Genomic DNA, 288,358 nt, shown 5'->3' on the forward strand with positions numbered 1-288,358 from the left:
TAATTACCTGTTGTTGGGGTCGGGTCAGCGCTGCTTCAGGCCTCCGGTGTGCATTCCCTGCGTCGTTGCTATGCTTTGCATGGCGCGGCGCAATGACGAGAGACGTCACTCGTCATTGCATCTCGCAACGCATAGCAATGATGCAGGGGACGCACAACAGAGGCCTGAAGCAGCTCGGACCCGACCCCGGCAACAGGTAATTATACAACTAGGGATGGGGGAGGCAACGGGGCAGCGGCACCGGCAATGTGTGCCGCTGCCCCTTATGCCCCCTGGCTATCGGTGCCGTTGCCCCATTACCGGCGCCGCTTCTCTCCCCCTGGCTATCGGCGCTGGCAATGGGACAGCGGCACCGATAGCCAGGGGGAGAGAAGCGGCGGTAGCAGGGCTCCAGACCCCAGGAAAGGCAGGGGGAGAGAAGCAGGCAGCGACGGCCTCTCTCCCCCTGCCTTTCCTGGGGGCTTTGTGGGTTGAGAAGCAGTGTATCGGGGTACACACATGCACACAAACGCAGCCTCATTTTATGAAGGATATTTGGGTAAAAACTTTTTTTACCCAAATATCCTTGGTAAAATGAGGGTGCGTGTTATAGGCCGGTGCGTTGTACACCCCGATAAATACGGTAATGTTCCCTTATGCTGCTACCCTTTTATAATCCATAATTTTTGGGCCAGGTAGTCTAATTACTTGACGACATAATAACAGTATGAGTGCATGGTTTGGGAAAATAGATGCAGAAGGACAAATGGATGAAAGGATGGCCGCTTCTGGCAACTTTACTGTTTGCTTTTTTTCAATGCAAAGGAGGAGCGTATAATTATTAAAAAGGGTATTTTTGGAAATGGACAGGCAGGCTGTAGGGGAGGAGGTAGGCCTGTATTTTGAACTTAAAAACTCAAATGGGTTTTTGGGTTCAAAATGTGTATTTTTCACTAATGCTGCTATCCTTTTATAAACCATAATTTTTGGGCCAGGTAGTCTAATTACTTGGCGACATAATAACAGTATGAGTGCATGGTTTGGGAAAATAGATGCAGAAGGACAAATGGATGAAAGGATGGCCGCATCTGGCAACTTTACTGTTTGCTTTTTTTCAATGCAAAGGAGGAGCGTATAATTATTAAAAATGGTATTTTTGGAGATGGACAGGCAGGCTGTAGGGGAGGAGGTAGGCCTGTATTTTGAACTTAAAAACTCAAATGGGTTTTTGGGTTCAAAATGTGTTTTTTTCACTAATGCTACTATCCTTTTATAATCCATAATTTTTGGGCAAGGTAGTCTAATTACTTGGCGACATAATAACAGTATGAGTGCATGGTTTGGGAAAATAGATGCAGAAGGACAAATGGATAAAAGGATGGCCGCATCTGGCAACTTTACTGTTTGCTTTTTTTCAATGCAAAGGAGGAGCGTATAATTATTAAAAATTGTATTTTTGGAGATGGACAGGCAGGCTGTAGGGGAGGAGGTAGGCCTGTATTTTGAACTTAAAAACTCAAATGGGTTTTTGGGTTCAAAATGTGTATTTTTCCCTTATGCTGCTATCCTTTTATAATCCATAATTTTTGGGCCAGGTAGTCTAATTACTTGGCGACATAATAACAGTATGAGTGCGTGGTTTGGGAAATAGATGCAGACGGACAAATGGATGAAAGGATGGCCGCATCTGGCAACTTTACTGTTTGCTTTTTTTCAATGCAAAGGAGGAGCGTATAATTATTAAAAGGGTATTTTTGGAGATGGAAAGGCAGGCTGTAGGGGAGGAGGTAGGCCTGTATTTTGAACTTAAAAACTCAAATGGGTTTTTGGGTTCAAAATGTGTATTTTTCCCTTATGCTGCTATCCTTTTATAATCCATACTTTTGGGGCCAGGTTGTCCGATAACTTGGCAAAGTGAAAACAGTATGAGTGTATGATGGTTACCCCTGCTATCGGCGCTGCTGCCCCTTCTCTCCCCCTGGCTATCAGTGCCGCTGCCCCATTGCCGGCGCCGATAGCCAGGGGGAGAGAAACGGCGCCGGCAATGGGGCAGCGATGTCGACAGACAGGGGGAAAGAAGGGGCAGCGGCACCCATTGCCGGTGCCGCTGCCCCGTTGCCTCCCCCATCCCCGGTTGTATAATTACCTGTTGCTGGGGTCGGGTCAGCGCTGCTTCAGGCCTCCGGTGTGCATTCCCTGCGTCGTTGCTATGCTTTGCATGGCGCGGCGCAATGATGAGAGACGTCACTCGTCATTGCGTCTCGCAACGCATAGCAATGATGCAGGGGACGCACAACAGAGGCCTGAAGCAGCTCGGACCCGACCCCGGCAACAGGTAATTATACAACTAGGGATGGGGGAGGCAACGGGGCAGCAGCGCCGGCAATGGGTGCCGCTGCCCCTTATGCCCCCCTGGCTATCGGTGCCGTTGCCCCATTACCGGCGCCGCTTCTCTCCCCCTGGCTATCGGCGCTGGCAATGGGATAGCGGCACCGATAGCCAGGGGGAGAGAAGGGGCAGCGGCGCCGATAGCAGGGGGAGAGAAGCGGCGGTAGCAGGGCTCTAGACCCCAGGAAAGGCAGGGGGAGAGAAGCAGGCAGCGACGGCCTCTCTCCCCCTGCCTTTCCTGGGGGCTCTGAGGGTTGAGAAGCAGTGTATCGGGGTACACACATGCACACACACGCACCCTCATTTTATGAAGGATATTTGGGTAAAAACTTTTTTTACCCAAATATCCTTGGTAAAATGAGGGTGCGTGTTATAGGCCGGTGCGATGTACACCCCGATAAATACGGTAATGTTCCCTTATGCTGCTACCCTTTTATAATCCATAATTTTTGGGTCAGGTAGTCTAATTACTTGGCGACATAATAACAGTATGAGTGCATGGTTTGGGAAAATAGATGCAGAAGGACAAATGGATGAAAGGATGGCCGCATCTGGCAACTTTACTGTTTGCTTTTTTTCAATGCAAAGGAGGAGCGTATAATTATTAAAAAGGGTATTTTTGGAGATGGACAGGCAGGCTGTAGGGGAGGAGGTAGGCCTGTATTTTGAACTTAAAAACTCAAATGGGTTTTTGGGTTCAAAATGTGTATTTTTCACTAATGCTGCTATCCTTTTATAAACCATAATTTTTGGGCCAGGTAGTCTAATTACTTGGCGACATAATAACAGTATGAGTGCATGGTTTGGGAAAATAGATGCAGAAGGACAAATGGATGAAAGGATGGCCGCATCTGGCAACTTTACTGTTTGCTTTTTTTCAATGCAAAGGAGGAGCGTATAATTATTAAAAAGGGTATTTTTGGAGATGGACAGGCAGGCTGTAGGGGAGGAGGTAGGCCTGTATTTTGAACTTAAAAACTCAAATGGGTTTTTGGGTTCAAAATGTGTATTTTTCCCTTATGCTGCTATCCTTTTATAATCCATAATTTTGGGGCCAGGTTGTCCGATAACTTGGCAAAGTGAAAACAGTATGAGTGTATGATGGTTTGGTAACATAGGTGTAGAAGCACAAGTCGATGAAAGGATAGCAGCATATGGCAACTTAACTGTTTGTTTTTCCAAAGCAAATGAAGAGTGCATAATTATTAAAAAAGGGTATTTTTGGAGATGGACAGGCAGGCTGATGGGGAGGAGGTAGGCCTGTATTTTGAACTTAAAAACTCAAATGGGTTTTTGGGTTCAAAATATGTATTTTTCCCTTATGCTGCTATCCTTTTTTAATCCATAATTTTTGGGCCAGGTAGTCTAATTACTTGGCGACATAATAACAGTATGAGTGCATGGTTTGGGAAAATAGATGCAGAAGGACAAATGGATGAAAGGATGGCCGCATCTGGCACCTTTACTGTTTGCTTTTTTTCAATGCAAAGGAGGAGCGTATAATTATTAAAAAGGGTATTTTTGGAGATGGACAGGCAGGCTGTAGGGGAGGAGGTAGAAAGAAAGAAAGAAGGGGCAGCGGCACCCATTGCCGTCGCCGCTACCCCGTTGCCTCCCCCATCCCCGGTTGTATAATTACCTGTTGCTTGGGTCGGGTCAGCGCTGCTTCAGGCCTCCGGTGTGCATCCCCTGTGTCGTTGCTATGCGCTGCATGGCGCGGTGCAATGACGAGTGACGTCACTCGTCATTGCATCTCGCAACGCATAGCAATGATGCAGGGGACGCACACCGGAGGCCTGAAGCAGCGCGGACCCGACCCTGGCAACAGGTAATTATACAACTAGGGATGGGGGAGGCAACGGGGCAGTGGCGACGGCAATGGGTGCCGCTGCCCCTTATCTCCCCCTGGCTATCGGTGCCGCTGCCCCATTGCCGGCGCCGCTTCTCTCCCCCTGGCTATCGGCGCTGGCAATGGGACAGCAGCACCGATAGCCAGGGGGAGAGAAGGGGCAGCGGCGCCGATAGCAGGGGGAGAGAAGCGGCGGTAGCAGGGCTCTAGACCCCAGGAGAGGCAGGGGGAGAGAAGCAGGCAGCGACGGCCTCTCTCCCCCTGCCTTTCCTGGGGGCTCTGTGGGGTGAGAAGCAGTGTATCGGGGTATACACATGCACACACACGCACCCTCATTTTATGAAGGATATTTGGGTAAAAACTTTTTTTACCCAAATATTCTTGGTAAAATGAGGGTGTGTGTTATAGGCCGGTGCGTTGTACACCCCGATAAATACGGTAATGTTCCCTTATGCTGCTACCCTTTTATAATCCATAATTTTTGGGCCAGGTAGTCTAATTACTTGGCGACATAATAACAGTATGAGTGCATGGTTTGGGAAAATAGATGCAGAAGGACAAATGGATGAAAGGATGGCCGCATCTGGCACCTTTACTGTTTGCTTTTTTTTCAATGCAAAGGAGGAGCGTATAATTATTAAAAAGGTTTTTTTTGGAGATGGACAGGCAGGCTGTAGGGGAGGAGGTAGGCCTGTATTTTGAACTTAAAAACTCAAATGGGTTTTTGGGTTCAAAATGTGTATTTTTCCCTCATGCTGCTATCCTTTTATAATCCATAATTTTGGGGCCAGGTTGTTCGATAACTTGGCAAAGTGAAAACAGTATAAGTGTATGATGGTTTGGGAACATAGGTGTAGAAGCACAAATCGATGAAAGGATAGCAGCATATGGCAACTTAACTGTTTGTTTTTCCAAAGCAAATGAAGAGTGCATAATTATTAAAAAAGGGTATTTTTGGAGATGGACAGGCAGGCTGATGGGGAGGAGGTAGGCCTGTATTTTAAACTTAAAAACTCAAATGGGTTTTTGGGTTCAAAATGTGTATTTTTCACTAATGCTGCTATCCTTTTATAATCCATAATTTTTGTTCCAGGTAGTCCAATTACTTGGCGACATAATAACAGTATGAGTGCATGGTTTGGGAAAATAGATGCGGAAGGACAAATGGATGAAAGGATGGCCGCATCTGGCAACTTTACTGTTTGCTTTTTTTCAATGCAAAAAAGGAGCGTATAATTATTAAAAAGGGTATTTTTGGAGATGGACAGGCAGGCTGTAGGGGAGAAGGTAGGCCTGTATTTTGAACTTAAAAACTCAAATGGGTTTTTGGGTTCAAAATGTGTATTTTTCCCTTATGCTGCTATCCTTTTATAATCCATAATTTTGGGGCCAGGTTGTCCGATAACTTGGCAAAGTGAAAACAGTATGAGTGTATGATGGTTTGGGAACATAGGTGTAGAAGCACAAATCGATGAAAGGATAGCAGCATATGGCAACTTAACTGTTTGTTTTCCTAAGCAAACGAAGAGTGTATAATTATTAAAAAAAAGTATTTTTGGAGATGGACAGGCAGGCTGAAGGGGAGGAGGTAGGCCTGTATTTTGAACTTAAAAACTCAAATGGGTTTTTGGGTTTAAAATGTGTATTTTTCACTAATGCTGCTATCCTTTTATAATCCATAATTTTTGGGCCTGATAGTCTAATTACTTGGCGACATAACAGTATGAGTGCATGGTTTGGGAAAATAGATGCAGAAGGACAAATGGATGAAAGGATGGCCGCATCTGGCAACTTTACTGTTTGCTTTTTTTCAATGCAAAGGAGAAGCGTATAATTATTAAAAAGAGTATTTTTGGAGATGGACAGGCAGGCTGTTAGGGAGGAGGTAGAAAGAAAGAAGGGGCAGCGGCACCCATTGCCGGCGCCGCTGCCCCGTTGCCTCCCCCATCCCCGGTTGTATAATTACCTGTTGCTGGGGTCGGGTCAGCGCTGCTTCAGGCCTCCGGTGTGCATCCCCTGCGTCGTTGCTATGCGCTGTATGGCGCGGCGCAATGACGAGTGACGTCACTCGTCATTGCGTCTCGCAACGCATAGCAATGATGCAGGGGACGCACACCGGAGGCCTGAAGCAGCGCGGACCCGACCCCGGCAACAGGTAATTATACAACTAGGGATGGGGGAGGCAACAGGGCCGCGGCGCTGGCAATGGGTGCCGCTGCCCCTTATCTCCCCCTGGCTATCGGTGCCGCTGCCCCATTGCCGGCGCCGCTTCTCTCCCCCTGGCTATCGGCACTGGCAATGGAACAGCGGCACCGATAGCCAGGGGGAGAGAAGGGGCAGGGGGAGAGAAGCGTCGATAGCAGGGCTCTAGACCCCAGGAAAGGCAGGGGGAGATAAGCAGGCAGCGACGGCCTCTCTCCCCCTTCCTTTCCTGGGGGCTCTGTGGGGTGAGAAGCAGTTTATCGGGGTATACACATGCACACACACGCACCTTCATTTTCTGAAGGATATTTGGGTAAAACTTTTTTTACCCAAATATCCTTGGTAAAATGAGGGTGCGTGTTATAGGCCGGTGCGTTGTACACTCCGATAAATACTGTAATGTTCCCTTATGCTGCTACCCTTTTATAATCCATAATTTTTGGGCCAGGTAGTCTAATTACTTGGCGACATAATAACAGTATGAGTGCATGGTTTGGGAAAATAGATGCAGAAGGACAAATGGATGAAAGGATGGCCTCATCTGGCAACTTTACTGTTTGCTTTTTTTCAATGCAAAGGAGGAGCGTATAATTATTAAAAAGGGTATTTTTGGAGATGGACAGGCAGGCTGTAGGGGGGGAGGTAGGCCTGTATTTTGAACTTAAAAACTCAAATGGGTTTTTGGGTTCAAAATGTGTATTTTTCCCTTATGCTGCTATCCTTTTATAATCCATAATTTTGGGGCCAGGGTGTCCGATAACTTGGCAAAGTGAAAACAGTATGAGTGCATGATGGTTACCCCTGCTATCGGCGCTGCTGCCCCTTCTCTCCCCCTGGCTATAAGTCCCGCTGCCCCATTGCCGGCCCCGATAGCCAGGGGGAGAGAAACGGCGCCGGCAATGGGGCAGCGATGTCGACAGACAGGGGGAAAGAAGGGGCAACGGCACCCATTGCCGGCGCCGCTGCCCCGTTGCCTCCCCCATCCCCGGTTGTATAATTACCTGTTGTTGGGGTCGGGTCAGCGCTGCTTCAGGCCTCCGGTGTGCATTCCCTGCGTCGTTGCTATGCTTTGCATGGCGCGGCGCAATGACGAGAGACGTCACTCGTCATTGCATCTCGCAACGCATAGCAATGATGCAGGGGACGCACAACAGAGGCCTGAAGCAGCTCGGACCCGACCCCGGCAACAGGTAATTATACAACTAGGGATGGGGGAGGCAACGGGGCAGCGGCACCGGCAATGTGTGCCGCTGCCCCTTATGCCCCCTGGCTATCGGTGCCGTTGCCCCATTACCGGCGCCGCTTCTCTCCCCCTGGCTATCGGCGCTGGCAATGGGACAGCGGCACCGATAGCCAGGGGGAGAGAAGCGGCGGTAGCAGGGCTCCAGACCCCAGGAAAGGCAGGGGGAGAGAAGCAGGCAGCGACGGCCTCTCTCCCCCTGCCTTTCCTGGGGGCTCTGTGGGTTGAGAAGCAGTGTATCGGGGTACACACATGCACACACACGCACCCTCATTTTATGAAGGATATTTGGGTAAAAACTTTTTTTACCCAAATATCCTTGGTAAAATGAGGGTGCGTGTTATAGGCCGGTGCGATGTACACCCCGATAAATACGGTAATGTTCCCTTATGCTGCTACCCTTTTATAATCCATAATTTTTGGGCCAGGTAGTCTAATTACTTGGCGACATAATAACAGTATGTGTGCATGGTTTGGGAAAATAGATGCAGAAGGACAAATGGATGAAAGGATGGCCGCTTCTGGCAACTTTACTGTTTGCTTTTTTCAATGCAAAGGAGGAGCGTATAATTATTAAAAAGGGTATTTTTGGAAATGGACAGGCAGGCTGTAGGGGAGGAGGTAGTCCTGTATTTTGAACTTAAAAACTCAAATGGGTTTTTGGGTTCAAAATGTGTATTTTTCACTAATGCTGCTATCCTTTTATAAACCACAATTTTTGGGCCAGGTAGTCTAATTACTTGGCGACATAATAACAGTATGAGTGCATGGTTTGGGAAAATAGATGCAGAAGGACAAATGGATGAAAGGATGGCCGCATCTGGCAACTTTACTGTTTGCTTTTTTTCAATGCAAAGGAGAGGCGTATAATTATTAAAAATCGTATTTTTGGAGATGGACAGGCAGGCTGTAGGGGAGGAGGTAGTCCTGTATTTTGAACTTAAAAACTCAAATGGGTTTTTGGGTTCAAAATGTGTTTTTTTCACTAATGCTGCTATCCTTTTATAATTCATAATGTTTGGGCCAGGTAGTCTAATTACTTGGCGACATAATAACAGTATGAGTGCATGGTTTGGGAAAATAGATGCAGAAGGATAAATGGATGAAAGGATGGCCGCACCTGGCAACTTTACTGTTTGCTTTTTTTCAATGCAAAGGAGGAGCGTATAATTATTAAAAAGGGTATTTTTGGAGATGGACAGGCAGGCTGTAGGGGAGGAGGTAGGCCTGTATTTTGAACTTAAAAACTCAAATGGGTTTTTGGGTTCAAAATGTGTATTTTTCACTAATGCTGCTATCCTTTTATAATCCCTAATTTTTGGGCATGGTAGTCTAATTACTTGGCGACATAATAACAGTATGAGTGCATGGTTTGGGAAAATAGATGCAGAAGGACAAATGGATAAAAGGATGGCCGCATCTGGCAACTTTACTGTTTGCTTTTTTTCAATGCAAAGGAGGAGCGTATAATTATTAAAAAGGGTATTTTTGGAGATGGACAGGCAGGCTGTAGGGGAGGAGGTAGGCCTGTATTTTGAACTTAAAAACTCAAATGGGTTTTTGGGTTCAAAATGTGTATTTTTCACTAATGCTGCTATCCTTTTATAATCCCTAATTTTTGGGCATGGTAGTCTAATTACTTGGCGACATAATAACAGTATGAGTGCATGGTTTGGGAAAATAGATGCAGAAGGACAAATGGATAAAAGGATGGCCGCATCTGGCAACTTTACTGTTTGCTTTTTTTCAATGCAAAGGAGGAGCGTATAATTATTAAAAAGGGTACTTTTGGAGATGGACAGGCAGGCTGTAGGGGAGGAGGTAGGCCTGTATTTTGAACTTAAAAACTCAAATGGGTTTTTGGGTTCAAAATGTGTATTTTTCCCTTATGCTGCTATCCTTTTATAATCCATAATTTTGGGGCCAGGTAGTCTAATTACTTGGCGACATAATAACAGTATGAGTGCGTGGTTTGGGAAAATAGATGCAGAAGGACAAATGGATGAAAGGATGGCCGCATCTGGCAACTTTACTGTTTGCTTTTTTTCAATGCAAAGGAGGAGCGTATAATTATTAAAAGGGTATTTTTGGAGATGGAAAGGCAGGCTGTAGGGGAGGAGGTAGGCCTGTATTTTGAACTTAAAAACTCAAATGGGTTTTTGGGTTCAAAATGTGTATTTTTCCCTTATGCTGCTATCCTTTTATAATCCATATTTTTGGGGCCAGGTTGTCCGATAACTTGGCAAAGTGAAAACAGTATGAGTGTATGATGGTTACCCCTGCTATCGGCGCTGCTGCCCCTTCTCTCCCCCTGGCTATCAGTGCCGCTGCCCCATTGCCGGCGCCGATAGCCAGGGGGAGAGGAACGGCGCCGGCAATGGGGCAGCGATGTCGACAGACAGGGGGAAAGAAGGGGCAGCGGCACCCATTGCCGGCGCCGCTGCCCCGTTGCCTCCCCCATCCCCGGTTGTATAATTACCTGTTGCTGGGGTCGGGTCAGCGCTGCTTCAGGCCTCCGGTGTGCATTCCCTGCGTCGTTGCTATGCTTTGCATGGCGCGGCGCAATGATGAGAGACGTCACTCGTCATTGCGTCTCGCAACGCATAGCAATGATGCAGGGGACGCACAACAGAGGCCTGAAGCAGCTCGGACCCGACCCCGGCAACAGGTAATTATACAACTAGGGATGGGGGAGGCAACGGGGCAGCAGCGCCGGCAATGGGTGCCGCTGCCCCTTATGCCCCCCTGGCTATCGGTGCCGTTGCCCCATTACCGACGCCGCTTCTCTCCCCCTGGCTATCGGCGCTGGCAATGGGATAGCGGCACCGATAGCCAGGGGGAGAGAAGGGGCAGCGGCGCCGTTAGCAGGGGGAGAGAAGCGGCGGTAGCAGGGCTCTAGACCCCAGGAAAGGCAGGGGGAGAGAAGCAGGCAGCGACGGCCTCTCTCCCCCTGCCTTTCCTGGGGGCTCTGTGGGTTGAGAAGCAGTGTATCGGGGTACACACATGCACACACACGCACCCTCATTTTATGAAGGATATTTGGGTAAAAACTTTTTTTACCCAAATATCCTTGGTAAAATGAGGGTGCGTGTTATAGGCCGGTGCGATGTACACCCCGATAAATACGGTAATGTTCCCTTATGCTGCTACCCTTTTATAATCCATAATTTTTGGGCCAGGTAGTCTAATTACTTGGCGACATAATAACAGTATGAGTGCATGGTTTGGGAAAATAGATGCAGAAGGACAAATGGATGAAAGGATGGCCGCTTCTGGCAACTTTACTGTTTGCTTTTTTTCAATGCAAAGGAGGAGCGTATAATTATTAAAAAGGGTATTTTTGGAAATGGACAGGCAGGCTGTAGGGGAGGAGGTAGGCCTGTATTTTGAACTTAAAAACTCAAATGGGTTTTTGGGTTCAAAATGTGTATTTTTCACTAATGCTGCTATCCTTTTATAAACCACAATTTTTGGGCCAGGTAGTCTAATTACTTGGCGACATAATAACAGTATGAGTGCATGGTTTGGGAAAATAGATGCAGAAGGACAAATGGATGAAAGGATGGCCGCATCTGGCAACTTTACTGTTTGCTTTTTTTCAATGCAAAGGAGAGGCGTATAATTATTAAAAATCGTATTTTTGGAGATGGACAGGCAGGCTGTAGGGGAGGAGGTAGTCCTGTATTTTGAACTTAAAAACTCAAATGGGTTTTTGGGTTCAAAATGTGTTTTTTTCACTAATGCTGCTATCCTTTTATAATTCATAATGTTTGGGCCAGGTAGTCTAATTACTTGGCGACATAATAACAGTATGAGTGCATGGTTTGGGAAAATAGATGCAGAAGGATAAATGGATGAAAGGATGGCCGCACCTGGCAACTTTACTGTTTGCTTTTTTTCAATGCAAAGGAGGAGCGTATAATTATTAAAAAGGGTATTTTTGGAGATGGACAGGCAGGCTGTAGGGGAGGAGGTAGGCCTGTATTTTGAACTTAAAAACTCAAATGGGTTTTTGGGTTCAAAATGTGTATTTTTCACTAATGCTGCTATCCTTTTATAATCCCTAATTTTTGGGCATGGTAGTCTAATTACTTGGCGACATAATAACAGTATGAGTGCATGGTTTGGGAAAATAGATGCAGAAGGACAAATGGATAAAAGGATGGCCGCATCTGGCAACTTTACTGTTTGCTTTTTTTCAATGCAAAGGAGGAGCGTATAATTATTAAAAAGGGTATTTTTGGAGATGGACAGGCAGGCTGTAGGGGAGGAGGTAGGCCTGTATTTTGAACTTAAAAACTCAAATGGGTTTTTGGGTTCAAAATGTGTATTTTTCCCTTATGCTGCTATCCTTTTATAATCCATAATTTTTGGGCCAGGTAGTCTAATTACTTGGCGACATAATAACAGTATGAGTGCGTGGTTTGGGAAAATAGATGCAGAAGGACAAATGGATGAAAGGATGGCCGCATCTGGCAACTTTACTGTCTGCTTTTTTTCAATGCAAAGGAGGAGCGTATAATTATTAAAAGGGTATTTTTGGAGATGGAAAGGCAGGCTGTAGGGGAGGAGGTAGGCCTGTATTTTGAACTTAAAAACTCAAATGGGTTTTTGGGTTCAAAATGTGTATTTTTTTCTTATGCTGCTATCCTTTTATAATCCATATTTTTGGGGCCAGGTTGTCCGATAACTTGGCAAAGTGAAAACAGTATGAGTGTATGATGGTTACCCCTGCTATCGGCGCTGCTGCCCCTTCTCTCCCCCTGGCTATCAGTGCCGCTGCCCCATTGCCGGCGCCGATAGCCAGGGGGAGAGAAACGGCGCCGGCAATGGGGCAGCGATGTCGACAGACAGGGGGAAAGAAGGGGCAGCGGCACCCATTGCCGGCGCCGCTGCCCCGTTGCCTCCCCCATCCCCGGTTGTATAATTACCTGTTGCTGGGCTCGGGTCAGCGCTGCTTCAGGCCTCCGGTGTGCATTCCCTGCGTCGTTGCTATGCTTTGCATGGCGCGGCGCAATGATGAGAGACGTCACTCGTCATTGCGTCTCGCAACGCATAGCAATGATGCAGGGGACGCACAACAGAGGCCTGAAGCAGCTCGGACCCGACCCCGGCAACAGGTAATTATACAACTAGGGATGGGGGAGGCAACGGGGCAGCAGCGCCGGCAATGGGTGCCGCTGCCCCTTATGCCCCCCTGGCTATCGGTGCCGTTGCCCCATTACCGGCGCCGCTTCTCTCCCCCTGGCTATCGGCGCTGGCAATGGGATAGCGGCACCGATAGCCAGGGGGAGAGAAGGGGCAGCGGCGCCGATAGCAGGGGGAGAGAAGCGGCGGTAGCAGGGCTCTAGACCCCAGGAAAGGCAGGGGGAGATAAGCAGGCAGCGACGGCCTCTCTCCCCCTGCCTTTCCTGGGGGCTCTGTGGGTTGAGAAGCAGTGTATCGGGGTACACACATGCACACACACGCACCCTCATTTTATGAAGGATATTTGGGTAAAAACTTTTTTTACCCAAATATCCTTGGTAAAATGAGGGTGCGTGTTATAGGCCGGTGCGATGTACACCCCGATAAATACGGTAATGTTCCCTTATGCTGCTACCCTTTTATAATCCATAATTTTTGGGTCAGGTAGTCTAATTACTTGGCGACATAATAACAGTATGAGTGCATGGTTTGGGAAAATAGATGCAGAAGGACAAATGGATGAAAGGATGGCCGCATCTGGCAACTTTACTGTTTGCTTTTTTTCAATGCAAAGGAGGAGCGTATAATTATTAAAAAGGGTATTTTTGGAGATGGACAGGCAGGCTGTAGGGGAGGAGGTAGGCCTGTATTTTGAACTTAAAAACTCAAATGGGTTTTTGGGTTCAAAATGTGTATTTTTCCCTTATGCTGCTATCCTTTTATAATCCATAATTTTGGGGCCAGGTTGTCCGATAACTTGGCAAAGTGAAAACAGTATGAGTGTATGATGGTTTGGTAACATAGGTGTAGAAGCACAAGTCGATGAAAGGATAGCAGCATATGGCAACTTAACTGTTTGTTTTTCCAAAGCAAATTAAGAGTGCATAATTATTAAAAAAGGGTATTTTTGGAGATGGACAGGCAGGCTGATGGGGAGGAGGTAGGCCTGTATTTTGAACTTAAAAACTCAAATGGGTTTTTGGGTTCAAAATATGTATTTTTCCCTTATGCTGCTATCCTTTTTTAATCCATAATTTTTGGGCCAGGTAGTCTAATTACTTGGCGACATAATAACAGTATGAGTGCATGGTTTGGGAAAATAGATGCAGAAGGACAAATGGATGAAAGGATGGCCGCATCTGGCACCTTTACTGTTTGCTTTTTTTCAATGCAAAGGAGGAGCGTATAATTATTAAAAAGGGTATTTTTGGAGATGGACAGGCAGGCTGTTGGGGAGGAGGTAGAAAGAAAGAAAGAAGGGGCAGCGGCACCCATTGCCGTCACCGCTACCCCGTTGCCTCCCCCATCCCCGGTTGTATAATTACCTGTTGCTTGGGTCGGGTCAGCGCTGCTTCAGGCCTCCGGTGTGCATCCCCTGCGTCGTTGCTATGCGCTGCATGGCGCGGTGCAATGACGAGTGACGTCACTCGTCATTGCATCTCGCAACGAATAGCAATGATGCAGGGGACGCACACCGGAGGCCTGAAGCAGCGCGGACCCGACCCTGGCAACAGGTAATTATACAACTAGGGATGGGGGAGGCAACGGGGCAGTGGCGACGGCAATGGGTGCCGCTGCCCCTTATCTCCCCCTGGCTATCGGTGCCGCTGCCCCATTGCCGGCGCCGCTTCTCTCCCCCTGGCTATCGGCGCTGGCAATGGGACAGCAGCACCGATAGCCAGGGGGAGAGAAGGGGCAGCGGCGCCGATAGCAGGGGGAGAGAAGCGGCGGTAGCAGGGCTCTAGACCCCAGGAGAGGCAGGGGGAGAGAAGCAGGCAGCGACGGCCTCTCTCCCCCTGCCTTTCCTGGGGGCTCTGTGGGGTGAGAAGCAGTGTATCGGGGTATACACATGCACACACACGCACCCTCATTTTAAGAAGGATATTTGGGTAAAAACTTTTTTTACCCAAATATTCTTGGTAAAATGAGGGTGTGTGTTATAGGCCGGTGCGTTGTACACCCCGATAAATACGGTAATGTTCCCTTATGCTGCTACCCTTTTATAATCCATAATTTTTGTTCCAGGTAGTCTAATTACTTGGCGACATAATAACAGTATGAGTGCATGGTTTGGGAAAATAGATGCAGAAGGACAAATGGATGAAAGGATGGCCGCATCTGGCACCTTTACTGTTTGCTTTTTTTTCAATGCAAAGGAGGAGAGTATAATTATTAAAAAGGTTTTTTTTGGAGATGGACAGGCAGGCTGTAGGGGAGGAGGTAGGCCTGTATTTTGAACTTAAAAACTCAAATGGGTTTTTGGGTTCAAAATGTGTATTTTTCCCTTATGCTGCTATCCTTTTATAATCCATAATTTTGGGGCCAGGTTGTCCGATAACTTGGCAAAGTGAAAACAGTATGAGTGTATGATGGTTTGGGAACATAGGTGTAGAAGCACAAATCGATGAAAGGATAGCAGCATATGGCAACTTAACTGTTTGTTTTCCTAAGCAAACGAAGAGTGTATAATTATTAAAAAAAAGTATTTTTGGAGATGGACAGGCAGGCTGAAGGGGAGGAGGTAGGCCTGTATTTTGAACTTAAAAACTCAAATGGGTTTTTGGGTTTAAAATGTGTATTTTTCACTAATGCTGCTATCCTTTTATAATCCATAATTTTTGGGCCTGATAGTCTAATTACTTGGCGACATAACAACAGTATGAGTGCATGGTTTGGGAAAATAGATGCAGAAGGACAAATGGATGAAAGGATGGCCGCATCTGGCAACTTTACTGTTTGCTTTTTTTCAATGCAAAGGAGAAGCGTATAATTATTAAAAAGAGTATTTTTGGAGATGGACAGGCAGGCTGTTAGGGAGGAGGTAGAAAGAAAGAAGGGGCAGCGGTACCCATTGCCGGCGCCGCTGCCCCGTTGCCTCCCCCATCCCCGGTTGTATAATTACCTGTTGCTGGGGTCGGGTCAGCGCTGCTTCAGGCCTCCGGTGTGCATCCCCTGCGTCGTTGCTATGCGCTGTATGGCGCGGCGCAATGACGAGTGACGTCACTCGTCATTGCGTCTCGCAACGCATAGCAATGATGCAGGGGACGCACACCGGAGGCCTGAAGCAGCGCGGACCCGACCCCGGCAACAGGTAATTATACAACTAGGGATGGGGGAGGCAACAGGGCCGCGGCGCTGGCAATGGGTGCCGCTGCCCCTTATCTCCCCCTGGCTATCGGTGCCGCTGCCCCATTGCCGGCGCCGCTTCTCTCCCCCTGGCTATCGGCACTGGCAATGGAACAGCGGCACCGATAGCCAGGGGGAGAGAAGGGGCAGGGAGAGAGAAGCGTCGATAGCAGGGCTCTAGACCCCAGGAAAGGCAGGGGGAGATAAGCAGGCAGCGACGGCCTCTCTCCCCCTTCCTTTCCTGGGGGCTCTGTGGGGTGAGAAGCAGTTTATCGGGGTATACACATGCACACACACGCACCCTCATTTTCTGAAGGATATTTGGGTAAAACTTTTTTTACCCAAATATCCTTGGTAAAATGAGGGTGCGTGTTATAGGCCGGTGCGTTGTACACTCCGATAAATACTGTAATGTTCCCTTATGCTGCTACCCTTTTATAATCCATAATTTTTGGGCCAGGTAGTCTAATTACTTGGCGACATAATAACAGTATGAGTGCATGGTTTGGGAAAATAGATGCAGAAGGACAAATGGATGAAAGGATGGCCTCATCTGGCAACTTTACTGTTTGCTTTTTTTCAATGCAAAGGAGGAGCGTATAATTATTAAAAAGGGTATTTTTGGAGATGGACAGGCAGGCTGTAGGGGGGGAGGTAGGCCTGTATTTTGAACTTAAAAACTCAAATGGGTTTTTGGGTTCAAAATGTGTATTTTTCCCTTATGCTGCTATCCTTTTATAATCCATAATTTTGGGGCCAGGTTGTCCGATAACTTGGCAAAGTGAAAACAGTATGAGTGCATGATGGTTACCCCTGCTATCGGCGCTGCTGCCCCTTCTCTCCCCCTGGCTATCAGTCCCGCTGCCCCATTGCCGGCCCCGATAGCCAGGGGGAGAGAAACGGCGCCGGCAATGGGGCAGCGATGTCGACAGACAGGGGGAAAGAAGGGGCAACGGCACCCATTGCCGGCGCCGCTGCCCCGTTGCCTCCCCCATCCCCGGTTGTATAATTACCTGTTGTTGGGGTCGGGTCAGCGCTGCTTCAGGCCTCCGGTGTGCATTCCCTGCGTCGTTGCTATGCTTTGCATGGCGCGGCGCAATGACGAGAGACGTCACTCGTCATTGCATCTCGCAACGCATAGCAATGATGCAGGGGACGCACAACAGAGGCCTGAAGCAGCTCGGACCCGACCCCGGCAACAGGTAATTATACAACTAGGGATGGGGGAGGCAACGGGGCAGCGGCACCGGCAATGTGTGCCGCTGCCCCTTATGCCCCCTGGCTATCGGTGCCGTTGCCCCATTACCGGCGCCGCTTCTCTCCCCCTGGCTATCGGCGCTGGCAATGGGACAGCGGCACCGATAGCCAGGGGGAGAGAAGCGGCGGTAGCAGGGCTCCAGACCCCAGGAAAGGCAGGGGGAGAGAAGCAGGCAGCGACGGCCTCTCTCCCCCTGCCTTTCCTGGGGGCTCTGTGGGTTGAGAAGCAGTGTATCGGGGTACACACATGCACACACACGCACCCTCATTTTATGAAGGATATTTGGGTAAAAACTTTTTTTACCCAAATATCCTTGGTAAAATGAGGGTGCGTGTTATAGGCCGGTGCGATGTACACCCCGATAAATACGGTAATGTTCCCTTATGCTGCTACCCTTTTATAATCCATAATTTTTGGGCCAGGTAGTCTAATTACTTGGCGACATAATAACAGTATGTGTGCATGGTTTGGGAAAATAGATGCAGAAGGACAAATGGATGAAAGGATGGCCGCTTCTGGCAACTTTACTGTTTGCTTTTTTCAATGCAAAGGAGGAGCGTATAATTATTAAAAAGGGTATTTTTGGAAATGGACAGGCAGGCTGTAGGGGAGGAGGTAGTCCTGTATTTTGAACTTAAAAACTCAAATGGGTTTTTGGGTTCAAAATGTGTATTTTTCACTAATGCTGCTATCCTTTTATAAACCACAATTTTTGGGCCAGGTAGTCTAATTACTTGGCGACATAATAACAGTATGAGTGCATGGTTTGGGAAAATAGATGCAGAAGGACAAATGGATGAAAGGATGGCCGCATCTGGCAACTTTACTGTTTGCTTTTTTTCAATGCAAAGGAGAGGCGTATAATTATTAAAAATCGTATTTTTGGAGATGGACAGGCAGGCTGTAGGGGAGGAGGTAGTCCTGTATTTTGAACTTAAAAACTCAAATGGGTTTTTGGGTTCAAAATGTGTTTTTTTCACTAATGCTGCTATCCTTTTATAATTCATAATGTTTGGGCCAGGTAGTCTAATTACTTGGCGACATAATAACAGTATGAGTGCATGGTTTGGGAAAATAGATGCAGAAGGATAAATGGATGAAAGGATGGCCGCACCTGGCAACTTTACTGTTTGCTTTTTTTCAATGCAAAGGAGGAGCGTATAATTATTAAAAAGGGTATTTTTGGAGATGGACAGGCAGGCTGTAGGGGAGGAGGTAGGCCTGTATTTTGAACTTAAAAACTCAAATGGGTTTTTGGGTTCAAAATGTGTATTTTTCACTAATGCTGCTATCCTTTTATAATCCCTAATTTTTGGGCATGGTAGTCTAATTACTTGGCGACATAATAACAGTATGAGTGCATGGTTTGGGAAAATAGATGCAGAAGGACAAATGGATAAAAGGATGGCCGCATCTGGCAACTTTACTGTTTGCTTTTTTTCAATGCAAAGGAGGAGCGTATAATTATTAAAAAGGGTATTTTTGGAGATGGACAGGCAGGCTGTAGGGGAGGAGGTAGGCCTGTATTTTGAACTTAAAAACTCAAATGGGTTTTTGGGTTCAAAATGTGTATTTTTCACTAATGCTGCTATCCTTTTATAATCCCTAATTTTTGGGCATGGTAGTCTAATTACTTGGCGACATAATAACAGTATGAGTGCATGGTTTGGGAAAATAGATGCAGAAGGACAAATGGATAAAAGGATGGCCGCATCTGGCAACTTTACTGTTTGCTTTTTTTCAATGCAAAGGAGGAGCGTATAATTATTAAAAAGGGTACTTTTGGAGATGGACAGGCAGGCTGTAGGGGAGGAGGTAGGCCTGTATTTTGAACTTAAAAACTCAAATGGGTTTTTGGGTTCAAAATGTGTATTTTTCCCTTATGCTGCTATCCTTTTATAATCCATAATTTTGGGGCCAGGTAGTCTAATTACTTGGCGACATAATAACAGTATGAGTGCGTGGTTTGGGAAAATAGATGCAGAAGGACAAATGGATGAAAGGATGGCCGCATCTGGCAACTTTACTGTTTGCTTTTTTTCAATGCAAAGGAGGAGCGTATAATTATTAAAAGGGTATTTTTGGAGATGGAAAGGCAGGCTGTAGGGGAGGAGGTAGGCCTGTATTTTGAACTTAAAAACTCAAATGGGTTTTTGGGTTCAAAATGTGTATTTTTCCCTTATGCTGCTATCCTTTTATAATCCATATTTTTGGGGCCAGGTTGTCCGATAACTTGGCAAAGTGAAAACAGTATGAGTGTATGATGGTTACCCCTGCTATCGGCGCTGCTGCCCCTTCTCTCCCCCTGGCTATCAGTGCCGCTGCCCCATTGCCGGCGCCGATAGCCAGGGGGAGAGGAACGGCGCCGGCAATGGGGCAGCGATGTCGACAGACAGGGGGAAAGAAGGGGCAGCGGCACCCATTGCCGGCGCCGCTGCCCCGTTGCCTCCCCCATCCCCGGTTGTATAATTACCTGTTGCTGGGGTCGGGTCAGCGCTGCTTCAGGCCTCCGGTGTGCATTCCCTGCGTCGTTGCTATGCTTTGCATGGCGCGGCGCAATGATGAGAGACGTCACTCGTCATTGCGTCTCGCAACGCATAGCAATGATGCAGGGGACGCACAACAGAGGCCTGAAGCAGCTCGGACCCGACCCCGGCAACAGGTAATTATACAACTAGGGATGGGGGAGGCAACGGGGCAGCAGCGCCGGCAATGGGTGCCGCTGCCCCTTATGCCCCCCTGGCTATCGGTGCCGTTGCCCCATTACCGGCGCCGCTTCTCTCCCCCTGGCTATCGGCGCTGGCAATGGGATAGCGGCACCGATAGCCAGGGGGAGAGAAGGGGCAGCGGCGCCGTTAGCAGGGGGAGAGAAGCGGCGGTAGCAGGGCTCTAGACCCCAGGAAAGGCAGGGGGAGAGAAGCAGGCAGCGACGGCCTCTCTCCCCCTGCCTTTCCTGGGGGCTCTGTGGGTTGAGAAGCAGTGTATCGGGGTACACACATGCACACACACGCACCCTCATTTTATGAAGGATATTTGGGTAAAAACTTTTTTTACCCAAATATCCTTGGTAAAATGAGGGTGCGTGTTATAGGCCGGTGCGATGTACACCCCGATAAATACGGTAATGTTCCCTTATGCTGCTACCCTTTTATAATCCATAATTTTTGGGCCAGGTAGTCTAATTACTTGGCGACATAATAACAGTATGAGTGCATGGTTTGGGAAAATAGATGCAGAAGGACAAATGGATGAAAGGATGGCCGCTTCTGGCAACTTTACTGTTTGCTTTTTTTCAATGCAAAGGAGGAGCGTATAATTATTAAAAAGGGTATTTTTGGAAATGGACAGGCAGGCTGTAGGGGAGGAGGTAGGCCTGTATTTTGAACTTAAAAACTCAAATGGGTTTTTGGGTTCAAAATGTGTATTTTTCACTAATGCTGCTATCCTTTTATAAACCACAATTTTTGGGCCAGGTAGTCTAATTACTTGGCGACATAATAACAGTATGAGTGCATGGTTTGGGAAAATAGATGCAGAAGGACAAATGGATGAAAGGATGGCCGCATCTGGCAACTTTACTGTTTGCTTTTTTTCAATGCAAAGGAGAGGCGTATAATTATTAAAAATCGTATTTTTGGAGATGGACAGGCAGGCTGTAGGGGAGGAGGTAGTCCTGTATTTTGAACTTAAAAACTCAAATGGGTTTTTGGGTTCAAAATGTGTTTTTTTCACTAATGCTGCTATCCTTTTATAATTCATAATGTTTGGGCCAGGTAGTCTAATTACTTGGCGACATAATAACAGTATGAGTGCATGGTTTGGGAAAATAGATGCAGAAGGATAAATGGATGAAAGGATGGCCGCACCTGGCAACTTTACTGTTTGCTTTTTTTCAATGCAAAGGAGGAGCGTATAATTATTAAAAAGGGTATTTTTGGAGATGGACAGGCAGGCTGTAGGGGAGGAGGTAGGCCTGTATTTTGAACTTAAAAACTCAAATGGGTTTTTGGGTTCAAAATGTGTATTTTTCACTAATGCTGCTATCCTTTTATAATCCCTAATTTTTGGGCATGGTAGTCTAATTACTTGGCGACATAATAACAGTATGAGTGCATGGTTTGGGAAAATAGATGCAGAAGGACAAATGGATAAAAGGATGGCCGCATCTGGCAACTTTACTGTTTGCTTTTTTTCAATGCAAAGGAGGAGCGTATAATTATTAAAAAGGGTATTTTTGGAGATGGACAGGCAGGCTGTAGGGGAGGAGGTAGGCCTGTATTTTGAACTTAAAAACTCAAATGGGTTTTTGGGTTCAAAATGTGTATTTTTCCCTTATGCTGCTATCCTTTTATAATCCATAATTTTTGGGCCAGGTAGTCTAATTACTTGGCGACATAATAACAGTATGAGTGCGTGGTTTGGGAAAATAGATGCAGAAGGACAAATGGATGAAAGGATGGCCGCATCTGGCAACTTTACTGTCTGCTTTTTTTCAATGCAAAGGAGGAGCGTATAATTATTAAAAGGGTATTTTTGGAGATGGAAAGGCAGGCTGTAGGGGAGGAGGTAGGCCTGTATTTTGAACTTAAAAACTCAAATGGGTTTTTGGGTTCAAAATGTGTATTTTTCCCTTATGCTGCTATCCTTTTATAATCCATATTTTTGGGGCCAGGTTGTCCGATAACTTGGCAAAGTGAAAACAGTATGAGTGTATGATGGTTACCCCTGCTATCGGCGCTGCTGCCCCTTCTCTCCCCCTGGCTATCAGTGCCGCTGCCCCATTGCCGGCGCCGATAGCCAGGGGGAGAGAAACGGCGCCGGCAATGGGGCAGCGATGTCGACAGACAGGGGGAAAGAAGGGGCAGCGGCACCCATTGCCGGCGCCGCTGCCCCGTTGCCTCCCCCATCCCCGGTTGTATAATTACCTGTTGCTGGGCTCGGGTCAGCGCTGCTTCAGGCCTCCGGTGTGCATTCCCTGCGTCGTTGCTATGCTTTGCATGGCGCGGCGCAATGATGAGAGACGTCACTCGTCATTGCGTCTCGCAACGCATAGCAATGATGCAGGGGACGCACAACAGAGGCCTGAAGCAGCTCGGACCCGACCCCGGCAACAGGTAATTATACAACTAGGGATGGGGGAGGCAACGGGGCAGCAGCGCCGGCAATGGGTGCCGCTGCCCCTTATGCCCCCCTGGCTATCGGTGCCGTTGCCCCATTACCGGCGCCGCTTCTCTCCCCCTGGCTATCGGCGCTGGCAATGGGATAGCGGCACCGATAGCCAGGGGGAGAGAAGGGGCAGCGGCGCCGATAGCAGGGGGAGAGAAGCGGCGGTAGCAGGGCTCTAGACCCCAGGAAAGGCAGGGGGAGATAAGCAGGCAGCGACGGCCTCTCTCCCCCTGCCTTTCCTGGGGGCTCTGTGGGTTGAGAAGCAGTGTATCGGGGTACACACATGCACACACACGCACCCTCATTTTATGAAGGATATTTGGGTAAAAACTTTTTTTACCCAAATATCCTTGGTAAAATGAGGGTGCGTGTTATAGGCCGGTGCGATGTACACCCCGATAAATACGGTAATGTTCCCTTATGCTGCTACCCTTTTATAATCCATAATTTTTGGGTCAGGTAGTCTAATTACTTGGCGACATAATAACAGTATGAGTGCATGGTTTGGGAAAATAGATGCAGAAGGACAAATGGATGAAAGGATGGCCGCATCTGGCAACTTTACTGTTTGCTTTTTTTCAATGCAAAGGAGGAGCGTATAATTATTAAAAAGGGTATTTTTGGAGATGGACAGGCAGGCTGTAGGGGAGGAGGTAGGCCTGTATTTTGAACTTAAAAACTCAAATGGGTTTTTGGGTTCAAAATGTGTATTTTTCCCTTATGCTGCTATCCTTTTATAATCCATAATTTTGGGGCCAGGTTGTCCGATAACTTGGCAAAGTGAAAACAGTATGAGTGTATGATGGTTTGGTAACATAGGTGTAGAAGCACAAGTCGATGAAAGGATAGCAGCATATGGCAACTTAACTGTTTGTTTTTCCAAAGCAAATTAAGAGTGCATAATTATTAAAAAAGGGTATTTTTGGAGATGGACAGGCAGGCTGATGGGGAGGAGGTAGGCCTGTATTTTGAACTTAAAAACTCAAATGGGTTTTTGGGTTCAAAATATGTATTTTTCCCTTATGCTGCTATCCTTTTTTAATCCATAATTTTTGGGCCAGGTAGTCTAATTACTTGGCGACATAATAACAGTATGAGTGCATGGTTTGGGAAAATAGATGCAGAAGGACAAATGGATGAAAGGATGGCCGCATCTGGCACCTTTACTGTTTGCTTTTTTTCAATGCAAAGGAGGAGCGTATAATTATTAAAAAGGGTATTTTTGGAGATGGACAGGCAGGCTGTTGGGGAGGAGGTAGAAAGAAAGAAAGAAGGGGCAGCGGCACCCATTGCCGTCACCGCTACCCCGTTGCCTCCCCCATCCCCGGTTGTATAATTACCTGTTGCTTGGGTCGGGTCAGCGCTGCTTCAGGCCTCCGGTGTGCATCCCCTGCGTCGTTGCTATGCGCTGCATGGCGCGGTGCAATGACGAGTGACGTCACTCGTCATTGCATCTCGCAACGAATAGCAATGATGCAGGGGACGCACACCGGAGGCCTGAAGCAGCGCGGACCCGACCCTGGCAACAGGTAATTATACAACTAGGGATGGGGGAGGCAACGGGGCAGTGGCGACGGCAATGGGTGCCGCTGCCCCTTATCTCCCCCTGGCTATCGGTGCCGCTGCCCCATTGCCGGCGCCGCTTCTCTCCCCCTGGCTATCGGCGCTGGCAATGGGACAGCAGCACCGATAGCCAGGGGGAGAGAAGGGGCAGCGGCGCCGATAGCAGGGGGAGAGAAGCGGCGGTAGCAGGGCTCTAGACCCCAGGAGAGGCAGGGGGAGAGAAGCAGGCAGCGACGGCCTCTCTCCCCCTGCCTTTCCTGGGGGCTCTGTGGGGTGAGAAGCAGTGTATCGGGGTATACACATGCACACACACGCACCCTCATTTTAAGAAGGATATTTGGGTAAAAACTTTTTTTACCCAAATATTCTTGGTAAAATGAGGGTGTGTGTTATAGGCCGGTGCGTTGTACACCCCGATAAATACGGTAATGTTCCCTTATGCTGCTACCCTTTTATAATCCATAATTTTTGTTCCAGGTAGTCTAATTACTTGGCGACATAATAACAGTATGAGTGCATGGTTTGGGAAAATAGATGCAGAAGGACAAATGGATGAAAGGATGGCCGCATCTGGCACCTTTACTGTTTGCTTTTTTTTCAATGCAAAGGAGGAGAGTATAATTATTAAAAAGGTTTTTTTTGGAGATGGACAGGCAGGCTGTAGGGGAGGAGGTAGGCCTGTATTTTGAACTTAAAAACTCAAATGGGTTTTTGGGTTCAAAATGTGTATTTTTCCCTTATGCTGCTATCCTTTTATAATCCATAATTTTGGGGCCAGGTTGTCCGATAACTTGGCAAAGTGAAAACAGTATGAGTGTATGATGGTTTGGGAACATAGGTGTAGAAGCACAAATCGATGAAAGGATAGCAGCATATGGCAACTTAACTGTTTGTTTTCCTAAGCAAACGAAGAGTGTATAATTATTAAAAAAAAGTATTTTTGGAGATGGACAGGCAGGCTGAAGGGGAGGAGGTAGGCCTGTATTTTGAACTTAAAAACTCAAATGGGTTTTTGGGTTTAAAATGTGTATTTTTCACTAATGCTGCTATCCTTTTATAATCCATAATTTTTGGGCCTGATAGTCTAATTACTTGGCGACATAACAACAGTATGAGTGCATGGTTTGGGAAAATAGATGCAGAAGGACAAATGGATGAAAGGATGGCCGCATCTGGCAACTTTACTGTTTGCTTTTTTTCAATGCAAAGGAGAAGCGTATAATTATTAAAAAGAGTATTTTTGGAGATGGACAGGCAGGCTGTTAGGGAGGAGGTAGAAAGAAAGAAGGGGCAGCGGCACCCATTGCCGGCGCCGCTGCCCCGTTGCCTCCCCCATCCCCGGTTGTATAATTACCTGTTGCTGGGGTCGGGTCAGCGCTGCTTCAGGCCTCCGGTGTGCATCCCCTGCGTCGTTGCTATGCGCTGTATGGCGCGGCGCAATGACGAGTGACGTCACTCGTCATTGCGTCTCGCAACGCATAGCAATGATGCAGGGGACGCACACCGGAGGCCTGAAGCAGCGCGGACCCGACCCCGGCAACAGGTAATTATACAACTAGGGATGGGGGAGGCAACAGGGCCGCGGCGCTGGCAATGGGTGCCGCTGCCCCTTATCTCCCCCTGGCTATCGGTGCCGCTGCCCCATTGCCGGCGCCGCTTCTCTCCCCCTGGCTATCGGCACTGGCAATGGAACAGCGGCACCGATAGCCAGGGGGAGAGAAGGGGCAGGGGGAGAGAAGCGTCGATAGCAGGGCTCTAGACCCCAGGAAAGGCAGGGGGAGATAAGCAGGCAGCGACGGCCTCTCTCCCCCTTCCTTTCCTGGGGGCTCTGTGGGGTGAGAAGCAGTTTATCGGGGTATACACATGCACACACACGCACCCTCATTTTCTGAAGGATATTTGGGTAAAACTTTTTTTACCCAAATATCCTTGGTAAAATGAGGGTGCGTGTTATAGGCCGGTGCGTTGTACACTCCGATAAATACTGTAATGTTCCCTTATGCTGCTACCCTTTTATAATCCATAATTTTTGGGCCAGGTAGTCTAATTACTTGGCGACATAATAACAGTATGAGTGCATGGTTTGGGAAAATAGATGCAGAAGGACAAATGGATGAAAGGATGGCCTCATCTGGCAACTTTACTGTTTGCTTTTTTTCAATGCAAAGGAGGAGCGTATAATTATTAAAAAGGGTATTTTTGGAGATGGACAGGCAGGCTGTAGGGGGGGAGGTAGGCCTGTATTTTGAACTTAAAAACTCAAATGGGTTTTTGGGTTCAAAATGTGTATTTTTCCCTTATGCTGCTATCCTTTTATAATCCATAATTTTGGGGCCAGGTTGTCCGATAACTTGGCAAAGTGAAAACAGTATGAGTGCATGATGGTTACCCCTGCTATCGGCGCTGCTGCCCCTTCTCTCCCCCTGGCTATCAGTCCCGCTGCCCCATTGCCGGCCCCGATAGCCAGGGGGAGAGAAACGGCGCCGGCAATGGGGCAGCGATGTCGACAGACAGGGGGAAAGAAGGGGCAACGGCACCCATTGCCGGCGCCGCTGCCCCGTTGCCTCCCCCATCCCCGGTTGTATAATTACCTGTTGTTGGGGTCGGGTCAGCGCTGCTTCAGGCCTCCGGTGTGCATTCCCTGCGTCGTTGCTATGCTTTGCATGGCGCGGCGCAATGACGAGAGACGTCACTCGTCATTGCATCTCGCAACGCATAGCAATGATGCAGGGGACGCACAACAGAGGCCTGAAGCAGCTCGGACCCGACCCCGGCAACAGGTAATTATACAACTAGGGATGGGGGAGGCAACGGGGCAGCGGCACCGGCAATGTGTGCCGCTGCCCCTTATGCCCCCTGGCTATCGGTGCCGTTGCCCCATTACCGGCGCCGCTTCTCTCCCCCTGGCTATCGGCGCTGGCAATGGGACAGCGGCACCGATAGCCAGGGGGAGAGAAGCGGCGGTAGCAGGGCTCCAGACCCCAGGAAAGGCAGGGGGAGAGAAGCAGGCAGCGACGGCCTCTCTCCCCCTGCCTTTCCTGGGGGCTTTGTGGGTTGAGAAGCAGTGTATCGGGGTACACACATGCACACAAACGCAGCCTCATTTTATGAAGGATATTTGGGTAAAAACTTTTTTTACCCAAATATCCTTGGTAAAATGAGGGTGCGTGTTATAGGCCGGTGCGTTGTACACCCCGATAAATACGGTAATGTTCCCTTATGCTGCTACCCTTTTATAATCCATAATTTTTGGGCCAGGTAGTCTAATTACTTGGCGACATAATAACAGTATGAGTGCATGGTTTGGGAAAATAGATGCAGAAGGACAAATGGATGAAAGGATGGCCGCTTCTGGCAACTTTACTGTTTGCTTTTTTTCAATGCAAAGGAGGAGCGTATAATTATTAAAAAGGGTATTTTTGGAGATGGACAGGCAGGCTGTAGGGGGGGAGGTAGGCCTGTATTTTGAACTTAAAAACTCAAATGGGTTTTTGGGTTCAAAATGTGTATTTTTCACTAATGCTGCTATCCTTTTATAAACCACAATTTTTGGGCCAGGTAGTCTAATTACTTGGCGACATAATAACAGTATGAGTGCATGGTTTGGGAAAATAGATGCAGAAGGACAAATGGATAAAAGGATGGCCGCACCTGGCAACTTTACTGTTTGCTTTTTTTCAATGCAAAGGAGGAGCGTATAATTATTAAAAAGGGTATTTTTGGAGATGGACAGGCAGGCTGTAGGGCAGGAGGTAGGCCTGTATTTTGAACTTAAAAACTCAAATGGGTTTTTGGGTTCAAAATGTGTATTTTTCACTAATGCTGCTATCCTTTTATAATCCCTAATTTTTGGGCATGGTAGTCTAATTACTTGGCGACATAATAACAGTATGAGTGCATGGTTTGGGAAAATAGATGCAGAAGGACAAATGGATAAAAGGATGGCCGCATCTGGCAACTTTACTGTTTGCTTTTTTTCAATGCAAAGGAGGAGCGTATAATTATTAAAAAGGGTATTTTTGGAGATGGACAGGCAGGCTGTAGGGGAGGAGGTAGGCCTGTATTTTGAACTTAAAAACTCAAATGGGTTTTTGGGTTCAAAATGTGTATTTTTCCCTTATGCTGCTATCCTTTTATAATCCATAATTTTTGGGCCAGGTAGTCTAATTACTTGGCGACATAATAACAGTATGAGTGCGTGGTTTGGGAAAATAGATGCAGAAGGACAAATGGATGAAAGGATGGCCGCATCTGGCAACTTTACTGTTTGCTTTTTTTCAATGCAAAGGAGGAGCGTATAATTATTAAAAGGGTATTTTTGGAGATGGAAAGGCAGGCTGTAGGGGAGGAGGTAGGCCTGTATTTTGAACTTAAAAACTCAAATGGGTTTTTGGGTTCAAAATGTGTATTTTTCCCTTATGCTGCTATCCTTTTATAATCCATATTTTTGGGGCCAGGTTGTCCGATAACTTGGCAAAGTGAAAACAGTATGAGTGTATGATGGTTACCCCTGCTATCGGCGCTGCTGCCCCTTCTCTCCCCCTGGCTATCAGTGCCGCTGCCCCATTGCCGGCGCCGATAGCCAGGGGGAGAGGAACGGCGCCGGCAATGGGGCAGCGATGTCGACAGACAGGGGGAAAGAAGGGGCAGCGGCACCCATTGCCGGCGCCGCTGCCCCGTTGCCTCCCCCATCCCCGGTTGTATAATTACCTGTTGCTGGGGTCGGGTCAGCGCTGCTTCAGGCCTCCGGTGTGCATTCCCTGCGTCGTTGCTATGCTTTGCATGGCGCGGCGCAATGATGAGAGACGTCACTCGTCATTGCGTCTCGCAACGCATAGCAATGATGCAGGGGACGCACAACAGAGGCCTGAAGCAGCTCGGACCCGACCCCGGCAACAGGTAATTATACAACTAGGGATGGGGGAGGCAACGGGGCAGCAGCGCCGGCAATGGGTGCCGCTGCCCCTTATGCCCCCCTGGCTATCGGTGCCGTTGCCCCATTACCGGCGCCGCTTCTCTCCCCCTGGCTATCGGCGCTGGCAATGGGATAGCGGCACCGATAGCCAGGGGGAGAGAAGGGGCAGCGGCGCCGTTAGCATGGGGAGAGAAGCGGCGGTAGCAGGGCTCTAGACCCCAGGAAAGGCAGGGGGAGAGAAGCAGGCAGCGACGGCCTCTCTCCCCCTGCCTTTCCTGGGGGCTCTGTGGGTTGAGAAGCAGTGTATCGGGGTACACACATGCACACACACGCACCCTCATTTTATGAAGGATATTTGGGTAAAAACTTTTTTTACCCAAATATCCTTGGTAAAATGAGGGTGCGTGTTATAGGCCGGTGCGATGTACACCCCGATAAATACGGTAATGTTCCCTTATGCTGCTACCCTTTTATAATCCATAATTTTTGGGCCAGGTAGTCTAATTACTTGGCGACATAATAACAGTATGAGTGCATGGTTTGGGAAAATAGATGCAGAAGGACAAATGGATGAAAGGATGGCCGCTTCTGGCAACTTTACTGTTTGCTTTTTTTCAATGCAAAGGAGGAGCGTATAATTATTAAAAAGGGTATTTTTGGAAATGGACAGGCAGGCTGTAGGGGAGGAGGTAGGCCTGTATTTTGAACTTAAAAACTCAAATGGGTTTTTGGGTTCAAAATGTGTATTTTTCACTAATGCTGCTATCCTTTTATAAACCACAATTTTTGGGCCAGGTAGTCTAATTACTTGGCGACATAATAACAGTATGAGTGCATGGTTTGGGAAAATAGATGCAGAAGGACAAATGGATGAAAGGATGGCCGCATCTGGCAACTTTACTGTTTGCTTTTTTTCAATGCAAAGGAGAGGCATATAATTATTAAAAAGGGTATTTTTGGAGATGGACAGGCAGGCTGTAGGGGAGGAGGTAGTCCTGTATTTTGAACTTAAAAACTCAAATAGGTTTTTGGGTTCAAAATGTGTTTTTTTCACTAATGCTGCTATCCTTTTATAATTCATAATGTTTGGGCCAGGTAGTCTAATTACTTGGCGACATAATAACAGTATGAGTGCATGGTTTGGGAAAATAGATGCAGAAGGATAAATGGATGAAAGGATGGCCGCACCTGGCAACTTTACTGTTTGCTTTTTTTCAATGCAAAGGAGGAGCGTATAATTATTAAAAAGGGTATTTTTGGAGATGGACAGGCAGGCTGTAGGGGAGGAGGTAGGCCTGTATTTTGAACTTAAAAACTCAAATGGGTTTTTGGGTTCAAAATGTGTATTTTTCACTAATGCTGCTATCCTTTTATAATCCCTAATTTTTGGGCATGGTAGTCTAATTACTTGGCGACATAATAACAGTATGAGTGCATGGTTTGGGAAAATAGATGCAGAAGGACAAATGGATAAAAGGATGGCCGCATCTGGCAACTTTACTGTTTGCTTTTTTTCAATGCAAAGGAGGAGCGTATAATTATTAAAAAGGGTATTTTTGGAGATGGACAGGCAGGCTGTAGGGGAGGAGGTAGGCCTGTATTTTGAACTTAAAAACTCAAATGGGTTTTTGGGTTCAAAATGTGTATTTTTCCCTTATGCTGCTATCCTTTTATAATCCATAATTTTTGGGCCAGGTAGTCTAATTACTTGGCGACATAATAACAGTATGAGTGCGTGGTTTGGGAAAATAGATGCAGAAGGACAAATGGATGAAAGGATGGCCGCATCTGGCAACTTTACTGTTTGCTTTTTTTCAATGCAAAGGAGGAGCGTATAATTATTAAAAGGGTATTTTTGGAGATGGAAAGGCAGGCTGTAGGGGAGGAGGTAGGCCTGTATTTTGAACTTAAAAACTCAAATGGGTTTTTGGGTTCAAAATGTGTATTTTTCCCTTATGCTGCTATCCTTTTATAATCCATATTTTTGGGGCCAGGTTGTCCGATAACTTGGCAAAGTGAAAACAGTATGAGTGTATGATGGTTACCCCTGCTATCGGCGCTGCTGCCCCTTCTCTCCCCCTGGCTATCAGTGCCGCTGCCCCATTGCCGGCGCCGATAGCCAGGGGGAGAGGAACGGCGCCGGCAATGGGGCAGCGATGTCGACAGACAGGGGGAAAGAAGGGGCAGCGGCACCCATTGCCGGCGCCGCTGCCCCGTTGCCTCCCCCATCCCCGGTTGTATAATTACCTGTTGCTGGGGTCGGGTCAGCGCTGCTTCAGGCCTCCGGTGTGCATTCCCTGCGTCGTTGCTATGCTTTGCATGGCGCGGCGCAATGATGAGAGACGTCACTCGTCATTGCGTCTCGCAACGCATAGCAATGATGCAGGGGACGCACAACAGAGGCCTGAAGCAGCTCGGACCCGACCCCGGCAACAGGTAATTATACAACTAGGGATGGGGGAGGCAACGGGGCAGCAGCGCCGGCAATGGGTGCCGCTGCCCCTTATGCCCCCCTGGCTATCGGTGCCGTTGCCCCATTACCGGCGCCGCTTCTCTCCCCCTGGCTATCGGCGCTGGCAATGGGATAGCGGCACCGATAGCCAGGGGGAGAGAAGGGGCAGCGGCGCCGATAGCAGGGGGAGAGAAGCGGCGGTAGCAGGGCTCTAGACCCCAGGAAAGGCAGGGGGAGAGAAGCAGGCAGCGACGGCCTCTCTCCCCCTGCCTTTCCTGGGGGCTCTGTGGGTTGAGAAGCAGTGTATCGGGGTACACACATGCACACACACGCACCCTCATTTTATGAAGGATATTTGGGTAAAAACTTTTTTTACCCAAATATCCTTGGTAAAATGAGGGTGCGTGTTATAGGCCGGTGCGATGTACACCCCGATAAATACGGTAATGTTCCCTTATGCTGCTACCCTTTTATAATCCATAATTTTTGGGTCAGGTAGTCTAATTACTTGGCGACATAATAACAGTATGAGTGCATGGTTTGGGAAAATAGATGCAGAAGGACAAATGGATGAAAGGATGGCCGCATCTGGCAACTTTACTGTTTGCTTTTTTTCAATGCAAAGGAGGAGCGTATAATTATTAAAAAGGGTATTTTTGGAGATGGACAGGCAGGCTGTAGGGGAGGAGGTAGAAAGAAAGTAAGAAGGGGCAGCGGCACCCATTGCCGTCACCGCTACCCCCGTTGCCTCCCCCATCCCCGGTTGTATAATTACCTGTTGCTTGGGTCGGGTCAGCGCTGCTTCAGGCCTCCGGTGTGCATCCCCTGCGTCGTTGCTATGCGCTGCATGGCGCGGTGCAATGACGAGTGACGTCACTCGTCATTGCATCTCGCAACGCATAGCAATGATGCAGGGGACGCACACCGGAGGCCTGAAGCAGCGCGGACCCGACCCTGGCAACAGGTAATTATACAACTAGGGATGGTGGAGGCAACGGGGCAGTGGCGACGGCAATGGGTGCCGCTGCCCCTTATCTCCCCCTGGCTATCGGTGCCGCTGCCCCATTGCCGGCGCCGCTTCTCTCCCCCTGGCTATCGGTGCTGGCAATGGGACAGCAGCACCGATAGCCAGGGGGAGAGAAGGGGCAGCGGCGCCGATAGCAGGGGGAGAGAAGCGGCGGTAGCAGGGCTCTAGACCCCAGGAGAGGCAGGGGGAGAGAAGCAGGCAGCGACGGCCTCTCTCCCCCTGCCTTTCCTGGGGGCTCTGTGGGGTGAGAAGCAGTGTATCGGGGTATACACATGCACACACACGCACCCTCATTATAAGAAGGATATTTGGGTAAAAACTTTTTTTACCCAAATATTCTTGGTAAAATGAGGGTGTGTGTTATAGGCCGGTGCGTTGTACACCCCGATAAATACGGTAATGTTCCCTTATGCTGCTACCCTTTTATAATCCATAATTTTTGGGCCAGGTAGTCTAATTACTTGGCGACATAATAACAGTATGAGTGCATGGTTTGGGAACATAGGTGTAGAAGCACAAATCGATGAAAGGATAGCAGCATATGGCAACTTAACTGTTTGTTTTCCTAAGCAAACGAAGAGTGTATAATTATTAAAAAAAAGTATTTTTGGAGATGGACAGGCAGGCTGAAGGGGAGGAGGTAGGCCTGTATTTTGAACTTAAAAACTCAAATGGGTTTTTGGGTTTAAAATGTGTATTTTTCACTAATGCTGCTATCCTTTTATAATCCATCATTTTTGGGCCAGGTAGTCTAATTACTTGGCGACATAATAACAGTATGAGTGCATGGTTTGGGAAAATAGATGCAGAAGGACAAATGGATGAAAGGATGGCCGCATCTGGCAACTTTACTGTTTGCTTTTTTTCAATGCAAAGGAGAAGCGTATAATTATTAAAAAGAGTATTTTTGGAGATGGACAGGCAGGCTGTTAGGGAGGAGGTAGAAAGAAAGAAGGGGCAGCGGCACCCATTGCCGGCGCCGCTGCCCCGTTGCCTCCCCCATCCCCGGTTGTATAATTACCTGTTGCTGGGGTCGGGTCAGCGCTGCTTCAGGCCTCCGGTGTGCATCCCCTGCGTCGTTGCTATGCGCTGTATGGCGCGGCGCAATGACGAGTGACGTCACTCGTCATTGCGTCTCGCAACGCATAGCAATGATGCAGGGGACGCACACCGGAGGCCTGAAGCAGCGCGGACCCGACCCCGGCAACAGGTAATTATACAACTAGGGATGGGGGAGGCAACAGGGCCGCGGCGCTGGCAATGGGTGCCGCTGCCCCTTATCTCCCCCTGGCTATCGGTGCCGCTGCCCCATTGCCGGCGCCGCTTCTCTCCCCCTGGCTATCGGCACTGGCAATGGAACAGCGGCACCGATAGCCAGGGGGAGAGAAGGGGCAGGGGGAGAGAAGCGTCGATAGCAGGGCTCTAGACCCCAGGAAAGGCAGGGGGAGATAAGCAGGCAGCGACGGCCTCTCTCCCCCTTCCTTTCCTGGGGGCTCTGTGGGGTGAGAAGCAGTTTATCGGGGTATACACATGCACACACACGCACCCTCATTTTCTGAAGGATATTTGGGTAAAACTTTTTTTACCCAAATATCCTTGGTAAAATGAGGGTGCGTGTTATAGGCCGGTGCGTTGTACACTCCGATAAATACTGTAATGTTCCCTTATGCTGCTACCCTTTTATAATCCATAATTTTTGGGCCAGGTAGTCTAATTACTTGGCGACATAATAACAGTATGAGTGCATGGTTTGGGAAAATAGATGCAGAAGGACAAATGGATGAAAGGATGGCCTCATCTGGCAACTTTACTGTTTGCTTTTTTTCAATGCAAAGGAGGAGCGTATAATTATTAAAAAGGGTATTTTTGGAGATGGACAGGCAGGCTGTAGGGGGGGAGGTAGGCCTGTATTTTGAACTTAAAAACTCAAATGGGTTTTTGGGTTCAAAATGTGTATTTTTCCCTTATGCTGCTATCCTTTTATAATCCATAATTTTGGGGCCAGGTTGTCCGATAACTTGGCAAAGTGAAAACAGTATGAGTGCATGATGGTTACCCCTGCTATCGGCGCTGCTGCCCCTTCTCTCCCCCTGGCTATCAGTCCCGCTGCCCCATTGCCGGCCCCGATAGCCAGGGGGAGAGAAACGGCGCCGGCAATGGGGCAGCGATGTCGACAGACAGGGGGAAAGAAGGGGCAACGGCACCCATTGCCGGCGCCGCTGCCCCGTTGCCTCCCCCATCCCCGGTTGTATAATTACCTGTTGTTGGGGTCGGGTCAGCGCTGCTTCAGGCCTCCGGTGTGCATTCCCTGCGTCGTTGCTATGCTTTGCATGGCGCGGCGCAATGACGAGAGACGTCACTCGTCATTGCATCTCGCAACGCATAGCAATGATGCAGGGGACGCACAACAGAGGGCCTGAAGCAGCTCGGACCCGACCCCGGCAACAGGTAATTATACAACTAGGGATGGGGGAGGCAACGGGGCAGCGGCACCGGCAATGTGTGCCGCTGCCCCTTATGCCCCCTGGCTATCGGTGCCGTTGCCCCATTACCGGCGCCGCTTCTCTCCCCCTGGCTATCGGCGCTGGCAATGGGACAGCGGCACCGATAGCCAGGGGGAGAGTAGCGGCGGTAGCAGGGCTCCAGACCCCAGGAAAGGCAGGGGGAGAGAAGCAGGCAGCGACGGCCTCTCTCCCCCTGCCTTTCCTGGGGGCTTTGTGGGTTGAGAAGCAGTGTATCGGGGTACACACATGCACACAAACGCAGCCTCATTTTATGAAGGATATTTGGGTAAAAACTTTTTTTACCCAAATATCCTTGGTAAAATGAGGGTGCGTGTTATAGGCCGGTGCGTTGTACACCCCGATAAATACGGTAATGTTCCCTTATGCTGCTACCCTTTTATAATCCATAATTTTTGGGCCAGGTAGTCTAATTACTTGACGACATAATAACAGTATGAGTGCATGGTTTGGGAAAATAGATGCAGAAGGACAAATGGATGAAAGGATGGCCGCTTCTGGCAACTTTACTGTTTGCTTTTTTTCAATGCAAAGGAGGAGCGTATAATTATTAAAAAGGGTATTTTTGGAAATGGACAGGCAGGCTGTAGGGGAGGAGGTAGGCCTGTATTTTGAACTTAAAAACTCAAATGGGTTTTTGGGTTCAAAATGTGTATTTTTCACTAATGCTGCTATCCTTTTATAAACCATAATTTTTGGGCCAGGTAGTCTAATTACTTGGCGACATAATAACAGTATGAGTGCATGGTTTGGGAAAATAGATGCAGAAGGACAAATGGATGAAAGGATGGCCGCATCTGGCAACTTTACTGTTTGCTTTCTTTCAATGCAAAGGAGGAGCGTATAATTATTAAAAATGGTATTTTTGGAGATGGACAGGCAGGCTGTAGGGGAGGAGGTAGGCCTGTATTTTGAACTTAAAAACTCAAATGGGTTTTTGGGTTCAAAATGTGTTTTTTTCACTAATGCTACTATCCTTTTATAATCCATAATTTTTGGGCAAGGTAGTCTAATTACTTGGCGACATAATAACAGTATGAGTGCATGGTTTGGGAAAATAGATGCAGAAGGACAAATGGATAAAAGGATGGCCGCATCTGGCAACTTTACTGTTTGCTTTTTTTCAATGCAAAGGAGGAGCGTATAATTATTAAAAATGGTATTTTTGGAGATGGACAGGCAGGCTGTAGGGGAGGAGGTAGGCCTGTATTTTGAACTTAAAAACTCAAATGGGTTTTTGGGTTCAAAATGTGTATTTTTCCCTTATGCTGCTATCCTTTTATAATCCATAATTTTTGGGCCAGGTAGTCTAATTACTTGGCGACATAATAACAGTATGAGTGCGTGGTTTGGGAAAATAGATGCAGAAGGACAAATGGATGAAAGGATGGCCGCATCTGGCAACTTTACTGTTTGCTTTTTTTCAATGCAAAGGAGGAGCGTATAATTATTAAAAGGGTATTTTTGGAGATGGAAAGGCAGGCTGTAGGGGAGGAGGTAGGCCTGTATTTTGAACTTAAAAACTCAAATGGGTTTTTGGGTTCAAAATGTGTATTTTTCCCTTATGCTGCTATCCTTTTATAATCCATCATTTTTGGGCCAGGTAGTCTAATTACTTGGCGACATAATAACAGTATGAGTGCGTGGTTTGGGAAAATAGATGCAGAAGGACAAATGGATGAAAGGATGGCCGCATCTGGCAACTTTACTGTTTGCTTTTTTTCAATGCAAAGGAGGAGCGTATAATTATTAAAAGGCTATTTTTGGAGATGGACAGGCAGGCTGTAGGGGAGGAGGTAGGCCTGTATTTTGAACTTAAAAACTCAAATGGGTTTTTGGGTTCAAAATGTGTATTTTTCCCTTATGCTGCTATCCTTTTATAATCCATAATTTTTGGGCCAGGTAGTCTAATTACTTGGCGACATAATAACAGTATGAGTGCGTGGTTTGGGAAAATAGATGCAGAAGGACAAATGGATGAAAGGATGGCCGCATCTGGCAACTTTACTGTTTGCTTTTTTTCAATGCAAAGGAGGAGCGTATAATTATTAAAAAGGGTATTTTTTGAGATGGACAGACAGGCTGTAGGGGAGGAGGTAGGCCTGTATTTTGAACTTAAAAACTCAAATGGGTTTTTGGGTTCAAAATGTGTATTTTTCACTAATGCTGCTATCCTTTTATAATCCATAATTTTTGGGCCAGGTAGTCTAATTACTTGGCGACATAATAACAGTATGAGTGCATGGTTTGGGAAAACAGATGCAGAAGGACAAATGGATGAAAGGATGGCCGCATCTGGCAACTTTACTGTTTGCTTTTTTTCAATGCAAAGGAGGAGCGTATAATTATTAAAAAGGGTATTTTTGGAGATGGACAGGCAGGCTGTAGGGGAGGAGGTAGAAAGAAAGAAAGAAGGGGCAGCGGCACCCATTGCCCGCGCCGCTTCCCTGTTGCCTCCCTCATCCCCTGTTGTATAATTACCTGTTGCTGGGGTCGGGTCAGCGCTGCTTCAGGCCTCCGGGGTGCATCCCCTGCGTCGTTGCTGTGCGCTGCATGGCGCGGCGCAATGACGAGTGACATCACTCGTCATTGCATCTCGCAACGCATAGCAATGATGTAGGGGACGCACACCGGAGGCCTGAAGCAGCGCGGACCCGACCCCGGCAACAGGTAATTATACAACTAGGGATGGGGGAGGCAACGGGGCAGCGGCGACGGCAATGGGTGCCGCTGCCCCTTATCTCCCCCTGGCTATCGGTGCAGCTGCCCCATTGCCAACACCGCTTCTCTCCCCCTGGCTATCGGCGCTGGCAATGGGACAGCTGCACCGATAGCCAGGGGGAGAGAAGGGGCAGCGGCGCCGATAGCAGGGGGAGAGAAGCGGTGGTAGCAGGGCTCTAGACCCCAGGAAAGGCAGGGGGAGAGAAGCAGGCAGCGACGGCCTCTCTCCCCCTGCCTTTCCTGGGGGCTCTGTGGGGTGAGAAGCAGTGTATCGGGGTATACACATGCACACACACGCACCCTCATTTTATGAAGGATATTTGGGTAAAAACTTTTTTTACCCAAATATCCTTGGTAAAATGAGGGTGCGTGTTATAGGCCGGCGCGTTGTATACCCCGATAAATACGGTTATGTTCCCTTATGCTGCTACCCTTTTATAATCCATAATTTTTGGGCCAGGTAGTCTAATTACTTGGCGACATAATAACAGTATGAGTGCATGGTTTGGGAAAATAGATGCAGAAGGACAAATGGATGAAAGGATGGCCGCATCTGGCAACTTTACTGTTTGCTTTTTTTCAATGCAAAGGAGGAGCGTATAATTATTAAAAAGGGTATTTTTGGAGATGGACAGGCAGGCTGTAGGGGAGGAGGTAGGCCTGTATTTTGAACTTAAAAACTCAAATGGGTTTTTGGGTTCAAAATGTGTATTTTTCCCTTATGCTGCTATCCTTTTATAATCCATAATTTTGGGGCCAGGTTGTCCGATAACTTGGCAAAGTGAAAACAGTATGAGTGTATGATGGTTTGGGTGCCGCTGCCCCTTATCTCCCCCTGGCTATCGGTGCAGCTGCCCCATTGCCGACACCGCTTCTCTCCCCCTGGCTATCGGCGCTGGCAATGGGACAGCGGCACCGATAGCCAGGGGGAGATTAGGGGCAGCGGCGCCGATAGGGATGGACAGGCAGGCTGTAGGGGAGGAGGTAGGCCTGTATTTTGAACTTAAAAACTCAAATGGGTTTTTGGGTTCAAAATTTGTATTTTTCACTAATGCTGCTATCCTTTTATAATCCATAATTTTTGGGCCAGGTAGTCTAATTACTTGGCGACATAATAACAGTATGAGTGCATGGTTTGGGAAAATAGATGCAGAAGGACAAATGGATGAAAGGATGGCCGCATCTGGCAACTTTACTGTTTGCTTTTTTTCAATGCAAAGGAGGAGCTTTTAATTATTAAAAAGGGTATTTTTGGAGATGGACAGGCAGGCTGTAGGGGAGGAGGTAGGCCTGTATTTTGAACTTAAAAACTCAAATGGGTTTTATGGTTCAAAATGTGTATTTTTCCCTTATGCTGCTATCCTTTTATAATCCATAATTTTTGGGCCAGGTAGTCTAATTACTTGGAGACATAATAACAGTATGAGTGCGTAGTTTGGGAAAATAGATGCAGAAGGACAAATGGATGAAAGGATGGCCGCATCTGGCAACTTTACTGTTTGTTTTTTTTTCAATGCAAAGGAGGAGCGTATAATTATTAAAAAGGGTATTTTTGGAGATGGACAGGCAGGCTGTAGGGGAGGAGGTAGGCCTGTATTTTGAACTTAAAAACTCAAATGGGTTTTTGGGTTCAAAATGTGTATTTTTCACTAATGTTGCTATCCTTTTATAATCCATAATTTTTGGGCCAAGTAGTCTAATTACTTGGCGACATAATAACAGTATGAGTGCATGGTTTGGGAAAATAGATGCAGAAGGACAAATGGATGAAAGGATGGCCGCATCTGGCAACTTTACTGTTTGCTTTTTTTCAATGCAAAGGAGGAGCGTATAATTATTTAAAAAGGGTATTTTTGGAGATGGACAGGCAGGCTGTAGGGGAGGAGGTAGGCCTGTATTTTGAACTTAAAAACTCAAATGGGTTTTTGGGTTCAAAATGTGTATTTTTCCCTTATGCTGCTATCCTTTTATAATCGATAATTTTTGGGCCAGGTAGTCTAATTACTTGGCGACATAATAACAGTATGAGTGCATGGTTTGGGAAAATAGATGCAGAAGGACAAATGGATGAAAGGATGGCCACATCTGGCAACTTTACTGTTTGCTTTGTTTCAATGCAAAGGAGGAGCGTATAATTATTAAAAAGGGTATTTTGGAGATGGACAGGCAGGCTGTAGAGGAGGAGGTAGAAAGAAAGAAAGAAGGGGCAGCGGCACCCATTGCCGGCGCCGCTTCCCTGTTGCCTCCCCCATCCCCGGTTGTATAATTACCTGTTGCTGGGGTCGGGTCAGCGCTGCTTCAGGCCTCCGGGGTGCATCCCCTAGGTCGTTGCAATGCGCTGCATGGCGCGGCGCAATGACAAGTGACATCACTCGTCATTGCATCTCGCAACGCATAGCAATGATGTAGGGGACGCACACCTGAGGCCTAAAGCAGCGCGGACCCGACCCCGGCAACAGGTAATTAAACAACTAGGGATGGGGGAGGCAACGGGGCAGCGGCGAAGGCAATGGGTGCCGCTGCCCCTTATCTCCCCCTGGCTATCGGTGCAGCTACCCCATTGCCGACACCGCTTCTCTCCCCCTGGCTATCTGCACTGGCAATGGGACAGCGGCACCGATAGTCAGGGGGAGAGAAGGGGCAGCGGCGCCGATAGCAGGGGGAGAGAAGCGGCGATAGCAGGGCTCTAGACCCCAGGAAAGGCAGGGGGAGAGAAGCAGGCAGCGACGGCCTCTCTCCCCCTGCCTTTCCTGGGGGCTCTGTGGGGTGAGAAGCAGTGTATCGGGGTATACACATGCACACACACGCACCCTCATTTTATGAAGGATATTTGGGTAAAAAAATTCTTTTACCCAAATATCCTTGGTAAAATGAGGGTGTGTGTTATAGGCCGATGCGTGGTACACCCCGATAAATACGGTAATGTTCCCTTATGCTGCTACCCTTTTATAATCCATAATTTTTGGGCCAGGTAGTCTAATTACTTGGCGACATAATAACAGTATGAGTGCATGGTTTGGGAAAATAGATGCAGAAGGACAAATGGATGAAAGGATGGCCGCATCTGGCAACTTTACTGTTTGCTTTTTTTCAATGCAAAGGAGGAGCGTATAATTATTAAAAAAGGGTATTTTTGGAGATGGACAGGCAGGCTGTAGGGGAGAAGGTAGAAAGAAAGAAAGAAGGGGCAGCGGCACCCATTGCCGGCGCGGCTTCCCTGTTGCCTCCCCCATCCCCGGTTGTATAATTACCTGTTGCTGGGGTCGGGTCAGCGCTGCTTCAGGCCTCCGGGGTGCATCCCCTGCGTCGTTGCTATGAGTTGCATGGCGCGGCGCAATGACGAGTGACATCACTCGTCATTGCGTCTCGCAACGCATAGCAATGATGTAGGACACACACACCGGAGGCCTGAAGCAGCGCGGACCCGACCCCGGCAACAGGTAATTATACAACTAGGGATGGGGGAGGCAACGGGGCAGCGGCGACGACAATGGGTGCCGCTGCCCCTTATCTCCCCCTGGCTATCGGTGCAGCTGCCCCATTGCTGACACCGCTTCTCTCCCCCTGGCTATCGGTGCTGGCAATGGGACAGCGGCTCCGATAGCCAGGGGGAGAGAAGGGGCAGCGGCGCCGATAGCAGGGGGAGAGAAGCGGCGGTAGCAGGGCTCTAGACCCCAGGAAAGGCAGGGGGAGAGAAGCAGGCAGTGACGGCCTCTCTCCCCATGCCTTTCCTGGGGGCTCTGTGGGGTGAGAAGCAGTGTATCGGGGTATACACATGCACACACACGCACCCTCATTTTATGAAGGATATTTGGGTAAAAAAATTCTTTTACCCAAATATCCTTGGTAAAATGAGGGTGTGTGTTATAGGCCGATGCGTGGTACACCCCGATAAATACGGTAATGTTCCCTTATGCTGCTACCCTTTTATAATCCATAATTTTTGGGCCAGGTAGTCTAATTACTTGGCGACATAATAACAGTATGAGTGCATGGTTTGGGAAAATAGATGCAGAAGGACAAATGGATGAAAGGATGACCGCATCTGGGAACTTTACTGTTTGCTTTTTTTCAATGCAAAGGAGGAGCGTATAATTATTAAGAAGGGTATTTTTGGAGATGGACAGGCAGGCTGAAGGGGAGGAGGTAGGCCTGTATTTTGAACTTAAAAACTCAAATGGGTTTTTGGGTTCAAAATGTGTATTTTTCCCTTATGCTGCTATCCTTTTATAATCCATAAGTTTGGGGCCAGGTTGTCCGATAACTTGGCAAAGTGAAAACAGTATGAGTGTATGATGGTTTGGGAACATAGGTGTAGAAGCACAAATCGATGAAAGGATAGCAGCATATGGCAACTTAACTGTTTGTTTTTCCAAAGCAAATGAAGAGTGCATAATTATTAAAAAAAGGGTATTTTTGGAGATGGACAGGCAGGCTGATGGGGAGGAGGTAGGCCTGTATTTTGAACTTAAAAACTCAAATGGGTTTTTGGGTTCAAAATATGTATTTTTCCCTTATGCTGCTATCCTTTTATAATCCATAATTTTTGAGCCAGGTAGTCTAGTTACTTGGCGACATAATAACAGTATGAGTGCATGGTTTGGGAAAATAGATGCAGAAGGACAAATGGATGAAAGGATGGCCGCATCTGGCACCTTTACTGTTTGCTTTTTTTCAATGCAAAGGAGAAGCGTATAATTATTAAAAAGGGTATTTTTGGAGATGGACAGGCAGGCTGTAGGGGAGGAGGTAGAAAGAAAGAAAGAAGGGGCAGCGGCACCCATTGCCGGCGCCGCTTCCCTGTTGCCTCCCCCATCCCCGGTTGTATAATTACCTGTTGCTGGGGTCGGGTCAGCGCTGCTTCAGGTCTCCGGGGTGCATCCCCTGCGTCGTTGCTATGCACTGCATGGCGCGGCGCAATGACGAGTGACATCACTCGTCATTGCGTCTCGCAACGCATAGCAATGATATAGGGGACGCACACCGGAGGCCTGAAGCAGCGCGGACCCGACCCCGGCAACAGGTAATTATACAACTAGGGATGGGGGAGGTAACGGGGCAGCGGCGAAGGCAATGGATGCCGCTGCCCCTTAAGCCCCCCTGGCTATCGGTGCCGTTGCCCCATTACCGGCGCCGCTTCTCTCCCCCTGGCTATCGGCGCTGGCAATGGGACAGCGGCACCGATAGCCAGGGGGAGAGAAGGGGCAGCGGCGCTGATAGCAGGGGGAGAGAAGCGGTGGTAGCAGGGCTCTAGACCCCAGGAAAGGCAGGGGGAGAGAAGCAGGCAGCGATGGCCTCTCTCCCCCTGCCTTTCCTGGGGGCTCTGTGGGTTGAGAAGCAGTGTATCGGGGTACACACATGCACACATACGCACTCTCATTTTATGAAGGATATTTGGGTAAAAACTTTTTTTACCCAAATATCCTTGGTAAAATGAGGGTGCGTGTAATAGGCCGGTGCGTTGTACACCCCGATAAATAGGGTAATGTTCCCTTATGCTGCTACCCTTTTATAATCCACAATTTTTGGGCCAGGTAGTCTAATTACTTGGCGACATAATAACAGTATTAGTGCATGGTTTGGGAAAATAGATGCAGAAGGACAAATGGATGAAAGGATGGCCGCTTCTGGCAACTTTACTGTTTGCTTTTTTTCAATGCAAAGGAGGAGCGTATAATTATTAAAAAGGGTATTTTTGGAAATGGACAGGCAGGCTGTAGGGGAGGAGGTAGGCCTGTATTTTGAACTTAAAAACTCAAATGGGTTTTTGGGTTCAAAATGTGTATTTTTCACTAATGCTGCTATCCTTTTATAAACCATAATTTTTGGGCCAGGTAGTCTAATTACTTGGCGACATAATAACAGTATGAGTGCATGGTTTGGGAAAATAGATGCAGAAGGACAAATGGATGAAAGGATGGCCGCATCTGGCAACTTTACTGTTTGCTTTTTTTCAATGCAAAGGAGGAGCGTATAATTATTAAAAATGGTATTTTTGGAGATGGACAGGCAGGCTGTAGGGGAGGAGGTAGGCCTGTATTTTGAACTTAAAAACTCAAATGGGTTTTTGGGTTCAAAATGTGTTTTTTTCACTAATGCTACTATCCTTTTATAATCCATAATTTTTGGGCAAGGTAGTCTAATTACTTGGCGACATAATAACAGTATGAGTGCATGGTTTGGGAAAATAGATGCAGAAGGACAAATGGATAAAAGGATGGCCGCATCTGGCAACTTTACTGTTTGCTTTTTTTCAATGCAAAGGAGGAGCGTATAATTATTAAAAATGGTATTTTTGGAGATGGACAGGCAGGCTGTAGGGGAGGAGGTAGGCCTGTATTTTGAACTTAAAAACTCAAATGGGTTTTTGGGTTCAAAATGTGTATTTTTCCCTTATGCTGCTATCCTTTTATAATCCATAATTTTTGGGCCAGGTAGTCTAATTACTTGGCGACATAATAACAGTATGAGTGCGTGGTTTGGGAAAATAGATGCAGAAGGACAAATGGATGAAAGGATGGCCGCATCTGGCAACTTTACTGTTTGCTTTTTTTCAATGCAAAGGAGGAGCGTATAATTATTAAAAGGGTATTTTTGGAGATGGAAAGGCAGGCTGTAGGGGAGGAGGTAGGCCTGTATTTTGAACTTAAAAACTCAAATGGGTTTTTGGGTTCAAAATGTGTATTTTTCCCTTATGCTGCTATCCTTTTATAATCCATCATTTTTGGGCCAGGTAGTCTAATTACTTGGCGACATAATAACAGTATGAGTGCGTGGTTTGGGAAAATAGATGCAGAAGGACAAATGGATGAAAGGATGGCCGCATCTGGCAACTTTACTGTTTGCTTTTTTTCAATGCAAAGGAGGAGCGTATAATTATTAAAAGGCTATTTTTGGAGATGGACAGGCAGGCTGTAGGGGAGGAGGTAGGCCTGTATTTTGAACTTAAAAACTCAAATGGGTTTTTGGGTTCAAAATGTGTATTTTTCCCTTATGCTGCTATCCTTTTATAATCCATAATTTTTGGGCCAGGTAGTCTAATTACTTGGCGACATAATAACAGTATGAGTGCGTGGTTTGGGAAAATAGATGCAGAAGGACAAATGGATGAAAGGATGGCCGCATCTGGCAACTTTACTGTTTGCTTTTTTTCAATGCAAAGGAGGAGCGTATAATTATTAAAAAGGGTATTTTTTGAGATGGACAGACAGGCTGTAGGGGAGGAGGTAGGCCTGTATTTTGAACTTAAAAACTCAAATGGGTTTTTGGGTTCAAAATGTGTATTTTTCACTAATGCTGCTATCCTTTTATAATCCATAATTTTTGGGCCAGGTAGTCTAATTACTTGGCGACATAATAACAGTATGAGTGCATGGTTTGGGAAAACAGATGCAGAAGGACAAATGGATGAAAGGATGGCCGCATCTGGCAACTTTACTGTTTGCTTTTTTTCAATGCAAAGGAGGAGCGTATAATTATTAAAAAGGGTATTTTTGGAGATGGACAGGCAGGCTGTAGGGGAGGAGGTAGAAAGAAAGAAAGAAGGGGCAGCGGCACCCATTGCCCGCGCCGCTTCCCTGTTGCCTCCCTCATCCCCTGTTGTATAATTACCTGTTGCTGGGGTCGGGTCAGCGCTGCTTCAGGCCTCCGGGGTGCATCCCCTGCGTCGTTGCTGTGCGCTGCATGGCGCGGCGCAATGACGAGTGACATCACTCGTCATTGCATCTCGCAACGCATAGCAATGATGTAGGGGACGCACACCGGAGGCCTGAAGCAGCGCGGACCCGACCCCGGCAACAGGTAATTATACAACTAGGGATGGGGGAGGCAACGGGGCAGCGGCGACGGCAATGGGTGCCGCTGCCCCTTATCTCCCCCTGGCTATCGGTGCAGCTGCCCCATTGCCAACACCGCTTCTCTCCCCCTGGCTATCGGCGCTGGCAATGGGACAGCTGCACCGATAGCCAGGGGGAGAGAAGGGGCAGCGGCGCCGATAGCAGGGGGAGAGAAGCGGTGGTAGCAGGGCTCTAGACCCCAGGAAAGGCAGGGGGAGAGAAGCAGGCAGCGACGGCCTCTCTCCCCCTGCCTTTCCTGGGGGCTCTGTGGGGTGAGAAGCAGTGTATCGGGGTATACACATGCACACACACGCACCCTCATTTTATGAAGGATATTTGGGTAAAAACTTTTTTTACCCAAATATCCTTGGTAAAATGAGGGTGCGTGTTATAGGCCGGCGCGTTGTATACCCCGATAAATACGGTTATGTTCCCTTATGCTGCTACCCTTTTATAATCCATAATTTTTGGGCCAGGTAGTCTAATTACTTGGCGACATAATAACAGTATGAGTGCATGGTTTGGGAAAATAGATGCAGAAGGACAAATGGATGAAAGGATGGCCGCATCTGGCAACTTTACTGTTTGCTTTTTTTCAATGCAAAGGAGGAGCGTATAATTATTAAAAAGGGTATTTTTGGAGATGGACAGGCAGGCTGTAGGGGAGGAGGTAGGCCTGTATTTTGAACTTAAAAACTCAAATGGGTTTTTGGGTTCAAAATGTGTATTTTTCCCTTATGCTGCTATCCTTTTATAATCCATAATTTTGGGGCCAGGTTGTCCGATAACTTGGCAAAGTGAAAACAGTATGAGTGTATGATGGTTTGGGTGCCGCTGCCCCTTATCTCCCCCTGGCTATCGGTGCAGCTGCCCCATTGCCGACACCGCTTCTCTCCCCCTGGCTATCGGCGCTGGCAATGGGACAGCGGCACCGATAGCCAGGGGGAGATTAGGGGCAGCGGCGCCGATAGGGATGGACAGGCAGGCTGTAGGGGAGGAGGTAGGCCTGTATTTTGAACTTAAAAACTCAAATGGGTTTTTGGGTTCAAAATTTGTATTTTTCACTAATGCTGCTATCCTTTTATAATCCATAATTTTTGGGCCAGGTAGTCTAATTACTTGGCGACATAATAACAGTATGAGTGCATGGTTTGGGAAAATAGATGCAGAAGGACAAATGGATGAAAGGATGGCCGCATCTGGCAACTTTACTGTTTGCTTTTTTTCAATGCAAAGGAGGAGCTTTTAATTATTAAAAAGGGTATTTTTGGAGATGGACAGGCAGGCTGTAGGGGAGGAGGTAGGCCTGTATTTTGAACTTAAAAACTCAAATGGGTTTTATGGTTCAAAATGTGTATTTTTCCCTTATGCTGCTATCCTTTTATAATCCATAATTTTTGGGCCAGGTAGTCTAATTACTTGGAGACATAATAACAGTATGAGTGCGTAGTTTGGGAAAATAGATGCAGAAGGACAAATGGATGAAAGGATGGCCGCATCTGGCAACTTTACTGTTTGTTTTTTTTTCAATGCAAAGGAGGAGCGTATAATTATTAAAAAGGGTATTTTTGGAGATGGACAGGCAGGCTGTAGGGGAGGAGGTAGGCCTGTATTTTGAACTTAAAAACTCAAATGGGTTTTTGGGTTCAAAATGTGTATTTTTCACTAATGTTGCTATCCTTTTATAATCCATAATTTTTGGGCCAAGTAGTCTAATTACTTGGCGACATAATAACAGTATGAGTGCATGGTTTGGGAAAATAGATGCAGAAGGACAAATGGATGAAAGGATGGCCGCATCTGGCAACTTTACTGTTTGCTTTTTTTCAATGCAAAGGAGGAGCGTATAATTATTTAAAAAGGGTATTTTTGGAGATGGACAGGCAGGCTGTAGGGGAGGAGGTAGGCCTGTATTTTGAACTTAAAAACTCAAATGGGTTTTTGGGTTCAAAATGTGTATTTTTCCCTTATGCTGCTATCCTTTTATAATCGATAATTTTTGGGCCAGGTAGTCTAATTACTTGGCGACATAATAACAGTATGAGTGCATGGTTTGGGAAAATAGATGCAGAAGGACAAATGGATGAAAGGATGGCCACATCTGGCAACTTTACTGTTTGCTTTGTTTCAATGCAAAGGAGGAGCGTATAATTATTAAAAAGGGTATTTTGGAGATGGACAGGCAGGCTGTAGAGGAGGAGGTAGAAAGAAAGAAAGAAGGGGCAGCGGCACCCATTGCCGGCGCCGCTTCCCTGTTGCCTCCCCCATCCCCGGTTGTATAATTACCTGTTGCTGGGGTCGGGTCAGCGCTGCTTCAGGCCTCCGGGGTGCATCCCCTAGGTCGTTGCAATGCGCTGCATGGCGCGGCGCAATGACAAGTGACATCACTCGTCATTGCATCTCGCAACGCATAGCAATGATGTAGGGGACGCACACCTGAGGCCTAAAGCAGCGCGGACCCGACCCCGGCAACAGGTAATTAAACAACTAGGGATGGGGGAGGCAACGGGGCAGCGGCGAAGGCAATGGGTGCCGCTGCCCCTTATCTCCCCCTGGCTATCGGTGCAGCTACCCCATTGCCGACACCGCTTCTCTCCCCCTGGCTATCTGCACTGGCAATGGGACAGCGGCACCGATAGTCAGGGGGAGAGAAGGGGCAGCGGCGCCGATAGCAGGGGGAGAGAAGCGGCGATAGCAGGGCTCTAGACCCCAGGAAAGGCAGGGGGAGAGAAGCAGGCAGCGACGGCCTCTCTCCCCCTGCCTTTCCTGGGGGCTCTGTGGGGTGAGAAGCAGTGTATCGGGGTATACACATGCACACACACGCACCCTCATTTTATGAAGGATATTTGGGTAAAAAAATTCTTTTACCCAAATATCCTTGGTAAAATGAGGGTGTGTGTTATAGGCCGATGCGTGGTACACCCCGATAAATACGGTAATGTTCCCTTATGCTGCTACCCTTTTATAATCCATAATTTTTGGGCCAGGTAGTCTAATTACTTGGCGACATAATAACAGTATGAGTGCATGGTTTGGGAAAATAGATGCAGAAGGACAAATGGATGAAAGGATGGCCGCATCTGGCAACTTTACTGTTTGCTTTTTTTCAATGCAAAGGAGGAGCGTATAATTATTAAAAAAGGGTATTTTTGGAGATGGACAGGCAGGCTGTAGGGGAGAAGGTAGAAAGAAAGAAAGAAGGGGCAGCGGCACCCATTGCCGGCGCGGCTTCCCTGTTGCCTCCCCCATCCCCGGTTGTATAATTACCTGTTGCTGGGGTCGGGTCAGCGCTGCTTCAGGCCTCCGGGGTGCATCCCCTGCGTCGTTGCTATGAGTTGCATGGCGCGGCGCAATGACGAGTGACATCACTCGTCATTGCGTCTCGCAACGCATAGCAATGATGTAGGACACACACACCGGAGGCCTGAAGCAGCGCGGACCCGACCCCGGCAACAGGTAATTATACAACTAGGGATGGGGGAGGCAACGGGGCAGCGGCGACGACAATGGGTGCCGCTGCCCCTTATCTCCCCCTGGCTATCGGTGCAGCTGCCCCATTGCTGACACCGCTTCTCTCCCCCTGGCTATCGGTGCTGGCAATGGGACAGCGGCTCCGATAGCCAGGGGGAGAGAAGGGGCAGCGGCGCCGATAGCAGGGGGAGAGAAGCGGCGGTAGCAGGGCTCTAGACCCCAGGAAAGGCAGGGGGAGAGAAGCAGGCAGTGACGGCCTCTCTCCCCATGCCTTTCCTGGGGGCTCTGTGGGGTGAGAAGCAGTGTATCGGGGTATACACATGCACACACACGCACCCTCATTTTATGAAGGATATTTGGGTAAAAAAATTCTTTTACCCAAATATCCTTGGTAAAATGAGGGTGTGTGTTATAGGCCGATGCGTGGTACACCCCGATAAATACGGTAATGTTCCCTTATGCTGCTACCCTTTTATAATCCATAATTTTTGGGCCAGGTAGTCTAATTACTTGGCGACATAATAACAGTATGAGTGCATGGTTTGGGAAAATAGATGCAGAAGGACAAATGGATGAAAGGATGACCGCATCTGGGAACTTTACTGTTTGCTTTTTTTCAATGCAAAGGAGGAGCGTATAATTATTAAGAAGGGTATTTTTGGAGATGGACAGGCAGGCTGAAGGGGAGGAGGTAGGCCTGTATTTTGAACTTAAAAACTCAAATGGGTTTTTGGGTTCAAAATGTGTATTTTTCCCTTATGCTGCTATCCTTTTATAATCCATAAGTTTGGGGCCAGGTTGTCCGATAACTTGGCAAAGTGAAAACAGTATGAGTGTATGATGGTTTGGGAACATAGGTGTAGAAGCACAAATCGATGAAAGGATAGCAGCATATGGCAACTTAACTGTTTGTTTTTCCAAAGCAAATGAAGAGTGCATAATTATTAAAAAAAGGGTATTTTTGGAGATGGACAGGCAGGCTGATGGGGAGGAGGTAGGCCTGTATTTTGAACTTAAAAACTCAAATGGGTTTTTGGGTTCAAAATATGTATTTTTCCCTTATGCTGCTATCCTTTTATAATCCATAATTTTTGAGCCAGGTAGTCTAGTTACTTGGCGACATAATAACAGTATGAGTGCATGGTTTGGGAAAATAGATGCAGAAGGACAAATGGATGAAAGGATGGCCGCATCTGGCACCTTTACTGTTTGCTTTTTTTCAATGCAAAGGAGAAGCGTATAATTATTAAAAAGGGTATTTTTGGAGATGGACAGGCAGGCTGTAGGGGAGGAGGTAGAAAGAAAGAAAGAAGGGGCAGCGGCACCCATTGCCGGCGCCGCTTCCCTGTTGCCTCCCCCATCCCCGGTTGTATAATTACCTGTTGCTGGGGTCGGGTCAGCGCTGCTTCAGGTCTCCGGGGTGCATCCCCTGCGTCGTTGCTATGCACTGCATGGCGCGGCGCAATGACGAGTGACATCACTCGTCATTGCGTCTCGCAACGCATAGCAATGATATAGGGGACGCACACCGGAGGCCTGAAGCAGCGCGGACCCGACCCCGGCAACAGGTAATTATACAACTAGGGATGGGGGAGGTAACGGGGCAGCGGCGAAGGCAATGGATGCCGCTGCCCCTTAAGCCCCCCTGGCTATCGGTGCCGTTGCCCCATTACCGGCGCCGCTTCTCTCCCCCTGGCTATCGGCGCTGGCAATGGGACAGCGGCACCGATAGCCAGGGGGAGAGAAGGGGCAGCGGCGCTGATAGCAGGGGGAGAGAAGCGGTGGTAGCAGGGCTCTAGACCCCAGGAAAGGCAGGGGGAGAGAAGCAGGCAGCGATGGCCTCTCTCCCCCTGCCTTTCCTGGGGGCTCTGTGGGTTGAGAAGCAGTGTATCGGGGTACACACATGCACACATACGCACTCTCATTTTATGAAGGATATTTGGGTAAAAACTTTTTTTACCCAAATATCCTTGGTAAAATGAGGGTGCGTGTAATAGGCCGGTGCGTTGTACACCCCGATAAATAGGGTAATGTTCCCTTATGCTGCTACCCTTTTATAATCCACAATTTTTGGGCCAGGTAGTCTAATTACTTGGCGACATAATAACAGTATTAGTGCATGGTTTGGGAAAATAGATGCAGAAGGACAAATGGATGAAAGGATGGCCGCATCTGGCAACTTTACTGTTTGCTTTTTTTCAATGCAAAGGAGGAGCGTATAATTATTAAAAAGGGTATTTTTGGAGATGGACAGGCAGGCTGTAGGGGAGGAGGTAGGCCTGTATTTTGAACTTAAAAACTCAAATGGGTTTTTGGGTTCAAAATGTGTATTTTTCACTAATGCTGCTATCCTTTTATAATCCATAATTTTTGGGCCAGGTAGTCTAATTACTTGGCGACATAATAACAGTATGAGTGCGTGGTTTGGGAAAATAGATGCAGAAGGACAAATGGATGAAAGGATGGCCGCATCTGGCAACTTTACTGTTTGCTTTTTTTCAATGCAAAGGAGGAGCGTATAATTATTAAAAGGGTATTTTTGGAGATGGACAGGCAGGCTGTAGGGGAGGAGGTAGGCCTGTATTTTGAACTTAAAAACTCAAATGGGTTTTTGGGTTCAAAATGTGTATTTTTCTCTTATGCTGCTATCCTTTTATAATCCATAATTTTGGGGCCAGGTTGTCCGATAACTTGGCAAAGTGAAAACAGTATGAGTGTATGATGGTTTGGGAACATAGGTGAAGAAGCACAAATCGATGAAAGGATAGCAGCATATGGCAACTTAACTGTTTGTTTTTCCAAAGCAAATGAAGAGTGCATAATTATTAAAAAAGGGTATTTTTGGAGATGGACAGGCAGGCTGATGGGGAGGAGGTAGGCCTGTATTTTAAACTTAAAAACTCAAATAGGTTTTTGGGTTCAAAATATGTATTTTTGCCTTATGCTGCTATCCTTTTTTAATCCATAATTTTTGGGCCAGGTAGTCTAATTACTTGGCGACATAATAACAGTATGAGTGCATGGTTTGGGAAAATAGATGCAGAAGGACAAATGGATGAAAGGATGGCCGCATCTGGCACCTTTACTGTTTGTTTTTTTTCAATGCAAAGGAGGAGTGTATAATTATTAAAAGGGTATTTTTGGAGATGGACAGGCAGGCTGTAGGGGAGGAGGTAGGCCTGTATTTTGAACTTAAAAACTCAAATGGGTTTTTGGGTTCAAAATGTGTATTTTTCACTAATGCTGCTATCCTTTTATAAACCATAATTTTTGGGCCAGGTAGTCTAATTACTTGGCGACATAATAACAGTATGAGTGCATGGTTTGGGAAAATAGATGCAGAAGGACAAATGGATGAAAGGATGGCCGCATCTGGCAACTTTACTGTTTGCTTTTTTTCAATGCAAAGGAGGAGCGTATAATTATTAAAAAGGGTATTTTTGGAGATGGACAGGCAGGCTGATGGGGAGGAGGTAGGCCTGTATTTTAAACTTAAAAACTCAAATAGGTTTTTGGGTTCAAAATATGTATTTTTGCCTTATGCTGCTATCCTTTTATAATCCATAATTTTTGGGCCAGGTAGTCTAATTACTTGGCGACATAATAACAGTATGAGTGCATGGTTTGGGAAAATAGATGCAGAAGGACAAATGGATGAAAGGATGGCCGCATCTGGCACCTTTACTGTTTGTTTTTTTTCAATGCAAAGGAGGAGTGTATAATTATTAAAAGGGTATTTTTGGAGATGGACAGGCAGGCTGTAGGGGAGGAGGTAGGCCTGTATTTTGAACTTAAAAACTCAAATGGGTTTTTGGGTTCAAAATGTGTATTTTTCACTAATGCTGCTATCCTTTTATAAACCATAATTTTTGGGCCAGGTAGTCTAATTACTTGGCGACATAATAACAGTATGAGTGCATGGTTTGGGAAAATAGATGCAGAAGGACAAATGGATGAAAGGATGGCCGCATCTGGCAACTTTACTGTTTGCTTTTTTTCAATGCAAAGGAGAAGCGTATAATTATTAAAAATCGTATTTTTGGAGATGGACAGGCAGGCTTTAGGGGAAGAGGTAGGCCTATATTTTGAACTTAAAAACTCAAATGGGTTTTTGGGTTCAAAATGTGTATTTTTCACTAATGCTGCTATCCTTTTATAATCCATAATTTTTGTTCCAGGTAGTCTAAATACTTGGTCACATAATAACAGTATGAGTGCATGGTTTGGGAAAATAGATGCAGAAGGACAAATGGATGAAAGGATGGCCGCATCTGGCAACTTTACTGTTTGCTTTTTTTCAATGCAAAGGAGAGGCGTATAATTATTAAAAATCGTATTTTTGGAGATGGACAGGCAGGCTGTAGGGGAGGAGGTAGGCCTGTATTTTGAACTTAAAAACTCAAATGGGTTTTTGGGTTCAAAATGTGTTTTTTTCACTAATGCTGCTATCCTTTTATAATTCATAATGTTTGGGCCAGGTAGTCTAATTACTTGGCGACATAATAACAGTATGAGTGCATGGTTTGGGAAAATAGATGCAGAAGGACAAATGGATGAAAGGATGGCCGCATCTGGCAACTTTACTGTTTGCTTTTTTTCAATGCAAAGGAGGAGCGTATAATTATTTAAAAGGGTATTTGTGGAGATGGACAGGCAGGCTGTAGGGGAGGAGGTAGGCCTGTATTTTGAACTTAAAAACTCAAATGGGTTTTTGGGTTCAAAATGTGTATTTTTCCCTTATGCTGCTATCCTTTTATAATCCATAATTTTGGGGCCAGGTTGTCCGATAACTTGGCAAAGTGAAAACAGTATGAGTGTATGATGGTTTGGGAACATAGGTGTAGAAGCACAAACCGATGAAAGGATAGCAGCATATGGCAACTTAACTGTTTGTTTTTCCAAAGCAAATGAAGAGTGCATAATTATTAAAAAAGCGTATTTTTGGAGATGGACAGGCAGGCTGATGGGGAGGAGGTAGGCCTGTATTTTGAACTTAAAAACTCAAATGGGTTTTTGGGTTCAAAATATGTATTTTTCCCTTATGCTGCTATCCTTTTATAATCCATAATTTTTGGGCCAGGTAGTCTAATTACTTGGCGACATAATAACAGTATGAGTGCATGGTTTGGGAAAATAGATGCAGAAGGACAAATGGATGAAAGGATGGCCGCATCTGGCACCTTTACTGTTTGCTTTTTTTCAATGCAAAGGAGGAGCGTATAATTATTAAAAAGGGTATTTTTGGAGATGGACAGGCAGGCTGTAGGGGAGGAGGTAGAAAGAAAGAAAGAAGGGGCAGCGGCACCCATTGCCGGCGATGCTTCCCTGTTGCCTCCCCCATCCCCGGTTGTATAACTACCTGTTGCTGGGGTCGGGTCAGCGCTGCTTCAGGCCTCCGGGGTGCATCCCCTGCGTCGTTGCTATGCGCTGCATGGCGCGGCGCAATGACGAGTGACATCGCTCGTCATTGCGTCTCGCAACGCATAGCAATGATGTAGGGGACGCACACCGGAGGCCTGAAGCAGCGCGGACCCGACCCCGGCAACAGGTAATTATACAACTAGGGATGGGGGAGGCAACGGGGCAGCGGCGACGGCAATGGGTGCCGCTGCCCCTTGTCTCCCCCTGGCTATCGGTGCAGCTGCCCCATTGCCGACACCGCTTCTCTCCCCCTGGCTATCGGCGCTGGCAATGGGACAGCGGCACCGATAGCCAGGGGGAGAGAAGGGGCAGCGGCGCCGATAGCAGGGGGAGAGAAGCGGCGGTAACAGGGCTCTAGACCCCAGGAAAGGCAGGGGGAGAGAAGCAGGCAGCGACGGCCTCTCTCCCCCTGCCTTTCCTGGGGGCTCTGTGGGGTGAGAAGCAGTGTATCGGGGTATACACATGCACACACACGCACCCTCATTTTATGAAGGATATTTGGGTAAAAAAATTATTTTACCCAAATATCCTTGATAAAATGAGGGTGTGTGTTATAGGCGGATGCGTGGTACACCCCGATAAATACGGTAATGTTCCCTTATGCTGCTACCCTTTTATAATCCATAATTTTTGGGCCAGGTAGTCTAATTACTTGGCGACATAATAACAGTATGAGTGCATGGTTTGGGAAAATAGATGCAGAAGGACAAATGGATGAAAGGATGGCCGCATCTGGCAACTTTACTGTTTAATTTTTTTTCAATGCAAAGGAGGAGCATAAAATTATTAAAAAGGGTATTTTTGGAGATGGACAGGCAGGCTGTAGGGGAGGAGGTAGGCCTGTATTTTGAACTTAAAAACTCAAATGGGTTTTTGGGTTCAAAATGTGTATTTTCCCCTTATGCTGCTATCCTTTTATAATCCATATTTTTGGGGCCAAGTTGTCCGATAACTTGGCAAAGTGAAAACAGTATGAGTGTATGATGGTTTGGGAACATAGGTGTAGAAGCACAAATCGATGAAAGGATAGCAGCATATGGCAACTTAACTGTTTGTTTTTCCAAAGCAAATGAAGAGTGCATAATTATTAAAAAAGGGTATTTTTGGAGATGGACAGGCAGGCTGATGGGGAGGAGGTAGGCCTGTATTTTGAACTTAAAAACTCAACTGGGTTTTTGGGTTCAAAATATGTATTTTTCCCTTATGCTGCTATCCTTTTATAATCCATAATTTTTGGGCCAGGTAGTCTAATTGCTTGGCGACATAATAACAAAATGAGTGCATGGTTTGGGAAAATAGATGCAGAAGGACAAATGGATGAAAGGATGGCCGCATCTGGCAACTTTACTGTTTGCTTTTTTTCAATGCAAAGGAGGAGCGTATAATTATTAAAAAGGGTATTTTTGGAGATGGACACGCAGGCTGTAGGGGAGGAGGTAGAAAGAAAGAAAGAAGGGGCAGCGGCACCCATTGCCGGCGCCGCTGCCCCGTTGCCTCCCCCATCCCCGGTTGTATAATTACCTGTTGCTGGGGTCGGGTCAGCGCTGCTTCAGGCATCCGGTGTGCATCCCCTGCGTCGTTGCTATGCTTTGCATGGCGCGGCGCAATGACGAGAGACGTCACTTGTCATTGCGTCTCGCAACGCATAGCAATGATGCAGGGGACGCACACCGGAGGCCTGAAGCAGCGCAGACCCGACCCCCGCAACAGGTAATTATACAACTAGGGATGGGGGAGGCAACGGGGCAGCGGCGCCGGCAATGGGTGCCGCTGCCCCTTATCCCCCCCCTGGCTATCGGTGCCGTTGCCCCATTGCCGTCGCCGCATCTCTCCCCCTGGCTATCGGCGCTGACAATGGGACAGCGGCACCGATAGCCAGGGAGAGAGAAGGGGCAGCGGCGATGATAGCAGGGGGAGACAAGCGGCGGTAGCATTGCTCTAGACCCTAGGAAAGGCAGGGGGAGAAAAGCAGACAGCGACGGCATCTCTCCCCCTGCCTTTCCTGGGGGCTCTGTGGGGTGATAAGCAGTGTATCGGGTTATATACATGCACACACACGCACCCTCATTTTATGAAGGATATTTGGGTAAAAAACTTTTTTTACCCAAATATCCTCGGTAAAATGAGGGTGCGTATTATAGGCCGGTGCGTGGTACACCCAGATAAATACAGTAATTTTCCCTTATGCTTCTACCCTTTTATAATCCATAATTTTTGGGCCAGGTAGTCTAATAACTTGGCGACATGATAACAGTATGAGTGCATGGTTTCGGAAAATAGGTGCAGAAGGACAAATGGATGAAAGGATGGCTGCATATGGCAACTTTACTGTTTGCTTTTTTTCAATGCAAAGGAGGAGCGTAAAATTATTAAAAACTGTATATTTGGAGATGGACAGGCAGGCTGAAGGGGAGGACGTAGGCCTGTATTTTGAATGGGTTTTTGGGTTCAAAATGTGTATTTTTCCCTTATGCTTCTATCCTTTTAAAATCCATAATTTTGGGGCTAGGTACTCCGATAACTTGTTAAAGTGAGAACAGTATGAGTGTATGATGGTTTTGGAACATAGGTGTTGAAGCACAATTCGATGAAAGGATGGCCGCATATGGCAAGTTTACTGTTTGATTTTTTTCAATGCAGTGGAGGAGCTTATAATTATTAAAAAAGGTATTTTTGGAGATGGACAGGCAGGCTGTAGGGGAGGAGGTAGGCCTATATTTTGAACTTAAAAACTCAAATGGGGTTTTGGGTTCAAAATGTGTATTTTTCACTAATGCTGCTATCCGTTTATAATCCATAATTTTGGGGCCAGGTTGTTCGATAACTTGGCAAAGAGAAAACAGTATGAGTGTATGATGGTTTGGGAACATAGGTGTAGAAGCACAAATCGATGAAAGAATAGCAGCATATGGCAACTTAACTGTTTGTTTTCCAAAGCAAACAAAGAGTGTATAATTATTAAAAAAGGTGTTTTTGGAGATGGACAGGCAGGCTGAAGGGGAGGAGGTAGGCCTGTATTTTGAACTTAAAAACTCAAATGGGGTTTTGGGTTCAAAATGTGTATTTTTCACTAATGCTGCTATCCTTTTATAATCCATAGTTTTTGGGCCTGGCGGTCTAATTACTTGGCGACATAATAACAGTATGAGTGCATGGTTTGGGAAAATAGATGCAGAAGGACAAATGGATGAAAGGATGGCCACATCTGGCAACTTTACTGTTTGCTTTTTTTCAATGCAAAGGAGGAGCGTATAATTATTAAAAAGGGTATTTTTGGAGATGGACAGGCAGGCTGTAGGGGAGGTTGCCTCCCCCATCCCCCGTTGTATAATTACCTGTTGCTGGGGTCGGGTCAGCGCTGCTTCAGGCCTCCGGTGTGCATCCCCTGCGTCGTTGCAATGCGCAGCATGGCGCGGCGCAATGACGAGTGACGTCACTCGTCATTGCGTCTCGCAACGCATAGCAATGATTCAGGGGAACCACACCGGAGGCCTGAAGCAGCGCGGACCCGACCCCGGCAACAGGTAATTATACACCTAGGGATGGGGAAGGCAACGGGGCAGCGGTGACGGCAATGGGTGCCGCTGCCCCTTATCTCCCCCTGGCTATCGGTGCCGCTGCCCCATTGCCGGCGCCGCTTCTCTCCCCCTGGCTATCGGCGCGGGCAATGGGACAGCGGCACCGATAGCCAGGGGGAGAGAAGGGGCAGCGGCGCCGATAGCAGGGGGAGAGAAGCGGCGGTAGCAGGGCTCTAGACCCCAGGAAAGGCAGGGGGAGAGAAGCAGGCAGCGACGGCCTCTCTCCCCCTGCCTTTCCTGGGGGCTCTGTGGGGTGAGAAGCAGTGTATCGGGGTATACACATGCACACACACGCACCCTCATTTTATGAAGGATATTTGGGTAAAAACTTTTTTTACCCAAATATCCTTGGTAAAATGAGGGTGCGTGTTATAGGCCGGCGCGTTGTATACCCCGATAAATACGGTAATGTTCCCTTATGCTGCTACCCTTTCATAATCCATAATTTTTGGGCCAGGTAGTCTAATTACTTGGCGTCATAATAACAGTATGAGTGCATGGTTTGGTAAAATAGATGCAGAAGGACAAATGGATGAAAGGATGGCCTCATCTGGCAACTTTACTGTTTGCTTTTTTTCAATGCAAAGAAGGCGCGTATAATTATTAAAAAGTGTATTTTTGGAGATGGACAGGCAGGCTGTAGGGGAGGAGGTAGGCCTGTATTTTGAACTTAAAAACTAAAATGGGTTTTTGGGTTCAAAATGTGTATTTTTCACTAATGCTGCTATCCTTTTATAATCCATAATTTTTGTTCCAGGTAGTCTAATTACTTGGCGACATAATAACAGTATGAGTGCATGGTTTGGGAAAATAGATGTAGAAGGACAAATGGATGAAAGGATGGCCGCATCTGGCAACTTTACTATTTGCTTTTTTTCAATGCAAAGGAGGAGCGTATAATTATTAAAAAGGGTATTTTTGGAGATGGACATGGCGGCTGTAGGGGAGGAGGTAGGCCTGTATTTTGAACTTAAAACTCCAATGGGTTTTTGGGTTCAAAATGTGTATTTTTCCCTTATGCTGCTATTCTTTTATAATCCATAATTTTGGGGCCAGGTTGTCCGATAACTTGGCAAAGTGAAAACAGTATGAGTGTATGCTTGTTTGGGAACATAGGTGTAGAAGCACAAATCGATGAAAGGATAGCAGCATATGGCAACTTAACTGTTTGTTTTTCCAAAGCAAATGAAGAGTGCATAATTATTAAAAAAGGGTATTTTTGGAGATGGACAGGCAGGCTGATGGGGAGGAGGTAGGCCTGTATTTTGAACTTAAAAACTCAAATGGGTTTTTAGGTTCAAAATGTGTATTTTTACCTTATGCTGCTATCCTTTTATAATCCATCATTTTGGGGCCAGGTAGTCTAATTACTTGGCGACATAATAACAATATGAGTACATGGTTTGGAAAAATAGATGCAGAAGGACAAATGGATGAAAGGATGGCCACATCTGGCAACTTTACTGTTTGCTTTTTTTCAATGCAAATGAGGAGCGTATAATTATTAAAAAGGGTATTTTTGGAGATGGACAGGCAGGCTGTAGGGGAGGAGGTAGGCCTGTATTTTGAACTTAAAAACTCAAATGGGTTTTTGGGTTCAAAATGTGTTTTTTTCACTAATGCTGCTATCCTTTTATAATTCATAATGTTTGGGCCAGGTAGTCTAATTACTTGGCGACATAATAACAGTATGAGTGCATGGTTTGGGAAAATAGATGCAGAAGGACAAATGGATGAAAGGATGGCCGCATCTGGCAACTTTACTGTTTGCTTTTTTTCAATGCAAAGGAGGAGCGTATAATTATTAAAAAGGGTATTTTTGGAGATGGAAAGGCAGGCTGTTGGGGAGGAGGTAGGCCTGTATTTTGAACTTAAAAACTCAAATGGGTTTTTGGGTTCAAAATGTGTATTTTTCCCTTATGCTGCTATCCTTTTATAATCCATAATTTCGGGGCCAGGTTGTCCGATAACTTGGCAAAGTGAAAACAGTATAAGTGTATGATGGTTTGGGAACATAGGTGTAGAAGCACAAATCGAGGAAAGGATAGCAGCATATGGCAACTTAACTGTTTGTTTTTCCAAAGCAAATGAAGAGTGCATAATTATTAAAAAAAGGGTATTTTTGGAGATGGACAGGCAGGCTGATGGGGAGGAGGTAGGCCTGTATTTTGAACTTAAAAACTCAAATGGGTTTTTGGGTTCAAAATATGTATTTTTCCCTTATGCTGCTATCCTTTTATAATCGATAATTTTTGGGCCAGGTAGTCTAATTACTTGGCGACATAATAACAGTATGAGTGCATGGTTTGGGAAAATAGATGCAGAAGGACAAATGGATGAAAAGATGGCCACATCTGGCAACTTTACTGTTTGCTTTTTTTCAATGCAAAGGAGGAGCGTAGAATTATTAAAAAGGGTATTTTTGGAGATGGACAGACAGGCTGTAGGGGAGGAGGTAGAAAGAAAGAAAGAAGGGGCAGCGGCACCCATTGCCGGCGCCGCTTCCCCGTTGCCTCCCCCATCCCCGGTTGTTTAATTACCTGTTGCTGGGGTCGGGTCAGCGCTGCTTCAGGCCTCCGGGATGCATCCCCTGCGTCGTTGCTATGCGCTGCATGGCGCGGCGCAATGACGAGTGACATCACTCGTCATTGCGTCTCGCAACGCATAGCAATGATGTAGGGGACGCACACCTGAGGCCTGAAGCAGCGCGGACCCGACCCCGGCAACAGGTAATTATACAACTAGGGATGGGGGAGGTAACGGGGCAGCGGCGACGGCAATGGGTGCCGCTGCCCCATATCTCCCCCTGGCTATCGGTGCAGCTGCCCCATTGCCGACACCGCTTCTCTCCCCCTGGCTATCGGCGCTGGCAATGGGACAGCGGCACCGATAGCCAGGGGGAGAGAAGGGGCAGCGGCGCCGATAGCAGGGGGAGAAAAGCGGCGGTAGCAGGGCTCTAGACCCCAGGAAAGGCAGGGGGAGAGAAGCAGGCAGCGACGGCCTCTCTCCCCCTGCCTTTCCTGGGGGTTCTGTGGGGTGAGAAGCAGAGTATCGGGGTATACACATGCACACACACGCACCCTCATTTTATGAAGGATATTTGGGTAAAAACTTTTTTTACCCAAATATCCTTGGTAAAATGAGGGTGCGTGTTATAGGCTGGCGCGTTGTACACCCCGATAAATACGGTAAGGTTCCCTTATGCTGCTACCCTTTTATAATCCATAATTTTTGGGCCAGGTAGTCTAATTACTTGGCGACATAATAACAGTATGAGTGCATGGTTTGGGAAAATAGATGCAGAAGGACAAATGGATGAAAGGATGGCCGTATCTGGCAACTTTACTGTTTGCTTTTTTTCAATGCAAAGGAGGAGCGTATAATTATTAAAAAGGGTATTTTTGGAGATGGACAGGCAGGCTGTAGGGGAGGAGGTAGGCCTGTATTTTGAACTTAAAAACTCAAATGGGTTTTTGGGTTCAAAATGTGTATTTTTCCCTTATGCTGCTATCCTTTTATAATCCATAATTTTGGGGCCAGGTTGTCCGATAACTTGGCAAAGTGAAAACAGTATGAGTGTATGATGGTTTGGGTGCCGCTGCCCCTTATCTCCCCCTGGCTATCGGTGCAGCTGCCCCATTGCCGACACCGCTTCTCTCCCCCTGGCTATCGGCGCTGGCAATGGGACAGCGGCACCGATAGCCAGGGGGAGATTAGGGGCAGCGGCGCCGATAGGGATGGACAGGCAGGCTGTAGAGGAGGAGGTAGGCCTGTATTTTGAACTTAAAAACTCAAATGGGTTTTTGGGTTCAAAATTTGTATTTTTCACTAATGCTGCTATCCTTTTATAATCCATAATTTTTGGGCCAGGTAGTCTAATTACTTGGCGACATAATAACAGTATGAGTGCATGGTTTGGGAAAATAGATGCAGAAGGACAAATGGATGAAAGGATGGCCGCATCTGGCAACTTTACTGTTTGCTTTTTTTCAATGCAAAGGAGGAGCTTTTAATTATTAAAAAGGGTATTTTTGGAGATGGACAGGCAGGCTGTAGGGGAGGAGGTAGGCCTGTATTTTGAACTTAAAAACTCAAATGGGTTTAATGGTTCAAAATGTGTATTTTTCCCTTATGCTGCTATCCTTTTATAATCCATAATTTTTGGGCCAGGTAGTCTAATTACTTGGAGACATAATAACAGTATGAGTGCGTAGTTTGGGAAAATAGATGCAGAAGGACAAATGGATGAAAGGATGGCCGCATCTGGCAACTTTACTGTTTGTTTTTTTTTCAATGCAAAGGAGGAGCGTATAATTATTAAAAAGGGTATTTTTGGAGATGGACAGGCAGGCTGTAGGGGAGGAGGTAGGCCTGTATTTTGAACTTAAAAACTCAAATGGGTTTTTGGGTTCAAAATGTGTATTTTTCACTAATGTTGCTATCCTTTTATAATCCATAATTTTTGGGCCAAGTAGTCTAATTACTTGGCGACATAATAACAGTATGAGTGCATGGTTTGGGAAAATAGATGCAGAAGGACAAATGGATGAAAGGATGGCCGCATCTGGCAACTTTACTGTTTGCTTTTTTTCAATGCAAAGGAGGAGCGTATAATTATTAAAAAGGGTATTTTTGGAGATGGACAGGCAGGCTGTAGGGGAGGAGGTAGGCCTGTATTTTGAACTTAAAAACTCAAATGGGTTTTTGGGTTCAAAATGTGTATTTTTCCCTTATGCTGCTATCCTTTTATAATCGATAATTTTTGGGCCAGGTAGTCTAATTACTTGGCGACATAATAACAGTATGAGTGCATGGTTTGGGAAAATAGATGCAGAAGGACAAATGGATGAAAGAATGGCCACATCTGGCAACTTTACTATTTGCTTTGTTTCAATGCAAAGGAGGAGCGTATAATTATTAAAAAGGGTATTTTGGAGATGGACAGGCAGGCTGTAGAGGAGGAGGTAGAAAGAAAGAAAGAAGGGGCAGCGGCACCCATTGCCGGCGCCGCTTCCCTGTTGCCTCCCCCATCCCCGGTTGTATAATTACCTGTTGCTGGGGTCGGGTCAGCGCTGCTTCAGGCCTCCGGGGTGCATCCCCTAGGTCGTTGCAATGCGCTGCATGGCGCGGCGCAATGACAAGTGACATCACTCGTCATTGCATCTCGCAACGCATAGCAATGATGTAGGGGACGCACACCTGAGGCCTAAAGCAGCGCGGACCCGACCCCGGCAACAGGTAATTAAACAACTAGGGATGGGGGAGGCAACGGGGCAGCGGCGAAGGCAATGGGTGCCGCTGCCCCTTATCTCCCCCTGGCTATCGGTGCAGCTACCCCATTGCCGACACCGCTTCTCTCCCCCTGGCTATCTGCACTGGCAATGGGACAGCGGCACCGATAGTCAGGGGGAGAGAAGGGGCAGCGGCGCCGATAGCAGGGGGAGAGAAGCGGCGATAGCAGGGCTCTAGACCCCAGGAAAGACAGGGGGAGAGAAGCAGGCAGCGACGGCCTCTCTCCCCCTGCCTTTCCTGGGGGCTCTGTGGGGTGAGAAGCAGTGTATCGGGGTATACACATGCACACACACGCACCCTCATTTTATGAAGGATATTTGGGTAAAAACTTTTTTTACCCAAATATCCTTGGTAAAATGAGGGTGCGTGTTATAGGCCGGCGCGTTGTACACCCCGATAAATACGGTAATGTTCCCTTATGCTGCTACCCTTTTATAATCCATAATTTTTGGGCCAGGTAGTCTAATTACTTGGCGACATAATAACAGTATGAGTGCATGGTTTGGGAAAATAGATGCAGAAGGACAAATGGATGAAAGGATGGCCGCATCTGGCAACTTTACTGTTTGCTTTTTTTCAATGCAAAGGAGGAGCGTATAATTATTAAAAAGGGTATTTTTGGAGATGGACAGGCAGGCTGTAGGGGAGGAGGTAGAAAGAAAGAAAGAAGGGGCAGCGGCACCCATTGCCGGCGCCGCTTCCCCGTTGCCTCCCCCATCCCCGGTTGTATAATTACCTGTTGCTGGGGTCGGGTCAGCGCTGCTTCAGGCCTCAAGGGTGCATCCCCTGCGTCGTTGCTATGCGTTGCATGGTGCGGCGCAATGACGAGTGACATCACACGTCATTGCGTCTCGCAACGCATAGCAATGATGTAGGGGACGCACACCGGAGGCCTGAAGCAGCGCGGACCCGACCCCGGCAACAGGTAATTATACAACTAGGGATGGGGGAGGCAACGGGGCAGCGGCTACTGCAATGGGTGCCGCTGCCCCTTATCTCCCCCTGGCTATCGGTGCAGCTGCCCCATTGCCGACACCGCTTCTCTCCCCCTTGCTATCGGTGCTGGCAATGGGACAGCGGCTCCGATAGCCAGGGGGAGAGAAGGGGCAGCGGCGCCGATAGCAGGGGGAGAGAAGCGGTGGTAGCAGGGCTCTAGACCCCAGGAAAGGCAGGGGGAGAGAAGCAGGCAGCGATGGCCTCTCTCCCCCTGCCTTTCCTGGGGGCTCTGTGGGGTGAGAAGCAGTGTATCGGGGTATACACATGCACACACACGCACCCTCATTTTATGAAGGATATTTGGGTAAAAAAATTCTTTTACCCAAATATCCTTGGTAAAATGAGGGTGTGTGTTATAGGCCGATGCGTGGTACACCCCGATAAATACGGTAATGTTCCCTTATGCTGCTACCCTTTTATAATCCATAATTTTTGGGCCAGGTAGTCTAATTACTTGGCGACATAATAACAGTATGAGTGCATGGTTTGGGAAAATAGATGCAGAAGGACAAATGGATGAAAGGATGGCCGCATCTAGGAACTTTACTGTTTGCTTTTTTTCAATGCAAAGGAGGAGCGTATAATTATTAAAAAGGGTATTTTTGGAGATGGACAGGCAGGCTGTAGGGGAGGAGGTAGGCCTGTATTTTGAACTTAAAAACTCAAATGGGTTTTTGGGTTCAAAATGTGTATTTTTCACTAATGCTGCTATCCTTTTATAAACCATAATTTTTGGGCCAGGTAGTCTAATTACTTGGCGACATAATAACAGTATGAGTGCATGGTTTGGGAAAATAGATGCAGAAGGACAAATGGATGAAAGGATGGCCGCATCTGGCAACTTTACTGTTTGCTTTTTTTCAATGCAAAGGAGGAGCGTATAATTATTAAAAAGGGTATTTTTGGAGATGGACAGGCAGGCTGTAGGGGAGGAGGTAGGTCTGTATTTTGAACTTAAAAACTCAAATGGGTTTTATGGTTCAAAATGTGTATTTTTCCCTTATGCTGCTATCCTTTTATAATCCATAATTTTTGGGCCAGGTACTCTAATTACTTGGCGACATAACAACAGTATGAGTGCTTGGTTTGGGAAAATAGATGCAGAAGGACAAATGGATGAAAGGATGGCCGCATCTGGCAACTTTCCTGTTTGCTTTTTTTCAATGCAAAGGAGGAGCGTATAATTATTAAAAAAGGGTATTTTTGGAGATGGACAGGCAGGCTGTAGGGGAGAAGGTAGAAAGAAAGAAAGAAGGGGCAGCGGCACCCATTGCCGGTGCGGCTTCCCTGTTGCCTCCCCCATCCCCGGTTGTATAATTACCTGTTGCTGGGGTCGGGTCAGCGCTGCTTCAGGCCTCCGGGGTGCATCCCCTGCGTCGTTGCTATGCGTTGCATGGCGCGGCGCAATGACGAGTGACATCACTCGTCATTGCGTCTCGCAACGTATAGCAATGATGTAGGGGACACACACCGGAGGCCTGAAGCAGCGCGGACCCGACCCCGGCAACAGGTAATTATACAACTAGGGATGGGGGAGGCAACGGGGCAGCGGCGACGGCAATGGGTGCCGCTGCCCCTTATCTCCCCCTGGCTATCGGTGCAGCTGCCCCATTGCTGACACCGCTTCTCTCCCCCTGGCTATCGGTGCTGGCAATGGGACAGCGGCTCCGATAGCCAGGGGGAGAGAAGGGGCAGCGGCGCCGATAGCAGGGGGAGAGAAGCGCGGTAGCAGGGCTCTAGACCCCAGGAAAGGCAGGGGGAGAGAAGCAGGTAGTGACGACCTCTCTCCCCATGCCTTTCCTGGGGGCTCTGTGGGGTGAGAAGCAGTGTATCGGGGTATACACATGCACACACACGCACCCTCATTTTATGAAGGATATTTGGGTAAAAAAATTCTTTTACCCAAATATCCTTGGTAAAATGAGGGTGTGTGTTATAGGCCGATGCGTGGTACACCCCGATAAATACGGTAATGTTCCCTTATGCTGCTACCCTTTTATAATCCATAATTTTTGGGCCAGGTAGTCTAATTACTTGGCGACATAATAACAGTATGAGTGCATGGTTTGGGAAAATAGATGCAGAAGGACAAATGGATGAAAGGATGACCGCATCTGGGAACTTTACTGTTTGCTTTTTTTCAATGCAAAGGAGGAGCGTATAATTATTAAAAAGGGTATTTTTGGAGATGGACAGGCAGGCTGTAGGGGAGGAGGTAGGCCTGTATTTTGAACTTAAAAACTCAAATGGGTTTTTGGGTTCAAAATGTGTATTTTTCCCTTATGCTGCTATCCTTTTATAATCCATAATTTTGGGGCCAGGTTGTCCGATAACTTGGCAAAGTGAAAACAGTATGAGTGTATGATGGTTTGGGAACATAGGTGTAGAAGCACAAATCGATGAAAGGATAGCAGCATATGGCAACTTAACTGTTTGTTTTTCCAAAGCAAATGAAGAGTGCATAATTATTAAAAAAAGGGTATTTTTGGAGATGGACAGGCAGGCTGATGGGGAGGAGGTAGGCCTGTATTTTGAACTTAAAAACTCAAATGGGTTTTTGGGTTCAAAATATGTATTTTTCCCTTATGCTGCTATCCTTTTATAATCCATAATTTTTGAGCCAGGTAGTCTAATTACTTGGCGACATAACAGTATGAGTGCATGGTTTGGGAAAATAGATGCAGAAGGACAAATGGATGAAAGGATGGCCGCATCTGGCACCTTTACTGTTTGCTTTTTTTCAATGCAAAGGAGAAGCGTATAATTATTAAAAAGGGTATTTTTGGAGATGAACAGGCAGGCTGTAGGGGAGGAGGTAGAAAGAAAGAAAGAAGGGGCAGCGGCACCCATTGCCGGCGCCGCTTCCCTGTTGCCTCCCCCATCCCCGGTTGTATAATTACCTGTTGCTGGGGTCGGGTCAGCGCTGCTTCAGGTCTCCGGGGTGCATCCCCTGCGTCGTTGCTATGCACTGCATGGCGCGGCGCAATGACGAGTGACATCACTCGTCATTGCGTCTCGCAACGCATAGCAATGATGTAGGGGACGCACACCGGAGGCCTGAAGCAGCGCGGACCCGACCCCGGCAACAGGTAATTATACAACTAGGGATGGGGGAGGTAACGGGGCAGCGGCGACGGCAATGGATGCCGCTGCCCCTTAAGCCCCCCTGGCTATCGGTGCCGTTGCCCCATTACCGGCGCTGCTTCTCTCCCCCTGGCTATCGGCGCTGGCAATGGGACAGCGGCACCGATAGCCAGGGGGAGAGAAGGGGCAGCGGCGCTGATAGCAGGGGGAGAGAAGCGGCGGTAACAGGGCTCTAGACCCCAGGAAAGGCAGGGGGAGAGAAGCAGGCAGCGATGGCCTCTCTCCCCCTGCCTTTCCTGGGGGCTCTGTGGGTTGAGAAGCAGTGTATCGGGGTACACACATGCACTCATACGCACCCTCATTTTATGAAGGATATTTGGGTAAAAACTTTTTTTACCCAAATATCCTTGGTAAAATGAGGGTGCGTGTAATAGGCCGGTGCGTTGTACACCCCGATAAATAGGGTAATGTTCCCTTATGCTGCTACCCTTTTATAATCCATAATTTTTGGGCCAGGTAGTCTAATTACTTGGCGACATAATAACAGTATTAGTGCATGGTTTGGGAAAATAGATGCAGAAGGACAAATGGATGAAAGGATGGCCGCATCTGGCAACTTTACTGTTTGCTTTTTTTCAATGCAAAGGAGGAGCGTATAATTATTAAAAAGGGTATTTTTGGAGATGGACAGGCAGGCTGTAGGGGAGGAGGTAGGCCTGTATTTTGAACTTAAAAACTCAAATGGGTTTTTGGGTTCAAAATGTGTATTTTTCACTAATGCTGCTATCCTTTTATAATCCATAATTTTTGGGCCAGGTAGTCTAATTACTTGGCGACATAATAACAGTATGAGTGCGTGGTTTGGGAAAATAGATGCAGAAGGACAAATGGATGAAAGGATGGCCGCATCTGGCAACTTTACTGTTTGCTTTTTTTCAATGCAAAGGAGGAGCGTATAATTATTAAAAGGGTATTTTTGGAGATGGACTGGCAGGCTGTAGGGGAGGAGGTAGGCCTGTATTTTGAACTTAAAAACTCAAATGGGTTTTTGGGTTCAAAATGTGTATTTTTCCCTTTATGCTGCTATCCTTTTATAATCCATAATTTTGGGGCCAGGTTGTCCGATAACTTGGCAAAGTGAAAACAGTATGAGTGTATGATGGTTTGGGAACATAGGTGTAGAAGCACAAATCGATGAAAGGATAGCAGCATATGGCAACTTAACTGTTTGTTTTTCCAAAGCAAATGAAGAGTGCATAATTATTAAAAAAGGGTATTTTTGGAGATGGACAGGCAGGCTGATGGGGAGGAGGTAGGCCTGTATTTTGAACTTAAAAACTCAAATGGGTTTTTGGGTTCAAAATATGTATTTTTCCCTTATGCTGCTATCCTTTTATAATCCATAATTTTTGAGCCAGGTAGTCTAATTACTTGGCGACATAATAACAGTATGAGTGCATGGTTTGGGAAAATAGATGCAGAAGGACAAATGGATGAAAGGATGGCCGCATCTGGCACCTTTACTGTTTGCTTTTTTTCAATGCAAAGGAGAAGCGTATAATTATTAAAAAGGGTATTTTTGGAGATGGACAGGCAGGCTGTAGGGGAGGAGGTAGAAAGAAAGAAAGAAGGGGCAGCGGCACCCATTGCCGGCGCCGCTTCCCTGTTGCCTCCCCCATCCCCGGTTGTATAATTACCTGTTGCTGGGGTCGGGTCAGCGCTGCTTCAGGTCTCCGGGGTGCATCCCCTGCGTCGTTGCTATGCACTGCATGGCGCGGCGCAATGACGAGTGACATCACTCGTCATTGCGTCTCGCAACGCATAGCAATGATGTAGGGGACGCACACCGGAGGCCTGAAGCAGCGCGGACCCGACCCCGGCAACAGGTAATTACACAACTAGGGATGGGGGAGGCAACGGGGCAGCGGCGACGGCAATGGATGCCGCTGCCCCTTAAGCCCCCCTGGCTATCGGTGCCGTTGCCCCATTACCGGCGCCGCTTCTCTCCCCCTGGCTATCGGCGCTGGCAATGGGACAGCGGCACCGATAGCCAGGGGGAGAGAAGGGGCAGCGGCGCCGATAGCAGGGGGAGAGAAGCGGCGGTAGCAGGGCTCTAGACCCCAGGAAAGGCAGGGGGAGAGAAGCAGGCAGCGATGGCCTCTCTCCCCCTGCCTTTCCTGGGGGCTCTGTGGGTTGAGAAGCAGTGTATCGGGGTACACACATGCACACATACGCACCCTCATTTTATGAAGGATATTTGGGTAAAAACTTTTTTTACCCAAATATCCTTGGTAAAATGAGGGTGCGTGTAATAGGCCGGTGCGTTGTACACCCCGATAAATAGGGTAATGTTCCCTTATGCTGCTACCCTTTTATAATCCATAATTTTTGGGCCAGGTAGTCTAATTACTTGGCGACATAATAACAGTATGAGTGCATGGTTTGGGAAAATAGATGCAGAAGGACAAATGGATGAAAGGATGGCCGCATCTGGCAACTTTACTGTTTGCTTTTTTTCAATGCAAAGGAGGAGCGTATAATTATTAAAAAGGGTATTTTTGGAGATGGACAGGCAGGCTGTAGGGGAGGAGGTAGGCCTGTATTTTGAACTTAAAAACTCAAATGGGTTTTTGGGTTCAAAATGTGTATTTTTCACTAATGCTGCTATCCTTTTATAATCCATAATTTTTGGGCAAGGTAGTCTAATTACTTGGCGACATAATAACAGTATGAGTGCATGGTTTGGAAAAATAGATGCAGAAGGACAAATGGATGAAAGGATGGCCGCATCTGGCAACTTTACTGTTTGCTTTTTTTCAATGCAAAGGAGGAGCGTATAATTATTAAAAGGGTATTTTTGGAGATGGACAGGCAGGCTGTAGGGGAGGCGGTAGGCCTGTATTTTGAACTTAAAAACTCAAATGGGTTTTTGGGTTCAAAATGTGTATTTTTCCCTTATGCTGCTATCCTTTTATAATCCATAATTTTTGGGCCAGGTAGTCTAATTACTTGGCAACATAATAACAGTATGAGTGCATGGTTTGGGAAAATAGATGCAGAAGGACAAATGGATGAAAGGATGGCCGCATCTGGCAACTTTACTGTTTGCTTTTTTTCAATGCAAAGGAGGAGCGTATAATTATTAAAAGGGTATTTTTGGAGATGGACAGGCAGGCTGTAGGGGAGGAGGTAGGCCTGTATTTTGAACTTAAAAACTCAAATGGGTTTTTGGGTTCAAAATGTGTATTTTTCCCTTATGCTGCTATCCTTTTATAATCCATAATTTTGGGGCCAGGTTGTCCGATAACTTGGCAAAGTGAAAACAGTATGAGTGTATGATGGTTACCCCTGCTATCGGCGCTGCTGCCCCTTCTCTCCCCCTGGCTATCAGTGCCGCTGCCCCATTGCCGGCGCCGATAGCCAGGGTGAGAGAAACGGCGCCGGCAATGGGGCAGCGATGTCGACAGACAGGGGGAAAGAAGGGGCAGCGGCACCCATTGCCGGCGCCGCTGCCCCGTTGCCTCCCCCATCCCCGGTTGTATAATTACCTGTTGCTGGGGTCGGGTCAGCGCTGCTTCAGGCCTCCGGTGTGCATTCCCTGCGTCGTTGCTATGCTTTGCATGGCGCGGCGCAATGACGAGAGACGTCACTCGCCATTGCGTCTCGCAACGCATAGCAATGATGCAGGGGACGCACAACAGAGGCCTGAAGCAGCTCGGACCCGACCCCGGCAACAGGTAATTATACAACTAGGGGTGGGGGAGGCAACGGGGCAGCGGCGCCGGCAATGGGTGCCGCTGCCCCTTATGCCCCCTGGCTATCGGTGCCTTTGCCCCATTACCGGCGCCGCTTCTCTCCCCCTGGCTATCGGCGCTGGCAATGGGACAGCGGCACCGATAGCCAGGGGGAGAGAAGGGGCAGCGGCGCCGATAGCAGGGGGAGAGAAGCGGCGTTAGCAGGGCTCTAGACCCCAGGAAAGGCAGGGGGAGAGAAGCTGGCAGCGACGGCCTCTCTCCCCCTGTCTTTCCTGGGGGCTCTGTGGGTTGAGAAGCAGTGTATCGAGGTACACACATGCACACATACGCACCCTCATTTTATGAAGGATATTTGGGTAAAAACTTTTTTTACCCAAATATCCTTGGTAAAATGAGGGTGCGTGTAATAGGCCGGTGCGTTGTACACCCCGATAAATAGGGTAATGTTCCCTTATGCTGCTACCCTTTTATAATCCATAATTTTTGGGCCAGGTAGTCTAATTACTTGGCGACATAATAACAGTATTAGTGCATGGTTTGGGAAAATAGATGCAGAAGGACAAATGGATGAAAGGATGGCCGCATCTGGCAACTTTACTGTTTGCTTTTTTTCAATGCAAAGGAGGAGCGTATAATTATTAAAAAGGGTATTTTTGGAGATGGACAGGCAGGCTGTAGGGGAGGAGGTAGGCCTGTATTTTGAACTTAAAAACTCAAATGGGTTTTTGGGTTCAAAATGTGTTTTTTTCACTAATGCTGCTATCCTTTTATAATCCCTAATTTTTGGGCAAGGTAGTCTAATTACTTGGCGACATAATAACAGTATGAGTGCATGGTTTGGGAAAATAGGTGCAGAAGGACAAATGGATGAAAGGATGGCCGCATCTGGCAACTTTACTGTTTGCTTTTTTTCAATGCAAAGGAGGAGCGTATAATTATTAAAAGGGTATTTTTGGAGATGGACAGGCAGGCTGTAGGGGAGGAGGTAGGCCTGTATTTTGAACTTAAAAACTCAAATGGGTTTTTGGGTTCAAAATGTGTATTTTTCCCTTATGCTGCTATCCTTTTATAATCCATAATTTTGGGGCCAGGTTGTCTGATAACTTGTCAAAGTGAAAACAGTATGAGTGTATGATGGTTTGGGAACATAGATGTAGAAGCACAAATCGATGAAAGGATAGCAGCATATGGCAACTTAACTGTTTGTTTTTCCAAAGCAAATGAAGAGTGCATAATTATTAAAAAAGGGTATTTTTGGAGATGGACAGGCAGGCTGATGGGGAGGAGGTAGGCCTGTATTTTGAACTTAAAAACTCAAATGGGTTTTTGGGTTCAAAATATGTATTTTTCCCTTATGCTGCTATCCTTTTATAATCCTTAATTTTTGGGCCAGGTAGTCTAATTACTTGGCGACATAATAACAGTATGAGTGCATGGTTTGGGAAAATAGATGCAGAAGGACAAATGGATGAAAGGATGGCCGCATCTGGCACCTTTACTGTTTGCTTTTTTTCAATGCAAAGGAGGAGCGTATAATTATTAAAAAGGGTATTTTTGGAGATGGACAGGCAGGCTGTAGGGGAGGAGGTAGAAAGAAAGAAAGAAGGGGCAGCGGCACCCATTGCCGGCGCCGCTTCCCTGTTGCCTCCCCCATCCCCGGTTGTAGAATTACCTGTTGCTGGGGTCGGGTCAGCGCTGCTTCTTGACTCCGGGGTGCATCCCCTGCGTCGTTGCTATGCGCTGCATGGCGCGGCGCAATGACGAGTGACATCACTCGTCATTGCATCTCGCAACGCATAGCAATGATGTAGGGGACGCACACCGGAGGCCTGAAGCAGCGCGGACCCGACCCCGGCAACAGGTAATTATACAACTAGGGATGGGGGAGGCAACGGGGCAGCGGCGACGGCAATGGGTGCCGCTGCCCCTTATCTCCCCCTGGCTATCGGCGCTGGCAATGGGACAGCGGCACCGATAGCCAGGGGGAGAGAAGGGGCAGCGGCGCTGATAGCAGGGGGAGAGAAGCGGCGGTAACAGGGCTCTAGACCCCAGGAAAGGCAGGGGGAGAGAAGCAGGCAGCGACGGCCTCTCTCCCCCTGCCTTTCCTGGGGGCTCTGTGGGGTGAGAAGCAGTGTATCGGGGTATACACATGCACACACACGCACCCTCATTTTATGAAGGATATTTGGGTAAAAAAATTCTTTTACCCAAATATCTTTGATAAAATGAGGGTGTGTGTTATAGGCGGATGCGTGGTACACCCCGATAAATACGGTAATGTTCCCTTATGCTGCTACCCTTTTATAATCCATAATTTTTGGGCCAGGTAGTCTAATTACTTGGCGACATAATAACAGTATGAGTGCATGGTTTGGGAAAATAGATGCAGAAGGACAAATGGATGAAAGGATGGCCGCATCTGGCAACTTTACTGTTTGCTTTTTTTCAATGCAAAGGAGGAGCGTAAAATTATTAAAAAGGGTATTTTTGGAGATGGACAGGCAGGCTGTAGGGGAGGAGGTAGGCCTGTATTTTGAACTTAAAAACTCAAATGGGTTTTTGGGTTCAAAATGTGTATTTTTCCCTTATGCTGCTATCCTTTTATAATCCATAATTTTTGGGCCAGGTAGTCTAATTACTTGGCGACATAATAACAGTATGAGTGCATGGTTTGGGAAAATAGATGCAGAAGGACAAATGGATGAAAGGATGGCCGCATCTGGCAACTTTACTGTTTGCTTTTTTTCAATGCAAAGGAGGAGCGTATAATTATTAAAAGGGTATTTTTGGAGATGGACAGGCAGGCTGTAGGGGAGGAGGTAGGCCTGTATTTTGAACTTAAAAACTCAAATGGGTTTTTGGGTTCAAAATGTGTATTTTTCACTAATGCTGCTATCCTTTTATAATCCATAATTTTTGGGCCAGGTTGTCCGATAACTTGGCAAAGTGAAAACAGTATGAGTGTATGATGGTTTGGGAACATAGGTGTAGAAGCACAATTCGATGAAAGGATAGCAGCATATGGCAACTTAACTGTTTATTTTTCCAAAGCAAATGAAGAGTGCATAATTATTAAAAAAGGGTATTTTTGGAGATGGACAGGCAGGCTGATGGGGAGGAGGTAGGCCTGTATTTTGAACTTAAAAACTCAAATGGGTTTTTGGGTTCAAAATGTGTATTTTTCACTAATGCTGCTTTCCTTTTATAATCCATAATTTTTGGGCCTGGTAGTCTAATTACTTGGCGACATAATAACAGTATGAGTGCATGATTTGGGAAAATAGATGCAGAACGACAAATGGATGAAAGGATGGCCGCATCTGGCAACTTTACTGTTTGCTTTTTTTCAATGCAAAGGAGGAGCGTATAATTATTAAAAAGGGTATTTTTGGAGATGGACAGGCAGGCTGTAGGGGAGGAGGTAGGCCTGTATTTTGAACTTAAAAACTCAAATGGGTTTTTGGGTTCAAAATGTGTATTTTTCCCTTATGCTGCTATCCTTTTATAATCCATAATTTTGGGGCCAGGTTGTCCGATAACTTGGCAAAGTGAAAACAGTATGAGTGTATGATGGTTACCCCTGCTATCGGCGCTGCTGCCCCTTCTCTCCCCCTGGCTATCAGTGCCGCTGCCCCATTGCCGGCGCCGATAGCCAGGGGGAGAGAAACGGCGCCGGCAATGGGGCAGCGACGTCGACAGACAGGAGGAAAGAAGGGGCAGCGGCACTCATTGCCGGCGCCGCTGCCCCGTTGCCTCCCCCATCCCCGGTTGTATAATTACCTGTTGCTGGGGTCGGGTCAGCACTGCTTCAGGCCTCCGGTGTGCATTCCCTGCGTCGTTGCTATGCTTTGCATGGCGCGGCGCAATGACGAGAGACGTCACTCGTCATTGCGTCTCACAACGCATAGCAATGATGCAGGTGACGCACACCAGAGGCCTGAAGCAGCGCGGACCCGACCCCGGCAACATGTAATTATACAACTAGGGATGAGGGAGGCAACGTGGCAGAGGCGCCGGCAATGGGTGCCACTGCCCCTTATCCCCCCCTGGCTATCGGTGCCGTTGCCCCATTGCCGGCACCGCTTCTCTCCCCCTGGCTATCGGCGCTGGCAATGGGACAGCGGCACCGATAGCCAGGGGGAGAGAAGGGGCAGCGACGCCGATAGCAGGGGGAGAGAAGTGGCGGTAGTAGGGCTCTAGACCCCAGGAAAGGCAGGGGGAGAGAAGCAGGCAGCGACGGCCTCTCTCCTCCTGCCTTTCCTGGGGGCTCTGTGGGGTGAGAAGCAGTGTATCGGGGTATACACATGCACACACACGCACCCTCATTTTATGAAGGATATTTGGGTAAAAAACTTTTTTTACCCAAATATCCTTGGTAAAATGAGGGTGCGTGTTATAGGCCGGTGCGTGGTACACCCCGATAAATACGGTAATTTTCCCTTATGCTGCTACCCTTTTATAATCCATAATTTTTGGGCCAGGTAGTCTAATAACTTGGCGACATGATAACAGTATGAGTGCATGGTTTTGGAAAATAGGTGCAGAAGGACAAATGGATGAAAAGATGGCTGTATATGGCAACTTTACTGTTTGCTTTTTTTCAATGCAAAGGAGGAGCGTAAAATTGTTAAAAAGGGTATATTTGGAGATGGACAGGCAGGCTGAAGAGGAGGACGTAGGCCTGTATTTTGAATGGGTTTTTGGGTTCAAAATGTGTATTTTTCCCTTATGCTGCTATCCTTTTAAAATCCATAATTTTGGGGCTAGGTACTCCGATAACTTGTTAAAGTGAGAACAGTATGAGTGTATGATGGTTTTGGAACATAGGTGTTGAAGCACAATTCGATGAAAGGATGGCCGCATATGGCAAGTTTACTGTTTGATTTTTTTTAATGCAGTGGAGGAGCTTATAATTATTGAAAAGGGTATTTTTGGAGATGGACAGGCAGGCTGTAGGGGAGGAGGTAGGCCTGTATTTTGAACTTAAAAACTCAAATGGGTTTTTGGGTTCAAAATGTGTATATTTCCCTCATGCTGCTATCCTTTTATAATCCATAATTTTGGGGCCAGGTTGTCCGATAACTTGGCAAAGTGAAAACAGTATGAGTGTATGATGGTTTGGGAACATAGGTGTAGAAGCACAAATCGATGAAAGGATAGCAGCATATGGCAACTTAACTGTTTGTTTTCCAAAGCAAACGAAGAGTGTATAATTATTAAAAAAGGTATTTTTGGAGATAGACAGGCAGGCTGAAGGGGAGGAGGTAGGCCTGTATTTTGAACTTAAAAACTCAAATGGGTTTTTGAGTTCAAAATGTGTATTTTTCACTAATGCTGCTATCCTTTTATAATCCATAATTTTTGGGCCTGGTAGTCTAATTACTTGGCGACATAATAACAGTATGAGTGCATGGTTTGGGAAAATAGATGCAGAAGGACAAATGGATGAAAGGATGGCCGCATCTGGCAACTTTACTGTTTGCTTTTTTTCAATGCAAAGGAGGAGCGTATAATTATTAAAAAGGGTATTTTTGGACATGAACAGGCAGGCTGTAGGGGAGGAGGTAGAAAGAAAAAAAGAAGGGGCAGCGGCACCCATTGCCGGCGCCGCTGCCCCGTTGCCTCCCCCATCCCCGATTGTATAATTACCTGTTGCTGGGGTCGGGTCAGCGCTGCTTCAGGCCTCCGGTGTGCATCCCCTGTGTCGTTGCTATGCGTTGCATGGCGAGGCGCAATGACAAGTGACGTCACTCGTCATTGCGTCTCGCAACGCATAGCAATGATGCAGGGGACGCACACGGAGGCCTGAAGCAGCGCGGACCCGACCCCGGCAACAGGTAACTATGCAACTAGGGATGGGGTAGGCAACGGGGCAGCGGCGCCGGCAATGGGTGCCGCTGCCCCTTATCTCCCCCTGGCTATCGGTTCCGCTGCCCCATTGCCGGCGCCGCTTCTCTCCCCCTGGCTATCGGCGCTGGCAATGGGACAGCGGCATCGATAGCCAGGGGGAGAGAAGGGGCAGCGTCGCCGATAGCAGGGGGAGAGAAGCGGCGGTAGCAGGGCTCTAGACCCCAGGAAAGGCAGGGGGAGAGAAGCAGGCAGCGACGACCTCTCTCCCCCTGCCTTTCCTGGGGGCTCTGTGAGGTGAGAAGCAGTGTATCGGGGTATACACATGCACACACACGCACCCTCATTTTATGAAGGATATTTGGGTAAAAACTTTTTTTTATTCAAATATCCTTGGTAAAATGAGGGTGCGTGTTATAGGCTGGTGCGTTGTACACCCTGATAAATATGGTAATGTTCCCTTATGCTGCTACCCTTTTATAATCCATAATTTTTGGGCCAGGTAGTCTTATTACTTGGCGACATAATAATAGTATGAGTGCATGGTTTGGGAAAATAGATGCAGAAGGACAAATGGATGAAAGGATGGCCGCATCTGGGAATTTTACTGTTTGCTTTTTTTCAATGCAAAGGAGGAGCGTATAATTATTAAAAAGGGTATTTTTGGAGATGGACAGGCAGGCTGCAGGGGAGGAGGTAGGCCTGTATTTTGAACTTAAAAACTCAAATGGGTTTTTGGGTTCAAAATGTGTATTTTTCACTAATGCTGCTATCCTTTTATAATCCCAAATTTTTGGGCCAGGTAGTCTAATTACTTGGCGACATAATAACAGTATGAGTGCAAGGTTTGGGAAAATAGATGCAGAAGGACAAATGGATGAAAGGATGGCCGCATCTGGCAACTTTACTGTTTGCTTTTTTTCAATGCAAAGGAGGAGCGTATAATTATTAAAAAGGGTATTTTTGGAGATGGACAGGCAGGCTGTAGGGGAGGAGGTAGGCCTGTATTTTGAACTTAAAAACTCAAATGGGTTTTTGGGTTCAAAATGTGTATTTTTCCCTTATGCTGCTATCCTTTTATAATCCATAATTTTGGGGCCAGGTTGTCCGATAACTTGGCAAAGTGAAAACAATATGAGTGTATGATGGTTTGGGAACATAGGTGTATAAACACAAATCGATGAAAGAATAGCAGCATATGGCAACTTAAAGGGGTACTCCGGTGAAAACCTTTTTTCTTTTAAATCAACTGGTGGCAGAAAGTTAAACATATTTGTAAATTACTTCTATTAAAAAATCTTAATCCTTCAAGTACTTATTAGCTGCTGAATGCTATAGAGGAAATTCCTTTCTTTTTGGAACACTGATGACATCACGAGCACAGTGCTCTCTGCTAACATCTCTGTCCATTTTAACAACCATGCATAGCAGATGTATGCTAAGGGCAGCATGGTGGTTCAGTGGTTAGCACTGCTGCCTTGCAGTGCTGGGGACTTGGGTTTAAATCCCACTAAGGACAACAATAAATAAAGTGTTATTATTATTATAATAATGTCAGCAGAGAGAACTGTGCTCGTGATGTCATCAGAGAGCATTCCAAAAAGAAAAGAATTTCCTCTGTAGTATTCAGCAGCTAATAAGTACAGGAAGGATTAAGATTTTTTAATAGAAGTAATTATCAAATATGTTTAACTTTCTGCCACCAGTTTATTTAAAAGAAAAAAGGTTTTCACCGGAGTACCCCTTTAACTGTTTGTTTTTCCAAAGCAAATGAAGAGTGCATAATTATTAAAAAAGGGTATTTTTGGAGATGGACAGGCAGGCTGATGGGGAGGAGGTAGGCCTGTATTTTGAACTTAAAACTAAAATGGGTTTTTGGGTTCAAAATGTGTATTTTTCCCTTATGCTGCTATCCTTTTATAATCCATAATTTTGGGGCCAGGTTGTCCGATAACTTGGCAAAGTGAAAACAGTATGAGTGTATGATGGTTTGGGACCATAGGTGTAGAAGCATAAATCGATGAAAGGATAGCAGCATATGGCAACTTAACTGTTTGTTTTTCCAAAGCAAACGAAGAGTGTATAATTATTAAAAAAAGGTATTTTTGGAGATGGACAGGCAGGCTGAAGGGGAGGAGGTAGGCCTGTATTTTAAACGTAATAACTCAAATGGGTTTTTGGGTTCAAAATGTGTACCGTATTTATCGGCGTATAAAACGCATTTTTTAGGCAAAATTATTTTGCCTTAAGTCTATATGCGTGTTATATGCCGATAAGCCGATGCAGTTCAGTGATTTAAAGCAGGCGCTTTAAATCAATGAACTGCAGCGGCTTTTGCAGGTGCAGAGACCTGCCGTCGCTGACGGCTTCTCTACCCCTGCTATTGGCGCTGCTGCCCCTTCTCTCCCCCTGGCTATCAGTGCCGCTGCCCCATTACCGTCGCCGACAGACAGGGGGAAAGAAGGGGCTGCGGCACTTATTGCTGGCGCCGCTGCCCCGTTGCCTCCCCCATCCCCGGTTGTATAATTACCTGTTGATGGGGTCAGGTCAGCGCTGCTTCAGGCCTCCGGTGTGCATCCCCTGCGTTGTTGCTATGCGCTGCATGGCGCGGCGCAATGACGAGTGACGTCACTCGTCATAGCGTCTCGCAACGCATAGCAATGATGCAGGGGACGCACACCGGAGGCCTGAAGCAGCGCGGACCCGACCCCGGCAACAGGTAATTGTACAACTAGGGATGGGGGAGGCAACGGGGCAGCGGCGCCAGCAATGGGTCCGCTGCCCTTTATCTACCCCTGGCTATCGGTGCCGCTGCCCCATTGCCGGCGCCGCTTCTCTCCCCCTGGCTATCGGCGCTGGCAATGGGACAGCGGCACCGATAGCCAGGGGGAGAGAAGGGGCAGCGGCACCGATAGCAGGGGGAGAGAAGCGGCGGTAGCAGGGCTCTAGACCCCAGGAAAGGCAGGGGGAGAGAAGCAGGCAGCGACGGCCTCTCTCCCCCTGCCTTTCCTGGGGGCTCTGTGGGGTGAGAAGCAGTGTATCGGGGTATACACATGCACACACATGCACCCTCATTTTATGAAGAATATTTGGGTAAAAAAAATTTTTACCCAAATATCCTTGGTAAAATGAGTGTGCGTGTTATAGGCCGGTGCGTGGTACACCCCGATAAATACGGTAATTTTCCCTTATGCTGCTACCCTTTTATAATCCATAATTTTTGGGCCAGGTAGTCTAATAACTTGGCGACATGATAACAGTATGAGTGCATGGTTTTGGAAAATAGGTGCAGAAGGACAAATGGATGAAAAGATGGCTGTATATGGCAACTTTACTGTTTGCTTTTTTTCAATGCAAAGGAGGAGCGTAAAATTGTTAAAAAGGGTATATTTGGAGATGGACAGGCAGGCTGAAGAGGAGGACGTAGGCCTGTATTTTGAATGGGTTTTTGGGTTCAAAATGTGTATTTTTCCCTTATGCTGCTATCCTTTTAAAATCCATAATTTTGGGGCTAGGTACTCCGATAACTTGTTAAAGTGAGAACAGTATGAGTGTATGATGGTTTTGGAACATAGGTGTTGAAGCACAATTCGATGAAAGGATGGCCGCATATGGCAAGTTTACTGTTTGATTTTTTTTAATGCAGTGGAGGAGCTTATAATTATTGAAAAGGGTATTTTTGGAGATGGACAGGCAGGCTGTAGGGGAGGAGGTAGGCCTGTATTTTGAACTTAAAAACTCAAATGGGTTTTTGGGTTCAAAATGTGTATATTTCCCTCATGCTGCTATCCTTTTATAATCCATAATTTTGGGGCCAGGTTGTCCGATAACTTGGCAAAGTGAAAACAGTATGAGTGTATGATGGTTTGGGAACATAGGTGTAGAAGCACAAATCGATGAAAGGATAGCAGCATATGGCAACTTAACTGTTTGTTTTCCAAAGCAAACGAAGAGTGTATAATTATTAAAAAAGGTATTTTTGGAGATAGACAGGCAGGCTGAAGGGGAGGAGGTAGGCCTGTATTTTGAACTTAAAAACTCAAATGGGTTTTTGAGTTCAAAATGTGTATTTTTCACTAATGCTGCTATCCTTTTATAATCCATAATTTTTGGGCCTGGTAGTCTAATTACTTGGCGACATAATAACAGTATGAGTGCATGGTTTGGGAAAATAGATGCAGAAGGACAAATGGATGAAAGGATGGCCGCATCTGGCAACTTTACTGTTTGCTTTTTTTCAATGCAAAGGAGGAGCGTATAATTATTAAAAAGGGTATTTTTGGACATGAACAGGCAGGCTGTAGGGGAGGAGGTAGAAAGAAAAAAAGAAGGGGCAGCGGCACCCATTGCCGGCGCCGCTGCCCCGTTGCCTCCCCCATCCCCGATTGTATAATTACCTGTTGCTGGGGTCGGGTCAGCGCTGCTTCAGGCCTCCGGTGTGCATCCCCTGTGTCGTTGCTATGCGCTGCATGGCGAGGCGCAATGACAAGTGACGTCACTCGTCATTGCGTCTCGCAACGCATAGCAATGATGCAGGGGACGCACACGGAGGCCTGAAGCAGCGCGGACCCGACCCCGGCAACAGGTAACTATGCAACTAGGGATGGGGTAGGCAACGGGGCAGCGGCGCCGGCAATGGGTGCCGCTGCCCCTTATCTCCCCCTGGCTATCGGTTCCGCTGCCCCATTGCCGGCGTCGCTTCTCTCCCCCTGGCTATCGGCGCTGGCAATGGGACAGCGGCATCGATAGCCAGGGGGAGAGAAGGGGCAGCGGCGCCGATAGCAGGGGGAGAGAAGCGGCGGTAGCAGGGCTCTAGACCCCAGGAAAGGCAGGGGGAGAGAAGCAGGCAGCGACGGCCTCTCTCCCCCTGCCTTTCCTGGGGGCTCTGTGAGGTGAGAAGCAGTGTATCGGGGTATACACATGCACACACACGCACCCTCATTTTATGAAGGATATTTGGGTAAAAACTTTTTTTACTCAAATATCCTTGGTAAAATGAGGGTGCGTGTTATAGGCTGGTGCGTTGTACACCCTGATAAATATGGTAATGTTCCCTTATGCTGCTACCCTTTTATAATCCATAACTTTTGGGCCAGGTAGTCTTATTACTTGGCGACATAATAATAGTATGAGTGCATGGTTTGGGAAAATAGATGCAGAAGGACAAATGGATGAAAGGATGGCCGCATCTGGGAATTTTACTGTTTGCTTTTTTTCAATGCAAAGGAGGAGCGTATAATTATTAAAAAGGGTATTTTTGGAGATGGACAGGCAGGCTGTAGGGGAGGAGGTAGGCCTGTATTTTGAACTTACAAACTCAAATGGGTTTTTGGGTTCAAAATGTTTATTTTTCACTAATGCTGCTATCCTTTTATAATCCATAATTTTTGGGCCAGGTAGTCTAATTACTTGTCGACATAATAACAGTATGAGTGCATGATTTGGGAAAATAGATGCAGAAGGGCAAATGGATGAAAGGATGGCCGCATCTGGCAACTTTACTGTTTGCATTTTTTCAATGCAAAGGAGGAGTGTATAATTATTAAAAAGGGTATTTTTGGAGATGGACAGGCAGGCTGTAGGGGAGGAGGTAGGCCTGTATTTTGAACTTAAAAACTCAAATGGGTTTTTGGGTTCAAAATGTGTATTTTTCCCTTATGCTGCTATCCTTTTATAATCCATAATTTTGGGGCCAGGTTGTCTGATAACTTGTCAAAGTGAAAACAGTATGAGTGTATGATTTTCTTTGGGAACATAGATGTAGAAGCACAAATCGATGAAAGGATAGCAGCATATGGCAACTTAACTGTTTGTTTTTCCAAAGCAAATGAAGAGTGCATAATTATTAAAAAAGGGTATTTTTGGAGATGGACAGGCAGGCTGATGGGGAGGAGGTAGGCCTGTATTTTGAACTTAAAAACTCAAATGGGTTTTTGGGTTCAAAATATGTATTTTTCCCTTATGCTGCTATCCTTTTATAATCCTTAATTTTTGGGCCAGGTAGTCTAATTACTTGGCGACATAATAACAGTATGAGTGCATGGTTTGGGAAAATAGATGCAGAAGGACAAATGGATGAAAGGATGGCCGCATCTGGCACCTTTACTGTTTGCTTTTTTTCAATGCAAAGGAGGAGCGTATAATTATTAAAAAGGGTATTTTTGGAGATGGACAGGCAGGCTGTAGGGGAGGAGGTAGAAAGAAAGAAAGAAGGGGCAGCGGCACCCATTGCCGGCGCCGCTTCCCTGTTGCCTCCCCCATCCCCGGTTGTAGAATTACCTGTTGCTGGGGTCGGGTCAGCGCTGCTTCTTGACTCCGGGGTGCATCCCCTGCGTCGTTGCTATGCGCTGCATGGCGCAATGACGAGTGACATCACTCGTCATTGCGTCTCGCAACGCATAGCAATGATGTAGGGGACGCACACCGGAGGCCTGAAGCAGCGCGGACCCGACCCCGGCAACAGGTAATTATACAACTAGGGATGGGGGAGGCAACGGGGCAGCGGCGACGGCAATGGGTGCCGCTGCCCCTTATCTCCCCCTGGCTATCGGCGCTGGCAATGGGACAGCGGCACCGATAGCCAGGGGGAGAGAAGGGGCAGCGGCGCTGATAGCAGGGGGAGAGAAGCGGCGGTAACAGGGCTCTAGACCCCAGGAAAGGCAGGGGGAGAGAAGCAGGCAGCGACGGCCTCTCTCCCCCTGCCTTTCCTGGGGGCTCTGTGGGGTGAGAAGCAGTGTATCGGGGTATACACATGCACACACACGCACCCTCATTTTATGAAGGATATTTGGGTAAAAAAATTCTTTTACCCAAATATCTTTGATAAAATGAGGGTGTGTGTTATAGGCGGATGCGTGGTACACCCCGATAAATACGGTAATGTTCCCTTATGCTGCTACCCTTTTATAATCCATAATTTTTGGGCCAGGTAGTCTAATTACTTGGCGACATAATAACAGTATGAGTGCATGGTTTGGGAAAATAGATGCAGAAGGACAAATGGATGAAAGGATGGCCGCATCTGGCAACTTTACTGTTTGCTTTTTTTCAATGCAAAGGAGGAGCGTAAAATTATTAAAAAGGGTATTTTTGGAGATGGACAGGCAGGCTGTAGGGGAGGAGGTAGGCCTGTATTTTGAACTTAAAAACTCAAATGGGTTTTTGGGTTCAAAATGTGTATTTTTCACTAATGCTGCTATCCTTTTATAATCCATAATTTTTGGGCCAGGTAGTCTAATTACTTGGCGACATAATAACAGTATGAGTGCATGGTTTGGGAAAATAGATGCAGAAGGACAAATGGATGAAAGGATGGCCGCATCTGGCAACTTTACTGTTTGCTTTTTTTCAATGCAAAGGAGGAGCGTATAATTATTAAAAGGGTATTTTTGGAGATGGACAGGCAGGCTGTAGGGGAGGAGGTAGGCCTGTATTTTGAACTTAAAAACTCAAATGGGTTTTTGGGTTCAAAATGTGTATTTTTCACTAATGCTGCTATCCTTTTATAATCCATAATTTTTGGGCCAGGTTGTCCGATAACTTGGCAAAGTGAAAACAGTATGAGTGTATGATGGTTTGGGAATATAGGTGTAGAAGCACAATTCGATGAAAGGATAGCAGCATATGGCAACTTAACTGTTTATTTTTCCAAAGCAAATGAAGAGTGCATAATTATTAAAAAAGGGTATTTTTGGAGATGGACAGGCAGGCTGATGGGGAGGAGGTAGGCCTGTATTTTGAACTTAAAAACTCAAATGGGTTTTTGGGTTCAAAATGTGTATTTTTCACTAATGCTGCTTTCCTTTTATAATCCATAATTTTTGGGCCTGGTAGTCTAATTACTTGGCGACATAATAACAGTATGAGTGCATGATTTGGGAAAATAGATGCAGAACGACAAATGGATGAAAGGATGGCCGCATCTGGCAATTTTACTGTTTGCTTTTTTTCAATGCAAAGGAGGAGCGTATAATTATTAAAAAGGGTATTTTTGGAGATGGACAGGCAGGCTGTAGGGGAGGAGGTAGGCCTGTATTTTGAACTTAAAAACTCAAATGGGTTTTTGGGTTCAAAATGTGTATTTTTCCCTTATGCTGCTATCCTTTTATAATCCATAATTTTGGGGCCAGGTTGTCCGATAACTTGGCAAAGTGAAAACAGTATGAGTGTATGATGGTTACCCCTGCTATCGGCGCTGCTGCCCCTTCTCTCCCCCTGGCTATCAGTGCCGCTGCCCCATTGCCGGCGCCGATAGCCAGGGGGAGAGAAACGGCGCCGGCAATGGGGCAGCGACGTCGACAGACAGGAGGAAAGAAGGGGCAGCGGCACTCATTGCCGGCGCCGCTGCCCCGTTGCCTCCCCCATCCCCGGTTGTATAATTACCTGTTGCTGGGGTCGGGTCAGCACTGCTTCAGGCCTCCGGTGTGCATTCCCTGCGTCGTTGCTATGCTTTGCATGGCGCGGCGCAATGACGAGAGACGTCACTCGTCATTGCGTCTCACAACGCATAGCAATGATGCAGGTGACGCACACCAGAGGCCTGAAGCAGCGCGGACCCGACCCCGGCAACATGTAATTATACAACTAGGGATGAGGGAGGCAACGTGGCAGAGGCGCCGGCAATGGGTGCCACTGCCCCTTATCCCCCCCTGGCTATCGGTGCCGTTGCCCCATTGCCGGCACCGCTTCTCTCCCCCTGGCTATCGGCGCTGGCAATGGGACAGCGGCACCGATAGCCAGGGGGAGAGAAGGGGCAGCGACGCCGGTAGCAGGGGGAGAGAAGTGGCGGTAGCAGGGCTCTAGACCCCAGGAAAGGCAGGGGGAGAGAAGCAGGCAGCGACGGCCTCTCTCCTCCTGCCTTTCCTGGGGGCTCTGTGGGGTGAGAAGCAGTGTATCGGGGTATACACATGCACACACACGCACCCTCATTTTATGAAGGATATTTGGGTAAAAAACTTTTTTTACCCAAATATCCTTGGTAAAATGAGGGTGCGTGTTATAGGCCGGTGCGTGGTACACCCCGATAAATACGGTAATGTTCCCTTATGCTGCTACCCTTTTATAATCCATAATTTTTGGGCCAGGTAGTCTAATTTCTTGGCGACATAATAACAGTATGAGTGCATTATTTGGGAAAATAGATGCAGAAGGACAAATGGATGAAAGGATGGCCGCATCTGGCAACTTTACTGTTTGCTTTTTTTCAATGCAAAGGAGGTGCGTTTAATTATTAAAAAGGGTATTTTTGGAGATGGACAGGCAGGCTGCAGGGGAGGAGATAGGGCTGTATTTTGAACTTAAAAACTCAAATGGGTTTTTGGGTTCAAAATGTGTATTTTTCACTAATGCTGCTATCCTTTTATAATCCCAAATTTTTGGGCCAGGTAGTCTAATTACTTGGCGACATAATAACAGTATGAGTGCAAGGTTTGGGAAAATAGATGGAGAAGGACAAATGGATGAAAGGATGGCCGCATCTGGCAACTTTACTGTTTGCTTTTTTTCAATGCAAAGGAGGAGCGTATAATTATTAAAAAGGGTATTTTTGGAGATGGACAGGTAGGCTGTAGGGGAGGAGGTAGGCCTGTATTTTGAACTTAAAAACTCAAATGGGTTTTTGGGTTCAAAATGTGTATTTTTCCCTTATGCTGCTATCCTTTTATAATCCATAATTTTGGGGCCAGGTTGTCCGATAACTTGGCAAAGTGAAAACAATATGAGTGTATGATGGTTTGGGAACATAGGTGTATAAACACAAATCGATGAAAGAATAGCAGCATATGGCAACTTAAAGGGGTACTCCGGTGAAAACCTTTTTTCTTTTAAATCAACTGGTGGCAGAAAGTTAAACATATTTGTAAATTACTTCTATTAAAAAATCTTAATCCTTCAAGTACTTATTAGCTGCTGAATGCTATAGAGGAAATTCCTTTCTTTTTGGAACACTGATGACATCACGAGCACAGTGCTCTCTGCTAACATCTCTGTCCATTTTAACAACCATGCATAGCAGATGTATGCTAAGGGCAGCATGGTGGTTCAGTGGTTAGCACTGCTGCCTTGCAGTGCTGGGGACTTGGGTTTAAATCCCACTAAGGACAACAATAAATAAAGTGTTATTATTATTATAATAATGTCAGCAGAGAGAACTGTGCTCGTGATGTCATCAGAGAGCATTCCAAAAAGAAAAGAATTTCCTCTGTAGTATTCAGCAGCTAATAAGTACAGGAAGGATTAAGATTTTTTAATAGAAGTAATTATCAAATATGTTTAACTTTCTGCCACCAGTTTATTTAAAAGAAAAAAGGTTTTCACCGGAGTACCCCTTTAACTGTTTGTTTTTCCAAAGCAAATGAAGAGTGCATAATTATTAAAAAAGGGTATTTTTGGAGATGGACAGGCAGGCTGATGGGGAGGAGGTAGGCCTGTATTTTGAACTTAAAACTAAAATGGGTTTTTGGGTTCAAAATGTGTATTTTTCCCTTATGCTGCTATCCTTTTATAATCCATAATTTTGGGGCCAGGTTGTCCGATAACTTGGCAAAGTGAAAACAGTATGAGTGTATGATGGTTTGGGACCATAGGTGTAGAAGCATAAATCGATGAAAGGATAGCAGCATATGGCAACTTAACTGTTTGTTTTTCCAAAGCAAACGAAGAGTGTATAATTATTAAAAAAGGTATTTTTGGAGATGGACAGGCAGGCTGAAGGGGAGGAGGTAGGCCTGTATTTTAAACGTAATAACTCAAATGGGTTTTTGGGTTCAAAATGTGTACCGTATTTATCGGCGTATAAAACGCATTTTTTAGGCAAAATTTTTTTGCCTTAAGTCTATATGCGTGTTATATGCCGATAAGCCGATGCAGTTCAGTGATTTAAAGCAGGCGCTTTAAATCAATGAACTGCAGCGGCTTTTGCAGGTGCAGAGACCTGCCGTCGCTGACGGCTTCTCTACCCCTGCTATTGGCGCTGCTGCCCCTTCTCTCCCCCTGGCTATCAGTGCCGCTGCCCCATTACCGGCGCCGACAGACAGGGGGAAAGAAGGGGCTGCGGCACTTATTGCTGGCGCCGCTGCCCCGTTGCCTCCCCCATCCCCGGTTGTATAATTACCTGTTGCTGGGGTCAGGTCAGCGCTGCTTCAGGCCTCCGGTGTGCATCCCCTGCGTTGTTGCTATGCGCTGCATGGCGCGGCGCAATGACGAGTGACGTCACTCGTCATAGCGTCTCACAACGCATAGCAATGATGCAGGGGACGCACACCGGAGGCCTGAAGCAGCGCGGACCCGACCCCGGCAACAGGTAATTGTACAACTAGGGATGGGGGAGGCAACGGGGCAGCGGCGCCAGCAATGGGTCCGCTGCCCTTTATCTACCCCTGGCTATCGGTGCCGCTGCCCCATTGCCGGCGCCGCTTCTCTCCCCCTGGCTATCGGCGCTGGCAATGGGACAGCGGCACCGATAGCCAGGGGGAGAGAAGGGGCAGCGGCACCGATAGCAGGGGGAGAGAAGCGGCGGTAGCAGGGCTCTAGACCCCAGGAAAGGCAGGGGGAGAGAAGCAGGCAGCGACAGCCTCTCTCCCCCTGCCTTTCCTGGGGGCTCTGTGGGGTGAGAAGCAGTGTATCGGGGTATACACATGCACACACATGCACCCTCATTTTATGAAGAATATTTGGGTAAAAAAATTTTTTACCCAAATATCCTTGGTAAAATGAGGGTGCGTGTTATAGGCCGGTGCGTGGTACACCCCGATAAATACGGTAATTTTCCCTTATGCTGCTACCCTTTTATAATCCATAATTTTTGGGCCAGGTAGTCTAATAACTTGGCGACATGATAACAGTATGAGTGCATGGTTTTGGAAAATAGGTGCAGAAGGACAAATGGATGAAAAGATGGCTGTATATGGCAACTTTACTGTTTGCTTTTTTTCAATGCAAAGGAGGAGCGTAAAATTGTTAAAAAGGGTATATTTGGAGATGGACAGGCAGGCTGAAGAGGAGGACGTAGGCCTGTATTTTGAATGGGTTTTTGGGTTCAAAATGTGTATTTTTCCCTTATGCTGCTATCCTTTTAAAATCCATAATTTTGGGGCTAGGTACTCCGATAACTTGTTAAAGTGAGAACAGTATGAGTGTATGATGGTTTTGGAACATAGGTGTTGAAGCACAATTCGATGAAAGGATGGCCGCATATGGCAAGTTTACTGTTTGATTTTTTTTAATGCAGTGGAGGAGCTTATAATTATTGAAAAGGGTATTTTTGGAGATGGACAGGCAGGCTGTAGGGGAGGAGGTAGGCCTGTATTTTGAACTTAAAAACTCAAATGGGTTTTTGGGTTCAAAATGTGTATATTTCCCTCATGCTGCTATCCTTTTATAATCCATAATTTTGGGGCCAGGTTGTCCGATAACTTGGCAAAGTGAAAACAGTATGAGTGTATGATGGTTTGGGAACATAGGTGTAGAAGCACAAATCGATGAAAGGATAGCAGCATATGGCAACTTAACTGTTTGTTTTTCCAAAGCAAATGAAGAGTGCATAATTATTTAAAAAAATTATTTTTGGAGATGAACAGGCAGGCTGATGGGGAGGAGGTAGGCCTGTATTTTGAACTTAAAAACTCAAATGGGTTTTTGGGTTCAAAATGTGTATTTTTCCCTTATGCTGTTATCCTTTTATAATCCATAATTTTGGGGCCAGGTTGTCCGATAACTTGGCAAAGTGAAAACAGTATGAGTGTATGATGGCTACCCCTGCTATCGGCGCTGCTGCCCCTTCTCTCCCCCTGACTATCAGTGCCGCTGCCCCATTGCCAGCGCCGATAGCCAGGGGGAGAGAGACGGCGCCGGCAATGGGGCAGCGGCGTCGAAAGACCGGGGGAAAGAAGGGGCAGCGGCACCCATTGCCGGTGCCATTGCCCCGTTGCCTCCCCCATCCCCGGTTGTATAATTACCTGTTGCTGGGGTCGGGTCAGTGCTGCTTCAGGCCTCCGGTGTGCATCCCCTGCGTCGTTGCTATGCGCTGCATGGCGAGGCGCAATGACGAGTGACGTCACTCGCCATTGCGTCTCGCAACGCATAGCAATGATGCAGGGGACGCACACCGGAGGCCTGAAGCAGCGCGGACCCGACCCCAGCAACAGGTAATTATACAACTAGGGATGGGGGAGGCAACAGGGCAGCGGAGCCGGCAATGGGTCCGCTGCCCCTGATCTCCCCCTGGCTATCGGTGCCGCTGCCCCATTGCCGGCGCCGCTTCTCTCCCCCTGGCTATCGGCGCTGGCAATGGGACAGCGGCACTGATAGCCAGGGGGAGAGAAGGGGCAGCGACGATGATAGCAGGGGGAGAGAAGCGGCGGTAGCAGGGCTCTAGACCCCAGGAAAGGCAGGGGGAGAGAAGCAGGCAGCGACGGCCTCTCTCCCCCTGCCTTTCCTGGGGGCTCTGTGGGGTGAGAAGCAGTGTATCGGGGTATACACATGCACGCACACGCACCCTCATTTTATGAAGGATATTTGGGTAAAAAACTTTTTTTACCCAAATATCCTTGGTAAAATGCGGGTGCGTGTTATAGGCCGGTGTGTGGTACACCCCGATAAATACAGTAATTTTCCCTTATGCTGCTACCCTTTTATAATCCATAATTTTTGGGCCAGGTAGTCTAATAACTTGTCAACATGATAACAGTATGAGTGCATGGTTTTGGAAAATAGGTGCAGAAGGACAAATGGATGAAAGGATGGCTGCATATGGCAACTTTACTGTTTGCTTTTTTTCAACTAATCCGATAACTTGTTTAAGTGAGACCAGTATGAGTGTATGATGGTTTTGGAACATAGGTGTTGAAGCACAATTCGATGAAAGAATGGCCGCATATGGCAAATTTACTGATTGATTTTTTCAATGCAGTGGAGGAGCTTATAATTATTAAAAAGGGTATTTTTGGAAATGGACAGGCAGGCTGTAGGGGAGGAGGTAGGCCTGTATTTTGAACTTAAAAACTCAAATGGGTTTTTGGGTTCAAAATGTGTATTTTTCCCTCATGTTGCTTTCCTTTTATAATCTATAATTTTGGGGCCAGGTTGTCCGATAACTTGGCAAAGTGAAAACAGTATGAGTGTATGATGGTTTGGGAACATAGGTGTAGAAGCACAAATCGATGAAAGGATAGCAGCATATGGCAACTTAACTGTTTGTTAGTTTTTCCAAAGAAAAAGAAGAGCGTATAATTATTAAAAAAGGGTATTTTTGGAGATGGACAGGCAGGCTGAAGGGGAGGAGGTAGGCCTGTATTTTGAACTTAAAAACTCAAATGGATTTTTGGGTTCCAAACCTCCCCAAAGGACGAGGGGGCACTCCCTCCGTCTGGAGAAGAAAAAGTTTAGTCTCAAGGGGCGACACGCCTTCTTTACCGTGAGGACTGTGAATTTATGGAACGGTCTACCTCAGGAACTGGTCACAGCAGGATCAAAAACAGGATTAGATACATTCATGGAACAAAATAACATTAATGCTTATGAAGAAATATAAAATCCCATCCCTTCCCCAATATCGCACCACACCCCTACCCCTTAATTCCCTGGTTGAACTTGATGGACATATGTCTTTTTTCGACCGTACTAACTATGTAACTACTAACTATGTAACTATGTATTTTTCCCTTATGCTGCTATCCTTTCATAATCCATAATTTTTGAGCCAGGTAGTCTAATAACTTGGCAACATGATAGCAGTTTGAGTGCATGGTTTGGGAAAATAGTTGCAGAAGGACAAATGGATGAAAGGATGGCCGCATCTGGCAACTTTACAATTTGCTTTTTTTCAATGCAAAGGAGGAGCGTAAAATTATTAAAAAGGGTATATTCGGAGATGGACAGGCAGGCTGAAGGGGAGGAAGTAGGCCTGTATTTTGAATGGGTTTTTGGGTTCAAAATGTGCAATTTTCCTTTATGCTGCTACCCTTTTATTAGCCATCATTTTTGGGCTAGGTACTCCGATAACTTTGCGATATGAGAACAGTATGAGTGCATGGTTTGGGAAAATAGGTGTAGAAGGACAAATGGATGAAAGAATAGCTGCATATGGAAAATTTACTGTTTGCTTGTTTATTTTTCCAAAGAAAAAGAGCAGCTTATAAATGTTAACAAAAAGGTATTTTTGGAGATGGACAGGCAGGCTGAAGGGGAGGAGTTAGGCATGTATTTTGAATTTAAAAACTCAAATTTTCCCTTCACTGCTACCCTTTTATAATCCATAATTTTTGGGCCAGGTAGTCCGATAACTTGGCGACATTAGAACAGTAAGTGTGTAAAATGGATTGGGAAAATAGGTGTGGAAGGACAAATGGATGAAAGGATAGCAGCATATGACAACCTTACTGTTTGCATTTTTTAAAAGCAATAGAGGAACGTATTATTGTTAAAAAGTGTATTTTTGGAGATGGACAGCCAGGCTGAAGGGGAGGAGATAGGCAAGAATTTTGAACTTAAAATCTCTAATGGGGTTTTGGGTTAAAAATGTGTAATTTTCCATATGCTGCTACTCTTTTATAATCCATATTTTTTGGGCCAGGTAGTCTGATAACTTGGAAACATGAAAACAGAATGAGTGCATGATGGTTTGGCAAAATAGGTGTAGAAGGACAAATGGATGAAAGGATGGTAGCATCTGGCAACTTTACTGTTTGCTCTTTTTTCAATGCTTTTCTCAAAGGAGGAGCTTATAATTATTAAAAAGGGTATTTTTGGAGATGGACAGGCAGGCTGAAGGGGAGGAGGTAGGCCTGTATTTTGAACTCAAAAACTGAAATGATTTGACCTATCTTGACCTCATATCCCATTCCCGTATCCTGACCTCATATACCATCCTCCTATCCCGTCCTCCTATCTCCACCTCATATCCCATCCTCTTATTCTGTCCTTATATCCCGACCTCATATCTTGTCCTCATATGCTATCCTCATATTCTATCCTTATATGCCATCCTCATATCCCAAACTCATATCCCATCCTCATATCCTGTCCCCTATGCTATCCTCCTATCCCATCCTTATATCCCGACCTCATATCCCTTCCTCATATCTCAACCTCACATCCCGACCATATATGCCGTCCTTATATCCCGTCCACATATCTGTCCTCATATCATGACCTCATATCCTGTCCTCATATCCCAACCTCATATCCCGATCTCATATCCCATCCTCTTATCCTGTTCTTATAACCCGACCTCATATCACGTCCTCATATCCTGTCCTCATATCCCGACCTTATATCTCGTCCTCATATTGCATCCTCATATCCCGTCCTTATAACCCGACCTCATATCACGTCCTCATATCCTGTCCTCATATCCCGACCTTATATCTCGTCCTCATATTGCAGCCTCATATCCCGTCCTTATGTCCCATACTCATATCCTGACCTCATATCCTGTCCTCTTATGCTATCCTCATATCCGATCCTCATATGCTGTACTCATATCCCGACCTTATATCCTGACCTTATGTCCCATCCCCATATCCTGACCTAATATCCTGTCCTCATATACTATTCTCATATCCCATCCTCATATTCTGACCTCATATCCTGTCGTCATTTCCCGTCCTCATATGCTATCCTCATATCCCATCCTCATATGCTTTACTCATATCCCGACCTTATATCCTGACCTTATATCCCGTCCTCATATTCCGACCTTAAATCTCATCCTCATATTCCAACCTCATATGCTGTATTCATATTCCGACCTCATATCCTGACCTCATATCCCATCCTCATAACCCGACCTCATATCCTGTCCTCATTTCCTGACCTCATATGCTATCCTCATATCCCATCCTCTTTTGCTGTTCTCATATCCTGACCTCATATCCCGTCCTCATGTCTCAACCTAACATCCCGTCCTCATATACCGACCTTATATGCCGTCCTTTTATCCTGTCCTTACATCCCTTCCTCATATCGTCCTCATATCTCCACCTCATATCTTAACCTCCTATCTTGACCTCCTATCCCGGCCTATGCTGACCTCCTATCCCGACCTCCTTTCTCGACCTCATAACCCATCCTCCTTTCCCGTGCATATATCACTACCTCCTATCCCGTCCTCCTATCTCCACCTCCTATCCTGTTCATGCCCTGTCCTCATAGCCCAACCCCATATCCCGTCCCCATATCTCGACCACATATTCCGTCCTCATATCCCGTCCTCATATCCCAACCTCATATCCCGTCCTTATATCCCATCCTCATATCCCATCCTCATATACCATCCTCATATGCTATCCTCATATCACGTCCCCATATCCCGATCTCATATGCTATCCTCATATCCCTTCCTCATATCATAACCTCATATCCCATCCTCCTATCCAGTTCTCATATCTCGACCTCATATCCCATCCTCCTATTTCAATCTCATATCATGTCCTTATATCCTGTCCTCATATCCCGACCTCATATCTCCACCTCCTATCCTTACCTCCTATCCCGACCTTCTATCCTGACCTCATATCCTGTCCTCATATCCTGATCTCCTATCCCCTCCTCCTATCTCAACCTCATATCCCGTCCTCATATCCCGACCTCCTATCCCGTCCTCCTATTTCAACCTCATATCCTGTCCTCATATTCTGTCCTCATATCCTGTCCTCATAGCCTGTCCTCCTATTCCGACCTCATATCCCGTCCTCCTATCCTGACCTCCTATCCTGTCCTCCTATCTTGACCTCATATTCTGTCCTCATATCCCGACCTCATATCCATCCTCATATCTCGACCTCCTATCCCGACCTCCTATCTCGACCTCCTATCCCGACCTCCTATCTCGACCTCCTATCCCTTCCTCATATCCCTTCCTCATATCCCAACCTCATATCCCGTCCTCATATCCGTCCTCTTATCATGACCAAATATCCTGTCCTCATATCCCGACCTCACATTCTGTCCTCACATCTTGTCCTCATATCCCTACCTCATATCCCGACCTTATATCCCATCCTCTTATCCTGTCCTCATATCCCGACCTCACATCCCATCCTCACATCTTGTCCTCATATCCCTACCCCATATCCCGACCTTATATCCCATCCTCTTATCCGAACCTCATATGCTATTCTCATATCCCTTCCTCATATGCTGACCCCATATCCCGTCCTTATGTCCCAACCTCATATCCCTTCCTCATATCCCAACCTCATATCCTGATCTCATATCCCATCCTCTTATCCTGTTCTTATAACCCGACCTCATATCACGTCCTCATATCCTGTCCTCATATCCCGACCTTATATCTCGTCCTCATATTGCAACCTCATATCCCGTCCTTATAACCCGACCTCATATCACGTCCTCATATCCTGTCCTCATATCCTGTCCTCATATCCCGACCTTATATCTCGTCCTCATATTGCAACCTCATATCCCGTCCTTATATCCCATCCTCATATCCCATCCTCATATACCATCCTCATATGCTATCCTCATATCACGTCCCCATATCCCGATCTCATATGCTATCCTCATATCCCTTCCTCATATCATAACCTCATATCCCATCCTCCTATCCAGTTCTCATATCTCGACCTCATATCCCATCCTCCTATTTCAATCTCATATCATGTCCTTATATCCTGTCCTCATATCCCGACCTCATATCTCCACCTCCTATCCTTACCTCCTATCCCGACCTTCTATCCTGACCTCATATCCTGTCCTCATATCCTGATCTCCTATCCCCTCCTCCTATCTCAACCTCATATCCCGTCCTCATATCCCGACCTCCTATCCCGTCCTCCTATTTCAACCTCATATCCTGTCCTCATATTCTGTCCTCATATCCTGTCCTCATAGCCTGTCCTCTTATTCCGACCTCATATCCCGTCCTCCTATCCTGACCTCCTATCCTGTCCTCCTATCTTGACCTCATATTCTGTCCTCATATCCCGACCTCATATCCATCCTCATATCTCGACCTCCTATCCCGACCTCCTATCTCGACCTCCTATCCCGACCTCCTATCTCGACCTCCTATCCCTTCCTCATATCCCTTCCTCATATCCCAACCTCATATCCCGTCCTCATATCCGTCCTCTTATCATGACCTAATATCCTGTCCTCATATCCCGACCTCACATTCTGTCCTCACATCTTGTCCTCATATCCCTACCTCATATCCCGACCTTATATCCCATCCTCTTATCCTGTCCTCATATCCCGACCTCACATCCCATCCTCACATCTTGTCCTCATATCCCTACCCCATATCCCGACCTTATATCCCATCCTCTTATCCGAACCTCATATGCTATTCTCATATCCCTTCCTCATATGCTGACCCCATATCCCGTCCTTATGTCCCAACCTCATATCCCTTCCTCATATCCCAACCTCATATCCTGATCTCATATCCCATCCTCTTATCCTGTTCTTATAACCCGACCTCATATCACGTCCTCATATCCTGTCCTCATATCCCGACCTTATATCTCGTCCTCATATTGCAACCTCATATCCCGTCCTTATAACCCGACCTCATATCACGTCCTCATATCCTGTCCTCATATCCCGACCTTATATCTCGTCCTCATATTGCAACCTCATATCCCGTCCTTATTTCCCATACTCATATCCTGACCTCATATCCTGTCCTCTTATGCTATCCTCATATCCGATCCTCATATGCTGTACTCATATCCCGACCTTATATCCTGACCTTATGTCCCATCCCCATATCCTGACCTAATATCGTGTCCTCATATACTATTCTCATATCCCATCCTCATATTCTGACCTCATATCCTGTCGTCATTTCCTGTCCTCATATGCTATCCTCATATCCCATCCTCATATGCTTTACTCATATCCCGACCTTATATCCTGACCTTATATCCCGTCCTCATATCCCGACCTTAAATCTCATCCTCATATTCCAACCTCATATGCTGTATTCATATTCCGACCTCATATCCTGACCTCATATCCCATCCTCATATCCCGACCTCATATCCTGTCCTCATTTCCTGACCTCATATGCTATCCTCATATCCCATCCTCATTTGCTGTTCTCATATCCTGACCTCATATCCCGTCCTCATGTCTCAACCTAACATCCCGTCCTCATATACCGACCTTATATGCCGTCCTTTTATCCCGTCCTTACATCCCTTCCTCATATCGTCCTCATATCTCCACCTCATATCTTAACCTCCTATCCTTACCTCCTATCCCGACCTATGCTGACCTCGTATCCCGACCTCCTTTCTCGACCTCATATCCCATCCTCCTTTCCCGTGCATATATCACTACCTCATATCCCGTCCTCCTATCTCCACCTCCTATCCTGTTCATGCCCTGTCCTCATAGCCCAACCCCATATCCCTTCCCCATATCTCGACCACATATTCCGTCCTCATATCCCGTCCTCATATCCCAACCTCATATCCCGTCCTCATATCCCATCCTCATATCCCATCCTCATATGCTATCCTCATATCACGTCCCCATATCCCGATCTCATATGCTATCCTCATATCCCGTCCTCATATCATAACCTCATATCCCATCCTCCTATCCAGTTCTTATATCTCGACCTCATATCCCCTCCTACTATCTCAACCTCATATCCCGTCCTCATATCCCGACCTCCTATCCCGTCCTCCTATTTCAACCTAATATCCTGTCCTCATATTCTGTCCTCATATCCTGTCCTCATAGCCTGTCCTCCTATTCCGACCTCATATCCCGTCCTCATATCCTGACCTCCTATCCTGTCCTCCTATCTTGACCTCATATTCTGTCCTCATATCCTGACCTCATATCCATCCTCATATCTCGACCTCCTATCCCGACCTCCTATCTCGACCTCCTATCCCATCCTCATATCCCTTCCTCATATCCCAACCTCATATCCCGTCCTCATATCCGTCCTCTTATCATGACCTAATATCCTGTCCTCACATCCCGACCTCACATCCTGTCCTCACATCTTGTCCTCATATCCCTACCTCATATCCCGACCTTATATCCCATCCTCTTATCCTGTCCTCATATCCCGACCTCACATCCCGTCCTCACATCTTGTCCTCATATCCCTACCCCATATCCTGACCTTATATCCCATCCTCTTATCTGAACCTCATATGCTATTCTCATATCCCTTCCTCATATGCTGACCCCATATCCCGTCCTTATGTCCCAACCTCATATCCCTTCCTCATATCCCGACTTCATATCCTGTTCTCACATCCCGACCTCATATGCTATCCTCATATCCCATCCTCAAAACCTGTCCTCATATCTCAACCTCCAATCCCGTCCTCATATTCCATTCTCATATTCTGTCCTCATATCTCAACCTCATATGCCATCCTTATATCCTGTCCTCATATTCCCACCTCCTATCTTGACCTCATATCCCATCCTCATATCCCGACCTTATATCCCATCCTCATATCCTATCCTCACATCCCATCTTTATATCCCAACCTTATATACCGTCCTCATATCCCATCCTCATATCCTGTCCTCATATCCCGACCTTATGTCCCATCCTCAAATCCTGTCCTCAGATGGGACTGATTTTTGATGAAGATATTGTATGCTGAAAATAGAAGGGGACATGGCTTTGTGGGACTGGGCGTGATTTGCAAGCCAGACCAATGCACAAAAAGGGTAGATAATATAAGGAGTGGGGCTTAAAATGTGGGCTTGTCTATGTGAGATGGGGTGTGGCTTGCAAGCCGGATTGACACATTCACCAGGAGATGCAGAACTGAGCTTGTGGAGTAAGGTACTGGAAGTCCCATATACTTGCATGGGACTTGAAACAAAAACCCATCTTTTATATAAGGGTGTATGGTGTATGGTGTAAGGTTAATTTAACTATCATATCTTTTTATTTGACATATAAGTAATATGTGTATCAGGTATTATTGAAATATCTCCAGCTGCATGGAAGTTATGTGGGAACATACATTTCCCAATGATTTGCATGGGACTTTAAACAAAAACCCCGACCCTCACAAATGGGGGTAGTTAAGGGTTAAATTAACTATCCCATAGTTTAAGTTATCCTATAAAAGACATTTGACCAAGTATTATCAAAATATCTCCAGCCATTTGGAAAGTTATGCAGTAACATATATTTTCCATAGACTTGTATGGGACTTTAAACAAAAACCCTGACCCTGGTAAATGGGGTTGATTAAGGGTTAAATCATCTATCATATCTTTGTTGTTGACATATAAGTAACATGTATGCCAAGTTTCATGTTAATATCTTTTGCCTTTGCTTTGCATTTGCCCATTAGATTTAGGTGCCATGTATTGGTGTTGAGGTATGCCGTGAAGTTTTGGAATGATTCTATTGAACCTTCCCAGATGAAGAAAAGATCGTCAATGTATCTTTTATACAGGATGATGTTATTTCTCCACTGGTGTGTGCTGTAAATGAGTTGTTCTTCATAGGCTCCCATGTAGAGATTTGCAAAGGATGGGGCAAAACGTGTGCCCATTGCCGTGCCTGTGGTTTGTCTATATATCTTGCCTTCAAACTGGAAGTGGTTGTGTTCTAAAATGAATTTTATGCTGTCGGTAATTAAATTCCTTTGTTCCTGTGGCATTGTTTGGTCTTTTTCTAGGATGGATTTGATTACGTTTTTGATGAGGGATGTTTGAGTACAAAGCTGCCACATCCAGAGTTGCCCATTTGTAATTTGATTCCATTCTTGTTCACCAAGGATCTGAATAAGATTAGGGGTGTCTTTTAGATGTGAGATTGACAATGTATTTTTGTAAAAGGAGATCTACATATTGTGAAAGGTTACTTGTTACTGAGCCAATCCCAGAAATTATGGGTCGGCCGGGAGGATTCTTTTGATCCTTATGGACCTTTGGCAGATGGTAGAACGTGGGGTTTTTTGGGTTTTTGATTTTGAGATGTTCTTTTTCTTTTTTGTTGAGAACCCCACTTTGGAATGCTTCTTCTATCATGTGGTGACATCTTTCTTGGTATTGTTTGATGGGGTCTTCAGGGAGGGCAACATAATAGTCTGAGTCAGAAATGATTCTGAGTGCTTCTGCTATATATGTTGTTCGATCTTGAATGACTACTCCACCTCCCTTGTCAGCACTGCGTATGACTATTCTCCAGTTTTCTGCCAATTATTTTATGGCTGCTGCTTGATCTTGTGTTATGTTTCCTTTTCTTTTATATGTCTCCTTTTTGTTATTGTTTATATTCCGAAATTCGTCAGAGACCAATGTGAAAAATGTTTCCAGAAACGGACCCTTATGATGTGTAGGGTAAAACGTGGACTTGGGCTTTAGATCTGTGTGAATGGGAGGTGGGATCAAACAGATGGCAGTGTTGTTTTCTGAAGGAGGGACTGATGTTTGTTGAGTGATCATGGCAAAATGTCTGGTTAGTGTTAATTTTCTTATATATTTATTCAGATCCACAAAAAGTTTGAATTCATCTATTTTTCCGTTAGGGCAGAAGGAGAGTCCTATGCTTAGGACTTCTCGTTCTGCCTCTTTTAGGTTATGACTAGACAGATTGAATATTTCTAGTAATTTTTCTTGTTCTTTTTCGTGTTTCTGTTGCTGTTTCTTTCTCTTTCCTCGGCATCCTCGTTTTGTTCTTCTTCTGGTGTTTTTCTTTTCATTCGTGCCGGACTGTAGTAGTTCCTTATTAGTTTGGTTACCGGGTCGGCTCGTGCTTGGTGCGTCGGAGTGGGGGTCATTTGAGTGGGAAGTTCCAAAAAATGAGGTGATGACATATTCTCTAATATGTTATCTTCTTGTGGGTTGAAGTTCTGTTGTGAGCCTCCGTAGAATTCTCCTCTCGGAGTATCGTACACGGTAATGCATGATAGATTGAAGGGGGTGTCCGATGGGGTGGTGGGTTGGAATGCCATGTTCTCGTGTGGGGGTTCACTTGGCTCCGGTGATAAATGTAAGAAAGATGTAGGAGGGAGTGTTAGAGAGGTGCATTCTCTAGCTTGTTGTAACAGGGTTTCCAAATCCTTGTCACCTAGTGGTGTGGGATGGTCCAGCTCCTCTGTGGGATGCTTACATCTTCCAGTTTTGGTTAGGTTGGTTGTATGGTTATTCTCACATAATGTTTCTATGTTGTTTGATTCTTTTGGTTTCTTTGATTCCTTCCCTTGAGTTCCATTATATCCATCTTCGGATATATGTGAGGATAAGGGTGGAGGTATTCTTTTTGTGAGTTTTTTGGATAGAAGTGGGAATTCCCCCAAGGTATGGATGTTGCTCTTTGGTTTCGGGGTATCTCTTTTTGTGGTATCCACATCCTTTCTTTCAAAAGGTTGTGTCCTTTCTCCTGGAGTTGTTTTTTTCTTGTTGTTTTGTGTGTTGGGGCCTTTTTTCCAATGGAATCGTGTGTAGAAAAAAACCCTTCCGTTATTCGTTCTCGACGGCGAGGTTGGTTTCGGGGTTCTATCTTCTTCTGATTCTTTCTGATGTGCATCATTAGTCTCCTTGTGTACATCATTTTTCTTTTTCCAAAATGTCATGTTTTTTGATTCATAATCATTTTGGTCTCTTTCAAATTTGTTTGTCTTCCTCTCCAAGGTTTCTTTTTCAATGTTCAGGATTCGTATTGTGAGTAATCTATCCATTCTGATGAAATCACGTCCATTTTTGTATGGTTCAAGTTGTGAGATGCTTTCTTTTATTTTGATATCTAGATCTTTACACAGTTCTTCTCTTTTTTCACATAGTGTACTCATCATTTCCATTGAAAAACTGTGTATGAGGGTTTCCCATTTTTCTACAAAGAGGTCGTCATTTTTAAATGCTGCTTCCTGTCTTAGGCGCAGCCCTCTGGGGACTATATTGTTTTGTAGGTAGATTCTCATATATTTGAGGTCAAGGTGATGTTGGACCTCATTCTTCAATAATTTTTCCAAGTCCAAAAATGCGAATGGTAGGTCCAGTTTTGTGTTTGTCACCGTAGTATCATTTGTGGTTTGGTGCTCATCTGATTTTTTTCCTGAGATGGCCGTTGGGATGGATAGCTCCACTAGCCTATCTCTTTCATTTAACCTGTTAGCGCAGTAATCCATATTTCGGTGATGGATGTGGGCACTGTGGTTTTTTTAGGGAATAGTTGATTTCTGTGGATTTGTCTGAACGTTTGTATTATGTACTTGTTGTGGGTGAGTGTGGTTTATTTTGTTTGCATTTAGGTTTTTGCTTTTGTTTTTAGTGTGTAATTTTGGTCGACCTTAATACATCTATCCAAAGGGTGCGCTTGGCTCCCCAGCAGATGCATTATGTGTGTGGACGTGAGAGGTTTGCAACTAGTCACAGAGATTGCATGCAATTTGAGTACATTTGTCACAGTGTGCACGAATAATAATATCAATAATAAAAAAAAAAGTTGAAAACAAATGTAAAAGTTCATATGCTGGTAGAATAGTAGGTATAAGTCTTTGGTGCGCACAATAAATAAAGGGAATAGTGGAAGTTCATATGCTTCTTGAATAGTAGGTAGGAAATTAACTGCCACGTATGGATGCTCAATGTTTAGGGGACCTGCTCCCAAAGGTTTGCGTCTCGGATTGCAGACCGTGACGCTGGTGGGTAGGAAGTCTATTGGTCCATTCGGAATCCACTGGATCTGTGGTCCGATCAGGAAATGGTGGGGCTGTATAGAAAAATACAAAAACAGAGCTTCCTATTGGGCAGTATGTTTGTACAAGGTGGAAGAAATAGGTGGATATGAATGATGATCTCACCTTGCAAGGTTGTGTTGGCACACAACAACCTTTTACACATCTGGTAGATATGATCCCTTTGGATGTTGTTTGCGGTGCAGCTGTCCGGGTTGCTCGAGATGTGTGGCAGCACACTCGATAAGCTGGTAATTCACATATTAGAGAATATGTCATCACCTCATTTTTTGGAACTTCCCACACAAATGACCCCCACTCCGGCGCATCAAGCACGAGCCGACCCGGTAACCAAACTAATAACAAACTACTACAGTCCGGCACGAATGAAAAGAAAAACACCAGAAGAAGAACAAAACGAGGATGCCGAGGAAAAAGAAAGAAACAGCAACAGAAACACAAAAAAGAACAAGAAAAGGTACTAGAAATATTCAATCTGTCTAGTCATAACCTAAAAGAGGCAGAACGAGAAGTCCTAAGCAAAGGACTCTCCTTCTGCCCTAACGGAAAAATAGATGAATTCAAACTTTTTGTGGATCTGAATAAATATAGAAGAAAATTAACACTAACCAGACATTTTGCCATGATCACTCAACAAACACCAGTCCCTCCTTCAGAAAACAACACTGCCATCTGTTTGATCCCACCTCCCATTCACACAGATCTAAAGCCCAAGTCCACATTTTACCCTACACATCATAAGGGTCCGTTTCTGGAATAAATTTTCACATTGGTCTCTGACGAATTTCGGAATATAAACAATAACAAAAAGGAGACATATAAAAGAAAAGGAAACATAACACAAGATCAAGCAGCAGCCATAAAATCATTGGCAGAAAACAGGAGAATAGTCATATGCAGTGCTGACAAGGGAGGTGGAGAAGTCATTCAAGATCGAACAACATATATAGCAGAAGCACTCAGAATCATTTCTGACTCAGACTATTATGTTGCCCTCCCTGAAGACCCCATCAAACAATACCAAGAAAGATGTCACCGCATGATAGAAGAAGCATTCCAAAGTGGGGTTCTCAACAAAAAAGAAAAAGAACATCTCAAAATCAAAAACCCAAAACCCCCCATGTTCTACCATCTGCCAAAGGTCCATAAGGATCAAAAGAATCGTCCCGGCCGACCCATAATTTCTGGGAATGGCTCAGTAACAAGTAACCTTTCACAATATGTAGATCTCCTTTTACAAAAATACGTTGTCAATCTCACATCACATTTAAAAGACACCCCTGATCTTATTCAGATCCTTGGTGAACAAGAATGGAAATCAAATTACAAATGGGCAACTCTGGATGTGGCAGCTTTCTACTCAAACATCCCTCATCAAAAAGGCATGGACGTAATCAAATCCATCCTAGAAAAAGATCAAACAATGCCACAGGAACAAAGGAATTTCATTACCGACAGCATAAAATTCATTTTAGAACACAACCACTTCCAGTTTGAAGGCAAGATATATAGACAAACCACAGGCACGGCAATGGGCACACGTTTTGCCCCATCCTTTGCAAATCTCTACATGGGAGCCTATGAAGAACAACTCATTTACAGCACACACCAGTGGAGAAATAACATCATCCTGTATAAAAGATACATTGACGATCTTCTCTTCATCTGGGAAGGTTCGATAGAATCATTCCAAAACTTCACGGCATACCTCAACACCAATACATGGCACCTAAATCTAACGGGCAAATGCAATGCCACATCCATAGAATATTTGGACCTTGAGCTTACTTCTGAAAAATCAACAATCATCACAAAAACTTATTTCAAAAGCGTGGACTGTAACAGCCTTCTAGAATACAACAGCTGTCATTACCATAAATGGAAAAAAAACATTCCCTTTGGTCAATTTCATAGACTTCATAGAAATTGCACCAAACTTACAGATTTTGTATCACAGAGCAAAATTATTAAAAAAAAAGACTATTGGAAAAAGGCTATCCCAAAAAAATAATTCAAGCAGCCTATGAAAAAACATATACATCCACAAGGACAAGAACAATACAAGTACAACTTTATTACGGATTATACTGCGGACAAACAAAAAAATCAATAACATAATGGAAACACATTGGAAGATTCTATTGCAAGACCCCATTCTCAAAAAAGTACTTCCAAATAAACCAGGATTCACATACAGACGTGCAAAAACCATAAAAAACATGGTAGCTCCCAGTCGCCTTAGAGAAGAACAAACAGATGAAGAATACAACCATGGACCAAAATGGATGCTTCAGATGCGGAGTAAGAAACTGTAAATTATGTATAAACATCAACCACAATGCAAAAACGTTCAAAAGCAACCAAACAGGCGAAACATTCAAAATAAAATCTAGAATAGTCTGCAAATCAACCCATGTCATTAATTTAATAGAATGTGGCTGTGGCCTACAATACGTTGGACGAACCTCACAAACCCTAAGAAATCGTATGAGTGGACACCGTTTCAATGTCACACATAAATTTCCCCAACACAGCGTATCCAGACACGCAACTGAAAAACATAACAACAACTTCAAAGAATTCAGAATCACTGGAATCGAACAGATATCGGACAACTGCAATGATAGATTTGAAAGACTCTGTAGGAGAGAGTCATTTTGGATCTTCAAGATCAACACTTTAACCCCCTTGGGCCTTAATGAAAATATTGACAATATATAATAATTTATACACCCGGAATCCAACACTGGAAAATCTTCAGAAAACCACCAAATGGGAAATCATCCGAAAATCCCTAAATACCAACCATTCCACAACCCCAACACAATACCCAACCCACGACATACTGTCCTCCAATCCAAAACCCAACAAAATACAGCCTATCACCCATTTTTCACAGGCAGCCCATTGAACACCCCCATCCCACATACAAAGCGTACAGCATGTCATACACAACATAATACCAACTACACACACGTCTCTCGCAACCTACCCACAGGCCACTTCCCCCCCCTATTTTTAAGTGCTGCAGTACCATCATTGGAGATCACCGCTGCAGTCACATACAGCATGCCATCCACCAACAATCAATAACACCCATCTACAAGCCCATACATTCTAAAGCGCTGCAGTACCATCTTATGAAACCGCTGCTGTCACATCTATACACACCAGCGCTAACAAAACACCCCTCTCCACAAACTAAGCCATGACAGCACCAGAGCATCCTTTTGCCATCCCCATATCCATATATACCAAAACACACCTACCATACCACACACCTGGTAATAACCAGCACAGCAATCCCCGTCCGATCATCCAGCAATAAGAGACAACTGCATCAAGGACCGAAACCCTCTCTTCTACAAATTAAAATAAAAATAAATAAAAATAGTTACAAACATGGATACGAAATAACCAGCCATGGTACCCACCATCTAGCAGAAAAAAGCGCAACGGCCCGACAAATGACATCTCATGCAGCATCTCTGTCAATAGGACATCTCCACCACCTGGCATCAGACACGCATCATCCAACCATTGCTAAAAACAGAAGTAACACATCTGACATACTCGCATCACTGCATAACACTATACCTCCTCATACAACATGGAACATTTTCGCAATCCTTGCATTTAATGTATGGCCACATTTTACTGCTAAATAAAAGTAATTTTTTTTTTTTTTTACTTTATAAATGAAACACTCCTATGTCATCAGACAGCGCCACTACAACACACCAGAGCGCAGCCTTATGACACTCTTTTTACTCATCCAATTGTACTCTCTGGCGCCCATTTTAGAAACTATAAAAAGCCAGTGATAATGCTTTTATGTATGTATGCCATAATCATTGATAAAGAGGTGCAAGACCTCGAAACGCGTCTGATGCGGCAATAAAGAACACTTTTACATAACTGAGACTCACCACATCTTTATTCCATCTACGGTTGGCGCCGAACATCCCGGGAACCTTTTTTCCAGACCCTGCAAAAAAAAATCTGTGCAAAGGAAAAGTTGACCAGCTGCCAATAGCAACCAATCAGATTAATTTAATTTTTCAGATTCAAATTCATTTTGCAGAGGCCTTGTTAAAAATAAAATAAGCAAGCTGATTGGTTGCTATGGGCAACTGGGCAACTTTTCCTCTGCACAGGTTTTGATAAATTGTGAGCTGCTGGAGGGGACTTTTTTTTTGTGCGAACTTGGCGAGTAGTATTGGTTGCCTAGTTTTGGTCACCCCAATGTGAAATCAGTCAAATGCATTCTACACCTCCCCCCTTTTTCTTTATACTCTTTCCCTACAATCTCTTTCACCCCCCTGTTATTTGGGGAAATTGGAGAAGGGAGTGCTTACACACATTGGGGGACATGTATCAAAGATTTTAGCCCTGTTTTGTGTTTAATTTTTTTGCGCAAAGTTTTGCGTAAGCTGTTTTTCTGCGTCTTTTTTTGCCCACATTCTGGTGGAGCATTTCCTCCAGATGTGTACGTTTTGGTGTACCTTGGAGTGACATATTTAGTACACACAAATTTATTAACTGCGTACATTTCATTTACCCACAGAAATCTTGCTTGATGACCATATTTTTAACACAAATATAAGCCATCTTGGACTGCACTTAGCAAGATGCTCTAAATCATGCATTTAATTTTCCATTTGGATTGCGGAGATTACTATGCTTCTGTCGCCAGTCAGATTATCTCTGTGATTCTTAAAATCTTTTTCATGTACCTTTTTAAAAAAATGAAATGATTATAGACCACTTATGATCACCCCTTCACCCGCAGTCTAACCTGATTCAACTGGAAAATACATCAGGTTATAGTGCAGGTGAAATACTTCCGGCACAGTTCAGACTTCAAACTGTGTAAAATTCAAACTCCCCAGCTGCTCTTGATGAGTACAGGAGATTGCACCTGTGTAGTGTAGCCATGGTGACCACAGCTAAGAATATACCACTGTATGTGCAGGGGAAGCAGGGAGTGAGAATCGAAGATCCTCGGAAAAACGTGGTGCTCCAAAAGCGCTCCTTTACAAGGTAAGGATAACCATGGGTCTGGTGTTCGATAAAGCAATAGGTTCTTTATTCAGGCACAAAGATGCAGGGATAACGCGTTTCGAGGGGTGGAGACCCCCTCTTCGTCAGATCCAATACTGGGCTGGGATTGGCTCCCTTGCTTATTTATACATAGAAAAACCCGCGAAACATTTGTGGCGGGTGGTGTATCGGACAAATTCAAAATATATACATATAGAAAAGAACTTTTAAAATCAATCATATAACATTCATAAAAAAAGAGATTATGTCTCACAGAATGGATAGGAGAAAAAAATTTAGTAATCATAAGGGAGAGAAATTACAACAATTAAAAGACGGAAAGCTCCTTTAGGGAATTCCTAATCTTATATCTCTTGGTTCAAGAATAGGGAATGATGGCTGGATGCTACACTCTCCAGGATGGGAAAGGAAATGCAACAGACACCGGCAGGTGCCGTCACGGATGGGAGACCAACCGGGATTGAATAGCCGGAGGTCACAGATGCAGTCTTTTGTTAGGTGCCTGTGAGCAGATGATTTGGAATGCCCAGATAGGACAGATGTGATTTTCCGTCTTTGGTGCTTAATACAGGTAAAGACAGATAGGCTGAGTGGGGTTACAGCAGCATTTTGAGACACCAGATAGGCAAAACAGGGTGTGGAAAACTGGTGGGTCTTAAAAGCCAGATGTATGGTCACATAAATTTGATGTAAATATACAGTGTATCTCAGGAGACTAAAATAAATGCAAACTGACCCGATGGGTGGAATCAGACGATGTCCACCGCTACCTGAAATCCGGATCATTCGTATATTAAGAGTCTGTGGTAGAACTCTCGAAGAGAGAATATACTTATTGACTGGAATAAATGTATTGGTATTTCTTAAGATGAAATGACAGAATAGAGGTCGGTTCTGACCTACTATATTAATTGAAAAATTGTGAGAGAGGATGATGATTTTCAGTTTTACGAAGATTTTCAGCACATATAAAATCTTCTGATTAATATATTTGTCTATATTTGGACAGCGTATTTTTAATCATATTTATTGTATGGGACATATCTCTGGAAAAACACTTGTTAGTTCAAGCTACTCGTATTTTTTATGTCCAAGCTGTTCAGGTTAAGAACCAGTATTTTTCATAATGCGTTAATGGATTGGTGAAACCATTAGGTTGCAACAACCCCGGAATTGAGGGTGCCCCCCCATGGTGTGTAGGCTTAGTGGATTAGTTCCACGGCCTCATTCAGTCCTTGGGGCTGTAAAGATTCCAGCCTATACATCCAGAACATCTCTCTTTTCCCCAACTCCTCCAATCTGTTGGTACTATGGTTGGGAATAAAATCGATTGGAGTAATGGAGAATGGATTTTTCGTATCTTTGTGTTTCAGGGTGATGTGTCTTGATAGGCTATGTTTCATATAACCTTTTTTGATATTGCTTCTATGTTGGTTGGTCCTTAGATGCAACTTTTGTGAAGTTCGGCCAACATACTGCATCCCGCGGGGAGAGACAAGAAGATATCGCTGTTAGGTGTGAGTGTGTGTATGTAGCAGAGGCAGGTGTGTAAGTGTGTGTGTATGTAGCAGAGCTGAGTGTGTAAATGAGTGTATGTAACAGAGTTGAGTGTGTGAATGTGTATATGTAGCAGAGCTGAGTGTGTATATATAGCAGAGTTGAGTGTGTGAGTGTATGTATGTAGCAGAGTTGAGTGCGTGTGTGTATGTAGCAGAGTTTAGTGTGTGAATGTGTGTATGTAGCAGAGTTGAGTGTGTCAGTGTGTGTATGTAGCAGAGTTGAGTGTGTATATTTAATAGAGCTGAGTGTGTAAGTGTGTGAATGTAGTAGAGTTAAGTGTGTGTATGTAGCAGAGTTGAGTGTGTGTATGTAGCAGAAATGAGTGTGTAAGAGTGTGAATGTAGCAGAGCTGAGTTTGTGAATGTGTGTATGTAACAAAGCTGAGTGTGTGAATGTGTATGTAGCAGAGTTGAGTGTGTGAATGTGTGTATGTAGCAAAGCTGAGTATGTATGTGTAGTAGAGTTGAGTGTGTGAGTGTGTGTGTAGCAGGGCTGAGTGTGTATATGGAGCAGAGTTGAGTGTGAGTGTGTATGTAGAAGAGTTGAATGTGTAAATGTGTGTATGTAGCAGCGCTGAGTGTGTGTATATAGCAAAGTTGAATGTGTGTGTATGTAGCAGATTTTAGTGTGTGAATGTGTGTATGTAGCAGAGTTGAGTGTGTAAGTGTGTGTATGTGGCAAAGTTGAGTGTGTGATTGTGTGTATGTGGCAGAACTGAGTGTATATGTGTGTGTATGTAGCAGAGCTAAGTGTGTGTGTGAGTGTGTGTATGTAGCAGAGCTGAGTGTGTAAGTGTGTGTATGTAGCAAAGTTGAGTGTGTGATTGTGTGTATGTAGCAGAGCTGAGTGTGTGAGTGTGTATATGTACCTGAGCTGAGTGTGTGCATGTAGCAGAGCTGAGTGTGTGATTGTGTGTATGTAGCAGAGCTGAGTATGTGAATGTGTGTATGTAGCAGTGCTGAGTGTGTGGTTGTGTGTATGTAGCAGAGTTGAGTGTGTGAGTGTGTATATTAAGCAGAGCTGAGTGTGTGATCAGGTGTATTTTGCAGAGCTGAGTGTGTGATCAGGTGTATGTAACAATGTTGAGTGTGTGTGTGGTCATGCTTACACATAATCACATTCAGCTCTGCTACATACCCATGTTGCACACTAATTTCTGCTAATAGGGTGCCTCCAGCTTTTGCAAAACTTCAACTCCCAGCATGCCAAGTATTGCAACACTTGGAGGCATTCTGGTTGGTAAACACTGATATAGAGTTAAGGGGACAGATTGTTCAGCAAAATAACATATTTTTTAAACCCAGACATTCTGGGGGAGATTCTTAAAAACTACTGTTATTATTCACACCTCCTGACATTTTCAAAGGTCTCTTTTGTTGCTTTGAAAATATGTGAAAATTCATTTTTGTGCCACTTTTGTTTGTTTTTTTGTATAAAATTTTCTTTTTTGCTGCAACCATTAGATTTTTTTTATGCCAAAATTGCCGAGTTTAGTGCCAAAATCAGCAATTTTTGTGCCAACTTTTACATCCAAGAAAATTCTGGTGGAAACATCTCACGAAATATTCCATGGTTACTAGTGCCCAGACAAGCAATAACTGTATAAATAAAACATTTCTGAGCTTAAATGTGTATATATAATTACTTTTTTCATAATTACTTACATAACACCTTTTCCCCAAAAAACAAAGAAAAAAGACCCAAAAACAATAAAACTACAACCATTTCTTTGATTTCTACACTATCAAAAAGCTGGTGTGAAATTTTTGATGTAAACTGGACTCTCACCCCTTTGAAAATATCATATTAAGCAGACAATATACGTGGACACACCCTCTTTTACAAAACTGACATGGACAGTGTAAACCGCAGCACAAAGCTCTTTGAAAATGTGGTCGATACTTTTTGCGCCAAAATAGATTTTTTTTTTACGCAAAATTCTTTGATAATCTTCCCCTCTGTGTACTTGATAAGGAATTATGATTTTACTTTTATGCGAAGTTTTGTTCGGCGCACACTGCTGCTCCAGTACTTCTAGCTATGAGCAGTGAGCAGTGTACCGTGTGAGGTAGAGAAGGATGCACGGTAGAGCGAGGGGGGCCTTTCTTTATTAGCACAAAATTTATCAAAGGACATGCACAACTTTAGTAAATCTTGAGCAAGAGTGTAAATTAGACAAGCAGTGTAAAAGGTAGAACTGTGTCTACAATAGACACCTAATGATATATGTCCCACATTGTCTTGGCTCAACAGGTGTCGTGTCAACTGTGTCCATCTATATATACCAGGCGAGTTCTACTACATAAATGGCATAAGTGACTGTTTGGATGACTTTTGACACGCTGAGAACCAGAGAGGCTATGAGGGCGGGAGGCATGGGTCCCTATACCCAGGCAGGGCGCGCCGTCCTTGGGCACAGGATTGGTGATGCAGACCCCCCGGTGGCGGGGAGTGGAAGAGTCGGGCGATTCAGAATACATCATAGGAGATATATATAAAAAAGAAGAGATTGCGCTCCTAGTGGAGAATCATAAGGTGGGTTGACGTGTGGGCGTGTCTTTTGCACCTTACCGTGTAGCGTTGTGCTGAGGGCACAACACCTTGATGAGCTTGTAGACTCGCTGGGGTTTGTAGTTGAAAATACGGGCGGCAGCCTGGGCGTCCTGCACTGTGACCTCCAGGCCGTGGTGTAGCTTTAGTATGAGGAGAACCGAAAAGATAGGACTTGCTTAGCCCTTGGCGCCTATTCCCCAAGTATCGATTCCAGCCGGTAGTAGTCCATAAAACAACTGGCCTTTATTGGTAATAAAAAGGAGGGTGCAACACATTGGTTTCGAACCCGGGCCGGGTTCTTCATCAGGCAGTGGTTGTTACAAGAGCACATTCCCGCTCGTTTAAATATACACTTGTGGACCGGCATAGAACTGCTGCCGGGTCACCATGTCATTGCAATTAACACATTTTGACAAAAAGTTTTTTTACACATAAGGAAATTAACAAACATGAAAAACTTAAAATATGTAAAGCAGAATTATAGATATGGTATAACACCTCTATATTGGTTAAATTAGAACTAATACCCTCGTCACTCCTAGGAGGCGCTGAGGTCTCCCTTAGAAGGTGCCCACTGCTGTTGGGCTGCGGTCAGGCTGCGAATATTAACAAGATGAGGAACTCTCCGCAGGTTGGTGCGCCAGGTTTGTGATATTCATATTAGGTATTGGAACCTTGTAACTTCTAGGAGGCGCTGAGGTCTCATGTACGAGTGCCCACTGTTGGCAGGCTGCAGACCCGTTTGTCGCCGCATGCGCTGTCCCTGCATGTTGGGGTATTTCTTTGGAGTTACCCCGTAGCACAAGCATAGAGTGGAACACGCCGAAACTGGTATGTAGATTAGTAGTTCGGTCCAGGCCACTGGAAACACCATTAAAGGAGAAAGTAATGGTGTCTTTGTAGGAGCGGTGTGGACTATCTTGATGCAGGTAAGCGGATGGTGAGGTATCCTCTGTTTGGGAGCAAGATAATTGTATCTTGGGTATGTTCCTTGGTTATAGGGGATGGGCATGCCGGTGTGTATATGGATATAACAATTATTAATTATTAATAATTATTTAATAATTATAGCGCTCCCAGCGTGTCTAACCGGACCGAAATTGTAGTCGCCGCGGGTATGAAGCATATGACGCGTGGTCTAATTGAAGGTTATTGGTAGTAGACACTTACTATACCCTGGTTGTCTAGCTAACTTGAGCCATTATATGGACATAAAGGATTATTGGAATTATGATAACGGATTATATAATAGTCTCGACTATTTCATTGAGACCCCTCAGGTTCACTGTGCTCAACTTGAAGATCCAAAAGACCTCTCGTTTTTTTAGGAGTTCAAATCGGTTGGAATTGTGATCAGGAATGTGATCAATGGGAGTGATTTTTATGGGATCCGCACTCTCCGGGTGTACAATTGAACAGTGCCTGGAGACTCCATGGAGCAGAAATTTTTTCTTTATATTTTGTCTATGTTTGTTCATCAAACAGTGCAGGGATTGGGTCGTCCTGCCTATATACTGCAGACCGCACATACAATCCAGTAGGTAGATGACATATTTCGATTGGCATGTCGGTCTGTATTTGAGTTGGAATTTTTCATCTGTTGAATGTGACTTAATCTCATTTACATTGTTTTTGATCTCCTTGCAGCATTTGCAACGGGTGGACCCACATCTGAAGCTTCCTACAGGTAAGGTCATGGTCCCTTTAGTCTGTTTGTGCTGTCGTATCTGGCTGGGGGCCAGCAGGTTCTTCAGAGTGGGGGCTCTGCGGAACGTGATTTGGGGGTGCTCGCTTTGGAGGATGTGCCAGTGTGTTCTCAATATTTGCTTCATCCGAGTAGCGGCGGTGGAGAATGTGGTTATAAAGTTAGTCTTTTGTTTGTTTAATTGTATCGCACAGTCAACTTTTTTCTTTTCTTTGTCCGGGACAAGACACTCTTTTTGTGTTCTGTGTTGTACTTTTCTCAGTGCTTCCTTTATGATTAGACCAGGGTATCTCTTTTCTTTGAATCTTTTTTCCAGGATTTTCGCCTGTGTTTTAAAGGTTCCATTGTCTGTGCAATTCTTTCTCACCCGTTTGAATTGACTGTAGGGGACATTTTTAAGCCATTGCTTGTGATGCCTACTTTCAAAATCCAGATAACTGTTTACATCAACAGTTTTGAAATAAGTTGATGTGATGAAGTTTTCAGAATTATGCCTAACACATAGGTCCAGGAAGTGGATTTCTCTATTACTTGTCTCCATTGTGAACCGGATTCCCCAGTTATTGTTGTTGAGTTCGTCAAGTAGTATGCCGGTGGTTTCTCCTCTCCCATTCCAGATGAAAAACAGATCATCTATATACCTGCCATATAGAATGATATGGGATGATAAGGCCGGGTTAGTAGTGATGTATTTTGACTCGAAGGCGCCCATAAACAGGTTTGCATAAGCCGGTGCGACCTTCGAGCCCATCGCGGTCCCTTTGCACTGTTGGTATGTTTTTTTATTGTAGGTAAAGAAATTGTTGGTTAGTATGAATTCCAATCCTTTAATGATGAACTGTTTCTGTTCAAGTGGCAGTGCATTATCATTTTCCAGATAACTGTAGGCGCTTTTCAGTCCTAGATCATGTGTGATATTAGTGTAGAGTGATGTCACATCGCAGGAGATAAGATGATAATCCAGTTTCCATGGTATTTTGATCAGTGTTTCAATGAGTTGAGTGGAGTCACGCAGATAGCTGGGTAGTTGAATGACATACTTCTGTAAGAACAGGTCTATGTAATGCGAGAGATTACTGTTAAGGGAGTTTGTGTTTGATATGATGGGGCGGCCAGGGGGGGTTATTGATTGTTTTATGAATTTTTGGTAAGAAGTAGAAGTATGGTTTATTGGCATTACTGGTTCTCAGATATTTTTCTTCATCCTTATTCAGGATGTTAAGCTGTGCTCCTTCTTTGATGAGTTGGTGCAAATTCCTAAATTCCTTTCCACCTGTGGGAAGGGATCTTGTTTTATGGACAGATATTATTCTGTATCCAATAGGATCCTATTTGCTTCCTTCTCGTAGTAGTCATAGTCGATGATGACCAGTCCTCTCCCTTAATCCGCACTGCGGATTACGATTGCTGGGTTTTTCTGTAGTTCTCTCATTGCTGTCCTTTCTTTCGCGGTGAGGTTAGATTTTTTTGACTCCATTTGTTTCAACATTTCTTTGGAAACAAGTTCATGAAATACCTCAATGCTGGGCCCTTTGCTTGTACCGGGTAGAATGCTGATGGTAGTTTGACTGGCTGATGTATCATCAGATCATTACTCAATTCCATATCTTTGTCCTCCTGTTTTTGGTGTGTACCATTTGTTTCTTTGATGGCAAAAAATCTCTGTAGTGTGAGCTTCCTGATAAACCTATTGAGGTCTAGGAAAATCTGGAATTCATCCCCTTTGTGTGACGGGCAAAATGAGAGCCCTTTCTCTAATAGGGTAATAGAAACTCTGAGTACCCCAAAATCATTATTTATACAAGCAAGCCATAACCTCTCGAAAAAATACCAAAACCTGAGCAAGGAGGTCCAGGACAGAATCAAACAACAGCGATGTAAACTACAAAGCACTCCACCCAGGTTTGACCTAGGAACACCTGCTAAACCAGAAACCGGGATAGTGAATCTGATAGATCTGGATCTCACTATCCATGAAGCAATAACGCCACCAGAACCTGCAATCATGGAACATCATAATTGTGAAACTGTACAGGGTAATGAAATTACAGTAGTTGACAACACTGACAATCAGAGCTCCCTGGCTCAATACCTCAGAGAAAGGAAGAACCAAACCGCAGATCGCACAGAAAAAGCGGGGCAAAGTGAGAAACCTAATCCCACAGGAATTCCTTTTTTAGAGGTAGGCCCCAGGAACAAACAATCCAACATACCAATGATGTTCCAAAAGAAGAAAAACAAAAGAAAGCTGGAAGATACAGAGGGAAACGAGGAGGAAAAAGAACAGGACGAAAGAAGAGCAAAGAAAGTAGTACCTCCAGCAACAGTGGAGGGACAATAAAAATCTTCAACCTCTCAAAACATTGCCTAAGCCCATATGAGACAACCCTATTGGAGAAAGGGCTCTCATTCTGCCCGTCACACAAAGGGAATGAATTCCAGATTTTCCTAGACCTCAATAGGTTTATCAGGAAGCTCACACTACAGAGATTTTTTGCCATCAAAGAAACAAATGGTACACACCAAAAACAGGAGGACAAAGATATGGAATTGAGTAATGATCTGATGATACATCAGTCAGTCAAACTACCATCAGCATTCTACCCGGTACAAGCAAAAGGGCCCAGCATTGAGGTATTTCATGAACTTGTTTCCAAAGAAATGTTGAAACAAATGGAGTCAAAAAAATCTGACCTCACCGCAAAAGAAAGGACAGCAATGAGAGAACTACAGAAAAACCCAGCAATCGTAATCCGCAGTGCGGATAAAGGGGAAGGACTGGTCATCCTCGACTATGACTACTACGAGAAGGAAGCAAATAGGATCCTATTGGATACAGAATACTATCTGTCCATAAAACAAGATCCCTTCCCACAGGTGGAAAGGAATTTAGGAATTTGCACCAACTCATCAAAGAAGGAGCACAGCTTAACATCCTGAATAAGGATGAAGAAAAATATCTGAGAACCAGTAATGCCAATAAACCATACTTCTACTTCTTACCAAAAATTCATAAAACAATCAATAACCCCCCCTGGCCGCCCCATCATATCAAACACAAACTCCCTTAACAGTAATCTCTCGCATTACATAGACCTGTTCTTACAGAAGTATGTCATTCAACTACCCAGCTATCTGCGTGACTCCACTCAACTCATTGAAACACTGATCAAAATACCATGGAAACCGGATTATCATCTTATCTCCTGCGATGTGACATCACTCTACACTAATATCACACATGATCTAGGACTGAAAAGCGCCTACAGTTATCTGGAAAATGATACTGCACTGCCACTTGAACAGAAACAGTTCATCATTAAAGGATTGGAATTCATACTAACCAACAATTTCTTTACCTACAGTAAAAAAACATACCAACAGTGCAAAGGGACCGCGATGGGCTCGAAGGTCGCACCGGCTTATGCAAACCTGTTTATGGGCGCCTTCGAGTCAAAATACATCACTACTAACCCGGCCTTATCATCCCATATCATTCTATATGGCAGGTATATAGATGATCTGTTTTTCATCTGGAATGGGACAGGAGAAACCACCGACATACTACTTGACGAACTCAACAACAATAACTGGGGAATCCGGTTCACAATGGAGACAAGTGATAGAGAAATCCACTTCCTGGACCTATGTATTAGCCATAATTCTGAAAACTTCATCACATCAACTTATTTCAAAACTGTTGATGTAAACAGTTATCTGGATTTTGAAAGTGGGCATCACAAGCAATGGCTTAAAAATGTCCCCTACAGTCAATTCAAACGGGTGAGAAAGAATTGCACAGACAATGGAACCTTTAAAACACAGGCGAAAATTCTGGAAAAAAGATTCAAAGAAAAGAGATACCCTGGTCTAATCATAAAGGAAGCAATGAGAAAAGTACAACACAGAACACAAAAAGAGTGTCTTGTCCCGGACAAAGAAAAGAAAAAAGTTGACTGTGCGATACAATTAAACATACAAAAGACCAACTTTATAACCACATTCTCCACCGCCGCTACACGGATGAAGCAGATATTGAGAACACACTGGCACATCCTCCAAAGCGACGTATACCTTAAAGGAAAAATTCCCGAGCACCCCCAAATCACATTCCGCAGAGCCCCCACTCTGAAGAACCTGCTGGCCCCCAGCCAGATACGACAGCACAAACAGACTAAAGGGACCATGAACTTACCTGTAGGAAGCTTCAGATGTGGGTCCACCCGTTGCAAATGCTGCAAGGAGATCAAAAACAATGTAAATGAGATTAAGTCACATTCAACAGATGAAAGATTCCAACTCAAATACAGACTGACATGCCAATCGAATTATGTCATCTACCTACTGGATTGTATGTGCGGTCTGCAGTATATAGGCAGGATGAACAAACATAGACAAAATATAAAGAAAAAATTTCTGCTCCATGGAGTCTCCAGGCACTGTGCAATTGCACACCCGGAGAGTGCGGATCCCATAAAAATCACTCCCATTGATCACATTCCTGATCACAATTCCAACCGATATGAACTCCTAAAAAAACGAAAGGTCTTTTGGATCTTCAAGTTGAGCACAGTGAACCCGAGGGGTCTCAATGAAATAGACGAGACTATTATATAATCAGTTATCATAATTCCAATAATCCTTTATGTCCATATAATGGCTCAAGCTAGCTAGACAACCAGGGTATAGTAAGTGTCTACTACCAATAACGTTCAATTAGACCACCCGTCATATGCTTCATACCCGCGGCGACTACAATTTCGGTCCGGTTAGACACGCTGGGAGCGCTATAATTATTAAAGAATTATTAATAATTAATAATTGTTATATTCAAATGCACACCGGCATGCCCATCCCCTATAACCAAGGAACATACCCAAGATACAATTATCTTGATCCCAAACAGAGGATACCTCACCATCCGCTTACCTGCATCAAGATAGTCCACACCTCTCCCACAAAGAAACCATTACGTTCTCCTTTAATGGTGTTTCCAGCGGCCTGGACCGAACTACTAATCTACATACCAGTTTCGGCGTGTTCCACTCTATGCTTGTGCTACGGGGTAACTCCAAAGAAATACCCCCAACATTCAGGGACAGCGCATGCGGCGACAAACGGGTCCGCAGCCTGCCAACAGTGGGCACTCGTACATGAGACCTCAGCGCCTCCTAGAAGTTACAAGGTTCCAATACCTAATATGAATATCACAAACCTGGCGCACCAACCTGCGGAGAGTTCCTCATCTTGTTAATATTCGCAGCCTGACCGCAGCCCAACAGCAGTGGGCACCTTCTAAGGGAGACCTCAGCTCCTTCTAGGAGTGACGAGGGTATAAGTGCTAATTTAACCAATATAAAGGTGTTATACCATATCTATAATTCTGCTTTACATATTTTAAGTTTTTCATGTTTGTTAATTTCCTTATGTGTAAAAAAGCTTTTTGCCAAAATGTGATAATTGCAATGACCCGGTGACCCGGCAGCAGTTCTATGCCGGTCCACAGGTGTATATTTAAACGAGCGGGAATGTGCTCTTGTAACAACCACTGCCTGATGAAGAACCCGGCCCGGGTTTGAAACTAATGTGTTGCACCCTTCTTTTTTACCAATAAAGGCCAGTTGTTTTATGGACTACTACCGGCTGGAATCGATACTTGGGGAATAGGCGCCAGGGGCTAAGCAAGTCCTATCTTTTCGGTTCTCCTCATACTAAAGAATACATCATAGGGCGGTCTGCCGAGGAGGTTCGTCCCCAGGGAAGCCTGCACTCTCACAGGGTACGCCAGGAAGGAGTGCGGGCTCCCCTGGGGACGAACCTTCCGGTTTCTCCCTTGGTATTTTCCAGAGGGATTGGGCTGGTTCACGTACCCAACCCTGGGCTGGGCGGTCCCCGGGCAAAGCCTCCGTAACGGTCTTCTGACAGGCTTCCATGCCTGTAGACTTTGACACGCAGAGAACAAGAGAGGCTAGAAGGGCGGGAGGTGCGGGTCCCTGTACCCAGGAAGGGCGCGCCGTTCTTAGGCACAGGATCAGTGACTTGGACCGCCCTCGGCAGCGGAGAGCAGAAGCATCGGGGGAGTAAGAATACATCGGCGGGCGGTCCATCGAGGAGGTGCATCACCAGGGGAGCCCGTACTCAGCCGCTCTCTCAGGGTAGGCCAGGGCCGAGCGCGGGCTCCCCTGGAGACGAACCTTCCGGTTTCTCCCTTGGTATTTTCCAGGGGGAATGGGCTGGTTCATGTACCCGACCAGGGGCAGGGCGGTCCCTGGGCGAAGCCTCTCTAACAGTCCCCTGACAGGCTTCCATGCCTATAGACCTTTGACACGTAGAGAACCAGAGAGGCTATAAGGGCGGGAGGTGCGGGTCCCTGTACCCAGGCCGGGCGCGCCGTCCTTGGGCATAGGATCGGTGACGCGAGCACCCAGCAGCGGGGAGCAGAAGCGTCAGGCGAGTCAACAAACATCTGCGTGCGGTCCACTGAGGCGCCTCGGCCCTCCAGAGGCAAAATGAAAAATGACAAAGTCCAGGTTGTCGGCCAGCAGGAGGAGATGTGAGTTCCTATGCCCAGGATGGTCAACCTAACATAGCAAGGCCCCTGGAAGGATCTTCCATGCCTGTAGACTTTTGACATGCAGAGAACAAGAGAGGCTATAAGGGCGGGAGACGTGGGTCCCTGTACCCAGACAGGGCATGCCGTCATTGGGCACAGGATCGGTGATGCGGACACCCCAGCGTCGGGGAGCAGAAGCGTCGCCCGAGTCGGCAAACATTGGTGGGCGGTCCGCCGAGGAAGTCCATCACCAGGGGAGCCAGTACTCAGCCGCTCTCTCAGGGTACGCCAGGGCCGAGCACGAGCTCCCCTGGGGACGAACCTTCCAGTTTCTACCTTGTTATTTTCCAGGGGGATTGAGCTGTTTCATGTACCCAACCCGCCAACCCGGAGCTGGGCGGTCCCCGGGCAAAGCCTCCGTAACGATCCCCTGACAGGCTTCCATGTCTGTAGACCTTTGACACACAGAGAACCAGAGAGGTTATAAGGGCGGGAGACGTGGGTCCCTGTACCCACGCAGGGTGCGCCGTCCTTGGGCACAGGATCGGTGATGTGGACCCCCGGCAGCGGGGAGCGGAAGCATCGGGCGAGTAAGAATAAATCGGCGTGTGGTCCACCGAGGAGGTTCATCCCCAGGGGAGCCTGTACTCAGCCACTCTCTCAGCGTACACGAGGGCCGAGCGCGGGCTCCCCTGGGGACGAACTTTCCGGTTTCTCCCTTGGTATTTTCCAGGAGGAATGGGCTGGTTCATGTACCCGACCCGTGGCTGGGCGGTCCCCGGGCGAAGCCTCTGAAACAGTCCCCTGACAGGCTTCCATGCCTGTAGACCTTTGACACTTAGAGAACCAGTGCAGCTATAAGGGCGGGAGGTGCGGGTCCCTGTACCCAGGCAGGGCGCGCCGTCCTTGGGCACAGGATCGGTGACGCAGACACCCCGGCAGCGGACAACAAATATCGGCGGGCGGTCTGCCGAGGAGGTTCATCCCCAGGGGAGCCCGTACTCAGCCGCTTTCTCAGGGTACGCCAGGGCTGAGTGCGGGCTTCCCTGGGGACGAACCTTCAGGTTTCTCCCTTGGTATTTTCCAGGGGGAATGGGCTGGTTCACGTACTCAACCCTGGGCTGGGCGGTCCCCGGGTGAAGCCTCCGGAACAGTCCCTGACAGGCTTCCATGCCTGTAGACCTTTGACACACAGAGAACCAGAGAGGTTATAAGGGCGGGAGGCGTGGGTCCCTGTACCCACGCAGGGTGCGCCGTCCTTGGGCACAGGATCGGTGATGTGGACCCCCGGGGAGCGGAAGCATCGGGCGAGTAAGAATACATCGTCGGGCGGTCCACCGAGGAGGTTCGTCAACAGGGGAGCCGTACTCAGCTGCTCTCTCAAGGTATGCCAGGGCCGAGCGCGGGCTCCCCTGGGGATGAACCTTCAGGTTTCTCCCTTGGAATTTTCCAGGGGGAATGGGCAGGTTTACGTACACGACCCAGGGCTGGGCGGTCCCCGGACGAAGCCTCCGGAACGGTCCCCTGACAGGCTTCCATGCCTGTAGACCTTTGACAGACAGAGAACCAGAGAGGCTATAAGGGCGGGAGGCACGGATCCATGTACCCAGGAAGGGCGCGCCGTCCTTAGGCACAGGATCAGTGACATGGACCCCCCCGGCAGTGGAGAGCAGAAGCATCGGGGGAGTAAGAATACATCGGCGGGCGGTCCATTGAGGAGGTTCGTTCCCAGGGGAGCCTGTACTCAGCCGCTCTCTCAAGGTAGGCCAGGGCCGAGCGCTGGCTCTCCTGGGGACGGACTTTCTGGTTTCTCCCTTGGTATTTTCCAGGGGGATTGGGCTAGTTCATGTACCCGACCATGGGCCGGGCGGTCCCCGGGCGAAGCTTCTGAAACAGTTCCCTGACAGGCTTCCATGCCTGTAGACCTTTGACACGTAGAAAACCAGATAGGCTATAAGCGCGGGAGGCGCGGGTCCCTGCACCTAGGCAGGGTGCGCCGTCCTTGGGCACAGGATCGGTGACGTGGACCGCCCGGCCGCCGGGAGCGGAAGCATCGGGCGAGTAAGAAAACATTGTTGGGCGGTACGCTGAGGAGGTTCCTCCCCAGGGGAGCCCGTACTCAACCGCTCTCTCAGGGTATGCCAGGGCCTAGCGTGGGCTCCCCTGGGGACAAACTTTCCAGTTTCTCCCTTGGTATTTTCCAGGGGGATTGGGCTGGTTCATGTACCCGACACAGGGCTGGGCGGTCCCCGGGCGAAGCCTCTGAAACAATCCCCTGACAGGCTTCCATGCCTGGTGCGCCTTCCTTGGGCACAGGATCGGTGATGTGGACCCCCGACAGCGGGGAGCGAAAGCATCGGGCGAGTAAGAATACATCGGCGTGCGGTCCACCGAGGAGGTTCGTCCCCAAGGGAGCCCGTACTCAGCCGCTCTCTCAGGGTACGCGAGGGCCGAGAGTGTGCCCCCTGGGGACGAACTTTCCGGTTTCTCCCTTGGTATTTTTCACGGGGATTGGACTGGTTCATGTACCCGACCCCGGGCTGGGCGGTCCCCGGGCGAAGCCTCTGAAACAGTCCACTGACAGGCTTCCATGCCTGTAGACCTTTGACACGTATAGAATCAGTGAGGCTATAAGGGCGGGAGGCGCGGGTCCCTGTGCCAAGGCAGGGCGCGCCGTCCTTGGGCATAGGAGCGGTGACACGGACATCCCGGCAGCAGGGAGCAGAAGCGTCGGGTGAGTCAACAAACACCGGCGTGCGGTCCGCTGAGGCGCCTCGGTCCTCCAGAGGCGAAATTAAATATTACAAAGTCAAGGTTGTTGGCCAGGGGGAGATGCGAGTCCCTATGCCCAGGATGGTCAACCGAACATGGCAAGGTCTCTGGAAGGATCTTCCATGCCTGTAGACTTTTGACACGCAGAGAACAAGAGAGGCTATAAGGGCGGGTCCCTGTACCCAGACAGGGCGCGCCGTCCTTGGGCACAAGATCGGAGATGCGGACCCCTCAGCATCCGGGAGCAGAAGCCTTCCGGTTTCTCCCTTGGTATTTTCCAGGGGGAATAGGCTGGTTCATGTACCCGACCCGGGGCCGGGCGGTCCCCTGGCGAAGCCTCTTAAACAGTCCCCTGACAGGCTTCCATGCCTAGAGACCTTTGACACGCAGAGAACCATAGAGGCTATAAGGGTGGGAGGCGCAGGTCCCTTTACCCAGGCAGGGCACACCGTCCTTGGGCACAGGATCGGTGACGCGGACACCCCGGCAGCGGTCAACAAACATCGGTGTGCGGTCCGCTGAGGCGCCTCGGCTCCCCCAGAGGGTAAATGAAAAATGACAAAGTCTAGGTTGTCGGCCAGGGGGAGATGCGAGTCCCTATGCCCAGGATGGTCAACCGAACATGGCAAGGCTTCTGGAAGGTTCTTCCATGCATGTAGACTTTTGACATGCAGAGAACCAGAGAGGCTTTAAGGGCGGGAGGTGCGGGTTCCTGCACCCAGGAAGGGCGCAACGTCCTTGGGCACAGGATCAGTGATGCGGACCCCCCCCCCCGGCCGCGAGGAGCAGAAGCGTCGGGCGAGTAAGAATAAATCAGAGGGCGGTCTGCTGAGGAGGTTCGCCCCCCAGGGGGGCCCACACTCGGCCTCTCTCACATGGTACGCTAGGGCCGAGCGCTAGCTCCCCCGGTGAAGAACCTTCCGGTTTCTCCCTTGGTTTTTTCCAGGGTAGGCCAGGGCCGAGCGCGGGCTCTCCTGCGAACGGACTTTCCGGTTTCTCCCTTGGTATTTTCCAGGTAGATTGGGCTGGTTCATGTACCCCACCCGGGGTTGGGCGGTCCCCGGGCGAAGCCTCTGAAACAGTCCCCTGACAGGCTTCCATGCCTGTAGACCTTTAACACGTATAGCACCAGAGAGGATATACGGGCGTGAGGCGCGGGTCCCTGTACCCAGGCAGGGCACTTCGTCCTTGGGCACAGGATCGGTGACGCGGACATCCCAGCAGGAGGAAGCAGAAGCATCGGGCGAGTCAACAAACATCGGCGTGCGGTCCGCTGAGGCACCTCGGCCCTCCAGAGGCGAAATGAAAAATTACGAAGTCCAGATTGTCGGCCAGGGGGAGATGCGAGTCCCTATGCCCAGGATGGTCAACCGGACATGGCAAGGCCTCTGGAAGGATCTTCCATGCCTGTAGACTTTTGGCATGCAGATAACAAGAGAGGCTATAAGGGCGGGAGGCACGGGTCCCTGTATCCAGGCAGGGCGCGCAGTCCTTGGGCACAGGATCAGTAACGTGGACCACCTGGCGGTGGGGAGCAGAAGCGTTGGGCAAATCAACAAACATCGGCGGGCGGTCCGATGAGGCGCCCCGGCCCTACAGAGGAGAAATGAAATATTTCAAAGTCCAGGATGTCGGCCAGGACGAGGTGCGTGTCCCTATGCCCAGGAGGGTCAACCGGACACGTAAAGCCCTTTGGAAGGGTTTTCCATGCCTGTAACTTTTGACATGCAGAGAACCAGAGAAGCTATAAGTGCGGGAGGTGTAAGTCCCTGTACCCAGGAAGGGCACGCCGTCCTTGGGCACAGGATCGGTGATGCGGACCCCTGGCAGCGGGGAGCAGAAGTGTCGGCGAGTCGGCAAACATCGGCGGCCGGTCCGCTGAGGCGCCCCGGGCCTCCGGAGGCGAAATTAAAAAACGATCATGGGCAAGACTTCTGGAAGGGTCTTCCATGCCTGTAGACTTTTGAAATGTAGAGAACCAGAGACGCTATAAGGGCGGGAGGCGCGGGTCCCTGTATCAAGGCAGGGCGTGCCGTCCTTGGGCACAGGATTGGTGACGCGGACCCCCCGGCGGCGGTTGCAAAAGCGTCGGGCGAGTCGGCAAACATTGGTGGGGCGATTTGGCTAGGCGCCCCGGACCTCTGGAGGAGAAATTAAAAATATCAAAGTCCCGGTTGTTGGCCAGGTGGATGTACGGGTCCCTTTGCCCAGGAGGATCACTTGAGGTGACTCACTGTAACAAACCACCTCCTCATATATTCTCCCTACTACTGTGGGGACACACTGTAACAAACCTGTTTCTCATGTAATCTCCTTACTACTTGAGTGACAAACTGTAAGGAACTCATGTAATCTCCTTACTACTGGGGTGATACACTTTAACAAACCCCATCCTCATGTTATTAATTTATTGCTGGGGTGACATACTGTAACAAACCTCCTCCTCATGTAATCTTCTTACTACTGGGGTGACACACAGTAACAAACCTCCTTTCTAATGTAATCTCATTACTTCTGGGGTGACCCACTGTAACAAACCACCTCCTCATATAATCTCCTTACTACTGGGGTGACACACTGTAACAAATCTCCTCTTCATGTGATCTCCTTACTACTGGGGTGACACACTGTAACAAACCCCCTACTCTTGTAATCTCCTTACTACTTGGGTTAAAGACTGAAACATACCTCCTCCTCATGTAATCTCCTTACTACTGGGGTGAAACACTGTAATAAACCTCCTCCTCCTCATGTTATTAACTTACTAATGGGGTGACACACTGTAACAAACCTCCTTTCCATTTAATCTCTTTACTACTGGGGTGACACACTGTAACAAACCTCCTGCTCACATAATCTCCTTACTACTGGGTTGACACAATGTAACAAACCGCCTCCTCATGTAATCTCTTTACTACTGGGATGACACACTGTTAAAAAAAAAAAAAAAAAACCATCCTCATATTATTAACTTACTACTTGGGTGACACACTGTAATAAACCTCCTCATGTTATTAACTTACTAATGGGGTGACACACTGTAACAAACCTCCTGCTCTTGTAATCTCCTTACTACTGGGGTGACACAATGTAACAAACCGCCTCCTCATGTAATCTCCTTACTACTGGGGTGACACACTGTAACAACCCCCCTACTCGTGTAATCTCCTCACTTCTGGGGTGACACCCTATAACAAACCTCCTCCTCGTGTGATCTCCTTAATACTAAGGTGACACACTGTAACAAACCTCCTCCTTATGTAATCTTACTACTGGGGTGACACACTGTAACAAACCTCCCCATGTATTCTCCTTAGTACTGGGGTGACACAATGCAACAAACCCCATCCTCATGTTACGAACTTGCTACTGGGGTGGCACACTGTATCAAACCTCTTCCTCATGTAATCTCCTTACTATTGGGGTGAAAAACTGTAGCAAACCTCCTCCCCATGTATTATCCTTACTACTGTGGTGACACACTGTAACAAATCTCCTCCTCGTGTAATGTCCTTACTACGTGGTGACACACTGTAACAAACCCCTCCTCAAGTAATCTTCTTACTACTGGGATGACACACTGTAACAAACCCCCTCCTCATGTAATCTCCTTACTACTGGGGAAACAAAATGTAACAAACCTCCTCCTCAAGTAATCTCCTTACTACTGGGATGACACACTGTAACAAACCCCCTCCTCATGTAATCTCCTTACTACTGGGGAAACAAAATGTAACAAACCTCCTCCTCAAGTAATCTCCTTACTACTGGGATGACACACTGTAACAAACCCCCTCCTCATGTAATCTCCTTACTACTGGGGAAACAAAATGTAACAAACCTCCTCCTCAAGTAATCTCCTTACTACTGGGATGACACACTGTAACAAACCCCCTCCTCATGTAATCTCCTTACTACTGTGGTGACACACTGTAACAAACCTCCTCCTCATGAAATTTTCTTACTACTGGGGTGACACACTGTAACAAACCTCCTCATCATGTAATCTCTTTACTACTGGGGTGACACAATGTAACACACTTACTCCTTGTGTAATCCTTGTGACACCCTGTAACAAACTCATCTAATTTCCTTACTACTGGGTTGACACACTTTAACAAACCCCATCCTCAAGTTATTAATTTACTGCTGGGGTGACACGCTGTAACAAACCTCCTCCACATGTAATCTTCTTACTACTTGGGAGACACACTGTAAAAAATAAACCCTCCTCATGTAATCTTCTTACAACTGGGGTGACACACTGTAACAAACCTCCTCCTCATGAAATCTTCTTACTACTGAGATGACACACTGTAACAAACCCCCTCCTCATGTAATCTCCTTACTACTGGGGTGACACACTGTAACAAACCTTCTCCTCATGTAAACTCCTTACTACTGGGGTGACAAACTGTAACAAACATTCTCCTCATGTAATATCCATTCTAATATGGTGACACACTGTAACAAATCTCATCCTCATGTAATCTTCATACTACTTGGCTGACACACTGTAACAAACCTCCTCCACATGTTATTGACTTACTACTGGGGTGACACACTGTAACAAACCTCCTCATAATGTAATCTTCTTACTACTGGGGTGACACACTGTAACAAACCTTCTCCCCATGAAATATCCTTACTATTATGGTGACACACTGTAACAAACCTCCTCATCATGTAATCTCCTTACTACTGGGGTGACACAATGTAACACACCTACTCCTTGTGTAATCCTTGTGACACCCTGTAACAAACTCATCTAATCTCCTTACTACTGGGTTGACACACTTTAACATACCCCATCCTCAAGTTATTAATTTACTGCTGGGGTGACACGCTGTAACAAACCTCCTCCACATGTAATCTTCTTACTACTTGGGAGACACACTGTAAAAAATAAACCCTCCTCATGTAATCTTCTTACAACTGGGGTGACACACTGTAACAAACCTCCTCCTCATGAAATCTTCTTACTACTGGGGTGACACACTGTAACAAACCCCATCCTCATGTAATCTTCTTACAACTGGGGTGACACAATGTAAGAAACCTCCTCATCATGTAATCTACTCACTACTGGGGTGACACACTGTAACAAACCCCCTCCTCCTGTAATATTCTTACGACTGGGGTGACACACTGTAACAAACCCCATCATCATGTAATCTTCTTACTACTAGGGTGACACACTGTAACAAACCTCCTCCTAATGTAATATCTTGACTACTGGGGTGACACGCTGTAACAAACCCCCTCCTCATGTAATCTCCTTACTACTGAGATGACACACTGTAACAAACCCCCTCCTCATGTAATCTCCTTACTACTGGGGTGACACACTGTAACAAACCTTCTCCTCATGTAAACTCCTTACTACTGGGGTGACAAACTGTAACAAACCTTCTCCTCATGTAATATCCATTCTAATATGGTGGAGAACCTGTATGGGGAGAAAAAAAGAGAGACCAGAGAGGGCGCCTCGTGTGATACCGTTGGGTGGTTGAGGGAAAAGGAAGGGAAGTAGGTGCGGGGTTTGCAGGCCCCTTAGGTAGTAACTGCTCACCTTAGAGCAAGTATTAAACTTGCATATCAACCCAATGCACGGGTTACAAAATAGCCGGAGCCGCTGCTGAGCCTGAGGTTACAGGTGAGGTAAAAACCGTCTCCTGGAGAGAGTAGGTGATCATAAAAGAGCAAAAAAGACCTCGCAAATGGCGCTGTTGGTTCCGTGGAGATGTAGGAATAAACCAAAATCCAAGTTGAAATATTGTAAAAGCTTGTGGATTTTATTGCAAATGAATAAAACCAATAAAAGCAATAGCAATAAAAGAGTGATACAGGTTAAGATTACGCGTTTCGGGGGAGCCACCCCCTTCTTCAGATCAGTATGCAGACTATACAAACAGAGATTCTATAAATACTGGAAAAAAGGGCGCCAGGTACATTAGGGGGCGGAGTTATGCAAATTACATACATGTGAAACAATAGGAAAAATTAGGAAAAACCACAGAAACCGAATGTAATCAAAGAATGTACATCTTATATAGGTAACAGTGGGGACCAAATGTTATTAAGACAGGGAATTCAGTGTGTGGCTCAAAGATGAGGCTGCCGATGTCTGGCAGTATCAGGCCACACATCCGGACCTCAGATGAAAACATCCGGGGTCCAGATGTGAGCCAGAACAGCTCTGACAGCGGCCGTGATGTGTAATGCGAGGGCGCGCGTCAGGGGGGAGTTGCCACGGACGCGTTGCTAAGGTGCGTGCGTCACGTGGCTAGTGCGGCCAATCAGGAAGCAGTGATCCCGGAGAGCTGTCAGTGGTATGCTGACAGCTCCGTGCGCTGCATCTAACAGTGTGTAGCTCTGTGTAAGCTGGCGAGAACTGCAGGGGGATGGAAGAGGATATCCAGAAATGATTAAATTGATTTAAATAAGAATGAAGTGTGTTATTTAGGGGAGAGTGATGCATGATACAGGGGGATGGGGGGATACGGAGCATGAGAGGACTAAAAAAGAAAATAGGAGAATGTGATAACAAATATTGGGAAGATGGGCTAGTAGTCATACCTGGGTACTGTGGACATGGGGTGGAGGTACATTGCATGTACATAATGGGTGACAGCTACTGGAGTGGGGGTCCTAGTTCAGGTAGCCTAAATACATATATATATATATATATATATATATACATATATATATACACATGCACACATATACATTGGGGGGGGGGGGCACGAGATCCAGCCGAGGAGATGTAGAGTGGGTAAGGAATTATATGTGTATATACATGAGCATACGGGTAGTAATGCACATGTGTCACGAAAGACATGTGTCGGCATATGTTTGGCAGCCATATAGCAGGACAGCTGTACTTAATAGTTGTATAATAACACATATGAGTGACAATGCACATGCATCGCAAGAGATGCATGTGAGCATATGCATATGTGTGGAGCTGGACCAATGTACTACTGTGCATGTATGTGAGTGAAACCATACACATTTGAGTAGCAGTGTACATGTGAGAGTGTGTTCATGTGCATAAGGGTGATAATGCACATTTACCACAACATGCATGTGAATATGTAGAATAGAATGAAATGAATGGTATATTGGGGTTTGTGTAGAATTTTTGGTGGATGGGGTGATTAAAGTAAAATTAGTGGTAAATACAGGCGGATCAGGGTTGATTAATCTGATGGATGCGTTCAAGGGTTAAAGGTTACATTCAATCATTTCATTGAGACCCCCTGGTGAGATGGTGCCCAGGGTATGAATCCAAAAGTTCTCACGTCTTCTGAGGGTGTTGTATCGTTGGTTGACATCCTTATTGATGTGTTCTATGGGGGTAGCCTTAATATTGCTGAAATCACCCTGGTGGTGCTCAGTGAGGTGACGCGAAACACTGTGGAGTAGGAAGCCGCGTGTGGTGTTGCTGCGGTGCTTATTCAGGCGTTCCCTAAAGCACCTTATGGTCCTACCCACGTATTGCTGTTTGCAGGAGCACTGTAAGAGGTAAATGACATACCGGGAGCCACAGTTGAGGAATGATTTGATGTTAAAGGTTTCTTTGGTAACGGAGGAGGAAAATGATTGGCAGTTGTGTGCAATGTGTGAACAGCACTTGCATCGTGGAAGACCACACTTGAAGCTTCCTGTTAACGTGGGAAAAATGGAAGGGTTATTGCGCAGTATCGTGGTTTTGAGTTTACTGGGAGCGATGATATTCCGTAGTGTCCGGGCTCTACGGAAGGTAAGCGGAGGTTTGGATGGAAGATTGCTTCTTAGGTAGGGATCCTGCAGTAGGACTGGCCAGTGTTTGGTGAGGATTTTCCTGATAGCATAATGTTCTTGGCTGTATGTGGTGATAAAGTTGGAAGTACGTTCCGTGGTAGTATTTATTGGTTCAGGTTTGGGGAGTAAGCAGGAATTTTGACTGAGGGAGAGAGCCCTATTATAGGAGGACTGCACCAACGATCTGGGATAGCCCTTTGCCTTGAACCGGGCCTTTAGAATGTTACTTTGTGATATAAAGTCACTGTCTTTTGTGCAGTTCCTTCTGATCCTCTTAAACTGTCCATATGGTACATTAGTGAGCCATTTCTTAAAATGGCCACTATCAAAGCCAAGATAGCTGTTGCTATCTACTGGTTTGAAGAAGGTCTTGGTGTAAAGTGAATGACCATCGTGGGAAACCAGTACATCCAGGAATTCTGCATTATTGCTGTAAACGGATTGGGTGAAGTGGAGTGACCAGTCATTGGAATTTAGATGAGTGATGAAGTTGTTTAGACTAGATCTGTCTCCTTTCCAGATAATAAAAATATCGTCTATGTAGCGCCTATAAAAGATGCAATTAGAGAAAAGATGATGAGGGTACACAAAGATTTCCTCGAAGAGTCCCACGAACAGATTCGCGAAACTGGGTGCTACTTTGGACCCCATAGCGGTCCCGGTGTGCTGTATGTATAGCTGACCCAAAAACTCAAAGTAGTTGTGCGTCAGGATGAAGTGGAGTCCTTGTAGAATGAAGTCCACTTGGGCCGAGGGCATGGATGGGTCTTTGGAGATGAAATGGGAGACTGCCTTAATTCCTGCTTCATGTTTGATAACGGTGTATAATGAAGTGATGTCCAGGGTAACAAGCAGATATTCCGGTTTCCATTCAATTTCCAGGATTGATTTAATGAAGTCTGTGGTGTCTTTCAGATGAGATTTGAGGGTGGTAACATGGCTCTGCAGGAGTAAGTCTATATAGTGAGAAAGGTTCGATGAAATGGAATTAATGCCAGAGATGATTGGTCGACCAGGTGGGTTAGTGATGTTTTTATGAATTTTTGGGAGGTAATAGAACAGCGGAAGAGCAGGTTCTGTGATGAGAATATAATCCCTTTCGGATTTTGTTAATACTCCTCGCGATAGGCCTGAATTGACCAGAGTGGTGAGTTCCTCCTGGAAGGCCTTGGTCGGATTGTGTGATATGGGAGAATAGTAGGCAGTATCGGATAGTAGTCTGGTGGCCTCGACAATGTAGTCATCTCTGTCAAGGAGTACTATTCCTCCGCCTTTATCGGCTGGACGAATGGTGATGTGTTGGTTATCTGACAGGGATTTAATGGCGGATCTTTCTGCTGCTGTCAGATTGTATTTGGAGTTACGGTTGTACTGTGTAGACTTCTTAGTGAGGTTGTCAAAGTCCGATTGTACCAGGGAAGAGAATGCATCTATGAAGCTCCCTTTTGCATGGAGAGGATAAAAGTTAGATTTAGGACGCAAGCCCGTGGTGATGGAAGGTGGTACAAGAACGGGAGGTTCAGAGACGCCTATATTAGTGGTGGGGGAGACCCCACTCGAGTCTTTGAGGCTAAAAAACCTTTTAATTGTGAGTTTTCGTATGAAAGAATTAAGATCAAGAAAGAGGTCAAAGTTATTGGATTTGGACGTGGGGCAAAAAGATAATCCTTTAGCCAGAACGCTCTGTTCAACATCATTGGGTGTGTATTTGGAGAGGTTGAAGATTTTTACTGTGTTGAGTTCTTTGGTTTTACCTTGAAGTATTCTTTTATTAGTTTCCTTTCTTTCCTTGGTACTGGACCCTCCTCTGCATCCCCTCTTTCTTGGTTTTTTCTTTTTGTGCCCAGGGGTGGTGCTAGATGAACCTGCTCCAAGGGGGGAAAATCTATCTGGTTCACAAGTAACGGAGGGGTTTTGATTAGGGTAGGAAGCCCTAAAAAAATCGTGGTGTTGTTGGTGATGGAGGAGTCCAAGGTTGGTGAGTTCTGTCTAATTGGTATCTTCGATTCCATGTGGAGTGCTGACAGGGGTAAAAAACTGATGTACAGAAAGGCGTCTATATGGGGTAAGTGGGGTGGTAGCTACAGTAAGGGAATCTTCAAATAAATTATCCGAGTCTGTACGGAATCTACCAGAGGGAAGGGTGGGTGGTGGGTCAGATATGTGCTCCAAGAGGTCAAGTAGGTCTTGTGTTGGAATATCCTGCGTGGAAACAGGATGAGAAGAGATGGCTGTTGGTAAAGGCTGAAGGGATATTGACGTCTTTGAGACTCTGCTATCAGCATTGTTGTTGCCTGGTGACTTGGGTGAAGAAATGATCGAGACTGAGGGGGCAGGGGGGATGGGCCGTGTGCAATTGACCGGTGTTATGGTGGTAGTGTAATGCGTATTCAGTCTGGTTGGGGGGATAGTGCTGATGGTGGTAGCAGAATGGGCAATCCGTTTTGAGAGACGATTGCGTGGAGTGTGGATTTGTGTGGTGGTAGAAGGCTGCGGTTTGGACTTATTTTTATGGTGATTGGAAGCATTGAATGTTCTTGGATGTTGATAATGTCTATTGTTATTGGGACAGGGTTGGTGTACCCTATTGGGAGGATGCCTATGAGTGGCGTCCTTGTGGGGTTGATCAGGAACCATGGGTTGTGTAGACCCAGCATTCTGGGGGTGCGATGTGTGAGGGTCTTGGCGAAAGTTCTTAGATTGTGTTGGGTTTTTTACCCAGTATTTGATATTTTCATTCTGGTAATCGGTGCGATCCCTGGAAAGTTTATGGATCTTTTTGGAAATGACATCCCTCTCCAACTTGTGCACCTTATTGTTGAGAGAGGTGTGCCATTCCCTGTATTCAGGAAAGTGATTGTATTTGTTGAGAGAGTTAATGCATGTGTCTATTCTTTCTGAAATGTCATTAACCAGGGAGTTACGTTTACCCCATAATAATTTCAGTAATGTGTTAGAACAAATTTTTAGTGCATTTTCCCAGTCATTACAGAAAGCATTATCATTGGTGAAGGAGGGTAGGGGGTGCAATCTGAGTCCTCTTGGAATAATGTCCTCCTTAAGGTACATATCCAGAAAAGCACCATCCAATTGGTGTTGTGTCTCTTCAAAAGAAAGTCTTTCTAGTTCAAAGAAGAGGGACTTCATGTCCTCGAAGTCAGTAGCTGAGACAGTACCTTTGTTAGAGGAATCCTGAAGGTCTCTAGTAGGTTCTGTATTGTCCGTGGTGACGAGAGTCTTGAAGAGGTGGGCTCTTCTGTGAAGCCTTGATGTCTTGAAATCCATTGATGATGATGATAAAACACGGTCGCCTAGGTCGCCTAGGGACTCTTCGAGGAAATCTTTGTGTACCCTCATCATCTTTTCTCTAATTGCATCTTTTATAGGCGCTACATAGACGATATTTTTATTATCTGGAAAGGAGACAGATCTAGTCTAAACAACTTCATCACTCATCTAAATTCCAATGACTGGTCACTCCACTTCACCCAATCCGTTTACAGCAATAATGCAGAATTCCTGGATGTACTGGTTTCCCACGATGGTCATTCACTTTACACCAAGACCTTCTTCAAACCAGTAGATAGCAACAGCTATCTTGGCTTTGATAGTGGCCATTTTAAGAAATGGCTCACTAATGTACCATATGGACAGTTTAAGAGGATCAGAAGGAACTGCACAAAAGACAGTGACTTTATATCACAAAGTAACATTCTAAAGGCCCGGTTCAAGGCAAAGGGCTATCCCAGATCGTTGGTGCAGTCCTCCTATAATAGGGCTCTCTCCCTCAGTCAAAATTCCTGCTTACTCCCCAAACCTGAACCAATAAATACTACCACGGAACGTACTTCCAACTTTATCACCACATACAGCCAAGAACATTATGCTATCAGGAAAATCCTCACCAAACACTGGCCAGTCCTACTGCAGGATCCCTACCTAAGAAGCAATCTTCCATCCAAACCTCCGCTTACCTTCCGTAGAGCCCGGACACTACGGAATATCATCGCTCCCAGTAAACTCAAAACCACGATACTGCGCAATAACCCTTCCATTTTTCCCACGTTAACAGGAAGCTTCAAGTGTGGTCTTCCACGATGCAAGTGCTGTTCACACATTGCACACAACTGCCAATCATTTTCCTCCTCCGTTACCAAAGAAACCTTTAACATCAAATCATTCCTCAACTGTGGCTCCCGGTATGTCATTTACCTCTTACAGTGCTCCTGCAAACAGCAATACGTGGGTAGGACCATAAGGTGCTTTAGGGAACGCCTGAATAAGCACCGCAGCAACACCACACGCGGCTTCCTACTCCACAGTGTTTCGCGTCACCTCACTGAGCACCACCAGGGTGATTTCAGCAATATTAAGGCTACCCCCATAGAACACATCAATAAGGATGTCAACCAACGATACAACACCCTCAGAAGACGTGAGAACTTTTGGATTCATACCCTGGGCACCATCTCACCAGGGGGTCTCAATGAAATGATTGAATGTAACCTTTAACCCTTGAACGCATCCATCAGATTAATCAACCCTGATCCGCCTGTATTTACCACTAATTTTACTTTAATCACCCCATCCACCAAAAATTCTACACAAACCCCAATATACCATTCATTTCATTCCATTCTACATATTCACATGCATGTTGTGGTAAATGTGCATTATCACCCTTATGCACATGAACACACTCTCACATGTACACTGCTACTCAAATGTGTATGGTTTCACTCACATACATGCACAGTAGTACATTGGTCCAGCTCCACACATATGCATATGCTCACATGCATCTCTTGCGATGCATGTGCATTGTCACTCATATGTGTTATTATACAACTATTAAGTACAGCTGTCCTGCTATATGGCTGCCAAACATATGCCGACACATGTCTTTCGTGACACATGTGCATTACTACCCGTATGCTCATGTATATACACATATAATTCCTTACCCACTCTACATCTCCTCGGCTGGATCTCGTGCCCCCCCCCCCCAATGTATATGTGTGCATGTGTATATATATATGTATATATATATGTATATATATATATATATATATATATATATATATATGTATTTAGGCTACCTGAACTAGGACCCCCACTCCAGTAGCTGTCACCCATTATGTACATGCAATGTACCTCCACCCCATGTCCACAGTACCCAGGTATGACTACTAGCCCATCTTCCCAATATTTGTTATCACATTCTCCTATTTTCTTTTTTAGTCCTCTCATGCTCCGTATCCCCCCATCCCCCTGTATCATGCATCACTCTCCCCTAAATAACACACTTCATTCTTATTTAAATCAATTTAATCATTTCTGGATATCCTCTTCCATCCCCCTGCAGTTCTCGCCAGCTTACACAGAGCTACACACTGTTAGATGCAGCGCACGGAGCTGTCAGCATACCACTGACAGCTCTCCGGGATCACTGCTTCCTGATTGGCCGCACTAGCCACGTGACGCACGCACCTTAGCAACGCGTCCGTGGCAACTCCCCCCTGACGCGCGCCCTCGCATTACACATCACGGCCGCTGTCAGAGCTGTTCTGGCTCACATCTGGACCCCGGATGTTTTCATCTGAGGTCCGGATGTGTGGCCTGATACTGCCAGACATCGGCAGCCTCATCTTTGAGCCACACACTGAATTCCCTGTCTTAATAACATTTGGTCCCCACTGTTACCTATATAAGATGTACATTCTTTGATTACATTCGGTTTCTGTGGTTTTTCCTAATTTTTCCTATTGTTTCACATGTATGTAATTTGCATAACTCCACCCCCTAATGTACCTGGCGCCCTTTTTTCCAGTATTTATAGAATCTCTGTTTGTATAGTCTGCATACTGATCTGAAGAAGGGGGTGGCTCCCCCGAAACGCGTAATCTTAACCTGTATCACTCTTTTATTGCTATTGCTTTTATTGGTTTTATTCATTTGCAATAAAATCCACAAGCTTTTACAATATTCCAACTTGGATTTTGGTTTATTCCTACATCTCCACGGAACCAGCAGCGCCATTTGCGAGGTCTTTTTTGCTCTTTTATGATCACCTATTCTAATATGGTGACACACTGTAACAAATCTCATCCTCATGTAATCTTCATACTACTTGGCTGACACACTGTAACAAACCTCCTCCACATGTTATTGACTTACTACTGGGGTGACACACTGTAACAAACCTCCTCATAATGTAATCTTCTTACTACTGGGGGGACACACTGTAACAAACCTTCTCCCCATGAAATATCCTTACTATTATGGTGACACACTGTAACAAACCTCCTCATCATGTAATCTCCTTACTACTGGGGTGACACAATGTAACACACCTACTCCTTGTGTAATCCTTGTGACACCCTGTAACAAACTCATCTAATCTCCTTACTACTGGGTTGACACACTTTAACAAACCCCATCCTCAAGTTATTAATTTACTGCTGGGGTGACACGCTGTAACAAACCTCCTCCACATGTAATCTTCTTACTACTTGGGAGACACACTGTAAAAAATAAACCCTCCTCATGTAATCTTCTTACTACTGGGGTGACACACTGTAACAAACCTCCTCTTCATGAAATCTTCTTACTACTGGGGTGACACACTGTAACAAACCCCATCCTCATGTAATATTCTTACGACTGGGGTGACACACTGTAACAAACCCCATCATCATGTAATCTTCTTACTACTAGGGTGACACACTGTAACAAACCTCCTCCTACTGTAATCTCTTGACTACTGGGGTGACACGCTGTAACAAACCCCCTCCTCATGTGATCTCCTTACTACTGAGATGACACACTGTAACAAAGTAAAAAAAAAAATCAACAAAAAGTAGTAATATTTCTTGTGCTGATCGGAGGGGAACTCCGTAAAATCTAGCTTTTAATGTTTATAGTTAAAAGCCACCAGAGTAATCAGAAAGGAGTGCTCAAAACTATATCCAACACCAAATAATAAATCAAAGGATTACCACATGTCAATGTGGATTTATCAAGAATGATCCCATTCTAATGCTCGTAGTGTAGACCCAACGCGTTTCTACCACATTTGTGTGGTGTCATCAGGGGACTAAAGAAGATACTGGTATGAGGCTATTTGTTCTAAGCCTACCATGCACTAGAAGTAATACAATTAGAAAAAAGTTTAGAAACTGAGAACCACGATTACTCATGGAAGGGGTACACCCGATACATAGTGTGCCCCATGCAAACTTTCAGGACACGGACTCCTAAGCAACAGGGTTAGTTGTCATCAGTGGATATAGCCCTGAAGAGTCCAAAGGTACTGTTAGGATGTACTTGCTTCCGGCAAATAAGGTCTCAGTGCTGCGCTCTTTTAGGCATATTTTTTCCTATTACACTGTAACAAACCCCCTCCTCATGTAATCTCCTTACTACTGGGGTGACACACTGTAACAAACCTTCTCCTCATGTAAACTCCTTACTACTGGGGTGACAAACTGTAACAAACCTTCTTCTCTTGTAATATCCTTTCTAATATGGTGACACACTGTAACAAATCTCATCCTCATGTAATAGACATGTGCATTTCGTTTCGGAACGAATCGCTAAAATAACAAAAAGTGTGATTTTCGTTATTTTCGGATGATGCCGAAAAACGAACATGAAATATCGAATGTTTCCGAAAATACCCCATTAACGAATGCTAATCTGACGATATTCGTAAGGTGCCAAACATAAAATATCGTGTCTTTACGAAAACGCCGTATTAACGAATGCCAATCTGACGATATTCGTTAAGATCCGAATGCCGATTAACATATGCATTCGATAACTACGAATGTTGACTCTTGTTAACAAACAATGCAGTCTGTAAATAACGTACGCATTCGTTACTCACGAATGCATTCGCTACTCACGAATGCATTCGTTATGTACAAATGCATTAGTTATGTACGAATGCATTCGTTAATTACGAATGCATTCGTTTTTTTTTTTATTATTATAAATTTAATACGTACAAAGTCCATTAATGCTTACATCATTATCACAAAGCAAACAAACAAAACTCCTCCCCCTCCCTTTTCCCTCCCTCCCCTTAAGAAAGCCTGCCCGAAATCCATTGACTTCCTTCCTTTCCCTACTCCTCTCTTACTCTTTACTCCTTTTCACTATCTACTTTCTCCTTTCTCCCAGGGTAGCCATTTATTCTCGATTTTTTTTATTTCTTTCACTGTCCTTGAACCACAACAACTCATAAGTTCTAACCTTATTTATACCTCCTAACCATTCTTCCCTTGATGGAACCGCTGGGGCCAACCATTTCCTAAGAATCAAATTCTTTGCCACTCCTAATACTCCAAGTATAAGATCAGTATGCTTCGTTCCCATTGTTCCTAGTCCATAAATTGCAACCTTAGGTTCAAAGAGCAATATCACGCCTATTCTAGCTTTAATAGTTTCAAACACTACACTCCAAAATTTTAGCAACTTCGTGCAATTCCATACCATATGTAACCAATTACTTCCCTCAAACCCACACTTGGGGCATTGTGCATTTTCCCTAACATTAATTTTATACAAAAATTGCGGTGAGTACTGTGCCCGATATACTAACATCAAAAAAGACACCCTATTATTTGCATTGATCGTTGTTCTTCTAATATTCTTTAACACCAATTTCCACTCTTCTTCTGAAATTCCACCTATATCCAGTGCCTGTCCTAACCGTTTGACTACGTCATCCCAACCCTTCTGACCTAACATTTTATATAAAGTACTCATTATTTTCCTTTCCCCCCCCCCCCCTGTGCACTTTAAATATATTCTGTAATGTGATAACACCCTACCTTTAATTTCCCTCTCGGTTCTTCCTGTCCCAAGGCGTCTTTTAACTGTACATAACCAAAGTAATTAGTATTTTTTAGATTAAAGCGTTCACTCAAACATTCCCAATCTATTATTTCCCCATTTGTGCAAACCTGCTCTAACAACCTAATTCCTTTATCTTCCCAATTCACATATTCTGCAATTTTCTTTATTTCTGGGAAGTTCTCATTTTCCCATAAGGGGGTACACCACACACACTACTCATTATCCCTGTTGCTGACTTCATACTATCCCATACTTGTAGCAATAAATCTTTAGCTACGTTCTCCTCTTCTACACCCTTCTTCAAACTCCCACTCTCCAACCACTCCCATATGGACCCAGATTTCTTACACCCCCTTTTCAAATAATCCAACAGTGTTTGTTGCTCTTGAATAACCAATGTTAGTTGGGATGCTATGAAATATTGCTGAAAATTAGGGAGACCCAGCCCTCCTTCCTCTAAGGGATGGTACAAATATTGACTCTTGATCCTGACTCTTTTTTCACCCCATATAAGATTGTTTAATATACTTTCCAATTTTTTAAACCAAATATTTTTTATCCATATGGGAGAAGCTCTCAAATAATGTGTTATCATGGGGAGTAATACCATTCTCAGCAGTCCTATTCTATCTGCCATTCCCAATCTCATTTTCCTCCATGTATTTACCTTTCCCCTTACCTTCCCCAACAGAGGTCCAAATTTAATCTCTCAAAATCCAAGACAGCGCTAGAGATCTTAACACCCAGATATTCCAAACTATCATTAAGTCTTAGTACTTTTACAGGGCCAATAGGGACCTCAATTTCTTCATCCAAAGGCATGAGACCGGACTTCTGCCAATTAATTTTCATTCCTGAGAAATATCCAAATTTTTCCACTAACCTAATCACTTCCTGTACTTTCTCTACCAGATTCCTAACAAACAAAAGCACATCATCGGCATATAATAACATTCTTTCTCTATCCCCTTGTACCCCAAACCCTTGAAAGACTTCTGTGTTCCTAACTATAGCTGCTAGTGGCTCTATAAAGAGTGCAAATAATAAAGGTGATAACGGACATGCCTGTCTTGAACCTCTTTTTTTTTTAAACGTATTCGTAAATTTCCCATTAATACTAATTTTTGCTATAGGAGCTGAATAAACCATTTTTATAGCTTTTAAGAATAAAGTGCCCAAACTAAATCTTTCCACCACCCCAAAGAGGAAACCCCACTCCACCCTGTCGAACGCTTTGTTGGCGTCCAACGACAGGATGGAGCGGGGATCCCCTCCACGTGTTTGAATGTTAAGGAATGTCCTGTGTATATTGGAAAACATATTCCTACCTACCATAAAACCCCTTTGTTCTTGCCCTATCATCTCACCCAAAACCTTTTTTAATCTTCCTGCCCATAATTTTGCAAAAATTTTGTAATCCGTATTCAATAGTGATATAGGACGGTAATTCTCCATCTTTTCCCTGTTGCCCCCCTTCTTGGGGATCAATATTATCACTGCTTCAGACATTGAAGGGGTCATAGCCCCTCTTTCCAAGGATTCATTAATAATCTCCATCAAGCAGGGCAACAGAGACCCATGAAATCTTTTATAAAAATCAAATGAGAACCCATCAGACCCTGGGGCGGAATTCCCCGCACATGTTCTCAATACTTCTTGGACTTCCCCCAGGCTAATCCCCTCATTCATTTTCCTCTTCCCCTCCTCATTTAAACTTGGCAGAACTAAATTTTGTAAGAATGTTTTAATCTCCGATTCTGATTTTACCCCTTCAGATTCATATAATGTTTGATAATACTCCATCGCTATCTTCCTTATCTCCTCTTGATCTGTTACTATTAATCCCTGCTTATTTTCTAAATTAGTAATTTCCGTATTTTCCCTTTGATTTTTTATTATACCAGAGAGCCACTTATTGGATTTCCCCCCTTCCGCATAGCGTTTTTGTCCCCAGAAAAAAATACTATGTTGTGCCTTCTCAAGCATTAACTCTTTATATTCTTTTTGCGCTTGTTCCAGTTTTCCCCAGTTCTCATCTCTTGCATCAGTTGCATAAACTTCCTCCAATTTTTTAATCTGATCTACCAAGTTATCTTCTTTCTTCCTTACTTTCCTCCTAAACTGGGTTATATTTCGGGACAAAATCCCTCTCAAATATGCTTTCATAGCATCCCAAACCATAAATATATCGGCCGAACCTTTGTTTGTAGCCCAAAACCATTTAATCTCCTCCTCTATACCCTTTGTCACGTCTTCCACCTCAAACCAATGCGGATTAATATTTCTATTCATATTCTGGGGGGGGACCCGATCTTCACCACCGAAACTACAGACCACCATGGAGTGATCAGACAAGCCCTTGGGCTCATAAACAATTTTTCTAATACCCCTTGCTCCACTATCATTGGCCAGAATCAAATCGATACGTGATGCAGTTTTATGGCTCAAATTAAAACAGGAAAAATTTTCTCGCAAAGGATTCAGGTTTCTCCATACATCTCTCCATCCTACTTCTTTACAAAAATCTGCCAGGACATTCCTCCCCTCCCTCATTACTCCTCCTCTCCGGTCCCTTTTGTTATCTATTACTGAGTTAAAATCCCCCATAATATATAAATCTTTGTAATTTTTATCACTTAAAAAATTCACCAGATTAACCAATACCTCTGTTTTGAAAGGGGGAGGAATATAAACAAAAGCAAGAATAACTTGTACCATATTCCACTCTACGTGGAGAAAAACAAATCTCCCTCTATCATCACAGCGAGCATTTTTAACCTGCATATTCATTTTACCGTGAATCAACACCGAGACTCCCGATGAGTAGTTTGTTCCAAACGAGTGGAATTCCTGAACAGACCATTTCTTTTTCATTAGATGGACAGATATTCTTTTGTTAAATGTGTTTCTAACAAACATACCACTGCAGGTAGATAATTTTTTAACCCTATCCATAATAGCTACTCTTTTCTTCCTCTCCTTAATACCTTTAATATTCCATACTAACATTTTACCTCCTTGGCTACCCTGGGTCCCCATACTCTTTTACTCCGTCATCTCTACTTCTAACCGATTTCCAGGCTGTAAAATTCCTCCACATAAGGTAATCAGCTTATATAACCAGTCCTCGGACTACCGATCATGTTCACATATACTCTTAACAACATTATCCATATAGAGGAGGGGTAGCTGGAGGATTATAAGGGGTATAGAGGTATAGGGAGGGGGGGAAGTCACTTTATAGTTCCAAAACTGTGATAGCTCCGACACACCTCTGCCCCCCCTCCACCACTTTCAGTACAGTAGCTCATCCAGATTTCTTGATCTCACATGCTTATCCTATCATCTGTAACCAGGGTGAGGAAGTATACCCCACCAGACTCTCATAGACTGCCATTGCCAGCCTGCATTTCAGAAAAGCTTTCCTACAACGGACTTCAGTTAAAAGGAATAGATTCAAGCTCACCACGCTGATCCTGGCCTCTGTTACCCGAGCTGATTGCAGGGCTCCCGGAGCGGCCGGCGTGTTCCGTCGCACGCCGAGCCCGCTCACGTGGTCCCCCCAGCTGCTTTGCACCACTCGTGCTTGCGCTCCGTCTCCTTCCTCTTCTTCCTGCCGGATCTCTTTTCTGCTGACTGTGCGCCTCTCAGCCCGTTCACCTCCACCACTACTGTCCACTGTAGCGAGGCCGCCACACCCCCTTCCACACCGGACACCTCCATCTCCATACCACAGCGGGGAGCAGATACGTCCGTCAGGTGGTTTCCTTTTTTCTCTCTTTCCTCTTTTTCTTTCTTTTTTCGCCCTAATCAGGGACGTTCGTCCCAGGGTCAGCATCATGCCTCCTGGGGGGGGGGAGAGGAGGGAGAGAGCCCTGGAGCGGGCGGAGCTGACGAGATCACATCCTCTCGTCACGTGACCCTTGTCCCAGAATAAACAAGGACTTGATTAGTTAATTACGGAATGCATTCGTTATTAGTTGACGAAATCGAAACTAAGGAATAATTTTCTCTATTTATTTGATTGGTCACTTTACAGAGTTTGTTATCACATGACATTAGTCAGCCAATCGGGGTGTCCTTCTACATCCTGTGTTTTTCACAGACATTGAGGAACTTTTCTTTATTCCTGTGAAAGTTTTACTGGTGTTAACAGTGACTCACAGTGCTTGTAGAGATGGACAGCTCCCCTGAGGAAGACTTCCCCAGTGACACAGAGACAGCTAGAGGACAAGATGTTACCAAGAAGCCAAAGGTAACAGCTGCCATTTTTTACAAGAGGACATCAGCAAGGCCTGCTGCCAAGTCATCCAGTGGCCAAACTTCTAGGCAACCAATCAGAGACATCTGCCATTTGGAGACGGAGACTCTAGCAGAAAATGAGACAGCCATTACTGATGCTGAGGTGGCCCTAAATGTCCATCAAGAAGGCTCTGACACAGAAATAGACAACATCATGCATGTCAGTCCAGCCCTTGCAGATATGAACATTGGCATTGTAGAAGAGGAGGTACCATGGTCCAGTATTGCACCAGATAAACCTTTTTCGCCACTACTATTCGTACATGACATTGATGATGACTATCAAGAATCTCAATCACCACCATCCTCCTCTGGCTCCATAGTTGTGGATACACCCTCCCATGCAAAGACTGCCACTGTCACCAGTACAAGGACTTTAGCTACTGCTTCCAAGAGCACTCCCCTTCCAGAAAAACCTTCCCCATCAGCAAAACCCAGTGTCAGTGGTAACCGCAAATCTAAGGTATGGGAGCATTTTATAACAGTTGGGGATGGTCGCTTGGCCAAATGTAAGCTATGTGGCAAGGAAGTAAGTTGTGGCAAAGTCTTGGGGCATCTCACCAATGCAGGAATGGATAACCATCTGAGGACACACCACAAGGCAGTGTTGATGATAGAAGAAAGTGGTTTGGCAGCTCCACCAAGTAAAAGAAAGGGAAGTAGTAGTGCTAGTTCCAGTGCTACTATGAGTTCAGCCTCAGATAACCTGGAAAAGGGGCAAGGGGCTGAAGCTGTTGTTCATCCCAGTAAAGGAAACCAGTCCACCATAGAACAGTTTACTGGTTTTCATCCCAGGGGGATTTCCCGCCAACAGTCCCGCAAGATTACCCGCCTTATAGGTGAGCATTTAACATGGTGGAAGGGGAACCTTTTAAACGCCTTCTAAAGGCACTTGCACCCCAATATATTGTACCATCACGTACCACATTCAGCAGAAGTATAGTACCTGCTTTGTATAAATCGTGTGTGGATCTGCTAAAAGAGGATCTGGGAAAAGCTGCTGGACAGTCTGTACATCTAACCACTGACCTGTGGAGTGCTCCCAGTGGCCAGCATGCTTTCCTATCATTGACCGCACACTGGTGGCAGCCCATTGTCACTGAACTTGCCCAAACCAAATCAGGCCCAAGAAGCACAGGGGCTGGTGTTGAGAATACAAATCAGGGCCACCGCTCATTCCTCCTCCATGCAGAGGTATTGGATGAGCAGCACAGCTCACAAAACATAACCAGAGCACTTTAAAAAATGGTGGAAGAATGGCTTGGGGAACACGGAGATACACATCCGAAGATGGGTTTCGTGGTGACTGACGGTGCAGCCAACATGATAAAGGCATTGCGTGATGGCAACTTTGTATGTGTGCGATGCTCTGCACATGTCCTCCATCTTGTGGTGAAGGCCGGTTTGGAAGACACCTCAGAGAGCAACACAAAGCTCACAGGAGTTCTGGATTCATGTAGAAAAATTGCAGGGCATTTTCACCGGAGTGTTAAAGACAGCCACTTACTCAGACGGGAGCAGAGTAAGGCAGGTGTTCCTCAACACAGACTGAAATAGGATGTTAGCACCCGGTGGAATTCCACACTAGAAATGCTGGAAAGAATCCTAGAGCAGCAGAAACCCATGAAAATTATATTGGCATCACCAGAGCATTTGGCAGGGAGGAGTGGACCTTAGTTGCTCAGGTGGTGGCTGTACTTAGCCCCTTTCGTGCGGTCACGGAAAACTTAAGCCAGGAGAAGGCAAGTTTGGCGCAAGTCATCCCTCTCTTTACTCATCTGTTAACCAAAATGGATGCCTTCCTGAATAACAGAGAGAAGTGGACTGGAGGCTATATAGTTGGTGATGTTGCCACACTGGTAAGGAGACTCCAGGTCCTACTACAGTGTAGGATTAAAGAGCTGACAGACACTTGCCCTGATCTAATGCTAGCCACCATGTGTGACCCCCGGATTAAGGGCAAAATGGCTCTCCAAGCAAATGCCCTAACAAGCTGGAGGGACAAATTAATCATCAAGGTGTGTGACAGACAGAGACTATTAGATGTGGGACAAGAGAGGCATGATGAGTAGTGATGAGCGGCATAGGCCATATTCGAATTCGCGAATATTCGCGAATATATGGACGAATATTCGTCATATATTCGCGAATATTCGCATATTCGTAATATCCTCGTTTTATTTTCGCATACGCGAAACTTCGCGTATGCGAAAATTACCATATGCGAAAATTACCATATACCAAATTTGCATAAGCGAAAATTCACATATGCGAAAATTCGCACACCAGTTTCACACAGTAGTATTAGAGCCTTCTTTACACCACACAAGATGGAAGCAGAGAGGGGTGATCACTGTGATGTGTACTGTGAAAAAAAAAAAAAAAAAAAAAAAAAAAACGAATATTCGTAATTACGAATATATAGTGCTATATTCGCGAATATTCGCGAATTTGCGAATATGCGATATTCGCGAATAAAATTCGCATTGCGAATATTCGCGAGCAACACTAATGATGAGGAGGAAGAAGCAGAGGAAGATGAGCCTGCAGAAATCTCAGCAACCATCAGCAACACTGCTACAACCTCCTCAAGAGCTGCAGACTTTTGGGCAGAGACATTGCAAAGCCTGTTTGGACAAACCTGACAACCCTCTCGGATACCAAGAGACAAGGTGGCAGACATGGTCAAAATTTATGTGTCTGAACCAAATATATTTCCCACTGCCGATGCCATGAAATATTGGGACGAAAAGAGGGCTATTTGGCCTGCTCTAAGCATGGTGGCCCAGGAGCTCCTATCCTGCCCCCCAACCTCTGTGCAAAGTGAGCAGGTATTTTCTGTCACCGGGAACATTCTATGCCCACAGCGTTCTCAACTGTCCCCTCAGCTCATGGAGCAGATGACTTTTTTAAAAGTCAATTTGCCAAAGTTAGGGTACCCAGCCCTAAACTTTGAAACAAGTTAAAAAGTTGAAGTTACTTCTTCAGTTAAAGTTGAGCACTGCAGTTACCGTTGAGTTCAAGTTTCGTTAACAAGTTGGAATGTTTTCCCGTTACTACCAGTTGTTTAAAAGTGAAGCAAGTGACAAGCTTAACAGTCCCTTCAAACAGGTGAGTGGTCTGTCAATCATCCCCTTCCCTCCTAATATCCCATTATTAATTTTAGTTTAATTTATACCTTTCCATCTTTCTTTCAGGATTTAGGAATCCTATTGCTGGACCTTGAAGTGGGTGAAAAAATGAAGTTTCTTTCAGCAAATCACTGGTGAGTAACTTAAAATTCCATCAATTTTTTTTTATAACAGTTGTGCTTTACAGTGCCTCTGCCACTAGAGGGACCCCTAGTAAATGAATGGAGCAAATATTCCAGAGGCATGATGGTCTATTCACACGTACATTATTTTTTGCAGATATTGAAATCTGCAGCATAATATGCAGTGCATCAAATCTGCGCAGAATAATGTACGTGCCAATAGAAAATATAAGTCAGTGTATTATTTTTTTATTTATTTCTCTCCAGTCTGTCCACAGGGCTCTCTCTGCTGACACCTCTGTACATGTCAACCAGGAACTGTCCAGATTAGAATAACATTTTCATAGCAAAGTTCCTGCTGCTCTAGACAGTTCCTAATACAGACAAAGGTGTCAGCAGAGAGCACTGTGGACAAGGGGGCAGATTTATCAAAACCTGCCAAGAGGAAAAGTTGCCCATAGCAACCAGTCAGATCAGTTCTTTCATTTAGCACAGGCCTTGTTAAAAAATTAAAGAAGCGAGCTGATTGGTTGCTATGGGCAACTTCTCCTCTGGACAGGTTTTGATAAATCTCCCCCAAGATGTGGACAACACAAAAAAAAAAAAAAAAAAGTGGAAATAAAAATAATGTAATGTTAGTAATAATTTAGACACCACACAGGATAAAGAAAAAAATGTTTGTTTTTTCTTGAATGGCCAAGGCCTTCAATGCTGCTGTAGTAATAATAACATATCTTAAACAGAACAACAACTGAAACATATCAACAAGGCGAAATAATTTAGTCCCGTATATTTCAGTTTTTTTTGGGGGTATTGCTGCTGCTGCTTATGGGGCATAACGTCCACCCTCAAATCATGCATCGCCTGCATCTGTTGTTGGCTATGGTGGGACAACATGGCCTTAAATTCTCCCATTTGTTTGGCCAACAGGGCTTGGAACTCTTGTTTTTGTGATCGGTGGAGTTCAACCATGGTGCGATTCATCCGGCGCAATTCGCGCGACATGTTCCTGTTCTCCTTGGCCAGCCTTTGGATTTCTTTAGCAAGCTGCAGGCAAGTATTCCTTGGGACAGAGCCAGGAGCTAGGGTTGGGGAGAGTGGTTGGTGTTGTTCACCTGGGGACACCTCCTCCTCCTCATCTATCTCAGCCGGTGCTGAGGACAGGACAGGTGATTGGGGCAAGTTTTGATGGCGGACCATCCTCCCTGCAGATGGACCTGGTTGATCTGAAAAAAAAAAAAATAATAATAATAATAATTAATTAGTAATGTTTTGACTGAAACAGTAAGAAAGTTTACATTACAGTGTGTCTCATTACTTTGATTAGCTGCCATCATACATTGTTAAAGCTTAAATAAATAAATAAACTACAATATGGTGAAAAAATGATGAGTTTATTTCATCATAGGTAAAGAAGAAGATACTGAAATATTATATTGTTAACCTCTGAGGAAATAAACTCATCACTATTTCAGCATTTTGGAGTGTTGTGGGTCTGGAGATGCTGCATTCTCTTGATTGTTCGATATCTATTTATGTATGCATGTGTGTACACACACACACAAATATATATATATGTGTGTGTGTATAAACTGTATATGTATGTATCTATAGATATATATATATATATATATATATATATATATATATATATGAATATTTTATTTATATCTATCTACCTGGCCTACAGGTGCATGCTACTAGGCTAGATATACAGCAACAGAAGAATGCAGCAGAACACTGCCAGCACAAGGATATAGGTGAAACATGAATATGCAGTTAAAACATGGAGAGCTATACAGCTATGGTGTAATAGATGCAAATGTGAAACTATGAAATAGTGAGGCACTTAGCTCGCAAATTTGTCTCCGCCGGCGGTAAAATAGCTTGGACTGTCCCACCGCGATAAGGTGGCCTCCTTGGGACGGACCCTACACTGTGAATATGCCTCTGTGTGAACAGTTCAGTAAGCATGGCAGGGTCTGGAACATCCAAGACACCTTATATACACACCTGATAGAGGTGGGTGGGGTGCAAGGCCAACATGGAGGTAGCCACTCCCCCGTATGTGCAATACAGACAAAGAATAAGTCAGCCAGCACTTTAGTTGATACCAAACTATTATATCGACCTTGCCTACAGGTGCACGCTACTAGGCTAGATATACAGCAACAGAAGAATGCAGCAGCACACTGCCAGCACAAGGATATAGGTGAAACATGAATATGCAGTTAAAACATGGAGAGCTATACAGCTATGGTGTAGGCCAGGTCCATATAATAGTTTGGTATCAACTAAAGTGCTGGCTGACTTATTCTTTGTCTGTGTGTATATATATATATATATATATATATATATATATACATATACACATATATATACCGTATTTATCGGCGTATAACACGCACTTTTTAGGCTAACATTTTTAGCCTAAAGTCTGTGTGCGTGTTATACGCCGATACACCCCCAGGAAAGGCAGGGGGAGAGAGGCCGTCGCTGCCCGCTTCTCTCCCCCTGCCTTTCCTGGGGTCTAGAGCGCTGCTGTCGGCCCTTTTCACCCCCTGGTTATCGGCGCCGCTGCCCGTTCTGTCCCCCTGACTATCGGTGCCGGCGCCGATAGCCAGGGAGAGAGAAGCAGCGCCGACAGCCAGGGGGAGAGAAGGGGCAGCGGTACCCATTGCCGGTGCCGCTGCCCCGTTGCCTCCCCCCATCCCCGGTGGCATAATTACCTGAGTCGGGTCCGCGCTGCTCCAGGCCTCCGTCGTGCGTCCCCGGCGTCGTTGCTATGCGCTGAACGGCGCGGCGCATGACGTCAGAGCGCCGCGCCGTGCATAGCAATGACGCTGGGGACGCACGACGGAGGCCTGGAGCAGCGCGGACCCGACTCAGGTATTTATGCCACCGGGGATGGGGGGAGGCAACGGGGCAGCGGCGCCGGCAATGGGTGCCGCTGCCCCTTCTCTCCCCCTGGCTGTCGGCGCCGCTTCTCTCTCCCTGGCTATCGGCGCCGGCACCGATAGTCAGGGGGACAGAACGGGCAGCGGCGCCGATAACCAGGGGGTGAAAAGGGCCGACAGCAGCGCTCTAGACCCCAGGAAAGGCAGGGGGAGAGAAGCGGGCAGCGACGGCCTCTCTCCCCCTGCCTTTCCTGGGGGTATATCGGGGAATACACGCGCACACACGCACCGTCATTTTACCATGGATATTTGGGTAAAAAACGTTTTTTACCCAAATATCCTTGGTAAAATGAGGGTGCGTGTTATAGGCCGGTGCGTGGTATACCCCGATAAATACGATATATATATATATATATATATATATATACACATATATGTATATATATATATATATATAGAAAACGAACGGCAACCGCACTCCCATATGTTGCAAAAAAAGTGGTCTTTATTCACACAAACGTGAAAATGGCGACGTTTCGGCTAGCTTACGTAGCCATATATATATGTGGGTGTGTGTATGTTTGGGATTAGTATGATTGTTTTATATTTTTTGAACAAGTAATTATTAATAATAATAATTTATTTTTATTTTTTTACTCACTGCCAGCACTCTCGGATTCAGGCGACATATGAGGACCACCAAGGCCTGTCTCACTCCGACCCTCTGGCAGGAGATGGTTCCGGAACTCCTGCTCCCACTTCCTGAATTCCTTGTTTTTTTTTTATTTTACGCAGGACGGTTGCTTTACAGTCATAATACCTGCATGAGATAAAGTTTATTAAAGAGTTTATCATACATTTAAAATCAATAAAAAGTTTTGTTGACAAATGTTACAACTGTTTGATTTTACTTATATGCACAATTGCATATAAGCAACAGATATAGCCAGTGTTACCAAAATGTCTGGTATGTTAACCCCTTAAGGACTAGGGGTTTTTCCATTTTTGCATTTTCGTTTTTTGCTCCTTGCCTTTAAAAAATCACAACTCTTTCAATTTTGCACCTAAAAATCCATATGATGGCTTATTTTTTGTGCCACCAATTCTACTGTGTAATGACGTCAGTCATTTTGCCCAAAAATCTACGGTGAAACGGGGAAAAAAATCATTGTGAGACAAAAATGAAAAAAAAAACGCCATTTTGTAACTTTTGGGGGCTTTCGTTTCTACGTAGTAAATTTTTCGGTAAAAATGACACCTGATATTTATTCTGTAGGTCCATATGGTTAAAAGATACCCTACTTATATAGGTTTGATTTTGTCGTACTTCTGGAAAAAATCCTAACTTCATACAGGAAAATTAATACATTTAAAATTGTCATATTCTGACCCCTATAACTTTTTTATTTTTCCGTGTATGGGGCGATATGAGGGCTCTTTTATTGCGCCGTGATCTGAAGTTTTTAACGGTACCATTTTTGCATTGATAGGACTTATTGGACTTTGGAATTTTTTTGCGCGCACACCTTTGACCGTGGGTTTAATTAACAATATATTTTTATAATTTGGACATTTCCGCACGCGGCGATACCATATATGTTTATTTATATTTACACTGTGGTTTTTTTTATGGGAAAAGGGGGGTGATTCAAACTTTTAATAGGGAAGGGGTTAAATGATATTAATTCACTTTTTTTTCACTTTTTTTTGTAGTGTTATAGCTCCCATAGAGACCTATAACACTGTACACACTGATCTCTTATACTGATCATTGTTATCCCATAGGGACCTATAACACTGTACACACTGATCTCTTATACTGATCATTGTTATCCCATAGGGACCTATAACACTGCACACACTGATCATTGTTATCCCATAGGGACCTATAACACTGCACACACTGATCTTTATCATTGATCACTGGTTTCTCATAAGAAACCAGTGATCGATGATTCTGCCGCTTGACTGCTCATGCCTGGATCTCAGGCATTGAGCAGTCATTCGGTGATCGGACAGAGAGGAGGCAGGTAGGGACCCTCCTGCTGTCCTGTAAGCTGTTTGGGATGCCGCGATTTCGCCGCGGCTATCCCGAACAGCCCACTGAGCTAACCGGCATGGTTTCAGTTTCACTTTAGACGCGGCATTCAACTTTGATCAACCTTAATAGCGTGCGGCACAGCGATCAATGTCGCGCGCTATTAGCCACGGGTCCCGGCCGTTGTTAGACCCGCCGTGGCCCCGCGTTATAGATCGGGAGCGGACACATGACGTTCCAGTACGTCATGTGTCCTTAAGGGGTTAAAGGGGTATTCCATTATTTTCAATAATGCACTTAATTATACTGTCTGTACCTCTGTGTGGTTTTAATTTTTCCATCTGTGATTAATTACTTATTTAGTAGAATATACATCATTACAAGTGCCACACACAGTGTAATAATATATAAATTCCCCATAGACTACTCTTACATTAAAGGGGTACTCTAGTGAAAGGCAGTAAGGAAAAATATTAACTAAACTCTCCAGGGCATGGTTATACAAACTAATATGTTTTCTCTCTATGGTATACTACCCCTTTAACCCATAAAGGACAGTAGGACACAGTCCATGTGATCATATATGAAATTTAAATTGCCTAACTGCTGCAGATGTCATGATCTGTATTGAATGATTATGGCATCTGGTACCCAGAATGAATGCCCAATTGCAGCAACGGGTTAAACCCTCAGTGAAGGACGGATTTAACCCCTTGCTGCAACTGGACATTAATTCTGCATTTGAAGCTCCTGAGATATGATGCACGCTCACCACTCAGTAGGTGGGTACTTTCTGCCTGGTACTTTTCTGTTTAGTTTCTGTTTAATTTCCTTGCACCAGTTGATTTTAAATAAAAAAGGTTTTCACCAGAGTACCCCTTTAACTCCTCTGCTGCATGCTTGAGATCCTGGATGGAGCAACAGAGCATAGATAACACTGATCAATATGCTATGCTACCTAAGTTATCACCCTTTTCACATTAGGTGGAATTAAATATAATTATATATATGTAATAAATCCAGCTGTTGAAAAACTACAACTCCCAGCATGCCAACGGCTGTCTCCGGGCATGCTGGGACATCTGGAGGCACCCTGGTTGGGAAACACACACACATATTTATTATTTTTATATATATATATATATATATATATATATATACACATATAACATTTACATATAGTACTCACCTTTTGCGGATACATTCGACTGATCGGTCCTTTGCTCCAACATGGACCACAGCGTCTCTGACCCGCTTCCAGGCCGCAAATTTCTCCTCACTGCCCACGGTGGTGGTTAACAGTGTGGCTTTATGTCTGGTGACAGCCGCCACCAGAGCTCGATTTTCATCTGTGGTGAACCTGGGGCCACGATTCTTTTTGGCAACAGGTGCCGACTCCTCCCCTCCACTTTCCGAACTTGGTGATGGGGACACTGACCACCCAAGTCCGTGTTGTCTACTAGTGGTGCCACTGGCAGTGCCACTGCTAATGCCGCCCTGATAAAGGCGCCTCCTTCTCCTCTCTCCTCTTCCACCAACATTCACACTGACACCTGCACTCTCACTCACTCTCATACTCTCACCTTCCTCTCTCCCAGCCACACTTTCATGCTCTCCTCCAGACATTTTTATTCACTCAGTATCACAGTATCACAGCTCACAACAACCAACACAATACTGCATGCAGCTCAGCCCAGGTGGAAGTGGAAGTTGCTGGAACGAATTCGATTTTTTTTGTAATTTCAATAAACTTTATTGACAAAATTGCGGATGTATTCATTATGCAATAACGAATGTATCCGAATAACGAATGTAGCCGAATAACGCATGTAGCAGAATAACGAATGTATCCGAATAACGAATGTATCCGAATAACGAATGTATAACGACTGCAGCCAACTAACGAATGTATCCGAATAACAAAAGCACCCGATAACAAAAGAGATGACGAATATATCAGAATACCGAACAAATGATAATGAATCCTATAATGAAAGTCCATTATAACGAATGCCTATGAAAACTAATGTTTCTGTTGACGAATGAATCCGATAACAAATGCGTTCGAAAATTTTGACCGCCATTTTAGATAATAACGAATCTGTCCGAAAATGTCATCCGAAAATGGCTGCCGAACCGAAAACATATGAATATAGGTGTAAAAAGAAACGAAAAGAAACGAAAATTTTTGATGTGCACATGTCTATCATGTAATCTTCATACTACTTAGCTGACACACTGTAACAAACCTCCTCCACATGTTATTGACTTACTACTGGGGTGACACACTGTAACAAACCTCCTCATAATGTAATCTTCTTACTACTGGGGTGACACACTGTAGCAAACCTCCTCCTCATGGTATTAACTTACTACTGGGGTGACACACTGTAACAAACCTCCTCATCATGTAATCTCCTTTCTATCGGGGTGACAATCTGTAATAAACCTCCTCCTCTTGGATTCTCCTAACTGTTGGGGTGACAAACTGTAACAAACCTTCTCCCCATGAAATATCCTTACTACTATGGTGACACACTGTAAAAAAAACCTCCTCCTCATGTAATCTCCCTTACCACTGGGGTTACACACTGTAGCAAACCTCCTCCTCATGGTATTAACTTACTACTGGGGTGACACACTGTAACAAACCTCCTCATCATGTAATCTCCTTTCTATCGGGGTGACAATCTGTAATAAACCTCCTCCTCTTGGATTCTCCTAACTGTTGGGGTGACAAACTGTAACAAACCTCCTCATTAGTTCTCCTAACTACTGGGGTGACACACTGTAACAAACCTCCTCATCATCTAATCTCCCTACTACTGGGGTGACACACTGTAACAAACCTCATCCTCATGTTATTAACTTACTACTGTGGTGACACACTGTAACAAACCACATCCTCATGTAATCTGCTTTCTACTGGGGTGAAACACTGTAATAAAACCCATCCTCATATTATTAACTTACAACTGGGGTGACACACTGTAACAAACCCCCTACCTATGTAATCTTCTTACTACTGGGGTGACACACTGTAACAAACCTCCTCATCATGTAATCTCCTCACTACTGGGGTGACACACTGTAACAAACCCCCTCGCATGTAATCTCGCTGCGACTGGGGTGACACACTGTAACAAACCTTCTCTTCATGTAATCTCCTTACTACTGGGGTGACACACGGCAACAAACCTTCTCCTCATGTAATCTCCTTACTAATGGGGTGACACACTGTAAAAAACCTCATCCTTATGTAATCTTCTTACTACTGGGCTGACACACTGTGACAAACCCCCTCCACATGTTATTGACTTACTACTGGGGTGACACACTGCAACAAACCTCCTCCCCATGTAATCTTCTTACTACTCGGGTGACACACTGTAACAAACCTCCTCCACATGTTATTAACTTACTACTGGGGTGACACACTGTAACAAACCTTTTCCTCATGTAATCTCCTTTCTACTGGGGTGACACACTGTAACAAACCTCCTCATGTTATTAACTTATTACTGGGGTGACGCGCTGTAACAAACCTCCTCATCATGTAATCTCCTTACTACTGGGTTTACACACTGTAACAAACCTCCTACTCATGTCATCTCCTTACTACTGGGGGTGACACACTGCAACAAAACTTCTCCCCATGTAATCTCATTTCTTCTGGGGTGACCCACTGTAACAAACCCCATCTTCATGTTATTAACTTAATACTGGGGTGACACACAGTAACAAACTTGCTCACCATGTAATCTCCTTACTACTGGGGTGACACGCTGTAACAAACCTCCCCCTCATTTTTTCTTCTAACTACTGGGGTGACACACTCTAACAAACCTCATCCTCATGTAATCTCCCTTACTACTGGGGTGACACACTGTAACAAACCTCGTCCTCATATAATCTCCTTATTACTGGGGTGACACACTGTAACAAACCCCCTCCTTATGTAATTCCCTTACTCCTGGGGTGACACACTTTAACAAACCCCATCCTCATGTTATTAATTTACTGCTGGGGTGACACACAGTAACAAACCTCCTCCTCATGTAATCTTCTTACTACTGGGGTGACACACTGTAAAAAACCTCCAGCTCATGAAATCTTCTTGCTACTGGGGTGACACACTGTAAAAAACCTCCCCCCCCCATGTAATCTCCTTACTACTGGGGTGACACACTGTAATTCACCTTCTCCTGATGTAATCTCCTTTCTACTGGGGTGACACACTGTAACGAACATTTTCATCATGTAATCTCATTATTACTGGGGTGACACACTGTAACAAACCTCCTCATCATGTAATCTCCTTTCTACTGGGGTGACTCACTGTAGCAAACCTCCTCCTCATGTAATCTAATTACTACTGGGGTGACACACCATAACAAACCACATCCTCATGTAATCTCCTTATTACTGGGATGACACACTGTAACAAACCTTCTCCTCATATAATCTCCTTTCTACTGGGGTGACACACTGTAACAAACTTCTCCTGTAATCTCCTTGGTACTGGGATGACACACTGTAACAAACCACATCCTCATGTAATCTGGTTTCTACTGGGGGAAACACTGTAACAAACCTCATCCTCATGTAAGCTCCTTATGACTAGGATGACACACTGTAATAAAACCCATCCTCATATTATTAACTTACAACTGGGGTGACACACTGTAACAAACCCCCTACCCATGTAATCTTCTTACTACTGGGGTGACACACTGTAACAAACCTCCTGATCATGTCATCTCCTCACTACTGGGGTGACACACTGTAACAACCCCCCTCCCCATGTAATCTCCTTACGACTGGGGTGACACACTGTAACAAACCTTCTCCTCATGTAATCTCCTTACTACTGGGGTGACACACTGTAACAAACCTCCTCCTCATTTTTTCTCCTAACTACTGGGGTGACACACTCTAACAAACCTCATCCTCATGTAATCTCCCTTACTACTAGGGTGACACACTGTAACAAACCTCCTCCTCATATAATCTCCTTATTACTGGGGTGACACACTGTAACAAACCCCATCCTCATATTATTAACTTACTACTGGGATGACACACTGCAACAAACCCCCTCCTCATGTAACTCCCTTACTCCTGGGGTGACACACTGTAACACACCTCTTCCTCATGTAATCTCCTTACTACTGGGTGACACACTGTAACAAACCTCCTCATAATGCAATCTCCTTACTACTGGAGTGACACACTGTAACAAACCTCCTCCTCGTGTAATCTCCTTACTACTGGGGTGACACACTGTAACAAATCTCCTCCTCATGTAATCTCCTTACTACTGGGGTGACTCACTGTAACAAACCTCCTCCTCAAGTAATCTCCTTACTACTGGAGTGAAACACTGTAACAAACCCCCTCTTCATGTAATCTCCTTACTACTGGGGTGACACACTTTAACAAACCCCATCCTCATGTTATTAATTTACTGCTGGGGTGACACACAGTAACAAACCTCCTCCTCATGTAATCTTCTTACTACTGGGGAGACACACTGTAAAAAAAATAAATAAACCCTTTTCATATTGTAATCTTCTTACTACTGGGGTGACACACTGTAACAAACCTCCAGCTCATGAAATCTTCTTGCTACTGGGGTGACACACTGTAAAAAACCTCCCCCCATGTATTATCCTTACTACTGAGGTGACACACTGTAACAAAGCTCCTCCTCGTGTTATTAACTTTCTACTGGGGTGACACACTGTAAGAAACATTCTCATCATGTAATCTCATTACTACTGGTGTGACACACTGTAACAAGCCTCCTCATCATGTAATCTCCTTTCTACTGGGGTGACACACTGTAACAAACTTCCTCCTCATGTAGTCTCCTTACTACTGGGGTGACACACCATAACAAACCCCATCCTCATGTAATCTCCTTACTACTGGGATGACACACTGTAACAAACCTTCTCCTCATATAATCTCCTTTCTACTGGGGTGACACACTGTAACAAACCTCCTCATGTTATTAACTTACTACTGGGGTGACACACTGTAACAAAACTTCTCCTCATAAAATCTCCTTTCTACTGGGCTAACTCACTGTAACAAACCCTTTCCTGATGTAATCTCCTTACTACTGGGGTGACACACTGTAACAAACCTTCTCCTTATTTAATCTCCTTACTACTGGGGTGACACACTGTAACAAACCTCCTACTCATGTAATCTACTTACTACTGGGATGACCCACTGTAAAAAACCTCCTGCCCATGTATCCTTTTTACTACTGGTGTGACTCACTGTAACAAACCTCCTCCTCATATAATCTCCTTACTACTGCGGTGACACACTGTAACAAACCTCCTCCTCGTGTAATCTCCTTACTACTGGGGTTACACACTGTAACAAATCTCCTCCTCATGTAATCTCCTTACTACTGGGGTGACTCACTGTAACAAACCTCCTCCTCAAGTAATCTCCTTACTACTGGAGTGAAACACTGTAACAAACCCCCTCTTCATGTAATCTCCTTACTACTGGGGTGACACACTTTAACAAACCCCATCCTCATGTTATTAATTTACTGCTGGGGTGACACACAGTAACAAACCTCCTCCTCATGTAATCTTCTTACTACTGGGGAGACACACTGTAAAAAAATAAATAAACCCTTCTCATGTAATCTTCTTACTACTGGGGTGACACACTGTAACAAACCTCCAGCTCATGAAATCTTCTTGCTACTGGGGTGACACACTGTAAAAAACCTCCCCCCATGTATTATCCTTACTACTGAGGTGACACACTGTAACAAAGCTCCTCCTCGTGTTATTAACTTTCTACTGGGGTGACACACTGTAAGAAACATTCTCATCATGTAATCTCATTACTACTGGTGTGACACACTGTAACAAGCCTCCTCATCATGTAATCTCCTTTCTACTGGGGTGACACACTGTAACAAACTTCCTCCTCATGTAGTCTCCTTACTACTGGGGTGACACACCATAACAAACCCCATCCTCATGTAATCTCCTTACTACTGGGATGACACACTGTAACAAACCTTCTCCTCATATAATCTCCTTTCTACTGGGGTGACACACTGTAACAAACCTCCTCATGTTATTAACTTACTACTGGGGTGACACACTGTAACAAAACTTCTCCTCATAAAATCTCCTTTCTACTGGGCTAACTCACTGTAACAAACCCTTTCCTGATGTAATCTCCTTACTACTGGGGTGGCACACTGTAACAAACCTTCTCCTTATTTAATCTCCTTACTACTGGGGTGACACACTGTAACAAACCTCCTACTCATGTAATCTACTTACTACTGGGATGACACACTGTAAAAAACCTCCTGCCCATGTATCCGTTTTACTACTGGTGTGACTCACTGTAACAAACCTCCTCCTCATGTCATCTCCTTACTACTGGGGTAACACACTATAACAAACCTCCTGCTCATGTAATCTCCTTACTACTAGGGTGACCCACTGTAACCAACCTCCTCCACATGTAATCGTATTACTACTGGGGTGACACACTGTAACAAACCTCCTCCATATGTTATTAATTTTTTACTGGGGTGACACACTGTAACAAAACTCCTCATGTAATCTCCTTTCTACTGGGGTGACCCACTGTAACAAACCCCATCTTCATGTTATTAACTTACTACTTGGGTGACACACTGTATCAAACCTTCACCCCATGTAATCTCCTTACTACTGGGGTGACACACTGTAACAAACCTCCTCCTCATTTTTTCTCCTAACTACTGGGGTGACACACTCTAACAAGCCTCATCCTCATGTAATCTCCCATACTACTGGGGTGACACACTGTAACAAACCCCAACCTCATATTATTAACTTACTACTGGGGTGACACACTGTAACAACCCCCATCCTCATATAATCTTCTTACTACTGGGGTGACACACTGTAACAAAACCCATCCACTATTATTAACTTACTACTGGGGTGACACACTGTAACCAACTGCCTCCTCATGTAATCTCTTTACTACTGAGGTGACACACTGTAACAAACCTCCCCCTCATTTAATCCCCTTACTACTGCGGTGACACACTGTAGCAAACCTTCTCCTCATGTAATGTCCTTACTACTGGGGCGACACACTGTAACAAACCTCCTCCTCATGTATACATCTTACTACTGGGGTGAAACAATGTAACAAACCTCCTGCCCATGTTATTAACTTACTACTGGAGTAACGCACTGTAACAAACCCCCTCCTCCTCTAATCTACTTTATTCTGGGGTCACACACTGTAACAAACCTCCTCCTCCTCATGTAATCTCATAACTACTGGGGTGACACACTGTTACAAACCTCCTCATCATGTAATCTCCTTACTACAGGGGTGACACAATGTAACAAATCTCCTCATCATGTAATCCCCGAAATGTCAAATTTCTAGTTGTAGGCCAGGGGGAGGTGTGGGTCCATGTGCCCAGGAAGGTCAACCTTACCTGGGCAAGTCCTCCTGAAGGGTCCCCTGACTGACTTCCATACCTGACAATAATTGAAAAACTGAGAAGCGGTATGAGATCGGATATGAAAGCTGAATCCAGGTCACAGTTCCACGAGCTGGGCATGTCCGAGTGGTACACGTTCATAAAACTGTATCGCAGCATCACGAGTAAGTACCTTAGAACGGCCGCCTGCCTCAGAATAATAGGAGAGCAAGCCGTCCGGCTGTTTTCTCAGGGTACGCCAGGGCCGAGCGCGGGCTCCCCTGGGGTCGAACCTCTAGTTTCTCCCTTGGTATTTTCCAAGGGGATCGGGATGGTTCACGTACCCGAACGGGGGCAGGGCAGTCCCTGGGTGAATCCTCTGCAAGGGTCCCCTGAAAGGCTTCCATGCCTGTAGACTTTTGACATGCAGAGAACCAGAGACTCTATAAGGGCGGGAGGCATGAGTCCCTCTACACAGGCAGGGCATGCCGTCCTTGGGCACAGGATCGGTGATGCGGACCCCCCGGTGGCGGGGAGCAGAAGCGTCGGGCGAGTTGGCAAACATTGGCGGGCAGTCCACCAAGGCACCCCGGCCCTCCGGAGGTGAAAAGAAAAATTACAAAGTCCAGGTTGTTGGCCAGGGGGAGATGCGAGTCCAAATGCCCAGGTGGGTCAACAGAACACAGGCAAGGCCTCTGGAAGGGTCTTCCATGCCTGTAGACTTTTGACACGCAGAGAACCAGAGAGGCTATAAGGGCGGGAGGCGCGGGTCCCTGTACCCAGGCAGGGCGCGCCGTCCTTGGGCACAGGATCGGTGACTCGGACCCCCCGGCGGCGGGGAGCAGAAGCGTTAGGCTAGTAAGAATACATTGGCGGGCGGTCTGCCGAGGAAGTTCGTCCCCAGGGGAGCCTGCACTCAGCCACTCTCTCAGGGTACGCCAGGGAGGAGTGCAGGCTTCCCTGGGGACGAACCTTCCTGTTTCTCCCTTGGTATTTTCCAGAGGGATTGGGCTGGTTCACTTACCCTACCCGGGGCTGGGCTGTCTCAGGGGTGAAGCCTCCGAAAGGGTCCCCTGACAGGATTCCATGCCTGTAGACTTTTGACACGCAGAGAATCAGAGAGGCTATGAGGGCGGGAGGCGCGGGTCCCTGTACCCAGACAGGGCGTGCCGTCTTTGGGCACATTATCGGTGACGCGGACATCCCAGCAGCGGGGAGCAGAAGAGTCGGGCGAGTCAACAAACATCGGCGGGCGGTCCGATGAGATGCCCCAGCCCTACGGAGGCAAAATTAAATATTTCAAAGTCCAGGTTGTCGGCCAGGGCGAGGTGAGGGTCCCTGTGCCCAAGAGGGTCAACCGAACACATGCAATGCCTCTGGAAGGGTCTTCCATGCCTGTAGACTTTTCACAAGCAAAGAACTAGAGAGGATATAAGGGCGGGAGGCGCGGGTGACACGGACCCCCCGGCGACGGGGAGCAGAAGCGCCGGGCGAGTAAGAATACATCGGAGGGCAGTCCGCCAAGGAGGTTCGCCCCCCCCCCCCAAGGGAGTCCGCACTCTGCCGCTCTCTCAGTGTACGCCAGGGCCGAGCGCGGGCTCCCCTGGGGACGAACCTTCTGGTTTCTCCCTTGGTATTTTCCAGGGGGATTGGGCTGGTCCCCAGGTGAAGCCTCCGGAACGATTCCCTGACAGGCTTCCATGCCTGTAGACCTTTTACACGCAGAGAACCAGAGAGGCTATAAGGGCGGGAGGTGCGGGTCCCTGTACCCAGGCAGGGCGCGCCGTCCTTGGGCACAGGACCGGTGACGCGAGCACCCCGCAGTGGGGAGCAGAAGCGTTGGGCGAGTCAACAAACATCGGCGTGCGGTCCGCTGAGGCGCCTCGGCCCTCCAGAGGCGATATGAAAAATTACAAAGTCCAGGTTGTCGGCCAGGGGGAGATGCGAGTCCCTATGCCAAGGATGGTCAACCGAACATGGCAAGGCCTCTGGAAGGATCTTCCATGCCTGTAGACTTTTAATATGCAGAGAACAAGAGAGGCTATAAGGGCGGGAGGTGCGGGTCCCTGTACCCAGGCAGGGCGCTCCGTCCTTGGGCACAGGAACGGTGACGCGGACATCCCAGCAGCAGAGAGCAGAAGCCTCGGGTGAGTCAAAAAACATTGGCATGCGTTCCGCTGAAGCGCCTCGGCCCTCCAGAGGTGAAATGAAAGATTACAAACTCCAGGTTGTCGGCCAGTGGGAGATGCGAGTCCCTATGCCCAGGATGGTCAACCGAACATGGCAAGGTCTATGGAAGGATCTACCATGCCTGTAGACTTTTGACACGCAGAGAACAAGAGAGGCTATAAGGGCGGGAGGCGGAGGTCCCTGTACCCAGACAGGGCGCGCCGTCCTTTGGCATAGGATCGGTGATGCGGACCCCCAGCGTCGGGGAGCAGAAGCGTCGGCCGAGTCGGCAAACATCGGCGGGCGGTCCGCCGAGGAGGTTCATCCCTAGGAGAGCCCGTACTCGGCCTCTCTCTCAGGGTATGCCAGGGCAGAGTGCATTCTCCCCTGGGGACGAACCTTCAGGTTTCTCCCTTGGTATTTTCCAGGGGGAATGGACTGGTTCACGTACCCGACCCTGGGCTGGGCGGTCCCCGGGCAAAGCCTCCGGAACGGTCCCTGACAGGCTTCCATGCCTCCGGAATGGTCCCTGTATATATAAGAGAAAAGAAAAAAGAGGTGCGCTCCTAGTGTGGATTGTTTGTATTGGTAAGCCCCCAAGGAAAAAATGTATGAGCTTACCAGAGATAGTTGTGCTGAGGGCACAACAGCTATACGTGCATGTAGTATAGCTTGGTAGACGTGATGTCAGCAGCTCCGGGGTCCTCTCTGGGTGATATGGTCATTCAGTGCTCAGTAGTACATTTCAATGTGTGTGGACCATGGCATGGAACACACAAAAATTAGGACTTGTTCCAGGGCGCTTCCCCTCTTGGTATGAATGGCACGTCCAGGCAAAAGGATTATGAAGATAAAAAAGGATTTATTGCGCAACAATTAGTTTCGAGTCCTATGCCGGACTCTTCTTCAGGCATATGAGAGTCCATACAAACACACATGGTTAAAAGGCCCGGGAATGATATGGACCCGGGTGAAAGGTCAATGAACTCACAGTAATGTCAAATTTCAATCCAGTATAAAACAATAAAAAAAAAAAAACACACATAAAAACTAATAAAAATTACATACTTCTCCTAACAAAACATGATATAAAATTTGCGCTGTAATTTATGCTTAATTCAAAAATCAGCAGCGATGGAGGCTCATAAGACTGCTGCATCCATTAGAGGAACACAGCGAAGCTGGCATTCCTAGAGCACATGCGCTACTCCGTAGTGGCCCACACACACAGAAGAAAGTGGAAAGTACGTATAAACCGCTACTATGTACCAGCCCACACACACAAATGAATCGCTACACTGCAGCGATTAAAGAGTAAAGATTACCCCTCTGCAAACACGGCCGAAGATATCTTCGGTGCATGCGCTGTTGTGTTACGATGTGTAAACATGAAAGAGAGGTGGATCTTCAGCACACGTGCTGTTAGTAAACAAAGTAGCGTAATGACGTTTGCCTGAACCTTTAGCTCGTGAATAAAACCAGAGGACAAATCAGAGAAGTAATTGCTGAGGTTACCAGGGACTTGAGATGGTAAATAAGGCTGACTGTATAAGGATGAATCCTCAAATTTTAATCTTCATGTTATTCCTATTGAAATATTATCATTAATAGGTGGAATAATTTGTTTTTATTCAGATAGTTTTTGCACTGATTCTAATCCTGTGCTGTGGTAAGTGTTTGATTTAAATAATGCGTGGTTTGTTCTTAATGTCTTATTAATAGTGCAGACATCAGGGGGAACGGTCCCCTGACAGACTTCCATGCCTGTAGACCTTTGACACACAGAGAACCAGAGAGGCTATAAGGGCGGGTCCATGTACCCAGGAAGGGCGCGCCATCCTAAGGCACAGGATCAGTGACGTGGACCCCCAGGCAGTGGAGAGCAGAAGCATCGGGCGAGTAAGAAAACATCATCGGGCGGTCCGCCGAGGAGGTTCGTCCCCAGGGGAGCCCGTACTCAGCTGCTCTCTCAGGGCACGCCAGGGCCGAGCGCAGGCTCCCCTGGGGACGAACTTTCCAGTTTCTCCCTTGGTATTTTCCAGGGAGATTGGGCTGGTTCATGTACCTGACCCTGTGCTGGGCGGTCCCTGGGAGAAGCCTCTGAAACAGTCCCCAGACAGGCTTCCATGCCTGTAGATTTTGACACGTAGAGAACCAGAGAGGCTATAAGGGCGGGAGGCGCGGGTCCATGCACCCAGGCAGGGCGCGCCGTCCTAGGGCACAGGATCGGTGACGTGGACTGCCCGGCATCGGGGAGCGGAAGCATCGGGCGAGTAAGAAAACATTGTCGGGCGGTCCGTCGAGGAGGTTCGTCCCCAGGGGAGCCCGTACTCAGCTGCTCTCTCAGGGCACGCCAGGGCCGAGCGCAGGCTCCCCTGGGGACGAACTTTCCGGTTTCTCCCTTGGTATTTTCCAGGGGGATTGGGCTGGTTCATGTACCTGACCCGGGGCTGGGCGGTTCCCGGGCGAAGCCTCTGAAACAGTCCCCTGACAGGCTTCCATGCCTGTAGACCTTTGACACGTAGAGAACCAGAGAGGCAGGGCGCGCCGTCCTTGGGCCCAGGATCTGTGATGTAGACCCCCCGGCAGCGGGGAGCGGAAGCATTGAGCGAGTAAGAATACATCGGCGTGCGGTCCACTGAGGAGGTTCGTCCCCAAGGGAGCCTGTACTCAGCCGCTCTCTCAGGGTAGGCGAGGGCCGAGCGCGGGCTCCCCTGGGGACGAACTTTCCGGTTTCTCCCTTGGTATTGGCTGGGCGGTCCCCGGGCGAAGCCTCTGAAACAGTCCCCTGACAGGCTTCCATGCCGTTAGACCTTTGACACGTAGAGAACAAGAGAGGCTATAAGGGCAGGAGGTGCGGGTCCCTGTACCCAGGCAGGGCGCGCCGTCCTTTGGCATAGGATCGGTGACGCGTACATCCCGGCAGCGGAGAGCAGAAGCCTTGGGCGAGTCAAAAAACATCGGCATGCAGTCTGCTGAGGCTCTTCGGCCCTCCAGAGGCGAAATGAAAGATTACAAAGTCCAGGTTGTCGGCCAGGGGGATATGCGAGCCCCTATGGCCAGGATGGTCAACCGAACATGGCAAGGCCTCTGGAAGGATCTTCCACGCCTGTAGACTTTTGACACGCAGAGAACAACAGAGGCTCTAAGGGCGGGAGGCGCAGGTCCCTGTACCCAGACTGGGCGCGCCGTCCTTGGGCACAGGATCGTTGATGCGGACCCCCCAGCATCGTGGAGCAGAAGCTTTGGCCGAGTCGGCAAACATCGGCGGGTGATCCATCGAGGAGGTTCATCCCCAGGGGAGCCTGTATTCAGCCGCTCTCTCAGGGTACGCCAGGGGCAAGTGCGGGCTCCCCTGGGGACGAACCTTCAGGTTTCTCCCTTGGTATTTTCCAGGGGGAATGGGCTGGTTCATGTACACGACCCGGGGCTGGGCAGTCCCTGGGCGAAGCCTCTTAAACAGTCCCCTGACAGGCTTCCATGCCTGTAAAACTTTGACACTTAGAGAACCAGAGAGGCTATAAGGGCGGGAGGCGAGGTTCCCTGTACCCAGGTAGGGAGCGCTGTCCTTGGGCACAGGATCGGTGACGTGGACCCCCCGGCAGCGGAGAGCGGAAGCATCGGGCGAGTAAGAATACCCTGAGAGAGCGGCTGAGTACGGGCTACCCTGGGGACAAACCTCCTCAGTGGACCGCACGCCGATGTATTCTTACTCGCCCGATGCTTCCGCTCCCCGCTGCCGGGGGGTCCACGTCACCGATCCTGTGCCCAAGGACAGCGCTCCCTACTTTCGTCCCCTGGGGACGAACTTTCCGGTTTCTCCCTTGGTATTTTTTTACCAGAAAACTCCTTTAATAGCACAGTGTTATACAGCACCGCACGGGAATTTAAGAATAAGCAGCCTATTTTTTTGGTGTGGGTCCGACTGCTGAGACCCCCACCGATCACCTCAGTTGAAGTGGTTCTCCAGCTGTTGGAAAGCTAAAACTCCCATCATGTCTGGAAAGCCGCAGGCATTATGGGAGTTTTAGTTTTGTAACAGCTGGAGAGACACAGATTGGACACAGTTTTACCCATCATCACTGCAGAACTTACAAGTGACAACAGCCCTGATGGGACAGTCAGGAGAACACACAATGATATCAGTGACCTGAGTGACGTCTTCTCACTTGAGTGATATTTTCTCTGTTATCTTTTCTTCTTCATCTGGTCCAGAGACCAGGTCTTCCTCCAGCTCCATCTTTTCTGCAGAGTCTGACATCCAGACATCATTGGCTCCTCACATTGTCAGCAGATCCTCATCCTCTGCATGAAGACAGTCATCATTATAACCTTGCCAGAAAGTGAACTCTAAATAAAATACTGCCCCACACTGTACCCTGAATATAAAACTGCTATACACTGTACCCACTAAATATAATCCTGCCCCATACTGTACCCTGAATATAATACTGCTATACACTATACCCACTAAATATAATACTGCTATACACTGTACCCACTAAATATAATACTGCCACACACTGTACCCTGAATATAATACTGCCACATACTGTATCCACTGAATATAATACTGTCCCACACTGTACCCTGAATGTAATACTGCTATACACTGTGCCCACTAAATATAATCCTGCCCCACACTGTATTCACTGAATATAATACTGCCATACACTGTACCCTGAATATAATACTGCCATACATGCATACACATCATATAAACATATACTGTGTATATGTCCTCTGTATGTCCTCTGTGTCCTCATCACCTCCGCCAAACCTCTCCTCATCACTACTATAACCCCCCTACAACTCTCATCACTCCCATAACCCCCCTGCACCTCTCATTACCCCCATAACACCCCCTGCACCTCTCATCAGTCCCATAACACCCCCTGCACCTCTCAACAACCCCATAACACCCCCTGCACCTCTCAACAACCCCATAACACCCCCTGCACCTCTAATCACCCCCATAACACCCCCTGCAACTCTCATCACCTCCATAACCCCCCTGCACCTCTCATCACCCCCATAACACCCCAAGCACTTCTAATCACCCCCATACCCCCCTGCACCTCCATACCCCCCCCCCCCCCGCACCTCTCATCACTTCCCCTTTGCACCTCTCATCACCCCCCCTGCACCTCTCATCACTCCCATAACACCCCCTACAACTCTCATCACTCCAATAACCCCCCTGCACCTCTCATCACCCCCATAACACCCCCTGCACCTCTCATCAGTCCCATAACACCCCCTGCACCTCTCAACAACCCCATAACACCCCCTGCACCTCTCAACAACCCCATAACACCCCCTGCACCTCTCAACAACCCCATAACACCCCCTGCACCTCTTATCACCCCCATAACACCCCCTGCAACTCTCATCACCTCCATAACCCCCCTGCACCTCTCATCACCCCCATAACACCCCAAGCACTTCTAATCACCCCCATACCCCCCTGCACCTCCATACCCCCCCCGCACCTCTCATCACTTCCCCTCTGCACCTCTCATCACCCCCCTGCACCTCTCATCACTCCCATAACACCCCCTGCACCTCTCATCACCCCCATAACACCCCCTGCACCTCTCAACAACCCCATAACACCCCTGTACCTCTCATCAACCCCATAACACCCCCTGCACCTCTCATCACCCCCGTAACACCCCCTGCACCTCTCATCACCCCCATAACCCCCCTGCACCTGTCATCACCCCCTTAACCCCCTGCACCTTTCATCACCCCCATAACCCCCCTGCACCTCTCATCACCCCCATACCCCCTAAACCTCTCATCACCACATAACACCCCAAGCACTTCTCATCACCCCCCTGCACCTCTCACCACCCCCCTCCCTGCACCTCGCATCACACCCCTGCACCTCTCATCACCCCCATAACAACCCCTGCACCTCTCATCAACCCCATAACACCCCCTGCACCTCTCATCACTCCCCCTGCACCTCTCACCACCCCCTCTGCACCTCTCATCACCCCCCTGAACCTCTCATCACCCCTCCTGAACCTCTCAACACCCCCCTGAACCTCTCATCACCCCCCTGCACCTCTCATCATCCCCTGCCCCTCTCATCACCCCTCCTGCCCCTCTCATCACCCCTCCTGCCCCTCTCATCACCCCCCTGCCCCTCTCATCACCCGCCCTGCCCCTCTTATCACCCCCCTGCCCCTCTCATCACCCCCCCTGCCCCTCTCCTCACCTCTCTGCACCTCTCCTCACCCCCCCCCTGCACCTCTTATCACCACCATTACACCCCAAGCACCTCTCCCCCCGCACCTCTCATCACCATTGCAAACCCCGCCACCCCTGCAAGTTCACCTACCCTGCTGGCTGCCGGGGATCGGTGCAGCGGAGGCTGCTGCTGCTCCTATGCACGGGGAGGATCGTCTGGACTGGAGATCATGCAGGGACAGGTCAGGTGACTGGAGTAGACGTGTGTGCCTGCGCAGGGCATGTCGACTCCCAACAGCCCCTGGCCTGTCCGGCCCTGACAAGCTGGAAAAAAAAAGGTCCAGGGCCGGCTGGGCCTCCTGAAGCTCTGGGCCCCATACAGGTGTATGGGTTGTACCCCCCTGATGGCGGCCCTGATCTTACTATATGCTTTCCTTTGCCATCATAAGGTGATTTCACAGAAGGAACTGCTGGCATAGCATTTTCTTTATCTGATACGGTAATACTGGTAATGCTAGAACTGTCTTCAGGAGTAACTGGGTAGGACATGGTAAGTTTGTAAGAAGTCAAAAGTGAAATTTTTGTAGCTGAATTGCCATTTACTTTGGCCTGCTGGGAATCTTGCACAAACACTCCATTAGCCATCACTTGAGTTGATTCTGTTAGACATTTTCTGTCTGTGGTTGGGCACTTCTATACCTCGGCAACTTTCAAAATTTTAAAGGAATCTTCTGTCTGTTAAATCTGACTGCTTATACTTTCAACCTGTTTATGATTTACCTCTTTGCTATTAACAGTAAGGTGTTCCTGTACACTGCAGGATTTTGCCATATTTTTGCTCCTTCCAGATTTTGCCACAAGCTGCAGAGATTTTTTAACTGTCTTATGTGCCTTTCTTAAGGGCAGTATAGCTCGGTGTAATCTTTTGGATATGCGCTTGTTCTTACACAAAGGTATTTCGTCAGACAACATACCTAAAACAACTTTAATATTTTCTTCTGACTGAGAGAACTATTGAATTCATCTAGTACACCTTTTAATAAGCACTGAAGTTATCCCTTTTTTATTCAGTCTATTCTTTATTGTGGAAATATCAATTTTGTGCAAGGCTTTATTTGATGGAACTGGGCTACAGGTGACCGCTGTGTCTCAACACTGTTATCCACTTTTAATGAGAGTGTCTCAAGGTTGTCATTTTTACTTTCTATTAAAATTGGAGTGTTTGTCTGAATTTCTGAGATAGAATCTGCTATCAGGTGATCTTGAGTTAAGTTATTCAAATCATCAAATGAATTATATGTTGCTTCTTTGGATGGACCAATTTCCTATTTGTGTGATCCATAGTGGTGTCCCATTGCTTCAGCCACCTCAAGGATGTGGCATTCAGACACCATATAGTCTCAAATCTTCTATCAGGTGATCTTGAGTTAAATAATTCAAATCCTCAAATGAATTACATGTTGCTTTTTTGGATGGACCAATTTCCTATTTGTGTGATCCATATTGGCTTCACATTGCTTCTGCCACCTCCAGTCTGTGCCTTTCAGAAACCATATAGTCTCCTCATACTTATACCACCTCCAGGCTCTGTCATTGTGCCACCATGTGACATGTGGCTCCTTGTTAGATTTGGGCCTTCGTAGCCACACGCTGGGTCCTGGGACCCTTAAACTTGATATTTTTAAATTAAAGCCCTCTTATGTATGCATCCTCCTGCCAGATCCAGGCTGTGTCTTTCAGCAACTAGATTGTTTTGGGATGCAACTGGGCCTGTGCCTAATATGTTTGGATGTTAGCATTACCTAACATGAGTGCTTAATAGAAATTTCAACATTGATATTTCAATCTTATTGCTCATTAAATCCCCCGGTGTACTGCAGATGCCTTTTCCTGACTGTTTGTTTCAGGAACTAATTTACTCAATGCTGCTTCTGGCCTTGGCCCTCCAATTTTTGGATATTTAGCACTAGCTAAATACATGCTTAATTGAAATTTCAACATTGATCTTGCAATGTAAAGGGGTTATGAAACCCTTGGGTGTACTGCTGATGCATGCTCCTGACTGCTTCTGTGTCTTTCAGGAACTACTTGGCTTATTGATGCTTCTGGGCTTGGGCCTTACATTTTTGGATGTTTAGCACAAGCTAAATACATGCTTAATAGAAATTTCAACATTGATCTTTAAATGTAAGGGGTTATGAAACCCTCTTAGGTACTTCTGATGCCTGCTCCTGACTGCTCATGTGTATTTCAGGAACTACTTGGCTTACTGATGCTTCAGTCCCTGGTAATTAGTGGTGTACCCCAAGGTTCAGTACTGGGCCCGCTGTTGTTTAATTTATTTATCAATGATATAGAGGATGGTATTAACAGCTCTGTTTCTATCTTTGCAGATGACACCAAGCTTTGTAGCACGGTACAGTCTATAGAGGATGTGCATAAGTTACAAGATGACTTGGATAGACTAAGTGTCTGGGCATCCACTTGGCAAATGAGGTTCAATGTGGATAAATGTAAAGTTATGCATCTGGGTACTAATAACATGCATGCATCGTATGTCTTAGGAGGGATTAAACTGGCAGAGTCACTGGTAGAGAAGGATCTGGGTGTATTTGTAGATCACAGACTACAGAATAGCATGCAATGTCAGGCTGCTGCTTCCAAAGCCGGCAGGATATTGTCATGTATAAAAAGAGGCATGGACTCAAGAGACAGGGACATAATACTCCCCCTTCATAAAGCATTGGTACGGCCTCACCTGGAATGTGCTGTTCAGTTTTGGTCGCCTGTTCATAAAAGGGACACTGCGGAGTTGGAAAGGGTGCAGAGACGCACGACTAAACTAATATGGGGCATGGAACATCTTAGCTATGAGGAGCGATTAAAGGAGTTACAATTGTTTAGTCTTGAGAAGAGACGTTTAAGGGGGGATATGATAAACGTATATAAGTATATAAATGGCCCATCCAAAAAATATTGAGAAAAACTGTTCCAGGTTAAACCCCCCCAAAGGACGAGGGGGCACTCCCTCCGTCTGAAGAAGAAAAGGTTTAGTCTAAAGGGGCGACACGCCTTCTTTACCGTGAGGACTGTGAATTTATGGAATGGTCTACCTCAGGAACTGCTCACAGCAGGAACAATTAACAGCTTTAAAACAGGGTTAGATACAGTCCTGGAACAAAATAACATTAATGCTTATGCAGAATTATAAAACTACATCCCTTTCCCTTATCCCCTTACACCCTTCACTTCAATTCCCTGGTTGGACTTGATGGACGTATGTCTTTTTTCAACCATACTAACTATGTAACTATGATTAAGAACTTGGGCCTTAAATTTATGGATGTTTTGCACTAGCTTACATACATGCTTAATTGAGATTTCAACATTGATCTTTCAATCTTAGGGGTTATGAAATCCTCTTGGGTTCTGCTGATGCCTTTTCCTGACTGTGTCTTTCAGGAACTACGTGGCTTACTGATGCTTATGGGCTTGGGCCTTACATTTTTGGATGGTAGCACTACCTAACATGCATCTTCAATAGAGATTTCAACATTCACCTTTTACTTTTAGGGGTTGTGAATCCCTCTTGTGTACTCATGCTGCTTCCTGCTCCACTCTGTCAGCCCTTTGGTCCTTTAACAGTGTTCGACTCCACCTCCTCCACCATGTCCTCAGCCTCCACTGCCTAGACAAGTCTCAGTGGCCCTTCAGCATACCATGCGTACAGGGCATGGCGGTGTCACGCTGTTCTTCACATGGTTTGTCTTGGAGAAAAGTGTTGGAAACAATGGCTGGTCAGAGCAATAGAGACATTGCGCCTACATCTCACAGTCACATGAGCCCTGTGGGGGCTTGTTAGATTTGGCCCTTTGTACCCACACACCGGGGTCCGGGACACTAAAAATTGGGAGTTAAAAGTTCAATTTCAAAATCATTCATTTAAATTTCAAAATCTAAATTTAAATAAAAAAAATCATACATTTCAATGGTCTCCTCATGCTTCAGCCAACTCCAGGCTGTGTCATTCAGGCAATATATGGTTTACTGATACTGCTGCTGGGCCAGGGTCTGGGACTGAAAATTTTGTTATGGTCGCACTAGCTATCCAAAATCTTTGGTTTAAATTTCTGAATTCATCTTTTAATCTTAGGGATTGTGAAGGCCTAGTGTCTACTGCTGCCAACTCCTGGATGTGCCATTCAGCCACTATATGGTCTCCTCATGCTTCAGCCTCATTCAAGCTGTGTCATTCAGCCACTATATGGTCTCCTCATGCTGCCAACACCTCCAAGCTGTGTCATTCAGCCACTATATGGTCTCCTCATGCTGCCAAAACCTCCACGCTGTGTCATTCAGCCACTATATGGTCTCCTCATACTGATGTCACCTGCTGGCCCTGTCATTGTGCTGCTCTGCGGCAGTGATTCTAAAAGCGATGCCGGTAATCTGCACGTTATTCTGAATAACAGTATTATTTCACTACCCCAGCACACCCCATATGCGTGTTAGAACACAGCAAAGTGTTCTATACCCCTACTGAGGATCTCTGTAGGCCAGAAATAGCATTTTTTAATATAGTTTCACCACAAATAAATTCAGATTGAAACAAATTTTTTCGAAAAATTCTAATCAAATTTTTGAAAAGTTTGCTCATCTCTAGCAGTTTTCCAAAAACTGCCAGAAAAAAAAACAAGTGGAAGCATAGCCTTAAAAGGCAGTACTTGATAAGAACAGAAGATAAAATCAATCCTGGAGCTGCAGTTTACATTGCTCCAGGTCAAACTGTGTCTCTCTGGTAAAACACTGTGGATTTTAAACTTACCGATGTTTTTAAGAAATGTAACAATCATATTTTTTAACATAGAAGAAGTTTTGTCATAATTTCTACTTTCTGAGTTGGTAAAACGGTGCTTGCCCCTTATAATACAATTAAAATCACCTGCTAAAATAAGAGTCTCAGAATCATTGATAAAAATGGGTAAAATCTCTAACATTCGTGCTCTATCAATTTTAACGAGTCAATCGTAAACTGCCATTTAAAACCATCAATAAAAGCATTATGTAAGGATTCCTCCTTGGGGATAGCTCCGGGATCGTCCTGGGCACTGCCACGGGACTCGTTTCCACTCAATAAACCCGCAGACAACAGTTATTCATGCAAGCCTGGCACCTTGCCAGCTTTATTTAGACAGGTTGCAGGGGAAAAACAAACAACGCAGGAACAAAATAAAATCCTAGACCGTCTGGTCACTGACTGCACATATCAGCATGCCCTGACTACTAACTGGTGAGCTACCCTCAGCCAGTTGAACATGTGACTCCTGCAACCAGCTACTCACAGTTCACATCACTTCTTGGACCACTTGCAGCGCCTTCTGCGTGTTACCTAAACAGGGCCCGTGTGTCTCCCCCTCTAACTGCCAGCATACTGTTTCCAAGGGAGAGCCCAGATTAGACCGAGTCTCCATCTTATATACACCTCCCTTCCCTGCTGCCTCATTACTTAAGAAGCAGGTAAGAGATTATTCAGGGTGAGCAAAGGAAATACACCCTTTCCTTGCCACCTTATCACATTTAACCAATATAATTCTGCCAGGTAAAATTTCATTAATAACATCAATGAAAACATTTCCTTTTAAAAGTATGGCGACCCCTGCTGATCTGGATTCGTTAGACAACAACAAAAAACATGGTCTCAAATGGCTGGAGGTGCTCAACCCCAAATGCGGTTGTGCATTCATACTGGGGGAGCAGATCCTGCCCTTGTAGTCCGTTGCTAGGGGCGATCCCCAGCATAAAAATGCATACAATGGAGGATGCCTGCACCAGACTACAAGTGCCACAATAGAATCCTACACCAGATAGACGGTGTGGATGTGTAACAATTAGAACAATACGATACAGGAATTTAGGTGCACTACTGTGGTAGATGTATACAGTGACATTGGCTATCCCTCAGCACTGATGTTAAAATTGAGACATTCACCAGTATATTCTTATATGAAGGACATACCAGAGCCCACACACCAACACCAAGGTTTCTCAAATGGCACGGGACCTAGCGCTAAACTTACCTGTGCGTGATAAGCAAAACAGGGGCCAGAGGGCAATTACGCTAGCATTAGGCCGACTCACAGCGTCCTCCCAGGTACCCTCCAGCGTGGCTAAGCACAAATACAATGGGAGGAGGGAGGCAAACTGCAAGTCCCACCTAAGTTGGCTGATATAGGTGCATGGCCTCACAGTTGCAAACTTAATGCTGCCTGGAAAATGTTCAATGCGCATTACATATGGAGTTTACACACCTCCAAGTATAAAATTTAAACAACAACAAAAAACGTGGTCTCAAATGGCTGGAGGTGCTCAACCCCAAATGCGGTTTAGCATTCATACTGGGGGAACAGATCCTGCCCTTGTAGTCCGTTGCTAGGGGCGATCCCCAGCATAAAAATGCATACAATGGAGGATGCCTGCAGCGGACTACAAGTGCCACAATAGAATCCTACACCAGGTAGACAGTGTGGATGTATAACAGTAGTGTACCTAAATTCCTGTATTCCGCAACGCAACGTCTATCTGGTGTAGGATTCTATTGTGGCACTTGTAGTCCACTGCAGGCATCCTCCATTGTATGCATTTTTATGCTGGGGATCGCCCCTAGCAACGGACTACAAGGGCAGGATCTGCTACCCCAGTATGAATGCACAACCGCATTTGGGGTTGAGCATCTCCAGCCATTTGAGACCATGTTTTTTGTTGTTGTTTAAATTTTATACTTGGAGGTGTGTAAACTCCATATGTAATGCACCTTGAACATTTTCCAGGCAGCATTAACCCCTTAAGGACCCGGGGTTTTCTGTTTTTGCATTTTCGTTTTTTTCTATCTTACCTTTAAAAAATCATAACTCTTTCAATTTTGCACCTAAAAATACATATGATGGCTTATTTTTTGCGCCACCAAGTCTACTTTGTAATGACGTCAGTCATTTTACCCAAAAATCAACAGCAAAACGGGAAAAAAATCATTGTGAGACAAAATTGAAAAAAAAACAAAACGCTGTTTTGTAACTTTTGGGGGCTTCCGTTTCTACGTAGTAAATTTTTTGCTAAAAATGACACCTTATCTTTATTCTGTAGGTCCATATGATTAAAATGATACCCTACTTATATAGGTTTGATTTTGTCGTACTTCTGGAAAAAATCATAACTACATGCAGGAAAATTAATACGTTTAAAATTGTCATCTTCTGACCCCTATAACTTTTTTATTTTTCCACATATGGGGCGATATGAAATTGATTTGCATTGATAGGATTTATTGATAATTTTTTCATGATATAAAAAGTGACCAAAAATTCACTATTTTGGTCTTTGGAATTTTTTTGCGTGTACGCCATTGACCGTGCGGCTTATTTAATGATATATTTTTATATGTCGGACATTTCCGCATGCGGCGATACCATATATGTTTATTTTTATTTACACTGTTTTGGTTTTTTTTATGGGAAAAGGGGGTTGATTCAAACTTTTAATAGGGGAGGTGTTAATTGATCTTTATTCACTTTTTTTTCACTTCTTTTTTTTTGCAGTGTTATAGCTCCCATAGGGACCTATAACACTGCACACACTGATCTTTTACATTGATCAGTGGTTTCTCATAAGAAACCACTGATCGGTGATTCTGCTGAGCAGTCACTCGGCGATCGGACAGCGAGGAGGCAGGTAGGGATCCTCCGGCTGTCTTGTAAGCTGTTCGGGATGCCGTGATTTTGCCGCGGCTATCCCGAACAGCTCCCTGAGCTAACCGGCATGCTTTCACTTTAGACGCGGCGTTCAACTTTGAACGCCGCGTCTAAAGGATTAATAGCGCGCGGCACCGCGATCAATGCCGCGTGCTATTAGCCACGGGTCCCGGCCGTTGTGGCCCCGCGTTATAGATCGGGAGCGGACTCATGACGTATGCATACATCATGGGTCCTTAACAGGTTAAGGTAGCACCTGTGAGGCCATGCACCTATATCAGTCAACTTAGGTGGGGCTTGCAGTTTGCCTCCCTCCTTGTATGTGTGCTAGGCATGCTGGAGGGTACCTGGGAGGATGCTGTGAGTCGGCCTAATGCTGCCATAATTGTCCACTGGCCCTGTTTTGCTTATCACGCACAGGTAGGTTTAGCGCACAGGTAGGTGTGTGGGCTCTGGTATGTCCCTCATATAAGCATATACTGGCGAATGTCTCAATTTTAACATCAGTGTTGAGGGATAGCCAATGTCACTGTATACATCTACCACAATAGTGCACCTAAATTCCTGTACTGGATTGGTTAGATCCAGACCAGACTGATGGACCGTGTACTGGGGCTCTCGTAACCCCCCACATCTGAATCTACCATGCACATAGAGGAAGCTGGAGAGAAACTACCGTTGCTCAGACATCCCCCACAATTCAAGGCTACAGGTGTGTAGATGGAGCACATTGGTAAGACTGCCTTCTGGGCTCCAAACTCGTCTTCATCCTCCACCTCTTGCCCCTCCATAGGGGTCGGGTGCTTACTCAGGTCTGTTTCGGGGACGTCGGAGATAGTCACCCCTGAAACCTCCTCCTGGCTGGGAGGAGGGGGGTATCCACTGCTGGGACCTGTGGAGGAGCATCACTTGGAGTCCCCTTCTCGGCTCGTATGTATGTACAGTATAGACCAAAAGTTTGGAAACACCTTCTCATTCAGAGTTTTCTTTGTTTTCATGATTATGAAAATTGTAGATTCACACTAAAGGCATCAAAACTATGAATTAACACATGTGGAATTATATACATAACAAAAAAGTGTGAAACAACTGAAAATATGTCATATTCTAGGTTCTTCAAAGTGAAGAGATGTGTGAACAAGTTCCTCTAAAAGAAGGCGCTGGTACCCGAAGATGGAGGTATACTTCTTTATTAGCTACGCGTTTCGATCCCGAACCGGGATCTTCATCTGCCTGATGAAGATCCCGGTTCGGGATCGAAACGCGTAGCTAATAAAGAAGTATACCTCCATCTCCGGGTACCAGCGCTTTCTTTTAGAGGAACTTGTTCACACATCTCTTCCCATTGCAATCCACCGGACTGACTGACGTCATACCGGGAAGTTCCTCGTGGCAGCGGTTCCATCTGATTTTCTGCATCCGGACGCTACTATAGGTGTTGTGCTCTGAGCGCAACACCTAGGGGTAAGAACCCATCTTTGCGCTATCTCTTCCATTTATGATAAACGGTCCTCACTAGGGGCGCACCTCTTGTTGTTATTTCTCGTCTATATATAGGTTCTTCAAAGTAGCCACCTTTTGCTTTGATTACTGCTTTGCACACTCATTCTCTTGATGAGCTTCAAGAGGTAGTTACCTGAAATGGTCTTTCAACAGTCTTTAAAGAATTCCCAGAGATGCTTAGCACTTGTTGACCCTTTTGCCTTCACTCGGCGGTCCAGCTCACCCCAAACCATCTCAATCGGGTTTAAGTTCCCATGACTGTGGAGGTGCAAAGCACCCCATCACTCTCCTTCTTGGTCAAATAGCCCTTACACAGCCTGGAGGTGTGTTTGGGATCATTGTCCTGTTGAAAAATAAATGATGGTCCAACAAAACACAAACCGGATGGAATAGCATGCCACTGCAAGATGCCGTGGTAGACATGCTGGTTCAGTATGCCTTCAATTTTGAATAAATCCCCAACAGTGTCACCAGCAAAGCACCCCCACACCATCACACCTCCTCCTCCTCCTCCAAAAAAGTACACCTGTGAAGTGAAAACCATTTCATGTGACTACCTCTTGAAGCTCAAAAAGAGAATGCCAAGAGTGTGCAAAGCAGTAATCAAAGCAAAAGGTGGCTACTTTGAAGAACCTAGAATATGACATATTTTCAGTTGTTTCACACTTTTTTTGTTATGTATATAATTCCACATGTATTAATTTATAGTTTTGATGCCTTCAGTGTGAATCTACAATTTTCATAGTCATGAGAATAAAGAAAACTCTGAATGAGAAGGTGTGTCCAAACTTTTGGTCTGTACTGTATGTCATACAACATACATGCGACATACATACAGCATACAACATACTTACAACATACATACAACATACATACAACATACATACAACATGCATTTAACATACAACATACATACAACAAGCATACAACATATATACAACATACATGCAACATACATACAACGCAGATACAACATAAAACATACATACAACATACATGCAGCATCCAACATGCATACAACATACATACAAAATACATACAACATACATACAACATCTATACGACATACAACATACATACAAAATGCATATAACATACATACATCATGCATAAAACATAGAACATACATACAACATACCACATACATACAACATCGCAATAAAATCGCGATGTCCCGATTAGCTAGGACGCGAGCGGAGGTCCCCATACCTTGCTCTGTCGCGTCCATTCGGTGTTTGATTCCTCAAGCCTGTAGCTCAGGCTTGGAGCAATCAACCCCCTATAACGCTGATCCATGCAAAGCTATGGCTTTGCAGGGATCAGTGTAAAAGATCAGTGTGTGCAGTGTTATAGCCCCCTATGGGAAAAAAAAGTGAAAAAAAAGTTAATAAAGGTCATTTAACCCCTTCCCTAATAAAAGTTTGAATCACCCCCCTTTTCCCATGAAAAAAAAACCTGTGTGAATAAAAATAAACATATGTCGTATTGCCGCGTGTGGAAATGTCCGAACTATAAAAATATATTGTTAATTAAACCGCACGGTCAATGGCGTACGCGCATAAAAATTCCAAAGTCCAAAATAGTGTATTTTTGGTCACTTTTTATATCATGAAAAAATGAATAAAAAGCGATCAAAAAGTCCAATCAATACAAAAATGGTATAAACATCAGAACATGGTGCAAAAAATGAGCCATCATACCTGCCCGTACGTGGAAAAATAAAAAAGTTATAGGGGTCAGAAGATGAGAATTTTTAATGTATAAATTTTCCTGCATGTAGTTATGATGTTTTGCAGAAGTACAGCAAAATCAAACCTATATAAGTAGGGTATCATTTTAACCGTATGGACCTACAGAATAAAGTTAAGGAAGCCCCCAAAAGTTACAAAATGACATTTTTTCTCCCATTGAAATTTTTTTCCGTTTTGCCGTGGATTTTTTGGTAAAATGACTAATTTCACTGCTAAATAGAATTGGTGGCGCAAAAAATAAGCCATCATATGGAATTTTATGTGCAAAATTGAAAGTGTTATGATTTTTAGTAGGTGATGAGGAAAAAATGAAAATGCAAAAATGGAAAAACGCTTAGTCCTTAAGGCGTTAAATTGTCCTTATGCTTTTAACCTGCTGCATACACGGGTGTCTTCCATGCCGGGCATTCCAGCACCAAAGAAGTATGGCCGACACTGCAGACTGCCCAAGCGAGGTCTGCCAGGAACAAGAGTTTGTGTACCACCTTTTCTGGACTTGTTTGGGCCGCTGGGCCTGGGGCTGCTTTGGGGCCGGATTAACGTAGGGGCTCCAGGCCCCTACATGAAAATAGGACCAGCGGGCTGCACAGGCGGCCCGAACAGGCCGCCTGCATGCCCGGCTCTATGACTAGGCGGACCTAGCGCCCGCTTAGGGGTGGCCAGGTCCGCAGTCCGGGGGCGGGGGGGGCGGAAAATTTACTGCCCGCTCCAGTCTGTGTCCGCCCACTCTGTCTGCCACCCTTTCCACTCCGTCTGTCCGTAGCCCTGGGAGCGCAGGGGAGTCACATGCGACGTCACGTGCGACATCACGTGCGGCGTCACGTGCGGCGTCATTCCCCCTGTGTCTTCACGCCGTAAAGCTGGGAGCCCGGCACTGCTGCTGAGCGCGGGGCGGATCTGCGTGTGATTAATGTAAGCATGGGCTACGGAGGGTAGGCTGAGGAGAACAAAAGAATAAAGTTGGCGTGCAGGGGGGGGCCTAGGAGACTGAGGAGAGGGGGGTGTTGTATATGTATTATTAATGGGGGGGAGGCTGGGGGTGATGAACAAGGAGGAAGGGGTGTATAATTATGATTGATGGGGAGGCTGGGGGGTTAGGACCAAGGATGAGGGGGGGTGTATGTTTATGATTGATGGGGGAGGCTGGGGGGTTAGGACCAAGGATGAGGGGGGTGTATATTTATGATTGATGGGGGGGTAAGTTGGGGGGTTAGGACAAAGGATGAGGGGGGGTGTATATTTATGGTTAATGGGGGGGAGGCTGGGGGGTTAGGACCAAGGATGAGTGGAGGGGTATATATTTATGATTGAAGGGGGGGAGGCTGGGGGGTGTTGGTGAGGATAACAAGGATGGGGGGGTTTGGGGAGGTGTGAGGCTGAGGAAACCAAGGATAAAGAAGGAGGTGTATATGCATGATTGATAGATGCGGGTCCAAAGAATATGGGATAAGTTATAGATTGTGGGGGGGGGGCACGAGCGCTGGGACCCCCGCGATCTCCAGTACGGGCCTTGGCAGTCAGCTGGAAAAGAGGTATGACAACCCCCCACGAAGTGCCGGCCGACACACCCCATACTCCATAGAGATACATGGAGGGAGCGTGCCGACCACGGCTTCCTGTGGGGTCAGATGTCGGCTTCTGGCATACTGACTGGGCCCCCATGCAGGAGATCGTGGGGGGTCTCAATGCTTGGACCCCCCGCAATCTATAACTTATACCCTATCCAAACGCTAATCCAAAGACTAATGGCAGTATTATGTTTAGGGCACAGTGCATGGCAGTATTATATTCAGGGCGCAGTGTATGGCAGTATTATATTCAGGGCGCAGTGTATGGCATTATTATATTCAGGGCAAAGTGTATGGCAGTATTATATTCAGGGCGCAGCGTGTGGCAGTATTATATTCAGGGAGCAGTGTATGGCAGTATTATATTCAGGGCACAGTGTATGGCAGTATTATATTCAGGGCGCAGTGTATGCCAGTATTATAATCAGGGCGCAGTGTATGCCAGTATTATATTCAGGGCGCAGTGTATGGTAGTATTATATTTGGGGCGCAGTGTATGCCAGTATTATATTCAGGGCTCAGTGTATGGCAGTATTATATTTGGAGCGCAGTGTATGCCAGTATTATATTCAGGGCTCAGTGTATGCCAGTATTATATTTGGGTCGCAGTGTATGGGATTATTATATTCAGGGCACAGTGTATGGCAGTATTATATTCAGGGTACAGTGTGAGGCATTATTATATTCAGGGCGCAGTGTATGGCAGCATTATATTCAGGGCGCAGTGTATGGCAGTATTATATTCAGGTATTCAGGATGCAGTGTATGGCAGTATTATATTCAGGGCGCAGTGTATGGCAGTATTATATTCAGGGCGCAGTGTATGGCAGTATTATATTCAGGGCTCAGTGTATGGCAGTATTATATTCAGGGCGCAGTGTATGGCAGTATTATATTCAGGGCACAGTGCATGGCATTATTATATTCAGGGCACAGTGCATGGCATTATTATATTCAGGGCACAGTGTATGCCAGTATTATTTCGGGGCGCAGTGTATGCCAGTATTATATTCAGGGCTCAGTGTATAGCAGTATTATATTTGGGGCGCTGTCAGGATCCGGACTGGTTTGCAGCGAGGACACTGGAGGTGGATCCTCTGTGTCAGTGGGGTGATGGTGTGGGCCGTACCAGGGGAACGGAATCTAAGGGGTTACTGGTTTTCACCAGAGCCCGCCGCAAAGCGGGATGGACTTGCAGCGGCAGGTAACCCCCAGGTCGTTCCACCCGATAGCGACTCAACCCCAACTGACAGCTGATACAGGCGCGGTACACAGGGACAAGACAAGAGCAAGGTCGGACGTAGCAGAAGGTCAGGGCAGGCAGCAAGAGTCGTAGTCAGGGGCCACAGCAGAAGGTCTGGGTACACAGGCTTGGGAACACACTAAACGCTTTCTCAGGGCACTAAGGCAACAAGATCCGGCAAGGTCAGGATGGGGAAGTGGGTTTATATATACAAGGAGCAGATGGAAGCTAATTAGGGTGATTGGACCAGGCACCAATTAGCGGTGCACTGGCCCTTTAAATCTGAGAGCCCCACCGCGCGCGCGCCCTAGAGAGCGGGGCCGCGCACACCGGGACCCAGCAGGAGATCGGGACAGGTGAGTGGGACGGGATGCGATCCGCGAGCGGGCACGTCCTGCTAGGCAGATCGCATCCCCTCCGGGTACAACAGAACAGCGTCTCCGGTCAGTGCTGCCGACCGGAGCGCTGCAGGTCAGAAGACGCCACGAGTGCTCCGGAGGAGAACGGGGAGCCGGAGCGCTCGGCGTAACAGTACCCCCCCCTTTGGTCTCCCCCTCTTTTTGGAGCCCAGGAACCTATGGATGAGCTCCTTGTCGAGGATGTTGTCCTCGGGCTCCCAAGGCCTCTCTTCGGGGCCACAATTCTCCCAGTCAACGAGAATTATTTTTTTACCTCTGACAACCTTGGAGGTGAGGATTTCTTTTACCGTGAAGACATCAAAGGAGCCAGAGACAGGAGCAGGAACGGTGACCTTGGGGGAAAAGCGGTTAAGAACGAGAGGTTTGAGAAGGGAAACATGAAAGGAGTTAGGAATACGAAGAGAAGGAGGAAAATGAAGCTTGTAGGAGACAGAGTTGATTTGACTTTTGACTTTAAATGGTCCAAGGTAACGTGGACCCAGCTTGTAGCTAGGAACACGAAACCGGATATATTTGGCAGAGAGCCACACTTTGTCACCAGGAGCGAAGACAGGAGGAGTTCTTCTCTTCTTATCTGCATGTCTCTTCATACGAGACGAGGCCAGTAGGAGCGACTTTTGAGTCTCCTTCCAGATAACAGAGAAGTCCCGGGTTACTTCATCTACGGCAGGAACTCCAGAAGAAGTGGGAATGGGGAGGGGGGGGGGCAGAGGGCGATGGCCGTACACCACAAAGAAAGGAGATTTGGCGGAGGATTCAGAATTTTTGAAATTGTACGAGAATTCAGCCCAGGGCAGAAGGTCGACCCAATCATCTTGGCGGGAGGAGACAAAATGTCGCAAGTAGTCACCAAGAGTCTGGTTTACTCTCTCTACTTGTCCATTGGATTGGGGGTGATAGGAGGACGAGAAATTTAATTTGATCTTTAATTGGTTACAGAGAGCTCTCCAAAATTTCGACACAAATTGAAGGCCTCTATCCGAGACAATATTCGTGGGAAGCCCGGAAAGCGTGGAAAGCCCAACTGTGGCGCAGAAGGAAGGCCTGGAAGCGGAATGAAGTGAGCCATTTTGGAAAAACGATCAACGACCACCCAGATGACGGTATTGCCATGGGATACGGGAAGATAGGTAATAAAATCCATGGCAATTTGGGACCATGGTTGCTCAGGGACGGGCAAAGGAAGGAGGAGTCCAGCAGGCTTCTGGCAAGGGGTTTTATCCCGGGCACAAATAGTACAGGCCCAAACGAAATCAGTAATGTCACCCTCTAGTGTAGACCACCAATACAGATGGAAAATGAGCTGAATGGACTTTTTAATGCCAGCATGACCAGCCAGGTGAGAGGAATGCCCCCATTTGAGAATCTTGAGGCGAAGGCGTGGAGGAACAAAAGTCTTTCCAGGGGGGGTTTGCCCCAGTGAGGCTGGAGCAGAGGATACCAGGCACTCAGGCGGTACGATATGCTGCAGAGGGGCTTCAGATTTGGAGGCATCCGAGGGACGGAAATGTATCTCGAAGTTAAAGCGGGCAAAAAACAACGACCATCTAGCCTGGCGAGGATTCAGACGCTGAGCGGACTGGAGGTAAGAGAGATTCTTGTGGTCGGTGTAAATGACAATGGGGTGTTTGGAACCCTCCAATAGATGTCTCCACTCCTCGAGTGCTAACTTGATGGCCAGAAGTTCACGATCTCCAAGAGAGTAATTCTTTTCTGCCGGAGAGAAAGTTTTTGAGAAAAAACCACAAGTAATGTAACGTTTGGTAGCGTTTTTTTTTAAGAAGTATGGCTCCGGCTCCAACTGAGGAAGCGTCAACTTCCAGGAAGAATGGCTTCAACGGATCAGGTCTGGACAGAACTGGTGCAGAGGCGAAGGCAGTTTTGAGACGATTGAAGGCCTCATCCGCTTGTGGAAGCCACGATTTAGGATTAGCATTCTTCCTGGTCAGAGCCACAATAGGGGCCACTATGGTGGAGAAGTGGGGAAGAAACTGTCGGTAATAGTTGGAAAAATCCCAGGAAGCGTTGGATAGCGCGGAGTCCAGAAGGGCGTGGCCAATCCAAAACCGCTGACAGTTTATCTGGGTCCATTTGAAGCCCTTGGCCAGAGACTAGGTAACCTAGGAAAGGAAGACTGTTGCATTCAAAGAGACATTTTTCAAATTTAGCGTACAGGTGGTTTTCACGAAGTCTTTGGAGCACTTGACGGACATTTCAACGGTGTTCCTCTAAGTTAGAGGAAAAAATCAAGATATCATCCAAGTAAACCACAACACAGGTATACAATAAGTCCCGAAAGATCTCATTAACGAAGTCCTGGAAGACTGCAGGGGCGTTGCAGAGCCCAAAGGGCATAACTAGATATTCAAAATGTCCACCTCTGGTATTGAAAGCGGTCTTCCACTCATCACCTTTCCGGATGCGAATAAGAATATACGCGCCCCTTAAGTCCAATTTAGTGAAGATATTTGCTCCACGAAGACGGTCAAAGAGTTCAGAGATCAAAGGCAGGGGATAGCGGTTTTTGATGGTAATTTTATTTAAACCGCGGTAGTCAATACACGGTCGTAAGAATCCATCCTTTTTAGAAACAAAGAAGAACCCCGCTCCAGCAGGGGATAAGGACTTCCGAATAAAACCTCTCTTCTCATATACTCAGACATGGCTTGAGTCTCTGGGACTGACAGAGGGTAAATCCTGCCACGGGGCGGAGTAGTACCAGGAAGGAGGTCAATGGGACAATCATAAGGCCTATGAGGTGGTAAGATCTCTGCTTGCTTTTTGCAGAAAACATCTGAAAAGTCCTGGTAAGCCTTGGGAAGGCCCGGTAAAGGTGGAGCCTCAGGGGTTTGACAAGTGGGAGCAGATGTGAGGCATCGTTTGTGACAAGAAGGACCCCAACTTTTGATCTCCCCGGTGGTCCAGTCGAGGGTAGGAGCATGATGTTGGAGCCACGGCAGGCCGAGAAGAACTTCAGAGGTGCAGTTAGGCAGAACGAAAAATTCGATTTTTTCATGGTGCAGTCCAATGCTCATGGGCAGGGGTTCTGTGCGGTAGCGCACAGTGCAGTTCAATTTTTCTCCGTTAACAGAAGAGATAAAGAGCGGTTTGACGAGACGGGTTACTGGGATGCTGAACCTATTAACGAAAGAGGCCAAGAAGGCCACTGCTGAGAAGGAGGAGTGGGTGGAAGGAAAAATCTGCACAGGTACAGTCAGACGTGGAGAGGCAGAATTCACACCAAGAGTCGTCTCACCCTTGTGAAGTAAGTGAGTGCGTTTCTCCTGACACGGAGGGCGGATAGGACAGTCTTTTAGAAAGTGTTGGGTACTAGCACAGTACAGGCACAGATTCTCATTACGACGGCGAGTCCTCTCTTGTAGGGTCAGGCGGGACCGATCCACTTGCATAGCCTCCTCGGCGGAAGGCACAGGAACAGATTGCAAAGGACGTTGGAAGAGAGGAGCCGGGGAGAGAAATCGCCTGGTGCGAACAAAATCCTTTTCCTGTCAAAGTTCCTGGCGTCTTTCCGAGAAACGCATGTCGATGCGGGTGGCCAAATGGATAAGTTCAGACAGATTTGCAGGAATTTCTCGTGCGGCCAAAACATCTTTGATGTTACTGGATAAGCCTTTCTTGAAGGTCGCGCAGAGGGCCACATTGTTTCAGGATAGCTCAGAGGTGAGGGTACAGAACTGGATGGTGTATTCGCCCACAGAAGAACTCCCTTGGACGAGGTTCAGCAAAGCAGTCTTGGCTGAGGAGGCCCGGGCTGGCTCCTCAAAGACACTACGTACTTCTGAGAAGAAGGACTGTATAGTAGCGGTGGCGGGATCTTTGCGGTCCCAGAGCGGTGTGGCCCATGACAAGGCCTTTCCAGACAGGAGAATGACCACGAAAGCCACCTTAGACCGTTCAGTAGGGAATTGGTCCGACATCATCTCCAGGTGTAGGGTCCCCATCAAACTTGTCCGATAGAGACAGGCGGAAGCTGGGAGCAGCCACTCACTGCGGAGGAGATGAAGGAGCTGGCAGAGGAGATGATTGCTGTAGTTGCGGCAGAAGCTGTTGCAGCATAATGGTCAGTTGAGTCAGCTGCTGTCCTTGTGCGATCTGTTGTGATTGCTGGGCGACCACCGTGGTTAGGTCAGCGACACTAGCCAGCGGGACCTCAGCAGGATCCATGGCCGGATCTACTGTCAGGATCCGGACTGGTATGCAGTGAGGACACTGGAGGTGGATCCTCTGTGTCAGTGGGGTGATTGCGTGGGCCGTACCAGGGGAACGGAATCTAAGGGGTTACTGGTTTTCACCAGAGCCCGCCGCAAAGCGGGATGGACTTGCAGCGGCAGGTAACCCCCAGGTCGTTCCACCCGATAGCGTCTCAACTCCAACTGACAGCTGAGACAGGCGCGGTACACAGGGACAAGGCAAGAGCAAGTTCAGACGTAGCAGAAGGTCAGGGCAGGCAGCAAGAGTTGTAGTCAGGGGCCACAGCAGAAGGTCAGGGTACACAGGCTTGGGAACACACTAAACGCTTTCTCAGGGCACTAAGGCAACAAGATCCGGCAAGGACAGGAAGGGGAAGTGGGTTTATATATACAAGGAGCAGATGGAAGCTAATTAGGGTGATTGGACCAGGCACCAATTAGTGGTGCACTGGCCTTTTAAATCTGAGAGCCCCGGCGCGCACGCGCCCTAGAGAGCGGGGCTGCGCGCACTGGGATCCAGCAGGAGATCGGGACAGGTGAGCGGGACGGGATGCGATCCGCGAGCGGGCACGTCCTGCTAGGCAGATCGTATCCCCGCCGGGTACAACAGAACAGCGTCTCCGGTCAGCGCTACCGACCGAAGCGCTGCAGGTCAGAAGACGCCGCGAGCGCTCCGGAGGTGGAGGGGGAGATGGAGCACTCAGCGTAACAGGCGCAGTGTATGCCAGTATTATATTTAGGGCTCAGTGTATGGCAGTAATATATTTGGGGTGCAGTGTATGGCAGTATTATATTCGGGGCGCAGTGTATGGCAGTATTATATTCAGGGCTCAGTGTATGGCTGTATTATATTCAGTGGGTACAGTGTGTGGCAGTATTACATTCAGTGGGTGCAGTGTGTGGCAGTATTTTATTTAGGGCACAGTATCTGGCAGTATTATAATGATTATTGTCATCATACAGAGGATGAGGATCTGCTGACATAGTGAGGAGACAATGAAGTTTGGGCCTCAGACTCTGCAGAGAAGATGGAGCTGGAAGAAGACCTGGCGTCTGGATCAGAGGAAAAGGAACGACAACAGAGAAGACATCACTCAGGTCAGTGATATCATTGTGTATTCTCCTGACTGTCCCATCACTGCTGTAATTTGTAAGTTCTGCAGTGATGATGGGGACACTGTACTCCAATCTGTGGCCTTCAGCTGTTACAAAACTGCATACCATAATGCCTGAGGCTCCAGACATGATGGGAGTTGTAGTTTTGCAACAGCTGGAGAGCAACTTGAAGCGAGGTGATTGGTGGAGGTCCCAGCATTCAGACCCCACCAGAAAAAATGGACTGCTTATTTTTAAATGTCAGGGTGTATTTTTGGTCCCAGTCCAAACCCCCATAAAAAAAAGTCGCAAATTTAAGCCAGGTCAGACCTGGCTTACAAAACGTGCTGTAGCATTTAAAAAAAAGGTGCACAAAAAGTCGCAAACTGCAACTTTTTGTACAACTTTTTGTGAACATCCGCACCCCGGCCATCTGCCCGCATCTACCTCCCACTGGCAAGCTGGTAGAACTACAACTCCTAGCATGTCCTCACTGTAAGAGCATGCTGGGAGTTTAGTCTTCCAACAGCTTGCTGGCAGGTGGGAGATGCGGGTGGGGGCGTGGCTTTGTTTTTCTACTTGAGGATTGGGGGGGGGCTGACCTCAGTGTACAGAGTCCTGCTTGTCCTCAGTGTACAGAGCCTCGGTTGTCCTCAGTGTACAGAGCCCTGCTTGTCCTCAGTGTACAGAGCCCTGCTTGTCCTCAGTGTACAGAGCCCTGTTTGTCCTCAGTCTACAGAGCCCTGCTTGTCCTCAGTCTACAGAGCCCTGCTTGTCCTCAGTCTACAGAGCCCTGCTTGTCCTCAGTCTACAGAGCCCCGCTTGTCCTCATTCTACAGAGCCCCGCTTGTCTTCAGTCTACAGAGCCCCGCTTGTCCTCAGTGTACAGAGCCCCGCTTGTCCTCAGTGTTCAGAGCCCTGCTTGTCCTCAGGTACAAAGCCCTGCTTGTCCTCAGTGTACAGAGCCCTGCTTGTCCTCAGTGTACAGTAGACTGCTTGTCCTCAGTGACTGCACCTAATGTGGGGAACTATACTGCACCTAATGTGGCGGAACTATACTGCACCTAATATGGGGACTGTACTGAACCTAATGTGGGGGGGGGGCTGTACTGCACCTAATGTGGGGGGAACTGTACTGCACCTAATGTGGGGGGAACTGTACTGCACCTAATGTGGGGAAACTGTACTGCACCTAATGTGGGGAAACTGTACTGCACCTAACGTGGGGAGCTATACTGCACCTAATATGGGGACTGTACTGAACCTAATGTTGGGGGGGGGCTGTACTGCACCTAATGTGGGGGGAACTGTACTGCACCTAATGTGGGGGGAACTGTACTGCACCTAATGTGGGGAAACTGTACTGCACCTAATGTGGGGAAACTGTACTGCACCTAACGTGGGGAGCTATACTGCACCTAATGTGGGGGAACTATACTGCACCTAATGTGGGGGGAACTATACTGCACCTAATGTGGGGGGGAACTATACTGCACCTAATGTGGGGGGAACTAATATGCTTTAAAATACATGATTTTACTTTTATGAACAAGAAAATGACGACGTGCTGGTATAATGACGCAACACTATGGGGCTGGTATGTAATTTTTTCCAGGGCTGGTTTTCCCATCCAGTTCGGCCCTGGTGTTAAGGCAGCTCTGTGGGATGCCAGAAACAGTTTACTATTTAAGCACAAGATTTTATCTGTGAATGATGCTTTATCTATTTGTTTTAGTAATATGTACCAGTACCTTTTATTGGACAGGAAATACTATCCTTTATGAGCTAGAAAATGATATTTTAATGAATGGAACGCCATTTTGTAAAGCAACCAAATGAACATTTTAAGTGTAATATGAGTGTATTTATGTAAACATTTACTACTATTTATGTGACTTTTATTATGAAAAATGTGTTTTTATTGTAAAAACAATGTCTTTTACGATCATATGCACTTTGTTAATTTTATGAATTTTTAAATAAAGCTACCCCTCAGGGGTAGCCAAATAAAAAAAAAAAGGGGCTTGCGATAGACCACATCCTCGTGCACAGTGTTTTGTGTGAATACTTGCACTTGGGTGACTTAACCCCTTAAGGACCGGGGTTTTTTCCGTTTTTGCATTTTCGTTTTTTGCTCCTTGCCTTTAAAAAATCATAACTCTTTCAATTTTGCAACTAAAAATCCATATGATGGCTTATTTTTTGCGCCACCAATTCTACTTTGTAATGACGTCAGTCATTTTGCCCAAAAATCTACGGTGAAATGGGAAAAAAATCATTGTGCGACAAAATTGAAAAAAAAAACGCTGTTTTGTAACTTTTGGGGGCTTCCGTTTCTACGTAGTACATTTTTCGGTAAAAATGATACCTGATATTTATTCTGTAGGTCCATACGATTAAAATGATCCCCTACTTATATAGGTTTGATTTTTTCGGACTTCTGGAAAAAATCATAACTACATGCAGGAAAATTAATACGTTTAAAATTGTCATCTTCTGACCCCTATAACTTTTTTATTTTTCCGTGTATGGGGCGGTATGAGGGCTCATTTTTTGCACCGTGATCTGAAGTTTTTAACGGTACTATTTTTGCATTGATAGGACTTATTGATCGCTTTTTATTCATTTTTAAATGATATAAAAAGTGACCAAAAATGCATTATTTTGGACTTTGGAATTTTTTTGCGCGCACGCCATTGACCGAGTGGTTTAATTAATTATATATTTTTATAATTCGGACATTTCCGCATGCGGTGATACCATATATGTTTATTTTTATTTACACTGTGTTTTTTTTTATTGGAAAAGGGGGGTGATTCAAACTTTTAATAGGGGAGGGGTTAAATGATCTTCATTCACTTTTTTTTCACTTTTTTTTTTTGCAGTGTTATAGGTCCCAATGGGACACACTGATCTCCATCATTGATCACTGGTTTCTCATAAGAAACCAGTGATCAACGATTCTGCCGAATGACTGCTCATGCCTGGATCTCAGGCACTGAGCAGTCATTCGGCAATCGGACAGCGAGGAGGCAGGAAGGGGCCCTCCCGCTGTCCTGTCAGCTGTTCGGGATGCCGCGATTAGCCGTGGCTATCCCGAACAGCCCGACTGAGCTAGCCGGCAACTTTCACTTTCACTTTTAGCCGCGCGGCTCAGATCTGAGCGCGCGGCTAAAGGGTTAATAGCGCGCGGCGCCGCGAACGGCGCTGCGCGCTATTAGAGGCGGGTCCCGGCTTCACTATGACGACGGGCCCACCGTGATATGACGCGGGGTTACTGTGTAACCCCGCGTTATATCAGGAGAGCAGGACCAAGGGCGTACCTGTACGCCCTTGGTCCTTAAGGGGTTAAATGGGTACTCTCATTAAAAAAAAAATTTTATTAAAAAGATTTTGCTAAATAAAAAATGTTTCTAATATATTTTCATTAAAAAAAAATAATGTTTTACATGTATATTTTCACTTTGAAAACCTGGCTACTAGGTGTCACCCTAAGTGGCTCAGGTTGAGTTTTCCTTGCTGAATTTCAGCATGCATGGACCAACGCTGGCCGGAATGCGCGCTCACAGCTTCCTATACAGCAGATAGAGAGCTCAGCGCGAAATTGAAATATCCCCGAACGACCGCCCCCCCCCCCCGCACCTTACAACTCCCGTGCATGCGAGCAGCAGGGTATCTTGGAGACACAGCAGAGAGCGGAGGACAGCACACGTGGGAGAAGTTTACAGCAGTGGGGGAGCTTCATATTCAGGTAATGGAGTAAATGTATTTTGGTGTATATATGTATGTATGGATGTATATATGGGTATATATGTATGTATGGGTATATATGTATGTATGGGTGTATATATGTATGTATGGGTATATATATGGGTGTATATATGTATGTATGGTGTGACGATCCGTCTTGGGGATTAGCTCTGGGATCGTCCTGGACCACGCCACAGGATGCGTTTCTTCTCAATAAACCAGCAAACAAACGCTTATAATGCAAATCTGGCACCTTGCCAGTTTTATTAGACAGGTTGCAGGGAAAGAAATAAACAAAAAGCAGGAACAAAACAAAATCCTAGACCGTCTGGTCACTGACTAAACAGATCAGCTTGTCCTGACTAACAACCGCTGAGCTTCCCTCAGCCGGTTAAACATATGTCCCCTGCAACCTTCTACTCACAATTCATGTCACTTTCTTTGAGCCACTCATAGCTCGGGCTGTGTACTCCTCAGCAGGCTCTGTCTCTTCCCTACAGCCCACATGCTGTCTCCTAGGAAGAGCCCACATTAGACTGAGTCTCCATCTCATATACACCTCCCTTCCCTCCTGCCGCATTACTTAAGAAGCAGGTGAGAGCTTCTGCAGGGTGAGCCAAGGAAATACACCCTTTCCTTGCCACACTGCCACAATGGGTGTATATATATATGTGTGTGTGTATATATGTATGGGTGTATATATGAATGGGTGTATATATGTATGTATGGGTGTATATATGTATATATGTATGGGTATATATGTATGGGTATACAGTATATGTATGGGTATATATGTATAGGTGTATGGGTATATATGTATAGGTATATATGCATGGGTATATATGTATATGTGTATGGGTATATATGTGTATGGGTATATATGTATATGTGTATGGGTATATATGTATATGTGTATGGGTGTGTATGGGTGTATATGGGTATGGGTGTATGGGTATATATGTGTATGGGTATATATGTGTATGGGTATATATGTGTATGGGTATATATGTATATGTGTGGGTATATATGTATATATGTATGGGTGTATATATATGTATGGGTGTATATATGTATGTATGGGTGTATATATGTATGTATGGGTGTGTATATATATATATATATATATATATATATGGGTGTAATTATGTATGGGTATACAGTATATGTATGGGTGTAGATATGTATGAGTATACAGTATATGTATGGGTATATATGTATAGGTGTATGGGTATATGTGCATGGGTATATATGTATATGTGTATGGGTATATATGTGTATGGGTATATATGTGTATATGTGTATGGGTATATATATGTATGAGTGTGTATGGGTGTATATATGTATGTATGGGTGTATATATATATATATATATATATATATATATATATACACACCCATACATACATATATACACCCATACATACATATACACCCACACATACATATACACCCATTCATATATATACCCATACATACCTACACCCATACATATACTGTATACCCATACATAATTACACCCATACATATTAATATATAGATATATATATATATATATATATATATATATATATATTAATATGTATGGGTGTAATCATGTATGGGTATACAGTATATGTATGGGTGTAGGATTGTATGGGTATATATGTATGGGTATACAGTTTATGTATGGGTATATATGTATAGATGTATGTGTATATGTATGGGTATATATGTATATGGGTATGGGTATATTTGTAAATGTTTATGGGTGTATATGTATATGTGTATGGGTATATATGTATATGTATATGGGTATATATGTGTATGTGTATGGGTATATATGTATATGTATGGGGGCGTGGCCTAGCGCTGAGAGAGAGTAGTCGCATGTTGTGTTAGCTCCTCTATGGTTCCTCAAATAAAGCAACAAAAAGCTACTTCTCCGGGATAATTTTGGGTCCAAACCTCTCACAATCCTTTGGGACATCAGTGAGAAGCTCTCCAGTAAATTTGTTTAGATTTACCAGACTTATTGTGGATAAAAAGTTTTGGCCTAGCAGACTCCATACCTCCTGCCTGTGAGGAAAAGTCCTGTCATCCAACTACAGAGGGGAATCACCTGACAGGACACTACAGAGCGGAGCCTCCATCTTCCCTCACAAGACTCTACAGAGCGGAGCCTCCATCTTCCCTCACAAGACACTACAGAGCGGAGCCTCCATCTTCCCTCACAAGACACTACAGAGCGGAGCCTCCATCTTCCCTCACAAGACACGTCTCCATCTCATCCCTGCTGAGATTCTGGTGAGTCCTGCTCTATACAAGCTGACAGAAAACACTGATAACAGTCCTGTGCTCAGCCCCGCCGCCATCTTCCCTCCCCTGTCATCACCTCAGAGCTCCTGAGGAGAGTACAGCCTGAACAGTAGTGTTGCTCGCGAATATTTGGAATACGAATTTTATTCGCGAATATCGCATATTCGTGAATATTCGCGAATATAGCACTATATATTCGTAATTACGAATATTCCTTTTTTTTTTTTTTTTCACAGTACACATCACAGTGATCACCCCTTTCTGCTTCCAGCTTGTGTGGTGTAAAGAAGGCTCAAATACTACTGTGTGAGACTGGCGAGCGAATTTTCGCATATGCGAAAATTACCATAAGCGAAAATTTGCATATGTTAATTTTCGCATATGCGAATTTTCGCTTATGGTAATTTTTCCTATGCTAATTTTTGCACATGCTAATTTTCGCATATGCGAAAATAAAACGTGACTATTACGAATATGCGAATTTAGCGAATATATGACGAATATTCGTTCATATATTCGCAAAATATCGCGAATTCGAATATGACCTATGCCGCTCAACACTACTGAACAGCTGAGAGCAGAGTATATACTGTTGTATACAGTGCCCTAAGACTACAGATATACAAATAACTAAAGAGTACAATACAGAGTACTGAGTACAATACAGAGTACAGAGCTCCTGAGGAGAATACAGCCTGAACAGCTGAGAGCAGAGTATATACTGCTGTATACAGCGCCCTAAGACTACAGATATACAAATAACTAAAGAGTACAATACAGAGTACAGAGCTCCTGAGGAGAATACAGCCTGAACAGCTGAGAGCAGAGTATATAACTGCTGTATACAGTGCCCTAAGACCACAAGACATATAACTAAAGAGTACAATACAGAGTATACAACTGCTGTATACAGTGCCCTAAGACTATAGATATACAAATAAAGAGTACAATACAGAGTACTGAATACAATACAGAGTACAGTACAGAGTACTGAGTACAATACAGAGTACAATACAGACATAACTGTCCCAGGAATGCAGAGTATATATACAGTGTACTGACCTACCTGCCAGCACTACACAGCTCCTCTCTATATCTCTGTGCTCATTATAAAGCTCATACACTTGTTCCTCAGCAATAACCTGAAGAGATCACACAGGAGGAAAGTCCTCACTGTCTCTTTCCTTCATATAAAGTGCAATTACCCCTGAAGTGCCACAACTTCACTGCGCCCTCTAGTGGACAGTCTTTATATCTCATCTTACTTACACCAAAATGGCCTCCAATCCTCAAAATAAATGGAAAACCTCCAACAATCCTTCTATTAAAAAAACATCTGAGAACAAAGAACAAAAAACTCACCATGTACGCCGTACTGAAATGGAACTATTGCAATCTGATATATTGGGAACCTCCCATGGTTCTCAAAAAGAACAAGTTAACAGAATTCGGAACAAATCACCTAAAAAAAGTGTCACACCAAGTGATGCACTACCTCAAAGATCTACTTACCGTATATACTCGAGTATAAGCCGAGTTTTTCAGCACGATTTTTCGTGCTGAAAACACCCCCCTCGGCTTATACTCGAGTGAACTCCCCCACCCGCAGTGGTCTTCAACCTGCGGACCTCCAGAGGTTTCAAAACTACATCTCCCAGCAAGCCCGGGCAGCCATCGGCTGTCCGGGCTTGCTGGGAGTTGTAGTTTTGAAACCTCCGGAGGTCCGCAGGTTGAAGACCACTGCGGCCTTCAACATCATCCAGCCCCCTCTCACCCCCTTTAGTTCTGAGTACTCACCTCCGCTCGGCGCTGGTCCGGTGCTGCAGGACTGTCCGGTGAGGAGGTGGTCCGGTGGGATACTGGTTCCGGGCTGCTATCTTCACCGGGGAGGCCTCTTCTAAGCGCTTCGGGCCCGGCCTCAGAATAGTCACGTTGCCGTGACAACGACGCAGAGGTGCGTTCATTGCCAACGTACTTCTGCGTCATTGTCAAGGCAACGCCTCTATTCCGGGCCGGAAGCGCGGAGAAGAGGCGCCCCCGGTGAAGATAGCAGCCCGGACCACCTCCTCACCGGACCACCTCCTCTCTGGACAGTCCTGCAGGACCGGACCAGCGCCGAGCGGAGGTGAGTACTCAGAACTAAAGGGGGTGAGAGGGGGCTGGATGATGTTGAAGGCCGCAGTGGTCTTCAACCTGCGGACCTCCGGAGGTTTCAAAACTACAACTCCCAGCAAGCCCGGACAGCCGATGGCTGCCCGGGCTTGCTGGGAGTTGTAGTTTTGAAACCTCTGGAGGTCCGCAGGTTGAAGACCACTGAGGGCGAATGATGAGAAGAGGATGATGAAGGGGGGGTGTGGGGATGATGAAGGGGGGTGGGGATGATGAAGGGGGGGGTGTGGGATGATTACAAGGGGATGATGAAGGGGGGATGTGTGGGATGATAAGGGGATGATGAAGGGGGGATGTGCGGGATGATAAGGGGATGATGAAGGGGGGATGTGTGGGATGATAAGGGGATGATGAAGGGGGGGATGTGTGGGATGATGACAAGGGGGGGATGTGTGGGATGATGACAAGGGGATGATGAAGGGGGGATGTGTGGGATGATGACAAGGGGATGATGAAGGGGGGATGTGTGGGATGATGACAAGGGGATGATGAAGGGGGGATGTGTGGGATGATGACAAGGGGATGATGATGAGGATGTTAATGACGGGTCTGGATGATGACAGGGGGGGATGAGGTATTTCCCACCCTAGGCTTATACTCGAGTCAATAACTTTTCCTGGGATTTTGGGTTGAAATTAGGGGTCTCGGCTTATACTCGGGTCGGCTTATACTCGAGTATATACGGTACGTCAAATGGAAAGAAAGAGATCCAGTTACACCAAATACAACTGGCAATAAATCAGCTACGGCGAGCCCAGAAACACACAAAGGGAGATGGGACGACGGAAACAACCATTCTACTCCATCTGATATGGAGGATGACTCTGACGACCCCATTACACAAATTCAAGCATCTAAAACCTCACCTTCATCAGAAGAATTAATGAAAGAGATGATGCTGTCCCTCAGAAAATCTATAAAAAAAGATCTCAATGACGCCATCACAAAAATCTCTGACAGATTGGACACTTTAGAAGAAAGAGTGATTGAAATAGATGAGAGAATTGAAGAAGTTGCATTCAATCACAACGGCCTCACTGACAAAGTCATTTCTCTTCAAGAGGAAATCTCTGCCATGAAAATCAAAATGGCAGACATGGAGGATAGAGGGAGGAGAAATAATGTCAAAATCAGAGGTGTACCCGAAACTGTTAAGGATGCGGACCTGAAAAAATATGTCCAACACCTCATAGCAACACTGATTCCTACAGTGGACACCATAGAACTGACTGTGGACAGAGCTCACAGGTTATATAAACCAAAACATCTACCGGAAGAGATACCACGAGACGTCATCACCAGGATCCATTACTTCCATGTCAAAGAACAACTGCTCGCTGAATGCAGGAAACTAAAAAAAACACCAGAACCATTCCAGCACCTGTCTCTACACACCGACCTCTCCCAATTCCCTCTTCAATCAAGAAGAAACTTACAAGCAATCACCAGAGCTCTTCAGGAGAACAACATACCCTACAAGTGGGGGTTCCCAACTAAAATCCTACTGACCAGAAATGGGAAAACCTATTCTATTGCCTCAGTGGAGAAAGGCAAAGAGCTCCTTCAGAAATGAGACATTCAAATTGACAATGCTCCAAAGGATGATCAGCGAAGATTCTCAAAGCTCAATACGGATTGGTCCCGAGTACCCGGGAGCAACCCAACATGAGGAACTATATAATTGTTAAAGAACTTACCCTTTTTCCTGCAACTTCCCCAGTTGCGCAGATATTGAATCTGCACTTTCCCGACAACACTACTCCTAATTGTTGGTTATATTAATTGAAAATGTTATGTTTGTTTTGTTGTTTACACAGATTTCTTTGTGTTTCAGTATGAGACGATATTCCTCCCTCGGAATTACCGGGTGCAGAAGCTTCCTCCTCCCCATGAATAAGACCCTTCAAAGGGTTCAGGTAAACACTACTCACTCACATCATTCCACTACTGATCCACCATGACAGTCCAATTTATGAGTTTAAATGTGAAAGGACTTAACAGCCCTTTCAAACGTTCCTTAATTTGGACAGAGGCGAGGAAAAATAAGGTTGACATCTTGTGTTTACAAGAAACACATTTTAAGGAGGGCGATCATCCTAATTTTTTAAACAAAAATTTCTCTAACATATTTTTGGCCAACTCAAAAAAGAAGTCAGCCGGAGTAGCAATAGCGGTTAGAAACTTTGTCACCTTCAACCTAATAGAAATACTAAGGGATATCAATGAGAGATATCTGATTATTGTATGTGAGATTAATAATCAGTTGTTCACCATAGTAAACGCATACGGCCCAAACAGCTCAAAAGTTAATTTCCTTAACAAATTGATCAAAAAAATAAACCGTATAGCTAAGGGGAAGCTAATAGTTGTGGGGGATCTTAATGCGATTGCTGATCGCTCAGAGGATACCGCCTCACAGAGCTCCACTCCACCTACTCAACTAAAACAATGGTTTGCCCAACACGAATTCCTGGATATATGGAGGTGCGCTCACGCCAACGAAAGAGACTATACATTTTACTCAGCTGCACATAAAATCTATACTAGAATAGATTATTTTCTGTTGAAAAAAGACGCTTTGAATTGTGTCAAAGACTGCTCAATATCTCAAATCACTTGGTCTGACCACGCCCCCATTTTTCTAAAAATTCATATTCCAAACCACCCTAGCAATACCTACATCTGGAAATGTAATGATTTTGTGTTGGGCAACCCACAAACTGTAAAGCTCATAAAGGAAAAATTTACAGAATTTATAGCCATAAATTCTCCTTCAACTGATGATCAATTCCTCTTGTGGAACTCAAGTAAGGCGTATATCAGGGGACTCATCATTCAGGCCACCTCAAAACAAAAAAGACTACATGAGGCTGAAATAAACCAAACTCTAACCAAATTTTCCCAAATAGAAGCATCTCATAAACAGAACCCCTCCCAACAAGTAGAGACTGAACTTAGACAGATTAAACTACATCTACGCCAATTATTAGTTTCAAGATTCGATAAAAGAACGAGGAGACTTAAAATACTCTATTATAATGATTTCAATAAATCATCAAAATTAATGGCAAACAGAATAAATAAAATGCGAATTAAAACTAGATGAAGTCACCTAGAAAATCCCTCCACAAAAAACAAAATTTATCACCCCCAAGAAATTGCAGATGAATTCAGTAAATATTATTATGACTTATATAATCTGAATAAAGACCCCAATACTCATCAGCCAGACCTAGAAGAAATTAACAGCTTCCTAGACCAATGTGATCTCCCTCAAATTCCTGACAAATTCCATAGCTTCTTATCACGGCCGTTCTCCTCAGAAGAAATTCATACAGGAATCGGACAAGCCAAATTCCATAAATCCCCTGGCCCGGACGGTTATTCTACTTTCTATTATAAAACCTTTGCAGATACCCTGGTGCCTCTATTGGAAAAGGTTTTTAATGAGACTATGAGGTCTGGTAAGTTTCCGATAGAGATGCTGTCAGCGCATGTTGTCACATTACCCAAACCTGGTAAAAGCCCCAACTGGCCCTCAGCCCTACGACCAATATCATTATTAAATGAAGATATCAAAACTGTATGCGAGGCTTATAGCCAACCGTTTTCATCATTGGTGAGGACCAGGTTGGGTTTACTAAAGGCCGTCAAACCTATGATGGCACCAGACGAGTAATAGACCTAGTGGCTCTAGCAGATCATAAACGGACGCCTTCTCTGCTCTTGTCACTAAATGCAGAGAAGGAGTTTTCTCTTTAGTGATGGAGCCCCTCGCCTATCCTTTCGCTTCTATGGATTGCTGGAGGGACTGCGGTGGAATTGGATCCATCAAACATATTCTATGGAGCTGCCCAAAGCTCAAGCACTTTTGGTCAAATATAAATTCATTGATTAATGATTTATTGATCTCCCCGATCTCATTAACCCCTGAGTTGGAAAAAACAACGTAGTCTCAAGGTGATAACAGGTGCTCAACCTCAAGTGCAATTGTGCACTCATACAATGGGGTAGAGGACCCGCACCTATGGACAAAAGTGGGGTTTCAATCCTGTGGTAAATATATACAATGATATTAGCTAATCCTCAAAACTGATGTAAAAATTAGACATTAGCCAGTATATCCTTATATGAAGGACATATAAGGATATACTGAGCCCGCACACCACGCCAAGGTTTCTCATGTGATGCGGGACCTAACCACTAACCTTTTTTTGCCTGGCCAGATGCATAGAACCAGGAACCAGATATACAGCAGCCTAAGGTCCAACTTGCAGACTGCTCCCCAGTCGCCTCCAGTGTGAACTCAGCACACATACAATGGGAGGGGGGAGAAAGGTTACAAGCCCCACCCTTGCTGGTTTATATACAGCAGGCCTCACAGGTGAAACCCCCAATGCTACCCAATAAGATAAAAGGGTGCATTGGTATAAGTCTTAAAAGACGCTTGCCGGCTTATATTTGCATGGACATGGCTATAGCAGGAAACTCAACCCCAAGTGCAATTGTGCACCTTCGCTGGGGTGGAGGCCCTGCACTTGTCAACCGTTGCTAAGGGCGATGTCCCCAGCAAAAATTGCATACAATGGAGAATGCCTGCAGACGGTCACAAGTACCACAATCACATCCTGACACCTGATAAACGTGTATATGGATGCAAACAACATGACTGACTTTAAACAGAGAGACAAAACAACGTAGTCTCAAGGTGATAACAGATAACCCCTGAGTTGGCCCTGTTATTTATTGACATAGAGAATATTCCATTCCCCCAGCGAATCCCCATATGCCACATATTTCATGTATCCAGACTCCTCATTAAGAGGCGCTGGAAAACTACAAATATCCCAGACATCCAAGAAGTCATCGATAACGTCTCCACCAATGGGTCATATGAATGGGCTCTGGCAAATCAACAAGGGTGTGGGGAAAAGATGAGACACAAATGGAAATCCTGGTTTACAAAATTCCCTCAATCGGACAATAACTTCTGTGATGGTTCCACGTAAATTCTGCTCTAAGCCTCAGCCGGACCAATATATAAGACCTGGATAATGGATCAGGGACAGTTACGTGTATTACATATGACATCACACATGACATCACTGCTGGACCAATATATAATACCTGGATAATGGATCAGGGACAGTTACGTGTATTACATATGACATCACACATGACATCACTGCTGGACCAATATATAATACCTGGATACTGGATCAGGGACAGTTACGTGTATTACATATGACATCACACACTGAGCTTAAATATAGCAAAACTGGAGATGTGGACGCACCTGGTGAATCCGGAATATTACTTCCCATTCATATCAATAATAATAGTGAGTATAATAATAGTAACGACTCTGATTTTGTGGCATTTCCTATAATAGTTTATAATATAATTGTAGCACTAAATCTCCATATCTATTGTTTACTAGAACATGAAGGTCTCATACTGAACATTGTGTTCTTTGTTATTATTAGTGTTGAGCGGCATAGGCCATATTCGAATTCGCGAATATTCGCGAATATATGGACGAATATTCGTCATATATTCGCGAATATTCGCATATTCGTTATAGTCTCGTTTTATTTTCGCATATACGAATATTCGCATATGCGAAAATTAGCAGATGTGAATATTGACATATGCAAAATTAGCACATGCATATATTCGCATATGCGAACATTAGCATATGCTAATTTTCGCATATGCGAATTTTCGCACGCCAGTCTCGCACAGTAGTATTACAGCCTTCTTTACACCACACAAGCTGGAAGCAGAGAGGGGTGATCACTGTGATGTGTACTGTGAAAAAAAAAATAAAAATAAAAAAAAAATAATAAAACGAATATTCGTAATTACGAATATATAGCGCTATATTCGCAAAATTCGCGAATTCGCGAATATGCGATATTCGCGAATAATATTCGAATTGCGAATATTCGCGAGCAACACTAGTTATTATACAGTTAGGTGGTATTGTTATTACCCCTTATTATACCCCATTATTTACACTGCTGACAAATCCTACATAACCCAGGAACTCACAGATCATCGTGTATATGGACATGTATACACCATTATATTCCCCCACCCACTGGACTCTTCTGGTTAGATCTTCCCTATTACCGTGTTCATATTGGAGATCAGTTCGGACCTTCCGCGACATCAGATCCACACGTCATTTATACTAAGTATTAGTGCGGTTATTGTGAGTCCATTATATGTCATGTCTGCAGCATTATTATCCCATTTATTGTCTTTTGTTTATCCTTTGTTACATTCTAAAATCCTTTAATAAAAACCAAGTTGAAACATATATGTATATGTGTATGGGTATATATGTATATGTGTATGGGTATATATGTATATGTATGTGTGTATGGGTGTATATGTATGTGTGTATGGGTGTATATATGTATGTATGGGTGTGTGTATATATATATATATTAACATGTATGGGTGTAATTATGTATGGGTATACAGTATATGTATGGGTGTAGGTATGTATGGGTATACAGTATATGTATGGGTATATATGTATGGATATATATGTATAGGTGTATGGGTGTATATTTATAGGTGTATGGGTGTATATGTATAGGTGTATGGGTGTATATGTGTATGGGTGTATATGTGCATGGGTGTGTATGTGTATGGGTGTATATGTATATGTGTATGGGTGTATATGTGTATGGGTGTATATGTGTATGGGTGTATGTATGTATGGGTGTATATGTGTATGGGTGTATACATACATGTATGTATACATACATGTATACACCCATACATATATACACCCATACACATATAAATATATACCCATACACATATATACCGATACATATATACCCATACATATATCCATACACATATATACCCATACACATATATACCCATACACATATACATATATACCCATACACATTTACATATACACCCATACACATTTACATACACACATACACCCATACACATATACATATATACCCATACACATATACATATATACCCATACACATATACATATATACCCATGCATATATACCCATACATATATACCCATACACCTATACATATATACCCATACATATACTGTATACCCATACATATATACCCATACATACTGTATACCAATACATATACTGTATACCCATACATAATTACACCCATACATATTTTTATATATATATATATATATATATATATATATATATATATATTATGTATGGGTATACAGTATATGTATGGGTATACAGTATATGTATGGTATATATGTATAGATGTATGGGTATATATGTATATGTGTATGGGTATATGTGTATGGGTATATATGTATATGTGTATGGGTGTATATGTATATGGGTATATATGTGTATGGGTATATATGTGTATGGGTATATGTATGGGTATATATGTATATGTTTATGGGTATATATGTATGGGTATATATGTATATGTGTATGGGTATATATGTATATGTGTATGGGTGTATATGTATATGTGTATGGGTGTATATGTGTATGGGTGTATATATGTATGTATGGGTGTGTATATATATATATATATATATATATATATATAAATATGTATGGGTGTAATTATGTATGGGTATACAGTATATGTATGGGTGTAGGTATGTATGGGTATATATGTATGGGTATACAGTATATGTATGGGTATATATGTATACATGTATGGGTGTATACGTATATGTGTATGGGTGTATATGTATGGGTGTATATGTAAATGTGTATGGGTGTATATGTATATGTGTATGGGTGTATATGTATATGTGTATGGGTTTATATATGTATGTATGGGTGTGTGTGTATATAAATATATATATATATATATATATATATATATATATATTAATATGTATGGATGTAATTATGTATGGGTATACAGTATATGTACGGGTGTAGGTATGTATGGGTATATATGTATGGGTATTCAGTATATATATGGGTATATATGTATAGGTGTATGGGTATATATGTATATGTGTATGGGTGTATATGTGTATGGGTGTATGTGTATATGTGTATGGGTGTATATGTATATGGGTATGGGTGTATATGTATATGTGTATGGGTGTGTTTGTATATGTGTATGGGTGTATATGTGTATGGGTGTATATGTGTATGGGTGTATATGTATAGGTGTATGGGTATATATGTATAGGTGTATGGGTGTATATGTGTATGGGTATATGTGTATATGTGTATATATGTATGTATGGGTGTATATATGTATTTATGGGTGTAATTATGTATGGGAATACAGTATATGTATGGGTATATATGTATAGGTGTATGGGTATATATGTGTATGGGTATGGGTTTATGTATGGGTGTGTATATATATATATATATATATATATATATACATATATATATATATGTATGGGTGTAATTATGTATGGGTATACAGTAGGGATGCAGTATATCGGCCGAAAATAGCTGTTTCGGGGAAATGCCGAAACAACAAAAAATGTGCCGATAATGACCCACCTCCCCTGCCCGCCCACAGCACAAGTTGCAAACAGGCACTCGTGGGCGGTGCGCAACATCTTGGGGGGGGGGCACGCTCTCCGGGATAGGAATACTTCTTTTTATGTGCCCGGGCCGGCTCCCGTGTGTGGCTGCAGGTGGGGGCCGGCCAGCGCATATAAAACCTAATACTGTATACTAAAAATCAGGGGGTCTCCAGCTGTTGTGAAACTACAACTCCCAGCATGCCCGGACCGGCAAAGTCTGTCCGGGCATGCTGGGAGTTGTAGTTTCACAACAGCTGGAGGCCCCCTGGTTTTTAGTATACAGTATTAGTTTTTATATGCTCTGGTCGGCCCCCGCCTGCAGCCACACACGGGAGCCGGCCCGGGCACATAAAAAGAAGTATTCCTATCCCGGACATCCCTGTGTCCCGAAAAATCTTTTCGGGACATAAGGATGTCCGCCGGTCACTCACCATTCCCCGGCGTCCTCCTGCGATCCTCCTTCGGTCCCTCGCTTCTCCGCCTCTATGGTCGTACGCACGGGACGTCACTGACGTCCCGTGCGTACAACCAAAGAGAAGCAGGAGGACCGCAGGATCGTCGCAGGAAAATGCGCGCTGGCCGGGGCCTGGTAAGTGACCGCGTCATCTTCTTCAGTGTTCCGGTCACCGCTCCTCCGGTCCCGGCACCTACTGCTATGGTCCATAGGCCATAGCAGTAGATGTGGCCCCGGGCCGGAGGAGCGGTGACCGGATCACTGTGGGGGCAGCAGTACAGACATACAGCCTCCAGCCATACACTGTATATGGCTGGAAGCTGTATGTCTGTGGAGTGGGTGGAAGCTGCCTACTATTGTGGGAGAACTGCTGACCTAATGTGGGGGGGAGCTGCCTACAAATGTGGGGGAGAGCTGCCTACAAATGTGGGGGGAGCTGCCTAATATTGTGGGGGGGGGAGCTGCCTACAAATGTGGGGGGAGCTGCCTAATATTGTGGGGGGGAGCTGCCTAATATTGTTGGGGGGGGAGCTGCCTACAAATGTGGGGGGGAGCTGCCTAATATTGTGGGGGGGAGCTGCCTAATATTGTGGGGGGAGCTGCCTAATATTGTTGGGGGGGGGGGGCTTTCTAATATTGTTGGGGGGGAGCTGCCTAATATTGTTGGGGGGGGAGCTGCCTAATATTGTGGGGGAACTGCCTACTATTGTGGGGAACCTGCCTACTATTGTGGGGGAACTGCTGACCTAATGTGGGGGGGAGCTGCCTACAAATGTGGGGGGAGCTGCCTAATATTGTTGGGGGGAGCTGCCTAATATTGTGGGGGAACTGCCTACTATTGTGGGGAACCTGCCTACTATTGTGGGGGGACTGCTGACCTAATGTGGGGGGGGGAGCTGCCTACAAATGTGGGGGGAGCTGCCTAATATTGTGGGGAACCTGCCTACTATTGTTGGGGGGCAGCTGCCTACAAATGTGGGGGGAGCTGCCTAATATTGTTGGGGGGGAGCTGCCTACAAATGTGGGGGGAGCTGCCTAATATTGTTGGGGGGAGCTGCCTAATATTGTTGTGGGGGAGCTGCCTACAAATGTGGGGGGGAGCTGCCTAATATTGTGGGGGGGAGCTGCCTAATATTGTGGGGGGAGCTGCCTAATATTGTTGGGGGGGGCTTTCTAATATTGTTGGGGGGGAGCTGCCTAATATTGTTGGGGGGGGAGCTGCCTAATATTGGGGGGGGGGAGCTGCCTACAAATGTGGGGGGAGCTGCCTACAAATGTGGGGGGAGCTGCCTAATATTGTTGTGGGGAGCTGCATAATATTGTGGGGGAACTGCCTACTATTGTGGGGAACCTGCCTACTATTGTGGGGGAACTGCTGACCTAATGTGGGGGGGAGCTGCCTACAAATGTGAGGGGAGCTGCCTAATATTGTTGGGGGGAGCTGCCTAATATTGTGGGGGAACTGCCTACTATTGTGGGGAACCTCGGGGGATTGTCCCTATTACTATTGCACTTTGTGAAATAATTGATATCTACTGTATTTTATGGGGATTTGTGTACGTTATTCTGTAATAGGAAATTTTTGTAATAATAGGTTTAAAATTTAGCTATTGTTATTCCTGATTTGGTAGTTTAAAGTTAGCTAATATTGATCTATATATCAGTGATTGTGGTATTGTGGGGAACCTGCCTACTATTGTGGGGGGACTGCTGACCTAATGTGGGGGGGAGCTGCCTACAAATGTGGGGGGAGCTGCCTAATATTGTGGGGGAACTGCCTACTATTGTGGGGAACCTGCCTACTATTGTGGGGGAAATGCTGACCTAATGTGGGGGAGCTGCCTACTATTGTGGGGGAAATGCTGACCTAATGTGGGGGAGCTGCCTACTATTGTGGGGGAGCTACCTACTATTGTGGGGGAGCTGCCTACTATTGTGGGGGAGCTGCCTATTAATGTGGGGGAACTCCTGACCTAATGTGGGGGAGCTGGCAATCTAATGTGGGGGAATCTAATCTAATGAGCGGAGTGCTGCATTTTACCAGAAGACGGGGAGAAGTCATTTTCGGTTTCGGTATCGGTTTCGGCCGGACATTTTTTTTTAAATTTCGGTTTCGTTTCGGTTCTGAAATTTCCATTTCGGTGCACCTCTAGTATACAGTATATGTATGGGTATACATGTATAGGTATACAGTATATGTATGGGTATACATGTATGGGTATACAGTATATGTATGGGTATATATGTATAGGTGTATGGGTATATAGGTAAATATGTATATATGTATGGGTATATATGTATGGGTATATATGTATGGGTATATATGTGGGTATGGGTATATATGTGGGTATGGGTATATATGTGGGTATGGCTATATATGTGTGTGGGTATGGGTATATATGTGTGTGGGTATGGGTATATATGTGTGTAGGTATGTATGGGTATATATGTATGGGTATATATGTATATATATATATATATATATATATGGGTGGGTATGTATGTGTGGGTGCATATATATATATATATATATATATATATAATCGTAGTAATATGCAGCACACCAAAATCAAGTGCAAAGTGCTTTTTATTCCATGAGGTACAAAAGCGACGTTTCGCCGGCCTCACGCCAGCATTCTCAAGTGACAATGAGTGATACAAACGGGCTTATATACACACCGCCCTTCATCAATTAGTGACATCATAAGTGTATTAACATAAATAAACAAACATTGAGAAAGACATGATCATACTATGAATCACAAACATCGCAACAGAGTATGACATATATTCAATATTACAATCCCTCCCAGGGTGTATAACATATAATGTGCTGCTTACTGTGAAATATACATATAGATTGCCTCCCGGGTCCAGCCACGGTGTCCATAGCCTCACGCCGTGAATCTCGTGGAACGCCAGAGTCAGCGCCTTTCGCGCTGTCAGCGGAGAACAACATCCGGTACGTCACTTCCGATGTATAGAGGATCGCGATGTACGCGACGCTAAGCTTGGTGTTGCTTAGTAACAAGGCTTGTTAATCCCAGTATCCATGGAAATCAATGATAACGGTCAGAGAAGTAGCATATGTATGACGCAAACTGGGGCATCAGGTTTATGTAGAGAAAGATAGTTGTGTAGACATAAATGGGGAATGTATCTGGAGTCACACACAGTTGCATACAATGGGGATGTGAGCACAGCAATCCTCCTGCTATTAAGGGTAAGGGTGAGAATTGTGGGACTACCCGAGTAAATCGGGGTACCCACAGTATGTGACCAAGGCAGAACCGCACAGAACTGTTGCAGGGTCTGTCCTATAGTGCACAAATTCACCCCCCCTATTGTTGCTGGTGGAAGCGCTCAATTTTCCCCCACACATCGATCCATGCACACTGACCCACAGTCTCATTACCCCATGTAATGTCTGGATAATGTCCAAGACTAAGCAGAGTGTTTCTAATGGTGACGGAGGATGTGTTGACGCCGTGTTCTGGCTCGGCACCGTGGCTGTCACCCAGACAGAGAGCAACCTAAATAAAAAGAGAATACATAATTAAGAATAAAATATAAAAACCAATTCAGAAATAGAAATTGTATCACAAATCACCCCACAAAGGGAGGTATGTTATACCCCAGCCGGGGCTAGACCATCAAATTACTTCATCATTTTAGGAGAAACAATGAATTCAATATTTAACCCATTGGGTTTGAGACAGTTTAGATCAAAGATCCATCTCAGTTCACGTTTTTTGAGCATGGTGATTCTATCACCACCCCTGTTAGGGGGCGGAATGTGATCGACCACCATACATCTCAAGTCAGATTCTTTATGACCCATTTCTATAAAATGGTTGGAGACAGGCAAGTCCTTTCTACCCTTTCTAATAGAATAGCGGTGTTGATTAAGTCTGGTTTTAAGATCTCTCCTTGTTTCCCCCACATATATTAGGTCACATGGACACCACAGAATATAAATAATGTGGTCACTGTCACATGTGAGAAAATATTTGATCGGATATTGTTGATGTGTGGATGGATGGATAAATGTATTTCCTTTATGAATATATTTACAATTGACACAGTGTCTACATGGGAAACAGCCTTTTGATTGTGTAGTGAGATATTTCTGAATAGATCCACTGTATCTAGATGTATCTGATTTGACTAAATGATCTCTGAGATTTCTGGCCCTTCTATATGACATTAGAGGGGGGTTCTGAAAATCATGTATTTGTGGATAGCTGTCCTTTATCAAGTGCCAGTGTTTCCTCACAATTTTGGCTATGACATTAGAGTGCTCACTATAGGTGGAAATGAATGGAATGCGTTGCATATTGTTATTTCTCTTGGAATGGAAGTTGGTAGATTGTAATGTGCTGGCTTTATGTCTCTGATGATTAATGATTACAGCCGGATAACCTCTGTGTAGGAATTGTCTTGCCATCTTGTCACATGCTCTGTTGAATTTGTCTGCCGTGTCAGTAATTCGACCTGCCCGGATAAATTGACTGTATGGAAGTGATTTGATCATAGATCTTGGATGTGATGAATCGTATCTAAGTAATGTATTGCAGTCTGTTGGTTTAGTGTAGATATCTGTTGACAGTTTATTGTTAGAAATGGTGACCTCAGTATCCAAAAAATGAATTTTTTCATTAGAATGCGTCAATGTAAATTGTAAATCTGCATCTATATTGTTAAGATATTGTTGAAACTCTAAGAGTTCAGCTGTACCACCGCTCCAAACTAGAAAAATATCATCGATATATCTCCACCACCCCAGGATATACCTGGAGTGGTGGGATATATATACGTGCCGTTCCTCAAAATCTGACATGACTATGTTGGCATAGGTTGGTGCCATGTTGCTGCCCATGGCAGTCCCACGGCATTGGATATAAAATTTATCATCAAACGTAAAGTAATTATTATGTAATACAAATGTAAGTAGTTCCAAGATGAAATCAATTTTGATGGAATCCATATTTAGAGCCACCAAGCCTTCTCTAACTGCAAGGACACCCCTGGAATGTTGTATAGATGTATACAAGGATATTATATCAAAGGATGCTATTAAGGCATTGTCTGGTATGTGGACCTTAGAGATTTTGGTTAGAAAATCACTGGTGTCCTGCAGATAGGATTTGGCCTGGATGGCTAGAGGTCTCAACACTTTGTCAAGGAAAATGGAAATGTTATTAGAAAGTGACCCCCTGCCCGAGACAATAGGTCTGCCTGGAGGATTCTCCAGGCATTTGTGTATCTTGGGCAGGAGGTATAACACCGGTGTAACAGGATTTGATGGCGCTGACTCTGGCGTTCCACGAGATTCACGGCGTGAGGCTATGGACACCGTGGCTGGACCCGGGAGGCAATCTATATGTATATTTCACAGTAAGCAGCACATTATATGTTATACACCCTGGGAGAGATTGTAATATTGAATATATGTCATACTCTGTTGCGATGTTTGTGATTCATAGTATGATCATGTCTTTCTCAATGTTTGTTTATTTATGTTAATACACTTATGATGTCACTAATTGATGAAGGGCGGTGTGTATATAAGCCCGTTTGTATCACTCATTGTCACTTGAGAATGCTGGCGTGAGGCCGGCGAAACGTCGCTTTTGTACCTCATGGAATAAAAAGCACTTTGCACTTGATTTTGGTGTGCTGCATATTACTACGATTATCATTAAGGAACCAGTGGACCGTGGCTCCAGCATGCGTGCACCCTACCTACATCTCTTCAATTACCTCGATGTGCTGCTTATTTTTGGATTTTGTTACAAGGGAGACAAGCGAGCACTCTATTTCAAGTTGGAGATTACTTCTACAACTACTATGGATCAAGCATCTAGTTCGAATGTCCATGATGTATTTTCCTACACAAGGGAGGACGCTGACCGCATCCTGGGGAGTAGACCGAATAATGCTTCATTTTTACATCATCCTTCTACTATTGACCTAAGGCGTATGTATGAGACAGAGTCAAAGAAATTACTCTCAGTTCAATTGCATTTGTCTACTATGACCGAATATTTCCGTACACAAAGAATTCCTAGAGGTATGAGAATCCAACCGAAAGCAAATTCATTCACCTCCGATATGGACTTTAAAAACAAATATGAGGCTATTTCCAATAAATATTCTTTGGACATGATACTGCTTAATATTGAATTTCTGCAGCGTGATTTAACAACCATACAGAAGAAAGTGGATGAGTTGGAGATTACCCTTAAATCCTCTATGCCAGAGGATGAATACAAAAAATTATTTGATAAACAACAAGAATTCCTTGCTAAACAAAAGAATCAAATAGAAGAAACAAAGAGACACAAGTGGTTCAGGGATAGCCAAGATTATGAGAATGGTAAAATTTATATCTGGGACAATCTATATAGTGCATCTAGAAGAGGCCAAAGGAGAGGCAACACCTCTGAGGATCTAGAAGTCACTTCGGAGCCGACTAAAATGAGAGCATCAGGATCATCATCCAAACAAGCTACTACGGTGCCTTTTTTAGCGACAAGGCCGTCCGATGGGGACGGCAAAGAAGAGGAGGGAGAAAACACCACAGATCCCGGAAGAACCCGAGCCCAGAGAACCAAGACTGGTGCAACAAAGTCCTCACATCAGAAGAAGAAGTAGATGCCACAGACACACGTACAGTGGTAAATATCTCTTCACATATTCTTACAGACTCTCAATTGTCATTACTATCCAAGGGACTTGGTTTTTGCCCTAATGTAAAAAATGATTGGTTTCAACTTGAACTTGATATAGCTTCCTTTATTCGTAGATTGAGGCTTAGGGTGTGGTTCTCTGGTCGGGGTCCGGAGTCACCTGGTGGTGATGGTTTACCACCTCAGGTGTCAACGGATGGCGATATACAGAGGGTCACGCCCTTCGAATTCAATAATTACGATTTACCTACTGTGAGTGAATTTCAGCCTAATGTCGATTCACATGCCATATGTATGTTTACAGAGTGTCTAAAAAAAGAATTGGAACATATTAAATCTGTTCAAACTAAATTAAAACATCCTAATTTACTACATGGCGAACTTTTGGCCATGCAGGAACTTGTCCATGACCACAACCTCATCATTAAGCCGGCAGACAAGGGCGGTGGGGTTGTGGTCATGGACAAGAGTATGTATTTGCGGGAAGCAAGGAGACAGTTAGAAGACCAGTCAGTGTATTGTATTCTACCTAGAGATCCAAAATGGGCGATGGTCCATACTATAGAAGTTATAGCACAGCAAGCCTTTGACAGGCACATAATTGATAAAAAATTGCATGATTTTCTGATACCATCAAATCCTGTTACACCGGTGTTATACCTCCTGCCCAAGATACACAAATGCCTGGAGAATCCTCCAGGCAGACCTATTGTCTCGGGCAGGGGGTCACTTTCTAATAACATTTCCATTTTCCTTGACAAAGTGTTGAGACCTCTAGCCATCCAGGCCAAATCCTATCTGCAGGACACCAGTGATTTTCTAACCAAAATCTCTAAGGTCCACATACCAGACAATGCCTTAATAGCATCCTTTGATATAGTATCCTTGTATACATCTATACAACATTCCAGGGGTGTCCTTGCAGTTAGAGAAGGCTTGGTGGCTCTAAATATGGATTCCATCAAAATTGATTTCATCTTGGAACTACTTACATTTGTATTACATAATAATTACTTTACGTTTGATGATAAATTTTATATCCAATGCCGTGGGACTGCCATGGGCAGCAACATGGCACCAACCTATGCCAACATAGTCATGTCAGATTTTGAGGAACGGCACGTATATATATCCCACCACTCCAGGTATATCCTGGGGTGGTGGAGATATATCGATGATATTTTTCTAGTTTGGAGCGGTGGTACAGCTGAACTCTTAGAGTTTCAACAATATCTTAACAATATAGATGCAGATTTACAATTTACATTGACGCATTCTAATGAAAAAATTCATTTTTTGGATACTGAGGTCACCATTTCTAACAATAAACTGTCAACAGATATCTACACTAAACCAACAGACTGCAATACATTACTTAGATACGATTCATCACATCCAAGATCTATGATCAAATCACTTCCATACAGTCAATTTATCCGGGCAGGTCGAATTACTGACACGGCAGACAAATTCAACAGAGCATGTGACAAGATGGCAAGACAATTCCTACACAGAGGTTATCCGGCTGTAATCATTAATCATCAGAGACATAAAGCCAGCACATTACAATCTACCAACTTCCATTCCAAGAGAAATAACAATATGCAACGCATTCCATTCATTTCCACCTATAGTGAGCACTCTAATGTCATAGCCAAAATTGTGAGGAAACACTGGCACTTGATAAAGGACAGCTATCCACAAATACATGATTTTCAGAACCCCCCTCTAATGTCATATAGAAGGGCCAGAAATCTCAGAGATCATTTAGTCAAATCAGATACATCTAGATACAGTGGATCTATTCAGAAATATCTCACTACACAATCAAAAGGCTGTTTCCCATGTAGACACTGTGTCAATTGTAAATATATTCATAAAGGAAATACATTTATCCATCCATCCACACATCAACAATATCCGATCAAATATTTTCTCACATGTGACAGTGACCACATTATTTATATTCTGTGGTGTCCATGTGACCTAATATATGTGGGGGAAACAAGGAGAGATCTTAAAACCAGACTTAATCAACACCGCTATTCTATTAGAAAGGGTAGAAAGGACTTGCCTGTCTCCAACCATTTTATAGAAATGGGTCATAAAGAATCTGACTTGAGATGTATGGTGGTCGATCACATTCCGCCCCCTAACAGGGGTGGTGATAGAATCACCATGCTCAAAAAACGTGAACTGAGATGGATCTTTGATCTAAACTGTCTCAAACCCAATGGGTTAAATATTGAATTCATTGTTTCTCCTAAAATGATGAAGTAATTTGATGGTCTAGCCCCGGCTGGGGTATAACATACCTCCCTTTGTGGGGTGATTTGTGATACAATTTCTATTTCTGAATTGGTTTTTATATTTTATTCTTAATTATGTATTCTCTTTTTATTTAGGTTGCTCTCTGTCTGGGTGACAGCCACGGTGCCGAGCCAGAACACGGCGTCAACACATCCTCCGTCACCATTAGAAACACTCTGCTTAGTCTTGGACATTATCCAGACATTACATGGGGTAATGAGACTGTGGGTCAGTGTGCATGGATCGATGTGTGGGGGAAAATTGAGCGCTTCCACCAGCAACAATAGGGGGGGTGAATTTGTGCACTATAGGACAGACCCTGCAACAGTTCTGTGCGGTTCTGCCTTGGTCACATACTGTGGGTACCCCGATTTACTCGGGTAGTCCCACAATTCTCACCCTTACCCTTAATAGCAGGAGGATTGCTGTGCTCACATCCCCATTGTATGCAACTGTGTGTGACTCCAGATACATTCCCCATTTATGTCTACACAACTATCTTTCTCTACATAAACCTGATGCCCCAGTTTGCGTCATACATATGCTACTTCTCTGACCGTTATCATTGATTTCCATGGATACTGGGATTAACAAGCCTTGTTACTAAGCAACACCAAGCTTAGCGTCGCGTACATCGCGATCCTCTATACATCGGAAGTGACGTACCGGATGTTGTTCTCCGCTGACAGCGCGAAAGGCGCTGACTCTGGCGTTCCACGAGATTCACGGCGTGAGGCTATGGACACCGTGGCTGGACCCGGGAGGCAATCTATATGTATATTTCACAGTAAGCAGCACATTATATGTTATACACCCTGGGAGGGATTGTAATATTGAATATATGTCATACTCTGTTGCGATGTTTGTGATTCATAGTATGATCATGTCTTTCTCAATGTTTGTTTATTTATGTTAATACACTTATGATGTCACTAATTGATGAAGGGCGGTGTGTATATAAGCCCGTTTGTATCACTCATTGTCACTTGAGAATGCTGGCGTGAGGCCGGCGAAACGTCGCTTTTGTACCTCATGGAATAAAAAGCACTTTGCACTTGATTTTGGTGTGCTGCATATTACTACGATTATCATTAAGGAACCAGTGGACCGTGGCTCCAGCATGCGTGCACCCTACCTACATCTCTTCAATTACCTCGATGTGCTGCTTATTTTTGGATTTTTTTATATATATATATATATATGGGTGTAATTATGTATGGGTATACAGTATATGTATGGGTATACATGTATGGGTATACAGTATATGTATGGGTATATATGTATAGGTGTATGGGTATATAGGTATATATGTATGGGTATATATGTGGGTATGGGTATATATGTGGGTATGGGTATATTTGTGTATGGGTATATATGTGTATGGGTATACAGTATATGTAAGGGTGAATGCATGTATGGGTATATATGTCTGGGTATACAGTATATGTATGGGTATATATGTATAGGTGTATGGGTATATATGTATATATATATATATATATATATATGGGTGGGTAAGTATGTGTGGGTGTGTATGGGTATGTATGTGTGGGTGTGTATGGGTATGTATGTGTGGGTGTGTATAGGTATGTGTGGTATGTATGGGTATGTATGTGTGAGTATATATGGGTATGTATGTGTGGGTATATATATCCATATATATATTTATACACCCATATATATATATATATATATATATATACCCATATATAAATATATATATATATATATATATATATATATACCCATATACATATATATACCCATATATATATATATATATATATATATCCTTATATATATCCATATATATACACACCCATATCTATATACCCATATATATATATATATCCATATATATATATATCCATATATATATACCGCATTTATCGGCGTATAACACGCACTTTTTAGGCTAACATTTTTAGCCTAAAGTCTGTGTGCGTGTTATACGCCGATACCGCCCCAGGAAAGGCAGGGGGAGAGAGGCCGTCGCTGCCTGCTTCTCTCCCCCTGCCTTCCCTAGGGTCTAGAGCGCTGCTGTCGACCCTTCTCACCCCCTGGCTATCGGCGCCGCTGCCCGTTCTGTCCCCCTGACTATCGGTGCCGGCGCCGATAGCCAGGGGGAGAGAAGCGGCGCCGATAGCCAGGGGGAGAGAAGGGGCAGCGGCACCCATTGCCGGCGCCGCTGCCCCGTTGCCTCTCCCCATCCCCGGTGGCATCGGGTCCGCGCTGCTCCAGGTCTCCGGCGTGCGTCCCCGTCGTCCTTGCTATGCGCTGAACGGCGCGGCGCATGACGTCAGTGCGCCGCGCCGAGCATAGCAACGACGCAGGGGACGCACGCCGGAGGCCTGGAGCAGCGCGGACCCAACTCAAGTAATTATGCCACCGGGGATGGGGGGGAGGCAACGGGGCAGCGGCGCTGGCAATGGGTGCCGCTGCCCCTTCTCTCCCCCTGGCTGTCGGCGCCGCTTCTCTCCCCCTGGCTATCGGCGCCGGCACCGATAGTCAGGGGGACAGAATGGGCAGCGGCGCCGATAGCCAGGGGGTGAGAAGGGCCGACAGCAGCGCTCTAGACCCCAGGAAAGGCAGGGGGAGAGAAGCGGGCAGCAACGGCCTCTCTCCCCCAGCCTTTCCTGGGGGTATATCGGGGTATACACGCGCACACACGCACCCTCATTTTACCATGGATATTTGGGTAAAAAACTTTTTTTACCCAAATATCCTTGGTAAAATGAGGGTGCGTGTTATAGGCCGGTGCGTGGTATACCCCGATAAATACGGTATATATATATATATATATATATCCATAGATATATATATGTGTGTGTGTATGTATTGCTTACTGACATGATAAAAACATTCTTGAGACCAATAAACATATACTTCATTATATTCATCATCAGTAATTTTAGTAGACACATGAATAACTGTTTCTAAACAACAACTCCCATGATAAGGGTTGTATTTTAGGAACAGGTTGCCTTCTGCTGTTGCAAATCTTTAGGCTCAACTTGTTTTTTAAATTACAACTCCCATCATTCCCACACAGGAAATGGGGGTTGTTTTTTATCAAAAGTTGGAGCATCCACATTAAAAAAAACGTTCTCCACAGGGGTGAGTGCCATGCATGTAGTAACTTTTTTTTTAGTTTTTATTTCAGATACGTGTGAAGGGCTACAACTCTGTCTGATGGACTACGTTTATTCTGTTGTAAATTCAAAAAAATATTTTGACAGCTTGTGTGGTAGTGCTTCTTTCAATAACATTTTTATAAAACGTGTTGTAATTTTTTAATTTTGTGTAATAAATTTACATTATAAGGCTTAGTAGTGGAAACTGTCTTGTAGACAGAATCCATTACTAAGTCAGGGCTTAGCTTTAGCGCCAAAACCAGCTAGCGCTATCCCCCCCACATTATTACCCTGGTACCCACCGCCACAAGGCTGCTAGGAAGAGCCGGTACCAACAGGGCTGGAGAATCAAAAATGGCGCTCCTGGGCCTAGGTGGTAACAGGCTGGCATTATTTAGGCTGGGGAGGGCCAGTAACAATGGTCCTCACCCACCCTGGTAATGTCAGGCTGTTGCTGTTTGGTTGGTATCTGGCTGAGAATGAAAATATGGTGAACTGCACCCGTTTTTTTTTTTTCCCCATCTTGGTAATTATTTTTGACAAACAACGTGTGTGTCACCATTTTTTCAGTCTCTGCCAGATAGCAAACAAACAGCAAGAGCCTGACATTACCAGAGTGGACGAGGACCATTGTTACTGGCCCTCCCCAGACTAAAAAACACCAGCCTGTTAACAACTAGGCCCAGGATCACCATATTGGACGCTCTGGGCCTGTTGGTACCGGCTCTTCCCGGTATCTCGTTTTAGGTTGTGAACTTGGTAATAATTGGAGGTTACCGCTTCCTGGTTATTTATTTTTTGGCACAAACGCTAATCCCTGCGTTTGTAATGGACTACATCTATACGATTGGTTCCACTACTAAACCGTATAATATAAATTAATAAAAAAAAAATTATAAAATTTTAGAGAAATAAGCACTCCCCTCCATTTTATTGTTTTTATACCAAAATAAAGGAGAGCCAGCTACATAGGCAACAGAATGCAAAATTGTATTCCTCACAATTAATGAACTTGAAAATAAAACATAATAATTTAATTGTGTAACATAGTATTCAAAATATATATTAACAGGGTAGAGGTGGCGCTATATGGTGTGGTTCACATATATCAGGTATCCTGCATAGGTGGTCTCACCCTAAATATTGACACAACTGATTGAATAACTTATGAAAACTTGGCATAAATTGTATTGACTCATGCGTCCATTGTTTCTTGCCAACGGACAGGTGAAAGCAGAAAGTTGTGTTACCCTGTCATAAGCCCTCCATCATGTCCACCCATCTGGCATTAAATTTAGATTCTTGATGAATGTGATCTGTCAAAAAGAAAAGATTGGTATCAGTTCTTGCATGATTTTACCCGCAAATCACGCCAGAGGGAAACTTTGCAGGACATCAATTTTGAGGCAGGATGGTTGGACATCTGAGAGGGCACCTGACAGGGTAACACATCTTTATGCGTTGCCCTGTCCACTGTCTTGAAAAAATGGACACCAGATGCTATACTACTTATGATAAGTGGTCATCTGTTGTGGCGTCAATTGTGTCAATATTTATGCTTTAACCTATGTTCACTAGAGATGAGCGAACTTACAGTAAATTCGATTCGTCACGAACTTCTCGACTCGGCAGTTGATGACTTTTCCTCAATAAATTAGTTCAGCTTTCAGGTGCTCCAGTGGGCTGGAAAAGGTGGATACAGTCCTAGAAGACTCTTTCCTAGGACTGTATCCACCTTTTCCAGCCCACCGGAGCACCTGAAGGCTGAACTAATTTACGCAGGAAAAGTCATCAACTGCCGAGCCGAGAAGTTTGTGACGAATCGAATTTACTGTAAGTTCGCTCATCTCTAATGTTCACCATAAGGTGTCTATGCATTCAATTTGGAACAAGTTGTGATACATAGATCAAAACCATAATTAGGAAAATGATGTATTGGTCTGTATGTCAATGTGACATTTTCCTTTTCATTTTTCAGAAGACTCATCTACAGCTATCTTATTTGTGTTTATTGTTGACTACTCTACAGAACAGCTATATAGGTTGGCATTTAATAATACATACATAATTGTATTATGTAATATAAACTAAATGTACATAAAAAATTTTTTTTGTTATAATCAATGTCTTAGCATTACATGTAGCTGGCACGGACGTCACTGTGCCAATGTAGTCTAAATAAAACGTAAAAATGAGTTTAGTAGCTGTGCTGGAGTCCCTCTATTTTCTGCCCAATATACCCTGTCTTCACAGCCCTGCTGTATGAGTGATATTTAGTGGGGTGGGGGTGAGTACTGAGTTATTCAGGGGCGCACTGCTTTACTTGAGTCCTCCGCTGTGGAACTCTTTTACCCTTGCAGTGCTGTTACAATATTAACCAAGTTTCAAGCGGAATGAAGGTTTGCCAGTATGTGCCTCTTGCTGGAAAATGCAGATGGTGGTGTTATTGGACTAGGTTCAGGGACCAATGCCACGGCTGGACAGCGGTGATGTTGTGATCAGTGGAGCGTGCTCTCAGTTCTCAAGTGAGACGGTAATGGCTTCGTAATTGCGTGTACTACTATGTGTATAATATTTTGGTATTGGTGTGTGCAGTCCTAGGCTACACACATTTATGGAAGCCACATCCCCATTTTCAAAAGCGATTAGTAGGGTTAACTTGTGATAAGTTGTCATTTGTTGTGTTATAAATTTTGTCTATTTAGGCTTAGTTCACCTATGGTGTCTATGTGTTAAATTTTTTAAAAGCTGGGCAACATAGATCAAAAATCTAAGTAATAAAATGATGCTTAGTTCTGTGTGTCAATGTGACATTATCCTTTTTTGATTTTTTTCAGAAGACTCATCAACAGCTCTTTTCTTTTGCTTTATTGTCTACTACTTATCAGAGCCGCTTTTCAGGTTTGCATAAAAATTTTACATAAAGTTATGTAATACATAAATATAGTGTGGGTGATTTTAGAACAACTTGTCCTGATGTGAAGCTGAAGAGTGTCCCATGGCAACCGTTCAGATCGCTTCTTTCATCAAAAAAGCTATATGATTGTTTGCTTTGGGCAACCCAACAACCTTTAGATACATAAATGTATTTCCTCTTCATGCCACACAGAGGTAATAAAGGGGCAATGAAATAGTAGGGTGAAAATTAGTAGTAGACATAGTGGCGGATCAAGGTGAAATAATATGGCACAGTGGTTAAAATCATATGGGGGGGGGGGTGGTTTTAGTAGATTACTAAAAGGCTCTCAGATATTCTACTGTATTTAAGGGTTTTATAGTTAATTACAATCTTCATTTAGTAGATGACACTACTCTATAATTTATAAAGATTTTTTTAGCCTCTATTCACAATGAGGAACATCTTCCACTAATGGACACTATTTTATTCCACGTGATTCTGCACCATTCTTAGATTATAGTGGATACTATCTTATGCCTCAGTTCAATAATGTAATGCTCCCGCACTAAAATTATTTAGAAAGCTTTGTAAAATTTTGGAAGGAGTTACATTACTGTACTAGTGAACTAACATATTAATCTTGTATTTATTATTTGAATGGTGCTTTTTCAATAAATATTATTTTTCAAATGTTCTCCTAGAAAATAGAAACATAATGTAATTTTAATATGTTTATATAGACATATTTAGTATTTATTTTAAAATCCATTATTCCATTTTCTTCTTTAGAAAATGCCGGGTTGCATTGTCAACGGTTGCAAGTCAAGGAGCATAAAAGGCGACCATAATATCATCATGCATTCCTTCCCAAGAGAGAGGGATCGTATCATGGCATGGCTATTGGCTACAGATCAAGAGTTTCCCAAAATTGATGAACTGGTTGACCACATTCATCTCTCTAAAACGAACAATTATCGGCTCTGCTCAGCCCATTTTAAAACTACTGACTATACCTTTAATCCAAATACAGGAAAACAGAGGCTCACCCCCTTTGCCGTTCCTAGTATTTTCCCTACACGGGATATACAAGTTCAAGCTGCCGAGGCAGTTGAGGCTGAAATCCTGAATCCTCAAAAGAGGAAAAGATTGGATGAAGACGTAGCTTCAACCAATGGTTTAAAGCCAGGGGAAATGTGCCCAACCTGCCGAAATATTGTACCTCATGTTAACCCAACTGAAACGGAGCCACAAGCCTCAGAGATAACGAAAAAGGAAGCAGCAACTATATTTGACAGGAATTGGGGAACCGTAAATCAGTGTATACAAGTAAAACCTACAACTTTCTCTATAAAAATACAATGCAGAAGACTGGTAAAAAAAAAAATCTTGAGAAAAAAAAAATCAAGACAAAGCTTGGTATTTGGAAACCTGCCTTCGGAGCCATTGCAAGGTGCCAGTGTAATATTTTCGACTCCGAAAAAATATATAGGACCAACTGGATCAGCAACTCTTAACAGTGTACCTGAGTTTCAAGAAAGTTGTAGAGCTAGACACGAACTACTACCTGCCACGCTTTTATCCGAATTGACAATTTCACCTATACAACCTATTGAAGACCCTGAAGTCACTGTTATTGTGGAGGAATCTACTCTGCATGCCCCTATATCTGTTTTAGAAGTAGATAAAAGTTTATCAACAATCACAACTCCAGTCTCAACAAATGAAAGTAGTTCAAGTGATGATGAGGGAGACTCAGTTCATTCAGATGATGAAGACTACGAAGAAGAGGACAGTCAGCATGTGCTGAGTGAAAAATTTGTAAATGTAAATGTACCACATCATGAAGAAAGAAAATTCATAGTTTATGAAAGCTGTTTGGACACATTACTATACAAGATGCCTTGTACCTCTAATCCACCCTGCAACAAAAAAATACTAGGAGTGTATAAAAAAACAAAGGGATCATATATTTCAGTCTTTGCTGAATGCGAGGCCAAACATTTAAAACGCATATGGCAGAGCCAGCCCCGATTGGGAAAGAAACCATTTGGAAATTTACAGTTAGCTACTGCTATCATTACTAGTGGAAACACTTACATCAAAATCCAACAGTTCCTAAAAATATTTAATATTTTGGGAATTAGCCAGGCTACTTACTACCGTATCCAAAAAATATATATATTTCCTGCAATTGAAAATTCTTGAACAATTAATCAAAAATTAGAAATGGAAAAAATATCACAACATGCAGTATGTGTTGCTGGAGATGGACAATGTGATTCACCCGGGCACAGTGCAAAATATTGCATATACACATTGATGGATGTAGAGACTAACAAAATATTGAATTTCAACATTCAACAAATCGGTATTGGTTTATCCTCTGTTGCCCTTGAAAAAATAGCGTGCAAGAATGCCTTGGAATTTCTACTGCAAAATAAAGTGGACATAGACATCATTTGCACTGACCGGCACGTATCCATCAGAAAAATGCTGCGTGAGGAATATAAAACAATTGGTCACCAGTTTGATGTCTGGCACTTAGCTAAATCTATTGGAAAAAAGCTACTTGCCGTCAGCAAAAAAAAACCTAAAAACTGCCAAGATTTAGCAGAATGGATAGGACCAATTAAAAATCATTTATGGTGGAGTTCTAATACTTGTGAATGCAATCCAGATGAACTTGTAAACAGATGGAACTCTGTCTTGTACCATGTCACCAACGTTCATTTTTGGAAGGATGATAATGGTCAGGAATCATCTTGTCATCATGACCAACTCCCTGAGGACATTCAGTCCACCCGAAAATGGTTAAAAAAACAAAGTGCCTGTTATGTTGAACTTGGAAAAATTGTCATGGATACAAGACTACAAAAAGACCTTAGACATCTTAGCAACTTTTGTCACACTGGAGATCTGGAAGTGTTTCATAGTTCACTAACAAAATACAGGCCTAAAAGACTTCATTTTAGTACAGACGGGGTGTATGCTCGAACACAGCTTGCTGCTCTTGACCATAATTATAATGTGAATAGAGTGCAAGCAGTTGTTACAAGAGAGACTGAAACTAGCGGACCTTTAGGCACACCGAGGTACAATCTTGCCTATTCAAAAGCCCGGAAAGAGTGGTTTGTACGATCAGTGTATGAGCCAACCACTCAGGAATTCGTCTCGAAAATCATGCAGGATGTAATGGGACTTGCCGATGGAAACATTTCCATAGACTGGACCTCTCGCCGGTCAACAATGCCTTCTAATATAGCACCAATTGAAAAACCAGACAAACAATCAATGGTTGAAAAACACCACTCAAGATTTAAATTTTTTACTTGTTTGTTATGTGCTATATACTTGTTTATGTGCTATATTGTTCAACATGCATATTCATGTATATTTTCATGAGTAAAAAATACTTTTTTTTATTAATGGTTTATTATTATAGTGTTGTTTATTTAAAAATATTATTACTACTTGTTTTTGTGAAATGTTTTCATTACAGAAAATAAATTTTAATCATCAATTGTTAAAAAAAAAAAAACGTAAATCAAAAATATTCAGTTTCTAAGGAATTAATATTTTTTTTATATGCCATATAAGACTACCTTTAAACAAGGTAAAATTTTATAGAAAACCGGGGGTTATCTCATACGCCAGGTGCTGCAGCTGGCCGAGATACAAGGAGTATGGATTATCTATTTTTCAGTTGGTATGTATTTAAAATTTCTGCTTTATATAGCAACTGACAAATAATATCTTCTCTACTTTGAATTGTTGCCATCTTGACTATTTATTCCACACACAATTCTTCACTGTTAAACATGCAAAACAAACACATTAGGATCCGCAATTATTTTACGTGGGCAACAGAGGGGTGTAGATGAGTGTACATGGGTAACAGAGGGGTGTACATGGGTGACAGAGGGGTGTAGAGGAGTGTATATGGTTTATAGACGGGTGTAGAGGAGTGTACATGTGTGACAGCGAGGACAGGAGGATGAACATGGTGACACGGGTGTGGACGGGGGGGGTTGACAGTTGGGGTGGGTAGAGGGTGGACCTGGGTGACACCGCAGTGACGGTGGCACCGCAGGTATTACAGCTTCTTCACCATGGCTCCATTTTTGCCTCACTGGGCCGCAAGGGGGAGTGGGACACTGTGCGCAGTTCGCACGCAGGCTTCCCTTCCACCCTGCGCCGTCAGTCATCAGCGAGCATGCCAGGGCTGGAAATAAAAAAATCAACGGAAAAATAAACTCCAACAATGGGAAGTGTCAAATGGAATAGCAGTGTGCCGAGGGACCACGTTTGGGAACTGACTGGTGTAGACAGATTAAAATAGACAAAATAAAATAACCACCATAAAAATTTAAATAACTAATTAATATAATATAAATAACAAGATAAATAAACATAAAAAAATTGTAAACAATAAAAGTGCAATGTAAAACTGTAGTAACATGAAAAGTGCAGAAAGTAAGTGTCATAGTGAATCAAACATCAGCAGCCATGTCACTTGCTGGGTATTCATCAGGCCAGTGGAATCCAATATATTGCCCGTCAGGATCTGGAAATTCAGACCTAATAAAATTGACGACACATGATGGTATTGGCTTTCGTCGTTTAGGCCCAAGGATTCCATGCGCAAAACAAGAGTAGGATCTATAAGCGGACTTGCGAATAACCCTACAAATAAAATAAGATTAAAATAGTGTAAAAATTATGAATAATTTACAGATATGTGGATTTAGATTCAAATTTCACAATCGTGGGGGAAGACTTATAAAGACCTACATCATGTTGTTACACTTACATGAGTTCATAAGGCTGTGGTGGAGCTAAAACCATGTGCTACCGTATCCCTGCCGTATGGTAAATCATTTCAATGAGCCGACCGGAGTGATCCTCAGTGAGGTTGGCTCATTTTTGTCCCGTATGCACTTTCAACCGTACCTAAAAAGGTGAAGTAAAACCATGGTCGACTATGGCTTTAGGTCTGTGGAAAAAGCGCATACAGGGCAAAAATGAGCCAACCATAATCGGCATTTCACTCCGGTCGGCTCATAGAAAGGAATTAACATATGGTTGCATATGGCAGGGATACGTGATCCCCCGGTTTTATCTCCCCCAGCCGTATACGCTAAAGTTTGTGTAAATGTACTTTGAGATTGGTAAATTATTTGCACACAAAAAAATTAATAAAAAATAAAATGAATTGTAATAGCAACTGCAATTATGTTCATGTAAACACAGAGAAATGCTGATATGCACATTTTTAATTTTTCAAGTTTTATGAAAAGGTCAAAAAAAGAGAGTAATATTTAAAAACATAAAAAAAAATGTTTCTAAAAAAGATATAAAAATTAATATACAATACAATATTATTACCTATTGCAATTTTTAAACAATTCTTTGGCACTTATCCATTCACTGAACTTTTTTCTTTAAATCTCAAGTTGACTAACTCCTCGTGTTGTAGAATACAAGTTAGTCCTTTATCAAAGTGGGGATTAAGAATATCCTCCTCCTGGCAGCAGATGCTCTCATCTCTTGTTGGCATAATTTTGCAATTTTGGCACTTGCACCAATGTGTATTCCCAATTCTTGGATCATTATAGTTCAATGTGGTTCAATGTGGATAAATGTAAAGTTATGCATCTGGGTACTAATAACCTGCATGCGTCGTATGTCTTAGGGGGGATTAAACTGGCAGAGTCACTGGTAGAGAAGGATCTGGGTGTACTTGTAGATCACAGACTACAGAATAGCATGCAATGTCAGGCTGCTGCTTCCAAAGCCGGCAGGATATTGTCATGTATCAAAAGAGGCATGGACTCAAGGGACAGGGACATAATACTCCCCCTTTATAAAGCATTGGTACGGCCTCACCTGGAATATGCTGTTCAGTTTTGGGCACCTGTCCATAAAAGGGACACTGCGGAGTTGGAAAGGGTGCAGAGACGCGCGACTAAACTAATATGGGGCATGGATCATCTTAGCTATGAGGAGCGATTAAAGGAGTTACAATTGTTTAGTCTTGAGAAGAGACGTTTAAGGGGGGATATGATAAACGTATATAAGTATATTAATGGCCCATACAAAAAATATGGAGAAAAACTGTTCCAGGTTAAACCCCCCAAAGGACGAGGGGGAACTCCCTCCGTCTGGAGAAGAAAAAGTTTAGTCTCAAGGGGCGACACGCCTTCTTTACTGTGAGGACTGTGAATTTATGGAACGGTCCACCTCAAGAACTGGTCACAGCAGGAACAATTAACAGCTTTAAAACAGGATTAGATACATTCCTGGAACAAAATAACATTAATGCTTATGAAGAAATATAAAATCCCATCCCTTCCCCAATATCGCGCCACACCCCTACCCCTTAATTCCCTGGTTGAACTTGATGGACATATGTCTTTTTTCGACCGTACTAACTATGTAACTATGCAACTATGTAACTATGTCACCTGGGATGTCATTGATGCTTGGCCACTCTGGATCGTTTTGGAAAGAGTGCTCATGTAGCTCGCCATGTAGTTCTGCCTTTTTTCTTAGTCTTTCCAGAAGAGCTTTTCGTTTCTAAAAATGAATACAAAAAGATAAAAAATTGTATACAATAAAAAAATGTAATCCTCTTGAACAATATATTAAATGGACATAGGGGTGTCACAAAAAATTTTGGGGACCACTTACAGTAGCCCTATGGGGGACTGTTTTATCCAAACCCACCAGTTCCTGCTAAAATGTTTGTCCAATGCATCAAGCTACAGACAAAATAGGAAAGTACAGAAATTTAGGAATAAATTAACCCATTAAACATTATCATTTTGGTGAGTCAGAATACCATTGGAGGCTGAGTATGAAGTCAGCCTCCATGGTCTATTGTTGGTGTATAGGAATGAATGGGCTACATCTATAACATTGAGATTTTTTGCCCATTGAATTCAATGGCCTATTGTGGTCTATGGAGATCCTGTGTCAAATGAAGTAGGAAACTAAACAGCAGGGTATTGGTAGTAATATGTATGGGAGACCCTGGTGTGGGTTCAATTCCTGGGTTCAGCTCAAGTTGTGTGATTATTCTTTAATTAGGTTTGACAGATATAGGTCAATTGATACTTTGAACCGTGGAAACTAGGTTGATTGGATACCATAAATGGGCAACTAGGTTAATTGAAAAAGGAGGTAATGTGTTGTATTCAATTGACCTAGTTCACAAAAGTTCAAACTAATATGAGTATAATCACAGAACTCTATGGGGGAGATTCATCGAAACCAGTGTAGAGGAAGAGTTGTGCAGTTGCCCATAGCAACCAATTGGATTGCTTCTTTCATTTTTTAAAAGGCCTCTGAAAAATGAAAGAAGCAATCTGATTGGTTGCAATGGGCAACTCAGAAACTTTTCCTCTGGACAGGTTTTGATAAATCTCCCTCTATATCAACAGAGGAATTGAACCCACACCAGGGTCTCCCATACACATTACTAACAGGACACTGCTGTTCAGCTTTCTTACAAGTTTACCACAATATCGCCATAGACCACAATGGGCCCTTGGATTTAAATAGACAAAAAATCACTATGTTATAGATTTATTTATTTTATTTATTTATTTATATAGCGCATACAGATTCCACAGCGCTTACAATTATGGGGTACAAACAAAGACAAGTATCAGACATACAATTACACAATAACTATTCAAACAAGAGGTGTGGGGATATGTTGAGGATATGTTGGGGATATGTTGAGGATATGTTGAGGCCAATTAGAGACTACTTGTAGGCCTGTCTGAAGAGATGTGTTTTTAGGCCACGTTTGAAACTATGGATGTTGTTGTTGAGTCTGAGGGATTTAGGGATAGCATTCAAGAGAACCGGTGCAGCACGAGTGAAGTCTTGTAGACGGGAGTGAGAAGTTCGGATTATAGAAGATGTTAGTGTGAGATCATTAGCAGATCGGAGAGAAAGTGTAGGATGGTAGACGGAGATGAGATGTAGGGAGGTGCAGCATTGTGGAGAGCTTTGTGTGTGAGACTAAGGATTTTGTACTGTATTCTGGACTGAATTGTTAACCAGTGTAGTGACTGGCACAGGGAGGAGTCGTCGGTGTAGCGGCTGGAGAGGAGATGAGTCTGGCTGCGGCATTAAGGATGGACTGAAGAGGAGAGAGTTTGGAGAAAGGAAGGCCTATTAGTAAAGAGTTACAGTAGTCGAGACGGGAGTGAATCAAAGCAATAATGAGAGTTTTAGCAGTTTCAGTAATGAGAAACGGGCGGATTCTGGAAATGTTTTTTAGATGCAGGTGACAAGAACGTGAAAGAGACTGAATATGGGGAGTGAAAGACAGATCAGAGTCAAGTATAACTCCAAGACAGCGAGCCTGCTGCCCGGGAGTTATGGTAGTACCACATACCGAGATGGAAATGTCAGGGTTAGGTACAGTATCAGTTGATGGAGAAAAGACAAGAAGTTCTGTTTTAGAAACATTTAGTTTCAGATATAAAGAGGACATGATGTCTGAGACGGCAGAGAGACAGTCACTGGTATTCTGTAGGAGTGCAGGGGTGATGTTGGAGGAGGAGGTATAAAGTTGGGTGTCATCAGCGTAGAGGTGGTACTGGAAACCAAATCCACTGACTGTTTTTCCAATCGGGGATGTGTAGAGTGAAAAGAGTAGAGGACTTAGGACCGATCCCTGGGGAACCCCGACAGCAAGGGGAAGAGGAGAAGAAGTAGAGCCAGAAAACGAGACGCTAAAGAAGCGGCCAGAGAGATAGGAGGAAAACCAGGCGAGAGCAGAGTCCTTGAGACCGATGGAGCGGAGACTACTGAGGAGGAGTTGATGATTCACAGTGTCAAAAGCCACAGACAGGTCCAAGAGAATCAGTAAAGAGAAATTGCCATTTGATTTGGCCATCAGAAGATCGTCAGTGACTTTGGTTAGGGCCGTTTCTGTGAATGGAGTGAATGGAGCGGAAACCAGACTGTAAGGGGTCAAGGAGAGAGTTCTCGGAGAGATAGCGGATAAGGCGGGAGTAGACCAAGCATTCCAGGAGTTTGGAGATAAAGGGGAGATTTGAGATGGGTCGATAGTTGGCTGCACAGGAAGGGTCCAGAGATGGTTTTTTCAATAGTGGGGTTATGATAGAGTGTTTAAAGGAGGAGGGAAAGACCCCAGAAGAGAGGGAGAGGTTAAAGATTTTAGTTAGGTGACAGCTGATAGCAGAAGAGAGAGACTGGATGAGGTGTAAAGGCATGGGGTCACTAGAGCAGGTAGTGGGGCGGGCGGAGGAGAGGAGCTTGGAAACCTCATCCTCCATCACTCTCAGTTTTTGAGCCTGTAATGAAGAGGAGACGTGGCTGGGAATTGGATCAGAACTTTTAGGGGACTGGGAGAGGATTTCATCACGAATTTCATCGATTTTAGTTTTTAAGTATTTGGCCAGGTCTTCAGCACAGAGATCAGTGATTGGGGTCTGTACTTTAGGCCGAAGGAGAGAGTTGAACGTGTCAAAAAGGTGTTTTGGGTTGTTAGACAGAGAGGAGATGAGGGAGGTAAAATATGTTTGTTTGGCGAGGTGAAGAGCGGAGTAATAGGATTTAAGCATGAATTTATAGTGCAGATAGTCTGAAGAAGTCTTAGTTTTCCTCCAGAGACGTTCAGCACACCCAGAGCATCGCCTGAGAAAGCAGGTTGTTAGCGTGTGCCAGGGTTGCTGCCGTCTGTGTTGGGAGATTCGTGTTTTAGAGGGTACCATTTGATCCAGGGTAGACTTTGGGGTGTCATGGTAATGTTTGGCTGCTAGATTAGGGCAGGAGAAAGAAGAGATTGGTGATAGTGAAGATTGTAGAAGATAGATGTAGCCAAGTGGTCTTCAAACTGTGGCCCTCCAGATGTTGCAAAACTAAAACCCCCAGCATGCGTGGACTGTGAGTGAGTTGTAGTTTTGCGACATCTGGAGGGCCACTGTTTGAACAACACTGATCTAGCCCATTCATTCCTATACACCAACAAATTAACCCATTAAACATTTGAGGTTTGTTTAGTCAAAATACCATTGGAGGCTGAGTATGAAGTCAGCCTCCAGGGTTTATTGTTGGTGTATAGGAATGAATGGGCTAGATCTATAATATTGAGATTTTTTGCCCATTGAATTCAATGGCCCATTGTGGTCTATGGAGATCCTGTGTCAAATGAAGTAGGAAGCTAAACAGCAGGGTACTGGAAGTCAGCCTCCAGGGTCTATTTTTGGTGGATAGGAATGAATGGGCTAGATCTAAAACATTATTTTATTTTATTTTTTTTATTTTGCCCATTGTGGTCTATGGAGATCTTTTGTCAAACGGGGTAGAAAGCTAAACATCAGGGCGCTGTTAGTAATGTGTAGGTTAGACCCTGGTGTGGGTTCAATTACAGTGTTCAAATGATCTTCAAGTGTAGCTTGTTGATATGCTTACCGGCGTTATTTCATGTATTGTTGCAGCTGTTTCCTCCTCACTGTCACTTTACGTCTCCTGTTGAATACTATAATCTTCCTATTTAAAAAAAAAAAAAAAGTGAATTAATATAATAATAAGTATTCAAAAAAATTATATATATATATATATATATATATATATATATAAATAATAAAGAATATTAATTACCTCATCAGAAGATTCTTCAGGATTATATTCTTCATTCCTTTCCTCCTCTGCAGCATATGAATATCCAGTTGCCTTTAGTAAATAGATTAATAGAGTATGTAATAGCCTAAAGCAAAATTCTCCATTACTTGGTTTTGGTCTTGTTGAGATAACATGTTAGTGGCTATCATCCTTTTTCAGTACAATAATCAATTATACAAGGTTTAATAATACTCTGCACATTGTATTTATAGCGACAGCAAGCTAGGGCTGCTCAATATCATATTTTGAGCCTGCACGCTCAGCTAAGCAAACTCATTATCATGTCTTGAGTGTGCATGTTATGCACACTCAGCTATGCAGGCTCATTATCATGTACTGACTGTGCAGGCTATGCACGCTCAACATCAGGTATTGATCAGATAAGCACGCTAATTATTATGTATTGAGTGTGCATGCTATGCACTCTCATTATGATGTATTGAGCCTGCATGCTATGCACGCTCATTATAATGTATTGAGTGTGTAGGATATACATGTTCAATATCATGTATTGAGCATGCATGCTATGCACACTCATATATTAACGTTCATTATTATGTATTGAGTATGCATCCTATGGATGCTCAATGTAATATATTGAACATGCATGCTACACACTTTCATTATGATGTATTGAGCCTGCATGCTATGCATGCTCATTATCATGTATTGAGTGTTTATGCCATGCACGCTCAATATCATGTATTGATTGTGCATGCTATGCATGCTCAATATCATGTATTGACTGTGGATGCTATGCATGCTCAATAACATGTATTGAGCATGCATGCTATGCACGCTCATATATTCACATTCATTATCATGTATTGAGTGTGTATGCTATGCATGCTCAATATAATGTATTGAGCATGCAGGCTATGCACACTCATATATTAACGTTCATTATTATGTATTGAGTATGCATCCTATGGATACTCAATGTATGCTACACATACATGCTACACACTTTCATTACAATGTATTGAGCATGCATGCTATGCACTCTCATTATCATGTTTTGAGCCTGCATGCTATGCACGCTCATTATCATATATTGAGTGTGGATGTTATGCACGGTAAATTTCTGATTTTGGACTCATTTGGGACTTTGGATCACTATCTATATTGTAGTGCTGCGGTTTTATTGAGTAACACCGGATCACTCCAGTATAGATGGTGAGCAAAAAAAGCACATTTATTCCATTGGGGGGAGGTTATGGTGTTATGTGCAATACAGTCTAGATTGTGATATAAATTGTGAATTCATTCCATCAATAAATATGCACAATTTTTGAATGGAATAAAATCTTTTTTTTTAATCACCACCTATCCTGAATTGCTGCGGTGTTCCTAATGCAATAAAATATGCAATCAGTGAGCACATGTACACGATAAAACCGCAGCAATGCAGTATAGGTCAGTGGTCCCCAAACTGTGGCCCTCCAGATGTTGCAAAACTACAATTCCCAGCATGCCTGGACAGCCGTTGGCTGTCCAGGCATGCTGGGAGTTGTAGTTTTGCAACATCTGGAGGGCCACAATTTGGGGACCACTGGTATAGATGGTGAAAAAAAAGAGATTTTATTCCATTACAAAAATGATGCATCATTTTTGAATGGGATAAAATCACTATTATTGACAGCATTTATAATGCACTGCTGGCTGCAGCCATTCATTTGGGAGTGCAGCTTTATATGAAAAAATAAATAAATAAATTCACAAAGCTGCAATCCCCAATGAATGGCTGCAGCCAGCAGTGCATTATAAATGGTGTCAATAATGGAGATTTTATCCCATTCAAAAAGTATGCATCATTTTTGATTGGGATAAAATCACTATTATTCACACCATTTATAATGCACTGCGGTTTGCAGTCATTCATTGGGGATTGCAGCTTTGTAAAATTTTATTTTTATTGTTTTGGGCATATAATCAATTGTACTACCCACCATTTTGATATTATAAATTCCCTCAGGGCACAGTACAGCAGCTCCGTTCTCAGACTCTCCTCCTCTCTGAATGGTACGTGCAAAACCAAACAGAAAGGAGGAGACTCAGAGGCTGCCGTCCCTCCCAGCCTGTATGCGCGCCTGTATGCGCGCTCCCGACATTGAGCGCAGAATACAGCAAGATGGGCGGAAGTGGTGGCCGGCGAGGCTTCAGATGACGTCACGTCAGGCCCGCCCGCCGACTTCCTGCAATTGTGAGACTGCTCAACTCTGAGCTACCGAAGAGGAGTGGAAAAAGGTATTGTTCTAATGTTTTAAGAGGATAAAAAAACAGGGATAGATGTAGACAGTGTGAGGGAAAGATGGGGAGGGGGAATATGGACATTTTAGTTGAGGATAGCTACTCTTTAAGAGCACATACCTCAGCTCTTCAATAAAATAATTTTTTTTATATATCTATATATATATACCGTATTTATCGGCGTATAACACGCACTTTTTAGGCTAAAATTTTTAGCCTAAAGTCTATGTGCGTGTTATACGCCGATACACCCCCAGGAAAGGCAGGGGGAGAGAGGCCGTCGCTGCCCGCTTCTCTCCCCCTGCCTTTCCTGGGGTCTAGAGCCCTGCTGCCGGCCCTTCTCACCCCCTGGCTATCGGCGCCGCTGCCCGTTCTGTCCCCCTGACTATCGGTGCCGGCGCCGATAGCCAGGGGGAGAGAAGGGGCAGCGGCACCCATTGCCGGCGCCGCTGCCCCGTTGCCTCCCCCCATCCCCGGTGGCATAATTACCTGTTGCTATGCGCTGCACGGCGCGGCGCACTGACGTCATGCGCCGCGCCGTGCATAGCAACGACGCAGGGGACTCGCGCCGGAGGCCTGCAGCAGCGCGGACCCGACCCAGGTAATTATGCCACCGGGGATGGGGGGAGGCAACAGGGCAGCGGCGCCGGCAATGGGTGCCGCTGCCCCTTCTCTCCCCCTGGCTGTCGGCGCCGATAACCAGGGGGTGAGAAGGGCCGGCAGCAGCGCTCTAGACCCCAGGAAAGGCAGGGGGAGAGAAGCGGGCAGCGACGGCCTCTCTCCCCCTGCCTTTCCTGGGGGTTTATCGGGGTATACACGCGCACACACGCACCCTCATTTTACCATGGATATTTGGGTAAAAAACTTTTTTTACCCAAATATCCTTGGTAAAATGAGGGTGCATGTTATAGGCCGGTGCGTGGTATACCCCGATAAATACGGTATATATATATAGATAGATAGATAGATAGAGAGATAAAAAAAAAGTCAGTTCTGTTATGGTGAATATATTTATTGTGTGATTGACAATTGATTGGTAATAAAGGTTTTTTCAATCAAAAATCTGTTCTTATCAGTTTAATATCTGATACGTCCCCTATCTGGGGACCATAAATTAAATGGATTTTTGAGAATGGGAGCCGATTTGGAAACTTGCTTCCGTCGCCCAATGCATTGACCCGATATGGCAGTATCTTCGGGTACAGTGCACCACCCCATTCCAGTGTTAAAAAAGACAGATTCTTATTTAATCCTCTGTGGGTGCTGCTGCAGCTGTTGCCTGCCTTGTCATGTCAGTCAGTCTGGCTGCAGAAGGTGCTGCTGCTGTCCAGACCCAGTACTGCTGAATGGCCTCCTTAATTGGATAAGCTCATCGTATCCTCACAAAAAAAAAAAGAGTTCCACAATTAGAGACCACAATAATGAGTTGCACTGACTGGTTTATGAACGTCTATCCATTTGGCGTTTTACTGACTATGTTTGCACACTGATTGATGTCATAAAAACTAAAAAAATAATAATAATACTAATCTAGCACACCTGTGCAGGTTTGACATGACATGATACGTAGCTGTCTTGCAGGTGGTGCTGAATCCTGTTAAATGATGTGAGGGTCTCATGGTTATTCACAAGGGTGCGTCATTGCTGTTGCTTGACCATGCATTGGTTCTGTGGTCAGTGAATGATAAAAACAAAATTTGCCATCCATTGATTGATGAGAAATCAGCCATGAGGCATTTGTTTTTAGAAACTGCTGCTCACAACCAATGTTGCAATGGAGTGTCTCCATCTGCTGGTGGTATTGGATAAGCATTAGTGCTATGATGGGGTCTGAAGAAGAAGAAGAAGATGGAAAAAAATTAATAAAAAAAAGAAAGAAAGAGAGAGAGACTGACTGAGTGAGTGGGTAAGAGAGAGAGTGAGTGAGTGATTGAGTGAGTAATTGAGTGAGTGAGAGAGAGAACAAATGAATTAAAGTGAGTGAGTGTGTGAGTGAGAATGAATGAAAGTCTGAATGACAGAAAGAAAAAAGTATGAAGAAAGAAGTATGAAGAAAATAAAATGTATATGGAGTTGCAAACATGTATAAATGTATATGGAGTGCAATCTACAAAGCTGTTGAGGCTGGTCCTCATGGGAGGATTGTTGCACCCAGGACCTTTAGTTCTATTAAATGTCATTCAATGCCACTGCCAGGTGTAAACAGCAGAAGAACCAGAAGCACCAACAGCACGACCATGGGTTGTCAGATTACCCTGATTCAGCAAAGAGTCCAAAAGGATGCAGGTGAATACTGTTTATTTTCAGTTTCTCGTTCCAGTTGGTTTGATTCCGTGTCCGGACAGCCAGGGAGGTGGCTGCAGGCAACAAAGGTAGGCGTGTTGTTTTCATATGCAGATCTTAACCCCTTAAGGATGGAGGGCGTGCCCATACGCCCCCGTTTCAAAGTCCTTAAGGACTGAGGGTGTATGGATACGCCCGTGGGAATTTCGGTCCCCGCCGCTAGCCGTCAGGGACCGGACCGAGATGCCTGCTGAAATCTTTCAGCAGGCATCCTGTGAAAATGCCTAGGAGGGTCCTGAGAACCCCCCATGTCGGCCATGGCGGCAAATCGACGTTTGTGGCAATTCCGGGCTGATCGGGTCTCTGATGACCCGATTGCCCGGAAAATAGGGATGAAAGGATTTGTCAGTGACAGCCCCAATCCTCCTAAGGGATAGGAGCGAGGTGGCAGTGGTGCCATCCCCCCCTATCCCCTGCCATTAGTAATGACTACTGACCAATGGCAGTTAAAGGCGGAGGGGTTACCATGGAAATTCCCCGCTCTGCCCGCCCCTGGATGTCAGGCAGAGAGGGGGGGGGGGGGGGGAGAAGATGGTGGCGGTACCTGTGGGTTTGCCCCCCCCCTCCATGCGAATGTACAGGGTACATTCACAAGGGGCGGGGGTTTACAGTTAGTCTCTCGCTGCAAGCTAGAGATGCAGGAAATTTTCTGCTGCAGCTCAAACTCCCAGCAGGAAACTCGCTGTAATCCCCCGGCAGTCTGAATGTACCCTAAAAACACTACCTATAAACATACCCCTACACAGTCCCCCCCCCCCCACCCCCAATAAAAATGAGAAACCTCTGGTATGGCACGGTTTCTAAAACGTAGTCTCCAGCTGTTGCAAAACAACAACTCCCAGTATTGCCAGACAGCCATTGACTGTCCAGGCATGCTGGGAGTTTTGCAACAGATGGAGGCACTCTGTTTGCGAAACACTGCCGTAGGTAATTTTGGTATCCGAGGCAAGTCTAACTCTTGCATCCGTAATTTAGGCCTTAAATGCGCATGGCGCTCTCTCACTTTACCGTACTCGGTAAAAATTGCCCAACAAATTTTGGGGGGCTTTTTCTCCTTTTACCTTTTACAGCGGTTCTGACATAAACGCACAAAAATAAATACCCACATGTGACCCCATTTTGGAAACTACACCCCTCACGGAATGTAAGAATGGGTATAGTGAGCTTTAACACCCCACAGGTGTTTGACAAATTTTCATTAAAGTTGGACGTGAAAATGAAAAATTTTATTTTCTTCACTAAAATGCTGGTGTTATCCCAAATTTTTCATTTTCACAAGGAGTAATAGGAAAAAAAGCCATTGATGGCTGGGAAATATTGGAACATGGAGGTAGGCATCTTTGATGTCCACTGAAGAAAGAAATTCCCCTTGTTCCATGGATGCCACTACCGAACGGAGGGATTCCAATCGGAAGTGGCGGATGAGAAGATGAAGGTTGAGATGCTTGAGGTCCAGGATTGGCCGCACAGAACCGCCCTTCTTGGGGACCACAAAAAGATTGGAATAGAAACCCCAAAAATAACTCCCTGGAGAAGCAGGGACCGGAGAGCCTCCCGAAACTGTTTCGCCAGAGAAGGAGACCGGGGGGCCCGGGACTGAAAAAAACGATCCCTCGGGAGGGAGGCAAATTCCATTCGGTATCCGTTGGACACCACGTCCCTGACCAAAGAGTCCTGAATGTGTGTGGTCCAGATGTCTCGAAAAAGTAAGAGACGACCTCCCACCCGAGAAAAATCTGCGGGTGGGGGCATCACTTCATGTAGAAGTGGGTTTGCGTTTGCCCGATTTGGCCGCAAAACGGCCGGAACGGTTGGTGTCCAACTTCCAAGACGGGCAAGCCCGGAATGAGGGAGCCTTCTTGTCCCGCGAAGGCGCCTGCCTAGACCCCTTATTAGGGCCAAAAGTCCGAAAGGACTGAAAGGAAGAGGACTTCCTCTGGGAAGTAGAGTGAGCCTTATTTTGAGGCAACAAGGAACTCTTGCCAACCGTCGCCTCAGAGATAATCTCGTCAAGGCGCTTGCCAAAAAGACGGGCACCAGTAAAAGGAAGCTCGGTGAGAGACCTTTTGGAAGCGGCATCCGCATCCACATCCCAAGCCTTAAGCCACATGGAACGGCGGAGGGCCGCCAGGTGACCCACAGCAAAGGCAGCACATCGGGCTGACTGCATGGAAGCTGTGCACAGAAAGTCCCCAGCTTTAGAGCATTGGAGAACCAAAGCAGACAGATCCTCTGGGGGGATCCCGCCTGGATACCCTGACAGAGTTTTGAGCACCACACCGATAGGGCCTTGGACACCCAAGCCGAGGCGAAGGTGGGAAGCAGAGAAGAGCCTGCTGCTTCAGAGGCAAACTTCGCTAAGGACTCCACCTTCTTGTCTGTTGAATCCTTGAAAGCAGCCATATCTGCTAGCGACAGTGTAGTAGCCTTAGAGAGGCGGGAAATTGGTGGATCCACCAAGGGAGGGGAAACCATCTTAGAGGCAAGGTCCTTGTCGAATGGGTAACGCACCTGAACCTTCTTCATTCCCGGGAGCCTCTTGTCCGGATGTTTCCATGCAGATTCCAGAAGGGTGTCAAATTCAGCGTGAGAGCTGAACCTTTGAGGTGCCAGTTTAGCATGATGAAAAGATACTTCAGGAGTCACATCCGAAGATCCTGGGTCCTCTAAGTGAAAGGTGTCTCTTATGGCCGCAACCAATGAGTTCACCATTTCAACTGTATCCGAGCGGTCCTCCGAGTCAGATGCCAATTCGAAAGCCTCATCCACCAGGAGAATGTGAACAAGTGGGGGGCGACCATGACCGGGTACGCGACTCTTGCGAGGCAGAGTGGCGATTCCGGGAACGTCCTCTGGAGGAGCGACGTTTGTGGCCAGATGACACGGGGGGCGGGACCCACGAGGGGAGCACCCACGTCTACCTGAAGACTCAATGGAAGAGTCAGAAGATACACCCCTAGTACGCCTGTGAGAGGGTGAAGTATGTGGAGAAGAGGAGCGGGGCCCTTTAGAGGGTTGGCACAGGGCAGACCTCTTCAAGGCAGACACCACGTCACGAGAAGCCTCAGCCACCGAACGGGAGACTTGAGTCAAGTCAGCCCATATACTGGGATAGGGAAGAAACCCAGGCTGGAGGGGCGGCCGAATCCACCAGAACTGAAAGAGCATCCGAGGGTACCAGGGGGTCTGGGGCAGCAGAGGAGCAGGCAGAGCAAGTGGGTTCAGCAGAACCAGGTATTTTGGAATTACAGTTCTTACAGACCAAATAGGAAACTAACGCTCCAGTTGTCTGTTTAGAGGTAGGAACAATTCTGGGTACGAACATAATGAAAAAAGAACTATCTCACCCGAGTCTGTGTCCCCTGTGGTGGCTGCTGTGAGGAGAACTCCGCTCTGTGTAGATAGAGAGGGAGAAACAGGCCAGCCAATAGCCAGAGAGGGGCGTGCCTGGAGCAGGGGCCCTGTCTGATTGGCCTCTGCCACCGAAAATCGCACGCACGGCGCTGATTGGAGGACAATCCGCGCCTCCAGTGAGCTCCGGCGGCCCTGTGGGCGGAGCTATAGCTCCCCAGCCGCCAAGAAGAACAATAGTAATGGCGCCCGCTCCTTGCCCCAGGCGCACATGTCAGCCGCATATGCGCCCACGGGGAAGTGAGTAGGCGATACACATATTCGCCGACAGTCGTCTGCTGCCGAAAGCGAAAGTAAGTCGGCGCTTCATGCGCCCGAACAGTAAAAGCGCCGCGGCTGTCAGCCACATAGTAAGCGCCGCGGCTGTCAGCCGCATAGTATAACACACACACACACATGTGCATAATAATAAAGTAAACCATTCATTCCCAATATGCCATTGCTCGCCCCTTTTTTTAGAATAAAAGATAGAGCCCCTAACACAGGCCAGCCCCTTGGACCCTGAAAGGTGGGCCAAAAAATGAGGGTCTCCAGAGGTTGCAAGTCAGCACCTAAAGGGAGAAGAATATATACTCACCTCAATCAGAAGTACTTACCTAATGGAGTCTTCTGTGAGGTCTTCAGTCAGCTTTCTGTTACCTGCATCACGCTGAGCTACCATGTGCGAGCAAAGCGAGCAGGGAATAGGGGGACCCGGACCCATGAGGTACAACCCCAGACGCTGACCATTGGCGAGAGGGGGTGAACAGCGCATATACGCAATGTCTGTGCCCCCTCAATCACAATGAGGAAACAGTGAGCCGCAGTTCCTGAGTCCCCACCTGAAAACATGAAAGAAAACGGAATAAAAAACTAACACATACCCTAACTAGGAAAAATAAGAAACAGAAGACCTGGTCTGGAGAATTCCAGACCATGTCCACCTCCTTCAGACACTAAGCTAAAACTGATTAGCTCAGGGCCTAGAGGCGGGTATATCCTGCTGGGAGGAGCCGACTTTTTTTTGTTGCCATAGTGTCATACCTCCTAGAGACAGCAGCATACACCCATGGTCTGTGTCCCCCAATGGAGCCGATAGAGAAAATCTAATTTTCCATTTTTACACCCAACTTCAACGCAAAGTCGCCAAACACCTGTGGGGTGTTGAGGCTCACTATACCCCTTGTTACATTCCTTGAGGGGTGTAGTTTCCAAAATAGTATGCCATAAGTTTTTTTTGCTGTTCTGGCACCATGGGGGCTTCCTAAATGCAACATGGCCCCAAAAACCATGACAGCAAAATTTGTTTAAAAAAATCCTACAGTTGCTCTTTCCATCTTGAGCCATGTTGTGAGCCCACAAAGCACTTTATGTCAACATATGATGTATTTACGTACTCGAGAGAAATTGAGCTACAAATTTTGGGGGGCTTTTTCTCCTTTTACCACTTTTAAAAATGAAAAAAATGGGGCTACAAGAATATGTTAGTGTAAAAAATGCAGATTTTGATTTTTCTCCTCCACTTTGCGGCAATTCTTGTGAAAGACCTAAAAGGTTAACACACTTTTTGAATGTCATTTTGAAAACTGTGAGGGGTGTAGTTTCTACAATGGGGTCATTTATGGGGTATTTCTCACAGAATGGCCCCTCAAATCCAGTTCAAACTTAACTGGTCTTTGAAAAATTCAGATTTTAAAATTTTCATGAAAATTTAGAAAATTGCTGCTATACTTTGAAGCCCTCTAATGTCTTCAAAAAGTAAAAAATTGGTCAATTTTATGATGCCAACATAAATTAGACATATTGGGGGACATTTACTAATCTAGTCTATTCTGGGTATGCTTATAGACCAGCGTATGTGGTAGTCTCCTGTCTATTGTGCTCCTAATTTATCAAAGGTCTCACAGCCCTTGATAAATTCTGTGCTCAGACTTCAGGGTCTACAGCTTAAACTGCATTTAGTCCTGCTCCAGCATGGTCTGACATTTCAGCGTATTTTGGGCAGATGCGACTTGTCCCACAAAAGTCGCACTTGATAAATTCAGCACCAATGCATTTTCCAATGCATTTCTGTCTAAAATAGACTTGCATGCATCATGTTCTAAAAATCCTCTAGAGCAAAAGTCGCAGAAAAGTCGCACATATTTAGACTGCGACTTTCTGTGCGACAAATTTAGACATGAAAAATCAGTCTAAATCCTTTGATAAATCTCCCCCATTGTGTTTGTGAATCAATATAAAATGTATTTGGAATATCCATTTTCCTTACAAGCAGAGAGTTTCAAAGTTAGAAAAATGCAAAATTTTCTAAATTTTCATGACATTTTGTGATGCAAGTAACCACAAAAATTTACTGCTATGTTAAAGTAGAATATGTCACGAAAACCTACACTAGCTAAATCCCCTAGGGATCTCTGGGCCGACTTATTAATGAACAACCTACTTGGGGAAATAAATCCCCTCAGGATTAACCCTGACTAAAGATCCCCTAAAAATTTACTTTTATTAATGCTTCTTTAAAATATTTCTTGACTTGTGTAATTCACATTTCTTGCCACAAGATGGCAGTGGTGTTTTAAAATATTGAACGCTGTGCACAGCTAACTCCGACATAGTTTCCGAAATAGTTTTTCATGATATAAAACGTAATCCTCCCTTCCTTTAAAGTAAGGGAGGATTATGTTTTAATAATAACGCTGTGCCAGTGTCCCAGCTTAGTTAGTAACTCCCGTGCCCGAGCTGCAGCAGGGCACCGGAACTAACTAGATAGAAGAGTCTAAATACCAGTCTGTCTGACAGACACTGAGCAATTTTAATAGTACGGAGTTAGCTGTGCACAGCGTTCAAGATTTTAAAACACTACGGCCATCTTGTGGCAAGAAATGTGAATTACACAATTACAGGGGTTCCTGTAAAAGCCAGGGTATGGATTGCATTGCTTATTGCTCCATCAGAGTGGAATGGACTCCTGTCCTTCTTTTAAGCAATGATGTGGATTTAGCCTGTGCTGTATGTACGGGAGAGTTGTAGTTTTGCAACAGCTGGATACACTCTGGTTGGGAAATATATATATATATATATATATATATATATATATATATATTTTATTTTTCTTTCCTATGATATATATATACATACACACACGCACAGTAGTGTTTTTCAGGGGGTGTAATCCAGACCTCCCTCTCCGGTGTGTCCAACAATCCAGCGTCAAAATTAAGACGCTGGATGATTGTGAACTGCCCCATTCAAATAAATGGGATCAGTTCTAGCATTAGTTTCCCTCCAGTGCACGCCTGACATATGTGAACCCGGCCTCATTCGATCTGCAGGGTGCCAGTGTATAGTTGGTATCTACCACTACAGTATATGTTATTGTATGTCAGAATATTGGTCTTTTTATCGTGGTTTTTAATTTGGAACAATATAGCGGTATTGTGTGTCTAGCAAATATTGTGTCTACAGGGACATACGCTTTGTGGCTTGTGCTCCTGATCATTTAACCCTTTCAGGACTCAGCGTTTTTCCGTTTTTGCACTTTTGTTTTTTCCTCCCCACCTTCTAAAAACCATAACGCTTTCAGTTTTCCACCTACAGACCCCTACAAGCGCTTGTTTTATGCACTACCAATTTTACTTTGTAATGACATCAGTCGTTTCACAATAAAATCTAACTTGTTTGGCTTTTGCGGCCCCACTTTTAATTTTGCCCAGCGCCACATTAAATCTAAAACTGGTCCTGAGTGTATGTGTATGGCTGTGTGTGTGTATATAGGGGCAGTGTATGTGTATGAGGCTATGTATATGGTATGGGGCTGTTTATGTGTGTATATAGGGGCAGTATATGTGTATGGTGCAGTGTATGTGTATGAGGCAGTATATATGTGGGCTGTGTATGTGCGTGTACATAGGGGCAGTGTATGGGGGGCAGTGCATGTGAGTATATGGGGGCAGTACATGTGTATGGGGCAGTGTATATGGGGGCTGTGTATGTGTGTGTAGATGGGGGCAGTGTATGTGTATGGGGCAGTGTATTTTGTATGGGGCTGTGTATGTGTGTATATGGGGGCTCTGTATGTGTGTGTATATGGGGGCAGTGTATGTGTATGGGAGCAGTGCATGTGTATGGGGCAGTGTAGGTGAGTATATGGGGCTGTGTATGCGAGTATATTTGTATGGGTGTATGTGTAAGTGTATGGGGCAGTGTGTATGGTATGGGGCAGTGTATGTGTATGGGGGCAGTGTATGTGTATGGGGCATTGTATGGGGGCAGTGTATGTGTATGGGGCAGTGTATATGGTACAGGGCTGTATGTGTGTGTGTGTGGGGGGCTGTGTTTGTGTGTATGGTGGACTGTGTGTGGGGGCTGTGTCTATGTGTGTATATAGGGGCAGTGTATATGGTATGGGGCTGTTTTTGTGTATGGGGGCTGTGTATGTGTGTATATGGTGGCTGTGTATGTGTATGGGGCAGTGTATGTGTATGGGGCAGTGCATGTGTATGGGGCAGTTTATATGGTATGGGACTGTGTATGTTTGTATGGGGTTGTGTACGTGTGTGTTTATAGGGGCAGTGTATGTGTGCATGGGGTTGTGTACGTGTGTGTATATAGGGGCAGTATATGTGTATGGGGCAGTGCATATGTATGGGGCTGTGTGTAAGGTATGGGGACAGTGTATGGGACAGTGTATGTCGTCAGTTTATGTGTATGGGGCAGTGTATGTGTATGGGGCAGTGTATGTGGGCAGTGTATGTGTATGGGGGCAGTGTATGTGTATGGGGCAGTGTGTATGGTATGGGGCAGTGTATGAGTATGGGGGAAGTGTCTGTGTATGGGGGCAGTGTATGTGTATGGGGCAGTGTATGTGTATGGGGGCAGTGTATGTGTATGGGGGCAGTGCATGTGTATGGGGGCAGTGCATGTGTATGGGGGGCATTGTATGCTTATGGGGGGCATTGTATGTGTATTGGGGCAGTGTATGGTATGGGGCAGTGTATGTGTATGGGTGCAGTGTATGTGTATGGGGCAGTGTATGGTATGGGGCAGTGTGTATGGTATGGGGCAGTGTGTATGGTATGGGGCAGTGTATGTGTATGTAGCAGTGTATGGTATGGGGCTGTGTATGGGGGCAGTGTGTATGGTATGGGGCAGTGTATGTGTATGGGGGCAGTGTATGTATATGGGGGCAGTGTATGTGTATGGGGCAGTGTATGTGTATGTGGCAGTGTATGGTATGGGGCAGTGTATGTGTATGGGGCAGTGTATGGTACGGGGCAGTGTGTATGTGTATGGGGCAGTGTATGTGTATGGGGCAGTGTATGTGTATGGGGCAGTGTGTATGGTATGGGGCAGTGTATGGTATGGGGCAGTGTATGTGTATGGGGGCTGTGTATGGGGGGCAGTGCATGTGAGTATATGGGGGCAGTACATGTGTATGGGGCAGTGTATGAGTATGGGGGCAGTGTATGAGTATGGGGGCAGTGTATGTATATGGGGGCAGTGTATGGGGCGGTGTATGGGGGCAGTGTATGTGTATGGGGGCAGTGTATGTGTATGGGGGCAGTGTATGTGTATGGGGGCAGTGTATGTGTATGGTGCAGTGTGTATGGTATGGGGCAGTGTGTATGGTATGGGGCAGTGTATGTGTATGGGGCAGTGTATGTGTATGGTGCAGTGTGTATGGTATGGGGCAGTGTGTATGGTATGGGGCAGTGTATGTGTATGGGGGCTGTGTATGGGGGCAGTGTGTATGGTATGGGGCAGTGTATGTGTATGGGGCAGAGTATGTGTATGGTGCAGTGTGTATGGTGTGGGGCAGTGTATGTGTATGGGGGCAGTGTGTATGGTATGGGGCAGTGTATGTGTATGGGGGCAGTGCAGGGCTCGAGTCCTGCAGGAACAGCGTTCCTTTGCATTTTCCACAGGAGGAATGCTGTTCCTTACATTAGTCCTGCAGGACCATCCTCTCTGTTCTTACCTTCCCTCCGTCTCCTCCCCTGGCCCAGACTGCTAGATGCTGGAGATGTAGGACCTGTGATGATGTCACCATCACATGTTGGGGCGGAGCTTAGCTGTGGTGGAGAGGGAAGATCGTGGTTGAAGGACCTGTGTGATGCTGTGGAGGAGGCGGGGCGGAGCTGGAGGAGACATGTCACCCCAGTAAGGTAATTACATGGAAGATTTGTTACAGTGTGTCACCCCAGTAGTAAAGTGATTACAGGAGGAGGAGGTTTGTTACAGTGTGTCACCCCAGTAATAAGGATATTACATGATGATGAGGTTTGTTACAGTGTGTCACCCCAGTAGTAAGGTAATTTCATGAGGAGGAGGTTTGTTACAGTGTGTCACCCCAGTAGTAAGGAGATTACATGAGTAGGAGTTTTGTCACAGTGTGTCACCCCAGTAGTAAGGAGATTACATGATGAGGTTTGTTACAGTGTGTCACCCCAGTAGTAAGGAGATTACATGAGGAGGTTTGTTACAGTGTGTCACCCCAGTAGTAAGGAGATTACATGATGAGGAGGTTTGTTACAGTGTGTCACCCCAGTAGTAAGGTGATTACATGAGGAGGAGGTTTGTTACAGTGTGTCACCCCAGTAGTAAGGTGATTACATGAGGAGGAGGTTTGTTACAGTGTGTCACCCCAGTAGTAAGGTGATTACATGAGGAGGAGGTTTGTTACAGTGTGTCACCCCAGTAGTAAGGTGATTACATGAGGAGGAGGCTTGTTACACTGTGTCACCCCAATTCTAAGATTACATGAGGAGGTTTCTTACAGTGTGTTATCATGATGATAGGGACATGAGGAGGTTTTTGTTACAGTGTATTATCAGAATGATAACCCCTTAAGAACATTGGGGGAGATATATAAAGACCTGTGCAGAGGAAAAGTGGAGCAGTTGCCCATAGCAACCAATCAGATCGCTGCTTTCATTTTCAGAGGCCTTTTAAAAAAATAAACAAGCGATCTGATTGGTTGCTATGGGCAACTGGTCAACTTATCCTCTGCACAGGTTTTAATAAATCTCCCCCATTGGATGTAAATATACATCTTGGTGCCCTGGTACTTAAAGGAGTACTCTGGTGCAGAGTTTTCCTGCTCCGTCCTGCCCGGGCTGCAAAAAAAATGAAAATAAACCATCTCTCACCTTCCTGGGTTCCCGCGGAGCGCCACTACAGCTGATGGGTCCTCCGGTCCATCTTATTCATACTTCCGTGTGAACGAATCGTCACATGGCGCTCAGCCTATTATGGGCCGAGGCAGAACATCGCTGCGGCCGGCGATAGGCTGAGCGCCATGTGACGCTTCGTTACACCCGGAAGTATGAAGAGGATGGACCGGAGGACCGATCAGCTGTAGTGGCGCTCCGCGGGAACCCAGGAAGGTGAGAGATGGTTTATTTTCATTTTTTTTTGCAGCCCGGGCAGGACGGAGCAGGAATACTGCCCCAGAGTACTCCTTTAAAAGGGTACTCCTCCTCTAGACATCTTATCCTCTATCCAAAGGATATGGGATAAGATGTCTGATCGCAGGGGTCCCGCCATTGGGGACCCCTGCGATCTCGGCTGTGCATACAACACCCCCCCCCCCCCCTTTTTTTTTTCCAGGACTTGACCCCTGGGGCAGTGTATGTGTATGGGGCATTCCTGGGGGCCCAAAGCAGCTAGCCCTTTAGCCCCACCGATCCACTGCGCTGCAGCCAGGGCCGGTTTTTCCTATAAGGCACTTTTCATGGGGGCAGCAATCCCGACCGCTGAACACCCCTCCCCCCCCCCCTCCTGTGACAGGCACCGCGGTGGCCGGCGGCTTCAGGACTGTGCGCATCATTATGAGTCCCCACAGTCACAGATGACTCATACAGCCGGGCCCCCAACTGTGAGCCGCTCCTGCCATCAGTGGAGATCCAGGGGAGGGGAAATATACCTGCTCTGTTGTGTCCTATGTGTACACATATGGACCCCTTCACTGCCTTCCTATAGCAGTGTTTCCCAAGCAGTGTGCATCCAGCTGTTGAAAACCACAGCTCCCAGCATGCCCAGATAGCCAAAAGTTGTCTGGATATGCTGGGAGTTGTAGTTTTGCTATATCTGTATGCACCTGCTTGGGAAACACTGCCATACACACAGCGATCTCAACCTCCAGCTCAGCTCCTCCCCTGCTGGTCATGTGATCATAGACTCATACGGAGGCCTGCCGGGGTCAGAGGAAGGACCAGAGTGCAGGTGAACAGTGGATGATGGCATGACAGGCAGGTTACATAGGTAACACTATAAATACTGTGCCCTGACCCCTGCCAATCCTCACCCCATTGTGAGTTCTAACCCTGTACTGTGTATATCCCTCTACTATGACATCACTGTGTGTATTATCTCTGTATGGTGACATCACTGTGGGTATTATCCCTGTACTGTGACATCACTGTGTGCAGTTTCCCTGTACTATGACATCACTGTGTGTATTATCCCTGTACTGTGACATCATCATGTGTATTATCCCTGTACTGTGACCTCAATGGAGGAGATTTATCAAAACCTGTGCAGAGGAAAAGTTGCCCAGTTGCCCATAGCAACCAATCAGATCGCTTCTTTCATTTTTAACAAGGCCTCTGCAAAATGAAAGAAGCGATTTGATTGGTTGCTATGGGCAACTGGTCAACTTTTCCTTTGCACAGGTTTTGATAAATCTCCCCCAATGTGTGTATTATCTCTGTACGGTGACATCACTGTGTGTATTATCTCTGTACGGTGACATCACTGTGTGTATTATCCTTGCACTGTGACATCACTGTGTGTATTATCCCTGTACTGTGACATCACTGTTTGTATTATCCCTGCACTGTGACATCACTGTGTGCATTAACACTGTACTGTGACATCACTGTGTGCATTATACTGTACTGTGACATCACTGTGTGTATTATCCCTCTACTGTGACATCATCGTGTGTATTATCCCTGTACTGTGACCTCAATGTGTGTATTATCTCTGTACGGTGACATCACTGTGTGTATTATCCCTGTACTGTGACATCACTGTGTGTATTATCCCTGTACTGTGACATCACTGTGTGCATTATCACTGTACTGTGACATCACTGTGTGCATTATCACTGTACTGTAACATCACTGTGCGCATTATCACTGTACTGTGACATCACTGTGTGCATTATCACTGTACTGTGACATCACTGTGTGTATTATCCCTGTACTGTGACATCATCGTTTGTATTATCCCTGTACTGTGACATCACTGTGTGTATTATCTCTGTACGGTGACATCACTGTGTGTATTATCCCTGTACTGTGATATTGCTGTGTGTATTATCCCTGTACTGTGATGTTGCTGTGTGTATTATCCCTGTACTGTGACATCATCGTGTGTATTATCCCTGTACTGTGACATCACTGTGTGTATAATCCATGTACTGTGACATCACTGTTTGTATTATCCCTGTATTGTGACATCACTGTATATATTATCCCTGTATTGTTACATTATTGGGTGTTTCATCGCTGTACTGTGACATCACTGTGTGTATTATCTCTGTACGGTGACATCACTGTGTGTATTATCCCTGCACTGTGACATCACTGTATATATTATCCCTGTATTGTGACATTATTGGGTGTTTCATCGCTGTACTGTGACATCACTGTGCGTATTACCCCTGCACAGGTCAGGAGGCATTATCACTATATGTGAGGGTGAGGTATGGTGTATCATATAAGGTTTAATGTATGACAAGGTTATATTCAGAGGCGCAGTATGTAATAGTATCATATTCAGAGAGTGCAGTGTGTGGTAGTGTTATATATAGAGGATACAATCTGTGGCAGTATTATACTCAGAGGGTATAGTGTGTGGTATTATTATATTCCAAAGGTACATTGTGTGGTAGTATCATATTCAGAGGGTACAATGTGCAGTAGTATCATATTCAGAGAGCGCAGTGTGTGGTAGTGTTATATATAGGGGATACAATCTGTGGCAGTATTATACTCAGAGGGTATAGTGTGTGGTATTATTATATTCCAAAGGTACATTGTGCAGTAGTACCATTCAGAGGGTACAATGTGCAGTAGTATCATATTCAGAGAGTGCAGTGTGCAGTAGTATCATATTCAGAGAGCGCAGTGTGCAGTAGTATCATATTCAGAGAGCGCAGTGTGCAGCAGTATCATATTCAGAGAGCGCAGTGTGCAGTAGTATTATATTCAGAGAGCACAGTGTGCAGTAGTATCATATTCAGAGAGCGCAGTGTGCAGTAGTATCATATTCAGAGAGCGCAGTGTGCAGTAGTATCATATTCAGAGAGCAGAGTGTGCAGTAGTATTATATTCAGAGAGTACAGTGTGTGCCAGGTTTATATTCAGAGAGCGCAGTGTGCAGTAGTATCATATTCAGAGAGTGCAGTGTGCAGTAGTATTATATTCAGAGAGTACAGTGTGTGCCAGGTTTATATTCAGAGAGCACAGTGTGCAGTAGTATTATATTCAGAGAGCGCAGTGTGCAGTAGTATCATATTCAGAGAGTGCAGTGTGCAGTAGTACCATATTCAGAGAGCAGATTGTGCAGTAGTTTAATATTCAGAGAGTGCAGTGTGTGCCAGGTTTATATTCAGAAAACAGAGTGTGCAGTAGTATCATATTCAGAGAGTGCAGTGTGCAGTAGTATCATATTCAGAGAGCAGAGTGTGCAGTAGTATTATATTCAGAGAGTACAGTGTGTGCCAGGTTTATATTCAGAGAGCGCAGTGTGCAGTAGTAACATATTCAGAGAGTGCAGTGTGCAGTAGTATTATATTCAGAGAGTACAGTGTGTGCCAGGTTTATATTCAGAGAGCACAGTGTGCAGTAGTATTATATTGAGAGAGCGCAGTGTGCAGTAGTATCATATTCAGAGAGTGCAGTGTGCAGTAGTACCATATTCAGAGAGCAGAGTGTGCAGTAGTTTAATATTCAGAGAGTGCAGTGTGTGCCAGGTTTATATTCAGAGAGCACAGTGTGCAGTAGTATCATATTCAGAGAGTGCAGTGTGCAGTAGTATCATATTCAGAGAGCAGAGTGTGCAGTAGTATTATATTCAGAGAGTACAGTGTGTGCCAGGTTTATATTCAGAGAGCACAGTGTGCAGTAGTATTATATTCAGAGAGTACAGTGTGTGCCAGGTTTATATTCAGAGAGCACAGTGTGCAGTAGTATTATATTCAGAGAGTACAGTGTGTGGCAGGTTTATTTTCAGAGAGTGCAGTGTTCAGTAGTATTATATTCAGAGAGTACAGTGTGTGGCAGGTTTATTTTCAGAGAGCGCAGTGTTCAGTAGTATTATATTCAGAGAGCGCAGTGTTCAGTAGTATTATATTCAGAGAGCACAGTGTGTAGTAGTATTATATATCTTGAGGGTACAGTGTGCGATTGTATTCTATTCAGAGGATAAAGTGTGTGGTAGTATTATTTTCAGAGAAGTCCGTGTTTGGCAGCATTATATTAACTGTGACATCACTGTGTGCATTATCACTGTACTGTGACATCACTGTGTGCATTATCACTGTACTGTGACATCACTGTGTGTATTATCCCTGTACTGTGACATCATCGTTTGTATTATCCCTGTACTGTGACATCACTGTGTGTATTATCTCTGTACGGTGACATCACTGTGTGTATTATCCCTGTACTGTGATATTGCTGTGTGTATTATCCCTGTACTGTGATGTTGCTGTGTGTATTATCCCTGTACTGTGACATCATCGTGTGTATTATCCCTGTACTGTGACATAACTGTGTGTATAATCCATGTACTGTGACATCACTGTTTGTATTATCCCTGTATTGTGACATCACTGTATATATTTTCCCTGTATTGTTACATTATTGGGTGTTTCATCGCTGTACTGTGACATCACTGTGTGTATTATCTCTGTACGGTGACATCACTGTGTGTATTATCCCTGCACTGTGACATCACTGTATATATTATCCCTGTATTGTGACATTATTGGGTGTTTCATCGCTGTACTGTGACATCACTGTGCGTATTACCCCTGCACAGGTCAGGAGGCATTATCACTATATGTGAGGGTGAGGTATGGTGTATCATATAAGGTTTAATGTATGACAAGGTTATATTCAGAGGCGCAGTATGTAATAGTATCATATTCAGAGAGTGCAGTGTGTGGTAGTGTTATATATAGAGGATACAATCTGTGGCAGTATTATACTCAGAGGGTATAGTGTGTGGTATTATTATATTCCAAAGGTACATTGTGTGGTAGTATCATATTCAGAGGGTACAATGTGCAGTAGTATCATATTCAGAGAGCGCAGTGTGTGGTAGTGTTATATATAGGGGATACAATCTGTGGCAGTATTATACTCAGAGGGTATAGTGTGTGGTATTATTATATTCCAAAGGTACATTGTGCAGTAGTACCATTCAGAGGGTACAATGTGCAGTAGTATCATATTCAGAGAGTGCAGTGTGCAGTAGTATCATATTCAGAGAGTGCAGTGTGCAGTAGTATCATATTCAGAGAGCGCAGTGTACAGCAGTATCATATTCAGAGAGCGCAGTGTGCAGTAGTATTATATTCAGAGAGCACAGTGTGCAGTAGTATCATATTCAGAGAGCACAGTGTGCAGTAGTATCATATTCAGAGAGCGCAGTGTGCAGTAGTATCATATTCAGAGAGCAGAGTGTGCAGTAGTATTATATTCAGAGAGTACAGTGTGTGCCAGGTTTATATTCAGAGAGCACAGTGTGCAGTAGTATTATATTCAGAGAGCGCAGTGTGCAGTAGTATCATATTCAGAGAGTGCAGTGTGCAGTAGTACCATATTCAGAGAGCAGATTGTGCAGTAGTTTAATATTCAGAGAGTGCAGTGTGTGCCAGGCTTATATTCAGAGAGCAGAGTGTGCAGTAGTATCATATTCAGAGAGTGCAGTGTGCAGTAGTATCATATTCAGAGAGCAGAGTGTGCAGTAGTATTATATTCAGAGAGTACAGTGTGTGCCAGGTTTATATTCAGAGAGCGCAGTGTGCAGTAGTATCATATTCAGAGAGTGCAGTGTGCAGTAGTATTATATTCAGAGAGTACAGTGTGTGCCAGGTTTATATTCAGAGAGCACAGTGTGCAGTAGTATTATATTGAGAGAGCGCAGTGTGCAGTAGTATCATATTCAGAGAGTGCAGTGTGCAGTAGTACCATATTCAGAGAGCAGAGTGTGCAGTAGTTTAATATTCAGAGAGTGCAGTGTGTGCCAGGTTTATATTCAGAGAGCACAGTGTGCAGTAGTATCATATTCAGAGAGTGCAGTGTGCAGTAGTATCATATTCAGAGAGCAGAGTGTGCAGTAGTATTATATTCAGAGAGTACAGTGTGTGCCAGGTTTATATTCAGAGAGCACAGTGTGCAGTAGTATTATATTCAGAGAGTACAGTGTGTGCCAGGTTTATATTCAGAGAGCAGTGTGCAGTAGTATTATATTCAGAGAGTACAGTGTGTGGCAGGTTTATTTTCAGAGAGTGCAGTGTTCAGTGGTATTATATTCAGAGAGTACAGTGTGTGGCAGGTTTATTTTCAGAGAGCGCAGTGTTCAGTAGTATTATATTCAGAGAGCGCAGTGTTCAGTAGTATTATATTCAGAGAGCACAGTGTGTAGTAGTATTATATATCTTGAGGGTACAGTGTGCGATTGTATTCTATTCAGAGGATAAAGTGTGTGGTAGTATTATTTTCAGAGAAGTCCGTGTTTGGCAGCATTATATTAATTATCATTTTCATATAGAGGATCAGACTCCGCTCACAAAGTAATGAACCAATGCCATCTGGGCGTCAAGTTCTGCAGAGAGAAGATTTAGCTGGACCCACTGGTATGTACCATCTGAATTAGATAAGGGAAGACTATAGAGAAGACGTCACCTGTAGTCACTGATGTCATTGTGTATTCTCCTCACTATGAGAAAGGTGCAGGAAAAAAGTTGTGATCTTCTGTGGCGCTGCCTGTTTGAGATGGAGATGCAAGTTCAGTCACATATGGTAGAATCTTAATTATTGGGCCTGGAGTGCTGCAGATTTTCTGTGGATGTATGTATGTATGTATGTATGTGTATATATATATATATATATACACACACACACACACATAAAACGTCCTCCTCTAGGAAACAGCACCCAACACGAAGTCCAGGTATTATGCAGACTACAAGCATTGCTTGAAAAAGGCTTGCTAGCCGAAACATCGCACTTTATGCTCTGATGCAAATAAAAACCTTGTAGCCTGCATAATACCTGGACTTCGTGTTGGGTGCTGTTTCCTAGAGGAGGAAGTTTTATGGGGATCCAGTGTGGCATACTGGGGGACACTTTGCACCGCACTAGAAGTCGTCCTGTGCTAGAATTTTCACGGTGATTCATATATATATATATATATATATATATATATATATATATATATACACATATACACACCATTGTTTCTCAGGGTGCCCCAAGCAGTTGCAAAACTGCAATTGGGCATGGTGGGAGTTGTAGTTTTGCAACAGCTGTAGGCACACTGGTTGGGAAACACTGATATTTACACACACAGACACACACATAGACCAATGTTTCTCAGGGTGCCTCTAGCTGTTGTAAAACTGCAATTGGGCATGCTGGGAGTTGTAGATTTGCAACAGCTGGAGGCACCCTGGTTGGGAAACGCTGATGTGTGTGTGTGTGTGTGTGTGTGTATGTATGTATATATATATATATATATATATATATATAAATATATAAAACGTGCATGTGTGAGAAATATCTACTGCATCTTCAGTCACGGTATGTTATTGCAGTGTTAGTCAAGGTATGGCAGTATTGTTGTGTTTTGGTATGGCATTGTTATTTAGTCACGGTATGGCGATATTGTTCTGTTTTGGTATGGCAGTGTTATTCAGTCACGGTATGGTGGTATGTTTCTGTTCTGGTATAGCGTTTTTATTCAGTCGCGGTATGGGGTTTTGTTCTGTTCTGGTATGGCAGTGTATGTGTATGGGGGCAGTGTATGTATATGGGGCAGTGTATATGTGTATGGGGCAGTGTATATGTGTATGGGGCTGTGTATGTGTGTGTGGGGGCTGTGTATGTGTGTATGGGGGCTGTGTATGTGGGGGCTGTGTATGTGTATATGGGGGCTATGTATGAGTATATGGGGCTGTGTATGTGTGTGTGTGGGCTGTGTATGTGTGTGTGGGGGCTGTGTATGTGTATATGGGGGCTGTGTATGTGTGTGTGGGGGCTGTGTATGTGTGTGTTTGGGGGGATGTGTAGATGGGGGCTGTGTATGAGTATATGGGGCTGTGTATGTGTGAGTGGGGGCTGTGTATGTGTATATGGGGGCTGTGTATGTGTATATGGGGGCTGTGTGTGTTTGTGTGGGGGCTGTGTATGTGAATATGGGGGCTGTGTATGTGTGTGTGTGGGCTGTATATGTGTATATGGGGGCTGTGTATGTGTATATGGGGCTGTGTATGAGTATAGGGGGCTGTGTATGTTTGTGTGGGGGCTGTGTATGTGAATATGGGGGCTGTGTATGTGTGTGTGTGGGCTGTGTATGTGTATATGGGGGCTGTGTATGTGTATATGGGGCTGTGTATGTGTGTGTGGGGGCTGTGTATGTGTATATGGGGGCTGTGTATGTGTGTGTGGGGGCTGTGTATGTGAATATGGGGGCTGTGTATGTGTGTGTGGGGGCTGTGTATGTGAATATGGGGGCTGTGTATGTGTGAGTGGGGGCTGTGTATGTGTATATGGGGGCTGTGTATGTGTATATGGGGGCTGTGTATGTATGTGTGGGGGCTGTGTATGTGTGTGGTGGCTGTGTATGTGAATATGGGGGCTGTGTATGTGTGTGTGGGGGCTGTGTATGTGTGTGTGTGGCAGCTGTGTATGTGTGTATATGGGGGCTGTGTATGTGTATATGAGGGTTGTGTATGTGTATATTGGTCTGTGCATGTGTGTGTGGGGGCTGTGTATGTGTATATGGGGGATGTGTATATGGGGGGTTGTGTATGTGTATATGGGGGTTGTGTATGTGTATATGGCGGTTGTGTATGTGTATATGGGGCTGTGTATGAGTATAGGGGGCTGTGTATGTGTATATGGCGGTTGTGTATATGGGGGCTGTGTATGTGTGTGTGTGGGGGCTGTGGGGTAGAAATTGTGTTACAAATTTTGGGGGTCTTTATTTCCTTTTACCTCTTATGAAAATGAAAAGTATGGGGCAACACCAGCATGTTAGTGTAAAAAAAAAAAAAAAATTGCGCTAACATACTGGTGTAGACCCCAACTTTACCATTTCATAAGGGGAAAATTGGTAGTGCAATTTCTTCCGAGTACGGAGATACTCCATATGTGGCCGTAAACTGTTTCCTTGAAATACGACGGATCTGTAGTGAGAGAGCGCCATGCGCATTTCAGGCCTGGATTAGGGATTTTCATAAGGGTGTACCCGGATGCAAGCGTTTCACTTGTCTCCTCCACCAAAAATGCTGTACGTCAGTTTTCCCCAAACAGGGTGCCCCAGCTGTTGCAAAACTCCCAACATGACAGTCAATGGCTGTCCGGGAATACTGGAAGCTGGAGGCTCCGTTTTTGAAAAATTGCCGTACAAGGCGTTTTTTATTTTTATGGGGGGGGGGGGGGTCGGAGACAGTGTAAGGGTGTAGTGTATATGTAGTGTTTTACTCTTCATTTAGGGTTAGTGTAGTGTAGTGTTTTTAGGGTACGTTCACCCAGGCGGGAATTTACAGTGAGTTTCCCGCTACAGCGGAAAATGTGCCGCATCTCAAACTTGAAGCAAGAAACTTGCTGTATACCCCCGCCCGTTTGAATGTACACTGTACAGTCACGTGGGGGGGGGGGGGGGAAACTTCGACTCCCAGCATGCACTGACAGACCGTGCATGCTGGGAGTTGTAGTTGTATGCAACAGCTGGAAGCTGGGATTGGGAAACACTGAGTTAGGTAACAGACTAACGAAGTGTTTCCGCACCACTGTCTGTTTCCTAACTCAGTGTTTCCTAACCCATGTGCCTTCAGTTGTTGCAAAACTACAACTCCCAGCATGCATGGTCTGTCAGTGCATGCTGGCAGTTATAGTTTTGCAACAGCAGGAGGCACACGGGTTGGGAAACACTGAGTTAGGATACAGACAATGTTTCCCAACCAGTGTGCCTCCAGTTGTTGCAATACTACAACTCCCAGCATGCACAGACAGCCGAAGGGCATGTTGGGAGTCGTAGTTATGCAAGAACTGGAGGAGAACAATTTGGAGACCACTATGTAGTGGTCTCCAAACTATATCCCTCCAGATGTTGCAAGACTTCAACTCCAAGCATGCCCAGACTGCCCAGGCATGCTGGGAGTTGTAGTTTGGCAACATCTGAAGGGCCAGATGTTGCTGAACTACAACTCCTAGCATGCATGGACAGTCTTTGCATGCTTTGAATTGACATCTGGAGCGCTACAGTTTGGACACCACTGTATAGTGGTCTCCAAACAGTGCCCTTCCAGATGTTGCAAAACTACAACTTCCAGCATGCTGAGACTGCCCAGGCATGATGGGAGTTGTAGTTCTTAAACATCTGAAGGGCCAGATGTTACAGAACTACAACTCCCAGTATGCCTGGACAGTCTGGGCATGCTGAGAGTTGTAGTTTTGCAACCTCTGGAAGGACAGTGGTCGCAAAACTACAACTCCCAGCATGCCCAGACAGCCAAAGGCTGGAAGTTGTAGTTTTGAAACTCCTAGAAGCAACAGTGAAGATCACTTTACGGCAATCTTCACTGCTGCATCTGGGACATTGCCGCCACTTGCCTGCCTCCACTTGCCTGCCGTCTCCTGTCAACCACTGGTCCATCGTCCCTGGCCCCCGCGTGAACCCAGGTAACCGGCGCCGGCATTCCCCGCTGCATCCACTGCCCCCGCACTTTGCCGCCATCTTTCCCCGCTCTGCCCCGACATCCAAGGGCGGGCAGAGCGGGGGGAATTAACTTTCACCCCCGCCCCTGCGATTCGCCGGTCAGTCCTGACCGGCCAATCGCAGGGGATAGGAGGAGGTGGCACCCCTGCCACCTCGCTCCTATCCTTTAGGATGATCGGGGCTGTCTCTGACAGCTCCGATCATCCCTATTTTCCGGGCTGATCGGGTCTTTGATGACGATCTGAATTGATTGGCGATTTGCGGCGATAGCCGACATGGGGGGTCTAAGGACCCCCCAGGCATTTGCACAGGATGCCTGCTGAATGATTTCAGCAGGCATCCCGTTCCGATCCCCGTCTGGCTAGAGGCAGGGGTCGAAATTCTCACAGGCGTACAGGTACGCCCTTGGTCCTTAACCCCCCCCTGACCACTGTCACTTTAAGCATTAATAACTCTGGGATGCTTTTACTTATAAATTTGTTTTTACGTGACATATTCTACTTCATGGTAGTGGTAAATTTTCGTCGATACTTGCATCATTTCTTGGTGAAAAATTTGAAAATTTGATGAAAAATTTGAACATTTTGAATTTTTCTAACTTTGAAGCTCTCTGCTTGTAAGGAAAATAGACATTCCAAATACATTATATATTGATTCGCATATATACAATATGTCTACTTTATATTTTCATCATAAAGTTGACATGTTTTTACTTTTGGAAGACATCAGAGGGCTTCAAAGTTCAGCAGCAATTTTCCAATTTTTCGCAAAATTTTCAAAATCCGTATTTTTCAGGGACCAGTTCAGTTTTGAAGTGGATTTGAAGGGCCTTCATATTAGAAATACCCCATAAATGACCCAATTATAAAAACTGCACCCCTCAACGTTTCCAAAATGACATTCAGTAAGTGTGTTAACCCTTTAGGTGTTTCACAGGAATAGCAGCAAAGTGTAGGAGAAAATTCAAAATCTTCATTTTTTTCAGTCGCATGTTCTTGTAGACTCAGTTTTTGAATTTTTACAAGTGGTAATAGGAGAAAAAGCCCCACAAAATTTGTAACCCAATTTCTCTCGAGTAAGGAAATACCTCATATGTGTATGTCAAGTGTTCGGCAGGCGCAGTAGAGGGCTCAGAAGGGAAGGAGCGACAATGGGATTTTGGAAAGTGAATTTTGCTGAAATGTTTTTTGGGGGCATGTCATATTTAGAAAGCCCCTATGGTGCCAGAACAGCAGAAAACCCCACATGGCATACCATTTTGGAAACTTTACCCCTCAAGGCACGTAACAAGGGGTCCAGTTAGCCTTAACATCCCACAGGTGTTTGACGACTTTTCGTTAAAATCGGATGTGTAAATGAAAAAAAAAAAAAATTTTCACTAAAGTGCAGTTTTTTCCCCAAATTTACCATTTTTACAAAGGGTAATGGGAGAAAATGCCCCCCAAAATTTGTAACCCCATCTCTTCTGAGTATGGAAATACCCTACGTTAGGACGTAAAATGCTCTGCTGGCGAACTACAATGCTCAGAAGAGAAGGAGCGCCATTGAGCTTTTGGAAAGAGAATTCGTTTGGAATGGTAGTCAGGGGCCGTGTGCGTTTACAAACCCCCCCGTGGTGCCAGAACGGTGGACCCCCCCACATGTGACCCCATTTTGGAAACTACACCCCTCACAGAATTTAATAAGGGGTGCAGTGAGTATTTACACCCTACTGGCGTTTGACAGATCTTTGGAACAGTGGGCTGTGCAAATGAAAAATAAAATTTTTCATTTTCACAGACCACTGTTCCAAAAATCTGTCAGACACCTGTGGGGCGTAAATGCTCACTGCACCCCTTAATACATTACGTGAGGGGTTTAGTTTCCAAAATGGGGTCACATGTGGGGGGGTCCATTGTCCTGGCACTATGGGGGCTTTGTAAACACGTTGCCTTCAATTCCAGACAAATTTTCTCTTCAAAATCCCAATGGTGCTCCTTCTCTTCTGAGCATTGTAGTTTGCCCGCAGAGCACTTTACATCCACCTATGGGGTATTTTCTTACTCAGAAGAAATGGGGTTACAAATTTTGGGGGGCTTTTTTCCTATTTTCTCTTGTGAACATGAAAAATTTAAGGTAACACCAGCATTTTAGTGAAAAAATTTTTTTTTCCCTTTTTCTCATCCAATTTTCAGGAATATTTGGCAAACACCTGTGGGGTGTTAAGGCTCACTATACCCCTTGTCACGTTCCGTGAGGAGTGTAGTTTCCAAAATGGGGTCACATGTTGGTATTAATTTTTTTGCGTTTATGTCAGAACAGCTGTAAAATCAGCCACCCCTGTGCAAATCACCAATTTAGGCCTCAAATGTACATAGTGCGCTCTCAATCCTGAGCCTTGTCGTGCACCCGCAGAGCACTTTACGCCCCACATATGAGGTATTTCCGTACTCAGGAGAAATTGCGTTACAAATTTTGGGGGTCTTTTTTTCCTTTTACTGCTTGTGAAAATAAAAAGTATGGGGCAACACCAGCATGTTAGTGTAAATTTTCTTATTTTTTTTACACTAACAGGCTGGTGTAACCCCCAACTTTTCCTTTTCATAATGGGTAAAAGGAGAAAAAGCCCCCCAAAATTTGTAGTGCAATTTCTCCCGAGTACGGAAATACCCCATATGTGGCACTAAACTGTTTCCTTGAAATACGACAGGGCTCCAAAATGAGAGAGCGCCATGCGCATTTGAGTACTATATTAGGGATTGCATAGGGGTGGACATAGGGGTATTCTACGCCAGTGATTCCCAAACAGGGTGCCTCTAGCTGTTGCTAAACTCCCAGCATGCCTGGACAGTCAGTGGCTGTCCAGAAATGCTGGGAGTTGTTGTTTTGCAACAGCTGGAGGCTCCGTTTTGGAAACACTGCCGTACAATACGTTTTACATTTTTATTGGGGGGGGGGGCAGTGTAAGGGGGTGTATATGTAGTGTTTTACCCTTTATTATGTGGTAGTATAGTGTAGTGTTTTTAGGGTACATTCGCACTGGCGTGTTACTGTGAGTTCCCGCTAGGAGTTTGCGCTGCGGCGAAAAATTTGAAGCAGGAAACTTACTGTAAACCTGCCCATGTACCCTGTACGTTCACATGGGGGGGGGGGGGGGCAAACCTCCAGCTGTTTCTAAACTACAACTCCCAGCATGTACTGACAGACCGTGCATGCTGGGAGTTGTATTTTTTTAACAGCTGGAGGCACACTGATTGGAAAACCTTCAGTTAGGTTTTGTTACCTAACTCAGGATTTTCCAACCAGTGTGCCTCCAGCTGTTGCAAAACTACAACTCCCCAGCATGTACTGATCACCGAAGAGCATGCTGGGAGATGTAGTTATGCAACAGCTGGAGGTACTTAACTACAACTTCCGGCATGCTGAGACAGCTGTTTGCTGTTTGGGCATGCTGGGATTTGCAGTTTTGCAACATCTGGAGTGCTACAGTTTATAGAACACTGCACAGTGAGCTCCAAACTGTGACCCTCCAGATGTTGCAAAACTACAAATCCCAGCATGCCCAGACAGCAAACAGCTGTTTGGGAATGCTAGGAGTTGTAGTTTTGCAAGATCTGGAGGGATACAGTTTAGAGACCACTGTATAATGGTCTCAAACTTCAGTCCTCCAGCTGTTGCTAAACTAGATATTCCAGCATGCCCAAACAGCTGTCTGGGCATGCTGGGAGTTGTAGTTTTGCAACATCTGGAGGGCTACAGGTTAGAGACCACTGTATAATGGTCTCAGACTGTAGCCCTCCAGATGTTGCTAGGCAACTTACTGGCTTCCGTAGGATCCAGGGAGCCGTCCTCTTCTGCCGCACGACATCGCCGATCACCGTCGCCCGCAGCCTCCGGATCGGTATGTGGATCTTCGGCGCCGGTCCCCGCCGGTTTCTCCGTTCTGCGCCGCTTATTGTGGGTGGGCAGGACGGGGAAAACGAAAGTTAACCCCCCCGCCCCCGATCTGCTATTGGTGGTCTCCACCAATATTGGTGACCACCAATAGCAGGGATAGGAGGGGTGGCACCCCTGCCACCTCACTCCTATCACTTCAGGGGGATCGCAGGTGTCTTAGTCACCATAGACCTGTATGACCCGGAATCGGCGCAAATCGCAAGTGTGAATTCACTTGCGATTTGCGCCGATTGCCGACATGGGGGGGGGGTCTAATGACCCCCCTGGGCATTTGCACGGGGTGCCTGCTGATTGATATCAGCAGTCACCCCGGTCCGGTCCCCACCCGGCGCACGGCAGGGACCAAAATTCCCACAGGCGTATAGATACGCCCTTTGTCCTTAAGTACCAGGACGCAAGGGCGTATGCATACACCCTTTGTCCTTAAGTAACAGGACGCAAGGGCGTATGCATACGCCCTTCGTCCCCAACAGATTAAGTACCAGGACTCAAGGGCGTACCCATACGCCCGTGGTCCCCAACAGGTTAAAAAAGCCACCTGATTGGTTGCTATGGACAACTTCTCCACTTTTCCTCTCACAGGTTTTCATAAATCTCCCCCAGTATGTGGGAATATTCACAAATTTTTAGGGCAGTTTTACAGTATTCAGAATAGGGTATATTTGATTATAGCAGAGTGTGGCGCAGTTACATACTTTGCAGCACAGTGTTTTACTGCACTACCCTCTGCTGTAATCTAATTAAAAATGCATAATTAGAAAAATCAATTGGGGGGGGGGGGCCCTGGGGGCAGACTCAGGGACAGGCCACTAGGTTGAAGCGAACCCCGGCCTTTACCTGTGTAAGGGGGCCAGAAATCTCTGATGGCAGCCCTGTCTCCTACCCTATATATAGAGGATAACTTTTAAAGATTGCACTTACACCACTACCATCAGGTGTTGCACCAACTGGCCTCAACATATGCATGGAGCTGTAGGTGGGCATTTGCCAGGACCTTAGGCGCTCCTCAGTATGACATGATGAGATTGTGGCATAAAGATGCAGAATTCTTTCCCCTTATTCATCAGCTTTAGCCATCTAGCTTCGAAGAAATATTCTATACATTGACCAATATTATGGCCTGAAAGTTTAGCTCAGACTTTGTGCTCCTAGATCAGTGTTTCCCAACCAGGGTGCCTCCAGCTGTTGCAAAACTACAACTCCCAGCATGCATGGACAGCCTTTGGCTGTCTGGGCATGCTGGGAGTTGTAGTTTTGCACAGCTGGAGGCACCCGGGTTGGGAAACACATTCCTCTGGAAGCCATTCATGGTACCAGACAGTTTCCCCCACATGGTAGTCAGTAGCAGTGCCCTTCCCCTCCCCCTCCTGGATGCTTACCTTCTGCGACTCTTTAACCCTCTTCCCAGCGGCTCCGGCGGCGGGGGCTTCCTTAGCATGGGCTCTTCCTTTCTCTTCCTCTGTGCTCCGGCATCTGATGAAGTCACTCGTTCGCAGAAGCAGGAAGAGCTCAGCCTGGCCTCTTGTGTTCTCTGGCTAACTTGAGCCAGCGAGCACAAGAGTGATTGACAGGGTGAGGAGCCAATGGCTCTGTCAAACCTTCCACCGAGCATTTAACCACCGAGCATTTAACTACAGACGCCTCATTAAGAGGCATTTACAGTTAAATGCGGGACATGTGGGGGCCAATAGCGGGAATGTCCTGCCGGATCTGGGATGGTTGGGAGGTATGGTTATAGGGCTCAGAATATGGAGATTTAATATAGAAAATTAAAGGAGAAGCACAAGAAATGAAAATGCACAGCATTCTAAAAGAATTAAAGGGGTTATCCACCATAAGGTGATTTTAGTACGTACCTGCCAGACAGTAATGGACATGCTTAGGAAGGATCTGCGCTTGTCTTGGGGCTAAATGGCTATGTTGTGAGATTACCATAACACTGTGGCTAGCTTTTTGTGAACTGTAATTTCCTGTTTGAGTTTTCTTCTTTGCCTACAAATCCTATAATTCCATTTTCCTCCCTCCCACACATCAGCCACCCGACCCATTAAAACATAAATGAGCTGCATCCATTCAAAAGACCTGTGTTTTCAATCAGGGTGCCTACAGCTGTTGCATTAGTTGCAGATTGAGCTCACTCCCACCAAGCGATTGCTCAAGCCATTGAAGCAGACAGGCTCCCTGTCATCAGCTGACTAGTGATTGCAACCTGGGAAAAATCTGAGACAACAGTCATTTTGTATGCTGTTTAAAAATAAATCAAATAAGAAAACCTATATATTATGAACTACACTAACTTTACAGCCCCTGTAGCATAGTCAAATAAAAAAAAAATCCCGGAATACCCCTTTAAGGGGTTATCCAGATGCTAAAAAAACTTTATATATTGTTAGGGGTGACATGAAAGTAAAACAAAACATATATTTATGTAAACGAAGAAAGTAGAAACTGATCCAGCACTTGGATAAAAAGTTGCAGCTTTATTTTGGTCCGAATCCGACAAACAAACTTTCCACGGTAAAACCGACACCCTCCCTTGTCATACGCGTTTCAAGAGCATGCGCTCTCTTCCTCATATATTTATGTACCTGACTCCCTGTCATCTGGTCTCCATCAGCTCTATCTACCTAATTCTGAGACAAGCTCTTCTTGAATCTGATTGTCTGAGCCTCGACACTAGGGGGAAGAGTGTTTCCCTTAAGTAGGAAGTAGGTAAAGTAGTGGGGGACTAGATAGCATCACAGCAGGGTGATTGCAGGATGGGGTAAGGGGGGATTTGTGATCCGTTGTGCTCCTCCATGTTGTTTCAGCTCCCCAAGAAGGAGCGAGTGCAGCACCAGATCCCGGCTCCCAGTCCTGTGCACTAAAAGACTTGTATTGTAGGCTGCAGGTCCTGGCAGGTGTACAGAACAGGAGCAATAGCTCTGCACTGGAATGTACAAACCGTGGACTCCACAGTGCCAGGACCCTTACACTACAAATCATTCTTTGGTCTTGGCAGTTTAGAGCCCATGTTGTGTACATTCAAGTAGTCATCCCTTACACTTGCAGGGTGCTGTAAGAGATCTGACAACATCCTACTCTGAAATCACACAATCAGCTCCAGCTCACCCCTATGTAAATCACAGCCCCTCACTGCAGCATCAGAACACAGTATTGTAATGAAGGGTATGCTCATCTGACAGATTCACTGTCAGTCAGAGAGGATCCAAAAACCTTCATATCTCGAGAATGGGGGAGGAAGAATTTTTTTTAACTAAGAACACCGGTAGATTTAGGGCGCCCTAAGATTTTAAGGGATATTAAAAAGTCACAATGTCTGGGGAGGCCACAGGTCCTAGAGAACAGAGGACGTTACTGTACACTCTGGCTGCATGGTACTTGGCGCACCAGGACGTACATGTATGTCCTGAGTCTCTACTGGATTATGAATCGAGCGCAGTAGCTGTTTACTTTATAGAGCTGCGGCTAATTGCAGACATCAGCCATCATGCTGATACCCTATATTAACCCTTCAGATGCCATGATCAATACTGATCACGGCTTCTGAAGCATAACAGAGAATATGAGGCCACCATATCACCATCAGACCACCCACTGCACAATCTCTGGGGTATAATGAGTCAAGATGGCAGCCAAATCTCCTCTCACCTGCTCCTGGCCCACTTTGGCAATCTTTTTCTGGCAGACCATAGAAGCAGATCTCCGATATTACTTATCACTGCTATGCCTATGCATAATCTAATGACTGCTATAAATATTCTCCAATGGAGTTAAGAGGAAAAAAAAATGTTTATATAAGTAAAAAAGCTTCCACCCCAATGAAATAATAAATAACCCTCTTTTCCATTTTACAAGTGAAAAAAATTAGATTAACAAAAATATTTGGTATTGCCGCGTGTGGAAATGTCCAAACTATTAAAATAAAATGTAACCCCCCTTAAGGACATTGGGATTTTTGATTTTTTTCCTCTTTGCTTTGTAATAGCCTTTTATATTTTACACCTACAAACTCATAAAAGGCTCCTTTTTTGGCTTCACTAACTGTACTTTGTAATAACATCACAAATGTTATCACAAAATCTACTGTGAAACAAAAAAATAAATATTTGTGGGGCAAATAAATTCTATTTTGTAAATTTTGGGGGCTTCTGTTTCTAATAATGACACATTCAATGACACTGACCTTACGGTTTTCTTAATGTCATATTTTAATAGTTCAGACATTTACGCACACAGTGATACCACATAATTTGAAACCTTAACCCCTTAAGGACCGAGCCCTTTTTCACCTTAAGGACCAGAGCATTTTTTGCAATTCTGACCACTGTCACTATAAACATTAATAACTCTGGAATGCTTTTAGTTATCATTCTGATTCCGAGATTGTTTTTTCGTGACATATTCTACTTTAACTTAGTGGTAAAATTTTATGGTAACTTACATAGTTACATAGTTAGTATGGTTGAAAAAAGACATACGTCCATCAAGTCCAACCAGGGGATTGAAGGGAAGGATGTAAGGGGATAAGGGAAAGGGATGTAGTTTTATAATTCTGCATAAGCATTAATGTTATTTTGTTCCAGGAATGTATCTAACCCTGCTTTAAAGCTGTTAATTGTTCCTGCTGTGACCAGTTCCTGAGGTAGACCGTTCCATAAATTCACAGTCCTCACGGTAAAGAAGGCGTGCCGCCCCTTTAGACTAAACCTTTTCTTCTCCAGACGGAGGGAGTGCCCCCTCGTCCTTTGGGGGGGTTTAACCTGGAACAGTTTTTCTCCATATTTTTTGTATGGGCCATTTATATACTTATATACGTTTATCATATCCCCCCTTAAACGTCTCTTCTCAAGACTAAACAATTGTAACTCCTTTAATCGCTCCTCATAGCTAAGATGTTCCATGCCCCATATTAGTTTAGTCGCGCGTCTCTGCACCCTTTCCAACTCCGCAGTGTCCCTTTTATGAACAGGCGACCAAAACTGAACAGCATATTCCAGGTGAGGCCGTACCAATGCTTTATAAAGGGGGAGTATTATGTCCCTGCCCCTCGAGTCCATGCCTCTTTTTATACATGACAATATCCTGCCGGCTTTGGAAGCAGCAGCCTGACATTGCATGCTATTTTGTAGTCTGTGATCTACAAGTACACCCAGATCCTTCTCTACCAGTGACTCTGACAGTTTAATCCCCCCTAAGACATACGACGCATGCAGGTTATTAGTACCCAGATGCATAACTTTACATTTATCCACATTGAACCTCATTTGCCAAGTGGATGCCCAGACACTTAGTCTATCCAAGTCATCTTGTAACTTATGCACATCCTCTATAGACTGTACTGTGCTACAAAGCTTGGTGTCATCTGCAAAGATAGAAACAGAGCTGTTAATACCATTCTCTATATCATTGATAAATAAATTAAACAGCAGCGGGCCCAGTACTGAACCTTGGGGTACACCACTAATAACCGGGGACCAATCAGAGTACGAATCATTGACCACCACTCTCTGGGTACGATCCATGAGCCAGTGTTCAATCCAGTTACAAACTAAAGTTTCCAAGCCCAAGGACCTTAACTTACCTGTCAGACGTCTATGAGGGACAGTATCAAACGCTTTGGCAAAATCCAGAAACACTATATCCACAGCCATTCCTCTGTCAAGGCTTCTACTCACCTCTTCATAAAAGCAAATTAGATTGGTTTGACAACTTCTATCCTTAGTAAACCCATGCTGGCTATCACTTATAATACTATTATCCCCTATGTATTCCTGTATGTAATCCCTTATAAGTCCTTCAAACAATTTACCCACAATGCACGTTAGACTTACCGGTCTATATAACTTGCATCCTTTCTTGGTGAAAAATCCCCAAATTTGATGAAAAAAATGAAAATTTTGCATTTTTCTAACTTTGAAGCTCTCTGCTTGTAAGGAAAATGGATATTCAAAATAAAAAATTTTTGGGTTCACATATACAATATGTCCACTTTATGTTTGCATCATAAAATTTATGAGTTTTTACTTTTGGAAGACACCAGAGGGCTTCAAAGTTCAGCAGCAATTTTGAAATTTTTCACAAAATTTTCAAACTCGCTATTTTTCAGGGACCAGTTCAGGTTTGAAGTGGATTTGAAGGGTCTTCATATTAGAAATACCCCATAAAAGACCCCATTATAAAAACTACACCCCCCAAAGTATTTAAAATGACATTCAGTAAGTGTATTAACCCTTTAGGTGTTTCACAGGAATAGCAGCAAAGTGAAGGAGAAAATTCAAAATCTTCATTTTTTACATTCGCATGTTCTTGTAGACCCAATTTTTGAATTTTTGCAAGGGGTAAAAAGGAGAAAATTTTTACTTGTATTTGAAACCCAATTTCTCTCGAGTGAGCACATACCTCATATGTCTATGTTAATTGTTCAGTGGGCGCAGTAGAGGGCTCAGAAGGGAAGGAGCGACAAATGGTTTTGGGGGGGCATGTCACCTTTAGGAAGCCCCTATGGTGCCAGGACAGCAAAAAAAAAACATGGCATACCATTTTGGAAACTAGACCCCTCAGGGAACGTAACAAGGGCTAAAGTGAACCTTAATACCCTACAGGTGATTCACGACTTTTGCATATGTAAAAAAAATTTAAACATTTTTACCTAAAATGCTGGGTTTCCCCCTTTTTGAAAGCAAATTTTGCTCTGGGGGCATGCCGCATTTAGGAAGCCCCTATGGTGCCAGAACAGCAAAAAAAAAACACATGGCATACCATTTTGCAAACTAGACCCCTTGGGGAACGTAACAAGGGGTAATGTGAACCTTAATACCCTACAGGTGTTTCACGACTTTTGCATATGTGAATTTTTTTTTTTTTTTTACCTAAAATGCTTGGTTTCCCAAAATTTTTACATTTTTAAAAAGGGTAATAGCAGAAAACACCCCCCAAAATTTGAAGCCCAATTTCTCCCGATTCAGAAAACACCCCATATGGGGGTGAAAAGTGCTCTGCTGGCGCACTACAGGTCTCAGAAGAGAAGGAGTCACATTTGGCTTTTTGAAAGCAAATTTTGCTCTGGGGGCATGCCGCATTTAGGAAGCCCCTATGGTGCCAGGACAGCAAAAAAAAAAAAAATACATGGCATACCATTTTGGAAACTAAACCCCTCGGGGAACATAATAAGGGGTTAAGTGAACCTTTATACCCCACAGGTGTTTCATGACTTTTGTATATGTAAAAAAAAAAAATAATAATTTTTAACCTAAAATGCTTGTTTTCCCAAAAATTTTACATTTTTAAAAAGGGTAATAGCAGAAAATACCCCCCAAAATTTGAAGCCCAATTTCTCCCGAGTACGGCGATACCCCATATGTGGCCCTAAACTGTTGCCTTGAAATACGACAGGGCTCCAAAGTGGGAGCGCCATGCGCATTTGAGGCCTAAATTAGGGACTTGCATAGGGGTGGACATAGGGGTATTCTACGCCAGTGATTCCCAAACAGGGGGCCTCCAGCTGTTGTAAAACTCCCAGCATGCCTAGACAGTCAGTGGCTATCTGGCAATACTGGGAGTAGTTGTTTTGCAACAGCTGGAGGCTCCGTTCTGGAAACAGTGGCGTACCAGACGTTTGTCATTTTTATTGGGGAGGGGGGCTGTGTAGGGGTATGTGTATATGTACTGTTTTTTACTTTTTATTTTATTTTGTGTTAGTGTAGTGTTTTTAGGGTACAGTCGCACGGGCGGGGGTTCACAGTAGTTTCTCGCTGGCAGCTTGAGCTGCAGCAGAAAATTTGCCGCAGCTCAAACTTGCAGCCGGATACTTACTGTAATCCTCCGCCCATGTGAGTGTACCCTGTACGTTCACATTGGGGGGGGGGGAACATCCAGCTGTTGCAAAATTACAACTCCCATAATGTACGGTCTAGCAGTGCATGCTGGGAGTTGTAGTTTTGCAACAGCTGGAGGCTCAGTTTTGGAAACAGTGACGTACCAGACGTTTTTCATCTTTATTGGGGAGGGGGGCTGTGTAGGGGTATGTGTATATGTAGTGTTTTTTACTTTTTATTTTATTTTGTGGTAGTGTAGTGTTTTTAGGGTACAGTCACACGGGCGGGGGGTTCACAGTAGTTTCTCGCTGGCAGTTTGAGCAGCGGCAGAAAATTTGCCGCAGCCCAAACTTGCAGCCGGATACTTACTGTAATCCTCCGCCCATGTGAGTGTACCCTGTACATTCACATTGGGGGGGGGGGACATCCAGCTGTTGCAAAACTACAACTCCCAGCATGTACGGTCTATCAGTGCATGCTGGGAGTTGTAGTTTTGCAACAGCTGGAGACACACAGGTTGTGAAACACCGAGTTTGGTAACAAACTCAGTGTTTTGCAACCAGTGTGCCTTCAGCTGTTGCAAAAGCTACAACCCCCAGCATGTACGGACAGCGGAAGGGCATGCTGGGTCTTGTAGTTATGCAACAGCTGGAGGCATACTACATTAGATGGGGATGCTGGGGATTGTAGTTATGCAACAGCTGGAGACACACTGGTTTGCTACTTAACTCAGTGTGCCTTCAGCTGTTGCAAAACTACAACTCTCAGCAGTCACGACAGCCAACGGGCATGCTGGGAGTTGTAGTTATGCAACCACCAGATGCACCACTACAACTCCCAGCATGCACTTTAGCTGATTGTGCAAGCTGGGAGTTGTAGTTATACAACAGCTGAAGGTACACTTTTCCATAGAAAGAATGTGCCTCCAGCTGTTGCAAAACTACAAGTCCCAGCATGCCCATAAGGGCATGCTGGGAGTTGTGGTGGTCTGCCTCCTGCTGTTGCATAACTACAGCTCCCAGCATGCCCTTTTTGCATGCTGGGATCTGTTGCTAAGCAACAGCAGGAGGCTGTCACTCACCTCCTGCTGCTGCTCAGGGAACAGGTCAGTCCCGCCGCCGCTGTCGCTCCTGGGGCCCCGATCCCAACAGGGACGCCGGGGATCGGGGTCCCCAGCACCCGGGGTCTTCTGCCCGCACCCGCTCATGTCCTCCGGAAGAGGGGCGGAGCGGGTGCGGGAGTGACACCCGCAGCAGGCGCCCTGATTGGTCGGCCGGGAATCCGGCCGACGAATCAAGGCGATCGTGAGGTGGCACCAGTGCCACCTCACCCCTGTTGGCTCTGGCTGATCAGCCAGTAATTCCGGGTCATCGGGTCACTGGAGACCCCATTGACCGGAATCCGCCGCAGATCGCTGGACTGAATTTTCCAGCGATCTGCGGCAATCGCCGACATGGGGGGACATAATGACCCCCCTGGGCGATATGCCGGGATGCCTTCTGAACGATTTCAGCAGGCATCCGGCCCCGGCTCCCCTCTGGCTAGCGGCGGGGGCCGGAAATGCTCAGGGCGTATCCATCCCTCGGTCCTTAAGCACTTGGAAACGGGGGCGTATGGATACGCCCTATGTCCTTAAGGGGTTAAGAACTCTTAAGGGCACTTTTCGTTCTTTCCTCCTCCCCTTCTAAAAATCATAACGCGTTCAATTTTGCACCTACAGACCCATATGAGGGCTTTTTATTTGCGCCAATAAGTTTACTTTATAATGACATCACTTATTTTGTAACATAATCTGCGGCAAAACAAAAAAAAACTTATTTGTGGGTTGAAATAAAAAATAAAAAAAAAGACCATTTAGCAACTTTTTAAGGCTTTCGTTTCTACGCAGTGCACCTTTCGGTAAAAAAGACACCCTTAAAAAAAATTATAATTACATGCACCAAAATTAGTATGTTTAACCCCTTTTAAGGACCAAGTCCAGTTTGACCTTAAGAACAATGCTAATTTTGTTTTTGCATTTTCATTTTTTCCCTCCTCGCCTTCTAAAATCCTTCTAAAATCCAAAACTCTTTTATATTTCCATCCACAGTCCCATATGAGGGCTTGTTTTTCTGCATGACCAATTGTACTTATAAAAGCTCCTCTCATTTTACCATAAAATGTACGATGAACCCAAAAATACAGTTTTTTAGTGAGGAAATTTTAATAAAAAACACAATTTTGCTAATTTTGGAGGGTTTCGTTTTCACATTGTACACTTTACAATAAAAATTAAGTTTCTTCATTCTTTGGGTCAATACAATTAAAATGATGCCCATCTTTACATACCTTTCTATTATTGTGTTCGTAGGAGATACAGACTGTCGTGTCCGGCACTGCAAGGGTGTAGTGCGTAGATTGCACTGGTAGCACACACAGTTTGATTGGTGTGAGGTTAAAGAGGCTGCTAAAACTGGTAGTGCAGGTAGAAGAGCACAAAGCGCTACTGTAATATGCAGAGAGAGGAACCGCACTCACCTGTGTATCCGTGCAGAAAGTCTTTATTCCATCAGTTTTTATTCCATAAATATTTTTAGTTACACAGTTTTTTTTTTTTTTTATGGGTAAAGGGGGATGATTTTATTAGGGAAAGGGTTAAATCATCTTTATCCACTTTTTTTTTTTGCAATGTTATAGCCCCCATAGGGGCTACATACACACAGGGCTACATGAGGGCTCATATTAGGGGAGGGGCTTATTCACATATATTAACTTTTTTTTAAGCCCCATAGGGGGCTATACCATGCAATCTTTTGATTGCATACACTGTTCAATGCAATGCAATAGCATAGCATCTATCAGTGTTATCAGTGCTCTACTGCTTCAGCCTGCATGGACGGCTGGGAGCAACAGAGGACCGATCGTCCAGCGAGGAGGCAGGTAAGGACCCTCCACTGTCCATTTAGCTGATTGAGACATCGCAATTTCATCGCAATAGTCCCGATCAGCTCCGCTGAGCTGCCAGGATGCTTTCAATTTCATTTTAGATGCCGCAATCAACTTTGATTGCGGTGTCTAGAGGGTTAATGCCGGACTTTTGGCCCCTATAAGGGGTCTGGGCAGGCGCCTTCGCGGGACAAGACGGCTCCCTCGTTCCGGGCGCGCCCGTCTTGGAAATCAGACACCAACCATTCCGGACGTTTTGTGGCCAAATAGGGCAACCGCAAACCCACTTCCGCATGAAGTGATGCCCCCACCCGCAGATTTTTTTCTCCGGTGTAAGGTCGTCTCTTACTTCTTCGAGACATCTGGACCACACACATTCAGGACTCTTGGGTCAGGGACGTGGTGTCCAACGGATACCGAATCGAATTTGCCTCCCTTCCGAGGGATCGATTTTTTTCAGTCCCGGGCCCCCCGGTCTCCTTCTCTGGCGAAGCAGTTTCGGGAGGCCCTCCAGTCCCTACTTCTCCAAGTAGTTATTGTCCCCGTCCCTCCAGGGGAACGTTTTTGGGGTTTCTATTCCAATCTTTTTGTGGTCCCCAAGAAGGGCGGTTCTGTGTGGCCAATCTTGGACCTCAAGCGTCTCAACCGTCATCTTCTCATCCGCCACTTCCGAATGGAATATCTCCAATCAGTAGTGGCATCCATCGAACAAGGGGAGTTTCTTTCTTCGGTGGACATCAAGGATGCCTACCTCCATGTTCCAATATTTCCCGGCCATCAGCGGTACCTCCGCTTTGCGGTTCCGGAGGGGTATTTTCAATTCGTAGACCTCCCCTTTGGTCTGGCCACTGCTCCTCGGGTCTTTACCAAGATCCTTGCGCCAGTGATAGCCCTGTTGCGGTCGAGAGGAGTCTCAGTGATCCCTTACCTGGACGACCTTCTCATCAAGGCTCCCACCAGAGTCCAGACTCTGGAGAATGTGGATCTCACTCTCCAGACCTTGGATCGCTTCGGGTGGATGGTCAACCGGGACAAGTCTGACCTCTATCCCACCCAGTCTCTGATCTTCTTGGGACTTCAATTCAACACGGCCATCTGCCCGGATTTGCCTTCTGCCGGACAAACGTCTGACTCTCCTGTCAGTAGTCCTCTCCCTTCGGGCCCAGGTCCCAGTTTCCATCCACATTTGCATGGAAGTCTTGGGTCGGATGGTAGCGGCCATGGAGGCCGTACCCTTTGCCCAGTTTCATTACCGCCCCCTTCAACTGGCGATTCTCTCTCGATGGGACAGATCTCCTCTGTCTCTCGATCGCAAGATTGCTCTCCCTTGTCGGATCCATCAGTCTCTGCTCTGGTGGCTCCGCTCCCCCTTTCTTCTTCAGCGGCGATCATTTCTTCCCCTCCACTGGCAGGTAGTTACAACAGTTGCCAGTCTGTCGGGCTGGGGCGGTGTGTTCAGGGACTAAACGGTTCAAGGCCTCTGGTCTCCCCGGGGTGCCCTTCTTCCGATAAACATCTTGGAACTGAGGGCGATTCTTCTTTGTCTTCTTCATTGGGAGTCCCTGCTTCAGACCCGCCCTGTCCGCGTCCAGTCGGACAACGCCACGGCCATAGCGTACATAAATTGGCAAGGCGGCACTCGCTGCTCGGCAGCCATGGCCGAGGTGACAAAGATTCTCATCTGGGTGGAAAACAAGGTTCCGGCCATTTAGGCGATTTACATTCCGGGTGTGCTCAACTGGGAAGCGGACTTCCTCAGCCGGTCCTCAGCCGACCCCCGGGGTGGACCTTCATCCAGAGGTCTTCGCGCAGATCTGCGACCTCTGGGGCATTACAGACGTGGACCTCTTCGCGTCTCGGCACAATCGGAAGATTCTTCCATTTGTTTCAAAGTCCCGGGACCCCCTGGCTCTAGCCGTGGACGCCATAGTGATTCCTTGGGCAGGGTTTGCCCTGCCCTATCTGTTCCCTCCCCTTCTGCTCCTTCCCAGGGTTCTGAGGAAGCTCAAAGCGGAGGACATTCCCGCCATACTGGTAGCTTCAGATTGGCCCCGAAGGACGTGGTACTCCGACGTGGTCAGGCTCCTGGACGACTCTTCGCTGCGCCTTCCACTTCGTCCGGACCTGCTGTCTCAGGGTCCTCTTTGCCACCCCAATTTACATTTGACAGCGTGGCGGATGAGACCGCGGTTTTGAGAGCCCACGGTTTCTCTTCCCAAGTCATTCGCACCATGCTCAGGGCTCGTAAGCCCTCCTCGGCGAAAATTGACAGTCTTATTTTCGTTAGTGTGAAGCTCAGGTCTTGTCTCCTGTTACTTTTTCTGTTCCCCGTCTTATCTCCTTCTTGCAGTCGGGATTGGGTTGTCTCTCAGTTCCCTTAAGGGTCAGGTTTCGGCCCTTTCTATTCTTTTCCAGCGTCCTCTGGCTTCTAATTCTCATGTCCAGACCTTCATTCAAGGAGTGGCGCATGCTGCCCCTCCTTATCGGTCACCTTCTCCCCCTTGGGACTTGAATCTGGTTCTGGGTGTCCTCCAAGGTGAACCCTTTGAACCCCTTAGGGAGGTGTCCCTGCGCCTCCTTTCTTGGAAAGTGGCGTTTCTTGTTGCGATCACCTCCATTCGGAGAGTGTCTGAATTGGCAGCTCTCTCCTGCTGTTCTCCGTTTCTGGTGATTCACTGTTAGGTCCTATATCTCTATCACTTCTTCATTTCGTCAGTGCGATTCCTTTTTCGTCCTTACGGAAGGTCGTAAGGGACAACCTGCTTCCAAGGCCACCATTTCTCGGTGGATCCGGTCTGCCATTTTGGAAGCCTATCGCTGTATGGGGAAGATTCCTCCCATCAGGGTTGTGGCTCATTCTACCCGTTCTGTTGGTGCATCCTGGGCTCTCCAGAACAAAGCCTCGGCCTCGCAGATTTGCAAGGCGGCTACTTGGTCGTCTTTGCACACTTTCTCGAGGTTCTACCAGGTTCATACCTTTGCATCGGCTGATGCTAGTCTGGGCCGTAAAGTGCTACAGGCGGCAGTGGAACAGCCGCCTGCCTGACTGATTATCTGCCCACCCAAGGGACGGCTTTGGTACATCCCATGGTCTGTGTCCCCCAATGGAGTCGATAGAGAAAAGGAGATTTTTTAATGCTTACCGTAAAATCTCTTTCTCGAAGGATCCATTGGGAGACACAGCTCCCACCCTTTTGGGTTTCTCTTTGGTTCTCTGTCCAAGGGTGTGTTTAGTTATGCTTCTTCTTCTGGTTCTTGAACAGTTCGTGTTTTTTCCTTGACCTGTCGGTCCTCTCCTATTGCTCTGGTACTAAAACTGATTAGCTCAGGGCCTGGAGGCGGGTATATCCTGCTGGGAGGAGCCGACTTTTTTTGTTGCCATAGTGTCATACCTCCTAGAGACATCATCATACACCCATGGTCTGTGTCCCCCAATGGATCCTTCGAGAAAGAGATTTTACGGTAAGCATTAAAAAATCTCCTTATTTTTTAACCAATGTATATTACAAATACGCATATAATGGTATTATCTACATTGTCTAAAAAGTTTTTGTTGACAACAGGTACACTTTAACCCCTTAACGACCAAGGACGTAAATGTACGTCCTGGTGCGGCGGTACTTCATGCACCAGGATGTACATTTAAGTCCTGTACATGACCGCAAACATTGGAGCGATGCTCGGGTCATGCGCGGCAGGTCCTGGCTGCTGATAGCAGCCAAGGAGCCTCTGGTAATGGCCGACATCTGTGATCGCACGGATGTCTGCCATTAACCCCTCAGATGCCGTGATTAAACGTACTAATTTGGTTTTAAAAGTTTGCTATTTGTTTTTAAGCACAAAAATAAAAGAAAAGTATGTAATCATGGTTATCTTTTTAATCGTATCGACCCACAGAATAAAGAACACATGTCATTTTTACCATAAATTGTACGGCGTAAAAACGAAACCTTCCAAAATTTCCAAAATTGCGTTTTTCTTTTTCATTTCACCACATAAATAGTAGTTTTTTGGTTGCGCCATATATTTTATGGTAAAATGAGTGATGTCATTACAAAGGACAACTGGTCGTGCAAAAAACAAGCCCTCATAATATAGTCTGCGGATAAAAATATAAAAGAGTTACGATTTTTAGAAGGAGAGGAGGAAAAAACGAAAATGCAAAACTAAAATTGGCCTGGTCCTTAAGGTCAAACGGGCATGGTCCTTAAGGGGTTAATAACTAAATATGGAGAAAACAAAAAAACATGAATATGTAAAAATGAAAATTGGCCTAAAGGGGTTAACAAATGTTTACATAAACATTTGGTATCTCTGTAATCGTATGGACCTACAGAATAAGTTGCTAAATTATGGTTTTGGTTTCAGTTTCATCTCTCATAGATGCCTGGCACCTGCAGAATCCTTCCGTCAAAGACTACTTGCACTTTTCAGCAGCTCATAACTCTTACCAGAGACTGGACTACTTGTTTGTCCATTCTTCTCTCTTACCACACCTCACAGCCACAGGTATTGATGTTATTTCTCTGACCATGCTCCTGTTCACCTCTGTCTTCTCCTTTCTAAAACCACCTCTAAACCTGGAGATGGTGCCTAAATGAACACATTCTAGAGAACCCACAGGCCGTCTCAGATATTCAGTCTCATCTTGATTCCTATTTCAAGCTGAATTGTGACTCTGGCCCGCCTGTACCAGTCATATGGGAGGCCCACAAAGCCTGCATTATGGGAATTTTCATATCCTGGGGCTCTAAACTAACGAAAGCTAGCCAGCATGAGAATGACTCCCTTTTGCAATAAATAGCTGCATTGGAGAGGATCCACAAAGCCTCACATACAGCAGACACCCAGAAAGAACTATGCTTCCTCTGAGAAAAACTTCTCAACCATAAATCATCCAAAGCATACTTACATTTCAGGCACCGCATCTACGCTCATGACAATAAGCAACACATTCATGAGGTGAGAACCACTGGTGGCGCTCTTAGCACCTCCACACCAGACATTGAATTTGCTTTCCAGCGGATCTACTCCAAATTATACAACCTTAACGATAAAAGTCCCCCATCCAAAGTGAGTGAGCGGAATTTGCTGATTGAGCAGTTCCTTAAAGTTCTATCTCTTCCTCAGCTGCATGAGGACATGTCTGCAGAGCTTCTCACCCCTTTTACACCAGAAGAGGTAAAAGTAGTGCTCTCCTCCCCCCCCCCCCCCCCCCGGAAAAAGCCCTAGTCCAGACAGACTACGACTACTTTATTACAAGGATTTTCAAGATATCTTACTACCCCCATCTCACAAATCCTGTGCTCCTCACTGTTCCAGGGTACCCCTCTCCCTAAGCAGTCTCTAGAAGTAGGGATCGATCGATTATCGGTTTGGCCGATTTTATCGTCCGATATTCACGATTTTGGGCGTTACTGGTATCGGCAATTACCTTGCCGACAATCCTATAATGGCCCCCGCCCACACCGCGCCGCACCACCCGCCGCACCCCCCACCGCACCGCCCCGGCCCCATGGCCTCCCCCATCCCCGGTTTTATAATTACCTGTTCCCGGGGTCCACGCTACTTCTGGCTCCTGCTGCGTCCTGTGTTACGCTGTGCAATGACGAGTGATGTCCTCAACGCGACCTCTCTGTCAGCGCGCACAGTGACAGCTCAGGAGGACGCCACCGGAGCCAGATGTAGTGTGGACCCCGGGCCCCGGGAACAGGTAATTATAAAACCGGGGATGGGGGAGGCAATGGGTCCGGGGCGGTGCGGTGGGAGGTGCGGCGGTTGCGGTGATAGGACTCAGGAGGACCCCCGGACAGGCAGGGGGAGAGAAGTGGGTGGCGGCGGCAGTCTCTGACACTGCAAAAGCTGCTGCAGTTCATTGATTTAAAGCGCCCGCTTTAAATCAATGATCTGCAGCGGTGTCGCGTGCGGAGGGGGGGGGGGCTGGGGGTTTCGGTGGGTTGGGGGGGGTGTCTGGTGTCTAATAAAAGTCGGAGCTTCTGAATGTCTCCTTCCCATCATCTAAAACCTCCATGCTCAAATCTCAGTCTCAGTTTGCCTGGGCTCCCACTTCCCTCAAATATCTAGGTGTCCACATCACAGCAGAGATGGGCACTCTCTATGATGCCAACTACAAACCACTTTTACATGACATACCATCCTTACTGGAGGAGTACGATATCACCCTCATATCATGGCTTCAATGTAATGTTCTCCTGAAACTCACATATAGGATGCACGTGGTCCCAATAGCCCTGCCGGAAGCATTTTTTGCCTCTATACTGCCTCTGTTCTCTAAATTCCTCTGGAAGCAGAAGAAACTGGTAGGGATAAAAGACTGATTCAGTCTTTTATCCCTACCGTGGCTCCCTGAAACGCGTCTGGTACAGACTGCTTACTTGCACAGAGACCGGGACACATCAGAGCATTCTATTACCACAGCAGAGTCCCGAACAGTCACCGCTAATCAGCCGCAGACAGCACCGGCTCCCAGCGCTACAGCCAGCAACGTCATCTCACACCGGACCTCCATCCCTCTCCTGCTCCTGTTTCCCCATGCTGCCGGGTCACAGATGGCAGGCACCGGAGGACCTCCAGCGCTGACACGCGCATTCAAATTCAGAGGAGCCGGTAAGAGGCACATAGTGCCCGTTCTTCATTGACCTCTTCTTGTATGTTGTCCCTGTGCCGCCGGGGTATAGGAAAGCGCATCTTGCACAACTGTATATAACCTGATACGCCTGCAGCGCTATTACGCGCATCTATTTTAAGTAAACCCTGCGCAGACAGGGAAAGTGGTCTAATTTCTGAAAGCCTACAGCGCCGCCGAGCGCCAAAACTACTGTGGATTAACCCTATCAGTGCTATGTGACTATTACAAGACTATTACTTTCATTACCTATCATCCACAGAAATAGGTCACCGTCATCCCCCAGACTATTGCTTGACACCTTCTCTCCCATATATCCCTCTAGTGCAATATTAGCCCCAATTGTATTTTACTCATTTTTTAATATATGGTTAATATTATTTGTGTGTCGTCCGAAGCAAGGGCACTGCCGAGGACCTCACTATGAAACTATTGTAATTAATGTAATCAAATAAATAGGGATCAACCGATATCGTTTTTTTAGGGCCGATAATCGGTGGAGGTTAGTGCCGATAGCCGATAACTTATACCGATATTCCGGTATAAGTTATCGGCTATTTATCCCCCCGCGACACCGCTGCAGATCATTGATTTAAAGTGGGCGATTTAAATCAATGAACTGTAGTGGCTTTTGCGGTGCCATAGGCCGCCGCCGCCACCCGCTTCTCTCCCCCTGCCTGTCCGGGGGTCCTGAGTCCTGTCACCGCCATCGCTCCCCCCACTGCCGCACCGCGACCGCCCCCCCCCCCGACCCGCCGCACCGCGACCGCCCCCCCGACCCGCCGCACCGCGACCGCCCCCCCGACCCACCGCAACGCGACCGCCCCCCCGACCCGCCGCACCGCGACCCCCCACCGCTCCGCCCCGGCCCCATTGCCTCATCCATCCCCGGTTTTATAATTACCTGTTCCCGGGGCCCGGGGTCCACTCTACGTCTGGCTCCGGTGGCGTCCTCCTGAGCTGTCACTGTGCGCACTGACGGTGACGTCGCACACGTCACGTCACTCGTCATTGCGCACAGTGTAACGCAGGACGCAGCAGGAGCCAGAAGTAGCATGGTCCCCGGGAACAGGTAATTATAAAACCGGGATGGGGGAGGCAATGGGGCCGGGTGGTGCGGTGGGGGGTGCGACGCGATGCGGTGGGTCGGGGGGGGGGGGGGGCGTCGCAGTGCGTTGCGGCGGGTAGGGGGGCGGTGCGGGGGCGGGGCATTATCGGCTTATCGGCAAGGTAATTACCGATAATGCCCAAAATCGTGATTATCGGCTGATAATTTCGGCCAAACAGATAATCGGTCGATCCCTACTAATAAATGTTTAATATTTGACACAACTCTTCATCTACTATCTCTTTAATATTCTATTCTTCATCTTTCATCTTATACCCCTAGCATGGCAGGACTGCTCCATTTATTTATGTATATACAGTTGGGATATACCCACAAATCTTAGGTACTGGGGTCTGCAGTCACTGTTCTATGATTGCTGTATTGTGAATTAAAACCAATAATATTGACCCCCTCTACTAGTTTTCGGTGCAGCAGCACCGTCCTCAGGAGGATAATAAGGCAACACCCTTCCTTGTGGTCCTCCCGGTCAAACATGCCCTAGGTAGATTAACTCATCATTAGGTGCCAGACAATCAGCCAATCTCTCCTGCCTGTTTAGTAGTACAATGCACAGGTATGTCTTAACATTACCTGTGCTCCTATGATCCAAAGGGTTCATCCGCCATCCTTCAGGTGTGTAACGTCATCTGCAGCTATCATATCTTTTTTTTTTTATCTTTATGTAACTTTTTAGTCTCCAAAAGGGTGGTACACTAGGCCAGAAGGGCCTCCCCTATAACATCAATAAAGGAATAATCCAAGACAAAACATTCCATTTAAGAGAAATAAAACAATACAGCAATCTCCTCAACAACAACTTGATGAAATATAATCGCCACTCTCTTCCCTATTTCACCCCTCTGAAGACATATAAATAACCAACCCCAATCCCTAACCCCCCCCATGCCCAGTTAGGCCCCGAAAAAAAAAACCACCCAAACCCCTCTTCTCCCTCAGCACTAGGTCCAGCTTATCATATATCGCAAAGAAAAAGGAGGACGCTAGGACCTAATCTCATACTTGCTTAACTCATAAAGAGCATCCTTATATAAAAGCTTGTCAGGGAAAACCCTCTATATTCTTATATTCTGACGTCTCACAGAATTCCCTCCAGGCACACCATGTTTGCTGAAACTGTTCACCGGCATCATGGATAAAAGAAGTCAAATTTTAAAGAGTCATTAAATCATTTAACTTGGAAACCCAGAGAGACAAAGATGGAGCATTAGATTTTTTTTTTTTACAAAGAATTGGAACACAGGCTCTAGCGGACATAACTAGAAACCTCAAAAGAGGCTTCTTATATATCTTAATGGGTACCTCACAGTGATGGAGAAGAAAAAGAGCTGGAGACAGATCTATTTTCATGCCTGTTGCAGCCTTTATGATTCGTGTTACCCCCTCCCAAAATTGGGTCAACAGAGGACATGACCAAAAAAGCCCTCTGCGTCCCCACAACGCCAGAAAGCAGACTCTACATGTGACCACATGGCATGAGGTTGAGTTGGCACTCTGTACCACCTAGATAAGATTTAATATCTAGCTTCCTAGGAGTGGGAACTAATCGTGGACTGGTGTAAAACTGAGACCTCTGCACGGGGGTCAGAGAGATCTGTAGGTCCACCTCCCACTTAGAAATAAAACTCAGGGGTCCCCGGTCCGGGGGAAACATCAACACCTCATAAATTCTGGACACCGAGTGTCTCACGGAGCCATCCCCTGAGCAAAGCACCTCCATCACTGTTAATAGGGAAACAAATGCAGAAGGCAAGGGAAAAGTCAACAAACAATGGCGCAATTAGGCAGTCCTCCATTATCCCAGCGGGCATGGGTCCACCACCTCCATCGAGGCGGAGCTGGTCAACCAATCCTGTTCGTGCAAAAGATGTCCAACCCGAAATTTACCCGCTGTTATCCAGGCTTGAAAGACCGGGTCATTCAAGCTCGGGGAGAATGAAGGACTGCCCAACACTGGCGTGATAAGGGAATTTGTAGTAAACAAACAAACCCTGCTTTTTCTATCTGCGCATGCCCCCAATGTGGGACCCAAAATGGGGGTCAAACGCAATGGCCGTACTTTGTTGGTAGGACACAAGGCAAACAGCAAAGCAGGATTTTAGTAAATGATTGTTCTAGCTCCACCCATGGCTTGCTGTGAGCATGGCAACACCAGTCAACCCCTCGTGTTAACAATACAGCTTAAAAATAGGACCGCATGTCCAGAAAGCCAATCCCTCCAGCCGCCTTTGGGCTACAGAGAGCAGCCCTTTTCAATCTCACCACTTTCCCTCCCCATACAAACTTATTTTGAAGAGATTCAAGAGCAGAATTGGGAGTCATTGGAAAGCGTGAAGAAATTTTGGTAAGATCATCATCTTCTAAGGGATACATTTAATGGCTCTGATTTAGAATAGTTTATCTTAAAATTCGGGAGCTTTGAAAAACATTCCAGTTCTTTCATAAGGACAGGATGGGAAATCCGTGGTTTGGTGATTAAAAACAAAAGGTCATCAGCATAGCCCCTTAAGGACGCAGGACGTAAATGTACGTCCTGGTGAGGTGGTACTTAACGCACCAGGACGTACATTCACGTCCTGTGCATAACCGCGGGCATCGGACCGATGCCCGTGTCATGCGCGGCTGATCCCGGCTGCTGATCGCCATTAACCCCTCAGGTGCCGGGATCAATACAGATCCTGGCATCTGCGGCAGTTCGCGATTTAAATGAACGATCGGATCGCCCGCAGCGCTGCTGCGGGGATCCGATCATTCAGAACGCCGGACGGAGGTCCCCTCTCCTTCCTCTGTCCGGCTCCCGGCGTCTCCTGCTCTGGTCTGTGATCGAGCAGACCAGAGCAGGAGATGACCGATAATACTGATCTGTTCTATGTCCTATACATAGAACAGATCAGTATTAGCAATCATGGTATTGCTATGAATAGTCCCCTATGGGGACTATTCAAGTGTAAAAAAAAATGTAAAAGTAAAAGTAAAAAAAAAGTGAAAAATCCCCTCCCCCAATAAAAAAGTAAAACGTCCGTTTTTTCCTATTTTACCCCCAAAAAGCGTAAAAAACATTTTTTATAGACATATTTGGTATCGCCGCGTGCGTAAATGTCCGAACTATTAAAATAAAATGTTAATGATCCCGTACGGTGAACGACGTGAACGAAAAAAAAAAAAAGTCCAAAATTCCTACTTTTTTAATACATTTTATTAAAAAAAAAATTATAAAAAATGTATTAAAAGTTTTTTATATGCAAATGTGGTATCAAAAAAAAGTACAGATCATGGCGCAAAAAAATGAGCCCCCATACCGCCACTTATACGGAAAAATAAAAAAGTTAGAGGTCATCAAAATAAAGGGATTATAAACGTACTAATTTGGTTAAAAAGTTTGTGATTTATTTTAAGCGCAACAATAATATAAAAGTATATAATAATGGGTATCATTTTAATCGTATTGACTCTCAGAATAAAGAACACATGTCATTTTTACCATAAATTGTACGGCGTGAAAACAAAACCTTCCAAAATTAGCAAAATTGCGTTTTTCGTTTTAATTTCCCCACAAAAATAGTGTTTTTTGGTTGCGCCATACATTTTATGATATAATGAGTGATGTCATTACAAAGGACAACTGGTCGCGCAAAAAACAAGCCCTCATACTAGTCTGTGGATGAAAATATAAAAGAGTTATGATTTTTAGAAGGCGAGGAGGAAAAAATGAAAACGTAAAAATTAAATTGTCTGAGTCCTTAAGGCCAAAATGGGCTGAGTCCTTAAGGGCATAGGATGCCTTATCTGTATCCTTGCAATATCAGGCGACCACCTGATTTTACACTAGTGGTCCCATGGTGAGAATAAAAATCAGTGGGGACAGGGGACACCCCTGTCCAGTGCCGTTATGTATTGAGAAGTCCCCTGAGAGTATGTGGTTCATCCTTACACATGCTGTTGGTGAGGAGTATAGAGCCATTATCCAATTTAAAAACACGACTGTATAAATCTGAGTGTCTCTTCCCAAAAAAAAAATTAAAAAAATGAACACGATCAAATGCCTTTTCGGCGTCTGTTGAAAGTAACATGGCAGGTATAGCTGCCGATTTTGCAATGTGGATCCGGATTAATTGCTTTCATGGTATTATCCCATGCTTCCCTCTCATCATAAACCCTGCTTGGTCTGAGTGAACTACTCCCATAAGCGTCGCCAGTACCTTTAGCAAAAAGATTTAGGTCCACATTAAGCAGGAATATAGGGCAAAACCCAGCACATGTGGACGTATCCTTTCCCTCTTTTGGTAACACCACCACGTGAGCACGCGTAGAATCAGCTGGTAAGTTGGTTCCCTTAGCCAGTGCATTAAAAGCCCGTAGAAAGTGTGGTGAGAGAATATCAAGAAAAGTCTGATAGTATCCCAGGGGAATATTTAACTGAGAAAATTCAACTGCCCTTTGTAATTCTTCTGCAGATATCGGATTCTCCAAGTTGATTACATCCTCTTCACAAAGAGGAAGCATACCCGAAGAAGCAATATAGTCTTGTACTATATCCCGAAAATTAGGGATTTCCATAGAGAGATGCACCACAGAGTGTGAGCGAGTGCCTATAGAAGGTATATAAGATCTTGCTTGTTGTTTTTGTAGTGCCCCCGGCAGGGTCCTCCCACATTTATTTCCGTACTCATAAAATTGCCGTCTGCATTTTGTATGCGTAGCTTTGGCCTTATCCAGCATCAGAGAGCGGACCTCCTGCCTCTTCTGAGCTAATTCCCCTCTGATTCTTACCAATGCATGATCCGAGAAACTTATGGTATTAATAGTAACGCATTGTAATATCTGGAGGTCGTGATGCTTCAGAAAAAAAATATCTAACCTAGAGTACATACCATGTGTCGTAGAATATAAAGAATAATTACGCTCTCCAGGATGTCAAATGCGCCACGCGTCCATAAATCGATGTTCATGGAGAAGTGTACCAATACGCCTCAACGTTGAAAGTCTGACTCGTGAGGCTCAAGAGCTACATTAAAATCTCCCCCCAGAATCAGGGTACCCTCCCCAAATTCACTCAGACTCCAGTGCAGAGGCCTATGCACATGATATGATACATATGTACTCTAGGTTAGATTATTTTTTTCTGAAGCATCATGACCTCAAGATAATGCAATGCGCTACTATTGATACGATAAGTTTCTCAGATCATGCATTGGTAACCATCACTATTCTGATTCCCTCTTCATATGCGCTGCAGTGGCAATGGAGAATGAATCCATCCCTTCTGAATGATGTAGTGGTGGTGGAAGATATTAAATCCACCCTGGACAATTCTTTTAAGAAAAATGTAACAGAAAATGTCCCTACTCAAGGGAAGCTCATAAATGCATGGTTAGGCATATATTAGTGAAGCATGGTGTCCGTATTAAAAGAGCTAGGGCAGCCCAGCTTTCCGGCTGTTGGCACAGTTGAGAGAGCTTTATGTGCGGCATAAAATGTCCCCGACAGATAGGCCACATGTGGGTGTTTTGTTTTTTGCATTTATGTCAGAAGCGCTGTAATGATCAGCCACCCCTGTGCAAATCATCAATTTAGGCCTCAAATGTATATGGTGCGCTCTCACTCCTGAGCCTTGTTGTGTGCTCGCAGATCGCTTTACGTCCACATATTGGGTATTTCCGTACTTAGGAGAAATTGTGTTTCAAATTTTGGGGTCTTTTTTTCCCTTTTACTTCTTGTGTAAATAAAAAGTATGGGGCAACACCAGCATGTTAGTGTAAAAACTTTTCCTTTTCATAAGGGGTAATAGAAGAAAAAGCTACCAACATTTTTAAGGCAATTTCTCCCGAGTCTGGAAATACCTCATATGTGGCCCTAAACTGTTGCCTTGAAATATGACAAGGCTTAGATTTGAGAGAGTGCCATGTGCATTTGAGACCTAATTTCGGGATTTTTAGATATGCAATAGGCTGGAGGCACGCATCTACAACTTCCAGCATGCTCAGACAGCCGTTTGCTGTTTGTGCATGCTTGGAGTTGTAGTTATGCAAGATCTGGAGGGCTACAGTTTATAGACCACCGTACGGTGATCTGCAAACTGTAGCCCTCCAGATCTTGCAAAACTATAAATCTCAGCATGCTAAGACAACAAACGGCTGTCTGGGCATGATTGGATTTGTAGTTTTGCAAGATCTGGACAGCCACAGTTTAGAGACCACTGCACAGTGATCTCCAAACTCTGGCCCTTCAGATCTTGCAAAACTACAAATCCCAGCATATCCAGAGAGTAAATGGCTGTCTGGACATGCTGGGAGTTGTAGTTTTGAAAAATCTGGAGGGCCACAGTTTAGAGACTACGCACAGTTGTCTCCAAACTGTGGCTCCCAGATCTTTGAGGACCTCTTCCGCATCAACGACGCCTCCTGTCAGGATGGCAGTGCCGCTGATCTTTGCCTGCCAGGGTTGAGCTGCCTGCCGCTGATCTTCACCCTCCCCTGCTCTTCCTGGACTACCAGTGGAGGGACTAAATTTTGCCCCCGCTCCCTCCTGACTAACCAATGCCAAGGATAGGAGGGGTGGCACCCCTGCCACCTCACTCCAATCCCTTCAGGGTAATAGGTGCTGTCTCAGACAGCACCGGTCACCCTTATTTTCCGATCCATTGGGTCACCAGCTTGGCCCTGAAAAACAGCGATTGCTGTTATGGGTGGGTCTCAGGCCACCCCTAGGCGATGTGCCGGGAAAAAAAGCAGCCTATAGTGAAATAATGTCATACATGCCATTCCTGGTATTAACTAGCTGAGTACCCGGTGCTGCCCAGTTTTTCCTACCTTATCCTTGTGGGGGAGGAAAAGTAACATAGGAGGAAGCTTTTGTCCTCATATCCCATCCTTAAATCCTGACCCCATATCCCCTCCTCATATTCTGACCCCAAATCCCTTCCTCCTATTCCAACCTCATATCCTGTCACCATATCTTGTCCCCATATCCTGACCTCCATATTCTGTCCTTATATCCCATCCCTATATCCTGTCCCCATATCTCGTCCCCATATCCCAACCTCATATCCTGTCCTCATATCCTGACCTCATATCCCGTCCTCAGATCCCGTCCAGATATCTCGTCTCCATTTTCCGACCTCGTATCCCGCCCTCATATCTCGACCTCATATCCTGTCCCCATATCCCGACCTCATATCCCATCCCCATATCCCGACCTCATATGCCGACCCATATCCTGTCCTTATATCTAATCCTCATTTCTAATCCTCATATCTTGTCCTCAGGGGGGGCTGCGTTGTGGTTAAGATATTGTAAGCTGAAAATAAAAGGGGTGTGGCTTAAATGGTGGGCGTGTCTAGTGCAAGATGGGGCATGGAATGTGGCCTGCCAGCCGGACTGACACATTTTTCAGGAGATGCAGAGCGGAGATTGTGGAGTAAGGTACCAGAAGTCCTATATACATGCATGGGAATTGAAACAAAATCCCCATCCTTCACATATCGGGGTAGGGGTTAATTTAACTATTATATATTTTTATTTGACATATAAGTAACATGTGACCAAGTATTATTTTTACTGGACTTTAACCGGTTGCTGTCTAAGGACGAGCCGGCTTGTCATGAGACCGCAAGCGGTGTATGACTCAGGCTGCATCATAACGGCCGGCCACCAGCTGATTCCTGTAGCTGGGGGCTGCCGTTATTAACCGACATAGCCGCAGGCGGCTATTAACCCTTTAGATCGCCTCTGTCAAAGTTGACAGCAGCGTCTAAAGGGACATTTAAACCATCACTGGTGGTCCAGTGTAGTGGATTGCCCCCCCCCCCCCGGAGTGCAATACACTGTGGGCGTACCCGTAGGGCTTGCCTCCCCTTCTGAGGCTGTCCCGGCTCTGTGATTGATATAGCAGAGTTTTCACACCAGCCAGGTGTGAGGGGCTGAGGGATAGATGACAGCGCTGTCCACAAGCTGGATGGGTAACTTTTATTCACATGTAACGCGTTTCAAGGACGCTCCGTCCTTTTCCTCAGACATGCTAAATATACATAAAAACAACACATATATACTCATTTGGTTATAGGAACCGGAAATGACATCACAAATTAATTTGCATAAAATGACGTTTTTCCATGTGATCCAAGATAATATAAAAAAAAATTCTTTAAAAATTCTTTATATACATGGATAAATAAATAAATAAGACTCCGAACCTACCATTGAAATGTTTTATCTATTGTCTCATTTAATCCCCTTGGCTACAAGGAGTTAAGGGAATAAATCCAAAAGGATTCCCTATTCACTAATTTTTGAAAGCGGTCATCATATTCTAAAGGGATACTTTCCAAGATAGTTAGTTTCAAACAATTGTGGTTACTGTTGTGTAAAGCTGTGGTGTGTCTTGATACACTATGTAGTATAACATTGTTTTTGATATTATATCTATGTTTATTTATGCGGGCACGTACAGTTTGTACCGTGCGGCCCACATACTGAAGCCCACACTCACATGTAAGGAGATAAATAACAAAGGAATCGGAGCAGTTTAATTTTTCTTTCAAAGAAAAAACTTTGCCTGTAGAGAAAGATGTTACTGAATCACAGGGAGGAAACGCAATCCATTCGCAGCACAGACAGCGTTTTTTAGCGCAGCGGAATGTACCAATCATGGTAGGTTTACAAATATTTGGTTTGATAATTTTATTTTTTAGTTTGCTTGGGGATAAATGATTTCTTGATGTTTTTGCTCGTCTGAATGTTAGGGTAGGACGTTTTGGGATTAATGATTTTAA

At 45.3% G+C, this 288,358-nt stretch overlaps 2 protein-coding genes, 1 long non-coding RNA gene and 1 other non-coding gene across 5 annotated transcripts; 3 read left to right on the forward strand and 1 right to left on the reverse strand.

Moving 5' to 3' along the window:
- Positions 1-113,378: 113,378 nt before the first annotated feature.
- Positions 113,379-144,687, forward strand: LOC130295451 (uncharacterized). The gene is made up of 2 exons (XM_056546236.1): positions 113,379-113,396; positions 143,447-144,687. Exon 2 carries the CDS (start codon positions 143,585-143,587, stop codon positions 144,593-144,595), a length of 1,011 nt encoding a protein of 336 aa, XP_056402211.1. The 5' UTR covers positions 113,379-113,396; positions 143,447-143,584; the 3' UTR covers positions 144,596-144,687.
- Positions 144,688-147,466: 2,779 nt separating this feature from the next.
- On the reverse strand, positions 147,467-195,845 carry LOC130295453 (uncharacterized). 2 transcript variants are annotated; one of them, XR_008848830.1, is made up of 4 exons: positions 168,895-169,063; positions 166,696-166,850; positions 150,521-150,679; positions 147,467-148,188 (listed from the first exon to the last, which is right to left on the reverse strand). It is a non-coding gene; the product is annotated as an uncharacterized LOC130295453 (long non-coding RNA). The 2 variants fall into 2 exon arrangements; XR_008848831.1 differs by lacking the exons at positions 166,696-166,850; positions 168,895-169,063 and adding an exon at positions 195,390-195,845.
- Positions 195,846-219,600: 23,755 nt separating this feature from the next.
- On the forward strand, positions 219,601-225,778 carry LOC130295452 (uncharacterized). Its single transcript, XM_056546237.1, has 3 exons — positions 219,601-219,672; positions 220,468-220,531; positions 221,319-225,778. Exon 3 carries the CDS (start codon positions 221,322-221,324, stop codon positions 222,732-222,734), a length of 1,413 nt encoding a protein of 470 aa, XP_056402212.1. The 5' UTR covers positions 219,601-219,672; positions 220,468-220,531; positions 221,319-221,321; the 3' UTR covers positions 222,735-225,778.
- An 8,694-nt stretch (positions 225,779-234,472) lies between these two features.
- Positions 234,473-234,659, forward strand: LOC130295993 (U2 spliceosomal RNA). Its single transcript, XR_008849088.1, has one exon. It is a non-coding gene; the product is annotated as a U2 spliceosomal RNA (small nuclear RNA).
- Positions 234,660-288,358: the final 53,699 nt, after the last annotated feature.

The sequence above is a fragment of the Hyla sarda genome, chromosome 11 (assembly GCF_029499605.1).
Source record: "Hyla sarda isolate aHylSar1 chromosome 11, aHylSar1.hap1, whole genome shotgun sequence".
Taxonomy (NCBI): domain Eukaryota; kingdom Metazoa; phylum Chordata; class Amphibia; order Anura; family Hylidae; genus Hyla; species Hyla sarda.

Excerpts from the sequence above, each read along its gene's own strand:
- LOC130295451 (XM_056546236.1), top strand. The coding sequence starts at position 143,585 with ATGGACAGCTCCCCTGAGGAAGACTTCCCCAGTGACACAGAGACAGCT.
- LOC130295452 (XM_056546237.1), top strand. The coding sequence starts at position 221,322 with ATGCCGGGTTGCATTGTCAACGGTTGCAAGTCAAGGAGCATAAAAGGC.